General features: G+C 43.5%; 6 protein-coding genes and 1 long non-coding RNA gene across 31 annotated transcripts in view; 3 read left to right on the top strand and 4 right to left on the bottom strand.

The window, feature by feature from the left end:
• Positions 1-23,160: 23,160 nt before the first annotated feature.
• On the bottom strand, positions 23,161-50,571 carry ATG4C (autophagy related 4C cysteine peptidase). Of its 2 annotated transcripts, none has more exons than XM_042807815.1 (11): positions 50,318-50,571; positions 46,688-46,818; positions 45,298-45,381; positions 44,560-44,793; positions 41,093-41,423; positions 39,097-39,167; positions 37,493-37,629; positions 33,782-33,860; positions 33,043-33,119; positions 28,676-28,795; positions 23,161-24,452 (listed from the first exon to the last, which is right to left on the bottom strand). In XM_042807815.1, exons 2-11 carry the CDS (start codon positions 46,761-46,763, stop codon positions 24,282-24,284), a joined length of 1,380 nt encoding a protein of 459 aa, XP_042663749.1. In that variant the 5' UTR covers positions 46,764-46,818; positions 50,318-50,571; the 3' UTR covers positions 23,161-24,281. The 2 variants fall into 2 exon arrangements, with proteins under 2 accessions (XP_042663749.1, XP_042663756.1); XM_042807822.1 differs by lacking the exon at positions 50,318-50,571 and adding an exon at positions 50,166-50,299.
• A 9,456-nt stretch (positions 50,572-60,027) lies between these two features.
• On the top strand, positions 60,028-167,785 carry DOCK7 (dedicator of cytokinesis 7). 6 transcript variants are annotated; one of them, XM_042804448.1, is made up of 50 exons: positions 60,028-60,197; positions 71,010-71,115; positions 85,686-85,861; positions 86,042-86,110; positions 88,783-88,912; positions 89,019-89,231; positions 89,626-89,711; positions 91,953-92,019; positions 93,278-93,427; positions 95,396-95,476; positions 97,767-97,932; positions 98,601-98,743; positions 100,989-101,082; positions 102,666-102,828; positions 122,115-122,232; positions 122,827-122,897; positions 123,709-123,847; positions 124,010-124,111; positions 124,384-124,470; positions 125,244-125,475; positions 126,774-126,938; positions 127,869-128,038; positions 131,885-131,977; positions 133,229-133,318; positions 134,339-134,434; positions 134,538-134,678; positions 134,830-134,943; positions 135,972-136,142; positions 136,914-137,053; positions 140,642-140,811; positions 141,644-141,798; positions 142,658-142,840; positions 143,317-143,452; positions 144,647-144,743; positions 147,148-147,244; positions 148,135-148,269; positions 148,967-149,119; positions 149,820-149,978; positions 150,246-150,346; positions 151,310-151,502; positions 152,073-152,216; positions 153,206-153,337; positions 154,357-154,371; positions 159,795-159,920; positions 161,331-161,420; positions 162,130-162,366; positions 163,333-163,476; positions 164,366-164,472; positions 165,504-165,671; positions 167,275-167,785. In XM_042804448.1, the coding sequence occupies exons 1-50, from the start codon at positions 60,160-60,162 to the stop codon at positions 167,315-167,317; spliced, it is 6,396 nt and encodes a 2,131-aa protein (XP_042660382.1). In that variant the 5' UTR covers positions 60,028-60,159; the 3' UTR covers positions 167,318-167,785. The 6 variants fall into 6 exon arrangements, with proteins under 6 accessions (XP_042660382.1, XP_042660405.1, XP_042660399.1 ...); XM_042804471.1 differs by lacking the exon at positions 131,885-131,977; XM_042804465.1 differs by lacking the exon at positions 133,229-133,318.
• Positions 104,834-113,841, bottom strand: ANGPTL3 (angiopoietin like 3). The gene is made up of 7 exons (XM_009970039.3): positions 113,333-113,841; positions 112,176-112,286; positions 111,204-111,321; positions 110,309-110,422; positions 108,630-108,725; positions 106,486-106,758; positions 104,834-105,157 (listed from the first exon to the last, which is right to left on the bottom strand). Exons 1-7 carry the CDS (start codon positions 113,828-113,830, stop codon positions 104,976-104,978), a joined length of 1,392 nt encoding a protein of 463 aa, XP_009968341.2. The 5' UTR covers positions 113,831-113,841; the 3' UTR covers positions 104,834-104,975.
• A 3,474-nt stretch (positions 167,786-171,259) lies between the features above and the next one.
• USP1 (ubiquitin specific peptidase 1) lies at positions 171,260-184,592 on the bottom strand. Of its 2 annotated transcripts, none has more exons than XM_042808238.1 (9): positions 184,530-184,592; positions 183,956-184,194; positions 182,688-182,811; positions 182,232-182,339; positions 181,525-181,685; positions 180,329-181,044; positions 179,058-179,228; positions 177,707-177,908; positions 171,260-172,870 (listed from the first exon to the last, which is right to left on the bottom strand). In XM_042808238.1, exons 2-9 carry the CDS (start codon positions 184,123-184,125, stop codon positions 172,138-172,140), a joined length of 2,385 nt encoding a protein of 794 aa, XP_042664172.1. In that variant the 5' UTR covers positions 184,126-184,194; positions 184,530-184,592; the 3' UTR covers positions 171,260-172,137. The 2 variants fall into 2 exon arrangements, with proteins under 2 accessions (XP_042664172.1, XP_042664169.1); XM_042808235.1 differs by having other exon boundaries at positions 184,388-184,553.
• Positions 184,593-184,979: 387 nt separating this feature from the next.
• LOC116965486 lies at positions 184,980-197,440 on the top strand. Of its 6 annotated transcripts, none has more exons than XR_006164655.1 (7): positions 184,980-185,186; positions 187,067-187,615; positions 188,771-188,904; positions 190,295-190,426; positions 191,879-192,077; positions 194,015-197,156; positions 197,257-197,440. It is a non-coding gene; the product is annotated as an uncharacterized LOC116965486 (long non-coding RNA). The 6 variants fall into 6 exon arrangements; XR_006164654.1 differs by having other exon boundaries at positions 184,980-185,529; XR_006164653.1 differs by having other exon boundaries at positions 184,980-187,373; positions 187,451-187,615.
• Positions 197,441-197,609: 169 nt separating this feature from the next.
• KANK4 (KN motif and ankyrin repeat domains 4) lies at positions 197,610-221,686 on the top strand. 10 transcript variants are annotated; one of them, XM_042808132.1, is made up of 11 exons: positions 205,898-205,924; positions 209,078-209,210; positions 209,822-209,904; positions 211,386-213,320; positions 214,309-214,420; positions 215,839-216,069; positions 216,643-216,730; positions 217,155-217,374; positions 218,877-219,019; positions 220,057-220,257; positions 221,106-221,686. In XM_042808132.1, the coding sequence occupies exons 3-11, from the start codon at positions 209,889-209,891 to the stop codon at positions 221,205-221,207; spliced, it is 3,048 nt and encodes a 1,015-aa protein (XP_042664066.1). In that variant the 5' UTR covers positions 205,898-205,924; positions 209,078-209,210; positions 209,822-209,888; the 3' UTR covers positions 221,208-221,686. The 10 variants fall into 10 exon arrangements, with proteins under 10 accessions (XP_042664083.1, XP_042664060.1, XP_042664102.1 ...); XM_042808135.1 differs by lacking the exon at positions 205,898-205,924 and adding an exon at positions 205,954-206,180; XM_042808157.1 differs by lacking the exon at positions 205,898-205,924 and adding an exon at positions 205,955-206,180 and having other exon boundaries at positions 211,389-213,320.
• Positions 221,687-228,381: 6,695 nt separating this feature from the next.
• Positions 228,382-257,941, bottom strand: part of PATJ (PATJ crumbs cell polarity complex component) — a 154,955-nt gene continuing 125,395 nt past the window's right edge. Inside the window, exons 35-45 of one of the 4 annotated variants that reach the window (XM_042806676.1) lie at positions 250,093-250,176; positions 247,640-247,833; positions 245,662-245,809; positions 244,416-244,502; positions 241,432-241,555; positions 239,945-239,985; positions 239,536-239,658; positions 238,319-238,423; positions 234,777-234,880; positions 232,968-233,091; positions 228,382-231,201 (exon numbers count right to left, since the gene is read on the bottom strand). In XM_042806676.1, the coding sequence (XP_042662610.1) occupies positions 231,055-231,201; positions 232,968-233,091; positions 234,777-234,880; positions 238,319-238,423; positions 239,536-239,658; positions 239,945-239,985; positions 241,432-241,555; positions 244,416-244,502; positions 245,662-245,809; positions 247,640-247,833; positions 250,093-250,176 (1,281 nt within the window). In that variant the 3' untranslated portion in view covers positions 228,382-231,054. The remainder of the gene's footprint in view (positions 231,202-232,967; positions 233,092-234,776; positions 234,881-238,318; positions 238,424-239,535; positions 239,659-239,944; positions 239,986-241,431; positions 241,556-244,415; positions 244,503-245,661; positions 245,810-247,639; positions 247,834-250,092; positions 250,177-257,941) is intronic. The other 3 variants (XM_042806687.1, XM_042806695.1, XM_042806699.1) reach the window with 3 other exon arrangements.

Below are 257,941 nucleotides of genomic sequence, written 5' to 3'. Positions count from 1 at the left end.
TCTTTTAGCGATACAGCAATCTATAAAATGACATTAAATCAAAAATATCCCAAGGTGGAAAAAAGAGAAAATGCTGATGCATGAGCAAGGTGTGCTTTGCTGGAAAATACATAGCTTTTCTGCTATGAAGAAATAGGTACAACTATTCCCTATTTTTCTAGATTTTCATCTATGATCAGGTCTGTTGAGTCTCAAATTTCTTTTTTATTGAAGGATCAGCTTCAAAGGACACTGAAGTGAATTCAAGGTAAACATTTATATTTTTATTTTTAAAAAGAAAAGTGTTATGAAATCTGTTATTCTGTATTTATTTAAATTATTTTGTCATTTAAATAATCACCAAAGTATGATAATGCTTTACAGACAACTATGAATACAGGACTTCCCTCTGAGGTTTACCTTTTACATGTGAGGTTTATGATGAATGATACTGTTCTCATGACATTTAAAAAAATCAAAATCAGTGAAATGTCTGCTCGGAGTGTACAAGAAAGATACAGAGACTAAGACATTACTCTGCATCAGTTCAAAACTAAATAGAAAAGTGTCAGTCCTAGTACTCCAGAGCCAAAAATAAAACTAAGCAGAAATAAAGACAGAGCTGATCAGTCTCACTTAGCTGTCTAAAATTAGTGAAACGCAAGCAATAAATTAGGTGCAGAGTTTAAAGGAAACTGTATTTTCAAAATTCTAGTCAGTGCCAAAAACTATGGGTTATCAGTAATAAAACAAGCAAGATAATAAATTATTTGAGCATAAAGTAAAACCGCACTCTTAGCCTTAGACCCAAGAAGGAAAATACAAAGAGTCTATCTGCTTCATATGTTGGATAAGCAAATGAAACCCCCTAGATGGAGTATTTATTTTTGTACAGAGGTTCACATGATGTGCATGTTCTTTGTGTTCCTTTCAAACTGCAGTGCTGGTCTCTTGACTGGGAAAAATGCAGTAACAAGTCGTACTGCTGATATTCTTCTCTCTCTTTTTTTTTTTTAAACACCTAAATGTTTTAGCAAATGTTACAACTGAGTATTCTGTGACCAAAACTGCTATGCACAGGGAAAAAAAAAAAAAAAAAAGCACAGTCAAGTCCGTATTGCTTCCATGTTAATTTGCGTTTATGTGGTTGGTTTACATATTATTAAAGCCACCCATCTGATCTATAATGGCAGTCCTGCTGACACTGTCTGACCCAGTTTGACAATCTGGATAGAAATTGTAGGGCTGGCTGTTCAATGTCTGTGACTTTAACAGCATTGCTTTGGGCCTGGAATCAATTCTCTCTGTTTACAGACCATTTCACAGCCCTTTACCTGCAACATCACTTGTGTCAGTCCCATAAATACTTTGGTGTATATAATGCTTGAATTAGCATAATGGTTTAGGCACAGAGCTTTAAGCACAAAGAAGGACATGTCAACATGTTCTCTTCACTTAAGCAATTAAGAGCCATTATGCTGCTTCAGTGGAAATATCATCAAGGTTAAAGACAATCCCAAACACCCCTCTAACCTTTTTATTCTAAGTCTAATAAATGAGGCATAGAAATTGAAATGTTAGTAAACAGTGCTACTTGCAAGCTCTTTTTGTATCATGTTTAATCAGACCTCTCATTCACCACTTGTGAAATGTAAGGAAATGTGCATGTTAACCATGGTCAGGAGTTAAAAGAATTATTTCTCTTTCTGTAAAAGCTCATCTCTCTGTGAAGGTTTGTTTTAAGTCTAATGTCAAGTTCTAGATGCTTTGACATGGCAGTGTAAAAAAAATAAAGTAAATGTATGTGTAGGTAACACACAGACCAGGTCATACATAATAATTCTTGCCAAAATCTTTTTCTGTATGTGTAACTGGGTATCATCTAATTTTTTTTCTGGTGTTTACTCCAGGCTTTGTACTTTTCTCTCCATGTTACTTAGGAACATGACCCAGTGAAAATTTGTTAGTATAATGGCTTTATTTTTATTTTAAGCTGGCAAGAATCAGCTAAGCCTGGAACTAAACTGCAGTTGCTCTTCTGTAATTCTGATGAGATGCAGCATGGAGGAACTTAGGCACTGAATTTTCATGGCTCAATTTTGGCATGTGTGGTGGTTTGTTTCTTTCGTGATTTTTTTAAAAATTCATTCATAATACTCAGTCCCTTGATTCTGAAACCTTTGAAAAGTCTTAGGAAAAAGTGGGACCAAAAGTGAGCAGCTGTAGCAGAGAGTGAAAAAAACCTTTGATAGGGAGAGGCCCTAACAGCTCAGAGAGGAGAGAGTCCAACAACACTCCTGCGCTCCCCAGCAGCACGCAGCCTGCAGACAACAGAGCAGCGTGGCAGAGCAAACATTTCACACTGATGCTGCCGTTATGCCAGAAGACAACCGAATAACCACTTCAAAGTGTGGTGGAAGCAAGGTAACCCCTAAAAACATGATGATATGAAGGGAAAGAATTGCTTCCCCTGGAAAGGTTGGCCGGCACCACAGACCCCTGAGTCTGTATCCCCAGCATGTGCAGCCACAGTGTGCCATTATATTAGCTAGACAGCCCAGCACCAGCTTTTGCACCTCACAAGCCTCATCTTTAACCAAAAGGGACTAATTTGGTGGTCGAAAGAGCCACTCAGTCTCCAAGCTCAGTAGTCTTGGGATGGTAACACCCAGGACAGGTTTACCTCTGTGCTTCCCTAGATTATGTCTAGCTACCAAGCACCCTCCCATACTAAATCCTTCTTTTTCTACTGCAGTATTTGAAGTATTTAATGTTTGGGAAATACTTGAGCTCTGTTGTAGGTTAACATGAATGTTGGAGATGAAACAACTTTCTTTTATTAATGCTTTGATTAATTTTTAATTTTTTTATTAATGCTTTTATTAAATTTTTAACTAATGTTTTGAGTCACTTTTCCAAATCTTTTGGAAAAAGAGAGTGAGTGGACAGTGTGGGCTACCTCAGTTGTCTAAAGCCTGTGACAATTATACGGGAAGCTCAAGTGGTGGCTAAAAGCCAGGCATCTCAGGAATTCATTGCAGTAGTTGCTCTCTAACAATCACATGCTTCCTACTTGTACCACTGTAAGCTGTATGTCTGCTAGCTTTCCTATCAGGAATATCCCTGGGCATCTTGGCTACTAGAAGCAACACTGCTGAATGCCCAAAGGACCGATAGTCAGTGGCAGCTCCCTTCCTATTACCCTCAGGAAAGGGGTAACGATCCTGGACCTTCTAGCTGGGGCTGTGCTTAGCACTCTCAGTGGCTTTTTGGTCACAACCGAGTTTGCAGACTCTCACCTCCATTCTTAGAGCATGTTTAAATTATTTTTTTTTCCCTAAAACATGATTCTTATGTGCTCCAAAGAGGACGTTTTGGATCACTCTAATTTCAGTTTTCAAGAACCTCACCATTCTCCAGGAGAACATGCTGAGTTTTTGCATGGATCATCTCATCGCGCCTGCACCTAAACTCCATCCCCCCTCCCTACTGCCACTCCATGCTGAGATATGGCAGCAGCTGGAAATGGCTGTTTCACTCCAGAAGAGGTTTAAACAAATCTCACCTTCATTTCAATACCATCACCTTAAGCTGCAAACCCAGAAGCCTGATGGAAGTGAATTGCCTTCTTATTTTATGCTACCCCCTCAGGACCATCCTGAGAAGATTGCCAAATTACAGCAGAGATTTCCTCAGAATGAGGCAGAGCTGAAATTAAGTTAGGCTCACTTTTAAAGAGATCCAGCTATGGTAACTTTATAATTGAGCCATTTTGTTCTGCTCTCAATCAGCTTCAAATCAAAGGACAAATTGCTCAGAGATAGCATAGGTTGCAGTTTGAAAACTGACAATAATAAGCAAACATCACAGCCTGATTTGAGCTGCGCTCACTCCAGTATAATAACTTTCTTTGAAGATTGGTTTGAGATACATGGTAATGCCTGGAGGCCAAGAACTTGATTTTGTTCTTCTTTCAAGTTCTGTGCACTGCAATCTCTGTACTATATATCAGAGGATGTTTGGCAGCTTCTCTTGACTAACCATGAGTGTCATCCACATTCTTCAGGTGAGAGAACCACAGAGCATAGCCAAGCTGTGCCAAAGCATCACTGGGTAGCCATCCATATTTCATAAATCATATGGTTTGATAAAAAATTGCAGATTGCACATTCAAGGTGTACAGGAGCACCAGGGAAGTTCCTGCAATGGGATTTCTGTTCTGTGTTCAGATCTCATGAGGGAAATTGTGTTCCTTTGCATAAAGCGATGTTTGTCTTCCATTGCAAGTGTGCGCTGTTTCATGAAGAAAATAGGCTGGAAGAGAGTCATTTGGTAGCGTTTGGAGCTTGGATGGGAAAACTCTTTTCCAGAGATGAGAGTCATACAGAAGGGTCATTGCAGAAAGGTCTCTGCTTTCAGGAATAGAGGCAGTACATTTTATACTCGCCCTGTACGCTTCATACAGCACCTTCCAAACTGACAGCTAGTTAATAGACCCTTTTCTCTTCTATGTTTAGAGCTACAAAGATTGTTTTTAGTATATAGTAACACTTTAGCACCTTTTGAGGATCTCAAAGCAGATATTAATTAAGCTTCCTAGCACCTATGGGAAGAGAGTAAATAGCCCAATTGCCACTTTATAGAAAGGAAATGACTAGCCAAGGTCATCCACTGAGGCAGAGCCACAAATAGCATGTAGGCGATAAAACAAGAATTACACAGCTGCCTTTTCTCCTAAGAAAGATGGCCCAAAATAAGAGCTCACCTGAACTTTTACTCAAATTTTAGGGGAAAAAATGTGCAAAACAATGCGTAAGAATTTTCCCATCTATGCCATGAAATCTCTGTTATGTTTTCCAGCCCTAAATCTGAATGCTCTTACTCCATCTGAGATGGAAACTGTGCCTGATGAATGAATGCACTAGATATTATGCTCCTGCTAGGAGTCTTTGATGAGTAATTATATTTTTTGTTTTTCCAAAATTTTCTTCCTTTTCATAAACATATGGACAAATGAAGATAAAGTTAATTCTGATATGTTTTCTGTAGCTAAGTATTAGTCTCATTTACCTATTACAACAGCCTGCAATAGATCCAGAATTATGAATCTATAATATTCCTAGGAATTTCCTGGTTAAAGAAAAAGTCAGTTGCAAAGGATTATGACTACAGCTGAGGATAAATGAAAAGAAGGACTTCTGAAATGTATTATGTTGCAAGTCCCATCCCCTGGAAGTTACAAAGATACAGCTGTATTTGCTTCCAACCAGCTGCGAGGATCAAAACTCCTTGTTAGAAATAAGAATCAGAGCAGGCTCTGCAACACCGTGGGAACCGTTTCTTTTGTTGTCTTGGCTGGTAGTCGTGTGATAGTTACTTTTCAGGGATGTTCTCAGCAATGGAAATTCAGAACTAGAAACAGAATCCAGAAAACATTTTGAGCAACACAGCAGATTTTTGGCCATTTGAAACTCATTTGTTAGAGCTCTGTAACAGCAGTTGTGACTGAGATCATGTCTTCACCTGCTGAAGCCTAAATACCCGCTGCTAGCATTCAGGTAGATTTACCATCATCTGTTGTCAATGTGGGATCTACCAACAAGAAGTCATTCCATCCAGAAGGAAAGAGCAGACATAGCCACTAACATTCGCATTATTTCATATCTATCATTTGTCATTCAAACATCCCTGCCCACTTTTACCCTATAAAAGAAACTGTAATTGAAAGCAAGCATCAGTTCATATGTTTGAGGCTAGAGCGACTCTGAGATCATTTAGCTTTATCCAGACTTTAACAAATGCTGCCACAGATGCTTATTCCACTTTTTTCTGCATGAAGTAATAAAGAGCACTTGTACAAATGACATGTATGTCAATCTTTAGGTCACAATACTTCCTGCAGTTGCATCCCAAGCAGGATACATCAAGCTAAAGGCATTTAAGAATTAACAGCCTGTACCCAAGACAGGAAATGGAGTTTATAAAACAGGTGGATGAAGACCAGTATTCACTTGCATCACATTAAAGCAAATCCATTTGTATTTTATTTCCTATAGACTGACTTGAATGTGCATTTTTACAATAATCAGACCCTGCAGTTGCTGTAGGATATGTGATATTTGCAGGCGGATTGGTATGGCCTGGTAGACTTTCCGTGTAAGAAATGGTCTGTCAGAAGAGAAGGAGACACCATCCAGACAGTTCTGTAGCAGTCCACCAACTTCACCAGCCAAGGGTTTGACTTTCCACCCTGAATCTACACATAGATCATAGGATTCTTCTGTAATGCCATAAGTTGTACTTAAATACAAGGAAAAGTTAGCACCCCATGCTCTGGGCAGTGACAGGTCTCTAGATTTTTGTACAACTGCTCACTTATATTGGTATTGCTATCCTGGGTGCATATTAACCATGATTGAAACAACGCCCATTGGAAGTCTTAAAACCTTAACCACCAGTTTTACTTCTAAAATAAAGTAAACTGCCAAAAGTTCTGATAAAAGTGACAATTTATATTTTTAAGTAGTACATCCGGAATTTTCCTATAGCTGTAGACAAAGGAATTCTTACCCAGATAAGTATAAGAGCACCAATAAATTTAAGGTAGCTTATGCAAGTTAGGCACTAATGAATGTCATCTTCTGTTTTGTCATGAAAAAAGATCTTTCTGCTGCTAAAGGAGACTGATTTAGATTATGAATAGCTGTAGTGATTTGCAAAAATGGCTCCAGAGAGATAGACTGAGATTCCATACACTCATGGCACTTGAGGTTTCTGCCCTTTTTGTTGAAAATTAATTTGTCCTGTGGGTTATTGGATTCTAGCTCAGCCAATGTATATTGCTCAGTCATCACAAATTTACTTAAAATTTAGTGTAGCTGAAGTTCATTCAACAAGACAAAAGTCTACAGTTGAAAGCTTCTAAAAATCTTTTTTAAAGACTGGCTAACAGTGTAATTGAAAGCACCGGAATCAAAGTAGATTTACAAAATGTTTTCCAGGTATCAATATATGGTTTATTATATTAAAGAGACTCTTCAGTTTCCTCTTTTGATGGTGAAAACAAATGGGTGGTTTACTGTCCCCTTGATGCAAGGGGCTTTTAGTGTTTGGCCCCATACTTCGAACCCAAAACTTACACTCCTGACATGAGGCAAGGCGCCTTGTAACATATTCTACAGCTTCCTATGATACTTCTTTAATTTGACACATATTCTTTTTTATGGTATAGGGAGAGAAATTCTGGTTATAAAATGTCAAATGCCTCCCCTTACATACCATCTCTTTTCTTTTTTCTCCTTTTCCTTTTTTTTTTTTTTTTCCCCCCCTTCTTTTCTTTGTTTACCTTTGATGCATGAGCAGAAATTTTGTTGGTATTCTTGGAATCCCCATCTAGTTAGTCCATTTACTTCTTAGGATTAAACATTGCCGATGCTTGTAAATTCAGTGTCCCAAAGACAAATAGGTTAAGGTTACAAAAAAATCTAATTCTGTTCAAATCAGCAAGCTTCTCATTTAAATTAAAAGGCTGTAACTAATGTGATTGATGGGTCCAAGTCATCTGTTAGCCTCCATGTTGGTGTATCTGACTACGGAACCACCACCGATAGGGACTGGGAGGTAAAGGTTATCAGAAATAACACCATACAAAGGTAGCTGTGGTGCAAAAACTAACATGGGCAATGATATAAGGAGAGATGATTAAAGAATAAGCAGATCTTAAACGTTCACAGGAGAGTGGTTTTTCATTAACTATAAAGGATAAAACTCTTCTTGAAGAGAAATAATTCTCCTTATTTTAAGCTTTATCGGAAACAGTTTCATGTCTCATTTAAATGATGGGGATTTTTAAAAAGAAAAATATAAAGGCAGATAGAACTGATGGCATATGGGGAAAGCTCATTTTGTGCACAACTACTGTGGATGTTTCCCAAGTAGTAAGTCTATAAACAGTTTGTTTGTGTTCTTTCTACCAGGAATTATGCTTTAAAAAGACAAACAAGAATTTAAAGTTCAGTTTAAATTTAATAATAAAATCACTTCATACACATCTCAGTAAAATAAGAGGAAACCTTCTGAATAAAAATTCACACTCAGTCCAAATCTCTGTTCAGCTGGCTATTTTTTATGTTTCAATTTTTTTTTTTCCCTAGCTCTAGTGATATATCTGAATACAACTGATCAAGTTTAAGCTATGAGCCTCTCATCTCTTTGCTTGATACACAAGGCTTATACAATTGCAAGAAATGAGATACAGTGTGATAACCAAATCATGACACAATGGACTGGAAATTTTAGATTAATAAACCTCTTTCAGAAGAGAACTAAATAACTTTTACAGTTTTATCTATGACTATTTGTTTCTTTGAAGATTTATGGTCCTTGCAACAGATATGCATCTTATCTTTCACTCTTCAGATTAAAGGAAGATGATTTTAAACAGCCTTCTGACTGGCATAATCTGGAATTGCAGATGATCTTCCTTTAAAAAAATGCTAAAAGTGAACTTGCAAGTCAAATGAGAATATCATTACATATGTCAAAGGGGTCTGAGAAAAAAAATCTGCATACAGCTAAACAAGATCTAATCCTTATTATCGCGACCCGGTATCCTCAGGCAGCACTTTATCAGCCAGGTGCAATCCACAATGCTTAACAAGGAATTAAAACTTTTCATGCTGCTGCTGCTTTAATTGATTGATGCTAAAAGTTTAGAAACTAAAATCTAAGCAGCTATTACAAAGCTCCTTTAACCAAGCCTTCTCCTTTGAAAGCGGGATCCTCAATTGAAACTGGCAGCCCACATTTTTAGGTTTCAAGCAGCTCTGTCATTCTAGGAGGAATGTGTCTGCCACTTCACACGATAGCTTGAGCTGAAAGACATGTACTTTGAATCAGAGAATCAATAGAACACTTAATGGACAATTAGGAGAACAGCTGTAGGACTGTCAAAGGCCCATCTGTACACAGCTCAAACAGCCTCCGCCTGGACAGGGCACGGAAAACACAGTTTACTGCCCCAGGGCACCCGCTCCCATTACAAAATCCCCCTTTCATTTCACATTTAATGTTAATATAGTATTCTTTTTTCATTACAAATTTTAACACGTGTAGAAAATTATGGAAATTGCTCGGGCCATTTGTCAACTTATATCATGTGAATTGATCAATAAATTTCACCACTTTGTTGTTAATGTAGATAAATTTTGGCATTTAATTAAGCTACAGCGAAAATGTGGCCACTTTTAATTTCAGCAGATGCTACCTTTTCATCTGTAATACAGGAATACATTGGCAAATACAATCCAGTCGCTAAATATTTATAGACAACATGACAATTCCTAAAAGAGTTATCATCAATGATTTTGGTTCTGAAACAATTAACATTGTTCAAAAGAGCTCATGTGGAAAGCTGAGATAAATTCTGAACAGCAGATTAAGTTATGGCTATACAGATACATCGCGTATGTACAAAGCACATAGATCTATACATGTTATGAACACATATGCCTGCACTGATTATTATAGGAATACTGTCTGTGGTATCTATGTGCACAAACACATGTAAATTCTTGTAAACTGAGGTACAAATTCCCATATGCATAAGTACTCGTGCACTACACATACATCTTTACAGATATCTCTACGAATTAGACCTGCATAGTGATATTTATCTTTAATGAAGCTGCTTTGCAAAAATATGAGAGATTGATCTCAGGAATTAACATCACAGAAGGAAACATTTCATACACAAACAGTTTATATAGAATAACTAAGTGCTGATAAAGGCATCGCTGTTTATAATAATAAATATATTTAACTTTTTAGAATACCCAGTAAATTTCTAAACCACAGTAATCAGGGATTAGCCTTTAAACTTCCAGATATTTTTTAAGCACACACAGATTTGACCAGACAATAAGAAACATAAATGAACATTTTAGGCTTTCTATATGGCCTTAGGGACCCCAAGATGAAATCCTGCCTCTGACAGCCAGAGGCCCTAGACACAGCACTCAGCAGCAAGGCTTGACATGATAAACTGCTGTATCTCATTTGAGTGGGTAGGGGGAGGAGGGTGCCTGGTGGTGATATTGCCAGTGCCTCCGGGGTAGGAAAAAGTCTTGAAATCCCCCTGATCAAGCAGGCTCCCACCCTAGCCTGCAATTTTTGCTAAAGAACTTGCTTATCATTTAGAGGACAACCGCGCTGACAGCATGAACTTGTGTAAGGGAGAATCCACGCAACGGGGAAACCAGTGGTGGTCACACAACCCTCATCCTTATGAAGGACTCTCAGTAACTTGAGCAGACAGGTTCAGCATCTTCCCACACTCAGGCAACAAAACAATCCTATATTCAAGCACCAGCTAGATGGGCAGACATGCAGCATCCCTTAGGTAAAATTCCTTTTGTTTGACTTTCTCAGTTTTCACTGCTAGGTAAAATCATCTAACTTGATAAGAAAAAAAAAAAAAAAAAAAAAAAAAGACCTACTCAGACACACCAATCATTTTTAAAGTGGAGTTTCTCGTTTTGTGGATTTGTCACCACTGCAGCATGTTTTATTTTCAGATTTTCAGAGAAACTGGTCAGCAGATTTCTTGAAGTTGTTGGGGAGTGCAGGGAAGAGGACTGGAATACTGTTCAAACTGAGACTAACTGGCTTTCAGCCAAGGATTTGCAATTCACACAGAGAACAGGGAATCCAAATGTAGTAACTGGTTTATGTATGGTATTTGAACCACATTGAAATATCTGGACAGTACAGAATATACTCAGTAAATATGGAACATTCTAACCAAATCTTGAGTCATTGAAATTATCTCATTGGCCTTTCATCTTAAACAGAAGGCTTTGTCTCAGCTTAGCAAGGCTTTTTTTTGCATTTCACAGCATAGGCATTTACTCCTCCTGGACTGGATCAACACATGAGATCATCAGTGCATGCCTGCCATTCCTGTTCCTGCCCGCACCGCAATGCAGAATCTCCTCCTGCCGAGGAGAAGCGCTGCTACAGAGGAGTTCTCTTGGCCAGGCTCTGACTGTGGCTCCTGTGATGTGCCACCCAGCCTGCCTGCGCACAGACAGGCTGTCTGGACGTGGCTCCACTCCCACCATGCTCCCAAGAGCCCGCGCATACGTACGTATAAACACTCACTTGTACGCAGGCACACAAGCAGGAGAGCGGTTCTGGTGGAGGATGATCCGATGAGATGGTGACGGATGTCCACAGCGTTGGCCCAGAAGGTGTAACTTCTGCATGGTACGATACTAAAGTGGACTCTGGCCAGTGGAAAGAGTCATGTTGAGATGGTATGTGAGTTGTTTTTTAACCTTTTTTGTGGCCTGGCATGGTGGCCCATGCATTTCATGACATTTTTTTCCTATGGAATTAGAAAAACTGAAAGTGAAGGTGTTTTTTTTTTTTAAAAAAGATAGTTTACAAGTCTAAAAATCTCAGTGCCACCTGCTGCAATTAAATTTCATGTGGTCCCTTAGAGGATCAATGGTGATACCCACTACAGAGCTGTTTAACACCTACCCTTTCTCCCCGTTTCTGTAGCAGAAGCAGAGGCATTGGGCAGAGCATGAAGGGACCCATCCCAGCAGTGGCACAGCACCAAACCCTGAACCCCAACCTGGCAACTGCAGCTCCCACGCCATGCATGTCAGCCATGCTGTAGTATCTTCTTCAGTGAAGTGAAAAATGCCTGACAGTTTTTCTTATACAGCAGTGCTTGCCTCTCAGCCTGATGGCATTACGAGGAATATTTACTAAGTTTTTAACAGTGAAGACCTAAACTCTAGATAGGAGGGGATTAGACTAGAATGAGCAACAAAAAAGTCTATTAAACAATCTTTGTTTTTAAAAGATCTCAATAACAACAAATCCATTTTTCTCTTTCACCAGTAGGGGATTTTTGTGGGAGATCCCTATTTATCTGATTTATTAGAAATGCTCCACTGAGACAAAAAGCATTTTTCTAATAAACCTAGAGGTTAGCACTATTGTTTTCAGTACAGCTGACCCCTGGATTTGCTGTAAAACCAGAATCATTAGAAATGCTCCATTGGTTATATTGGAGCATTTCTAATGAATCAGAGGGTCAGCTCTATTGAAATAATGTAAAATATCTAGATTCATGAGAAAAACTCCATTGAAATGCATGGAGCGTTTCTAATAAATCCAGATTTTAGTGGAGCTCAACCCTGAACCCATTAAAACGTTATGAAAAAATAGTTACTGAGCATGCACCTTAAGTACTTTTTTCTGTGTTAATCTCTCATTTATTTTAAAATGCGTTGTAAAAATAGCAAAAGGCATCAGCGAAGATTTGTTATTTAAAGTCTGCCATTTCCTCTACTTACAGATGAGCAGAGCACCACTGTTGCCACCAGAAAGCCAGCCCCTGGTACCTCGTAACGTGTGTTCGGCTCGCATTGTGCTCAGGCAGCTTCCAGGAAGGGGATGCACACCCACAGTGAGCCCATCGCGCCACACCGGTGCACGCACAGCCCTGGATTTACGGCAGTCTCCCCCACATCAGGCACACACCAGATGGGAGAGAGTGTTGTGAGAGTTACAGAGCTTCAGGTTGCAATTGTCCAGAGAGGAGCTGTTTGCTGAGAGCTCTCAGCTAGCCCAGTTCTTTCTCAGTGTGGAACTTCACTGCAGGAGGGATCGTGGTTTTCTCCACAGCCACATAACAGAGACAGGAGCAATGCTGGTATCAGTTCCCAGGAGAAAGCTTCCTGGGTCCCTACAGCCTGTTTGCAGCAGGATCCCCTTGTTCCAGGATTGTTCTGAAGGGAAAGTCCAATTTTTTAGCTGGATATTTAAAGCCACTTGTCTATGGCAGCTGATGACAGTTAATGATCATAAGCAGCAGTTCCATGGGCATTCTCCTCCCAGAAGTATCTTGTTCCTGACTTTGCAAAGAGCCAGCTCACTAATAGTGAGACAAATGCACCTGTAATGGAGGACAGGTCAGAGGTGTTTGGCTTGTGTATCCTATGAAAGAAGCTGAGCCTGAAGTGTCTTATTCTTTATGAGTAGTAGATGTAGAAGAGAATTTCCCTATGGCTTCAGGAAGGGGCATCTGAAGTAAAAGCCTTGGTACCAGATACAGGTGTGATGCACTTGGGGCATATGTCCTGGGATGAGTTGCCGGGCACCTTGAGGCTTCCACAGTTTATCGGTGTAATTACTGATGGAGACTATGTTGTTTACACTTACAGAGAAATCACAGCTTCCTTTTGGATGGTTTTGGCTTAATGCAATTTCAGACTTTGTTCTTGCCATACAGTTAATTACATATCCATGGCAGGTGACATCTTTAACCTATTTGTCTATTCAACATTGCCAGCTTGATAATTCTCTGAAAACTGGGGCCTATGGTAATAAAAATTAGTTATTAATAGTAGCATGTTATGGGCCAGAACACAAAAAAAAAAAAAAAAAAAAAAAAATCCAAAACCAAACAAGATTTCTTTCTAATTTATTGTTTTCCAACATAACAAGAAGTAAACACTGGTAAATTTATTTTAAGGACATGCATGAGTCAGTCCCTCAGTGCCTCTCTTGGACAGTCAAACCCTTCCTCAGAACAGAATTGAGGCTCATGTTGTCAATTTTTCAGATAAACTTCATGTGAAAGTTGCTGTGGCAAGTTTTCATGATGATGACGATGATGATTTTCACTTCTCTATTTTCTCTATTTTTTCCCATTTCTCTGTTTTCTCTATTTTTCTTATCACACCCCTTACCTTCCAGAATACTGGTGCTGAAATGCATCTGCTGCAGGCACCGTGCTGCACGTACCAGCCACGTACGACACTGGGGAAGAGTTTTGAGAAGGGTTTGGTTCAGCGACCCTCTGACAACCCCCTGCTCTCAGGTAACACACCTCAAAAGCTCTGAAAACTTCAGCAAAAGGGATGCTTGTATTTATGGGCACAGCCAACAGACCCTGAGTGGGTGGCACAGGGCTCAGTATACCTGATGCAGTAGGTGAAAGAGCTGGATTGATCGGGCTGGAATTGAGCAGACCAATGTTATGTTAGGCTACTTTCCCCCTGGTGTTTAGGATGACTGTCTGAAGGCAGGGTAAGAAAGAACCAGGAGGCTTGGACCTCGCTGCTCGCTAACCCATGGAGCTCTCTAGCCCAGGTCCCAGTTTCAAAGCAGTTGGAAGACATTGTAAGAAGCTTCTTTTTAGTTCAAGTCACGTGCCACTGAAAAACAGCAAACCCGTTTTGGACAAAGGAGAATCTCCTCTCCTCTGTGTAACACTGGAACGTCCAGTACTGCACATTCACCATTCCAGGGTCACGGCGGCAGCCACACCAGGGCGGTGTGCAGCAGGGCTGTGAAGTCCTCAAGCCACGTCTCACTTTTGCAGCTCTAAAGCCTACCTTAAATTTATTTCAGAACAGTTTGCTTAAAATTAAGCACAGAAAGACAATACATTCATCACATCCCCTTTACAAGGCTGTTCAAGGAACTAGGCTTGTGTGTGTCGTAGCGTTTTATAGCAACGGTCTTTCTATAGGTCCCCATGCTTTCAGCAAATAACAGAGAAGCTGGCTCGCCTCAGATGCAGACTACGTTCTGTTTATTTTATGAATGCATACAGTCAGCGTATCTGTTGTTTGTCAGCTTATGGTGCCGTTCATTTAGCTTCTTTGTACCTATACACACACACATACATAAAATGTATATGAAAAGTATATTAATATAATTCTATCTCAACAGATTTAATTCTTAAATGCTACATATACTTGTTTAATCTCTCATTTCAGAAGTAGGAAAGGTTAGATTATAACATCAGGTTAGCTCTCTTAGAAGCAGGTAATAATTAAGTTGATTCACTGTTGCAATTACTGTCAAATCCCCCTTAATTACCACGGATTTTATAGCAGCTTCATTATACGTCTGCTGTAATGCATTGTGGCCCAAAGGAGAAGTGTTGCAGGAAATTCTGCATAGCATGTATAATTCTAACCTGCAGTTAAAGCTTCTAGTGAAAGCCTCTGCACTAAATTTATCTTTTTTTGACATTTTCCCCCCTATTATTTAAAGCAGCTGAACTGGAGTAACACCACTAAAATATACACCTAACTTCCTAAGTGAAAATTGATCTCTTCACAGGTATTAGGAATTAAAATGGAGAAATGATAAAATTAGCTGTGAATTTTTCTTGGAAAACTGCTCAGCAAAAATGAAGTACACTTCTGGTTTGGTGTCATGGCATGGGGAGAAAACTTCCGCCCCATCCTGCAAATCATATACCCCTGAACAACCTTTCCTCAAGTAGTCCCACTGAAGATGGTTTTTAAAGAGGTAAGAATTTTCCGGATCAGTCTGCTATACATCAATATTTTTATCCATTGTTCATTTTACATTTTATAAATTGGATTATACAAACACAAGGCACATGCACAGCCAATAGATTGGATGGGTTTTATTTCACCTGCATAATGAATATGCTGTTACAGTATATTATAAAAATATTTAATGAAAATAGCAGTTTGGACAATAGTAACACCTATTTTATTATCAATCATGCAAGAATTCTTAAAGCAACGCTTCTTTAGAACTGACTTTCCAAGTAACTTTTGGAACAACATAGCCTCATGAAACTGCTACTTTATGGCTCATGTGTCACTGCTTGTTTCCATTGGAAAAATCTTTACAAATCAGGGTCTGTAAATTGAGCCTGCAACAGTTCAAAACAGATAACTGAATAATGTGTCCCATGGATTCTCTTGTAACGAAGGAATTTACTCCACAGAATATATTAGATGCAGAAAGGGCTTCAGTGTCAGTGACACTATTGGCAGCTGTGTTAACAGTTAAGGAGCTGGCTTTGTACAGCAGTACAGTTATTAAATTTCTCCAGAGACCATGACTCATTAATCAAATATTCATACATCTCTGTAAATACACACTGAACAGAGAATACCCTCAGAGTTGAGCATCCCAGCACAAGTGCTCTTTCATGTAACACTGACAAAATCCTGAGAACATGCGGTCATGTTTTGCATTTCTAATGCTGTATGTACTCTTTAGTACCCCAATTCCTAAAAACAGAACACAAATGATCTTACTGATCGCAAGTGTTACACAGTCACAATTAAAATTGCTTCACTATTGCTTCATACCATCTTTTTAAAAGTGAAGACAGTGAATCAATTCTTCTGTTCTTTGTTTACCATCAGACAAGTAACTTTTTCCCATACGGATGGAGAAACCCAAGGCCATGCTCCTATTAATACAAGAATTTGTATTAGCATGAAAACAACAAACCACTGGTTGAACTGTGAAGGCCAAAGAACTTCATATATTTGCAAAGACATGAGCTTGTTGTATTTAACAAATACTGTATTTTGTGTTTCCATACCGCCATAAAACGGCATGTCTTCTCACCTGCTCCAGGGGAGGCACAAACGCATCTAAACTGAAGTTTTGACCTTGGACAGGTTGAGATCACGGGTCAGAGCTGAAGCATACCTCTGAGATCCGCAGAAGCTCTTCTCTATAAGGCTTTGAAAAAATTCTGTTTTCTGTTGGAACTCCCCATCCTAACGCATTCATATCTAGGGCTTTGGTTTTGACTGTTGCAAGTTCTGATTTACACTTCTGATTCAAGCTCTCCGTGGGTTGAAGTAGTCCAATGCCTTTACACAGTGTTATTTGTAAATTATTATCATGTTGCTGAATGTGGATTTTAAAAATTCTGTATTTTTGTGCTCTGCTGAACTCAAGGGAACGGTCTGAGTCTTCAAGTACAACCCCCTGAAAGTGTGACCCTCTGAAAGTCATAAAAGAAGGGGGATTTACAGCTAAATCCTGGAAAGAGATGAGTCTCAGATTCTTTTCCTTTATAGTTTTTAGAGGCTGGGACATAGAATTCGCCCCTGGAACCAGTTCCTAACTGCAGATTTTGAAGGGAAATTTGTAAACTTGCATAACTTCCTTATATTCTCTAAATAACTTGCAAATAGCCCAGTTTAAGGGTCGAACTCTGATCAGAAAACACTTCTTTTTTCAGTTCCCTTTCTAATAAATATACTCTAGCCTAGCTTAAGCTCCTCCACAGTTCCTACCACATTAATTTCAGTGCATTTTGATTTTTTTTTTTTAACAAGGCTTGACATTTACGTTTTGAAAAGAAAATCCTCTCCTATGTTTAATTAGGGCACTGATTGAGACAGGATGGCAATAACCTCCCGCACTTCTTTTGTGCAAATCCACGCCACCTGGCTCCACGAGGCAGCACACACCAGTAAAGCAGCTGTGGGTATCTGCTGTGTGCCATGCAGAAACCAGCACGAGGCTGCAGATGCAATCCCCCTTTCCTCTTGTCCACCCAAGTGCAGAGCCCCAGTCCTGGGCATCCTACAGGTGATCCTACTACCCTGCATGACCTTATCCACTGACCCAGCAAGCTGCTGGATGTGGGTAAATACCTAAAGCATTGATTTTAATCATGTTCCCTCGGGGCACAGGGATTCACTGGCAGGATCAGAATGTAGGAAGGGAGGAAATGGAAAGTAAGAATGTGTGAATGCTGAGAGGAGATCCTACAGAGCCTTCGTTTCAACACATGCCTACACACCCACTAGAGCTAGGTGAAAACAGCAAACATTTATTTGCACATCTTCTTGCATAAATAAAACCCTGCTGATTTGCTTTGATGGCATTTACGACCACATTTATTCATAAACATTAGAGTGAGCAAGTTTTTATTTGCAGGAGCGTTCATAGAAAACAAAAGCGTCATGAATTCTGGTGTGAATAAATACCAGAGAGCTCTCACACGAGAAGGGCTTCTGCAGTCATTAAGTAAAGCTCTTTTTACTATTCACACCGTGGATTCAAACAATTACAGCTGCCCGTGAACTGCTTGCAAACAGGGAAGGGAACTGTGTATAAAGCTCAGTTCATCCAATTAGGCAACAGAAACCATCTCATGAAGATACCCAACCATAGGGTCACCCGACGATCACTCAGGACTCAATCCTGACTCCCTTGAATGCCTTTTTACATCTTTTAGGCAATGCAAGCAAGTTACCAGCATTTTAAGACTCCTTTACATCATGTTGGCATGGCCTAACCGATACGGTGGGAGGCTGAAACACTTTTGTGTTGCCAGAAAGCAGCTGGAGGCCAACTGAGGTTCCAGCCATAGGGATTGCGTAAGGAGCCTTACGCTGAAATACCCCTGTGTGTTATACCTGACCGTGCTCCACAGCCTGCCGGCAGGGCCACAGAAATGTGCTCCAGGCACTGGGAAAAAAGAAATGCATCCATACTCCCATAGTAATCAGCTGCAGGGTGGTAAAGGACCGTAAAGTAACCTGGCATGTTCTGCCCTCTTGGAGGCTCCCGGTAGCACAAGAAGAGCTGGTGCTCCAGCCTCCCCGAAAAGCCGTATCGCCTCCGATGAAATTGTTGCATAAACAGAATGCGGGGCGGGCTGGATTTCAAATATGCTGTTTGTATTCATTTGTGGCATTATTGACCTTTCATAACTCACTAACGGTTGCTTTTCATTCCATCATTATAGTTAAGAGATTGTCAATAACTCTGGAAATAAATCAGGTCTCCAGAGTGAGTCCATTTTCTAAGTGTAATTAATGGCACACAGGAGATCTCTTCCCTGCCTCCCCAAATACCCTGTTGTGTCCTTCTATCTGCATTGTGTATAACTGAACTGCCTCCCTGCTTCTCATTACCAATGCTTCTGGGTCCGGAGGGGTAAGTTAAAGAAAAAAAAAAAAAAACAAACAACTTTCTATATAGTAAAAAATTTATAAGCCACTGGCAAAAGCCAAGACTGGGGCCTGTTGTTGCCTGTCTAGCACAGCCACAGGGTAGTGGCAAACTCTGCCCGTGACCATTGCACAGCCAGGCAGCGCTCAGCAGAGGAGGGAGATTCTTTCCCATCCACACTCCCTGTTTTCCACCTGTGTTTTCATGCCAATTGCAGATAAATGAACCTGATGTTTAAGTGCCAGTTAATGTACATAGAGCGATCACTTGTTTGCTGTTACTGCTTTAACTAAGGAGCATGTCACTATGCTAAATGTCAATCAGGTGTATTTAATTGTTTTAAAAGTGCAAGGTCTTGTAGACTCCTCTGGGAACCCGTGAACTCACCAGGAACAGATCCAGACTCACATACCTTGCCTCGTACAGGAACCAGGGAAGAGTGGGCTCTGTTCCAAACACGAAGCCAGTGTTGGCTTTGACAATCGAGCGAGGAGATGCGTGGTGTCACCTCAACACCAGTTGCCACCACACCTGTAAGGAAGCTGCCTTCACGTTCTTCCAGTTACTCATGTTCTTGTTGTTTAGGGGTGTCTCATTAATACTGTGGGAAAAATGTAACTGCCAAGGGAGACATGCTTGGGGGACCTGATCTAGTGGCAGGTGTCCCTGCCCGTGGCAGGGGGGTTGCGACTAGGTAATCTTTAAGGTCTTTTCCAACCCAAACCTTTCCAGCATTGTGCGATTCTACGATTCCCACTTAGCTGTTCTCACAGGAGTGGACCTTCAGTAAAAAATTAGGGTGGCCTCAGTTTTATAGCTCTGCTGAAGCACGGGGGACTAGCAAGAGGGGAAACAAGCCTTTAAAGAAAGGCATTACAAACAATCAATTTTGCCGTTACTAACTTACTAAGAGTCTTGAGTATCTTTCTGTTTCTAGGCCTTCTGGAAGTTGGTCTACAATTCTCCAGGCTCTGTTTCTTTCTGTGGTCAGTTGTCTCTTCCAATATTAGTAAATAACCCCCTCTACTAAGTTGCCACTTTAGACATTTCCACTTCATGAGTTGTTACAGGGCAAAACCAGCCTTCCAGCCTCATCTTTCCCGAGAGCCATCCCTGAGCCCCACTGGCTTGTTTCCCATGGAGTTACACTACCTTGCTGGGTTTCTCCACCAGTCCTCAGCCCAGTCTAAGACTTCAGCTTGGAAAGTTGTCAGAAATCAGCTGCTGCCCTTTGTGATTGCCTGCAGGGCAGGTGAGTGCTGGCCAGAGGTGTTTTTAAAGGTCAGGAGTTTGACTTGAGATGCCAGTGGGAGAGGGACGTGGTGGCTGGTGGGTTCTTCCCCTGGAGGAACTGCACAGCCAGGTCACACAGAGAGGTCCTTTACCTTACACAAGCCAGAGGGGACGCTGAGGTCTCACATTAGTTTGAAAAATGAGGCCCATGTCTTTGCTAGAAGGGGAAGGCAGAGTCCCAGCTAATCATTTGGAGTCCCGAGGTTGGGTCAAGCTAATATTAGATATTATAAACACACAAAGAAATGTTCCTTCTAAGGAAAAAAGTAATGGCCAAAAAAAAAAAAAAAAGTAAAGGTTATTAGGTGATTAAAAGCTCAAACTTTGAAAAGAGCTACTATTTGCCACCTTGTGTGGTACGTGCAGTCTGGTTCCGTCAGGCAAGCGAGTAATCAGTCAGTGATTTGTGGAAGTCCTTTAAGAAAATAGGCCACTGCTGGGTGTGTGAGTAACTAATGCTCATTTGGTTTGTGTTTGAAGGCAGCAGCAGCAACAGTGATGACACAAATTAATTGCACGGTTTTCAGGAGATAATGCAGACGAGGTAAAGAGAATTACTATGCGATTAACATAGTTTCCAATTAAAGTCCCCTGTAGTTACCGAAAAACATTAATTTCTAGTAACTTGGTAATTTAACTTGTGTCACCCCTGTATACGAGTGCACCAGGGCAACTTACGGGCTTTTCTATGCCTAAGCCTTGTATGAAAACCATGACAAAAACCCCCTGAAAATAGCCTTTAAACAACTACTTGTAGCAGGCTTCAAATAAACCACCACTGTGGTAAACTAAAGGGGACTTGCTAACATATTAAAGGGTCAAAAAACAACTGGTGGTGTAGCACTGAAGTCTTTCTTGCCCTTAGTCAAGAAGGGGAAAAAAAAAAAATCCACTATTTAAATGAATTCATCAAAGGTTTTTCAACCATTACATTTCTATATCAACAAGTTGCAAAAAGACAGAGAAATGAAGCTATCTGGCCCTTTCGGAGAAGTTTGCTGTTGGGATGGCAGAACTACATTTTTTTTTCTAACACTTAGGTACTATAGCTCTTTTATTTCCATTTGAGCATTTCTGTGACAAGAATACCAAACCAAAGGTCTTTGGGACAGCAGCTCATTTCTGGAGACACAGGTAGCGGAGGTGGGTCCGTGCACACGGGGGGTCTGTACGGTACCTGAACTTCAGCCAGTGGCGTTCTGGAAGAAGGAAACTCCATCCCTCAGCTCCCATCTCGGACACGCTACCGCCCTGCAGCGGGAGGGAGCGGCCCGTCGTGCACTGTGCAGCAAACCAACAGCTTCAAAGGCCTGGACGAGGAAAACTTGCAGAATTATGAGGCCTGAGCCGTTCTGGTTTAGTCTGATGACCAGCTGCAATCACCAAGCAGTCGGTGTCATTACTGTTCTTATCACGTGCATGTCTAGAAACATCCTTCTGTTGTCACCCTGCCCGTTTCAAACCACAAGTGCACATGGTGAGCAGTATGGGAAGACTGGGACCTTTGAAGTCTCCCCACTGCCAGGCTCGTTCCCAGGAACGCTACGAAGGCAGAAGTCTGCAGTGGGGTAGGATAGATAAAGTCTTTCAAAAGAGATGGGGGTCTTTGTCTATATGACTTGAGACATACATCAATGTTGCTCAGTAACTTTCATTTTAAAAGACAAAAATACCACATAATCAGGAACAAGTCCACTACATATTTCTATGAGTTTCACACAACTCAGCACCACTTTCAACTTCATTACAAACATTGCAGACTCCTGCGCATTAAAGCCTCTGGAGCTTATTACATTTTATTATTATTACTACAACAACAGAAGCTATAAATGGCCAAGCCGCTATTGATTCAACTCATCTGCTGAATGCAGATTGTTCTTTCCCGTGCACTTGTTGGCCTTTGGGCCAGGCTGGTTTTTAACAGCCTTACACGGCAAGACTTTCAACGCCTCCGGGTGAGAGCATTGCAGAGCCTCGCGTTCCCCTGCAGGAAGCTTTTCCTTGAGCATCTCCCCCTTTCCCGAAGACGTCTGTCCTTCCACCACTCCCCCCAAACCCTCTCCCCCTTGTCACTGCTCCAGGTTTGTAGGGGGTGGTGCTGCCCCCCCTCCCCAGCCTCACTCTTCAGCTATAGAGTAACAAAGCCACGGAGCTACAAGTTAATCTCCCTTAAATCCATCCCTGCAGGCTCCTGATCATTTTTCTTGTTCTTCTGTGCACTTTAATTAGTTAATGCCTTCCTCACGGAAAGGTAAGCAGAAAGGGGAGCATCAGTGAAACCAGATTATACCAATTATATCCCCCTGCTCTGCGACAGAAGCTTTTAATGACACAGCATAGGATTGCATTTTTTTTTTAATGTGAAAGTAAAGTACAACTTCATGTCTAATTTCCTGTCCGTTGTTACCCGAAGGAACCACTCAACAGTTTTGCATTATTTTTGCTAAAGCTACATGAACTTGTGCTTCACTAAACAGGAATCTTCTCTTTTCTCGCTCTCACTGACATTCACAATTCTCCTCATTTTGACATCTAAATTCCATAAATATGTTGTTTACTCCCTCTTCTGGGCTATTAATGAAAAATATTAAGTAAGATCAAGCCAAACATCCTCACATACCTGCAGCATCTAAAAGTAATATTATGCCAATTATTGTAGGATTCAATGGTGCAGAGGTTACTAATTTAGACAAATGATGTATGTTTGGTTTTGTTTTTTTTTTTTTCCTGAAAACAAGTGAACACCGTCTCATTTTGGCTTTTTGGAATATTAACTCAATTAACACATGCAAATGCACACTCCAGCCCTGACACATACACATGCTTGATCTAGTTCTGCCTGAAACCTATCTATTAGTCACTTCTTTCTCATAAAAGGAAAAAAGGTGCTTTAATGAATACACGTGATGCTTATTATTTGGATCGGCAACATTTGTGCCTTCTGTGCCTGAACGGCACTTAGAATAGGTTAACATTTGGTTTACAACACAACAATAAAATTTGCCTTTATTGCAAATAAACAGAGTATTCACACCTTACAATATTGTTTTAGATGCAGGATTATATTCACTTTTAGAGGATGTAATATTAATATAAAAGGCACATGTGTTTACTGTTTTCACACCTTTTTTATTTTCCAAGCAGTGTTAATACATATTTTAAATATTGCATTTACTTTGTTAAAACATGAAACTATTTATGTACATTTGTTTGCAATCTGAGAACGCACACCATCAAGTAATCATTTGTACAGTAATAACATGTATCAAAAAAAAAAAAAAAAAAAAAAAAATCACAGCCCAGAATTTTTAACATCCACTCCCCCCTTTGCTTTGATTTAAAAGCTGCACTAACAGGAGAGAAGCCTCAACATTATAGTAGCTGAAACAGGAAACAAACACCGCTCTCTTCTAATAATTGTCTTTAGCTGATTTGATTGGTTGCAGTTAATATTAATAGTATAACCTTTAAAAATTGTGGGGAAAGGTGATACTTTATCTTCACTCCTCATATTAAGGCTCCAAAGCAAGCTTAATGAGACACCATTATAAAATCATACTGCTAAATAGTATCTTAACTCACAATTCAGCCTATATAATTATATCAGTATTGCAACTGACAATTACTACTGATATATCAAACTTACCTTTCTTACACTGTGCTGCTCAGGATGTGTGTCACGATTACAGCATGAACTATTATTTGGGCTTATGCAGCAAGACAGATGCGAGTTCTACCCTAACCAGATGAATACAGAACTCAAATTTTGCTTACAAACAGGAATAACATGGTCTCAAGACCTATGGATACACGTCCGCGACACAAACCCCACACGCCCCCGGCAGCCTCTGCTCAGGACCTGCCCTGGCCTGACACGACATGAGGGTCACCAGTTCGGCTTTAGGGACTGGCCAAGCTTTTTAAGAGGGCAAGGCCAGGACGTAGGCACATTTCAGCATCCCTGGCTCTGAATAACACCTTCATCTTCACTAGCACAACGTGACATTAAACACATCCGACTAGTAGTGAACAAAAATAATTGGTAAGTACATTTATAAATGACATTTTAAAGACTATTAACATACAAAACATAAGAATCTTTATGAAAATAGACCAATTTCAGCGCAAGCTTGCCTTTTGGGGGAAGGAGGACACATATTTTATTTTTTATTTTTTAAAAGGCAAGTGTTCTTCTGCACAGCTGCCAATAATCTTGTGTAAAATGTCCCTTAAAGCAAGACAAACTCCTCTGTACTAAATCTTTTCAATCTTTTCTTTTCATCCTCAGAGAAAAGGTCATTTTCTTCATGGAGTGGACTGGAAGCAAAGTCATAGTCTCTAGAATGACCCTTTACAAAAGTAAACAAGGGATATTTCTCCTTAGATGAAGATTTCAGCATCTACAATGTAAAACACATACCAGATAAAGCGTTAATTTAAAATGAAGAAATACAGTAAGTAGTGATATTTATCTGATGATGACTGCAAAATAAAAAATGCATTTTTCATTTTTACAAAAGCATTGCACAATCTAAACATTCCCGCCTCTGGTTAAACAAACATTTACTTCCATTTCTTCTTCAGGTAGCTGCTGACTTTATGCCTAACCCTGCATCTCATTCCATACCGATCACTCCTATGTGCTGTTTGTTCTGGTGCAGCTGGAGCTCTTGTAGGAAGATAAAAAACTCTACAAAACAGTTAATGGCCTCCTCAAGCACAGGTATGAATTCTGCGGCAACTAAGCATCTCATTTTTACTGTAGAATCAGCATGTACAATAATCAATGTTTTTATTAAACACATACACCTATGTAAATAAGCCAATCAAAAGCACATGGCTAAAACCAGGTTGACTACAGTCACAGGCTGTGATATCTAGATGCCAAAAATCTACATTTATAAATAAGAAAACTGAGCATCTAGAAAGCGGGTGGTAGGGAATGATAAATACTAAAACAGATCAGCACAATACCTTTAAAGGCAGATAAAAATCTGCATTTCGGGCTGTTTTAGACACTTACTTGTTCACTGATTATTTTTTTTTCAAAAATTTCTTTATTTCTTACCTGCTTTGAAAAAACAGCACACTGATGCAGTGACATGCAGAACTACAGTAACTACAGGTATACACTGTGCGGAACTAAAATCACTAAACATAATTTCATGAGAAGAATTAATCTAAAACAGTAAAAAACCTAAATAGATCTTTTAACTGTAAGAACTATTTTAAGAGGCAGTGAGGGGCTGAGGGTAGTGTTAAAAAAAAAAAAAAAAAAATCCCACTCAATAAAATCCTTGATTTTTACTGTGGTCTGAAATTTTCCACTTTATTCTTGTCTACTGTAATTGCATTTGGCTATTGTAATGTGAAACCTGGGTAAAAAGAGCAAGGAGATAGACGAGACATGCACAGAGTAATAAGCAAAAGCGAAAGAAGAGTAACAAACCAGCATTAGAAAGAAAAAAAGTTTGTAAGATGTACAAATGCTTTGCTTTTTGAGAAGACTCGCTAACTGGACACAAACCCTTTCGTCTCTAGGGGCCGAATACAAGCTGGCTTAGTAGAAACAGGAATTGATAGCCACCGGGGGCTGTCTGCTGGTCTGGGACGGGGACGGGCGGACTCAGGCCAGCTCCGATTTGCAAGTTTGCAACAGGAAACTCATCCCGATAGCGCACCTCGGGGAACGCGGCGAGCAACCGACCGTCGCAGGGCAGAAACACACCCCCAGCTCCACCGCTGCTGTGCTCAACCTTCCCTGCCAGGTCCTCTCGACAGGTACGCGTAACGCCTCTCTCGGTGTGCTGAGGGAGGTGATTAAACTAAATACAGGACAGGAGCTGGCCAGACAGGCCAAGGCCTAAACAAGAGTCAAGTGGAACTTGGTTAAGGTCACCGTAATTACTGTCAAGCTACATGTCACTCAGCAATCACAGATCTGAAACTCTAAAGAACTTACAAGTTCTTTAGATACCACTGTGATGATTTCTATGGAGCAGTTTATCGATAAACTTCAATATTTTTCAGTATTTCGGTGTTCTGAATACTGATGACTGACCGCCACTGTTGTCACTGCAACAACTAATTCTTTGTGCTGAACTGCATCCAAATTCAACACTCCATCAGCCCAGCTCTTCAGAGGACTTTTAATTTCTGCTAAGAACCTGGGCCACAAACAGGCAAATGCTGTTGTAGCCCAATTGAATTATTTATTTGCTGTCATGAGTTTTGACAGGGAAACGATTTTCACTGCATTAGCAGAAAGACCAGCCTGCTACCAGTTAAGTAACAACGCAAAGCAGCGGCAGAGGCTGTGGCCAGGCAGGAGCAGAGCAGTCCCACGAGCTGTGCAAGGCCAGAGCTCCTCACCGACCTCCCGGGCGGCGCTGGGAAGCCAGACAGAGCTGCTGAGCCTGCTCCGTCCTTGTGCTGGAAGTGCAAGAGTGAAGTAAGACTACAGCCAGTCAGTACATTCACCCTTCCAAAGTCTGGATGTGTTTCCAGGTCTCCTTAATCTAGCAGCTATTTAATTCCAGGTATTATTAAACTACTTAACAAGAGCTGCCTAACTAGCAGGTACAGAAAGAAAGGGTAACCTGAACGGGGTCTGGACGGGGTTTCAGCAATCGCTCCATTTGGGCCCTTAATTTCAATGCCCTAATTTCTCTATCACTGAATATATGGCTCATAAGGTTTATCTTCAAGTAGTAAAAACTAAATCTTTTCTCCCATCTCTTATTGCCCAGAAAAGCAGCAAGAACCTGAATTTTTCAGTCTAGCTTACCCAGGGCGCACTGGGAGTACGCTGTGCTTTATGGTTCAGGAGTTACCGCACTCCAGCTGCAAACAGAGGGAAAGGTAACGAAAGAGCAGGAAAAAACAAAGGATGCAAAAGAAAGATTGAAAGATCACAGAACATTTCTCATGTTGTATCTGGACCCAAACTTTCCTCTATTTTCAAAACTACTGTGCCAGAAATATATTTATATAAAATACGGTCACTAATATTAAAGAACTTTTCTCCAAAATACCAGGATAATAGCTCTAAGATTTAGATCAGCCATGACTGCTTTCATAACACATGTTCGGAAAAAGAAACTTACTTAATCCCAAACCTGAAATAAAAGAAGGAAAAATGAGAAAGAGAACTTACAGTGCAACTGATTTTGTGATTGGATTTTTTTTCTTTAACACATTATTATAGTCTTTCTTCTACATCATAGAACAGGAAAACATGGAAGAACAGAAACTTCACTATTTAAACTGTCCATATATCCATTGCTTAGGAACTTTTTCTTTAAATCTATTTTTTACCTCTCTGTGTAAGAATCAAAGAATCAACTTCAGCATCAATCAATATCTGCTAAAGACTACATACAGTACGAAGTTTAAAAATGCTTTTTTGGCGATAACGCTAATACCACTTAACAGGACATTCAAAATGCTGCACAAACATTAATTCTTTGCACTGCTGTGATAACTGATGTGGACAGAATACTGTGACCATCCTCTACTGACGCTGCATCCTTTCATAGACTATTTTTTAAAATCACAAAACAGTTATTTGCTACCGCAGCTAATGCAACATATTAATAATGCTTCATTTCATATACTCAGTCGTGGAAGACAAAAAAAAGTCCGTTACATTTGGACCTAAATGAACCTATACCAGTGCTTTTAAAGAGGAAGGACAGGATCAGTCAGGTTTGCTGGGCGACACCCGCTCCCCAGACTTCAGAACATTGTTACCGAATCATAAACGCACTTACAGGCCATCAGAAAAAGCACTCAGGCTACCGAGCAGCAATACGCACTTCAGGCTTGCGCAACGCTCCTGTTCACCAGTGCGGCCCTTGGGGGGGCTGCCCACCCACCGCCGTCCCTGCCCGGGGCCTACGGGGGGGGGCTGGGGGCCACGGGGGCATGGTGTGACGGGGCATGGCAGGGCTGGCAGCCACGGGGCTGGTGGCCACGGGGGCATGGCGGGGCTGGCAGCCACGGGGCTGGAGGCCACGGGGGCACGGCGGGGCTGGCGACCACGGGGGCACGGCGGGGCTGGCGACCACGGGGGCACGGCGGGGCTGGGCATGGCAGGGCTGGCAGCCACGGGGCTGGTGGCCACGGGGGCATGGCGGGGCTAGCAGCCACAGGGCTGGTGGCCACAGGGGCACAGCGGGGCTGGCGGCCACAGGGCTGGTGGCCACGGGGGCACGGCGGGGCTGGCGGCCACGGGGGCACGGCGGGGCTGGCGGCCACAGGGCTGGTGGCCACGGCGGGGCTGGCGGCCACGGGGCTGGTGGCCACAAGGGCACAGCGGGGCTGGGCACGGCTGGGCTGGCTGCCGCAGCCACATTCCCACCTCACGAGTGCCACCTCGTGGGGCCGCCAGCCCACTCCGCCACAGACCGCCCCCGACAACGCAGCCCAGGTTTTACCCAGCGGTAAAATCGGACGAAATGAAAAATAAGCTAGATTTCGCATGATTATAAAAGCGGCAATAAATATCAAGAAAAGAATGATGTCTACTTAGCAGAGCGAAGCTGATTCTCTCCCCTTATCCGTACGCAGCACACACACACCGTTCTGGCTGAGGAATCAATCTGCTAACTCCGACACCCACCTTCGTTATTTCTTCAGAAGCCTTCTCAAAGTCCTGCACAGTTCTACAATAAAATCCGATTGTGCAGCTCGGATCCATTTTTTTGAATGACATCTTTTTCGGAGAAGGACAGTGGAATGACTGCAAGTTTCAAGATTAAAAAACATGAAATACATGGTTAAGGTTGAGAACGGCACAGACCAATGCATTTACTTTTCTTCCACCAACAGCTTTAACATACAATCCCCTGTATCACTTGAATTAAAACCCAGAACAGACTTTTGAAATTATTTCTTCCAACCCCCCCCAAATGTTCAAGTAATTTCACTCTTCTCCACATGTATAAAACCTGCCGTTTATGCTGTATTCACCAAACTTGCACACAACACCATGTTAGTTTGAAATCTGTCAAAGGTCTGCCGCTCCGAGCAGTACTTTATGAATATTCCCAAGGCAGAGCAGGTGAATGCTCTTCTGCAAATTGAATTTGTAACAGCTTTTGCACTATCTTACAATTACTGCTTTACTACCACCGCCCATTGCCCCTTTCCCTCCCCCAGCCTCTATAAAAGAGACATAATGGAATAAACCAACCTCATGCATTTTCCTTTAGTAAATGAAATGGGTTAAAAACCCCACAAAACCCACAAAAGCAAAACCGTATTACAATAATCCACAAGTAGGAAAAAACCAAACAACACGCCCTGCTTTATAAAGGTTTTTGTCCTAACGTGAAATCTCTTTTCATGACAGATGATGCTCTGACAGTGCTGTGAACTGATACCAGCAGCAGCCATGCTGTAAGAAAAACCCAAACAAATACAGAAACCCCTTCCCCACACTCCTCATGCACAGTTTATGAGAGAAAATGCAAGTATATGCTATCTACTCTGATTCTGTGTTTATTTATTACAGGAACTGTCATTTTGGTGAAGCTCATTGTCCAATAACTGGAATTATTTCATCACCACTGGCTGTCTCTCAACGGTAAGTCCTCTTTATGCTGCTCCTAACGCAGGACTACCCCGTCATCCTACCTCTGTTAAACCCCCAGCAGTCCTGCTGCAGCTGCTCAGTAACAAATGCTACCGCACCACGGCTGCACCACACCGTGACAGAGATATCACTGTACTAACACACAGATTTTGGTTTTCATGAACTTGCCCCAGTGATCAATATTCTCCAGTGAGTATCCTGTGCTCTTTCCTTCCACGTTTACGTGTGAGCTGTGCTGGCACAGGACCAGGACACCTTCCTAACACAGCAGTAACACCAGGACACAGCAACGCAGGAGATTTCTTACCAACACCACTGGGTTTCCTCTATAAAGGAAAACTAACAACTGTTACAGTCTAATTTGACGATAGCAACAGCAACCCCTGACAGCTAACATCAAGCAGTTTATACACTAGAAATCCATTTTATCTTTTTTTTTTTGCCAATCAGAAAAGTCAATCTACAGAAGACAACAGCACTAGTTACCTGAGCGTATCTGTCAGTGTAATAGTTTTACATATTGAAGTATATTGTTCTTTACCTGTGATTAGAAACATGAGAGGTATTTCTATTAAACCTCTGCTAAAAAAATAGAAGCAAAGATGAGAAGTGCTATTTCTACAAGATTGATTTTAGTCACTGTTTTTTCTCCTAATTCTGTTCAAATTTTGTATGCATAAATTGTATTTTGAATATTTACTCCTGAATCATCAAATACATAAATCAAACCCTGCCTTACATATTTCAGCAACAACACTGTAACTACAGTTGTGCTGTGCTGTTCAGGGCAGTAGTCTTAATGCTACACAAATCACTGTACAACAAAGAGAAGTGGGTAGGCTTTTTTTTTTTTTTTTTTCTTCTTCACTCCTCCAAACAAATGGATTCTGGAAGCCAATACAGAGTGGATTGATTTCCAACTTATTCTGGACAATTTGTCAATTTTGAAAATACTCCCTACAGATAAATCTAACAAGGAACTATCCACACTAAGAAAGCAATTTCTGTTTACTTTTGACATTTCTGGACAAAGATATAATACTATTAAACGCACTAAGCATTAAATTGCAATATATTTTCCGTCTGCAGAAAAGCATTAGGATGCGATCAAGCCAAGCTGGCAGCTTGCGTACCTTCAAAATACATTTTAAAGCCTTATTATTATTTGAAAATTTGTATTAATGCCAGTCTGCAGCACAATCTGAAGGATTAGTCATGGGAACAGAAACCAAATAGATGTGTATTTTTTGTAGCTTGGCCACTGAGCTATGAAGTGACCTTAAGGAAGTCACTTCAGCTCTGCTTCTTTGTGCTCTTCCCATCTTTTGTCTGGCTTACCCAATTAAATGTAAAATCTTCAGAGAAGGAACTGCATTTTACTACAGTTATTAGCATAAAGGGGCAAGGATCGTCGTTATAATCTCTGGCTGCTGCCACAATACAAACAGCTAGAGCTGGGACTCACCAACTCTGCTTCCAAATAGCTCAACGAGGTAAATCTAAAGGCATCTCTAAAAATAATGGAAGTTTCTGTCTAGGATATTTTCCGATACATTTTGCTGCTATGTTCCTTTTTTACATTCAGAACCTTCTAATTTTCTACAGAATTTTATACTCCTATATTATATGTCACACTAATTAAAGCATCTTGTTGAGCATAAATACTGAAAAATATGTAGCGTTTGCTTTAGGTTGGCCTTAGGATTTTACATTAGCCCCAAGTCCTTTGAGATATATATATATTATATATATATATTTGTACTTTTCCTAAATACTGTTTGATGGTATTTTGATTAAGGTACTGTGATCAACTTCAGCATATGTTAACAGATCTTTCTTGTTAGGGTAACAATAGAGAGGACCATTGCAGTTCACTCCACTGTTCACTGCTATACAAAACTGAAGCCATCAGGATACAGAACTTCATTACACACCACTTGACTTACATTCAAAGTGTAAACAATCACTTTCAGATCACCTACTTGGTTCCTCAGGTGTGAGTTTGAGTTGCACTTCACTGTTTACAGGACTGTACTGCAAACCTTTAACAATTCCACATTAAGCAGCTAGTATTTTAGAGGTGGTGGAGATTAATACATATTCCTCTTCCTTATTTAAATGCAGTATGTTGTTTCTGAAGCTGCATTTCCACATTTAGGAGGACTTAACTTCACAGAACACAGTGGCATGAGGAACCACTACTCATAACCAACTCTGTTCTAGAGCAGTTGATGCCGTCCCTAAGCAGTGGATGCACCCAGGGACTGTTTCTATACTGAGTGAAGAGCTGCTCCAAGGAGGCTGGAAATTCATGTGGAAGTTGGACCCAAGATCAAGAAGAGTTTGTATGGATGGCACCAAGTACTTCTACTGTGAGTACCATGGCCATTGAACACTTACTTCTGCAACTGATAAATGTTTTCTCATGGTGCTTGTAAATCGAGTCCTTTATTAACCTCCTTCAGCTCTATTTTCAGTGCAAGTTATTTGACAAGAGGTTAAAGAAAAGGGAAAACACTATTGTTAAAAAAACAAGCATGATTTTTAAGACCTAGGCGTAGCCTGAAAAGACTGTCTTTACATCTAGACGAACCCAGAAAGTCATGGCCTAGCAAGGGGACAGGGGGGAAAAAAAGAACAAATGCAGCACTTACACTATCAGACCTGTCAGCTTCTTGGAAACTACTGTTCAATAAAAATAGCTTGATTAAAATTAATAATAAAACTCGTTAAAAGAAATGGTTCAGAAGCCTTGAGTAAAATTCATCTAGTCAACCACAAACCTCCCCGATAAGCCTCAAAAATTTCCACTTGTATGAATCTTAAAAAGTGACCTGCAAAGTGGTTAGGAGCAAAAATTAAATTTAAAATTATAACCACCTACTGCAGTATAGAAATATTCTGAATTCCTGGAAAAAGCAGCAGCAGATAAACCTAATAGGAACTCTGGTTCCAAACTGACAACAGACTCCTACTATTGAATACTACAGTAATTCTCTCCATGATGTTGATTGCAAATTGAATTTAAAATAAAGTAAAATTGACCAAAAAGACAAACTAACAAAACCAAATCCAAATAAGTCAGGCTTAAGATCTCCAAATATTGTCTATTTTCTCTGATGGAAAATTACTTAACTGGTCATCTATTACTGAGGTTTTCCGATCATTAAAAAGAAACAGATGAAGATTAATGAAGTAAAAATTAAAACCCCATCTTGAGTTTTTAACCTCTGGTCATTTTTGTTGATTATAGGCCTATAAAGAAGGGTAGAACTTTGATAAATAACACGTAACTGTAAAACCATAAAGATGCAGCTAGCTAGAACATCTCTAAATAATTAGTGTTTGATTCATACGGGAAGAAAACAGTGCCAGGTCTATATCCATACTACCTCAAGAGGGAAATCCTTTATGCTGACATCTACAAAAGATTGGCAGTAATGAGGATCCATGTAAATCAAACTGTCATCTACAAGGACAAAACAGAAGACAAGTAATTCAAAAAACACCTTATTATTACACTGCTTACAATCCAATTTCTATGCAGAACAGCTGAAAAAAAAGCCAGCAAGTAACTGCTTGCCAGGCTGATATTCATTGACTGAAGCATAGGTTTTTGCAGGACAGATTAACTTTTGCATAATCAAATATGCTTGTATAAGCAGAATTTTTATAAAGTGATGAGACTGTCATTTAATTTTTGGTGATAAAATTACTTTTACAAACACACAATTATATTCTGGAGTTTGCATATGAAAAATGTATTGTGCTACTTCATCCTGACAGGAAGAATATATTGCTTGTCATTTAAGCATCAACTAACACCACTTAAACTAGTAAAAGGTAAATACGTAAATAAGAACTGCCAGATAGTAACAGCCAACGCTCCTGAAGTTTTGTGAAACAGATAAATTATGCCTTGTTTATGCAACAACTGAAATTAAATGTACATTTTACAGAATCCAATTACTCTATGGGGTAAATGACAAATGACTGGACTTGGGTAGATATGATGAATTAATAAGGTACTCATTTTGCTGTTTTAATCATCCTATTTCCCACTGGTTCGATATTAACTTCCTAACTCTTAAAGAAAAATACTGAAGAGACATAACATATTAGAACACTAACCTTGAAATCCAGCAAAGTAATATGACTGCTTGGGTTTGCCACCAATAATACCAACACAATACTCAAGGCTTAAAATTCCCTACAACAAAAACATTAAATAATTAGGACAGTGTTAAACAGAGTAAGTGTTAAACTGAATTAAAATTTTTGCTCTTTCTTTACTGTCTTTAGGCAAACAGCTTTTTTTTATTTTTATTTAAAGACTGACTTCATGATTTTCTGGGGCTTGACTCAATTTTTAGAAGTTTACAACTGACCAAAGTGCAAGCACACCACCAGATATTCCAGAGAAAGTCTTCCCTTTTCATGGGATGCCCGTATGTTGAGAGAACGGGCAGTATCATTTTTGAGGAGGAGACAAAACATGATGTCATACAAGTTGAGCACAGGTTGCTTAGTCAAAAGCTATCCGAGTATTCAGATTTACAGAGTTCATATACATTTACATTCTGTGGTCCTGGGGGCTCTCCTCTTTTTGCATTCAAATGTCTAGAGTATGAACTCTTACATCATAGGGAGAAATGCCAGTTGAAGCAAGAATAATTACAAGATACAGCTCTAAAACCAACAGCCCAAAATCAGGGAGGAGAGAGAGACACACAACAGACAAGCCCCATAAATCTTACGGGATGTTGACTGTGAAGGTAGAGGAATCAGAGCCACCAGTATGTAGCAACTTTGAGAAAGAAACATTACAAATACACCTAATGGGATTTGAAGAGGGACACAGGGTGAAATACAGAAATCATTTGGGTCTGGAGGGGTATAGAAAGAAATACACTCCTCCAGCCAGGGCAAAGCTAGGAGCCACAAAGAACAGAAGGAGTTAGGGAACTACAACACATAGGTGGGCTACAGACACACCACTGCTGCCAGCACATTTCTGTTCATTCAGGTTGAAGAGGTGGGTTCTGTAATCCACGTGTCTGTGCTAGCACACAAACCTAGCAGACATATTACATAATAAAATGCTGATTTTCTGGATATACCTCCTAGTGCTGGGGAGGAGGGTCTACCTGTATACACGCAATTTTGCCAAGGTAAGCCCACTGCAGTAGTTTGACTGAAATTCCTGTCGCTCACAAGCTCTGGATGCAGTCACAGACAACGGACACCAATGAAATCACCCTTGAGCATCGCTCTGTTAAAAGAAGTACCTAGCAAAGGAATGGAAGAAGGTATGGAGGACTTTCCTCCCTCTCCCTTCAACATATTTCTACTCTTCTCACTTTCATGAGGTTCTGTTTCTTAGCAGGGCTCATTAGGATTTTTGTGAATATTCAGTCTTGGCTTAACACAGTTCTCCATTAGTTATCCCACCAACTCCAGTGGGAGCTGAATTTTGCCAACCAGAGCACTTTGGAAAGCTGAGCCCAACTGTTCTAATGAAACTGAAGCCCAAGACCATTAAATACTCTGAAAACTGAACATCCTTTAAACGTCCATAAATCAGAGCAGTTTTCCTGTGGCACTAGACAAGAGTTGGGTCCGAAGACTTGGACGCTGGCCCAAACTGGGACAGCAATCCAGAAGACTATGAGCTGAGCTACAGTGAAATCTCCATTATCTGGCAGTCATATCTATATCCTCTCCTCTAAGAGATCAATGATTAAAAGTATAACTGTTACATTATCATTGTGCAAGTAGGGAAAATTTCTCTCAACAAAATTATTGATATTTCATGTACTAATAAGACCAAAGCTTCTTGAGATAAAACTTTCTCTGCTTAGACAATGATAAAGTAATATAATAACAAAAACTATTGTATTCCTCACCTGAGATGCTAACAAAGTCAACTTCAGCATGATTTATATGTGTTAAAAGAAAGTGCTGCTTATATGAAAAATGAATTAGAAGGCTTTTTTAGAAAATGCTCCTGGACGAGCATTACAGAACATTTAGACAGACCAGAGGCAAAGGCTGAAAAAGCTAAGCAGGACTTATCTTCTGCCAGTGACTCAGAAAGGGAGCAAAGCTACTTAGAGTAATGAATAACTGTTTAATCTATGGGAATTTTCTTGTAAAAGTGAATTATAAAAAATTTATCAATTTTCATCCATAAATATAAAACCCTTTGTAAAAATCACCTCTTGTACTACATTCTAAACTCTGCATTTTTAACTTAAATCTAGACCCCAAGAAATTTAGTTGCTTCTTGTGAACAGTCAAGACAGAGATTGGAGTGACTAATATATGCAATCGAAAGCCCTCTTATCACAGTCTCCATTATAACAGGCTGCAAAAGGCAGCACCAGGCTTGGTAAATGAGCAGCAGAAATCATGCCGGTCAAGCCAGTTGTACCCGGCAAGCGGAGAGAACGTGACTGTGCTGTGAAACCCAGTGCCACGCAAATGGATTTTACTGTGGCAAAAGAGTGGTTTTGAGAGCTAAATTGAGAAAGCCTCTGCAGGGTAAAACCAGCCATAGATATCCATCAGTCATAAAAGCCAGTATTAAAGAACTAGAGTCACTTTTCTTTCGCTGAGAAAAACCTTATGGAAGTTGCAGAAGCAACTGTGTGTTAGCTTACAACGAAGGCACCGTGTGTTTTCCTGGACCTGACTGATTCAAAGGCTTTTTTGCAGTCAGCACTGAAAGTAAAGTCAGGTTGCTCTAGATCACGTCTGAGACCACAGGCTTATGTTAGCTGTGTCACAATTAATCCAAAAATAATGAAAACTTCCAAAACCAACTGTCTGAAAAAACAAGGAAAAGAATCGGGAAAGAAAAACAATTTAACAGTTCATCACAAATAAAAGGCTTCATCACTCTGTCTCCCTATGCCATTAAAAAGCAAGTTTTCCTAAAATTTTACAGATAAGAGACAGTCACCCCCCTCCCCAAAAAGATGCTACAGACTCTCAGATTTTGTTCATGCTACTACATTGTGGTATCTTAAAAATTAAAACAAGAATTTAAAGTTGAATAAACAGCAGCATGAAAAATGATAAAGCAGCGGGGCTGAGAACAGTCTCTTTCCTAAGAGAAGTAATTCTTGCACTCAAGAGGTAAGATTAGAGGCCATCTTCAGATGCTAGCACTATATGCAGAACCTCTGCTAAAAAAAAAAAAAAGAGGACAGCATACACCTCCCTCTCCTCTGCTTCCTCCTTTTCATCTTTCTTCCAGTTTGTTTTCATTTGTGGTGACTGCTTGCTATTCCTGCATCACTGTCCTTAGAAACATTCATCCTTATGTCCAGATAGTGAAAACACACTTGAAGTAGTGACTAAAAATACCAAAAAATTTCTATCCCCTCTCTTAAGGGGAAGGAAAAGACAAAGGAAAATGGGAAAGACAGAGAAGCAACAACATTAAACCATTTGACATTTAAGAAAAGAAGAAAGAGAATAAGGAATTTGGTATATTTGTATTTTTAAATGCTGACTGATACTTAATATAGCACAACTCTAATAGCATATGTAACTAAATTACCATTTGTAATTTGAGCTACTGCATTAATATCTTTTTAGGTAGCTACTTTAGGAGTAGGACAGTTATCACTGCTTTACCAAGGGACATCATGTGCTCTCTGCAATTATGTCTGATCTTGTAATAGGGAAATTTAAAATCTGTAAAGTCAAACTTTACAACCTTCAACTGTAAAATCACCACCACACATTTAATAGGTAGAAGATTACCATCATGAAGTCGCTTTTCATATCACCTAGTGCTACTATTTGAAAAATGATTGAACTCTCATTTCATACCTTTACAAACTCTAAGTAGTCCATGTTTGTTCTCTCTCCACCAAGTCTCACAGGAACTAATATAATTACAGCTTTTGTGTCTGCTTTTCCAGAATCCATAAAAGAACACTGTCTGTCAATAACATCTGAACTGTAGACTGAAAGGAGACACATGGAAATATTCACATTTAAAATATAACTGCTAGCTTTTACAAAGCCACACCTACAACATATCATTTAGTTTGACAAATTAAAACTGCAGTCCTTCAAAACCTTACTGTCCTCCTGAAATATAACTCCTGAGTGACTCTGATGAAAAACAGTGTTATGCCTCCTTATTTTCAGCAATATTTTGTAGAATGGTAATCTGCTGCTGCTGAGGTAAGATACATTGCTAAGGAAATGCAAAAGGAGTAGGCTAGGAGAAAGCCAATAAATATTTATTCATTTCATATAAGCTTCTTCTAGGAGTAATCTAAAATTTGAAAGCCTACATCTAGCAAACATCTACATGTTAAAGGAAAAAAGACAATAATTGATTTTAATAAATACTCAAGTTCACTGTCCAAAGTTAACAGTCATTCAAAATGAGTGAAAAAACTTGATGTAGTATTATTGGTCATTACCTCCAAACTAAGAGAGATGCTAAAATCATCACCAGAACAAAGAAGTAAAAAATTAATAGAATTTTAGGTTTCCACTGTCATTCTAAGTCAGATCAAACTGGTTTGTAGTGTATGATTAAACAGTGTCTCTTTAAAACCAGTCTGATTGATTACCCAGGGATGTCAGTCTCATCTGTCCTATCTCAAGATCAGTTATGACATAACTAAAATTTCTGGCAGCTAAACCTGGCTACTGAAGGAATACATTGTGCTTAGATTTGAAAGACCATAGTCATTAGTGTAAAGTTTCACTGTATGTTTAGTTTATCTTGTCATCATTTTCTGCTCCTGAACATCCAGAGCTTGAAACTTCTCTGCCTGTTATTGATTATTTAAAATGCCATGCTGGAGTAGAAGAAAGGTTACCACTGACTCGGGTTCACTATCCTGCTCACATCTTTGAACTCCAAGCGAAATGAATTCTTACTAGTCTAAGAGACTGGTGCAATGCTTTTTTCCCACTAGAAAAATGGGTAAAAGAGAATCCTGTGATGCAAAAGACAAATATAACTAACAAGTGTAACTGAACTGAAGTGTTTTTCAGTTGTCCGCTTGGTTTTGGGGGGTTATTTTTAGTAAGATATGGAAGTTCTTATTAGCTTATTGCTAAAACAACATTGACGCAAGTACAAAACAGATTATTAACTGATTTAAATCCAAAATAAAAAGTTACAACAGGCAGATTGTAAGAAAAGATCATCTTGCTGGATTTGGAATTCCACTGTAAGATACCACACAAGCAATGTACAAAGCTTTCAAGTCATGATGTCTGATTCTCAAAGAGAACAAACATCTGCATATATCAAGAACCTCTTTGTCTACATAATCTCAATTTTGTGGATCCATTTTTGAGTGTTGTTTTTTTTTTTCTCCCTTTAGAGCTCTATTTTTAAGTGCTTACCGAAAGGCATAAAAAGTATCTAAAATGTTTGCAAAAGTCTATATAATCACAACATTTACCTGTACAATCCTGAGCAACATAGACTGTTACTCCTTGTAGCTCAGGGTCTCTTGCTTCTTCAACAGCTTTTCTAAGTACAAACACAAAACTATTTAACTCATCTCTGATTTTAAAGAAATTAACAGTAAATAAACATAAGTTATTTCATTTTTAGAAACAGGGTCGTTTTAATTGTTTGTTGTTGTTTTTTTTTGTTTGTTTTGGAGAGGGTTTTTTTGCTTTTTTAAATTCAAGACACCTTCCATTCCTGATAAACACAGATCGGGGGGTGGGAAGTTTTCTGTTTGTTTTTAAACACTGGATACCAAGATCCAGTGTATATGGCAACATGTTTTTCCCAAGCAAAGAAGACAATGTCTGGCTATTTAGAACAAACAATGAAAACCACAAAAAAAAAAAAGCCCAAAGAAGTACATTAATGTACAATGAAATTCATATTCACTACCTAATTTCTTTCTGTTTATAACAATCTTCTGTCATGTATTGGGATAGTAAAGGCTGTATTTGCTGATAAAAAAATTATTTTCAACTTGATAGATCTCTTTAGTTGAGCTCAGTTCATGTAACTAGCCATAGATTAGCACCTCATGTCTATGGAAACAAAGGCTAGCACATAGAAAGCTGTAAGGCTTCACCAAAACTTTCAAAAATATAATTGCAATATTAGGCTGTCCTCAAAAGAGTAAGAGTAATGGACCTAAAAACTGAAAAGAAAATACATGTCGACCATCTGAGGCATGATCGTCAATCAAGGACAGCATTTGTAAAGAAATTAAACTGTTCAAAATAGAAGATTAGCTTTTGACTTCAATACACACTTGCATTAAATGGTCACCGTCCCTTTATTTCACAATATATTTTGAGGAATCTTGTAATACAGCTGTTCTCAAGTTATGAGAGAGCTATGTGTTGTTAGCACTGCTGTAAGAGAGAAAGGAGATCTAGGAAAGGAAACCTTTGCTGCGTTGGAAATCACAGGTGGGTTTGTGTCGAATGTAAGTCTGGACCAAATCCCCCCCACTCCCATTAGGTAAACAGGCTACTGCAATTTAAAGCAAGCAAAAAGAAGTCTGACAGGTTCTATCATCAGAAGAAAACACAAATAACACTAACCTCTCACATCACTCTATGCATCTGCATGTATGCACACATATACAGCTGATTGTTTCAGTACAGGTTCACTTAAGATTAATATACTTTATACTAAATATCAAATTCTTCTATTCACATATAGATAAACGTATGAACTTTGGCTTCTGCTTCTTAAATAACTTATTAGTGATTCAGTTTACAGGTAAACTGGAATCCACTAAGAACATAAGCATACAGGTCTATTAAAAAAACAAACCAAAAATCTGTAATGTTAAAAAATGGCATACAAAGGCACATAGTATGGAAAAATTTGACTTTCGACTTTTTTTTTTAACCACACTGAATGTCACAGACCCTTTACTTTTACTGTGATATAATTATAATATTAATAGTCCCATACATTTACAGTTTCACAAGAATTTGATGTGTGCAAAGAAATGCTGAAAACATCAATTTTAGCTCTGACATTTCATTACACTATCAGTACATTACAGCCCCCAGGTTACAGTATAAAAAAAAAAAAAAATCTATAATGTTATGCATGTTCCAAGGTTGAAAGAGTGGTTAGTTTTTAGAACATTTCATTAAATGCAGCTCTACTTAAAAACCTAGGTTTGGGAAAGATACTTGGGACTTCTACTGCCCAAAGTACAAGAAAACAGGAACGTTGTTTTTTCCTGAAATAAGATTGAACAAAAGCTCAGAGTTCAGTTCCTTCACCTACTGCTATTTCCCTTCCTGCCTCTGAAAAATCTCTAGAATTGCTACCAGCCTGGACATTTTACAAAGCCAATAACGAACAGTTAGATGCTCAGTTAAGCTGAAGTAATCTCACGGCACTTTGAAATGCTTCTCCTGTAACGTGTAAGGCATGGTAACAACAAAGAGTAAAGGTATTTTTACCTTAAAATGTGTGCAACAACTGCAGGCCCATACCAATCTCCAGCAATTTTTCCAGACTTCTTTCCGTATTCTATTAGCTGATGTAAGCCAAAAGCTGCCAGTGGACAGTCGCCAAACCAAGAAATTATTTTTCTATGATAAACTTCATTTCTGATTTCATTGTCATCGCAGTTTCTCTTTAGTGTTCCCTGATGATGATTTGACAGGATCTTGGGTTCTCTCTCTGCTGTAAGCGATGCTTCGAATGATGCTGTCAGCTTTTTCACTGTATGGGCTGTCCATGATTCAGAATCTGAATTGTCAATGTCCAACGCATCTGGCCAGATCCAGGCTGCAGCAAGAAATGTGAAGGTGCAGATTAGGCTTAATATTAACTTTTTGGTGTAATTCGCAAAGCATATCCCTTTCTCTCCCACATTCCTTAAACTAATAGTATGAACTTTACATACTGAGATACAAATGTCAGTGTTAAAATTTAAACCAAGAATTTGAGTGAAGTATGATTTGCTTTGATTTTCTGCTGAATGATAGGTGAAACAAAATACTACTAACAGTACATTTGTTAGCAATTTATGCTATCTGAGATAGAGGTCAGGCTCCATGATCCCAGCCAGTTAAATACACAAGATATACCTGATTACAAGGCACAGGTTAGAACTATCTTACATACTAAAAACATGAAAGCTAGCTATTCATTACCATCTAAAAAGTTTTATCCATGTCAAACAAGAAGTTTCAAAAGCTGTTTCTAATTCTTCTGGTTTGTCAGCTATTAAAAAAAAAAAAACAAACAAACAAAGAAAAAGGCAAACCTGAGGAATTATTAATGTAAAAACAAACACTTCTTCCTGGCAAAATGTCAGAGCAGATCACCAGAAAAAGACAAGATTTCTTTATTCACTCAATATGTGAATTCTTTACCTAAATTATAAAACAAATGTGTCTAAATGTTATTCAGCACAGTATCTACAGCCTGCACGTCTAACTAAAGGTTCCCCTAGCAATGCATCCTTCACACAGCGTTCCCCTTCAGCATCACAGCGGCTCAGCATTATCTCTCTCCCATCTAGAGAAAGGCAAAGCTGCCCTTGTCAGATGACTGCAAGTCTCTCCCACAAGTTCAAACATCGACTTGCAACGCAGAGCATGTGAGGAAACCTCCGAAACACAGTGAACAAACACTGTTAGATCAGAACATCTCCTGGAGGTCTGCAGTGAACGTCTCAGGAGGCACGGGAAGGCAGGAACAAACCCTATGGGCGAGGGGCTTTTGCTCAGCGAGCCGGATCTGCGGGAGCTCCGGGAGGTTCAGGAAACTGCCAGTGAGCAAGAACTGCAGCCCTCCTCGTAATTCTTACTGAAGTGTCCATGTAAAAGTCTTCGAGAAACAAAGAGGAAGCACAGAGGCAAGTATATTTTAATTCTAAAATCTAACTCAGGGCTCCAGGAATGTCACAAGTATTTCTGGTAATGGCCATAATCCAAGTCACCCACTCTTACTGTCGGGTAACAACCACCCCGCATCAGTGCCCCTTACCACAAGCAGCACCCCTCTGTGAAACCTCGTGCTCATTTTTCATCACAGGCCCAGGCAGATGCGTGTGTAAGCTCAACATAACAACATCACAGGCCTTGCTGCTCCTGTACTGTGAGCTTCAAATTTAAGTCTGTGTCTTAAGCACAGGCATTTCAAAGTAAAACTTACCAGTACCTTAATATTTTAAATAAAAACTCATTTACAACATCATTCAGCAATATCTGGAACATTCCACATAGCAGTAGAAGTCTAAGTATTCCACCTAGTAACTGCAGTCAAGTTTTGCTTTGTAACAGAAACAATACCATTAACCTATAATGAAAACATCTCTGGGAAAAGAGTAAACAGCGATGAAAAACTTCATGTAAACACTTAAATATGTTTCAGAAGCTACCCAGACCTCATAAAAAGCTTTTCAAAAGATAATTCACCAGCTGTCAGAAGACTCAGTGATGAGAAAAGTAGTCCAGAAAGGCCATACATACTTCGTTTTTCTATGCATTTGGATTGCCACAGAAACACTAGCACTCTGGAATCACCAAATCACTTTCCAAATTAGGGTGCATGGGGGACAGTGCATGGAATTCTTTGTAACCGTGGATTTCAATGATATAAACCTGGGGCTTTTTTGTTTGCAGTTACTTCAGAATGAGCCATTGCGCATTCCTACTCACAGGTGGTCTTCTGATCAATTCTTATTTTTTTAAAAATGTATGGATAACGGAAGGTATATTTAAGGGATTTACGTTCTCAGCAGAAGTATTTTCATACGTTTTGATATTTGCAGTCAGTTGAAAGGGATACTGAATGTTTTATGACTTAAATATCTACAGCAAAAGGAACATTCAGGAAGCCAATCTGACAGTTTGGTCATGACACTGCCAAGAAAGACGACTTTGTGATGCAGCTGGTTTGGGATTATGTTCACAGCTTACATCATATTTGCACAGTAAGTACAAACTATTATCAAAACAGGCTTTCACAACTATCTTCTACTAGAGTATTCCTGTGATCCAACAAATGGCTGAGTAAACAATACACTGTATTCTCTCTAACATGCCTGGGCGGCTTCAGGCCCATGGCTTGGGTCATTTTGAGAACAAGCAGTGGTGACAGAAGACACGACCGATTGTTTGAAAGGGCCAATGTGGTAGATTATAAAAGGGATTGAGAAGAGGATGGAAAGAAAAGGTGGTTAACTATGAGAACCAAAAATACCTCTACGCAGGACGTGGCTCAGCTTGGAAGAACGGGAAGGACATGCACGCTTAGCCTGTGAAAGCGGAAAGTGTTCCGAGTCTCCTAAAGCTGCTTCTTTCAAACAGCTGTGACAGAGTATTTTGAGATAGACAATGATAAGGAAAAAAGCGAAGTTCCTCTGTAAGTACATGGGGGGAAGGGAGGAAATGAAATGGTGAAAATTTCAACACAAAGAATGATGTATCGAAGTGAGATTAGAATCCTTCTATTAACTCAATATATTAATACTAGAAGAAATTGAATAATGTACAACTTAAACTGATAAAAGAACATCACTTTTGCCATAGCCCACAGCTATGGGTTGTGGAACTCATTTCCATATCTTGAGTTCAAGAAATGAGCAAGGTTCAGAGAACTGGACACCTGCATGGATAACAACAATACCCAGGTATGGGATCACAAATTTATGTGGTATTTAACTTCACAGCTAGCTTCTGTGGAGCTTCCAGTATCTTCCTTTGACAGACTTTGGCACTCCCTTTTTCAGAAAGGGAAGAGTAGGACAGCTAGATCACTGCTCTGCTGCAATCTAACAATTCCAATTGTGATGAGGAGTCCAGAAACAAAACCTGCCTGCACTTTAGATCTGGGCTACATAAAGACCATCACACTCCCTCCAGCATGCCCGTGCTTATCACGCTGAATACAGAGATCTTCTCTTGTAACTTACCTCTACCAAGAAAATGAAGCACAAGACCTTGAGCCAGCAGCATTTGACCCGTTCTCAGTGTGCAACCCCAACCACAATCTGTTGTTAATGCAGAGCCCTTTAACTGAGGAAATTCCTCTCGGTAAGTCAGCCATATTCTAGAAATAAAATCTTTACGAAACTCCTCAACATTTCCTGAAATCTCTGTGTTGATTTTATCAAAATTGGAGCTGTCTGTAGAGAGATCACCAGATTCTGTAAGGCAAAGCACAATTTAATTTGTAAGTTGGTGTGGCACTTCTGTTATTAGAAGGAAAATAAAAACCACACAACTATTCTATTAGAAAAAACAGGGCAAACTTACAAAAAGTAACAATCACTTCAAATACAAGAAAGGAAAATCAGAAGGCAAACATAACAAAAATGTGCCAGCTGGGAGGGGAGGGAAGTGATGCAGCCAACTTTACTGTGGCAATGGAATTATTGACTTGCAAGTAAGCAACTGCTTAATTCACCTAAATGTAAACGGTCAAATAGAGATTCTTAGAAACCTACATACTGGAAAATGGTAACAAAGGTGTTGGCGTAGTGACTCTTTGTACAGATGGTGTTGGACATTTAAATGAGTATTTTCTAAGCTTTTCATATTTACATTTTGCTTTCAGTAATTGTTTGTGACGGTCTTTCTAGAAGATTAAAAATATATCCACAGAGCTCCTGCCGAATAAGACTGGAATGAGTTAAGTGCTATGTACATACCATCAGTTTTGAAGTGGTAACATTTTCCCAGCAGGAAGACCGGAGAGTTTCTACTGAAGTAAGTTTTTGTTTTCAACACCCAGCCTAAAATAGACACAAAACAAATGCAAATTTGTGACTGAAGTATTCCAAAAAGGAATTGCTAATAGCATCTGGTTAAGCCAAAGATAACCCTTGAAAGAGAAATAGAGAGAAAATGCACTGAAATTGGATTTTGTTTTAATAACAAAAAGTTTAATAGTTCTACAAAACACAGATGAGAGTTCTGGTTTAAAAGTAACGATGTTACCCACATATGAGTGTTTGTTGATACAATGGTACTACTGTGCAAAAATTATTGGAATACAGAAATGCTAAAACTGAGCTTAAGTTGCTTTGTCACTATTGTGAATTCATTACTGCATAGTTTGATTCTGTAAGGTTTCCAACTCCTGTATAATAACATACAATAAGCTTCACATATGACCAGTGAAAAATGCATGAAGGCTACTGCTTTTCCCATAGGATTAAGTAAAAATATTTCATCAAAAAAAATAAATTGCAGCTTTCAGACACAAAAGGGGTAGTATAATATGCTGTACAAATTCAAAGGGCCAGAATTCATTTTTTAGGTTCTGACAGTGTCCCCAGACGGTAGCTTTTTCACTTAAGTCTAAATCCTACGGTCTTTCATATCCTAAATCCACAGAGCTTCTTGAACTTTTCCTATCACATACAGGGTGAATTACTACTATTCCCCTTTAGCCATGTGGTAGCCTTAACGGAAGCAGAAGAAAAGCACCTTTTCATCTTGCCAGGCATCTCTTAAGGCTCTGTTATAAGAATTAACAAAATTTATCAGAAATCTGGTGGTAAATCAGAGCAACCTCAGTCTTAGAAGGAAAGAAGAAAAATTAAAGTTATGGACAGATCAGTAAAGGGCACAATTTAAAATGTGGTTGCTTATAAACAAATTACCAATGTTTAACTGTGGAAAAGTATGTTACTCAAGCATGTGAAGTACATTCTTCAGAGGAGCTTGTATTTCACACACCATCCTATTTTATCCAGAAAAGTACATATAAAAATATCTTTGCACAGATGATTCCATGTTATTCCTGTTTAAAAGTCTATGCCAATCTAGTTTCATTTATGTAATGTCTTTACTGTTTTCAAAACAGCTAATTTAAAAAGAAATTATGCAAACGTGTTTGAAAAATGAAAAGCTGAAGAAGTTTGTTTACTCAGGTTGTTTATAGTATCAAAGTAAAAATGGTTTCCAGGTCCATATTGCATTTTTATTATTATGAATATTACTTAAGTTTCCGAATCACAATCCCATTCATGTTAACAAGAAACATTCCCTTCATTTCAATGGAGACAGGATCTTACCATACACTGTTTCACTTACTGTATTTCATGTTGTGCCATGCAGACATAAACTTTGATTTTATCTTTTCTACTTCATCTGTCCCTGTGGCCTCCATATTCAAATTCTAGAGAAAAAGCCATCGCTGTCTTGTAAGACGTTAAATTCTGCTACTGTAAAAACAAAAATATAAACATATCCATGAGCACCGAGAACACGGGGTATAGTATCACCACCAGCCCACTTAGGTACTTAAGCCTAACATGACCAGAAACAGTAATAAACTTGCAGAATCCTCCACTACCAGGGACTGAGAAGCAATCACATGTTCCATGAATAAGTAATAAAATAATTTCATTCCAAATATACACCAATAAAATTACTACACAAAGCTAAATAAAATATAATGTTATCCAACAGCTCTCTATTGCACAACAAACTGATCTAGAGCATTTAACCTGCACTGGCATACTCATTCTAACTGGCAGTGAAATGAAGAGCTACGATGCATTTCACTAAATAGAATCGATGCTATTCTTTTCTGCTGAATAGAATACAATAAGCACTTTTTTTTCCCACATCAGGAGTTCTGAGCACCAATAAGCAAATCTTGGTTTTAAAAACAGCAGTAGCTTCAGATTTCTAATCAAGAATTTTCTAAGCCAAAGTTTACAGGCATTGGAGGAATTGAAAGACGAAGTGCAAGATGTTTTGCTGTGCGTGTGCAATGCAGAACACGTGCAGTAACAGTGACATAATTTTGTACAGAATTAACTTGCTAGATGGGTAACATCAAAAGATGACTAGAATGCTGCTATAAAATCTGTGCTTTACTTTACATCTTTTCTAATTATCGCTTGTAGTGCAAAAAAACCTCTCTTCTGATTTGTGTTATCTACAGTAGATCAGCCCTATAACGAGAGTGGTACAATGGTGGTAAAAACCACTACAGTGAAGGCTAATTTTGTAAAAACTGCTCATAAATTTTCCAAGGGGGGGTGGGAGGGAACGTACTTTTACTGACTCTTTCTGAACTGCAAGACAAGACGGATTTCACCTTAAAAACAATCTAAACCAGTAATAATACAGGAAGAATATATACTACCTTTATCGCCGTTTCGAAGAAATCTGAGAAAATGGGACAGAACCCCCTTTGTAGTCCACCTCCACCATTTGTAACAGGAAGTTAGCAATTAATTGTGCTTCCTTCACTGCATGTATTCTGTCTATGGTTCACTTTAAAATAGCTGATACAGGAGATTTCCTTGATGATGTTTGGTAGCCCAAAGCCTTGCATAGATAGCTGAAAAATCAAGAGCTCCTGCTTCAACAGGAGCTCTTATGGGACATCAAAAGTAGATGAGCAGTGGTACATCACTGCAACCTTCACTGAATTTTTAGCTAAGCTCTGATAACATCAGATGATGACATGAACAGAAGTAAACTCTCTCATTTGATTAATGAACTTGGACCAGGAGCATATACCATCACTGATGCTATACGTATCCTCAACAGAATCTAGAACTATATTTACCTCTCCATGTGTTGTTTTCCATTGAATTGGGATCAAAAGCAGGATGAAGACTAAACTGTGTTGCTTCTCTCCACTGGGAGCATATTTTAAGTAAAACCTAACCACTAATAGTGTAATTGAAGAGAGTGTGAAGATGTTGGGGTGCTGATATCTTCAGAGCCCGAGGGTACTCCCAAGATGTACTGTTTCTGGGCTCAGAACGTAGGGCAAGGAAAGCAGCAGCCTGCTACCCAAGCCATCCCCAGCATGTTTTTCTGCTATTCCATTGTATTGTTTTATAAAAGTCTGTCAACAGCTTTTTGATGGAACAAGAGGCAATGCAAACTCACAAACATGCAGGACGACTGACTTTTTTTTGCCAGTGAAAATAACAAATGGGCACAACCCTATTGTGATTAGCCTTGTGTTAAGCTGGGGTTTTGTAAGGGAAGAGAAAGACAATTTAAGGTTGAATTTCCTGCCTTTTTTTTCCTCCTTTTTCCTTAGGAAAAACAAGGAAAGACTGACTATATCACTGATTCTAGATGGCAAAGCTGGCAAGATGAACTTCTTCAGGAGGTGTGTTTGGTCCAGCCTGTCCTCGCATGATCAATAAGCGACAGTCATTTATGCAGAGGCCACTGATTGCCTTAAAAGCCAATACCTATAAAAGCTCCCTCTGGCTGAAATTAGAAATGAAACAAACTCTACTGTTCCGAAAGGGCCTGAAGGAAAAATTACTGAAATGAGAAAGAAGCTCATTTTCCTTTAAAAGACAGTGCTCATCGCAGCACATTTTTCTTTCATCCAGTTACACTTCTTCCCTAGCATTATGCTAAAGATGTGAAAGTACTTCTAAGAAGAATGCGAATACAAAACAGGCACATTTATTCCACTGGAAAAACGCCAGCTCTTCCCATCAATGTAAGAAGGTATCAGTAATTGTTCCACTGAAATTAATGGAACAGCATCAGGAGAAGGTCACAGGGAATACAGATTCAAGCCCAACGGGCACAATGCAACCCCCATTATTAAATCAAAAACTAATGGTTTTATACTGAAGTTGCCTCATTTAAGAAGTTATCTAGACTGTACATAACCAGGAAGATGTTATTTCAGAGTGGCAGGACACACCTCTTAACGAAAAACAAAGTCCTGTCCTCTCAGAGCCCCCATTACCCAGTCTCTGAGGGGGGATGGTTGCAGTGAGGTGGCTTTTGTTAACAGTGACAAAAAAAAACCCTCCCTAACAACAGAATTTGTTTTCACTAACAACAGAAAAGCAAACTAACCTGCCGATGCAACTATAGCGAAAGGCATAAAGTCTAAATGTGACTATCTTTATTAATTTAAGCATGAAGACCCCCTTCGCTTTTTTTCCGCCTGAAAAGAAAATGAACTAGCAGCGATGACAGTCAGCAAAACCCACACAGAAGTCCCCGACAGAGAATAATGCCGAGAAGTCATTTTTAAGGAGTTACCCCTTCCCAGCTGTAAGCATATTTTGTGAAGGGCAGGTGAAGAAAAACAGCTTTAAAAAAAAAAATTCTGTAGCCAAGACCTAACATTTTACCCATCCGGGATTTAAAGCCAAGCAAGAGCTGTTCGCAGAGAAGCCGCCTCTCTAGTCGCTGGTTACTACTCCGGCTCTCCACAGCCGGGGAGGGCAGGTCTTTGTATCCTCCCCGTGACTCCCGTGGGCTTTTGTCAGCAGGCGGCCGGGGGGTGCGGGGACCCCGAGCCGCCCTGCCGGGGGGACGCGAAGGCGGCCCCGGTGACTCCCGACCCGCTCCCCCCCGGGACGGGGCTGGGGGGCCGCGGAGGAGCCCCGAACGCGCTCCTCAGCCTGCGAAACGCGCACAGAACCAGCGCAGCCCCCGGGCCCGGGCCGCCCCCCGCGGGTACCGCCCGGCAGCGGTCGCCTCTTCGCCGCCACCGCTGAGGCGTTTCAGCGCTCCCCCCGCCCCGCGCCCCTCCGCCGGCCGCCACCGGCGCAAAGCCGCTCACCCCTCACGGAGCCGCGGCCGGGCGGTTAACGCTTCCCCGCTCCCGCCATCGCCGTGGCCCTCCGCGGCCGCCGTAAAAAGGGGCGGAGGAGCCGTTCGCCCCGCCACCCGCCCCGCCGCTCGCAGCCGGAATGCGGGGCGGGCGTCGCTTACCCGGGGAGCTCCGTGGCGCAGCCGGCCGGGGAGCGGCCTCCCCGGGGCTTCAGCCGTGAGGGAACGGCACGGAACTACAGCTCCCGGCAGGCGCTGCGGCGGGAGAGAGCGGGGCCCGGCGGCGGGCCCGCGCGGGGCATGCTGGGAGCTGTAGTCCGGCGGGAGGGCGGGTGGTTGGCGGCCGCTGCCTGTGGAGGAGGGAGGAAGGCGCGCAGCGGGCTGAGGGGGAGGCTGAGGAGGAGGAGGGAAGGCGGAGGAGGAAGGCTGCCTCGGGCGGGCTGGGCTGTGGCTGGAGACGAGCCCCCGGAAAGGCGGGCGCTGGGCGGGAGGCTTTGCGCGGGAAGTCCGGCCCCGCCGCCATCACCGGCGGCCGCTGCGCGCGGTTCCCTCACGGCGTGTTCCGTTGTCGTTTCAGTGGTTTGCTTTTTAATTTTTTTTTTTGTGTCTTTTGACTCCGCTACAGCAAAATGGTTCCCAAATCTAGAAACGCCCTGGAGGCCGGTAGTACTTAAATCTCCAGCCTAAACACATCTTTGTTGACGTGCCCACTGTGTTTTCCAGTTCAACTTGCAGCTGTGTTTCTTTTCTAAAAGTACATCAGAGCAACAGCATCTCTTCTCAGCTCTCCTAGGCTAGACATGTTGAGGAGTTTCGGGGTTTGTTTAGTCTTTTGTAAAGTAGGTTCTTCATTAATCTGTTTTAAGCTGCTTAGAAATAATCATTGGCTATATCAGGAGCCAAGGGTTTAAAAAAAAAAAAATGCAGGATTTATAAAGGATGTGACTTGAATTTCTTGAGTATCTGGAACTGGCATTTCTGTTTAACATCCTACAGAAGGATGTTGTCTCTTACATTGTCCGTGTAGTTGGGACTCAACATCACATGTTTGGGTTCATGAAGTTAGGTGTTTTTTTCCATTTTGTGATTTTACTGCCTTCTGCTGGTCCAAGATGATCAGACTGAGTTTATTTTTTTGTCATCAGCACATGATCAGAGCACATGATCTAAAATTAAGCTTCAGTACAAATACCAACAATAGGCGTTTCATATATTTCATGTTGGTTTTTGTTATCTAATCACATGGATATAACATACTTCATGTGGTAGGGTTGATCGGTAAAGAGGGTCATAGGTATTCATGTGCAACAGACATCTTGTTTCAAAGGTCTAGCTGTTGCCTTGAAGTGGAGATGTAGGAGATGACCTTTCTAATCCTTCCCCTGCCTTTCAGCTCACTGCTTGCCCTTGCTAACAGCACTTAATTTCTGTATTCCTATGAATTAGTGATTACAGTCCTCATCCCTTTCAGGAATACTTCAGACTAGCAGCAAGCATCTCTCTATAGCAGAGTTATAGTAGTAATACCACCATGACAAATCTAAAAAATCCTGAAGAATGGTCAGATGTAGTTACTGTTCCTTTTCAGAACTGGAAAGGAGAGGTAATACATCGAAAGTGGCACACGTACCATCTATATCTTTATATTCCCAGCAAAGATAAAGATTTAAAAATAAAGTCCATGTTGTTGTTTGTACTAAACTCGGGAAAGACTGTGGGCCCACAATAGTGGGTAATCTGTCAGTGCAGAAGGAAACAGGCCTCCTGCCTTCAGAATTTTATGACCTGTTTAAAGAGTAATAGTTCTTTAAAGTTTCATCTTTGCTTTTATTCTCAAAGACAAAGATGAATGTGCTTGTCTGTTTGCGTGTGGTCTTGAATATTGAGAGCTGAGTAGCTAATGTGGCTTGGATTTGGCTAAATGTTGAACAAAAAATTACTTAGTTGATCAAATGAAATGGCTATTCCCTTGCCTGAAATTAGTTGCCTGCACCTTCCTGCTCTGAAATTTAATAACCATGCCCTGATTTGATAGGCCACACAATATGCCATCTGGATATACGCTGTAAATCCCTCAGGCAATCAGGTTATGAGAATGAAGATATTTATTTTCTGCTTTTTGCATCAGTCAGATCATGCAAAACAAAGCTTTGACTGCAAAATAATTACTCAGACAACCATAAATAAGTATCTGTAAAGAGATAGTTTTCTTCACATTCACTAATTCCTATTTCTCTAGGAAAGATTTGCAGAGGGAGTGGGAAAGAACATATTTCATTCAACAGACTTCTAACATGTTGCAGAGTTTACACTTTCCACATTTTAATGGCATGAAGGCCATGCAAACCATCTTTGAGTCCTATTTGTGCTAAATCAGTATAGTACTAGTAAGAAAATATTTAAAATCTATGTTCATGGAAAATATAATTTGTCTTTGCTTTTTTTAATCGGTAAACCAAGCAGGTAACACCAAGAGGCAACATCAAGAAGACTAAAAATTAAGAGACAATACTCTCTGCTTTATGGGTCTTAGAGATACCATGGTTACACAACATTTACCCACCAAATACTGCAGAATGGTAAGAGAGCACCGAATTGCGGGGCAGTCAGGGGAAAGGAGCTTCTATTCTCCCATATCAGCCACCAGCCTACTAGATTGCCTCTGGGAGTCATCTAAGCATTCATCAATAATCTGCAATACATTTAGAAAAGCCCATTAAACATTTGGACGACAGTATGTGCTTTCCCAAACACCCGTTTGTCTGTTGTCTAAACAGAGCAGACCTTGGCTCAAGTATCTGTAGAGAAGGGAATTTTTCCTTGTTTATTTTTAGTTTCATTTCCGAGGGAAGTAAGCCATATGTGATCTGTTTCCCTCTGGAAAGTTTTGAAACCACTCTGCAATTTAATCAAGCTTGCAGCACCTCAGAGATACTAAATACCTCCAGTTCTTGTGGAAATACATGCTTGGGTAAAAAGAGACCCTGGAATAAGATAAAGGGAGAACACTGGAATCTGGGCTGTGTTCATTCTGCAGCTCACAGAACTACTTGTTAAAATAGGTTACAACAAGGTTGCTCCCACCTATTTAAGAACAGAAAACCTCAGACATGCCTGTGGAATGGTTGCTTGCGCTTAGCAACACTACTGAAAATAGAAGGATTAGATAAATGAGACAGAGCTTTATAAAGATGAGAAGCATTATTGATTAAAAATGAAAAGCTATGACAACTATTTCACCTCCGAAGCAAACCCATTACTCCAGAGCGTTGTGGGTTTCGCAAAGTTGGGATTTTCAAGGTTGATAGTCAAAGCATGTACACCATAAAGCACCAAAGCAGCACGTACGCCTGAGGGATCCTTCCAGGGAACAAGGGATTCTCCCAAGTAGCTTCTTGAGATGTTCCCATCTGCATGCACAGACTCTGACTACGCTGTCTGCTGAGGGTGGCCCCGAGGTCCTTCTGCAGATTAGACTCACCCCGAGTGTGAATCTGCTCACGTGTGCTTGGTATGTCAGCCTGCCTGTGGAAGCAACTGTGGCAGTAATTTGTGCACCATCCTTTCAAGCAGTAATGCGGGATGAAAGGGACCGAGTGAACATACCTCCTCACCTCAGATTGCTGCTGAGGTGTTTGTCTCCGTGGATGTAGCCAGCATGCTTCTGCTCATACCACCCACTCCATGCAAAACCAGATTTTCTTACCCTATCCTAGGATTAGCTAGGGAAGAGGAAGTTCCAGTAGAATACCTGTAAGAATCTGTGCCAATGCCACCTTTAATTTAAGATCTTAGATAAATATCTGGAAGAGAAAATAGAGAGCATGTTAGTGACATTTACAGAGTATTAAACAGGGAGAGATTGAAAGCTGTATTCAGGGTAGGAACATAAACTACCTGAAAATTATAGATATGAGCAGAAATTAATGGGAACTCAGTTGCGAAGACTGCAAATCCTTATCTGAGATTTCAGTTCATGAACCCATCTGTTAAAATGAAGAAATCTGAAAGTAGTGCCAGGAGACAAAGAATAAAGGCAAAAATGAAGCAGACATCAAATAGTGCCATATGAAGAAGGCTGCAGAAGGGCCAGTGCAGGTGAAGATGCCAATTTCCATTTCTCCCTCAAAAGGAACTTTTCCTGCTGTAGAAGTATGAGTCTGACCACCGTTCCTGCGCAGTGTCTGCTGGCCTACCCAGCTGCTCCACCTCAAATAGTGGCGGTAAGTCCAAGAGCAAGGGAGGAACCAGACACCACTGCTGCTTCCCCCAGTTTCAAATAGCAGGGGTGCCTGGAACTGCTGTGCTTCTCCCCGGGGAGAGGAAGCGTGATCTTCCTGTGGGTCAGGCTCACGGGCTGGGAGGTTCTGCTCTAGGCAGAATGTTTTACACACGGCTGTTTTGCGCCATGCAGTAGTTGATGGGATTTGATTTGGTATCCAGAACTACAAAATACCTCCCTTCCTTTGCTGTGGGGATTCCTTGTGATCTTCTGATGTCTGGGGTGAGCAACACCATTCCCTATAAAAATGGTCTTTGATACACGGGACTTGGGGCATCTTGGCTCTGCTTCCAGCTCAGCTGTCATTAGCTTTTGCTATGCCTGGCTTGAGCCATCTATAAACAAAACAATATGGGTGTGAGGGATGTCGGAGAGTCATCACTCTTTACTCTCCTGGTTTCTCATTTGAATCATTCTCACCAGAATTGGGGCACTGGGCAAATGAGGCTGCTCCTTCCTGCTCTGAGAACACCAGCAGATATCCACTCTTGCCATAGATATCTTGAGAAGATAATTATGCTTGTACAATTTACATTACCCATATATAGTCCTTATCTTGAAAGAAATTATTTGCGAAGCGAGGCAGAGATTTGGCCCTTAATGGCTGTAATTCGTTTCACTTAGCTGCCAGTAGATGGCTCTCTGAATTTGCAGTCCCTTATTTACTACATTGTTTATTGAATTATGTTGGACACATTTGCAGTGGAAAATGTTTTCAGTGTGTTTGCTTTGAGGAAGTTTACGTAAGAAGAACAAGGAAGCAATGGACTGAGTAAATAGACTGCTAGCAAACAAGACACAGGATTGGTTCACCTTTTTCAAAATGTTTTATGGCTACAATCCAGAAGATTTTTCCTGTTCAGGACCTAATCTTATAATTATCAGGCTCAATAAGTTACGTATGTGTTCACAGGTTGCTTTTACTGAATTTAATTATAACTGAATAAAGTTAATTCTCAGTGAAAAAGCATTTTAATTTAAAGGATGCATGTGGTTTATGGACAGGTACGCTAGTGCACTGATTGAAATGCTCCTTCGTTCACATCCCTTCAGTGTGAGACATGTTGTTTCACGGATACGTGTGTGTTAATAGAGCCATGAACTTTAGATAGGCATTTAGCCCAAATACAGCTTGCAGGTGTAGACTCAGCAGTTTATTCCTCACCTTTTTGTTACTTGGTTTATCAGAGGAGACTAAAAGGTGACTTTCAACATGACAGTCCATGTTTTGATAAATTGCTGGGCTTTTCCCCCAGCCCCCAAATCAGCAAGGTAATTAGAAGGGAAATGCGCCAGCTACAGGGGAGACCCATCCCCTTTCCCAATGTCCCTCAAATCCCAATGTAGTACATGCTCAGTCTTTGTCCTGGTGAGTACTAATGCACCGAGGACAAGTGAGGGTCACCCCCCAGCTCCTCAGAGACCACCTACCTGGAGCAGCAGATGCTTATTGATGACTGCTGCATAAATGGGCTAACATCTTTTTGGAAACTGGGATGTCTTTGAAAGGCGGATGCATTCTACCATTGTAATCCGGTGTAGAACAAGCTAGGTTCCTTCTCTGCTTTCTAAACCATGATGAAGAATTACAACGTGTTAAGGCAGAATAAGTATTCAGTATCCTCATAACGCTGATGAAGTTTCAGGTTTTAAATCGGTTACTAGAAATATGTAACCTCCATCCAAATACTAATTTAAATTAAGTTGGGCTGTATGGAGCTATTAACTGCAGTGTATACTGTTCCTCCACTGAAGTTAGTCTTGATTTGTCTTCACCCTCATTCTGAGATACCAGTCACCCTTCAGGACAATACACAGGCACAAACAACTTGATGGAAAATAAGCAGCCAAGTATTCCAAATACATCATCAGTTGCATACAATTCCACCCTAGTTTAAAATAAAATAGTTTTGTTTTCTACTGCAGGTAAAATCTGCCATGCAACAGTTGTTTTTGAATCAGAGGAAGCTGCTAGCTCCTAAAGAGATGCCTGGAGAAATTTTTTTTGTAGCCTGAAATTCCATGTAACAGGTCTCTGTCCAGTGAGTCACATTCTCCTCTTTGCAAAGCATGACTTTGTTCCTTCAGACAAAACATTTCCTTCAATTAATTCTCTTCACTTTTAAGATGAGAAAACAAGAGGCAGGAAGGTTATGTGACTCACAGCGCCTGTCAGTGGCAGCACTCACCTTAGTACTCAGAATAACACAGTGACGCCACATCATCAATCATACTGACTTGCCAGAGATACGGAGGCAGGATTTGTTGATACCATGAATTTTAGTGTTTGGCATTTTTGGATTTATAATGGTAGAAGACTGCATTTTTTTTTTTTTACTCATATTTTTTCACTTTTTCCTTGACTTTGGTTAATGCTCCACGCACTGCAAAATATAGTCAATCTACAGAAGCTCTCTGTTCTCTTTACTAGGTCATGTGTGCATGTCTACCAGCCGCGGTGATTTAAAGTCATTGGCACGGACTTTGTAGGCTTTTGCTGGGCTGTTACTATCTGAAAAGTAATGAGGAATCTTTGAGGTGTTTTTGAAATTCACTTGTTGATGTTGATTCTTAAATGAATGGAGGGATTTTGTTTGTATTTAGACCAACTATGTGGAGAAAGCCTATTTATCTGCAGAGCAGTACTTTCCCACTGAGAACACATAACGTATGCTGGATTTGATAGAGATCTATTTTATATCCGTTTTGTATCTTTGAATTGGAAATACATACATTTTTTCTTTTTGTACACAGCTGTTCCACATTAGATAGGGTGGACTTACGGGTTTTTTTCATCTCTGTTGATACTTCTGTACATATATATGCTTCAGGAAGGTGCATCTTTCATAAAGAGGGGGGCTCCTGTCCCCCACTCCATTTTAGCTCTGTAGCCTACTGCAGTGACGATCTGCAATTAGTGCAAAGGCCCTTCACGGGCAAGGAGAGACTATTGTGGTAGTTTAAAACCTAATTGCTCCCAGTTACTGTCCTGCTGTTCCAGTGAGGCTGTGGCCTCTCTGGCAAGGGTGGCAGAGCAGGATGTGCGTCCCCACCTCAGCTAGCAGTTTCAAACTCTGGTAGCCACAGACAGACGTTCCTTGCTCGCAGTTCCAGGTGCCAGAGCGCATCTGTCGGGCACGGCTGAGGTGCAGGCAGGTCTGGTCCTCCTGCCCCGCCGTCGGTCGCCTCCAGCACAGAAGTGGGTGGGCAGCTGGAATCAAGTCTGCCAGAGCTCATCTGGCCACGCTCTAAGCTGCAGAGCAAGTCAGTGAAGAGCAGGGCACTGGCAGATGAGCAAAGGTGACGTCAAAACTCGGCAACCGGTTACCTCAAGCCGCTGTGCTATAGACTTTGGAGAGGTAGGAAGCAGCTGACGTACGGCTCAGACGCCTGTGCAGGGTGAAGCAGGCAGTAAGGGTGGTGGGTGCCTGTTTCAAGATCATCAGAAAGAGACCTAAAGTCACCCTCTGTCATTACTACATTTTGAAATGTATTCTTGGTCTTTAAACAGCCCACACTAACAAATCAGTTGTAGGAGGTTATTAAATAAGCTATATGTGGGTTTTGGGGGGTAATACTGAACCAACTTCATGTGTCCCACAACTTAAAGTTCTACCGTCTGTGGTAGTAACCGGCAGGAGGGGAAAATGAAACCTAAAATCCAAGAGGTCCCTTGATCAACCAGTGCTGTGTACGTCAGGGCTTCTGGGGCTGGACTGCTCTTTGCACCTTGTGGCAACGATAAGAATTTCCCATTTCAGAAATGCAGGATTCCCAGTTTCAGTGTAAGAGTAAGGCAGGGAGGTTTTCCCTTAGGGCAGGATTAAATTAGCCCTCCTGCATCTCCAACCGATGCCATTTTGGAAAGGAAATTCCATACAGGATGGGAGATGGGAAAGAGGAAACATTTCTGACGATCCCTCGTGCTTAGGTCTGTTTTTGTAAGCACACGCACTGCGTACGAGGATTTATTCATAGAACCACAGAATGGTTTGGGTGGGAAGGGACCTTTTAAAGATCATCCAGTCCCACTCCCGGCCCCTGGCAGGGACACCTTCCACCAGCCCAGGTTGCACAGAGCCTCGTCCAAACCTGGCCTTGAACCCTTCCAGGGAGGGAGCAGCCACCATTTAGGTGGATGTATGAAGGTAAATAGCTCATTGCCTTACCCTGTCCACTCTGTGTGATGGTCTTACCTCGTGCGCAATTCTACATGCAGGCAGTAATTCAAGAGCAAAAGTCTTTGTCTTGGCAGACGCTTGTGGGATATTTTCTCCCCTCCCCCTTGGAGAAGAGCAGCCCTTTCTCAGTGGCATACAATAGGTCTTTGCTTTGCAGCATCTCCATCTGTGTGCATGTGTGTGCGTGCATCTGTGTAACGCATGACAGCACATTTCTGTAGCGGGCTGCAGTCTTACATGGGATTCGCTTTATATCTGCACAGAGTCTGATTAACTCCAGTGGGATTACTCACATATGTATATATTTGCAGATTTTGGGGCCTGACATTCCCTGTGTAAACACATACAAACAGAAAAGCAGAATAATTATATGCAGCTGGAAATCAGTGGCTTCTGCTAGTGGAAAAATTGGTATACTCAGATTGCAGTCGCAATGTGCTAGAAACATTCACACAATGCAAACAGATGGAATCGGATGAATTAACACTCGCTACTTTTGGACACTTCCTGGATTACTATTAATAGTTCTCTGGTTTAGATTAATGCACAGCATATGTCGTGTAACATTGACTTTGAATTATCTGCTAGAATGCGTCCTAGGCTCAATCTTTTTTTGAAGTCCCCGAAGCAGGGTTTTGTTAACTCTCCACCCTCTACCTCTTCTCGTTAGGATGACCACCTCAAATACGGCACATTTGTGGAGGGACTGGTAGTCACGACCTGTTTGGTTTTGTTTGGGAGGCTGGTGGTCACGCTATTCCAGCCATCTTCTAAACCACCGCTGGGGAGGATTTTTAGGCTTTCTGAAGGAAAAGTTGGTACCGTAGAGGGTAGGATAGCTCGAGAGCCCCGTCTCATCGGTAACTGGTGGCGGTGCTGGGTGGGGATGTGGGTGGGCGAGGGACCCGGCTGTGCCAAGCAGGCCTGGAGCTGTGGGGCGGCCCCAGTTTGGGGGAGCCCGGAGCTGTGGGGCGGCCCCAGTTTGGGGGAGCCCGGAGCTGTGGGGCAGCCCCAGTTTGGGGCAGCCCCAACGTGATGCTCCCAAGGGTTGGCACTTCCAGGAGCCCGGCGGCGGCTGGGAGCTGAGGCCACCGCTGCCAGCTGAGCTCCGCCGGTTTCGCTCCACACCCGGGGGTGCGATGCTGGGTGGCGCGAGCCGGCTGAAAGAGCCGTATTCCCTCCCCACGAGTGGATCTTCGCTCTTGCGAGTCGTCGCCCCAACCCCACTCCCGTTTTTTAAAGGGGAATAAAGCGGCGAGCCGAGCCGCGGCAATGGCGGGACGCGCTCGCTGGAGCCTGTCCGAGCCTCGGCGGGGCCGGAGGCCGGGTCGCTGCCGGGGCCGGTCCCTGCCCGCCCCGCCGTATGTCTGCGAGCAGCGGCCCCTGCGCGGGAAGGGGGAGGAGGCGGGCGGGCGCGGCCAGCGCGGAGGGTGGGGAGCTGGGCCGGCTGCGCGCCTCCGCGGAGCATTACGGCGCCCGCTCCCGGCTCCCCGGCTCCGGCAGCGCCGAGGAGCGGCCGCGCCGAGCCCCGCAGCGCGGCCATGGCCGAGCGCCGCGCCTTCGCCCAGAAGATCAGCAGGTAGCGCGGCGCGGGGAGGGCGCCCGCTCCGCGGCGTGGGGACGGGGAGGGCTGCCGGGCCTGGCCGGCGTGGGAAGCGTGGACGACACCCACCGCCGCCGCCGCCGCGTCCCTGAGGGGCGAACGGGCCCGTCGCGGCCCGCGGGCTCCCGCCGGCCTTCGGGCTGCTGACAGCGCCCGGGCCGCGCCGGGGCCGGGGCCTGCCGGCAGCAACCCCGGGCAGGGTCCGCCCAGGCCGGCGCCGCGGGGCTGCGGTTCCCCCTCCACTCCCCCCCCCGCCCGCCCCCCCCCCCCCCTCCCTCCCGCCGTGCAACAAAGCGGGGGGATGCGGCGGGGGGGGGTTGGGGGGTGCGCGGTGTCCGCGTCGCTCGGTGCCGTTCTCTGGGGGACGTGGAGGAAGGAGGGCGGGGGGGGTGGGATGGAAAATAAAGGAGGAAAAGAGCTGTTGAATTCAGCCCCCCGTGAACAAAGGCCGGCCCGGCGCGTCGTGCAGCCCCTTCTCGCCGCACAATGGGCGGCCCGGCAGCGCGGCCGGGGGTTTCCTGCCGGTGCGGGGTGCCGGAGCCCTGCACCCCCTGTACCTGCGAGCTCCCCGCCGGCCTGCTCGCCTCCTTGCTGCCCGCGAAATGGAGAAACCGTTCCCTTCTGTGCTGGTTAGTGTTAGCACAGCTCCTCGGCCGTGCAAAGCTGTTTGGGGCTTGTGGTGTTAAACGTCCTTGTATTTTACAAAGTTCTGTGTGTTTGTTTGTTTGTTTTTTTAAATGAGGAATATTTATAGGCAATTACCTCCTAATACCGGGTTTCTGCTGATCTATATTCCAAGTTAGGCATGTGGTTCCAGGTGGGAAGCACAGTTTTTCTGTTTGCAGGTCTGAGCAGGTACCGTGGTACCTCTCCTGGACGTAACTAGCAGCAGAGAGAAAGCGGGAACCATCAGTTTTGCTGGTGCTATTTGGGAGGTTGTGGACCGTAGTGAAAGGAGTATCATTTTCACGGCACTGAACGAGAAAACTGTAGGTACGAGTTGTTGCAGTTACAGAAGCTGTGATGGAGAAGGGTCGTGGACAAAGAAATAGGAGGTCAAAAGAAAAGGCTAGCTAGAAGGTAGAGGAGTGGCATCAATCCCACCCCACTCAGGATCTGTAAATGGGGGTGAAAACATTGCTCCTCTCTCATGGTTCTCTGCAAACTTTGATATGCACCAACCAGGGGTTAATGTGACAAATCAAGGTCTCAGGAGTGGAGAGAGGTGGATTTGCTGCCAGGCCATTTTTCCTGGTTCTTGATTGTAGTCATAGAAATAGTCACATGAGAGACAAGTGCTAGAAGTGAGAGTATAAGAGTTGTTCTGCCCTGGCAGGAAGTTAAATGAAATGGCCCCGGGGTGACCGGTGTGGGTGCTCACAGTGTTTCTGCCTGTGCCAGGCACTAGGTCAGTACAGTAAGTTCATCAGGCAGCAGCACAGATGTGCCACCTTTGTGTACCTTTTGATCTAATCCGCTCGATGGGTTTTCAGACCGGTCAAATGGCAGCGGTGTGTGTGTGTGCAGGCAGAGGTGGTCTTTTTGACACATCAGGTTCATTTGTAGAATTTACTGTTCACGTAGGCTGTGCCTGCAGAAGGACTCAGGTGGTCTGCAATGAGGTCAGCTCCTCCTGGAGCAGGGCTGTTGCATCTCCAACTCTTGCGCTTATTTATGAGACTGCTGTATTTCTCTCTGGGATTTCCCATATTGTAGTGGTGTCTTCTCAGAAATCTCAAGTTCCTGGTTCATGGGCTGCACATACAGTGCACGTGAAGGCAAAAACTTGTGGGCAGAAGAGGTGCTGTACCCAGAGGTGCCCAGACAGCTGTGGCCCTTCTCGTGCTGACACAGAATATGCTGCTGTGAATGTTACTATTTCAGAGGATGAGAGGTTCAAGCAAGCAGCATACGGAAGTCCCAAGGGCTGTGTTGGTGGCTGCTGGAAGCCCTCCCCAGTTCCATTGTTTAAAGAAGAATAGATCCATCCCATTTTCACACTCTGTCCTCCGGTTTGGCTTACTCATCGAGGTAGACATAGCATTTGTCTTATTCACAGGAAATAGCCATGCTGCTCTTGGTTTGCCTGATAGCATGTAATTCAAATGGGATATAATTCACATCCACGAAGGTAAATTGCTTTAATTGCTATCAAATAGATGCAAGCTTCTAAGCTGGTTATTACAGTAGTGGTGGAAAAAGAAACGTGAGATCAGCTGTTCTGTTTCTTAGAAAGACCACAGATGTGGTCTTCACAGCCCTGATTTACTGCCTCCGCTTTCTTCAGCCAGTGCGGTGCACCTCAAGGGTATACACAGAACTGGGTGCCGCGGTACCTCTGTATTACTACCGGAATCTTTAAATACTGGGGATAGCAGCCATTAATGACTGCTACAGCAGTTTCAAAATATCTGTTCAAGACGGTCTGTTACAAGGTATCTTTCTGACTAGGTGGAGCTGCATTTCTGTTGGAAGGCTTTAAACTGGAAGGGATTTTTAGCTTGAACTTTGGCCATCACATGTACTTACTGATTCGTCTTGACTCCATCAGAAGAGACTCCTGACTTAAAGTCACTGTAGTGGGTTAATAATACCTGAAGTCTTGTCTGAAATTGTTAATTTTTAATTGGAACTATAATGGTAATCAGTTTTTTATTAAACTGTATTGGAACACGTCCTTCTGCTCCGTCGCAATACTTCTGTAGCTGCCATGTACACTGTTGTTTCCATCTCAGTGTAAGAACAGATGCACTTCCATTTAGTTCCCCTGTTCAGCTCTGGAGAGTTAGCGGAAGGCAGGATCCACACCGGCAGAGATAAAGTTCACTCCTTAAGACATCTCAAGAAAAAACAGCCAATACTTTATTCTTGAGGAAACCTCTCAGGTGCCTGTTTGCTCTCAGCAGGGCTGGGTGTTCAGTGCTGACCAAGCCGAGCACCCTGCCTGGCCCCTCGGGGTTGTGCTGCGCTGTCCCCACCGAGCGCTCACCCCTTCTCTTCCCCGTTGCATGTTCCCGGTACCTTTTCTGGGCATGGGGCTGCTTGGCAGGGAAATGGTACGTGGAAGTGCTACCACCAAGAAAGGTCAGTTCTGAGTTCCCGAATGCTCCCATAATCAAAGTGTGTTGTATCCCAGCAGTCCAGTCTTACCAGGGATATGCAGAGGAAAAGGTGTGCAGGTTTTTTAGAGTTCAAATACAGAAAAAGAAAAAAAAAAATCACCCTTTAAACATCATGCAACATATACAGTTCAGGCAAACTCATGTAGCCTTTCACATGAGCCTGTGTCTCAGTGCCTCGCAATTGGTCTTTGACCATCCTGAGATTGTGTTATCTAGGGAATCCAGAACTGCTCCTTTGGTAGACCATCACCATTTCGGAAGTGTCTTTCCTCGGGAAGAGTTTTGCTCTTCCTTTACTGCTCCCACAGTTAAAGAGAATCCTTGTGACTTGGAATAACTTACCTGCCTTGCCCCCTGCTTTGCTATGCATTTCAACCTCACGTAAAGCCCAGGGTGTGATTTTTACCACTGATTTCTCTTGCTGAGAATTTTCAGCTTTCCTGTACCCAGCTCTTGATAAAGTCTGGAGAAAATTGTTTTCACCTTTGTGGGTCCAGCCCCTTCCAAGGTGCTTCTGTGTGATCAGGAACCTCACCGTGCCATGAGGCTGTGCTGTCTGGGGCTGGAGGGGTCTTCAGCAGAGCCCTGGTTGAGAAGAGGTGACCCTGCTCTCAGACATTCAGGGATTTGGAAATTCCCCATCATCCAGGGCTTTTATGTTGTATATGGACAGATTTCTGGAGTAATCACAGCTTGTTGTCTTTATGGTTTTAAATTGAGGGGAAAACACTTCTGTTCACTACATTCTGAGCTAGCGTCTTACTTCTGCTGAAGCTCCCTTTACACTGATGGAGTACTGTAAAAGGTGACTTGGGAGGACTAAATTTACATTTGTGTTCACTTGGAGCCCTTTTACATTGCCTGAACGATGTGTCAGGGAGACTGACAGCCGCCTTTGCCCTGCCTTAGGGTAAACAGGGATGGTGTGAAACCTGCACCCACTGACGGGTAGCAAAACTGTCACTGGCTTCCACGAGCACCGAATCAGGCCAGAAATGTGGTGGTCGCAGCAGGATGTTCATCGCAGTTTATTCTCTTCCCACATCCAGATGCCATTTGCATTGTCAAAACACTATCACAGATAATTAAAAGTATTTTTAACAGAAACTTCAGAGCAGCTTCCCCCCCCCTCCCCCCCCCATTCTCCAAAAGTCACATTGTCTGTCCTGGTTCTGCCATTGCATATGTCTCTGTGCTGGAGTTGACTGTGCTTTTGTCCTGGTTTAAGCCCAGAGGGCAACTGAGCACCACAGAGCCCTTAACTCACCTCTTCCCCCTCAGGAATGGGAAGGGGAAAATAAAGTAAAAGGCTTGGTGATTGAGATAAGGACAGGGCGGGGTGACTCACCCATTATGGTCACAGGCAAAAGACAGACTCCTTAGGGGAAGAACAAGAACATCACTTTAATTCAAACACTAACACCACCACTTAAAAGACAGAGTAGGACAGTGGGAAGCATTACCACAAGTTAAAAACACCTCCCGCCACCCCTCCTTCTTCCCTAGGCTCAGTTTTGTTCCAGATTTCTCTACTTCCTCCCCCTCCAGTGGCACAGGGGGCAGGGGATGGGAGATGCAGTCAGTCTTTTTACTCCTTCCCCCTCAGGGGGAGGACTCCTCACATTCTCCCCTTCTCCAGTGCAGTGTCCCTCTCACTGGAGACCGCCCTCCACAAACTTTCTCTGGTGTGGGTCCTTCCCACGGGGTGCAGCCGTTGCCATGCTGATCCAGCATGGGTCACCCCTGCGTGTTGCAGTCTTCCCAGCGCTGAACTCCAGCAGCGGGGGCTTCTCCCCTCAGAGTCCCAGATTCCTGTAAGCTCAGCCTCCTGTCCCGGCGTGGGCTCCTCCACGGGCTTCGGGTCAGCCTCTGCTCCACTGGTGACCTCCAGGGGTGGCAGGGGGGACGGCCCTGCCTTCTCACCACAGGATACTGGGTGCGGGGTCTCTCTGCTCCAGTGTACCTCGCCCCCCCTTCTCCTTTCTTCCATTGACCTTGGTATTTGTATAGGTGTTCTCCTTGCAACTCTTCCTCACAACTCCAACCCCTCCTCTCAGATTCCCCTTCTTAATTATGTTATCTCAGAGGCGCAGCCGCCGTCGCTAATTGGCACAGCCTTGGCCAGAGGTGGGTCTGACTAGGAGCTGGGGGAGCTTCGAGAAACTTCTCACAGGGGCCACTGCTGTAGCCCCTTCCTCTGCTACCAAAAACTCTGCCACAGAAACCCAGCACATCTGGGAAGCCTGAGAAAGTCTCTGCTTAAAGCAAGCAAGAAGGCAGAGAGAATAATTCATCTCTAGGGCTCCGCTACAAAGCTGCTTCTTTGTACAAGGCTTTCTTGTTTGCTTGGGGTTTTTTAACACAAGGTGTGACTTGGATCTCTCCTGAAGAATCCAGTCCTGTAGTGATTTCCACAGTGAGGTGTCTTGGGAGCTCATTCCCTTCACTGCAGCCTAGAGGTGATGCTTTCAGCCTTAATAATCAGATATTATCAAAAGAGCAGCACTGTATGGTGTTTTCTGTTTCAATCAATGGTAAGGAAAAAGGGAACATGGCGCTCATCTTCTGTATTATTCCTGTGTTATCTCACAGCAGTCAGGACCAGGCTGAGTATTTCCTCAGCTTTGTGTTTTAAGACAAACCCATTTCACTCAAAAGGGAAGGAGTTTTCTCTGAAGGAAACAGGACCTCGGCTTTGGGGGGAAGGCTGCATTCGGGGCACGGCTGAACTGTCGTGGCAGCTCAAGGCCAGAGCTCTCCCTCGAGCAGGTTCCCCCATCCTGGGCGACTCACGCCGCGGTTCACGCCTGGGTGAAGCAGGGCCGCAGGCGGGAGAGCCCAGGAGGGACACCTGGGGACAGAGGGACAGCTCAGCTCAACCATGGGCGCAGCCCATGGCCCATTCGGTTTTGGGGGTTCAGACCCAAGCGGAGTGAGTGCAGTAGGATAGATGCCTCCAGCCACGTGCAGAGCTGTACGCAAGTGAGCTGGGTGAACAGAGGGGGATGCTTTCACTTTAAAAAGTGAACTATGTAAATGCAGTTTTCTCTGCTGCGGAGAGAGAACAAGAGGCATTGCTATGGAGTGGTGCAGATGCCTCACTGTACCAGGCTGTCTTTCTCAAGAGGCAAAGCCTCGCTGAGCGTAGAGTCACTGCACACACAAGATGAAGAACAGGCAGGAGTGATTGTTTTGTAATTAGAGGGATGGGGAGAATCAAAGAATTTGCATTACTCTTTCAAAATGGAGAGGACTATAGAAAAGAGAGACTTCCTCAAATCACTGCAGCAGACGATCTAGATAATGATATACTGACCCACCATTGCTGTGAAAGGGAGGAGTTCTTAACCTTCCTTGGCATAACTGGACAGGTCTTGGTGAGCCTTTTCTTGGGAAGGCAAGATGGAAAAAGTGATACTTCCAATATGCTGCTTACACTAAAAAAAAAAAAAAAAAGGAATAATTTTTGGTTTTGACTGGGTAGGCTGCATAGAAACAGAAATTATTTTTGTGTCTAGTAAAGCAACATGGAAGTGCAAACAAATGGTTTCATTTTGTTATCTGCAGCTCAGAGTACTTTGAGAATGACCAGTCTTGTTTTGCTTTAGAAGCCAGTTCCAAGGGGATTTTTTTCCTTTCCTTTGTTTTTTTTTTTTTTTTTTTTTTTTAATTTCTTTCTGTGTGAACCACATGCACACACAATAATTAGCCGGTGAAGAAGGTCAGAAAGGAAATGACTAGGGAAGATGTACTTTAAACATAGATATTCACGAGGCTGGGGGCTGTAATTAACTGGAATGTTTGTCTAAGGATCCCAGGTTACATGTTGAATATAAGATAGTTATTAAAGAGGCAGTTTTTAATTTGTCCTTTTAATTATCAAGAGCTTTAATGGCTCATCTGTTCTGCCAAATGGATTTTTTGTTTGTTTGTTTTTCATTTGGAGACTATTTTGAGATTTACTTATCTTTTCTGGTTGAGTTTGGTGTAATACGCTTTTTAACCTAGGTTGGTTAGAAAGCATAGCTTTTAGTTAGAAATAGTGTTTAGGGTTACAATATAAAATGATCTTACTAGTCGTGAATAGATGACATTTGTCATGGACAAACAACTTCTGGAAATGGAAGAGAAGAAGGGAAGTGTATCACCAGTTTTAGGGAAACTGAACTGTGATGAAGCAGTGAGAAAGCAGTCCTAAAAGTAGTCAGCTGAGGTGTTTTCTCAATAGGAAAATACTAATTTGGTTCTACAAAGCCCCGATCAGGCCTTATCTGGAGTGAGTGATCAGGATGAAACACAGGGTGTTAAAAGGCATGATTGTCAGCTGGAGCAAATGGGGAGAAGAGCCATCAGGGTGATCAAGGGAGCAGAAAGCCTGTTGCAGGATCTGACCTTGCTCAGCCTTGCAGAAGGAAGCTGGGAGGGAATAGGACTAGTTTTTGTGAATACCTTTACAAGTAGGAAGGAGTGGGAGGAGGGTTATTGAACCTAACTGATGATGTTGGCACAAACCCAAATGGGTATAGATTACCCATAAATACACTTGGTGATCATGTTACATTAGAAGATGGTTTCTAAATGTCAGAAGCATGATGCTTTCTAGCAGTGGAAACGGTGTTCAATACATTTGTGAATGCAGAGATACGGAAGGGTAACCAACAAGAGCTGTGGGTTAGACTGCAGCCGTGGAGTAGGTGGTAGTAAGTCCTGCAGACTCCACTCAGGAATTTCAAGGTTTAGACAGTAGCCAGTTACTTCACGTGGGGAGAGGTTTGATTGGCACTGGTGAAAGCTAGAGAGGTAGGACCACTTAAATCTTGAAAGTAATGATGGTGTCTTCATCCAACCGATTGTTGGTTGTTCAGTTCTGACTTTCTGTGATCATCCTTCAGGGAAATTTTTACTATCCAGCGAGGTTATTAATGGGGCAGCCACTGATGTACAGCACACGGTCAGAAGCCGTGCTGAGCAGTGCCACCCTTTTGTTTAACCATGTTTCTTCCCCTTTTGCATCAAGTGAGCTTTTCAGAAGGGGATTATGTCGGGCAGTACAATAGCATCTGTGCAAACTCACAGTGCCCCTAAACAACGTTGTAATTGCTGCTGAGCTTGGTTCTGGGTCAAGCTGGGGTAAAGCGCAATGGTAGCTGGAGTTAAGGGTGTATTGACAGGCTGTGCTCCAACTACAGCACAGCTCCCAGCCGCTGCAGAGCTGCCCAGCTGAGGCCAAGATGAAGAAGAAGGAAGGACTGAGAACCCCTCTGGAGCCCATCCCAAAGTGTGTCTCAGGTTCATGAGGAGCAGCGCAGAGTAACGTCGGTAGGCACTGGCAGGGGTTTCACAGCTGAGGACAGGTTTCCTCCTCTGGTTATACTTTCCATCTGGAAACAATGTACATCTCTTGAAAATGGGGAAGGATTTTTAGTTTTTCCTGTGTTGTGCTGCCTGGCGAAATGTGGGTTCTGATTTTTCCTGCCAGCCATGCGGTGAAGGGCTCTCTTTCGCCTGTGATCAGGAATTACACAAAACACGCACTGAGTCAGAGATCGGGTTTAAAGCAGAGATTGTCTGCAACCTGGGGGCAAGCTTTTAAAGCTCATCAGCCACAGATGTGTAGTGTTTTCCATGCCAAGCAGCCATTTTAATACATTCCAAATTTTCCTATAAACGCTAGCAGCATGTGTGGTTTGTTCTCATGTGTGCGTGTCTGTGAGTGTATGCGTGAGCATGGTGGGAGCAGGGAAGATGCTTTTTCCAAGGGTGATCAGGCAGCCTGAATGTTTTCCCTCCCCAGCAGGAGCTGTTTGGTCTGCTTTCAGAAGGCACCCTCCAGAAGTGAAAACACAGTCTCCTGGGGATAAAGGCAAACATGAAGCAAATGACTTCTTGCAGCCAGAATACATAAAGCTTTTTTTTTTTTTTTTTTTTTCCTCCTTCTGCAGTCCACTTTTTAAAAAGACAAAATAATGCTTCCTCTAGCTAATCTTACTCCCATTCTCTAGCCTGAGGAAACATCTGTTCTCTATGGTGGGCTCAGTTGTCCCAGCTAGTTCCCTTTTAGAGTTCCCTTCTCTTCCATTGACATCAGTTGCCTCCACCGGCCCCCATTCCTGCCCACCAGCAGCCACTGCAACAGCAGTCCCGAAGCTAGGAGCCCACCCTGATGTCAAGGTTAAACCTCAGGAAAGGTTTAACCATCTTTACTTGACGGGATTTTAGCAGCTCGTGCACCATGCTGATACACAGCACATTCCCCTGAGTGAGATCAGGAGCGAGTCTGTTAGTCATGATGCTGCTCCCATAAAAATCGCTGATCCAGCAGAAAAAAAAAAAATCACCCGTGTCCTTGCAGCCTCTTCATCTGTCTTGTGCACTGGTTAGCATCTCTTTGGAGCTGGGACTTTGTTCGGGGAGACGGAGCGGGCTGCAGTGCTGTGATGTGGTGAATGGCAGTTGGGAGCGGGTTTGTCACTGAATTGGTCGTTGCCTCCTGGAGAAGAGCACTCACGTGTTGCTGAGGCCCTGTAGACCAGGATTGGTCAGCAGCTTGTCAGCAAAACGTTTTTTCATGGAAAGAATCTGGGGTTTTGGTTTGCTTTTGAAGCAAAACAGTTTCCACCAGACTCAAAAAGCTGGCTATCCCACTTTTGCTGCGGAGGTGAGCTGCAGCTTGCTGCTGGGTTACAAGATGGAGCACTGTGATGGTTGTGTTAGGGCTTGGCCCGTGGCTGTTTGTTAAGACAGCTCTTGACTTTTTCCCTCTCTGATGTGCTCTTCCTTTGCCAAGATGTTCCCTTGGTACGTTTACCTAACTGTTGTGTTTTTACACTTCCCAGTAGCAACATGGCTTATTGGGGGAAAATAGAAAACCCCAGAAGGGCACAGTGTGGATTTTGCCCTCCAGGCATGGAAGGATCGATCTGTGTTTATCCTTCCTGGTGAGAAAAGTTGCCCAGTGGTGGAATGTCTCCGTGGCAGAGACCTTAAGGCATTGTGCCCTGCTAGCCAGTATCCCCTCTGCTAGTCACCATAGTCCCACCGCTACTTTTCCTATGCGAAAGGCAAAACACATTTTTGTTCTGACCTGGTTGGTTGTTTCCTGTGTGTCCTTCTCTAGACATTTCAACCCCACCCTGTGTGGGACTGCATCTGCCCCTGAGCTGGGTGTTGAAGGTGTTGGATATTGTGTGGAGAGTGGCTGCCAGTCCTCATCTCTGTGACTGCAAAACCCAAAACCAGGCAAGGGGTGAAAATGAGAGGGGAGTGCACAGCCTGTGTGAGCAGGCTTGGAACTGCGAGGGGTGTGGAGAGCGCTGGGGGAGAGCTTTCCTTGGTAGAGACTGGAAAGAGGCTGCCAGGAACAAGTTTATTTGTGCTCAGTGTCACGTGCGTTTTATTGCCACAGATGTGCACAAAAGAGCAGTTCACAAAAGGAAAAAAAAAAATGTAATTGCTGTTAAGAACGCATATATGCAGCCTTGTGAGAATTTTGTGATTCTCCGGGAATTTAATACACAAGCTCCGTTCTCACCGGCTGGTGACACTCTTATTCCAACCAGCACACTAAATATTTGGTTTCATTCCAACAGCAATGTAAAGCGTATTTGATATATTGTCTTCATTGTAATTCTTCTACAGAGATAATGTTGTCCCTGTCTCGTTTCAGAACTGTAGCTGCTGAAGTCAGGAAGCAGATCTCAGGGCAGTATGGAGGGTCTCCCCAGCTTCTCAAAAACCTCAATATTGGAGGCAGCGTCTCTCATCATACGACTGTAAGTAATGCTTGGAAAATGGAAGGCTGAAGAAGATGTACATAGATATTTTAATTATCATTTGGAAAGAAATTGCATTGCTGACGGGTTGTTGACCGAAGCAGCCCTGATAACACTGAGGAAAGTAATTTCATGGAAACCCCGTTAATTTTGGAGGTCTCTATCTTGCAAATCAGTTGGTGTGGCAAGGAATTTGTGTTTCTGCAGAATCTGTGTAGGCCAAGGGGCTCTCTTGACCAGATGTTAGTTGTTTTATCCCAGAACATCATGGAGTGGGCATTAAATTCCACGTGCATGTGTGGTTCTCTCCATGAAGAGCTCTTTGCAAGCTCATGCACTTCAGGTAGCTGTTTTCTTGTGTTTCTTGTCACTCTTGAGAGTGCGACCACAGTGGCTCATCTGCTCTTCAGAGGTATTTTAAATGTTACTGTGGAAGTTGAATGTGGTTACTCCTCGGGAATGTATATTTACTTACAAGTTTACAGTCCACTTTGAAGAACAGCTGAAATGCAGGCCCTGTTGTCAGAATCACCCTTTCTGAAGTCTGATTTTCTTGTATGGCCTATGAGTAACCTTCAAAATTTATTCAGCGTGGTGGTAAAAGTTTCAAGAGTTTAGTAAACTTTTTCAGGCTGGAACTGTATTTTTGGAAGTGTTCCTTTGAGCTGTGTTGTTGCTTCAGGTCATAGCAGTTTCTTTTGCAGCAGTCAACTTTGAAAACAAATATTATAGCATCTTGTTTTCTTCAAAGAGGGTTGATTAGGTCAAGCAGTACTGGAAATGTGCCCTGAATTTGATAGTCTGTACAAGTGTTCTGAGTTTACAGGAGTTGTTCTTGTGTTTTGGAGTAGGGTCCTGTAGAGTTTCCTTGGTTTGTGTACGGCTCTGTGTCCAATGTAATGCAGTAAAGGTTTCCCATACAGAGCACAAATGTGTCTTTGGAGCTAGTTTCATCTCAAAAGCGATCTCAAAGACTAAGCTGACCCCTAGTTTAGAAGAATGACTTTGCTGCAGGCTGAAAGTTCATCTTTAAGGAGATCCGGCTGTGCCAGAGTCACTGGGGATTGAAGAGGGCTGGAATTCCTGTCATTTCCCTCTGCATCAGCTGTGTGAGTACAAGGAGACCAGAAGGCTGGCTTTGTCAGCTGCGTGCCCAGCCTTAATGGTGAGTGAGCACCAAGGAGGAGGGGTTAATGAGAGCGGTGTGGCCAGGGCTAATGCTTTATCGCAGCAATCTCTGTAGGGGTGTGGAACGATAATGCAAAGCCCTGACTTGGCAGTTCTGTATGATCTTTTGCATAATCCAGTATTAGGCAATAGGGAGGGACCCCTGCTATTAGTGGTGTAGGACTGGATGGAGCACTCAGGGCCACTGAATCCACTTCCCTGCATCAGTGGGTAGCCGTGGAATAGATGCCTACTTTTGAAGGACCCATTGTATGTCCATCCCACAGGCTTCTGTGTCTCACTTGTCTCGCATGTGGCTTCCTCTTGGAACAAATTGGCTGAATTGCCTTTCTACTCCCTGGTGCTTTCATAAAACAAGATCTCTTTGGTGTACCTCTCCAAGCTGTTCCTCAGCCCGCCATATTTTTGATAACTGTTTTTCCTTGTATCACGCCCTTTTGCTCTGAATCGTCTCTTCCACTTTTTCTTCCTATTTCTAAGGTTTTTCCATTCAGCCATTATCAAAGTGTGCATGCTCAAAGCTCCAGTCCTGGTGATCTTCACATGTAATTCTTAATGCAGGATCAGATTTGTTGGTCATGGTATTGTCAGCCCTGTCTTCCGTTCTGGTATCTCTCATTAACCTGTTGCTGTTGTGTTTTCGAGTAAATATGTGCAAGAATCTATAAAAATCCTGGAAAAGGTCATGCTAACTGGAAGCAGGCTCTGAGCCTCTCCTATCAAACTGCATTGTGTGATAGTTGATGTGATAAGCTCCTAGTTCATCATATTAAATTCTGTGCTGAGCAGAGGTGCTCTTCAGAAGCATGATTAACATGGAGCAATAGTTTGTAGGAGATAGTCTGTAGGAAAAGTATATTTAGTTAAGTCATGAGTCTATAACCTGAGGCAGCATAATATGACAGAGGTTTGCTTGTACTGAATTTTGGGTTAATTTCTCTCCCTTAGGCATCCCTCAGAATCCGCTGTGCCTGCCTGTCCTGGTTTGATAGCAAACATTATGCAGAGAGAAAGCATTACTGCTGTGAAGCTGAAATAGCTGTTTGCTCTGGAAAAGTTCAGAAGTTTGTGTGTCATTGCTCTTTTACAGAGAAGAAATAGAAGGCCCTGAATCTGCATGGCAGTTTTGTGTAGCCGTACCGGTTTGAAAGCCTGGAGTAGGGTGTATAGTGTGGGTTTAAATAGGAAATCTATGTAAAATGTATGGATATTTTAATAATGCCGTGTGATTGAGTTTCATGAGAGTATCTCCACAGTGGCAGCAAGTTGCACTGTTGAGTGTGCAGCATGGAACTGGAGGACTTTTAATGAGAATGCAGATGGGATCTATCCAGTGCATCTTGCTCATCGTGTTGAGCACTTCCATAGGTGGTTTTGATATAGAGATTCTTTGTTGACAGTTGCCAACAGTAGCTGCTTGTGGTAATTCACCTGAGAGTTGTATCACATGCAGTTCAATGGAGACGTTTTTATGGAGAAATGCACACTTCTGTGAATGAGAGGCCCTCAGCACTGTGCTCAGTTGAGCCTTTTGTTTCTTATTGACTGAAGCCAGTGCAGGGACTTTTCACAGTCAACAGCCTTGCATGTGGTTGAACCTAGGATAAATGCAAAAACCTGTCAACTGAATTTTAGCAAGTCTCTTCCCTTTTGCTTCACAGGCAGCAGACAAAATGCTACCAAGAACTGTTTCTAATTTAGTATCTGGTAGAGCTGGGGAGAAGACACTGCTTCCAAATGACTGCACAGGAGCTGGCAGTTGATTATTGTCGGCCTCCACCCTTCTGCCACTTTAGGAGCAGCTGATTTTAATTGCACATTCCTCAAACCACAGATACAGGTCCAAAGCCTTTCAGAGACTTTTTCCGTATAACCTAATGTGCTGAACTGGGACTCCTCGCAGGATGCAGTCCTTGCAGCACTGAGCTTTTATTTTTGAAATCCAGAACAGAAGGCACTGACAGTTTGTTACTGAGAAATAGGAGCTGGTAAGGTCTTAGAGTTAGATGAAGGAGATTTTATTTCTGAAGTTACTTTTGCAAGTCTCTCTATATCCACTGGTAAATCGAGAGTGCGTTTGCACCTTGCTGTTTGAGTTCCAGGTTGTAAGCCCCGTGCTGTGCCCATCTTCGGTGCATTGAGAGGTTCAGTATTCCCTCGTGGGAGCTGAGGCTTCTCACCACCAGACTCACTGACTGAATGTGCTGAAAGCGGAGAGCTTGGACTTCCTTTCAAAGAATTCCTCAACATTTTACAGGATAGGGTATTTGCTTTGTTTATTTGATGAACTGGACTGTTTACTATGGACTATTATAATCCCTTGTGACTAACCACTTTCTTTTCTTTCCAAGTTTATTTTTGTATTGAGCAACTCCTTGGTGCTTGTTAACTGCTCACCCTCTGTTGCACTGGTCATTTCTGCTCAGTGCTGCATGCTGCCGTGTGGCAGAGGCCTGATTCTTCTCCCTGGATTTCTGCAGTTACTTTTACCTGGATGGAGCTGGATTGTGAATTGTCAGAGATTATAATGAGTTACTGTTGAAGCAACCCAAAGCTTTCTCTGCATCTTGGTGTGCATGCCTCAGTTTGCTGTCTAATGGCTGCTTTTTATGCTGCGTTGGTGTGGGAAGAGGAGAGTTTTGGTTTGTGTCTGCAAATGGACTCATAGTCTGGTTTTCTTCCCTTGTGTGTGCTCTCCTTTTATGAGGGTAGATAATGTTATCAAAGGACAGAAAATAATCACTAGGTATCTGGATCTCTCTTCAATTGTAGCCCAGCTGTTTCTGTGTTTTGTTCCACATTTAGCAGCTTTTGTTGCTTAATGATATTTATATTTTTCAAATTAAAGATTTATAAAATCTCTGATTTCAATATACTTCAGTTTTGAGTGTCAAAAGAGGATAGTCATTGAAATGTTTCTGATTGTTGTCCAAAACTTGATTATTTTTTTTTTTCTAAGATAAGAAAATTTCCTTAAATATTAGAAAAAATATCTGTAGAGGTGTATTTTAGAAGAGCAGCATTTTACAAAACTTCCAAAATAAGCAGAATGAATGTATAACCGGTCATTTTATAGAAAAATGACACCTGTTTCCAAAGGATTAAGGGCAGTATTTCCTGTCTGTTGGTGTACGTTAGTTGAATGTTAGTATGAGGAAGAACACTGTTACAAGAGATTCTAATTAGTCTGGGAATAAAGGGGTCTGGATTCTTGGAGGTGATGGAATCCGACCAGGTCTGCTCTCAGTGCTCCATTTCTTCATGTAAAATAAAGGTGCTGACATTTACATACCTTTGTAAAGCAGTGCCGGGTTTATGGGCATTATCTGGGCTAATAGAAGCTTTGTCTTGGATTTATTGTCAGACTTTGGTTCTGTGTTTTCAAAGATAGTATCTAATTATTCAAGAAGAGAATATAGGTTCCTTTGTATATTTTCATTGTTTATTTCAGTGGCATTTAAAAGAAGAAAAGATAATTTGTGCAAATGAATGGAAAACACTACAAGGGAAAACATGACAGTATCCTATGTGGCATAGAAAAGGGCGTTTTGAAGTCTTCAGAGTCAAGTAATTTTATCACCAAATCACTAAAATTAAAAGGAAAATGAGCCAAGTCTTAATGTTCTCTCAAAGCTGATTAAGGCTTAATAGTGACTCTCATTACATATATTTCCTGGAGGTTTTGCCCTGCCTTGCCGAATGGTCTATCCTCATTAGACAGGAGAGGATGGGAGAGGCATCCACATCCTCTTCCCTGCCTCCTCCCATTTGGGATTACTCACAGTTAACTCTGTTCTGGCGCAGGCGCTTTCTTTAGTAAATTAAAACTGTTACATGCTGTTTCTAAAATCAGTAGTGAGTCCTGTTGCAGAGGTCACGAGCATATTATAAGTTAAGTTGGCGAGTCTCATTTATCTTCAATAACTTAAACTGTTTATATGTTAACAGAGATAACTAATCTTAACTAAATGTTATGATACCAAGTAAATTCAGTTACTTAAATGAAGCGTTCATGACAGGCCTGTTAAATTCTCAGATCTAAACATGCCATTAAATCCTACTCTTTTTTTATTAAAGTTAGTTGTGACACATCTTCAGGAATAAAATGCATAAACAAACGGAAGTTTAGTGGAAATGCTGCTAATACCCTAAACTGCAAAAAAGTCTTAATACTGGGTTCAAATTGCAATGCAGAAGTTCTTAGTCTAAGTCCCTGTTGGTCCGCTTGCAGAGTCTTTCACGCTAACGCTGCCAGGGTCTCAGCAGGCAGCAGTGGATTGGAAGACCTCTGCTTCACGTTGCTAAATTACAGCTGCTCTCTCCTCCTCGGCTGCCTCGCTGCGCTTGCCTGCGAAGGCTCAGGAGAGCAGGGGGAGCGAGCTGGAGTACCCGCTGTGAGTGCACGAAGGAGTAGGCCTGTGTCAGAGGACACGTGAGCGTGTAAGGTGCAGGTGCACTGCTGCAGCAGTTCCGCTGTATGCACGCACACACAGACTTCTGCAGCAGTAAGGCAGCTCGAGTGCATCGTTTGCCTTCTTAGCGCTAAGCTAACCGGAATGAGACCCCTGTCTCTTATTACCTGGGCTAGCAGGGTTGGGCCAGCTTTTGCACCAGCGGCCAGTGCTGTCACTGTGCGGGGACACTCAGGTGACTCTGCAGAGCCAGCTCGGAACAGCAGGCCAGGAGACTCGAGGCTGGAGGTCCCCGGAGCCCCAGTCGATGGGCTGAGCCTCACTCCGCGATGGCTGTGCCGCGCCAGGGCTTAGCTGGGTGCTGGGGCTCGTTGCTGGGGGCTCCAGGCAGGGCTGCTCGGGCGCACAGAGCGGAGACATTGGGGCTGTCTGTGCCCGAAGCTGGCTCGCATCTGCATGGAATTCCTTCACCTGGGCACGTACATAAACCATTTCAGCTGTCCTCTAGTGCTGCTCCTGAGCTAATAGCAGAGGCAGCCCCATGCGACGCCAGCGCCGGCATCTTCGTGTGTCTGGTGGTTAATCCATACCCTGGATAGATTGTCCACTGATAATTGAGACGTGGCTGTGCCAAGTATTTTCCACTCAGAGGAGCGTGCACATTTGTGGTTACCACAGTTCAGCTTGCACAGTACAGACACCATGGTTTGCCTGCGTGAACCCCCTGGGTCTGGAGGGATCCATCTCCGCTGATCTGATGTAGTGTTTCTGCCAAAAGTGGGAAGTCTGTGATTTTTCTGCGGTCACTGGTCAAACTGTTGGGCTTTTTTATTTCTTTACTAATGGAGCTTTGATGTTTTCTTCATCTCGGTCTTTGCACGCTCAGTTTTGGTGCAGTTTATCAGAGGGTGGCTCTTTCAGATCAGTCTCAGCACTTAAGTTTTCTATATCAAAGTCTTTGTGTTCTTGAAATACTCTCTTGGTGAAGTTATACGATTCTTAGTCATCAAAGAAGATACTGTCTTTCTTCTTACCCATCCTTGGAGGCATAACTTGTGTTTTTCTGAGTTTGGTAAAAAACTGTGTTAGTATTCCCAGATAACTAATTAATCTCTGATTAATATTAATATTTCTATACCCAAATGTCCTCTTACATTACCAACCAGTTATAATAGCAAATAACCTAGCAATATTTGTACATAAAACATCTCACTGGTTTTGTGGCTGGCTGTTATATATCGGATCCCTCTTTATGTAGGTATTTTTACAAATATTTCTTTTCATTAGAGACCTTTTCCATTTCAGGCATTGTGATATTACATGAATTTGGCACACATTACAGATCATTGGGTTTGTCTGTAAAAAGAATCCAGAACTCAATACTAAATATTCTCAGATCTTAAAAATGGAGGCTTCAGACTATTTCTAAACCAATGTTTTTCTCAACAGAGAATGCTTACAGAAATTTTTGAGGCACTTTTACAGTTTGAAATGAAGGCCTTTTATCAGCTATTTTCTATAGTAATTACATCTTTCAAAACACCATGCAAAAAAAGTAATAAGAGCTGGAGCAAAGCAGGAGATACAGAACTGCATTCCAGAGGCAGTACATATGTATGTGGAGGTAATGACTGCACTTTATGGCTGGGGAGGTGTCATCCTTGTTGAGGGCTGGTAGCTGTCTGTGGTTGATGAAAAGCAGAGATTGCCTAGGAATCTCCCTGATTCATTTGAATATTTCCATGTATTATAAATGCAGCCAGAAATTTAAATGCGGGAGTCCTCTGTGCTCACCAGCCATCAGGCTTAGGAAATTAGGGGTATGGGTTTTCTGAAATGCAGTAATGACTGTAGACAAATATATGATTGTTAGAATTTGGATCCAATGATGACCGTTTTTGGAGTAAGTGTTAGGTGAAATAAAATGTAATTTAGGCAAGTAAAACACGTTTTTTAATCACTTGAGCATTGTCAGTGGTTAATATTGCACTGCTCATGTTTCAAAACGTCTCAGAGTGACTGTGACCTGTAGTTCACACTTAAAAATGTATCTGATGCCTCTGTTTAGCGAATGTATTTCTTTAAACTGTTAGCTGCTTTAACTTGCTTGCATTTTTTTTTTTCCTAGTGTGTTACATTTCCTATATTTTCAGAGTTACACTGCGTCCTTTCTACCAGTACATCAGATTTGACTCCTGTTGCATTTCCCTGAGGTACCAGTATCCCTTTAAGGGTGACGGGATTTTGCCACAGCACGAACAGGCCATCTGCATTCCTGAATGCTCAGCAAGGGAAGTGACTGTTTGCCCTGGAGACCTAGTGATAGCTAAGAGAGGGCTGGGGCTCAGCTTTGAAATGTTAATCTGCTTCTTCTGGCCTTCCAAGATTTTGCCCAGGGAGGCAGTGGGTGGGAAGTTGGTATTAATTTAGAATTTGAAGCTTTGGCGAAATCTGTTACAGTTTTAGCACATTAGAAATTGTTTAATATTTAAGGAGGTATTGAAGTTAAGGTGGAACTTTGTCCCACTTTCAAAATTGGCAAGTAATATCACCCTGATTATGAAGAAGTGCCTAGCCGCCAAGCAAAAATAGTAGTCAGGATCCTCCCTGTGATGAGGAGCTCTGCAAGGTTAATTTTTCAAGGTCCCTTACCATATCCCTGCCGGGAATTTTACTCCCACACAGGAGGTAGGAGGTATAACCTTCCAGTCTTCGCCATTGTCATTTTTACAGGGCCCCAAATTGTACTATGATCTTCACAGAAACTGGGTCTCTGCCCTTGGGAATTATGCATCTCATTTTAGATAAAAGGAAAATTGTCTTGGATTGGGCCACAAGCAACTTGGGTTCAAATCCTTGTTCTGCCTGATGCATCCTGCGAAACCATTTAAAATGTTGTCGTTGTGGCTCCCTGTGAGAATAAACATCTCGGGAGGGAGAAGGAAACGCGAGGGGCATAGTGCTTTTCATGGCTGTGCTGACCTACACTACCTGGAAGAGTCTGCAGAAACATAGCTGGAATCAGTGTGTTGCTTCATGCATGTCCCACAAAACAGCTTGTGATGCTCAGTGCAACACGTGTCGGTTAGGCAACAAACTTCTGGAATGTGATCTAGAAATATCCCCTCAGCCCAGCTGTTTGTGCAGGGAAAGGATGGGTTAAAGTCCTTCAGGCAAAAATCTGAATGCCTGTGGACTTGAGGACACACAGCAATGACCTACACAGGACTGCTGTGCTTCAGTCAGTATCTGTGAGACGGAGGTGATAATTGTCCCTTTTTCTGCTCTAGTTGCTACTGTGATCCCTTACTGAGCTTCTGTACAGTGCTGAGGAGAGCAGACCTTTAATCTTTAGGTACTAGCATAGGTGTAGGTTCAGTAAGGCAGCAAACCGGAGGGGGAGGCTGTTCAGGCAAGGGCATGTAATGATGGCTAATTAAACGGCATGCTCCTTAAATACTTATCCTTTGGTCATTTCTCGAGCGTGATGGAAAAGCGCGTCTGTATCAAGTATCCCCACTGCCTTCGTTAGTGAGTTGTCCCTGGTGCCTTCTGAGTCACCTCGCCCTGCACACCTCAGCTTGCCGAGCTCCCTGCCAGCACGGCCGCCGCTGCCGCCCGTCCCTGCCCGTCGTACAGGGCCAGCACCGCTGCTGGGCAGAGCCCCGCTCACTGGGAGAGCCCTGCCTGCCAGAGGGCTCTGCTCTGCGCACGGGGGAGCTGGGGGCAGTTCTCTGTTCTCAGGAGCACCCCAACACAGCGTGTCTAATGCAAATCCGCCCTTTGAATTTTATTTTTTTTTTTTTTTTTATTTCCTGGGTGGGGTGGAATAAACCATGAGATTTGCAGCGTGGTGCCCTGGCTGTAGCTTTCCCTCCATGTTAGCCCTTTGCTCCTGTGGTCCTTGGGTGAGATGCTCAGCTGAAGTAAATGGGGGTCTGCTACCCTCCATGGAGTTATGCCATGTCCCCTAGCAGAGGCTCCTGCCCCTGTCTCCAGATTTGTGCAGATGCTTCTTCTGTAACTGATGATGATGATACAGGTAGGTGCTCAAAAGAAGGACATAAATAGGACAGAGACATGTTTTGGCTAGCAGTGCACTAAAACTACAGCAAAATACAATGTTTGCTGTCTAGAGAAGGACAAAGTCGATAGGAAACGAAATTTTATTTTCAAGCTTTTAAGGGGATATAACAGTGAAGAATAACACAGCCTTAAAGAAGAAAGCTTGACTGTCCCTGTTGCTGGAGAGTTGTAAACCTTTGAAATAGGGTTTTGTAATGCAACTGCTGAGAACCATAACTGCAGCAACACAGATGCACCTATGGAATGTGTGTGTTAGTTTATATAAGCCAAATCAATCAGGCTGGTTTCTTAGTTAAGTTGGCAGAGTGTGTGTCTATGCTCAGGTTAGGGACATGCATACGCAGAATTGTTATTTGCAAGCGGTGTGTTTGATTTGGGGTAATTGGGCTGAGTAACTCTGAAAAAGAGTCCTGTTTGATTTCTTCTGTACTTTCAGTTTATCAGGGTGTTGTGTTTGGTGTTTGTGTTGTCAGGGAGCAGGTTATGCCCCTCTTACTCATATCCAGTGGCTCCTTTCTCCCTGTGTAGTCTGATTCATTTTAGTAGCACCAGAATTGTGCTTGCCCTGAGTGAGGTGGCAGTGTCTGATCCAGGGATAAATGCTGAGTGAAAACTGTGTCAAGGAATTGTCTGAAAGGTTGTCCAGAATTTGATCTGTAATTACAGTCTGTACAAAGCCAAGGAGAGTGTTTTAAAGGAGCAGTAATTGTGAATCTGGGAGCAGGTTTTACTTTGATCTTTTTAGTGTGTATTTGCCATCAATTCAGACTATGCCGTGGTCCTGACTGGGAAGATGGTCAGAGCTCCTGTGCAGGTGTTTCCAGAGGGCCTTAATAAACTCTTATTGGAAGAAACAGATACCTTTTCAATGATTTCTTACAGTGATGCTCCAGTATTCCCCCATTAGGTTTATTAGCCAGTTGGTAGGTTGACTGCACATTTGCAAATACTCGACTGAAATTGTCCCTGTGCCTTTGAAAGTCTGATAAAGAAACACTGGCTGCATTTTGTGGAAGAGGCGCTTACTGTTGCATTTTAGGAGCTGTCGGGAGGAATCAAAAAGACCTTTCCTGGAGCGGGATGAAGACTGCATTGAAGATTGCTGTCTGTAGCCTGACAGCAAGCAGGGCTGTGGGAGAGGACAGCTTTATAGCTCCTCAGCTGTTCCTCCATCTCTGCTGCAGCAGATTTCAAAACCTTTTAATATGCAGCTGAAAGCGGGACTTGCTATTCTTGTGGTAATCTGGAGATCAGCTGTACATCAGAGTGGTGCACAAGGATAAGGGCGAAACTTGTAAACTAAGAAAGTATCACAATCCTAATAGGCCAGGGGAGTTGGCTGTTGGGTGCCTCGTTATTTTCCCTGGTGCCACGAGGAGGTAAACTGGGCCTGGAGACCGGGAGGTGAGATGATAGAGCGGGTTCTGTTCCTCAGTCAGTGGTGAGGCTGGGACGATGAGGTTGGATAACCTGATCTTTATCTGAACTCGTCCGACTCTTTCAGTGTACCTGTTCGATCTTACGGGTATGATGATTTCAGGTGACGTTGGCCAGGTTACAAATAACTTGGGAATAGCCCCTTGTATGCTGTGTCTGTTCTTGGTCTCATCCACAGCTTCAGAGGGATGCAGGACAGAGGAGAGGTTAAGGCAACAGCAGCGAGAGCCATGAGAGGAGCTGTCGTGGTTTAGTTCAGACACTGGGACACCATTTGGGTTCATATTCCTTTTGGTGCATTTGTTGGTCCTTATTTCCTCCTCCTCTCTCATCACTTCTTCCCCCACAAATATCTAAAGCTTAAAATAATGTGCTTGCCTTTTATCTGCCAATAGTCTGACACAAAGTAGTTCCTCTTCATAACCATGAATTTATGTTTGGCCTGTTTACTCAGGTGGTAGACAGTATTTCTGGCTGCACAGATGGTGAGTCTAATACAGGCTTCTGGGTTTGACTTTTATGTTTGTTTACATCTTCATGGTACAATAGTTATCCGAAGAGACAAACTGGAAAATTGTGAAATGCAACCTTGGGCCTAATCCTGAGATGTACGAAGGGCTTGGAAACCCCCAGAGCACCGACCCGGGACCTGGTGGTTGGTAGCCTCCTAAGCACTGCCCGCCTTTCCAGATTAGGTGTTTTTTATTTAACTGGTGTAGCGAGTTGATTCATCTTTTGTCCAATATATTGCAATGCTCTTGTTGGACAAGTGAAATTTGAGATGTAAAATTCAGGGAATGGGGAGACGTGTGTGTTTGGAGCAGTGGCAGCCCCTGCCCTGTGGGCAGTCCCTGCTCTGTGTCTGCTCAGTCCTGCACGTCCCCATCAACTCTGCATTAATACAGGGCTTTTTCCTTGTCCATTTGTAATTTTCTCCCGTTTATCAGGAGGAGTGGATTAGAAAGATGGGAGGGAATGAGGAGAAGGTTCCTCTTTCTCCTCTTTCCCCTCATCTGGGGAGATGCACAGGTAGATGAGTTTGTGCAGATTGAAACACGGCACTTGCATGGTCAGCTCAGTTTTGCCGAGCAAGCGCACTGGAAGGTGCCTCAGCTTTGAAGCTGCCGTTGTGGAAGGGAGGTCAGCAGCAGAAGTAAAAGTAAGTCTTAAAAGGTTAGGGCTTAAAAATAAGGTCAGCTAAGCAGCTTTAAGTCACCCTCAGGGGCTACCTCAACCTTCTGGCCGTCTTCCAGTGAGGGTGCTTTCAGTGTCCAGCACAGAGCTGCACTGCTGCGTGGATGGGGCTGTGGACTGGCAGCGAGAGCGCCTCTGCTACCCAATGCCTCCGTGGCTTTTGCCCAGCAATTTTGTTATTTTTATCTTCATTTGCAAGGAGTCTCCATTTCTGGGTTCTTATTCTTCTTTGGGTTTGAGGTTTGTTGGTGGAAAGGCTTATATGCATGCAGAGTAGCAGTAGTATTATGCAACAGTTCTTCTGAAAAAAAAAAACCATGCACTTTTAGCAATTCCTCAATAATAAACTGTCACACTTCACTGCTGTATGTTTTGTCAGTTATCTAGTGCCAAATGGAGCTGGTCTATCTGTATATAAGCAGCAGATAGTGTGAGGTGATGACATGTTAACTGTAATGTGGGAAAGAGCAATGACAAGTTCTGCTCGTTGCGAGTTTTGCAGTGCTGAAAACAGTTAAAAGTATCTGGTTTGTATTTTCAGGAGTTCTCCAAAGCACATACTTTACGTTCATTTCATGAGTTCAGGATTAGAAGGAGGAAGAGAAGATTATGGGGTCAGAGTTAAATAGATGACGATGGTACATTTCTTTACACAGAAATTAATTTTTATCTTTTACCGAAATTGCAGAATGGAATACTGAATTTATTGACAACATATTTTTTTGGTGGACCAGATTCTTATCTGGCATAAAGTCATCTGGTCCAACCCATCTGACTTCACTGGAGTCACACCATTTTTCTGCTGAAGGATTTGCTTTCTGTATTTTAAGAAAATTGCAGTATTCATTGAAGCTGACTGTGGTAGGAGAGATTATTTCAATACCCTCTGTGTTAGCCAAGTCTTTTTGCTTGAATAAAAAGTTCATTTGTTTCAGAACATTTTGGCAATAGAAGTTTAAAAACTGGAATTTGAGATTGGTATAGCATTTTTTTTGAGAAGCACATTTAAAACTTAAGTACTAAATGTTCTTTGTAAAGACATCTCCAACAGAAGGCTAACTATAGGATAGTTCCCTGTCCCACAGAGGTTGTCTCGATGACAGGAAAGAGGAAGTAGTAGAGAAAAAATGCTGAATTTTGATGTGTTTTTGAGACTTGTATTAAACCACTCAGCTTCATGGGGATGTGCCAGGGAATTCTAGGAAATCTGTCAGTTGCTGTAGAGACAGGTTCCTCAAAACTTGTTTTTAGCATTTAATTTTCTTAATGTCTATGTTTATGTACAGCCTCATAGCATAATGATCTCATATCAGATTATATATGTGTATTTATATAGTATACATATGTAAAAATACACAGTTATGCAATGTGAGTATGTATCTAGTTTATGCATTTTTTTTTCATGTATCTTAAAAAAAGCTCACTTTTTTCAGTATGGTGAGAGCAGTATTGCCAATGAAATCTACTGTTTTCCTGCATGTGTGTTTGTTCAGTCATTCCTTGTGCTTTGGGTGCAGCCTTTGTGCCCAGTAAAGATGCTTTTTAAGTCTCCCATTTTATTTAGAGTAGTGTCCCTTCCTGGTATGGGCAGAGTCATCATGGCACTAAAGGTTCTAATATCAGGGAGAAGATGTGGTTAAACTTGAACCTGTGGTAGCCTTTTGTGTTCCCCAGAGAAGTGGTTTAATTCAAAATGATGTTAGTCTTTAGAAATCTGTGGCTTTCTGACCTCCTGGTAAATACAGCCCCTGCCCTGGATTCCTGTCTGGGGGCGTGCCTGAGGGTGAAAGGGTTCTTGCATCTTGCATCAGGGGGAAGGTCCCCTTTGTGATCACAACACGGTAAAAACAAATCCGAAGACATACACATGGGAACTAAAGTGCAAAATGTTTTTTTGCTGCAAACTGATGAATTTCTTGAAAACGGATGAAAATCCATTTTTTTATTTGTACTTATTTTAGATAATGATGAAATGCACCCTAGAAATATTCACAGAAATACCAGATGAAAGATAAGACATGAAAAATAGCTTTGTGATGTGTATTACCTAAGATTAGCACCACTAGGGTTGATTATCGTCTGATGTTAGATCCAGTTTCCTCAACAAGGCAGAAGAGCTTGTTTAAAAAACAAAGTAGAATATGTGCATGTGATTTTTTTCTTTATTTTTCCCTTTCTCTCTGTTTCAAGACCCTTCCATTGCTTGTTTTTTTTTGTTTTTTTTGTTTTGTTTTTTTTTTTTTTTTTCCCCAGGTACCACTTACAGAAGCAGTGGACCCAGTTGAGTTGGAGGACTACCTTATTACACACCCGATCGCAGTGGAGTCCGGGCCCCTGAGAGACTTGCTTGAGTTCCCTCCCGATGACATCGAGGTTGTGTACACCCCCCGAGAATGTCGAACGCTCGTGTCGGCTGTGCCTGAGGAGAGGTAGGACGTGACAGGGGGACACCTCGCTCAAGGAATTTGAGTATCTGCAAGGCTGAAGCCTGAAGTGTTTGTCTGTAGATGCCTGAAAGAGCAAATACAAACCTAAGTGAAGTATGTGTGTTTAAGAAGTCATTATCGTGTCTGTGATTGTGAAGGTGTTTGTTTTTATTCTTTTAACAGTGAGATGGACCCTCACGTGAGGGACTGTGTAAGAAGTTACACGGAAGACTGGGCGATTGTGAACAGAAAGTGAGTTCCCTGTGGTATTTGTCAGCTTGATTTCATATTTAAATTTTTGCAGGATGGCTAGCTGGTATGAGGAGGCTCAAAAATTATTGTCCTGGCTGCTGATTCTATGTGCCCTGGCTTTTAGTTGCCCAGCTCAGCTCAACTGATGCTTTGTATTTAGCTGAAATGATGCTTTGTGTTTTGAAAATTAGATCTCAGACATCAAAACCCCTTGGGGCATTTTTGAAAATCTAGACCATTTTAGTCAACAGTTGCTTTTTTAGAATGGTAGAGAAATTAGGGAATGTGAACAAGTAAAATGACTTTCCACATTTGTTTCTTTCTTTGTTCCACATGTTTTTAGCCCTTTTTAGAGAGAAGTTGCATTAATTTTGTAACGATGTACGATTTATATGCAGGCACATCCATCTAATAGATAAGGTGTCCTCGGCAGCATTCATTTGTTCGCAGACAGACTTTGAGAAAGTGTGTAATTTAAACAAATAATTGTTAATATTTTGAACTATCACAACATTTATGTAATGAGTTAACAGTTTAGAGAATGTGCATGCATTGATTAGTTTATGCAAATTAGCAGAAAGGTTTCCGAGTAGCTCTACTTGGAACATACACTCCCTCAGATGATTGAAAGTCTGATGACTTCAAGAGCTACTGTCAAAGGAGTAAGTGATCCATGTGATGCGCATCACCTACAAATGACTTGACTACAGCTCTGCCCTTGTGGCAGTTGCTACAATTCACTGGTTTAATGTTGTCCTGAGAACCACTTCAGGGGATGCCGAAGGTATGCTCTGCAGTGCTAAGATGACCTAATAAAAATGTGTTTTGTAATCTCACACCAAAAAAAAAAAAAAACCCATCCAGAAAGAAACCCGAGAGCTGCTTTATTAACTCCCAGCCTTTGTGGGCAGAGTCTGGAATGCACAGTAGACTTGGACAATGTGACCTGCCCAGCCAGCACACCTCTTGGTTTCCCAGTGACTTTCACTGGTACCTGGAATACCTGTCTGCGATTCCTGTGCTGAGGAGGTTTGGTTGGCAGCAGAGCTTTCTGTCCTGTGCAGATCAGCTGCAGGTTGCATTCTCTGTCAGGGTAGGCACGAAGACATCACAGTTGCCTGAGTGGGTTGAAGGTGTGATGAGTGATTGTTGAACTACAGTCAAAGGTTGTCTTGCCCCTTTGGGGGAGGAGAGGCACTTCCATTAACATCCATAGGAGTTTTTACCTGGATAAAATCATGGCAGTGGACTGGGTAGAAACAGAAGGGTTACTGCTGGAGCAGGGGAAGAACCCAAGAGTTTGGCTGGGAAGGCTTGAATTTTTTTTTCAAGTAAGGATGCCAACAGCTATTTCTTAATCCATCCTGTTGGATGTTTACAAGTGCTCTGGATAGCTTGGGGGACAAAAAATCCAGCTCTTCTAGCTTTAGAAGATCATGACTTCTGATGTGCCATCCTCCTCTCCCCTACCCCAGGGGAAATAATATTTATGTCAATCTCTGACTACAGTGCTTTGCAACCAAAATGTTTTGGGGGGCAGGCAAATCCATCCTTTCAGTGATTACTTTAATGGTATTGGAAAAGGTAAATAAGTTTTATTCACTGGCCTAAAAAAACCCAATAGCATATTCTTATTTCAACTTTATGGCATAATTTCTGTGTGTTAGACTAATGGCAGCAATGTTCAGAAGCACCTATGAAGTCAGGTCTGATTTAGAATGAATTTACACTTGTTTGTGGAGCTGTGATGAAATGCAGACACCCCAGGTGAGGATTATACAGATCATATTGTTCAGTTCTCAGGAATTATAACCTAGCGAGGAAAATGCTTTTCTCCTTTTTCTCCTCCCTTTCGTTATTCACTGCTAGCATGCCCATGGTTTTCACATGTCTGTGCATCCTTCTGTGTTAACTTCGGTAACCGAGCGGGATAAGAACAATTAATTCTAGATGTGACCCCAACACTGCTTTGGGAACTGACTTAGAGTGCGTACTGTAAGGAGACCGTGGCTCTGGCCATATGTGTGTGCAAATATAGACACAGTGCCATTTGGTACCCGAAAATTTGCTAGTCAAAGAGATCTGATCTTGTCAGCAACAGTAGACAGACTGTTTACTAGCAAGCGCTCTTACACCCTGGAAAGCTCTGAAGGACCTGATTCTGCTTATAAAGATGCTATGGGAAGATGCTCATTTTAGTTGGGGTTGGAAAGTTGAATGTTTTCCAGAGGTGCTTAGGACTCATGCGCTTCATGCAGTCCTACCTGAAGTTGGTGTTTTGGTTTTCAAGTTACTAATATTGTCTGCTCCAAGTCAGTTCTTGCTCCACCAGAGCCACTGGCCTTTAATTCTCATGTTCTTGGCCTATCTGAAGCTTGGCATTCCAGTCACACATTTTATGATGTGTGACCTTATTAACTGACCGTTGATAGTACTTCTTTTGACATCACCCAGGTTTTATAGTTGAACAGAGTGACACTGTAGTACTGGAATACTGGTTGTTGGATTATTACCCAGCTACAGTGGAGGGTGACTGGAAATACTGCTTGCAGAAAGCAGCTTATGCTTTGAGAGGACCCACACTGTTAATACTGGGTTTGTTCTGTAATTCTGCTTCTGGGTTTGGGGTCTAAAGGGATGCTAAGAATGCATTTGAAATACTTTGTTTTCAGATATCACAAGCTAGGAACTGGATTTAATCCCAACACCTTGGACAAACAGAAGGAGAGGCAAAAGGGGCTCCCCAAACAGATCTTTGAATCTGATGAAGCTCCAGATGGCAACAGTTACCAGGATGAACAAGTAATGTACCTGTAAAACCTTGCTACATAAAACCTAATTTATAGTCGCATTTTAAAAGTGCAGTCCCTTTCCCATTATAAGTTGCTTTTCATTTGTTGAATCTCAGGATGACCTTAAACGACGTTCAATGTCAATTGATGATACTCCCCGGGGCAGCTGGGCATGCAGTATTTTTGATCTGAAGAACTCCCTTCCAGATGCCCTTCTCCCAAACCTACTGGACCGAACCCCAAATGAAGAGATTGACCACCACAATGAAGATCAGAGGAAGTCCAGTAGGCATAAGGAGCTTTTTGCACTACATCCAGCACCAGATGAGGTATTTTCATACACATGTGGGTGAGACTGAAAAAGTGAAGGATGCGGGGAATGTGAAAATTGTCAGTCTGCCACGGATTTAAAGGAGTTAAGATCACCTATGTTTAATGTACATGAGAACCTTAGCTATTTTGTGGGTCACATGTTCTTTAGCATATTGTCTTGCCATAGATTTTACTTTCTGAAAATTGGTTTCCTTTATGGTTATGCAATGCCCTATAATGTAGAATCATTAAAACGATTTAATTTAGCATATTTGTAGCTGCTGATGAACGTAACATGTTGGTAAACCTTGGATTAAATCAGTTCTAGTGTCTTAGAAGAAAAAAGTGATACATATGTTTGCTTCATAATGCTGTTAGTGGTTTTTACAAGTGCCATGTCTCTAATTTCAGGAGGAGCCTATAGAACGACTTAGTGTCCCTGAAGTACCCAAAGAACACTTTGGCCAAAGACTCCTGGTGAAGTGTTTGTCCCTTAAGTAAGTATCACTCCAACGGGCAGCTGCATTGCCAAAATTGATAATTTAAATCCGCTCTTGTATATGTACATCTGGATATATCTTGTATCCATGTACTTCTGTTTATTACCCTTGAAGTAACACTGTTTGGTTTGGTCGTAGGCTTAAAGATTAGTTCTGTAAAGGATAAGTTACACAGTACCGTGCATCAGACAGTTTTATTTTCAAGAGTTTCTTCATATTGGCATGACACAGATAACATCCACCTCGGCTTTTCTCTGTGTTGCTTTCCAGCCAGGCTGTAGCTATACCTCTTCCATGGTACTAGCGCAGAAGCTTCACTGCACTCATCTGGGGCTCTGAAGTTGGCCAGTCATTGATGTTTGGTTCTGTAATAAGGAAGTTTAAGAGGGACAAAAAAAAAAAAAAAAAAGAAAACTTAGAAATGCTTAAGCCTTAAAGCATAAGACAACCAAAGATTTGCTGAAGTTTAGGCTCAACAACCTTGACTGTGTCCCTTTAAGAGTGAAGACTTTATATACTTAGCAAGCATTAACTGGAGGAATAGAAACCTGTTAAACAAGTTTAATGAAGTGGAGCTCCTGAATATAGGGTTACCTGCAGCTGGTTCATTGCCTATAACTCTTCTCTAATAACACAAGGTAAAATTTTACTGTTATTCCCTTGGAGAAATAAAGTACAAAACTGATTTTCCACACTGCTGTATTCATCTTCTGTGTCCTCAGTTAGGTCAACCCTTCTTATTAGAGAGCTCCAGTTAGACTACCTTGCAGCTCATAACTGAGATATATGTGTGGGACATATCTCCTGCTTGTAGAGTACTCCAGGACCTAATATAGCCATAGAGATGAACTGATTTTGCAGCCTTTTATGAACTGGAACAACATAATATGCAGTAGCAGTGGAGCTTCCTCTCCAAAGGGTGGTGTCTTTAGCATAAATAACTTAAATGCTGGATATTAATGATTTCTGCTATTTGAGCATCTCTTTCTGACTGTAAATTTATAGCAAATCTGCTCAAGTATGTGCTTGTTTGTGTACCACACTAATCTCTGAAACTGCACTTACAGTTATAATAGCTAGCATCCAAGATTGTGCCATCTTAGTGACTGTAAAAGAAGTACAAAGTCTCTTTCACAGGGAGTTTTTCAGTCCAAGGAGAGGTGTGGGTAAAACAGAAGGGTTGCCATAGTGCTAAGATCACCTAAGCAGGGTCATCTTAAGGTTGATCTCACCTTTGTTGCAAAATTAAAGAAAATACCTGTGTGGTGGTGCAGTCTGTTGTTGTTCTCGCTAGCTGAAATAGTTCCAGGCTTGGAAAGCTGCGAGCTCTGTGTGAGGACTAGGTTCTGGGAGATCCCACCACAGATTGGGCGTTAGTTTGCACAGAGAGGCTGTGCAGACACGAGAATGGTGTTTCAGTCCCTGCTTACTGTGGCGTAGGGACAAGTTTTGAATGTTTTTTTCCTTTCTTAACTTCCCAGGTGAGCTATCGACGACTTTAGCTCTATTTGGCAGGTTAGTGTTTTCATTGGAAGTGTTTCAGTTAGCGTGAGTACTTGATAACAGTTATTCTGAAAAAGTGACACCTTTTTGAGAGAGTCTTTGAGATACTGGCAGTTTCTGACAAAAGTGAAATGTTGAAAAATGCCGGAATAGCTGTCCCTGACTCTCCACAGGAAGCAGCTTTCTGGGCAGTAACGCTGAGAGGAGTGGTTGGCCATTTAACCATATCACCAGGTCAGCAGAGTAAATCAGCACATATAGGACAGATTCTCAGGGTAATCAGAGGAGCTAAGTGGTCCAGCTATCCCAATTAATAATTCCTCTCCCTTTAAGGAAGCTATTAGGTTGCTTCGCTTAGCTTTCAAATGACACTTGAAGAAGATAAAAGCGTTTGTAGAAGTGTATTTTATGTCCTGTGACCCTAATCCCAACCTTTCTGTTGGGTCAGCGCGTTGAAATGGCTTTTAGAAGGTCCAGGGAGCACCAGTATGTGTCCTGGTGGAAGGGAGCAGAGGCAATGCAGAGGAAGCAGGAGAGGAGTGGGGGGAAAACTGGGGAGGGAGAGCTCCCTTTTCAGCAGGAGCAAGCCCTTGGGTTGGCTCATCAGTTCCTGGCATCTTGACATCACAGTGGTCAGCCCTCGCCTTACACAGGAAGGATTTGGAGAGGGGGGGGTAGGTTATTGTCTCTTACAAAATGCAGGTCAACTGATTCTATGTGTTTCTTTCTTTCAAGATTTGAAATAGAAATTGAGCCCATTTTTGCAAGTTTGGCTTTGTATGATGTTAAAGAAAAGAAAAAGGTAGGTTTTTAATTACTTGAGTGATGACATTTCCACCGAAGCATTGCAAACCTGTACTCAAAAAAAAAGAGGAGAAATTAATGCTGGAAACAAACCTTTATGAAGACGGTGACATACTAGTGATTGGAAGAATGATGAAGGCATTTTGTGAACCATCTTGTGTGTTCTTATTCTGCTTAGTAAAACAGTTGAAGTATAACCACTTTTCTAAAAATATTATCTAATATGTGAGTGCCTGAAATCAGAATATATATACTGTCCAATCTTGGCTTTCAAAAGTCTCTTCCCCAGAGAGAACTTAAGTAACTGAAACCTTTTATTTAGATTAAGTTTTTATGACTTTCTTAATCTCTTTTTCGTGATTCAGCATGGTATGTGTCCAAGTAGCATTTTAATAATGCAGAAGAAAGTCATACATGCTAAAATCAAAACAAAACTGAGGAGTCTTTTCAAGGACTAACTTGTAGGAAATGCAGAGTACATTTATTCCTCTATTTATGTTGGGTATTTAATATTTGAAGAGTCTCTTAGTTTTCCTAATTCAAGATATTAGCAGTAGTAGAGAGAAAAATGTTAAAAATATGCATTTTGACATTTATCTCTTAAAGACTTGAATTTAATGCATTGAGTTTTAAGTTATGTAGATGAGAGTATGTGGAATATTATGTGAACTTTGTTTAATATTTAAATCACATTTCATAAGCCAATTTTATCATCTCATTACTCCTTTTTTTTTTTTTTTTTTCCTCTAACGTAGTAAGTTCTTTAGTGACCTCTGGTGTTGATAACCAGCTCACATTCATTTTGGCCTTGAAGCCTTCATACAGTCAAGGATTTGGTGTTTCAGCATAGAAAGCTCACTGTCTTGTCTTTCAAGATGTGTGTTTTTTTCTTTTTCTATAGATGATCTTAAAGATAATTTTTTATTTTGATACTTTGATATTTTCAATTCAGATAACAATTGTAATTCTGACTCCTGTGATGGAACTACCTTACAGGAGCCAGAGGAAATTTTATATGTAGTGTGTATTGTTTGCTCAATTTCCCTTCTCCTTTCCCACTGTCCTGCCTTGATTTCTTAATGAAAGATTTTTGTTTTTTTTTTTCCCTTTCTCCTTTTCTTTTTATACATGGTTTGAAAGAAGGCACTTCTGGTAGTTTTTTATTTGTGTTTTGAAATTCTCTGTTGTGTTTATGAAGAGTTTACCAAAAATTAAAGGTATAACTAATGTTTGAGGCTACCTGACTTCTCCCCTAGATTTCGGAAAATTTCTACTTTGATTTAAACTCTGAACAAATGAAGGGAATGCTTCGGCCACATGTCCCCCCTGCTGCTATATCCACGCTGGCCAGATCTGCCATCTTTTCTATCACTTACCCTTCCCAAGATGTCTTTCTGGTAATAAAGGTAAGAAGTGTCAGAGAAAATTAAATTATTATTGTCTCTTGTTTTCTATTTAAAATAAAATATAAATGCGTCTGGCTGACTAGTTGTCTTCTTATTTGCATTTAGAGAATAGAATTCAATTCTCAAAAGTGTAAACACAGGCACCACAGTATTCTGTTTCATTTCAGATATTCTCACTTAGGATGTTAAGTTCCTTTGTAACAGAAACAGTTCAGTAAAGATATGCATTGTTGTATTATCGAAAAACTGAAAAGAGCACAAAGGTTTGCTTGATACAGAGCAGCTTTCTGGGGCATGACCTTGGTTTTCATGTGAAACAATGTGCTGACTCCCTAAGATGATTGATGAGTGAGTGATTTAAAAATATATATTGATCTGGATCTCATTTCAAAAGTGATATATGCTGTTAAGCCAAATTTTCAAATGTCTTTAAGAACTGAAATTGCTAAGAGAGTGAGATCCATAACTGAAATAAAATGCCACATTGGTCACTCCTGGAGTAAAGTATACAAAGATAAAAATTATTTTCTCTTCTTTCATTTGATTCAGTGAATGCACAAGTCTTACTAGTTCAGATTGGCTTTTGAGTCCGTTTTTTTGGCTGGTCTCTGCATAAAAATTATCCTGTTGTAAAAAGAGGAGTTCAATACACGCTTGCAGTTCACAGGCAGTGGTTACATTGCCTGCTAGCTGAGTGCTGTGCTTTGAGAACCCTGTTGTCTGAGGTGTGTGCAAGTTCTTCACGAACCAATTCTTACATGAGCAATAAGCTTTTGAAAATGAATTCAGGCTTTGTGGCATGACAAAACAGAAACAGTCCCCGGTGAGAATAAGGCTATCAGTAGTGTTGGAGCATATTCTGATCTCCAATTTTCAGTATGATTTTCTGAATTCCTTCTAAAAATCATGTTCTGCCTATGCACACATAATCAGTCTTTTGATTTGTACAAGATATGGGGGAGAGAGAACCCCATATTTATGAGATGGGGATCTGTCCGAAAGAGCTTGTGACTGGACGTTAGTGCTGAGAAAACCAGTGATCCTAGAGGAGCTGGTTTAGGTGATTTTTTTGATTTGATGATGAAAAGGATATAGTAAGAGATAAATAAGATGGATGCATAGCATGCCTTATCGGGTACATTTTCACTTGGGTCTATTCACTGGGAAACCGCTTTTCAGGAAGCTGGTATTGCTATCTTAAAGTCACCAGGGAGTGCAAGATTTGCTGGAAGGTAGTTTTGTTCTTTATATTGTGGTAGCCTTGCGGAGTTCCACTAATTGACAAGTATGAATGGCACATTATGGGAGAAGTTTAAATATATTCTAATCTAATAACAGCATGTGCGGAGTAGCAGACGTGGGAGGGAGGGCCAGGATGCTTCTGAAAGAAACAGTCTTCATGCATGTGATAGGGAAGATATTTCTATCAGAAACTGGGTGTTAAGCAGTTTTGTCTTAAGCAGTTTTGTGTTACTCAGACACTTCAGAGGCAAACATATACTTTTTAGCTAAATTACTTTAATTATTTGATTATTTGATTTGAAAACACACTGATTTAAAATAGCACTTGTTTTAGGCAAGCATATCCAAATCACCTTTTTGTGCTGCTGCAATAGGTCCTTAATGTGGCAAACAGAAATAAGAACAGAATTCTGAAAATGATGCTGCTGAAGACAGTTGGTGTAAACTGTCTGAAGGCCTTAAAAATGAGCTGAAAGTGTCTCTAGAACAGATCAAAGTGAAGTGGTATACGTTCCCTTTGAACCTGTATTTACACTTGTGATTTAGATATAGCTGGAGATCCGGGAATTTACTGGTTCTAACAACGTGAGTGCAGTGCTTGTTCCCTGACTCACAAAGGGCAATCGAGCTTTAACTCTTTTGAAAGAATGTTTTTGCTTCCTAGTGTTTAATTTAATAAGCCTTGCTGGATACGTGTCCTTACAATGGTTCATATTCCCTTCTCAGCTGGAAAAAGTATTACAGCAGGGTGATATTGGGGAGTGTGCAGAGCCTTATATGATTTTTAAAGAATCTGATGCAGCAAAGGTAAGATTTATTTTTTTTTTTTATGTTTTGGGTAAATTTGGCTACAAGCACGTTAAGGCATTTTGTTATTAACAAATTAAATGTACATTATTTTCTTTTACCTAGGACTGAAGAGCCATTGATACTGTTCCTGTCCTTAAAATGATCCATTTTTAATTAAGAATCTAGTCAAATTCTAAAGGCCAAAAAAGTCAGAGACCCCTGAATCTTGATGCCTTATTGGGGTAGAGTAGTTAAAGGTCATCAGTTTTTGTAGCTGACAGGGGAGATGTGTGGTTACCATCAAGCTCAGTCATCTGTGATTCCCTGTCCCAAAGGATCAGCTGTGTGCTTATAGCTGGGTCAAGTGAAGGCAGCCTTTGATGTGAATTTGCAGTAAAATTTCAACTTTTCCATTGCATCTGCAGCTTAACCCCATCACAGTACATCTACCTTCCTCTAGAAGGGTTATAAAGTGGATGAAATATATTAACAGGAGATTCTCCATCAGGCCTGGTTTTGAATTGCAGTGCATTTCTGGTTCTTTTTTTCTTCTATTTTCTGCTGATTTTCCTTTTTCCTAATATTGTAAAGAAGGGTCACACTCAACAGCAGGATGAAGCTGTCCTTTTTACGTATAGTAAGGGGAATATTATATTTTTATATTTTAGTGTTTGTTTTTTTCTCATTAACAGCGTCCCTTAATTCCTGCCTTCAACAGTTTGGGCATTTCCCTGTGCATTAAAGTCTTGGGCATTTTAAAGTGCAGTGGATGCCATGGACCTGCCCCAGTTTGCCTGATTCTTTGTCTTTCCTTCACATGTTTAAATGCAGCCTGTCTCCTTGCAGGACTAAAAGCAGAGGTCTCCCTGCAGGGAAGAATGCCATCTTATTCCCTGCAGTTGGCAGCTGGTTACTCACAGTACTGTGTTGGAGTCTGGGTGGGAATTGGAGGTTTGGTAGGTTTAGGAGCAAACAGGAATGGTGGTAGGACCTGCGGAATTCAGTGACACCTGGACTATGGCCTTTCCTGGATCTTTTCACCCACAGGCTACTATTTGTTTTTCTGAAGTGTTTTCTCCAGTACAACAGTGGTTATAGCATAGCCAACTCTGATTTTATCGGCAGTCAGAAGGACAAATTTCTAATTTGAGCATAGTATGTTATTTTACAGCTCTGGTTTGTAAAGTGTGCAAGCAAGTTTGGAAGAGAAATCCTGGGTACATAGAATGTGAAGCAGTGCTTATGAGTCTCAGAAATGGTTCCTAATTTCTGGTACAATTGGGTTGAGCCAAGTGAAGATCAAAGGGTAATAGTGAGGACTGGATGAAGGGCAAAACAGAGATGCCAGCGCTTCTTGTGATCAGAGGCTTTCCATTATGTTTTTTTCAAAGGAGCTGGGATGGTCATTTGTTAGTTTCAGTCCAACTCTAACAAAGTTTTGCCTTCCTAAAGTTCTAATATATTTTTAGCTGAATAAGTTCGTGTTTTTCATCTATCTCTGTCTTTATATCACTGCAGCATAATATGAAAAATAGGTATTTTTCACCTCAGGTATATAGGTAACTAAAGTGAAAAACTACATTTCCTGTGATCAGTAAGTTGACATATGTCTAAGTGAAATTTTGGAATTGGATTTGCAGGATGCCTGGGAATGTAGGTGTAAAGGTGATTTTTCAAGATCTCCTTCTCAGCAAGGTGCATAAGCGTGTCCTGAGTTAGAGCAATGTGAACAACAGAGCGCTCTCTGTTGTTAGCCAGCCCCCTGTCTGGGGACTTCTTCAAGGCCTGTAGGTAACAACCTTTCTAAAGCAAAAAATTGCTCTTTAATATGCAGACTTATGGAAAAGTCCTATCTTATTCCTTTTTTTCCTCAACAAAATCAGTATGATACTGCTCACTTGAGGCATGTTTTCAGTTTCCCATGCAACTCCAGATGATCTGAGCACCTGCTGCATAAAATCACATTAAGAAAGGCCGTTTCAGACTATATACAGTAAAATTCAGCTTTTCCTGAAAGGGCAGTGGGCAGATGAGCTCACTGGGATTTGACAGGCTGTTTGGGAGGTTTAAGAGCATGAAGCCAGCTGCTCTATCAGGCTGTCCTGTGTCAGGTACCATTGGCCTGATGGTAGTTTTGTGAAGCAGAAGTCCATTTGTGTAGCACTTAGTGTTCCTCCTCTAGAAGGTGCTGTTGAAGCACAAAATCATTGCAAGTTAGAAAAGATACCATTGTTACTGGTTTTGCTAAGTGAACCTTTGTTCCTGTTCCTCTCCTTTTAATCTCTTGGATTGAATATTTTCTTCACAGAATAAGGAAAAGTTGGAAAAACTGAAATTCCAGGCAGAACAGTTTTGCCAAAGATTAGGCAAGTATCGAATGCCTTTTGCCTGGACAGCCATTCATTTAATGAACATTGTGAGCAGCGCTGGAAGTTTGGAAAGAGATTCCACGGAAGTGGAAGTTGGCACAGGAGGTACAGTATCTGGCATCTGCATGAGGGAATGTGGACAAATCCAGAGTTTGCTGAAATCTTGATTCATACCCTGTAGCTGCCGTTGCTCCTTTTATCGCTTTCCTCCCCCTGCCCTAGGCCTTCTGATAGTCTTGGGTCATGGTTGAAATAAAACAGAAAAGTCCACGATAACAAATGAATTTATCTTTCAAGGATTTTACAAGCAAACCATCTGTTATATTATTTAAAACCAGGCTTCTAAGACTGAGAGAGCGTTACAGGCTGATGAACATTTTCCAAAGGAGTGGATTAATCTTTGTGAACCACATAGCTCATCTGAAACTGCTCTTCAGCATCCCCAAAACTGCCAACTTCATCATCTTTCAGAGCAAGAGAAATACATAAATCTCCACACGATAAAGACTTTTATAATAGCAGTAAGGCACTGGGGTGAGGTTGCTGTGAGAGGAGCAGAAGTAGTCAGCTGTGCTTCATAGCCTCCTGATGCCTCAGGAGTGTGATTGTCTTAGCATAACCACCTCTTCTATCATGCTTATTGCATAATTTCCAACTGCAGCACCTATCTCCTTGTGTAGAAAATCCTGGTTGGAACAAAGTAGGCTCTTGGACTATTGTTTTTCTTCTTTTTTTTTTTAACACCTCCCCCTTTTTATTTTTATTTTTTGAAGAACGTAAGGGCTCGTGGTCGGAGAGGCGGAATTCCAGTATTGTTGGGAGGCGTTCATTGGAGAGAACCACAAGTGGGGATGAGGCTTGCAATTTGACCAGTTTTAGACCAGCTACTCTGACGGTGACAAACTTCTTTAAACAGGTATTTTATGAAGCTATCTAATTAAGGAGTTGGTCCTTGGCCAGAGCGATTTGATCATGTGAAGTCAGTTTAGACCTGAATGATTAATTTGCGGTGCTTTCAAATGCATGCAATGTATGTTCCCTGATCGCAGGATATCTTTGAACAGCATGCACTGGGTTTATTATATCATGTGCTTAATTCTGCCAGCAGTGGGTCCACAGTCGGTTGGTGGATTCTTTCAGTAAGTTTACTGTGAATAATTACGTTACGGGATTTGAAATTATTAGCTGGTTTTGACTTGAATGATAAAACATCATTATGGCAAAGTGATTTAATCACTCCAGCTAACAGAGCTGGGTCTCCTCAGAATAACACCGGTTTATTTTGCTCCAGATTTTTCTAACATGCACTGAAAAAAATTTCTGCCTGGCCTTTTGGTAAACATATTTGGAAAACTGCTCATAGAAGCAAATTCACAAAAACTGAGGAGAACTTCTTTGGTTTAGTATGTGCCAAAAAGTATTCCAGGTATTTGTCCAAGCCTGGGAGTTGCATAGCATGCATCTTGATGGTCAGTTGACTCCTTTGGTGTCATTGGGTGATAGACCATCCCGTTGGCACATCAGAACCAGGTTTGTTGATGTGATTTGAGGTTGGCGTCAGTTCCCTGGACACATCCAGAGATGTCTGACAAAACAAAACATTTAACTTCTGATGTTGCTTTGCTAAGTGGTAGCTATTCTTAGCCAGAGCTTGGGATTTTCCTGAGAAGCAGTAGAAGACATGGTTAAACAGAATAAAATTTTTAGTTAAGCTTAGAAAATGGTTTCAGTTCATTAATTTTTGCTAAGATTTGCTTAATGCCACATCTGGTTAAGGAAAATTGTTACTTCAATGTCACCTTTGTGTATAAAAAGGGATTTAATAGTGTACAACCAGATATTTTTTTTGACTGATTTCTCAATCATTGGGAACACAAAGATTTAGATTCTATATATTGAAAGTTAATTGAACTCCTTTTTTTTTTTTCCTCTGGTTATTTTGGTTATGTGCCATTTTCACTGTGGGTAGCCATCCAAAGTCTGCTCTTAAATAAAGTAGTGTAAATAAGGAGAAATGTCATCAAGGGCATCAAGTTATCCTGGTACAAACCATGTAAGTGGAGGGTGACTCATACCTCTGGTGCTCTGTGCTTTCCTGAAACTCAGTATGACTGAAACTGCATTCTATGAATGGTATCTCTGGGGCCTCAGTGACACAGAGCAGCACAGCAGGTTCCTTTTGTTTGGGGCGTTAGTAAAGTCCAGTTCTGCAATGTATTCACCCAAAATGTAGAAAGTAAGGAAAAAGTATTGCAGCGTTGTTAATGGAGACATTCTACTGACCATATTCTGCAGCCCTTTTTGTAATATATACCAGTTCAAACTTGTCACTGAGTTAGTAATGATTTACAAAATCATATATTTATTTACTTTGTCAACATTGTTTTCACTTGACAACTTTGGAACAGCTTGTTTTATTAATTTGTCCTTTAAAAATTTCTGAATGTTGATTTAAGATTTTAAGTTTCTGATTATTCTGTCTTTTATTTTTTATCTTCCCTTCCTTTTCTCCCCATGAGTACAATTAATTGAATACTACCCACTGTTTTTCTCCTTTCATTTGCTTCTTTTTTCATATTATGATTTATTACCTTTATTATCAGATATCTTCTGCTTTTGGATAGTCAGAGTGTGACAGTCAGATTTTCTGTAATGTTACCAAAATTAACAGAATTCTGAGCTACTATAATGTGGCACAAGGAAGACTGACAACATATTCCTTCCACTTCTCACCATTTCTTAACACTTCTGAAAAGTAAGGCTCTTTTAGACTCATACCAAAGGGAAGACAGAGGAGAAGGAATGAGGATCACTACCTGAATGACGGATACTTTTTCAAACTATTATACTTGCTAAAAATTGGATATTTTGGGGGAATCTCTTAACAGCCATTTTCAGTTTTGAGAAAGATAATATTGATGGGGAGAGAAAAGGTTTTCAATGAGAAGTTCCTGCAGCTGTCATGATGATTAATAAGGAAAAAAAGGAAGGAAAAAGGATGGAGAAATGAACTGTAATTTAGCATGTTAATGTTAACACCTTCTTCTGGGAAAGTACCTTTTGATATCAGAAGAAAGAGACTATAGTATGAGATGTTTATTTATTCTCTCACAATCCTGAAGGGTTGTGTAGATAACCATTTTCTTCCCAACATCCAACAGGAGGGTGATCGCCTGAGTGATGAAGATTTGTACAAGTTCCTTGCTGACATGAGGCGGCCATCATCAGTGTTACGGAGATTGAGACCCATCACAGGTATTGAGCAAGATCTTTTTGGCTCACATGTGTTAAGGTATTTGGTTAGTCCTTGCCAATTGCCACCCGGTTCTTACAAGGGCGCAGATGAAAAAGCCCTAAGAATTCATCAACAGCAATCTCTGGTAGACCACGAGCACTGAAGAAGGCATTTTGGCAGGTTTTTCATTGGTACATGTGCACGTGGAGCTCTTGTCACACTGAGAGAAGTATCTGTGAGAAGAGGATGCAAACCCCAAAGCCCTAAACCCAGCAGGGGCTGAGGAACCTCTGTTTTCCTGAATAAAATACCATTCTCCAGCTGAGAGGAGATCTCTTTCTTGGCTCGCACTTGGTTAATAGGAACAGACTCCACCTCTGTTTGAGAAAGGGAAGTAAAAAATCTGGCACAACAGCAGTGAAGCATCACTGGTCCCTGACCTGTGCTATTCCTGACAATATTTACTTAACCTGTTCTTCAAAATCTCCAGTGACAGCAATCATACCGCTTCCTTAAATCATCTCTCCCAGCTCTCAGCTGTCCTTGTAGTGAGGTTAGGTACTAAGAAAACTTTGTAAAATTATCTTGCTGCAAATTAATCTGATTATGGTCCGTCATGCCCTCAGGGCAGTTATCACAACCTTTCGAGTACTTGAATACTGTTATTAGTTCACTCTTACTCGCCCCTGTTTTGTAGCTTAACCAATCTCAGGGTTTTTTTAACCCTTCCTCAAAGGTTGTGATTTTAAAATTGCCTGTTACTCTTTGCTAGAGTTTCTTTAAGCTGTCCATGCTTTTCTTCAAGCACGGTGCTCTAAACAGGTTTTACTGCTCCTCCTAAGACCTCGTGCTGAGTAAAGCAGACAAATTTGTCTCTAGTGTCTTACACATACTGCACTAATATATCTTAGAATGGTTGTAGCTTTCTTCTGGACATTCTAAGATACATGAGTGACTCGCTGTCACTGCTGTCACCTGGCCCTTTTCTATAGAATAGATCCATGCAATTATTTTCTTTTTTTTCAAATGTTTGTATGTTTGGCTTCTCCTTCTTCATGCAAGTCCTTTGCTCTTTCTTATGTTTCACCTTAGTCATTCGATGCCATTTCTCCAACTCTCCTGTCTATCACATTTTTGCAATCATTCCAGCCTCAGTGCCATACACCAACAATAAGTACTGTCAGTACTGTCAGCTAACTTGCTAAGGAAAATATTCAATAATCTTGGTGCAGATTAGCTTTCAGCAACTCCTGATGTATTCTTTCAGTTTGGTAGGCAAGATTCCTGATGGGACTTTGAGTATTGTTTTTAACAGTAGTTGGGCCTCACAGTAGCACTATCTAGCCTCTATTTCCCCAGAGAACAGCATTTGGAACTTGTTAAGATACATTTTTTCTGTTGGTTCTTATTACCTGGTACCCCACTTGCCCTAGATAACAGTTTGATTCACTGTTACTTGTTTTTAACAAATCCACCTTGGCTGTAATTTATGATTTGTTTATTTATGAAATTAATATATAGAATATTAACCTGAAGAAACAAAGCGTGAATATGATTTAAATTAACTTCTATTTACTGTAATAAAATAATTTTCTTCTTACAGCTCAATTAAAGATAGACATATCTCCAGCTCCAGAGAATCCCCATTACTGTCTAACTCCAGAGTTGCTGCAAGTCAAACTTTACCCAGACAGCAGAGTTAGACCTACAAGAGAAATCCTGGAGTTTCCTGCCAGGGATGTCTACGTTCCAAATACCACATACAGGTTAGAGTTTCGAAATACATTTCACATTTCAGGGCCTGAGACTGGCAAGTCTAGAAACTCCTACCTTATCTGGTTCGTTGCAAAACTTGCTGTATCAGTAGATCTGCTGTGCCAGAGGCACAGTAAGGGTCCAGACTGACACAGCAGAAAATACACAGCTGTGAAGGGACAAATAAACTTGCATAAAACTTGGCTGTGAACAAGAACATGAGAGGTTTCTCCATTTCCCAAAATTCATAGTGAAATTTAGTTGAATTCTTTTCAGTTTTAGTAGGTTTTTTTCTTTGTTTATCTGCTAAAGTCATCATTCTCTTACTGTTTTTATTACTTTCTGACATTTACAGTGACTTACTTTTTTTTCTTTGAAGTAGGAGATAAAAGTGAAAAAATGCATAAGCCCTTTGTTCATATTTCCATTGTGATTTAAAAGCAATTTCTTTGTTTACAATGCTTAAAAAAAATTGAAGATCTGGAAGATAAGAATTTTTTCTAAAGTGTCTTGGAAAACAGTAACTGTTCTAGAAGTAAGCCCAGGCAGGGAGCAGATTTCTTTTCATTATGTACCACTATTCATTTAATGCTTTTTCTCAGTATCTTTAAAGACATTACACGTCTGAGTGGAATTGTCTTCTTCAGCTGAGTAATTTCACCAACTTACTCACCAAATCTATTACTTCTTGTCGTAAAAGTTAGATAAATACAAACCAGATTTTTATAAACCAAAGCTTACAAGAAGGAATTTAGACAAGTTCCGTATCTCGCATATTTTCAAAAGCTTTATTTATTGATTGATTGGTTGAGATCGGACAGGTAATTAAAGATTACAATACATGAGTACAAATAAGCAGCCCTGTGTGATCTCTTCTTTGTAATAAATCTATGAGAAGTAAAAATGTTTTTTTAGTTTTTCTGGAATTATCACATTCTGTTCACATTCCTTTCACTCTGACAAATTACAGTTTAAAACCATTTTCTGTATGGTTGCAAATGTTGAGATAAAAAATCAGTACTGTACAAGGGTTAGATAAGATATACAAGTCAATATGACTCAAGGTAACTGCAGAATTGGGATCTTTGTCAGTCAACACTTCCACGGCCAGCTGTCTGCAAGCATGTCAGTAGTCCTTCTGCCTTATGGTGTTCTGCAGCTGAAGTTAAACCAATGTGAATGTGTTCTCAGGAGCAGGACCAACGCTGTCACATAGGATGTGCATGCAGGGTTTGTTGGTTGGTACCATTGACTCCATTGGAGTTGCCCCACAGGCAACCATTCTCTATTTGAAAGATGTTTTGTTTTGTGCTTCCTTGATCTTTCATTTAATTTCTTAGTTAGATGTACTAAAAGGTTGCAAAGGGATGGCTGTGGTTCCATTTCAAATGAGAAGAAAAGATCTCTTACTTTTCAGTAAGATTTCAGTAAGCTTTGACACTTGGCTCTTAACTTTCAATAAGAAAGTTAGTTCTTAAGTTATTCTTCAAAGTGTGGTACCTAAAAGGTTAGGCTTGTGCTCTGGCTTACTTGATGTGTGTGTACACATCTATAGCTGCGTGAGTACAGTGCTTCTGTGAAGCCTGGCCTGAGCTACACTGCTGAAAATTTGTCTCGAAATACACAGAACCCTAAGATGGGGAATTACCCATCTTTCGTTTGCTCATAGAAACTATCCGCAACAATAACATGACCCAAACATCAAAGTAGTTACTTTATGAAACAAAATTTTTCTCCCTATAGTTTAATACCTAAGTGTCTTCCATAGAATTTTGCCAGCCCTTCATTTATTGAAATTCTTTATGTGTTCCCTTCTACACACCCCAGGAACGAATGCAACAGCCTGCAAACCCATTCCTCCAAGCAATGTTATCTAGCACATGAACAGGCGGTTGATTCCTAGGCATTAGAGTTTCATCCAGGGGAGGTAGAAGTTCCATGAAAGTTGCAGCACATTGAGATTGTGGCTAGAGGGAATGAGAATACTCACCAAACATACTGTAAGACCATCGCAAATGCCTCAGGTTTATGTACTGGAGAATACACCGTACATTGTATGGATATAGACGTGCATCTGTTCTTAAAGATAACATGAACTTCTTTGATGTAGTAATGTTCAGTATATGTGTTCTGAATTAAGATGCATCAGGTTAAGCATTCAGTCAAAACTTTTTAAATCCGTTGGGTGTATCATTATTTTGGTTGACTTGAGCAAGTAGTATCTTCCTTTCTTAGGCTTCCAGTATAAGCCTTTTCTTCTGTCTAGTCTTCCTCTTGACCTTGGTGTGATGTATTTCCCGTTAAGATTGGTTTCCTCACATTCACTGTGCCACCAGCCTCCTAAGAAAAAAATATTGTAATGTCAGTTACTGTCAGTTGTACCCTAACCTACTGTGCTCAGTTTCCAAATAGACAGCTCCTGTTTCTAACTTATAAATCTTTAGACCAGTTCCAGCAAATGTGACAATTACCCAGTGTAACCAAATGAAATGGTGCTTGTACATACACCCACTTACACTTGCAAGTTGAGGGCCAGTACAAAGATGTGCTCCCCATTATTGTCTGCTTCTCATAAAAGTGGTGGTGCATAGAAAACTGCACACACAAATGCTACCACTGAATTGGGACACTTACAAAGTTAGCTCCACAGTTTCATGTTTCACGTGACCTTCCTCAACTGACTTTCTGATTTGCAGTTATTTTCCTCAGGTACAAATAGTTAAATATCTGCATCTACAGGAGGCTGAAGAGCCTTTAGTAATCAAACTCTCTTTTTTAATTGGCTGTTGTCCATAACCACAAGCTTAAATTGTAAGCCCAGTTCTGCTTGCAAAGGACTGTCAGTGACTGTGTGCTCAAATGAAAGTTTAGCACTTTGGAAGTCACTGGCCATCTGTTTTTTGGTCACTAGAGCTGAGTAACACTCTCAGCATTGTTTCAGACATTAACAATTTTCAAGCCTAGAATGATGTACAAAATGTTTGTTGCATGAAACAGGTGTCTGGAGGGCAATTCTGTATCCTGTGGTTTAATCATTAATTGCTTTTTCAACTGTTTGCTTTTTGCTATGAACTGCCAAAACATAAAAGCTTTAACCAAATGATCTTTAAGGAGAAACGTCTTCAGCCTTGTATCTCTCTTGCTCTTTCGAGAGTGATTATAGCATATATACCTGACAAGTGGCTAAAATCTCCCTTTGAATGAAAACTCACCATCATTCTTAACTTCTGGTTTGTAGTCAAAATGGAGCTAAGAGTCAGTTTGTCTTCTCTTTTTTTGCAAGGAGGAGTTAAACAATCTGACCCAGGGCTGCCACACCAGCCCGGGCATCAAAGGAAGAACTGCCCTTCACTTCATAGCTCAGAATCTCATCCTGGGCTTTTGTTTCAGACTGTGCTGCTAGTTCTCTTTCTGATGTTGGTCATTTGCACAGCCTCACCATGCTTTAGTTTTACCTGTCCATAAAATAGAAGGATGATGCCTTGTTGTAGGACCCTGCTATCCATCAATGAAAACCATCTGCCCTTTCCTGCAAGCAGAACTATGCTGTTACCCTCTTTTTTCTGTATCTAAACCCAGGGTACTATTGGTAACTACCCACTAAAGCATACTATAATCTTTCATGTAACAAAGAAGCTCCCATGTTAATATACCCAGCATACTGATACCTAGGTAGTTTTCTGGACAGTTGAAGTCATTTCTTATGTCCACCTCATGGTCTGCAGTTGAGAACTGCAGTTCTGTCTGCTCTGGCAGGGCATTGGGAATGCTCCCGGAGATCCGTGAAAGCTGTAGAGTGTAGTCTGTTTCGGGGCCTCCCAGGCTGAATGCATACTCGACGTGACGTTTATTATCCTTCCAGTCCTGCAGCTCAATCCGTAAGATGTAGTCCCCTTGTTTAGTAATGGAATAGGTCTTGTTCAGGCCTAGCCAGAATTCCTCTGCAAAGTTGTAGTAAATAGATGCTGTTAATATGGAACTAGGCATGAACACACTTCGCATGTTTTTCTCTAACCTATACTTCAGACAGCTCATTAACCTTTAAAATACCAGTGTTTGAAAATAATGTTTTCAAATAAACTGCACAATGTCAGAATCAAGAGATGTCAGAGGTGAGGGCTAGGGGAGAGAAGTCACCAGTCAGAGAGTTAGTGGGGACAGGGTTATGTGATAAACTTTCCCCAAAAGCCCATATTGCTCACACTGCTATTGAATTTGCTTTTACAGATAACCTGTGGGTAGTATGTGTGAAAATACAGTATTTACAAGGATTTATTCATTGCTTTAATTAAATCAATAATATGAGTCTTGGGGACTGTTGATCTTTTCAGAGGTCTCCTGCTACATTCTTTTTGTTTACTTCTTCTTAATTGCACACCGGTGATCAATAAAAGCAAGAGATATAAATGAACTGGAGCTTCTCTCTTAACTTTCCTACCTCTTGTGAAACTCTGAGGGAGCTCAAGACATTTAAAACATGCATAATTGGAACTGTGTGACAAATGAAGCAAATGACATACATAAAACCTAATTGCAATTGTTGTATTTTTTAAGGAAAGAGCTGCAGAACTAAACTGAGATTTCGATACCCTTGTGTACAAAGTGAATGTAACTTGAGCATTTTTCTTTTGCTAGAATTCTCGATAATTAGTTTAATTAGTTTCATAAATTATATGAATTAAGTAGCTTATCATCAGTGCCACTGGTATCAGTGCACAATAGGTAATTGCCACATGTAGAAATAGTGTAGCTGAATGTTAGTGCCATACATGCAGGTGGCATTTAAAGCAATAGAAGACAAGATGGTTCAGTAAAATACTCCCACAATTTACAGATAAGGAGCAGTAGCCAGTTATGTTTTATCACCTTAGAATATGCAGCACAGAACTGAGTAGGAAATAGCTGAGTGATGCAATCCTCTGCAAAATGTTTCTGTCACTGAGAAGGTGTGGCTTCATTTTGGTTTAGTATATGGGAATTGGAGACCAATCAAGGACCAACTGTAGCATTCAGTAGGATCAAGCTACATAGGTAAAGGTCTACCTCAGTCGTGAGCTACTGTCCCAAAATGCAGGAAAGTTTGAGATACGGCAGCACTTCATTATAGAAGAAGTGGAAGTAATTCAGTATTGCTGCCCACATTGGCGAGGTTTTGATCTGTGCTGTGCCTAGAAAGTCAGAGTGTTTTCTAAACAAAAGTAGAGTCATCTCACTGTACAAGAAAAATAGGGAAAATATTCTGGATGGGAAGGCTGCTGGGCAGCACTTGGTGCTACAGATTCTTGGGAGTTGATGATTAACAGGGGAATATGGGTGTTTCCTCGCCCTATCTGGCCATGGAAGGGATTGGCCGCTGCACGGAGAAGCCGGAGGTGTTTGTGCAGGGGAGCACACCCAGCCTTGGGCTCTCTTGGGGTTGGAAAACTTGGAGTGGTGGTTTTAAGGGAAATAGGGTTGCAGAAATATTGAGAGAAAGTAGTGACAACAACCTGGTGAGGTTTTGCGTTTGCGTACATTTTAAAGGCTTTGGGAGTCGCTTTTATAAATAGTAAAATCTTGATAATTAAAACAGTATTTAAAGCATTCTGGCCTTGATCCAGCAAAAGTTTCTAAACACACATTAGAAGGTGTGTGTTTGAGAATTTTACTGAGCTGTGCTTTCTGGTAAGTGCTTTCTGGTGTTCTAATTAGGTAAGTCGTTCAGATTTGATTGCAGGTTTTGTCTGCTCTCATGTGAACACCTGTCAGTAAGAAGATTCAGCTTCTCAAATAAACGGACACAAAGAAGAGACACAAGAAAAGTAATTTTTACCATTGAGGTCGCCAAAACCGTTTGTATAGGCATCCCAGGTTTGGTTGAAATCTAGTGATCCATCCACTCTGTTCTGGATTACAGTCCAGGAACTGCCTGCGGATGCAAAGGGGAAATAAGTCATAAGCCTGACTTAAGTGTTTAAAGCACGAGAGAGAAGATGGAAGGTGACTGAGAGCATCAGCTGCTGACCTACAGACTGCGCTGCTGTGGCTGCCCTTATGCGAGTGAGCTCTCTACCACAGTGCAGAAGAAAATGGGTTTGCATTGAAGGTGGCTCCATATGAATCCCACTTGCTTTTCATTTTGCAACAGACCTGAGTGCACGTGTGCTGAGCTATAAAGGCTCTGGGCTGTACTGAGAGCAGATGCTCGACTCCTCTTGGCCTTGGCCTTATTAACTGTTCGAGAGTGTGCTCTTGGGTGCTCCAATTTTGAGGTAGAATGAGTTAGCCTAGGTCTTTGTGAAAGAAATTCATGTGAGCACAGCTGAACAGAACATGGGGCTGTTCGAGCGTCCTGTGCAACACTTGTGGTCACTCAGTTCACTGGACTTACTTTGTTACGCTGCCTTAAATGGGTTTCATTTATTTATGTGGGCTGAGAAACACAAACATAGAGAAAATGATAAAGAAGAGATATGAAATGTTCCAGACATTTTATCAGATTGTCAGACTCCCTCTCTTGATAGTGCTTGACTGCTGGGAACACAACTCCACAGCAGGTACGAAGTGTTGGAGGCTGTGTCCACACTAGGGCAGCAGTGGGGTCTTTGTCCTGACCAGGTCATGACACCCTCGTTTCACCAGTTTCAACACATGTGAGCAAAGGAGCTTTTTGCACAGGGCAACTCCATGCCATTCTGTTTACACGTCTGAGCAAGTGACATGGCCCTGCCACGTTTGCATCGCTGTGTTCCCAGGCTCGCTGGGCAGCCCCAGCAAAGGGGCCGTGCGGGGAAGCCGGGCAGGTCACACACAGAGCAGCACTGCAGGATGCTGCATTGCAGGGTGGGGGGAAAAACAAAAAAAAAAGGATCAGTGAACTGGCCAGATGATGTGGGATCTCTGGGTAGTGGCAAAAGGAACAGACAAATGGGTTTTTTACAGATATAGAGCTTGGGTAAGTGCTGTGCATTCTGGTCCATGACAATTCTGGACCTATATGATGCAGAGCTACTGACTCGCTCAAACATGATACAGGAATCTGTCTCCAGGACTCACCTCTCTGGGTTAGCTTGGTGTATCTAAGTCTTGAGCAATAACCCATGTTAATGAAACAAAATTTTAATAAGGTGTTTACTATTTACCATTTGCTCTTATTTGGAAAAGCTATTAAAGGTTGCAATATAATGGCATTTATAATTGCCATTATAATTGCCATTTTCATTATCTATAACTAAAGGGACTTGGGTTTTTTTCATTAGCTTCATTTATGTCACATGATTGAAAGTCCTTCCTTTGCTATAAACAAGAAGTGAGTAAAGAATGGAAGTGGTGTTAAGGAGACTTCAGGATATGGGAAACATGAGTTCATAGTACAGACAGGCCAGTAAGAGAAGTCAGGAGGATACATAAATCATGGTAAGCTTCTGTGTACTTTGGGATGAGACACAGTTTTTTGTCTTATAAGAAACTACCTGTGTGAAAATTACACTGTTTCTAGCACAGCTGTCTTACCAAATTTCATTTCACAGTAGACATCAAAAGCTTCTGAGCCATTGGGCTTAATAGTGTAAACACCACTGGACGGCATGCCGCTGTTATAAAGAGCAGTGCAGTCAGGAGCAGCACCTAGGAGACCAAACAGCAGATGATTACAGATCCTCTTTCGGATGTGGTAATTTTCAATCCAACTTTGCAACTTGAATTTCTGTATGAGGTAGAGCCAAAACAAAAACAAGAACAATGTTTTTGGTATTTTTTTTTTTTTTATAATAAATGTAACGAAATGGACAAACTGCTTTGGTCTTGGTGGTACAGCTGCCAAGTTGCACATAGGTTGGACTGCCTATATTTTTTAAGTTGGTCAAGGTTTCATTTTAGATAATTTTGGAAAGTTTGTAAAGCCTAAGACTAGACTCTGGCAAATGGACTTTCCTACCCTTTATAAAATTCCCAATAAATACCATTCCCATTGCCACATTTCAAAACTGCCTTTCAACTTTAAAGAAAGCTCTTCTGAATCTTATAATTAGCCAGTATGAAGTAAATTAGTTCTCTGTTCAATACTTTCCAAGACAGGCATCGGCAACGCCAGAAGTGTTGGTAAAAGGATGGGAACAGCACATCTTTACAAGAGGTGACTGGAGGGTGAAGGCTGAGGACAGGATTACTGCATTGTTGGACGTTGTTCCTGTATGTCACCCCAGAGACAAGTACACGTTTAGTGGGGCTAATTAGATGACGACATTTTTTCCACAGCAGGAACTCTAGCTCCTTCTCACAGCGCTGTATATAACACAAGAGTCTTTTGCATTTAGTCTTTGACTACTAAAAACCAATGCAAAACTTTCACAGCGAATACTGTGAATGCAGTGCATTGTGTAGTCACGTCCAAGAGATAAGGTCTCACCGTCGGATCTGTGTGTTACAGCCGTGGCGTTGTGCACAGGGAAGGGGGTGGCCTCTGGTTCTGTTTGCTCTCCCGTGAAGGAGTCCTGTGCAAGTTCTTGGAGCTCTATGTGGTTTAGCTGAAAGAACCGTAATTACAGACTGTTAATTTCCCAAGGCTCTGAAATGATGAGATTCATGTATCAAGCCGAACAATGTCATGCAGAGAATAATTTTTCTTGTGAATGTAATTCTTTAGAATACCCAATTTGCAACATAAAAATAACTTCAGAACCGCACTGGTGGGTTTCAGTTGCATGAATGTCAGCTCTGCTGCTGCTCAAACAAGGTAGGATTCATGAGGCGAGTAAATGACCTGTGCTAACGAGGTGCACCTGAATGGGCAAACAGGTTTAACTTATTTCCTCAGGTGACATCACTTAGACAAATAATACCAACATCTAAAGAGCGCAGAACCCACAGTTCCTTAGGCTGAGATGCATTTTCCTTTTATAGCCTCCTCTTAGGAATAAATTAAATATGAGCATGTCAGTTATACCCAGCATTACGGTGACACATGTTGAACTGCAGAACATGGTTCCCTATCAGAGTGAATATTGGAAAAGAAGAAACGGGTAGAAAGTAGTGATTCCTAGAAGACTAATGGAAGAACAACATGATAGATAAGAAGAGAAAATAAAAGAAAATTAATTAGCAGTCAGAAAATACGGCAGGCTGGTGTTGATAGACAGTGTTTCACAGCTGGGTTCTTGGTCCTTGTGTGCCCTGGCCATGGCACCCTGCCTGGCAGCACAGCAGTCTCTCACCCAAAAAGGCACCTGTTTGCAGTCAGAATTGTTTATACCCTTCTCTACACCCCCAAATTGTGAACAAGAGGGATGGCTGACCCAAGTGGATGGTTGGGTCATTGACTCCATCAGTGTTATGAGAGATGACAAATTCTGAAAAGAGAAATAAGAGATGGTTCCTCTACCTTGTCCTCCAGCTCCATTATTTGATTGTTCTGTCTGTCGAGTTGCACATGCTGGTCCTCTACGATTTTGAGAAGTTGCTTGATGTGGTTGTCCTGCTGCTCCACGAAAGCCTGAAGACAGGAAGGGAAGGAGGAGGGTTGTGGTCAGAAGCAGCAGAAGACCTTCACAGTGGCACTGCTGCCATAACTCTTGTCCTGGGGCCAGTTTTGAGAGGCACAGACCATTTAACATTGCCTTTCCTTTTCCAAAGGGTTTCCTGCTTTGCCTCTGAAGGGGCGAATTTCTTTGCCTCTGAAGTGAGCACCCGTTTTTTATTGAGACAAACTACTGGCAGCTCTGTAGACCTTTTTTGTTGTTGCTATTTTCTTTCCATTTCACATCTGGAACGATTATGTTATGTGAAGTTGGCCCTTGATTCAGACTATATTTATGCCACTGATCAAAAAAGGGAACAATTCCAGCATTTAGGGTGTTAGCCTGGGGTTTGGGAGATCTGGATTCACCTTTCTGCTTTGACACAAACATCCAGTAGTTGCTTAGTTCTTTAGTGTATTTTCAAGTTGCTTAGCCTTTCTATGCTTCTGCAAAATACAGTTAATACTTTCTTTTCAATAGCAAACCTTATACCCACCAAAATACTTGCATGTATCGACGTTAAGTCTAATAACACTTGAAATGTTCTTTTGGCCTGGAGGTCATATAGGTACTATAGATGTCCCTTTTTAAAATTCTAAAAGTTCCTGGTTTTATACTGAACAGGTAGTTCCTAGTGCATTGATTTGTAATGAGATGATGACATACAAACCTATGGGCGTGGTAATCACATAATTTTTCTGATTGCAAAAAATTTTTGTCATTATTTTGTTATTAAGAATTTCTTAAAACGGATTTGCAAAAGATAGTGAAAAAGATGCAGAGCCTTACAATTTCACAATTTTCTCACTGATTTCACTGGGGAATTTTATTGCAAAATAAACAATATGTCAGATTAAGACACTGAATCTTTTAAGATTATCAGTGATTTATTTCTCAAAGTACACAGTAGTCCTACAGTGAAGAGGAATGGAAAACACAAGCTTCTATTGCATAACTACAGATAATAGCATTACAATTTACTTTGGCTTTGTGTGTCAGTGGCTTTCACAAATCTACTTACTTTGAGTGAAGAAATGTCTTTTGTCTCTTGCACTGAAGGCTGGATAGTGGCCAGTTTAGTGACTTTGTCCTCCAGTCCCCATACTTTTTCTTGCAGCTGGATTTTGTTTTGTATGAGGTCTTCAATCTTTGAATTCATCTCCTGTGAGAGATTCTTTATCTCTTCATTGTTGATTTGCAGTCTGGCTGTAGTTTGTCTGAGCTGTTCTTCTTCTTCTTTGATTTCACTAGTTTGCAGTGAGAGCTCATAGAAGGACCTATCAAAAATGTAAAGTTTTTGAAAGATGTCATTCATCTGCCCCTTTGTCTTATGGACAAAGTCTTTAAGACCATGCCCAAGCTGGAGGAGTCCATTGGCTAAGATTCGTACATCGTCCAACATGGCAAATCTTGATTTTGTCTCGGGAGATGCAGCAGAATCAAAGGAGGAATAATCCTTCTCAGCTCTAGCTGAGAGAGCAAGTGGGGCAATGAATAGAAAGACTAGAATGATTTTCATGTTTTCTGCTCCTGATACTCGTTGGTTGTTCAGGATGCAGAGACTTTTCATACCAACAGTTTTTGCTGTGTGACTGTTCTGGGTTGTACAGTTTGATCTATTTATACTCCTTTTCATTTTAGAAGAGGGAGACCAATGAGTTGATCATTAAACTGTGTCTATTTGAACGAATGTAACCCCACTTGAATGTAGGTTGATATCTGGGAAGATAAAACTGCGAGACGGGCACGTTGCTGATCAAAGTGGTTTTGAATTTTTCCACCTGCCAGACCTTCTGTTATAAAATGTTATTGATGACACAATGTTTTTCACACAATGCCTTTTAATAGGTTAATTTTGGGTCATAATCTTGATAAGGGCCTAAATCGCTTCTTGTTTGTGTTGTATGATTCCTTTTATTGCCTTGGGAGTATAAAAGGGTTTACCATACTTAAGAACACTGGGTGCTGTATTTCAGGTTGTGCAGCTCCTTGATAAGCTGTGGAAGGGCAAAATATTCCCAGATGATTCACACAACTTGATTCTCATCTTGTACCATTTTCTGATGTAACTCATTGTGCTGTAGTGGATTTACTTGTCATCTAGTTCAGATTAAGTGAGAAAGAGGGAATTAGGTCCAGAGATTGCCTGGATGTGATTCTACTATGTTAAGGTTTGTGCAGTAATTTACACCATATAAAACTTATTTTTTCAGATCTGCTTTCCAGAGGTGGGTGAGATAAGTAATACCTCTCTTACATTTCTCACCTTACCATTCTTATTGTTTAAAATTCACACTACATAAAGCAAGTCTACAAGTACTCTGAAATAAATTTCCTGTTCAGCAGTGGGTCTCTGCATGGAAGCATGTATGTTTTTTGAGTAGTATTGTGGTATGAATGAAGGGTATTTTTCTTTCTGGAATCACTCAGAGAGATCCAAGAAATCAAAATCAATCCATGCATAATATAATCTGTACTTTGGAGACTTTCGAGGTTTTTGCTAGATTATTGTATGTTTAGTAATTTTTCCCCCGGACTTGTTGTTGATATACATAGGCACATATGAGATGAAGCATCAATAGAAAAATTATTTTAAAAATGAAGTTGTTATATCATAAACTTACTGCATGATGAAGGGTTGATAATATGCAGGTAACCTCTCCACCCATAATTAAATAATGTGAAAGTATTTTAGATCTCCACATACTTGGTGGAGAGTATTTTTGTACCAGTACAGTTTGGGTCAGACTTACTGGAGTATCTGCATGGGGTATAGAAAAACAGCAGGAATGTGTAGATCATCAGGCCCAGCACTGGGAGGAATGGGGATTCATTCAAAGAGAATCTGCTGCCACAGAGTGGAAGCAAATGTAGGAATTATCCTTAAATAGAAACAATAACCACTATTCTGTATCAGAAAGCAGCACTGCATTTTCACAACCCAAAGGTGCAGTTCTGTCCCATAAAACCCCAACACAGTAATTTCTCATCGTGCAAGGTGTCCCAGTCTTGAAGGACCTCATGCTTGTACACTGCAAAGACTAAGCACTGAGAATTGTCTCATAGGGAACAAACCTGTGAAGGCAAAAGGGATAAGTAAGGTTCTGCTTTTTCAGCTCTATTTCAGCTATTTGTGAATTCACAGCATCGTAAAGGCTGTGACCAATCAGGAATTGCCTCTCAAGCACAATTTTAAAACACTTGAGCAAAACAGCAAAGTAACGATTTAAAAATCCCTGGGCACGGAGCGTTTTGAAGGTTCAAGCCTGAGGTCTCAGCTCTGGCTGCACCGTGCAATGAGTCAGGGAGCAGGAGGGCAAGGACAGCTCTGCGCCCTGGCCAGTGCTGCTGCCAAGGATCAGAGCAGCCTTTGCTTCCTTTGGATTGCAGCTTCTTGTTAACCGGCTCCTCCCATACTTTAGCTGGACAGTCCTTTTGCCTTTCAGGACAGACTGAAGAGCTGTGAAGAAGCCTGAGATATGTGTAGGCCCATGCAGATACTGCAGTGCTTGCCTAGTTCTGTTTCATTATCTGCAGCTTTCATTAAATCAGGTCAGAAATGGGCATGTGCAAGATACAGAAAGAATGGCTCTTACCAACTAAATGCCTGTTTGGTTCTCCGATGACAATTCCTGTAAAGCCACAGTTAGCAGATCCTGGCCAGCTGAGCCTGGCCTGTATCTGCTCACTGTTGGCATATGTAACACATGGTGGAGAAGAGTTATTTGCTTAATTACTCCTTTGAGCCTGGAAGGCTATAGGCAAGCAAGAAGTTTGGTTATGGGCTGTTCATTATAGCTTCTGCACATCCATTCACTTGCCGATCATTTATTTTGCACTGAATATTAGGCGTGTTGATGAAAACATGATGGCCTCTTCATTTCTAAAGTAACACAAGTCACTCATTGGAGACCGACTAGTTGAACACATTTGGGATGTAAACAAGCAGCCAAGAGGCGAGCAAAGAGCTGAGGGTTCTTGCTGTGTCACAGAGCTCATGCCACTCTCGGATCTCTAGGCGAGCAGTAGGAGCAAAGCAGTTTTGTGCAGAGAACTAAGAGGGGGTTAGGACTGTGCATTTGTTTCTTCTCTGATGCGTAAAGATACAGCAGTCTGCAACACGAGACCACCAGTGGAGCTTCTCACAGGTTGAGAGTTATACCCACACTTATATGTTACTCTGCGTTGGGAGTTTAGATTCAGGTTTATTATGGTTGGTGCTGCTTATTCAGTGGGTGAGTATTATGTTGGCTTTGGGCAATGGGGAGTCTGATGTGTTCCTAAATCAGGTGCTTCTCGGTGGTACTGCGTTGGGCTGGGTAAGTGTGCTGTCAGGTGGAGAAAAGTAAAAATATTTTAGTGATGCAGTTGCTCAGTGTACGTAGAGACACAGATTTGAACAGGGACTTTTACTGAAATGAAACACGGTTCAATTTTTCTGCTTCTGCCTTTGTATTGGCACTTCATTTTAACCCCACATGTAACTAAGTCTGGTAACTAGGGCTCAAATGTTAAGCATTATAGTAATTCCTAATTTTATTGTGATAGTGATTGTTTGTCATGATTAATTCTCTGATCTGCATGGCATAGGGCTTTATTTCAGAGATCTAGCTTTGACAAAATTGATTGCTTACATAACACTGGGTAACACTATTAAACACTTATAATGTTGAAAAAAGTAAGATAAACATGTCCTTTTGAAGGATTTACATTTTCTGTAGGGAAACTCATTAGTTTCACTTGTGTCAATGAAGTTTAGATATGTTTTTTATATGGGCCTGACACTGCTCTGTAATAGGGAACAAAATCTAGCCTCTGGCATCTGACAGAGGGATGTTGGGCTGCGAAACTTGAAAAAATGGTTGCAAAATTTAAAAAACAAAAAACAACAACAAAAAAACCCAAACCAAACCAAAAAATAACCCAACCCAAACCAAAACTAACAAACAAACAAAAAAAAAAAAAAAACAAAAACAAAAACAAGAGAAAAGGTATAGACTTTATTCAATCCACTTCAAAATGCTTGAGTGGCTTTGGTTTTACAGGGTTTCAAATTAATAATTTTCTGTTAACTATTTCTTACAAGAAGTCTTTCTCCAATTTGTGTTAAATATTTTTTAATCCTTCCTAACTCCATCACCCCCAAAAATCTTCATTCTTGGCCTAGTCTTCAGGAAAAGATAGGAAGTTACTCAAGAAGTAGCAATGACCAGGCAACTGGAAACTGGACAATTTACCAGGTTTTTACAGCTTGAGAAGCTCCACCATATTAATGCCAGTGCCAATAAAGTCAGGCAGTGATAAGCTCACTACAAAATACCACCCTTAGATGTCACAACAGTCACAGAGTCTGTAAGCAAAGCAGGACACAGGAAAGCAGAGGAGAGAAAAACTTCTGGTACGATTAAACCATAAGATTCAGGAGTTGTAGAAACCCTAATGGGGAATCCTGCCTCTGAGAGCTGTTAACCCAGTCAAGAAAAGATGTATATAACAAACATGATCCTGAAGATCTCTCCTGCACCTGGGTGACCCTCATTAAATGGGCTTTAAATGATTTTTATAGTAGGAATAAACCAAAGAAAAAAGGTCTCTAGGTTTTACTGAAAAGGGAAATTTTCATAATACTTAGACATTCCCTCTAAGAGTTAGGATCAGCTCTTAATGTTTTAATACCTTTATGAAGGATTTTGCAAAATGGCTGCAATCACATTATATAAATATTTAGAGGAGTGCCTGGTGCCATTATTTCCATGGCTTGGGAAGCCTTTGCACTTTAGCAATTAATTTTATGGAAGTAAAAGTACTTTTGAGATCTGTTTGAGATAATAGTATAAGCTTTGCATACATTTTGCACAGCATTTTAACAGAAGCTCTAGACACAAGTCCTTGGATTTAAAGCTTCTGGCTGAAACTTTTATTGATAGAAATCTGTGAATAGTATCGTCAAGAAGTTGCTTGAAGCATAAGGACTAGCAGTCCTTTTGTTTAATCAGTGTATGCCTAGCTTGCTTGTCAGTGTTGCGGTGTTATTTTCATGGTTGGTCCCTTCTCCTCCCTTTATCCCTTCTATAGAGAATGGAACACTGTGATATGAGACCTCCCCATGATGTCCAGCCCACCAGAAAGTTGCTCTTTCCCCTTGCTTCCCACTGCTTGTATGTAATAGAGGGCTGGGGCTGTCCCCTCTTGATTTCTGAGGACTACATTCAATGCCATGCCACTTACTTTGCCTTTAAAAGCCCCGCAACTTCGATGCCTCTCACCTCACTCGTGCAGTGAGGCAGCTCCTGCCATCACTTGGCACAGAAGTCTTGTTTCACTCATTTCGGAGGGTGGTGGTTACAGCTCTGGTGTCCTACAAAGTCTACTGAGTCCTGGTACTTGTGCACACAAATAAGGTGAGAACTTGAGATACAATGAAACAAGAAAGAGGGTATCAGAGGAGAAACCAAGAAGTCAGCTTCCCAGGGCAGCTATTAGATAGGGGCATCAGTTCCTTCAAGAGATTTATAATGTTCCTGTCAGTTTTTCGTCCATCAGTGTCTCTCCATGGCTCCTATAATTGTGCTTATGGTAGATGGGAAGATCTGCAGCTGTTACTTGTGTAGGATGAGGATTTTTCATTTGGGGTCACACTGATCTGCAAGCCAGGGAATGTTTTCCCCTCTCTGAATGTAAATTTTCCACAAAAGGAAGATGCCTGTAGTAGGAGACCCTCTGGAGAGAAGCTGCCTGAGCAGGAGCAAGCATCCAGCTCTCCCCCATCTTACAGTGAGATCTTTGCATCTGAACTTGCAATAGGCAACATGAGCTTCTTCCTAATGAAATGCAGGATAACCGTCCTCTGAGCCTTTCACATGGCAAGGGCTTGAAAGGCTGTTGATGGGGGAACAACCTGTACGTTTTCCTCCAGCACTTGTTGTTAGGAATGTAGCTAAAGCCCTGCCTGACATGTAACACCAGCCGTAATGTCTGCTTGTAGGTCTCTAGCACCCTCTTTCTAGAGTGGCATCAAATTGGTGAAATGTCTCCTTTGGTGACAGCAGGCCAGGCCCTAGAACTGCAAGCTTGGTTTAGGCTCATGTGCTATTCAGCATAAATCAGTCCTAAGCATGAGACTGCCTTTAATATAGGGATCCTGTAGCCTGGCTTCATAAATACATTAAATCCTTCTCTTAAGCACTAATACTACTTAATAAAAGTTTCATGAGCAATGTACATTTTAGAGTAAATTTTCATATCCATTTTCATTTTACAAAGAACATCAAGGAGCAAATGTATTCATGCCAGAACAAAGTAATTTAGTAGAGTCACAAAAATGGCACAGGCCCCCTCTGAAATAGTAAGAGAGCATTGATTAGGCAAAGCGACCAATGGGGTTGGGATTCAAAAACTTAATTCACCATGAAGGACTTGAAAGGGAAGAAATTCCCATATGCCAGCTAAGCATATTCCTCTGCCTGGAGGGGTGAAAAAGAGCCTGGCTTCATAATGCTGCCCCATATAGCTCTAGCCTTCTGGAGCTATACAGCTGGACTGCTCTGTATAGGTGCTGACCTGGAGGAGGAGTTACCTTTTCTTCAGAGACTCTTAGAGAATTTCTTAGGACCTTAGCATCTGTATAGATGGCAGTACCCGTGGGTGTTGCGGAGCAACCAGAGTTGCCGTCAGAACCGAGTCCTTGGGTGGGATTCGTTTGCTGAAACCCTGACATTTAGCACAATTTCAGGCAGCCTAGGGCAGCCCACCTTTCCAGCCGCTCCTCCAGGAGAGTGACCCACTGCTAGCCCCAGTGCAGGTGTTTCGGATACCCATGGCATCTGAAAAGGCACCAGGTGCCTTCACTGAGAAACCAAATTACTGCCCTTCTGACAATAAAAAATAATAATAAAAAAAAAAGAGTCTTTTTGTTTTCAGTCTACTGTTGCCATTGCACTGTAGCAGCTGCTTTACTATGCTCAAAATGTTGTTCTGCTGTGCTCCTCACTTCAGTTTTCTGTGCCCATCTGTTGTTTCTTGTCTCTCTGGGACAAGGAACAGTTGGAAACTACTTAAAAATTGCATTCAGATTCACTGAATAGTTCCAAGAGGGGGACAGAGGGAAAGGGAGCCTCTTTTACTTTCTGCCTTACAAGCCAGGGCTTGTTACAGAATTGGTTGCTTCAGTGTTTGGGCAAAATCATAGAATGGTTTGGGTTGGAAGGGACCTTAAAGATCATCTAGTTCCAACATGCCAGTGTTTTATCCCTAGCAGATGCAAGGCAGCAACACGAACCTCTCCCCTAACCATTGGGCTGCTGAGTAGCCTGTGGTGAGCGTCCCTCTTGTTGGAGCCGCAGGAGCTGGGGTATCCGAGGGGGAATGATGCTGGTCAGGTAGGCAGGGCTGTGGGGGAGATGGGCAGGGAATTTCCAGGCTGAGTTTTTAAAGATGTATAATAATTCATACACTTTTACTTGTTTGGGAGCAAAAGAAAGTATATTTGCGTTGAAGAATTGAGTATGTTGAGTGGAATGGTTCAGGGGCTGTTGTCTTTTTTGTTTTTAAAAGAACATGCACGGGACTTTCTGCAGGTATAAAATACTTGCTCATCAGGCAGGAGGGGGCTTTTAGTGGACAGTTTTTCTAATGTTGTGTGACTCCAGCTTGCACTTTGTTGGCAGGGACTCAGCTAAGAGAATGGAAGATATTGCAGAATTTTACATCTTGCCACTGTTGTGTTTAAAGTAAACAAAGACTTAGAGAAATGGATCTGAAAGGGGCCTGCAAAATGAGACCCCCACCCTGTGAAGATTGAGATTGTCTATAAGCCGATCTGGACAGCTGGTTGCCTCACCCATCCTCAAAAGCTGGCAGAAAATGGAGATTTCACACCCTCCCCAGGCAATTTGTTCTAATGCTTAACTAGCCTTACAGTCAGAACATTTTCCCTCATATCTAAGCTAAATCTCCTGTGCTGCAATTTCAGCCCATTACGTCCTGTCACGTTCCCTGGGGATGTGATGATCACTTTATTACTCTGATCTTTTCAGCAGTTCTTTAGGTACCTGGGAGTGCTGCCATTACCTGTGGCCCCAGCCATTCCCTCAAAACTAAATATTTCTGGTTCAGTCTGGCTATCCCCACTGTTTTCCAGAGCTCCTGACTATTCTTGTTTCTCAGATATGAGTTTTAGTTGATCCCCACCCTCCCCCAAGTGTGGTATTCAGGCGTGGAATTGGAGACACCATTCCATCTGAGTCGTTGTGAGGGTTGCGTATCTGCTGAAGCCACAGATACCCATTTAGTTTAATCTGTTTTCAGAGGAGAGGTGTAACCTGAGGTCATCACGATGCAAGGAGGTTTTTAAAAAAAGAAACTAAAAAAAAAAAAAAAAAGGGATAAGTCACAACAAGGAATGTATTTAACAGGAACCAGCCACTCTGTGTTGAACTAATAAACACTTCTCAGTGCTTTTCTATTCATGTTTTCTTTCCACTTGAACTTCTTAGGTCATATAATCACTGGTAAATTTTTAGCTCTATTTTTCAAGTACCCTTATAAACAGGAACTATTTCAAAATATGATGGCAGTTAAAAAAATTATGTCTTTTGATGTCTAAAGTAAGGGTCATTATTAAATTGTTTGTATGGGTGTGCACTTACGTTGAAGAGAATATCATCTGGCTAACGGAAAATGTCAAACCCTTCACTTTGACTTTCTGAGTGTCTCCACAGAGGTTTAAATAATAGCATTAATAAAGGTGTGTGCCCTCTCAGTCTCACGCAGAGATGCTCACTTGATGCCTTTGTCTCTTGCAGGAATCTTCTTTATGTCTATCCTCAGAGCCTTAACTTCGCCAACCGCCAAGGATCTGCCAGGAATATCACTGTAAAAGTCCAGTTCATGTATGGAGAGGACCCAAGCAATGCTATGCCGGTGAGGGAAGTACTTTGTGCTCTGTGTGAATGCTGCACGCCAATAAGGCAGAGTACACATTGCAGTCATAAAACCCATGTGTTAAAAGAAAACCTTGCTGAAATATATTTCAAAATAACAGGCTCAAAGGAAAATAAAATTACAGTATTTCAGAACAGAGAGTACATTTGTATAGAGTTTGCAAAGTAACAATGTAGTAGGTACTATTTTAACCTGAGATGTTTGTAGTGGACACCCTTGTGTGTTTGGCATAGCATCTTTGCTTCCTTGCCAAAAAAAATAAAGGTGATAGTTACACTTGTGTTTAGGGCCAGAAGTGATCAGCACTCGGTGAAGATCTGCATAGGGGTGGTTACATTCATCAGTTCTTCAGCCATATCTGTGTGCATGTGTAACTGAGATTATTAAAATTGTGAACGCTTCAGTGACTAAGTAAAACGTTGCATATAAGTGAAGGGTCATGCAAAAGCAGATGTAACGGTACACAACTGCACAGGCTCATGAATGGAGCTGGAAATGTCTCCGCGGGATTACGGAACAAATTCTTGGCACAGTTTTATAGGGGAATTTCTTTGATTTTCTTCTTTGTTGCAGGTCATCTTTGGCAAATCTAGCTGTCCTGAATTTTCCAAAGAAGCATACACAGCTGTAGTATATCACAACAGGTAAAACACATAACAGCTTTTGAAACAACATGGGCACATACAGGTAGTATGATTCCACCCAAAGGAAGTTTTGCCAGTGTGAAAGTGGAGTAACTCACCAGTGATGCTGTCTCATTGTTAATTATTTAACAATGACTATCTGGATAGCACTCACAACAATTGCAGTGTCAGCTGATACTGTCGTTAGAGCTTTGTGATGGCTAGGAGCGGGAGTCTTTGTTTGCTCTGGTACAAATCAGCCTTGTGTCAGGGGCTGTGATCCTGAGCATGTAGCCCAACTCAGCAGATGCTGTAAGTACAAGCTTCAGTCTAGTCGTCGTGAAGACTTACATTATAAACACGTGTTCGTGTGTGCTTCGTTATTTTGCTGGAGCCTTTTAGACTTTAGTTACAAATTGGCAACACTTGGTCTTGAAAATAATTCCACTGCAGCTGGGGTAAGGAGTGCTGAATCTGGTGTTAACATGCTGATAGTCTCTGTAGCTGTACCAGGGAGAGATCCCTGTCCTGTGGGTTGGGGGTTGTGGTAGTCTCCACCTTGAGACAGTGGCTCATTGCTGGGGGGGAGCAGCGCGGTTCAGAGTGCCTGTGTGAAGAGGAGCTGCTGCTTTCACTTTTTGTGGCCTGTGAATGCATACATGAAGCTCTTCCAGTCCTTGGTGATCAGAAAGTGAAGCTTTAACCCCTTGGGATAGTCCATATGCTTCCGTCACTCCAGATATTTTAACTCAAAGGATTCAGTCTCAAGCATAAGGTAGGAAACCATGCTGTTTGTGTTAATAACTCAGCTGAGGATCTTGTCTCTGCACAGATCACCTGATTTTCATGAGGAAATCAAGATTAAGCTTCCAGCCACTTTAACTGATCACCACCACCTGCTTTTTACTTTCTACCATGTCAGTTGCCAACAGAAACAAAACACTCCCCTGGAGACCCCAGTCGGATACACTGTGAGTGTCTTTCAGCACAGGATATATTCTAATGCATTTGTTTAGCATTACCATCAACTCATAGTCCTTTGTAGAATTTGACAGTCAAGCCTGAAAAGGTCAAGAAAGACTTAAGAAATGTGTGGTTTTGTTTTTCCTTTTGTTAATTCCTTCTCTTTAAAGTGGATACCGATGCTTCAAAACGGACGGTTAAAGACTGGTCAGTTCTGCCTACCTGTTTCATTGGAAAAACCACCACAGGCCTATTCAGTGCTTTCTCCAGAGGTGAGTTCTTCTTCATGTTGAAAATGAGCAGGAGAATACTCCTGTTAAAAAGTGAAAGAGTGTATGTGTACACGTATGTGTGTGATTGTGTGTGCATGTGTATTTTTAACTCTTAGGTTATTTATTTCTTAAATACTTTCAAGTTTAGACAGGTGTGTGTGGCTACATGTGTGTGATCTGACAATAAAATGAAAAGAAATGGCAATTCTAATTAGAAGTGCCTTAGCTCTGGTTTCTGTCACATCCTCACTCGTCTTTCTGTTAACTTGTAGGTTCCACTCCCTGGAATGAAGTGGGTGGATAACCACAAAGGGGTTTTCAACGTAGAAGTTGTTGCTGTATCATCTCTCCACACTCAGGTAAATGTTAAGAGCAGTCATTGTAATAACAAGAGTTTGATAGTCTTGACAGTTGAAATGCTGTCAAAGTTGATACTGTGGAGGGTACAATAATTACTTTTAGTGAAATTACAATCTTATGTTCTGAGCCAGCAGACCTGTTATTCCGCATTCTGCTGTCAGTATATTTGAGAAATTCTGCTTAAAAATATGAGCAGTTTGGCCTTTATTCACAGGGGTTGAATGGCCTACAGTGTTTTCAGACCTCAGACTGTTGTGTTTAATACAACAGATCTAACGTACAGTTCAGGCGTACGACATTTTCTTGTTTTTCCTTTCTTGCTTGTCTCTTTCTCCATGTATTTTTCATCTGTCTTTCTTTGATCAGAAAATAAAGATGACAATCATTTTGACTAATCATTTAAACTTTTGTTTTATTAATTCCTAGTACATAATTTGATGGGTTTTGTGTGTTTTATTTGTGCTGTAAATCATAACGTGATTTTAGTGCGTTTTTGTCTGTTTTTCTAAGAATACACTGTCTGTGGCTCCTCTAGTTTTGCCCTGAGAACTTCTGATCAGCTGATTTCAGTTGAATTAGACATGGGCAGAGCTCTCAAAGATGTTGAGTTTCTGCTAGTTTTGTGAGATTAAATTGTCAGATGGAAGAGTGAGGGAGAGCATCAATCCATGAAGTACAAATCCAGAGAAAGTGGAGTTACTTTTGGAGCTTTGTGCTGATTATTGGTTTGTTTTTTGTTTTTCCTTTTTTTTTTTTTTTCCCTTGTGCATAGGACCCTTATCTTGACAAGTTCTTTGCACTTGTCCATGCTCTGGATGAGCACATGTTCCCTGTGCGAATAGGAGATATGAGAATTATGGAAAACAACTTGGAAAATGAACTGAAGAGCAGTATTTCAGCTTTAAATTCCTCTCAACTGGAGCCGGTAGTGCGATTTCTTCATCTCCTGCTTGACAAACTGATTCTTCTGGTAGTAAGACCTCCTGTCATTGCAGGCCAAATAGGTATTCTATTTAAGTTTTATAGAGAATTACGTAGCTGAAAGTTTGACACTTCCAATTTTATCATATTTATGTAGAAATGAAAAAGTCCATTTTAATACTTTATTTTAGTGCCACTAATATACCATGAATCTTCAAAATAAAACATGCTGGCATCCAGGTCGGTGGTGATATACACAAGAACAATATTTAATACAAAGGTTTTCAAGAATGACTTGTTATTTGGTGTCCACATTGAGACACCAAAAAAGGGCCCTGACTTTAATGAGTTGGATGCTCAGCATTTTCTTAGTACTGGAGACTGTTAAGGTGTCTCCATACTGACATTCAGGAACTAAGAATTTCAACCTTACTACTCATCTTGGAAAATCTTGAAGTAGGGTAAGATAAGAAGATACAGGTGCTGTATGTTCCTCTAGCTATTCTGGATCTGATACTGTCAGCATAAATAATCCCTTCTTTTGCTTGCAGTTACGGGCTATGCTCTGGCAGTACAAAAAATCTCAAGTGGAAGACAGGATTAGATCCTTAGTATTTAAAATAGCAGTGGGGATTTTTCAGAGGAAACTTGAGTTTGGACGTGATGGAATATAGGTATCTAAGACTGCTTTAAAAACAGCAATCATTTTTTATAGAAAGGTTATCTTTCTGGGGGAGAATTTTGCTTGAATTTTTATTTTATATTTTAATGCTCTTTCACTCTTTAAGTATTCTGCATTGGTTTACTTTGACTGTATGGAGCAATGAGGACATTAGTGTCTTCTTTTTAAAAAAGATTTACAATCTCAAGCTGCTGTCTGCTTCATCCCTAATTTGTTTAGAATATCTTCCTCAGTCCTTGTGCAGATTTCTGTATTCATTTTTACAACAGATTTTTTTTTCCAAAACATAATAGAATTGTTCTTTTTGATACCATATATATTTTGGCTAAGGCTTACATGGAGGAAATAATTAACTGAGAAAAGTATGATAAGTATCCAAAGGATATTATCCATGAATTAAACAAGGACTTGATCTTGTTACTGTTGCAGTTGATGACCAAAGTTGGGAAGAAATCTGGCCTGGACTCATTAAATTTGTTATTCATAAAAGTGGAAGTTTATCACTGCAACACCTGTCTTCCTGTCAAGCTGTTTATTAGACCTAGTTCAGATACCTAGTTTGTTTTTTCATGAGAAATGCTTGCTATACTCTTAACAACTTCACCATTTGTCATTTACAAGGTGGACTAAATGCACATTTAGGTTTTGTTTATGAGCACTGCTGCAGTCTAAAACAAACTCCTCATTTAATACTTTCAGTTAACCTGGGCCAAGCATCTTTTGAAGCGATGGCATCGATCATAAACAGACTTCACAAGAACTTGGATGGAAACCAGGACCAGCATGGCAGAAACAGTCTTCTTGCTTCCTATATTTATTATGTTTTTCGCCTACCAAATACCTATCCCAACTCACCATCACCAGGTAGCCCCTTTTTTCGCTTTATTTCAAGTCACAGTTTGTTAAAAGCAAGCAGATATTGCTTGCTGGCACGTTCTCTTCAGCTCCAACTGCATGGCTGGTTCCCTGCCAAGCCCTGCTATTAACTTTCTTTATGATCCAGTGTAGCCATTTACAGGATGAGTTTAATTACAGTTAGCTATGTCGGAGATTTAACTATTTGATGATTTTAAATAACGGTGTAACCACTGAAAGACTGTGATGCTAAGTTACGGCAGAATACTTTCTTACTTTTGTTTTCTGTGGCAAGTAGACAGATGTGGTACGCTCTTGGCCTGTCCTGCTTCCCAGTCTCTTTCACTAGTACTTTTGGACTTTCATCTGGTTCCAGAAAAAGTTGATACACTGGCAAAGGAGTGTGAAATTCTTGAAAACACATGTCTGGGTACATGAGGGAAACAAATCAATTCCACCCCTGCTGAGAACAGGGGATATATCTGCATGGGGGAAGAAACGGTGTGAAGTACAGCCACAGAAAAGAAGGCTTTGGAAGGACTGTTGTACACAGCACTTGCTTCTTGCATGGAGTGGAAAACCTCTGAGAGGGTGTGGGAAGGTTCTGTACTTAAAGCTGTGCCCAGTTCTTTGGTGCTTTTCAATCTGAGGTCTGGCAAATATGCCTTTAGCTAAAGACATACCTCACACTGACTGCCTAAACCCAGAGGGAGCTTCTGCTTCCCACAGATCAGTGGATAAGATAGCTTTTTAATCCCATCCGTTTCTCCCTGCTGCTTGCCTTGGAGAACCAGGCAGGGGAAGGCACAGGGAGCATTTCCTTACAGGCCAGACCTACTGGTTATCCAAAGGTTTTGCTGTATCAGGCTGGTGTAAAGCAGCATGGGCTGAAGGCTCTGACTGACGGTCTAACAGATGTTCTTTTGTACACCCCCGTAGGTCCCGGTGGCTTAGGGGGATCAGTGCATTATGCCACCATGGCTCGATCTGCTGTCCGACCAGCAAGCCTTAACTTGAACCGCTCACGGAGCCTCAGCAACAGCAACCCAGATATATCTGGGACACCCACCTCGCCGGACGATGAGGTTCGCTCGATCATTGGCAGCAAGGTACGCATGCACAGCTGAGGATCTTACAGGAGTGGCAGCATCTTTTAATAAATCTTTAAAGAAATAACAGGGAAGTTTTGCTGATTTTTTTTTTTTTCTTCCTATGAAAAGATGTCCTTACTAACGGCTCCTTCTCAGACATTCTCTAGCAGTTGCTGATAACACTACTGAAACTCCAGTCCTTGAAAATAGTTGCTGATCTCTCTGACCTGTTGGAAGCCATCCTGGCAATGTTACTTCCACAAGTGTGGTGGCTAGTCCTGGACATGTCTCCCCAAGACTAGTAGGACAAGAATGGTTTTACTGCCTCACTTTTCACATGGCCAGCAGCCGTATCCTCTGACCAGCTCTGTTATGTCTCCCCAAACCTTGCATCCCCTATCTTGCCACTCTGTGATCTCACTCTTACCTCCCAAACCAAATCTCTCTCTTCTCCTCTGCATTTGGCACTAAGGGCTGCTCAGATGCTTTCTCTACTACTTAAGTCCAGAGCAGGTATCTTGCACACAGCAGGAATATTTCTAGTCCTTGCACAGACCAGAGAGGATTTTGGATGGTGAGTGAGTGAGCCTTACTCCAGCCAGCTGAGCTTCAATGTGAATTTATGGTGTGCTAACTCTGCACCCACACTGACTCCCCACACCTAAAAGTGACTTTCCAGTGTGGGCACATTAGTGCAGAGCATCTGGCATGGTCTTACTTTGGCTCGTAAGGGCGCAGTGTACGCATCTCCTACAGAAGGGCTTGTCCCTCTCTGGTGACTTCCGAGTACACAGGACTGCTACAGTCCCAATTTGAGCACTTCAGTTTTGTGCCTAAAATAGGTGGGATGAGCCAGGGCAAATCTCCTGTGTTGGCAATTTCCTTCCCTGAGTGAGGCGCCATGGTTTGTTTGGGGTTCTCTTTCTTAATCTTCAGACTGTAATAACTTACACCAAGATGAGATGTTTTCCCACCTGTGACCCTTCACTCTTCCAGCACAGATGAATTCCTGAGCCCTTTCAGAGAGCTGTTAGGTTCAATCCTTTGGAAGATCAGTGAGCAAGTTTGTTAATAAAGCCATCACTGGTTGGTCCTGGCTTTTATAAGAGCAAGAAAAACATATTTTCAGAAAGAGGTCGCCAATTTGAAATTAATAACAACATAATTTGCTGACCAGAGTCTGAAGAAATGTAGATAGGAAAATCATTATTTCTTACATCAAAGTTTGGACGTAGAAGTCTTAAAATATTTTAAAGACCGTTTCAGTATCTTGCTAATTAAACAACCCTGACCTTTTGTGAAATGCCATAGGCACTAATGTGCATATGGAATTTACACAGGCTATCAGAAGTTTAACATGTGCTGGCTTAGTGAATAATGTCACAATAGAAAATGAAGAGATATTTTCTTCTGGAGATGTACTCCAGGCTTTAAAGAAAAACCTATTCTGTGCATAACTGTTGAAGGAAAAGTTTCCTTTAGAGTAGTTTGAAATTAAGCTCAGCCTGACTAGACAGACTTTTGGTTGAGTATAATTATTTCTGGTTGTTAATAGGAAAAATTAAGACACTTCTTAAGATGTTGAAATGAGTAAAAGGGTGTAAAAACTCGTATTCTGTTTCTCCAAGTAATGGCTTAAGCACACGTACCCAAGTAGGGAATCTGCATTTCAAATTAGAATCTGTCCTGGGAGGCTTTCTGCTTTAAAAAACAAACAAACAAACAAACAAACAGTGTTTTGTTGTTTGTAAGTCTTCGGAGTCTAGTCCTGCATTGCTTTTTATTGTAATGTAAGATATTTATAGGTTTGGTAAATATGCATGAAGTCTCTCCTTTATCAGCTTCTTACTTGATTCTGAAAATTCAAATAGTCATCCCCTTTACAGGATTTGGAAGATTTCTGTTTATTTTCATAAGAGGAGGTTTTAGGTCTGTCACTTATTTTGCCTTAGTTTGTGAATTGAGGCCATATAAATTTTATTCCCTACTAAACCAAATTTATTAAGTGTCTAAAAAGACCTACGGTCAGATTTTATGCTTTAAGTATTCCTGAAATGTTGGAGATTGTGCTGGGAAAAAAACGGAAAAAACTGTGGAATTTCATTGCTCTGACAGTACATTTTCACAAACGTGTGTTATGTTTCTGCACAGATCCAGCCGCAGGTTGAACCCCAGAGATAGAACAGAGTTTATTAACGGTTTTGTGAACTTTTGAGTGACTCTGCCAAGCAATTAAGATGCTCTTGTAGTCTTTTATTTTCCAAAGAGGGAAGAATCTTTCCCTTTTCAGACTTTTTACAAAATGACTTCTGCTTCTGCAAATACAGTATATGTTTAACTTTATCCTCAGAACCAGAGTGACATGATTAGAAAGCCTGTGAGCAGAAAAGTGAGTGTGATAAAGGCATTTTCAAAATTAGACCTGATTTTACAAAACATGAGCTTAGTTCAGCATTCTTCAATGTCCTTTCGGCTTTAATTCACTGTGAGCAAAATAAAGCATGTTTATGAGTCTAAGCAGGGCAGAAAGCTTTGATTTATTTCTTCTAAAAGTAATTGAGATTACAACACTCTCCTTGTGTGTGTTCAGTATTTTTTTATTGGACATCTTAAGCAAAATTACAGCATTGCTGTACTCTGCATAGAGGGTAACTCAGTGGATTAATGGTTCGAATCCCAGGTTACAGCTCTCATGTTGGGTTCAACCTTGGGGTGTATTTTTCTTTGTGGAGAGAAATAGATTGTTAGGCTTGGTGGACTTTGCAGCTGATGATAATCGCTGTGATGAAGTGGGTTGCACCTTTGCTTCATGTATGGGGGAAAAAGCCCTAGGTTGAGACAGAAACTAGGATGAAAGCTCTTGCTCAGGTGAGCGTCGAAACCAGTGTGTGGAATTTATAAGGAACCACTATTTGGTTGTGGCATTGCAAAACTGTCTCCGTTAGAGCTGGTTTCTGGAGCCCAGGAAAGTCCACTGCATCCCACCATTCCATCCTAAGTTCCTGACTCGGGACCAGCCTGGGTAACAAACACATTTAATTTTTTCCTTTTCTTCTTTCTGAGTGTCTTGAGAGGATAAGGGAGTGGAGACAAGGGAGGGATCCACCCTAATTTTTCCCATATGATCCATTACAGGACTAGAATTTGGAGTACAAACTAGATTGAGCTTTTAAAAAACAGGATGATTTTTCAAATTTCTTGCTTGGCAAAGCAGGTTGGTTCCAGAAAAGGTATGTGCTTTTTCGTCTGTCTGCCACAATGCCCAGAGAAAATACATGAGTGTCCATGTGAAGTTCTGTTCACAGGGTTACTCTACCAGTGGTGCTGGATTTTTATTCCATGAATAGAGCTGACAGTCAGTCTTCTCAAAGTTTCTCAGCATTTCCACAAGAGTTATGGAGTTTATAATCTGCGGGCTAGCAAGCAGTCTACCCTACAAGTGCTGGAAACCTCGGAGAGCATGGTTTTCACATCTGTGCACCAGTTTTCCTCTGTCACACTGTAAATCTGGGCTGGCTCCATCTGCTGAAGTGAATAGGTTTAAACTGATCATACTCTGATCAGGAGTGGGATTTTTCAGGAGGATAGTTTTTGAATATCAAACTTTACAGATAGGATAGGTTGGACCAGAGCTCTCGACAGTATTAATGTGGTGTATGTGTGCGATGAGATATAAAATAATCCTCTGGACTAAAATGTCTCGACAGACAGCTGAGAATTCAGGCCACTTTAACAGTGCTAACTAATGATGTCTTTGCAGTGTACCCGGTTTGATTGCTTTTAAGGACTAAACTTTGACTACTGTATGGCATGCAATATGTAATATTTCTTTCCTTTCCCAACTGCTTTCTATTACATGCCCAGGGTTTAGACCGCTCCAATTCCTGGGTAAACACTGGTGGTCCAAAAGCAGCCCCATGGGGATCCAACCCCAGCCCAAGTGCAGAGTCAACACAGGTGGTGTCTTCGGTAGAGGTTTTTCTGGCTTTGTTTTCCCTGATGTTTCCTTGTAGAGTATCTTCCTTTCAGTGTATACTCCGATTTTGGTGGTTTGTTTGTGTTTTTTTTTTTGTTTGTTTTTTTGTTTTTGTTTGTTTGTTTTCTTTTTTAAATTATTATTTATTCCTTGCAAATTTTGTGAGTTTTATTTTCTAAATTAGCATCTTCTCCCCCACCACCTCACCACACTGCATGAAAAACCTCAGAATGTGTGAACGTGTCCCCTTCTTTCATTTCAGTGGTTGCTGGTCTGTGAAATGTAAATGCTGTGACTGCTTTTCTTTTCTTTTCTTTCTCTCTCCCTCTAACACTAGTTTCAGCTTCAGGTGGAGCACATTTCTAAGTGGGAACATTAATCACAGCTTCATAGTTTTGTCCATGTTTGCCATTTCTTTTGATGTTGTGAACCATTTTGCCATTTTCATCAAGCATTTAGTATTCATCGTCAAGTAATCCTTCATGACTGCCTGACTGGAATATCGTTAAACCAAATTGATTACCACATGTAAAATTCTCTCTTTAAAACATGTAAATTTGAGTGCTGGAGCCAATGACTTGCTAGGGCCAATTGTATCTGTTCTGTGTTGCAAAGTATGAAAACTTCATAGCAGCTTCAGTCAGAGTTAACTTATTTAGCCCTTATTGCCTGCTGCTTTCCACTGCATGATTGCCTTGAACGTACCTCTCAACTGTACCTCCTTTCAAGTTTATCAGTCTTTCGGAAATATTTAGTCTGAGTTCACTTGCACTCATGGCAAATTATTTCCATCAGAAGCAGAACCTCAGTAATTTTCTCATTCCCTGTGCCGGTAGCGGCATCGCTGTGGGGTACATCCCCATGTGCTCGGTCTCTGGTAGATTGAGAGGTATGGACTGAAATTACAAGTATTACCTCCTTGACATATGCATGTTGATAAAATACAATAATGAAAAAGTTTCATGCTTTGCAGCATTAAGTGTCTTTGTGCATAAGAACATGCAGTTATTTAAGTAGCCTGTATGTCTTAAAACAGTAAAAAGTACTGTAGTTTTGTTTAAACCAAATCTGTAAATGAGTAAGAGTTTGAGAATGCATAAAAAGGTGTAAAGACAATAAAAAGCCTACAGTTGGAACAGTATTTTTGTAAACGTACATTGTCCTTGAGCTGCAAAACCCATCCACAGCAAACTTTAATGTCCTGTCATCATTCATTCATCTCCACTCCGTAGGCTACGGATCGAAGTTGTAATCGTATGTCTTCGCACACTGAGACGTCAAGTTTCTTACAAACATTAACAGGACGATTACCAACTAAAAAGGTAGATTTCAGTGAAGACAATTGATATTGTGGGGCAGGGAGGTCAAGTCATTCTGAAAACATGATGCAATCTATTCTTTTATTTATAGCCTGATTTTTTCCGAGGTCATTAGGAACTGCTGTTGCTTAGCACCTCTGAATATCCAGGCTGTAGTGAATATGAAGCATTCTGACAGAGTTGAATTGGGAAGAATAAAATGATCAGGAGTAGCTTGTCTGATTTAATGTCCATAGTGTTTGGATCCAGTTTATTACTGGCTTTCAAAAAATATGAATAGCGCTGTCTAGACATGTAAATGATACATTCATGTGTGCAAAATTATAATGTGTTAGATGGCTAGCATTATGGATGTGTGCTGAACTCAGTTACATAGGTTTTAATCCAAAGTGACTCCAGGTAGTATATGGGAGTTACTTTAAAAGTGCACTCCCTTAGAAGAAAAGAGATCCTACTGAACAATGGCAGAAAGACAAAATGCCTGACTTTTTGTGTAATGAAAATGTGATTGCTGACAACATCCAGTCTGTGGGTTGGTCCTCCCGAGAAAAGAAATCAAAAAGCTGTTTCTTAGCCCCACATTTCTTTCTTACTGTTTTAAGTCCTTTCTCACAGTAAATATACATCTTTGTACAAATTGCTTTATATGTCCACTTTTTACTCCTTTTTCCTGCAAAAATCAGACCAGGCAGAAAGGTAGATTTTAAACTAAACTAATTTGAGCACCAAATTTTTTTTTGTTTTGTTTTGGGTGGGTGGAAAATTCTTTTGACACTTGAAATTCAATTTTGGAGCAAGATGCTGTGAAACGTTTCTCACATCACATACCATAACATCATCCTTCATTGTTAGTTGGGGATTTCTTTAAGGGATGCCACCACTGCTGTCATGTTCGCAGTTATTTATTTTGCTTAACCTCATTGTTTGCCATACTTTCCATGGACCGTGCTACCATTTCTCATGTGGATTGTTTTGTGAGCTGATCTTGAGGCTCGGGCTAACTCTGGATTTGAATCTGTGTAGCTTTTTCATGAGGAGCTGGCCCTACAGTGGGTTGTGTGCAGCGGGAGTGTGCGGGAGGCAGCCCTACAGCAGGCCTGGTTCTTCTTCGAGCTGATGGTGAGCAAACTGGAAACACCTTGCCTGTTGCCTTACAGTTCATAGTTTAAAACACAAATGGCAACAACTGCAAGTGACTTTGTTGTAATTTATATTCCTATAGGTGAAGAGCATGGTGCATCATTTGTATTTTGCTGACAAACTGGATGCGCCAAGAAAGAATCGTTTTCCTGAGCGTTTCATGGATGATGTAACTGCTTTGGTCAGCACAATTGCCGGTGATATAGTCTCCCGGTTTCAGAAGGTAATGGCAAACAATTAAACTGAACCCCAGTCAGAGCTCAGGCACCAGACCCTCTGCATGTTGTTTGTTGCTGCCTAGGCCAGGAATCATTTGAAAACATTCAGTGTGCTCTTCATTTTTTTTTCCCCATTTTTCTCTTCCTTCTCTCTAGGATACAGAAATGGTTGAAAGGCTCAACACTAGTCTTGCATTTTTCCTCAATGACCTGTTGTCTATCATGGACAGAGGATTTGTTTTTGCTCTTATTAAGACCTGCTACAAACAGGTGAATACAGATAAATATTATGACTTAACTGTGAACCATAGCATAGCCTATCACTCTAACTTTCTTTGGACAGACAGTGAAGTATGGACACAGAATTCTGCCATTCAGGTCTTTTCAGAGCAAGCAAGGCATTCTCAGTGGTGATTTAGAGTTTACGCCTCTCTGATTACAATCTTAAATATGAATTAGGAGTAACTCCCATGAGTGAATGGACATGCAGTAGGAAGGAAGAATTATTCCCTCTGCTCACCACGTTTGGAGTAATTGAATCAAAAATTAGTAGGAGGTTTTGTGAGGGAGCTCAGGCTCTCCTGGTTTGTCAGTGAGTCTCTCAAGGACACATTGACCCTGCATGATCGTACTGATCACCAAGCTCCCCTTCCATCCTTCTGAGGATGCAAGCTCTCCTCCCCTGTAAGGAGGGTTCCTATGCTGTGCATCGAGAAGCTTATTTGCAATGTTGTGGCAGGGGAATAACCTCAAACCACAAAGTTTCCTTTGACTACAAACATCTCTGCTGACACTGTGTACAAAGGAGATGGTGAGGTATCGGGAGCTTCGGCTGAGACTCATTTTTGCTGCAGGGTATAAAACATTTTATGTAAGGGACAAGGATAGCAATAGCATTTGAGCTTTGTTGCCTGCTGTATATTAGCCAACCTGCATCTTTGGCCTGTTAATGCCTCACACTCTGTGGTCCTTCGCACAACCTCCTCCTGAAATCAATAGGATGTGGATATCATATGTGAAGTACATAGTTCTTCATTTGCTTATATAAATATGGCTGTTACATGCATCTTGTGTTGATATATATGCCTTTGGCTGGAATGCGTATGGCTCCTGCGCATCAGAAATTTAATCTGTAGCACAAAGAATGAATGATGTGGATGTGACCATTTACTGATATCAAGCTTTTCGGTTCCTGCTTTGGGAGTGTTTTTGGGGAGCAGTGGTGGGGCAGAGGGGCTCATGCTACATTTACACTCTCTTTTGGTGCTAACTGCAATTTCACGGGCTAAATTTGTCAGGTGTCTTCAAAACTGTATTCCTTAACAAATCCAAGTAACCTGGCATCTTTGAGGCTGGACTTCCTTCGCATCATTTGCAGCCACGAACACTACGTCACCTTGAATTTACCCTGCAGCTTGCTCACACCACCTGCATCTCCATCACCATCTGTGTCTTCAGCAACCTCTCAGGTACGCTGTGACAAGGATTCCTTGTGGAAATGCAAGCTGAGCTTTGTTCTGAGACTTAAATCATATGAGGCAGTTGTAGCACCTGTATTTTCAGTCTCTGCTGGGTAATATTTTTGGAAGAGTTTATTTAGAAATTATTTTTTCCCGCCGCATAGGTTTTGACTTCTTTTGATCTTTTATTATTGAATAAAGAACGCCCATACCCTTATCCTTGTAGTGACCACACACTGTCCTTAGTGACCTAGTCACCTCCTATACTGGACAGATGCATGAATTTAAATGAGCATTAAAGAAAACTCTTTGTCCAGTGTTAACCTTTTCTTACAAAACAAGGCTCTTCCTACCGCGCTGTAGCTTAGCGCTGGTCTGCTCAGGAAAAGTAGTTTGAATTAGAAAGCGTGTCATTCGATTGGATTCATTAGTTGCAAAATTAGGTAAACTAAATCAAATTAAAGCCTTCTTTAGCCTGAATAAGAGCATCCATACCTGAGTTAAAAGTTTAAGTAATCCCCTTTTAAAGGTTATTTGGCTTAACTTCCCTAACGCCTGCCCTGCAGGTGGGAAGGCGATAACAACAAACAGAAATAGTAAGAGTTAGTGAGCTTGGATGTAATGTAAGTAGATGTGCCTAGATCCAATTGAAAAAGGGAAAAGGTAGTTTATGTGAGATTGTCTTTAATTCTGAAACTGCTTCTAGTGTACTTCATAAACTTTGACGCTGTGTTCTAAGGTGTCCCATTATGCAACTTCTGAAATTTGATTTTCTTTCAGAGTTCTGGGTTCTCCACAAATGTCCAAGACCAGAAGATTGCAAATATGTTTGAATTGTCTGTGCCTTTCCGCCAACAGCATTACCTGGCCGGGCTTGTGTTAACAGAACTGGCTGTCATTTTAGATCCTGATGCAGAAGGGTAAATCTTTATAATTTTTTTTCCCCAAGAGTTTCCTGAAATTCCAGGCAAATGATGGATGCAAATCAAGTTCTGGCCATGTCAGAACTGATTTAAATTTGTGAGCGGAGAAGATAAGAAACCAGTTCTTTAAGAATTCTCTTCTTTTTCCCTACCCCCTCGTATTTGTTGCTTCCTTAGCCCTGACTCTGTAAACATGATTTCAGTCACATTTTTCCAGCTGAGAAGGGAAAGAGGTTCCTGCTGGAGCCCCCAGCTGCCGCAGGGTCACTGCTGGAGCTCTAAGAGAGAAATAGCTTTTCTCAATTGTAACAAGAAAGTAATTTTCAACGTTTGGGAAGTCTGTGTTGCAGGTGGTTTTAAATGTTACAGGGTATTTCACCTGTGGTCTTCCTAGCTCTTTTTAAACATAAATGATGCATTGATGAGATCCCTGTGGGTTACATAAATGGACAAATAGAGTCAAGCATGCAGAGTTTGTGGGTGACTTGCCTGGCTTGTGCAGCAAATAATTTTCTGAAGTAGGAGTGTAGCCGCTAGTCCTGACATCCAGTCGTTACTTGTGTTATTTAGGGCTGTATTCTGCCTTGCCTCTTTAAAATGGGTTTTGATGGAAATTATTGATTGCTTCCACAGTCCTGAGTTCTCTTGCAGGCATTTTTCTCAAGGTGGACTCAGAAAAACCAGCCGAGTCGACAAATGCTGATGATTCATGGTTAATTCTACCCTTTTACCAAGAGGTCTCGGGAGTTAAACATTCATTCTGTTTCCTGTTGGAGAAGAAAGTGATGCCATAAATTAGAATATTTTCTTGTATATGTACATAACACACCGCAGTCCCATTTGTTTGGCCTGAAATGGAAAAAGCAGCAAATCTTTACCCATATACACTGTCTGCAGAAATCCTTTTTGTAGCATAGGAACATCCTGTTCTCTGGTTAGAAATCAGGTCCTGTCTCTGACCATACTTGTTCTTGTTCTTCATGAACTTTCTGTTTTCACCTACCTGCCTCTTGAGCAATCTCACCGTGCTATTCTCAACACTTAAGCTTGGACCAGGAGGGTAATCACTACCCAGCTGCAAAAAGGAGATACCAGCATGATCTTGCTGGTGTTCAGTGGGGAGACAGCTCCTCTCTAAAACCTTGTCTAGACAGAAAAAGCCCCCTGATACCAGTTCAGCTCTGGAGATGCATTTTAATCAAAGCTCCTGAATTTTGGTGGAGGTATATACCGGTAATGCATTTTCTTTAAATTGTTTTCCAGAATGACTTGTAGTTTGCAGCTTATTAGCTGTTCTCAGACTTCAGCCTTCTGTATTTGCCCTGATAGATCCACCGTATAAAGTAGACCAGTCTGTGCAGGTCTGCTGTTCCTTTGCCTGCGAAGGCTTTTAACAGTCACATCGTATCATCAACAGGCTATTAGTAGAGGGTTCAGACATGTCTGCCATTAAAATGTTTTGGCCACCATGGGAAAAAAACTCAGAATCGTTCCCAGTTGCATCATCCTGCAGCAGGAGTGGCGAGGGATGTCCATCTGGTTGCTTACTGTGTTAGAGCTTTGCCTTAGGTTTTGATAGGTGATAGAGAGCCTTAAATGTGTTCTCTTCTGCTCTTTTTGCTCTATTAGCAAAATACATTCCATTTTAGCTCACCCATTTTAAAAGAACTCTTTGGCTTGAATTGGGCAGAAAAGACTGCAGGACCCTGGTGCCTGAAGGTGGTGTGCTAGATGGGTCCCTCTGTGCGAGGTGCTGTACCGTAACACGGTACGTTACAGTCCTCCTCCAGAGCACTCCCAGACTAACAGGCAATACAACATGCAGATGAAGGAAGCCAGCTGAATGTGGCAGTTACCAAGAGTGAGTCCAGGCAGCTTAGACCCTCAACGGGTTGTCTCTGCAAACAAGTGCTGTGATGCTTTGGTTGTTAACTCATGTTGCTCGTCTCATAGTGCCCACGTTGCCCATATTGACCAATGTTAGAGAAGTGAGAAAATCGGAATTTGGCCCTCGGTATTCAGTGACAAAAGTCAGCTTTCCAAAAGTGTGTGGTGTTGACACAAGTTCAGGCTAGGGCTGAGATAAGAGGGAACAGTTGGAGGGCAGCAAGATCAATTCATTGCATTATTAGCCAGAAAGTTTAGTGGGCCCTATTTCTTCCTCTTCGCTATGGATCGATCCACCATGGTACCTGTTCTGTTCTGGAAAAGGGAAAAAGAAATCCGTGTAGCCCTGGGTTTGAATTGCACTGCTTTGCTTGGATGCGTTTTCCCTCTGTGCAGTTCTATGGCCTGCAGGATAGTTTCCCTTGAAGTGTTGGAAACACAGCTTAGGTGCCACTCCTTCAAAATAATACAAAGACTTTTCTTTAACCTTGATCTGAAGGACCAAGTCACTTAAATAAGCATTTCCTTCCCAGTTGTTAAGAGTCTCACTAATTACACAAACAAGCAATTGTAGGATCTCATTACAGCTTGATTAAAAAACACGGGAAAGACGTGTAGCTACAACTAGCTAATGTCCTCCTAACCTGTACTGGTGTCTTTTTAATCATTTTAAACCCCCAACAATCCAATCAAAGCCTCTCATCTTTTTTAACCAGAACTCAACTCTACTTTTCAGGTAAAGTGGATACTGCCTGAAATTCAGCACTTGTTGTAATACCTCAGGTCTGAACGCTGAAGCTTATGTTTTGCTAATGCATAATGTATGAGCTTCCTTGGCTGCTTCATGCATGGGGTAAAGTTGTCTTCTTGGCCTGGTTTGCCTACAGGAGCAAATAGCTACAGAGATACCTGCTATTTGCTCTGAGAGAGTTTTGCCTCTGTGTGGTGGCTGAGGGAATTGAAAGGAGCAGAGCGAGTTCTTGAGAGATCCAGGGGAGTTTGTGTTTTCAAGGCATGAGCACCGAATGGGCTCATGCAGGTGCCCTGCAAAAGAGGATGGTGCTTGGGCTCTGCCATCGTTTGCATCTTAATAATGAGGAAGGCCATTTTTTGCTGTTTTTCCTTCTACCCCTCCATTTTGTTGACACTTTTTATTCAGAATTATGGATGTGCAGTCTACTGTTTTGATTGAATAATTGCATGAGGGGTCAGGGAACTAAAGCAGAAACTGATCATTCGATAAAAGCATTGTTCGGTCTTAGGAGGGCTTTTCTCTCTGTAAATGGTGTTAAATAGAAGCAAAAAAAGAACACAACAAATAGTTTCACTAAACCCACTGTCCTCTCAAGTTTCTCTCCCTGTTTTCCATATTCCCTAAGTTCTCCTAACAGTCTCTAGTAGACCCGATACTTCAACATAGCAGTAGCTGGGGCTTTGTTTTTGTATGGAAAATATGACAGTGTTCACATTATATTGGGTGTGCACCCCCGCAGGATATTTTTGTATGTTTTATATGGCGCAGTGAAAAGCCAGCCATTTTTAAAATACACAGGAGATCAAAAAATATGTGTAATGGCAGTTTATGTGAAGTTAAAAATAAAAGCCAGAATTTTTTCTTTTTTTAAGCCCCTTAGTTACAAAGTATAGTTTGCTTTGAAGATATTAACTAATCTCTATGACCCAACTCTCTTTTAACAGTTTATTTGGATTGCATAAGAAGGTCATCAATATGGTACACAATTTACTGTCCAGTCACGACTCGGATCCGCGGTACGCTGACCCACAGGTAAAGGCCCGGGTGGCAATGCTGTATCTACCTCTGATTGGCGTGATCATGGAAACCGTGCCTCAGCTTTATGACTTTACAGGTATTTTATATTCTCTGCTTTGAATATATGTTCATCTGCTCACAAGACTTGAGTGTTTGGATTCTAAAACTGAACTACAAACCCCTCTACCGTTGGATGAGATTGTTTCTCTTTCTGAATTATAACTTTGACATGTTTTCACATCCATTTCCTGAACTGCACTTACAAAATGTGACTTCGATGACTGTTCACACTGAAAAGCTGCATTTGCCCACTTGTTTGCATGAAGCAAAAAACTAGCAATGCATTTTAGTTTACATCTGGCTGGCTCCTCTCTACGTGTAGCCAGTCTTCCTCTATGTCTCTGACTTGCTTAAATAGTCACTCCACGTACTGTACAATTCTCATAACAATTCCAAAGGATAGGCAGAGTTCCTCTTCTTCCTCTTAGTATGTGCTCTGTCAGCAGTTCATTTCAGGGCTGCTTTGCAAAGCAGTGTCCTGAAGAGCAGCAGAGGTGGGTTATTTCAAATCAGGGCAGGGAGTCCAATCTGGAATAGTTTGGAATTTGGAATTGTCGTCTACATCCTTTGAGTTTAATGACACAAGAAAGCTGCAAGTAAGAATTTAGAGTGAAATATTCAAAGGGACAAAAGGTCCGATTTCAGAAGGGTTCTAGATGCTGAGGTTGTGTAGATTGCATTTGAAAACTGTTGTTTTCTTTGCTCTGCATGACCTCAAATAATAGTCCTGTTTACTTGCAGGACCCCATGAGTGTGATGATTTTCACTTTGCACTCCCAGACGGTTCAATGAAACTAGGACTGCAGAGGGAGGCTGGGGAGAGAAACTTTGAATTTGGGCATTGACTAGATGCACGTGTTTCTCGGCAGAGAGTCACAACCAGCGCGGAAGGCCAAGCTGCGTCGCTGTTGATGATTACGAAGGTGAGGGTGGAAGCATGATAAGCCAGACAGTTGCCATGGCCATCGCAGGAACATCGGTCCCTCAGCTCACCCGGCCCAGCAGTTTTCTACTCGCCTCATCGGTACAAAGCCATCTCTCAATCTGTTTCGACAAGCAAATATTTACGCATGCAGGTCTTGTGGGGCTGATCAGTGAGTGGCGGGGACTCGTATCACTTTGCAGCTGAGTGTTACACAGGGAGGCAGAGGGTGAAAGACAAGGGGGACCAAGTCATGTTTGCATGTTGTTGTGCATGTCTCGGAGGGCCAAGCAGGGATAAAAATCACCAAGCCTCAGGAAATAGAAGAATTCTCTTTCCAGATAAAGAGTCTCTTTTTCTGAAACAACCTGATAAAAGCTCTGTGAAGTGCAGTGGAGGTCTAAACCCTAAGCAAAAAATCCTACCACATCTAAATCCCACCTAGCTGGACATAAAGGGGCCATTTCCCCTGTTCTCTGCACAGGGAGGGAATCCTCCTGATTCCAGTAGCGGGCAGGCCCTTCCATTTCTAACCTCCTCCTCCCTTTACTCCTGCATCAGGACCCCATTTTGCTGGGTTTTAGTGCACTTAAAGTGAGGCACTGATACATACACAGGGTAATGAATGGAGCCCCCTCTGCTTAACTGTTAACTGCTGGAGTTTACTAAAGGCACCTTGGGAGAAGTGGGTATTTGCTGCCTGAACAGAAACTCATTCATATAATGTAATTATTTTGGTTCACACTGCTGCTGCACTCTTGTGGCTTGACTATCTGTGGGCTCCACTGAACTGTTGGGTTGAGAAAGAGAAATATGTATCTGCTGGTAAAAAATTCACCTTCTGTTACTCTTTGGTAATTATTTAGGCTGGGGCGGTAGCTGGTGCAGATCCTTTTAGGGCTGACTGAAGTGTTTGGACATGAAATACAGTGTGGCAAATATCTTGACCTGTCTGTTTTAGAGCGGCAGGCAGCACTCCACCTTCTCAACAGAGTCCAGCCGCAGCCTTCTGATCTGTCTCTTGTGGGTGCTCAAGAACGCAGATGAAAGCGTCTTGCAGAAGTGGTTCACAGACCTGTCAGTGTTGCAGCTCAATCGCCTGCTGGATTTGCTTTATCTTTGTGTGTCCTGCTTTGAATACAAGGTACTGCTATATTGTTTAAACCTCCTGAAGTTCCTTCTAGGGCTTGCTGAGGAACTTTACACACTCCCATCCTTTACACGACTGCAGAAAGGCATTTCCTGCTCTCTCCTAAGTATTTCCTGTATACAAAATCCCAAGGCTAACCACGTCTCTGTGCAGCCCCTGGCCTTTTTTTGTGTTTACTTTTCAGCCATGCGAGTGTCTGTGCCTTGTTTCTTAAGAAGCTTATGCTGCTTGCCACTCATTTGGGAAGTGCTGTAGGGAAAGGGGGATAGCTCTTGCTCATTTTATTTACTATCAGTAAGAGTTTTCTGTAGCAATGCTGGAGTCTGGACAGGTTATCTAGCAAGCAACTAAACCTGTATTCCTTTCTTGCTGTATACCTTTAGACAGGAAAGATATTTTGAGTTGTTAATGCTTAGAAAATATCCCAGATTGAAAGAATCTTCCCTCGTGGTCTCATTTGAAACTTGCAGGGCAAGAAAGTGTTTGAAAGAATGAACAGTCTGACATTCAAGAAGTCGAAAGACATGAGAGCCAAACTTGAAGAAGCTATTTTGGGAAGCATAGGGGCGAGGCAGGAAATGGTCCGAAGAAGTAGAGGACAGCTAGGTAAGTAAAGGAGTCTTCTGCGCTGTCCCCCTTTTCCAAAAACTGCTGCTCCCATCCCCAGCAACTACTCATGCCCATCTGCGGTGTGGAATACTCCCCATCAAGATCTTCAGACAAAGAAGCCCCTAGAAAAAGCTGTTTGCAGTTTGCAGCATGCTTCAGTGGGTCTGCAGGATCTCTACACTTAGTCCTGGGTTCCATCTACAGGCAGTTTGTTACTTGATTGCTTCTGTGTACGTGTGATCATGTCCCATTCATGAGGTGTTCTTGCCTGAGCTTCTTCCAGTGTAGCATCTTTCAGAGCCACCTTCTAGTATGTCCTGTGCGAGGCTCAGAGTGGAAAACAAACTGCCTGATCTTGTTCTGATAGCTCTGAAAATGTCTGGATATTTCTGCTAGCTTAATGAGGCTTGAAATAGCCAGTAGTTGGGGTAACAAGCACCTTCTGATGATTTTTGCTGTTTATGTTGTTTGGGAGGAAGGATGGCCCAGGGGTTAGGACAAGAATCAGAACTGTGGTTTTGTCTCCCACTCTGCCACAGGCATCCTGGTACATGTAAGCCAGTCATTGTGGGCTAAGTTGAATAAATATTTTAGAGCCATAATTAATGAATCATTTCAGAGAGATGGGGATCTTTGTATTTTTTTTTCCCTAATCTGGCCTGATTGCCTTTATTACTTGAAATTGCCCAGCCCTCCCAGCAGTGAGAATAAAGATGTAAAAGACTGTGAGGTGGGTAGGAAAGGGGGTCTTGGCACTACCCTGAGAACATTCCTGTGTGCCCGCTGAGGACAGCAATATCAGACTGCTGAGGATTGCCACAACCAGGCTCCTTATGTAGTCCAAGGAAGGTGCTTCTCTTACCAGCCCTGATACCTCCTCCCCAATCTGAGCATCTCAGCTACCTCTCCCCGTTAGCTCTGTAGTGAGCTGGCCTGTGGCAGTGCGCAGTGATCTGCGTCGCTCTCATGCGCACAAAACCGCTGCAGGTGAAGTTGCTTCTCGTGCCACTCAGCAGAGACAGAACTAGGGGCCTTGTAAACGTCTTGGGTGAGAGCCACAGCCTTGTGCTCTTAGAAGTCATAGTTTGCTGTCACCCGTCACTTGTGAACAAATGTAGAGTTGCTACCCGTGGGGGGAAAAAAAAAAAAAGAGCAATAGGTGACTGCTATTGTTTTGATATTATCCTGCAGAGAGAAGCCCTTCCGGGAGCGCATTTGGAAGTCAAGAGAATTTGAGATGGAGAAAGGATATGACTCACTGGCGTCAAAACACAGAAAAGCTTGACAAGTAACTCTGCCTTATCCTTCTACATTAACAATGTGACAGTGCCTGTGAGAACGCAGGGTCTCTCTCCCATGGGAGGTCAATGGCAGCAGGCCGCTTAGCTCTCGTGCGAGCAGGTTTGGGCCCTCGGCTGGCACAGGGCTGGCAGTGTGCAAATAGCTTTTAGTCCAGCACTGCCCTAGCTAACTCTCTGCTTTCCACTATCCCTTGCTTTCTTAGATTTTAAAATGAGATTTAGAGAGACTGATACAATCCATTACCTTCCTAAAACCCTGTAGTAAGCTGTAATTTAGAGAGAAGATCCGTTAACAGTTTTCACAGATAGCATATATCTCATGTCATATTTCCTTTATTCCATAAGAGCATTCTGGAGTTGTCAAAGCTCGCTTTCCTTTCCTGTCCTAATCCATCACTTTGATTGTTTTTCCACATGTGCTGTGCTTTTAGAAGCCACAAACCGGCCAGGTACTGTAGCATTGGTGTGCAGTTCTTATAAATTGCCATTTTGTACATCTGCAGACTCAATCATCACAGCATTGTTTGTGATGCTTGGCAGAAGTTTTCGGTGTGTGTGTGCAACTGATCGCAATGAACTCTTTTTGCTTATTACACCCATTTTCTTTAAAATTCCCTCTCATGGTATGGTTTAATCTGGAGGGCTCAGGAGTTGTGTTTGAGCTTCGCTGTGCACGCTTTCTGTTTCCTCAAATTACAACCTACAGTCTCCATCCTCCCAGCAAAAGAATTATTCCTAATCCTAGGAAGGCAGTCTCAGCCTAAACGAAGCTCTGAAGAAACTGAGGAACGGGGTCCTCAGAGCCCAGATGGAGATCAGGCCAAATTTTACCCTTGAAGACCTTGACACTTCCTGGAATAGAAAGTACATCTTCACAGCTTCTAATTGCTTTGTCCAGCACAAGAGTGTAATCTCTTGTTACGGTCAAGTACTGGATTTTTGTCCAAGACTCCAGTCCTGTTGAGGCATCGGGGAAACCAAATGACCAGTGTGGTTCAACCTGCTAATGAAGCAGTGTAGATATAAATTCCACCATGGCACAACTCCAGAGCTGTGGACAGAGTTACACCAGCTGAAAATTTGGCCTGGAGAACTCATCAGTTCGCTGCCAACACCGGATCTGAGCCCTCTCCTTCCCAGAAGGACCTCACATACATGTTAAACAGCTATGGAATACCTTGATGGTCAAAGGATGGTATCTCACCCCACAAAACAATCTGCTTAGATAACTCTTCAAACGTGCTTTTTAACCCAGAGTTGCTCACTGTGACCTGGGTCCATCGCACTCCACTCCTGTGGCACTGCAAGTGCGTTCTGCGTGCGTAGGTGGAGTCTGGACCTTTGAAACCTAATAAGCAAGACTTCACACTGAGAATTATACACAACTAATTGCAGGTGGTATTATTTTATGCAGATGGTACTATTTTATATAAGACCAGGCCCTAAGCCTTCATATTCTGGAGCCTGAAGAGTAGATAATGAATGTATGACCCAGCTCCCAGAGGAAGCAAAGTGTGGTGAGGGAGAGTTGCTGCAATACGGGTCCAAGAGCCGAGTCAGCTGCTGTCCCCTTTGTTGTGTATTTTGCTTGGATTTTGTCAGTTTGCATGGGTCACACTCCTGCTGCGATTTGGCCTGGCATGAGTCTGTTGGAGACTGCACCTGTGGTAGGGCAGGCCATAGCTGGGCTCTTTAAATATACTACTGGGTCTTTGCCAAATGCAGCTCGTGCCACTGAAATTAGGTGGTTGCTGCTGGATTCCTGGGGACAGCGGTGTGAGTGGGTGTTATGAACTTTGTAAGACTTTCCAGGAAAGTGAGTGCCTGGCATATAACTGCGAAATTTTGTCATTTTTCTTGGAGAGGAAGATGTTCTTCAGGAACTGGAATGTAATGTAGCTTAAACAGGCAAAGATTGCACCCTCACAGTATGCACTCTGCTGCAACCAGTCTAGCTGCTGGGATCGAGTGTAGATCTACTAGCTCGTGTAGCACCACCTTGTGTCCATAGCCTATAACATAAAGCCGTATGTTCTGTTCCTGGTTGTGCTGCTGCATGCCTAACGATGCTACTAAACCAGTTTTGAGTTGGATTTTGATTCTAAATGGTTGTTGTGTTCCTGGGAGAGGAGTGAAGTGTCATAAAGTAGTGTGATCTCTCCTAGCATGATGAACGTAAATCCTGTGTAAGTTTGTATATGTAAAAAACCAAGTCTTTCTTCCTGTCCTCTTGATGGATGCGTTGAAATATCCTTGTAGTGTTGTCCAGTAATAAATATACAAATTGTAACTGGGAGTTTCCAGCTAATGAGAAGATATTTTTGACTGGAAAATATGTAGGTCTACATCTTAAACAGAAAGTAATTTTACCGCTTTCTTTTCTCTGATTAGATCAAGGGCAGAGATAGAACATGAGGCTCTTATCGATGGAAATCTTGCAACAGAAGCCAATCTGATTATTTTGGATACGCTAGAGATAGTTGTACAGGTAAGGATGATAGGAAAATATAGATAAAATGGCATTATGATCACCTGGCCAGGCAGCAGTTTGTTAAACAAAATCTTCCTGGTGCTCTTAACTGCCTGAATGCTGTCAGAACTGTTCAACTCCCCTGCTGCAGCGGGAAGGGTGGTAATGCTGGTCTTAATCCTCAGCCCGTAACAACCTGGTTTTACATTGCAATAACTTCCTTCAGCCCTTTTGAAAGTTGTTCCCTTTTTGTAGTATAAGAAGCAGTTGTTCAAAAACTCACTAATGAACTGTAAAAATTTCCACGTTCTGCCCTGTTCTTACTGATTCTCCTAGTTCCTTTCCAAATCTGCCTCAAGCCGTTAGGTTCCAGGTCAGCCTCCTGTGTCTGTACTTACTTTGCACGGTGCAGGTAAGATTCTAGGCTCCTTGGTCTGCTCAGAGCCCAGCTACTTCCTCACTCCCCACAGGTGAGCAAGGACACGTGGCAGTTTGTCCCTCACTTTCTGTACAAACGAAACCTGGGCATGGGCTGGAAGCAGGCAGTAGCAGGCTGACCAGGTCCACCTTTGAGCTGCAGAGAGACCCAGGAATCCCAGGGGTTGCACCTTGTACCTGAATAATCCACCCCAAGGCCAGCTACAGACTTTCCCTCTAGTAGAACAAGGTCCCCAAGGGTCAGAGCCTCGTTGGGTAGAAAGCATCATCATTCCAGTGACTTTAGCACACGGGTCAGGTTTTCATTACCTGGGGGTTGATACAGTACCGTGACTGTTCTGCAGGCCCAGCTGGGTGGGTGATTTCTTCATGCTAAAGGGCTTTGCAGCAGAGTTATTCTCTCTCACACACAAACACACAGAGGAGATTAATTTTTGCTCATGCGACTCTTGGTTTACTTTTGACTGCAGACTGTTTCTGTGACGGAGTCCAAAGAGAGTATCCTCGGTGGGGTGCTGAAAGTGCTTCTGCACAGCATGGCCTGCAACCAAAGTGCACTTTACCTCCAACACTGCTTCGCCACACAGAGGGCTTTGGTTTCAAAGGTGAATTCTCTGTGGATGTTATAATATATCCTGAGCAGCACTGATGGAAGCTGGGACTGTTTCCTTCCTTTGCATTGGGGTCACTTCACCAAGCATTGATTATTTTGTACGGTATTGACTTTCAGGAAGTGTGGTCTGGGGGTTGATACAACCTGACTGGTTTTCATGATCAGTACCTGTATTTATGCACTTTGGGTTTGATGGCTGCACACAAAGGTACAGTTCACACAGCCCCAGCGTGGTGTGGGTTCCTGCTGGCTGGCGGGAAGTGAGCAGAGGCTCCTAGCCTGTAGGGAGCACAAAGCACAGGTGGAAATTAAGCTGTATGAATTTCACTTAAAATGGACTTGTTTTACTGGACCCATGATTTAAACAATTTCCCAGTTTCTGTAGGTGTGCTGGGAAAATCTCAAAGTTTTAAGCCTGGGGTTTTGAAACATGTAAATTGGTCTAAGGGTGTAGATGTAGGAGCAAGTTGTGAGGTAGGTAAAATGAGCTGCCTTCCAGTGCTTCCAGTGAGTCTGCTTTGCCTTACTGTAAAAGTGATTCAAATTAGCATCATTCCCCTCAAAACAGAGGTGAATGGACTTTCTCTCATGCCAGTGTATGCTCATTGCTGAGGATTGCCCTGGCCTTCTTATCAGAGTGCTTATTCCTGTCAGTCCAAGCACTAAATTTTCTTGTGCTGTTTTTCCAGTTCCCTGAGCTGCTGTTTGAAGAAGAGACTGAGCAGTGTGCAGATCTGTGCCTGAGGCTCCTGAGACACTGCAGCAGCAGTATCAGCACGATACGGTCGCATGCAAGTGCCTCTCTCTACCTTCTGATGAGGCAAAACTTTGAGATTGGGAACGTGAGTATCCTGGTGCACTTCATTAGGTTATTACTTGTAAAGTGACTGACTGGGGGCTGCTGGATGGAGCTCTGTGTGTTCCTGTGGGAGAAAGGCTGTTGGAGGGCTTACCATCAAAACGAGCATGACAGGAGTGTCCTGTCTCCAGTGTCAGAGTCCAAGCTGTATGCCCAGAATCTCTTTGCAGGCAAGCTGCCTCTCATGTTGATTTATAGAGAGATGCAGAACCCTCCCTGGAACATCCATTCCAAGAGTTTCCAAACGTGTCAGTTTGGAAAGTTTTCATACTCTTCAGATTGGACAGTTTGCACTCAAGGGGCTGTATGGAGGAACTCGCTTCTGCCTTGGTTTCACACACCTCTAGGTGAGAGCAGAAACAGCCACACAGCCCTTTCTGTGGCACAGCTAGTATGTGTGTCCTTTCTGAAAGGGCTGCGTTAGTGGAGGTGAATTAGCAATGCTGGGATTTTGTTTTCATTCAGATTTTACCTCTAGTCATCAGATTATGAAGTTCAGCAGTACCAGAGGTTTATTGTAATCACTGCTCTGAGACAGCTCTTTTTGCAAAAACTTGAGTTTTCTTTTTTGTATCAGGTAACTGTCAGGAAGGGAGGGTACAATGACCAGGGCACTGACGTTGCAACAGACCACTGCAGTATCTCCAGGTTGTTGAAATACCATAACAATATCTCTGTTCCAGAACTTTGCCAGAGTGAAAATGCAGGTGACCATGTCTCTGTCGTCCTTGGTGGGGACATCCCAGAACTTCAATGAAGAATTTTTGCGACGTTCCCTGAAGACTATTTTGACATATGCTGAAGAAGATCTGGAACTTAGGGAGACAACATTTCCTGATCAGGTAAAAGAAATACCAGAAGAGAAGTAATGTGTAATTCATCAACAGGCTGTGCTTAAACTTCCATCTAGAGCTGGCATTTGCATACATTTCCTGAAGGAAGTACAGGTTTGGGTTTTTTTTAAATCACCTAAGTATGTAAAACACAGGTCCTTGATTAATTCTAACAAGGTGCAAACACACAAAGGTTCAGAACAACTGTGGTCCTAAGACAACAGTGTGTAGCTCAACTCCCATTGCCAGTTAATTATAGTAGTGTCTTTTTTACAGGTCCAGGATCTAGTGTTCAACCTCCATATGATCCTCTCTGACACAGTTAAAATGAAGGAGCACCAGGAAGATCCAGAAATGCTGATTGACCTGATGTACAGGTAGAGTTTGTAACCATTGCACTGTAGGGACAGTAGATGTCAGTGCCCGACATGGTGGTTGAGCAAAGCTTAGTACCTACCGCGCTTCCTGTAGTTAGAGCGTGAGGTATTGTATTGCTGTGAACTTTGATTACTTGGTTTTTATTAGCAGTTGCTTTACTTTGAACTTACTTCTGTTGTAAACTGCTTGCCATGATTTGCACTTCACCTGAAAACAACACAGCTACTTGCTGCTTGATTTTTGGACTCAGATGTTGCGCATTTTGAGCTCTTACAGAGCTTGTTTTTGGAGCAGTTCTGGGTCTCAGTGCTCATGGACCAATATGTACCTCTCTGTTGTGTTTGAATGTGGTGTTGATAGGTTTTGTTTGGCATTTATGTAGTTTATCTTGGATTAAAGCAGTTCCCATTCCCCAGTAGTCTCTGACAATCTCATCTTCCACCTGAGTAAAGACAACTCTCCCTGCTTGCATCAGGGAAAAGTTAAGGATCTTCCAGGACCTGCTTGCACAAAAGGCCTTTGGGGGTGGTACATATGATGGTCTCCATATGCAGAAGATATTCCAGAGCCATGTTAAGATCCCAACTACCAAATGCCATGGTGTTGTCTGCACAGATGATCCTGAAGTCTTCTTAGAAGGTGGCAGAGATTTTGTCATAAGCAACCAGACAGGTCTGCTCTGATTGTCCTGCACATTTGGCTTACTACCAGTCCCCAGGTGAAATACGAGCTTAGGTGAAGAGCTTCAGCAGTTGCCCATAAAAGCATTCTGCCATCAGGGGGTAGCTGCAGTCGCTTGCCCATCACTAACTGGCTCAGTAGTGTGTAAAGTAATTGAGGGTAACTCTCCATCTATATAGCTTCTTATCTCATGTATTTCTAGATAGCCTAGCACTGAGAGTGGTTGTCATTTTAAGCAGAAGTAACTAAACACTAATCACAGAGGTTTTCTCTTCAATTAGGATTGCAAAGGGCTATCAGAATTCCCCTGACCTGCGCCTGACGTGGCTGCAGAACATGGCTGGGAAGCACTCCGAGAGGAGCAATCATGCTGAATCAGCCCAGTGCCTGGTCCACTCTGCAGCCTTGGTAGCTGAATATCTAAGCATGCTGGAAGACCGAAAATACCTCCCTGTAGGGTGTGTTACATTTCAGGTGGGGATTATCCTCGGTCATGTATTTCTGGGTTTTGTTGTCTGCTGCTGAGATAGAGAGTATCTCCATGTGCCAGGTGTCACTGTGCCTACATACACATACTGCACTTACCAATTTGTTTTGGGGAGAATGCATTCCAGTGACTTCTGAAAAATGTTACTATGTTTGAAGACTGTCTTGGTTCCCCTAAATCTTTACATCCATAGACTGAGTGAATCCAGTTCTTTTTATTTCTCCCATTTAAGTCATGGGTTTTTAACCTCTTTGGTCTAGCCAGTTTGTAGTGGGTGCAGTTGATGAAGGTAGTTCCTGTGACTGATAATCTTAAACAGGGCAATACTGAGCAGAGCAAACAGCACATACTTAGCTTTGAATGTGTAGTCCAGTCCTGTTAGCTTAAGCATGTGCTGAAGTACCGTGCAGGTTCAGAAGGAAATTAAATAAAATGCATGTGAAAACTGCCTTTTTATCAACATTTTAGGATTTGATTGAAAATCAGCTGGCTTTCAGAGTCTTGAAAGTGTTGAGTAAACTGAGTAAAAATATTTTATCTACTTTATATCTCCTTAGAACATATCTTCCAATGTTTTGGAAGAGTCAGCAGTTTCTGATGATGTTGTATCACCAGATGAAGAAGGTATCTGTTCTGGAAAGTATTTTACAGAAGCTGGTCTGGTGGGATTGCTGGAACAGGCTGCAGCATCTTTCTCCATGGTAGAAGACTTTAATTTCTTTACCTGTCTTCTTCAGCAATCTTACACTGCTGGGCAATATGAAGGAAAATTTTTTCTCTATGATACTGTATAATTCTATTGTAACCACCTAATTTGCATGGAGCATTTGGAGTTCTGGTTGTTCAAGATGGCCCGGTTTGCCTCTGGAGTAAATTGTGCAAAGAACGGGATCTGGGACCAAGAGGCCTTTCTGTGTTTCCAGTATCTTTCATTTCAACACTGCATCTTTGGGAATTCACAATAGTAAAAAAATAGTAAAGAAAGGCCATAATATTTTTCCTCCTCTTTAAAAAGAGTGGGCTGAGAGCTTTGTGTGAGCAGTATTAATGAACTGGTAGTAGTGTATCCTTCAGAAACCAAGGAAAGCAAGTGAATTATTTCCCACAACACATTATGAAATATCATTCAGTGGGTTTAAGTACAAGCAGCCATAACTCCAGGGCAAAGACCTAGAACCCCTGCTGTGGGCTGGCTAATCCATGCGACGCAGGGTCTCTGCCTGTGACGGGCTGGATCCCTTCCAGCAGAGACATCCTAAGGAAACTTCACAAAGCCCATCTCACGGAGTGCCCAAAGTAGATGCAGAAGTCACTTAGGTTGAAGATGCACTCAACAGAATGAGCTGTACTGTGCACTTAAGCTTCCCTATTTAATTCCTGTAGGTTTGGTTAAGATCCTTTTTAGCTTGTGCCCTGGTGCATATATCCATCCAAAATATCCCAGTTTTGATTCTGTTAATAATCTCATTTCCTAGTAGCAATGTGTAATGCAGTAGGCTCTTGATTTCAAGGTAACTGAGGATTTTATTCCATTCATGCATTGGGTATATTTTAATAGAAGATGCTGATTACATCACAGTGGTAGCTAAGCCACCTCTTCATTTTGCAGTTTTATAATTTAAATACTGGTATTATGTATTATTTGTGCCATTGAATTGATAGAGCAATCTGATGGACCTTATTTTTGTAGGCCGGCATGTATGAAGCAGTTAATGAGGTTTACAAAGTCCTTATTCCTATTCATGAAGCTAATAGAGATGCCAAGAAGCTATCTACTATTCACGGTAAACTCCAAGAAGCATTCAGCAAGATTGTTCACCAGGTAATGATTTGAATTTTCAGCTACAATGCCAATTGTGAAGAAACTTCAAACGCTCAGTGCAAATAAAAACTACCTATTAAGGAAAAAACACTTTTATTTGGATTACACAAGAATTGTCAAATGGTGATCCAGACAGTAAACGCAAGGATCGCTAATAGGATTTTTTTCTCTCTGGACATTTAACGTGAGAGAGCATCACATACCAAGTTTCATTGTAACTTCAGAAATATCCAAGAGTTAAAAATTCTAGTCATCTGTCAGTTTATCCTTTCAGATGTTATTTTAAACTGTGTTTTGCATGCTGGGAGAGACCACTGTATCTTGCCTTTAGCCTGGTAGGTAACATTCGGAAATGTTGGGGTTTTATTTGTCTGTTCATATGGTGGATAAATTATTGAAGGAACCTTTCTAAACTTAGATGGTGCAAAACCCACCAGCTTAGGTGCTGAGCATTTGATGAGAGACATCAGAAGTTACCAGCCCTCACAAAGCTCAGCAGACCTCAGCTAAGCAGGAGGCGGGAGCACTTGGCAATTCTCAAAAGGCACATGTTAGCTTCTAGGAGAGGCCTGTGGGGTGCCTACCTTTCTGTCAGGGCAAGCAAGGATGTGGCAGACCCTTCTCTAGTACATGCCAGTGCTACTCTGAGCCCCTCACCCCAGTCAGCTCTCAGGCCATGGGCTGCTGGGCGCATCATTGGTCTGTCGGTGTGGTTACCCTTACACTGCCATCAGCTCCTCAGTAGATGTTGATCGGTGCATTGATTTCGTAGGATCCAGCTGGGGGTCTGGTGGTTTTCTCCATGTTCTGGCATTGCCAGATTCCCAAGGTTAAATGAACCGATAGAAGACAATCATTGAGTGTCCTTCTGGGCCAGGGAAGGCTGTTTTGGGTGCGTGGTGACTTATCATTGAAACCATTTCTGGTTTATGATACCTTACGTTGATGGTCATGTTGTGGCCTTTGAAACTTTTTTTTTTGGTTTCTGTGACATGCGCTTTTTACTTTTTATTACACAGAGTACTGGCTGGGAGGTAGGTAACTCCATTTTAGTTAGTAAAGAACACTAATAGATTTTTCAGATGACTCACGCCAACGCTTGCCCACATGTGCTAGTTGTGGGTATTTCTGTTGCTGTCTGCTGTTAAAACAATTCATTAACCAAAGAAACACCAATAAACCAATTGTGGTGTAGTAGGACATTCTTCATAAGGAGCTGTAGGTAGTGCATGGATGCTGATGTGTTCCACTAATGAGGTTCTTTGGTGAATGAGCCACTGTATCATCACTAGTTTGTTTTTATAATTTGTTTATATTTCTTTCCATCAGCATTGACACAGAATATCATCCCTTCATACCATATTTTCACCCCACCCACAGGGGTCGATTTAAGCAATAATGCTCAGAGGTACTGAAACACAAAACTGGTTTACTGCATGTGCAGACCATATCTCAGAGAACAGGTTGCTTCATTCTGTTCATTTAAGAACAGTCAATTTGTTATGTAGCTGTTTATCTGGCAGTAAAATAGCTCGGTTGTGTTAACTGGAGTTAGTTTTGCTGCTTTCACTTTTGTAGAGGCTGTTTGCTCGCATTTCTACAACATACACCGTGAAAACCATACAGTTAGATTAAAAATAAGCAAAGCAGTGGGCTTCATCTGCAGTCGCACACAGCAGAGAGAGGTTGATAACTCAGACCCTAGTCCAGTTGACACAGTGGGTACATGAGCGTCAAGAAGTCTCAGAAGACATTTTAAACCTTTTGTGAACATGGTGTTACATTATTTGTTTAGATTTCAGCTGTCCAGTTTATCTCTGCTTTTCTGTGAATCAGGCAACTCAGTATGGACCTTCTCACGCCAGGTTTCCACCACAGGAGAGCATTTATGCCCACACTTACTGAACTAGGGCCAAGACCGAAGTTCTTGTGCATTGTGTGACGTGAATAATTTGGGCTGGTGATGTCTGAATGTCAGTTTTAATTCTGGCCTATCAAGAAATGAAATCCAGTAGCTTAAAAGTAAACTCTGACACTTAAGGGCTGGCCCTGTAAATCACCTACTTGTTCCTGTGAAAAGTCCCAGCAGATGAGGCAGCACAGCAATCCAGAGTACATGTTGTAGGAGTGTAAATGATACGTGTTCAATAGCCAACAAATGTGAAGGCCTGTGAGCATCTATTTTGTTTAGTCTGCCCCTAAATCGACCCCTGAAGAAAATCCTGTCGTTGGTTATGATTCTAACATCACTCAGTCATGTTTTACTGCATGGTAAAAGACACCCATGGTTTCAGTTCTCGTCTGTCATCGTGCTCCTTCATTGCCACACTTTTTCTGATCTTTGTGCTTTGTAGCTTTCAGATTTGTTGCATGTTTTGCCCTTTTTCCTTATTTTAAATACTTTAATTGATGCTCACCCTTTTTTATTTTGAAGTTTATTTGCTGCCAATTTGCTGCTTGTTTGTTTTTTGAAATTTCCCTAATTAAATACTTTCTGTTTTCTCCTCTATCGCCCTGGTTGCTGACCCTCCTCCCCACTCTTACTATTGTCTGTTGTGGTAAGTTCCTACTTGTGGAATTTTTTTTTTCCCCTTTCTCTTATTTTTTCCCCCCCCTTTTTGTTTTTTGTTTTATACTGTGGAAACCCCAATTTCATTTTACCAAAGAGCTATGCCAACAGCAGGACCCCACTCCATGTCACAAGGAAAGTAGTATTGCCAACTACAAGCACTGAAGTATCCGGAGTCTGGCACCAATACATTTCTGAGATCTGCTTAAACATACCAGGTGGTGGGTTTTTCTGCTTGTGTGTTTGTTCATTGAATAAATGTTAATTAATTTGGTTTACTTTCCAGTTAGGGAAGTTCTTAGGTAAAATATTTTCATATGCTGTGCCATGAGAATTCAAAAATGCTTTTTAAAGTATGCAGGGTGAGGTTACCATCAAATAGCAGGACTCCAGGAGCTGGTACTTTGCGAAAATCAATATTGGAAGATTTACAGTAGTTGGCAACACTGCAAAGGGCCTTGGGTTAAAACTGAGCAAGAAAGTAACAGTGCTCAGTTTGGTAAAGATGGTTGGATTTTGCATTCTGCACAGTGTGTATGAAGGAGTTACTTTTATTCCTACATACTTCAGGCTGACTCTGCCTTCAGGCAGCTGCTGCTGTGTTGGTCTTGCTGAAGAAAGCAGATGATCACTCTTGCATCTGATTTTTTCAAATCTTGTTGGCAAAGCTTTTTGTGTGCGTGCAAGAGAACTCTAAAACTTTATTCCCGGCAATTTTGAAAGGTATTTACCATGCATAATAACAAATGATGAACCTTCATAAGTCATGGTGGCTGTTGTCTGCTCTGCCAGTTCTGTAATGGCTATTCGGTGTTCACCTTCATTCTCTTTCCTCCCAAAGACCTATTATTTTTCAGAAAATAATAGGAGATAAAATGCTTTTAATAATTTCTCCCTCATATCTGCATTTTTAGCTCTTTTTGGAAACAAGACCATGCAGTATTTTTAAGTTATGTGTTTTGTTTGTGATTAGATAGACTTTGGTATTGGCTAAATTTCAGAGATCCTAGTACTGAGCCATCCCGTATTCTAAAGCCAGGCACGAAACTGAGCTCTCCTAATATCAGGGGACTGGCAGCTACTGAATGTCCATGTGAGGTACGGAATGGCCCCTAGGTGTTTGCTCTCCCGAAGGAGTTTGTTTCCATCCCCTTGCTTCCAGGTACAGATCCCCCCACCACGAGTCACATACATGTCATGGCTGATGGATCCAGGGCTTTGTGGGGAGATGCTTCTGTCGCATTCAGGGCTAACCAGTGCTCCTCACTGCTGGCTCTTCTCCCTGGGATCCTTATGATAACTGAGTTTCAGCAACTGGATTTATCAGGAAAAGCCAGTGCAGCTGGTCTTCATGGAGATGAAATAAGTACATAAGTTGGGAGCTGCCTTCACACAAGGGCACGATATCTCACCGGGTTTCTCTGCTGCTGCCACTCCTGGGACTTCCTAATGCCCCGTTACTCTTTATTTTATGTGTTCAGTAATGCCACCAAAACTCCTTGTTAATTTATGCTGATCAACAGACAGCTTTTTCTTCCTTCCTCCTTGTTATTTTTACAGCAACATAAACGAACACTGCCTGTAACAAGTAGCTTTCTGGGCAGACGCCCAAAGGGCAGATTCTCACCTTGTAGGGACCAGGTTCTGCAAATGCTCCATACCCTGAAAGTCACTTGCCAAGTAGGTAGGAAAAAGCACGTGCATTAGAGGAGCAGCAGTGTGTCCTTGTCCTTGGGTTTGAGTGAGTGGTAGCGTTCTTGGTAGCAGGGGAGGGTGCTAAAGTGGTGGCCGCTGTGAGAAGCTTTTCCAAACTCCCCCAGCTCCAACAAAATACTAAATAAATACAAAATTTGCCAGGATCCCACCAGCTTTCACGGGGAGCATGCCCAGGCCCTGTGTAGAGTTTGAGGAGGTGCTTTGTGCCGCAGTTTCCCTGAGGCAGACGTGATGCTACCTTGGGAAATGCTTTGAGAAAGGAGCCCTGGAATCAGTCTGCTGCCTATAACGTTGAGATCGAATTGATAAAAATAGCACAGGAAGCTGGAAATGCTGGGCATGGAGGGATTTTTTTAGCATGGGTAATATTGTCCAAAACTGTGGCTTTGAAAAGGTAGCGATGAGTAAATTATAAGGGTTCAGTAGGCTGCTCATTCCTGTATGGGTCCAGAGGGGCGGGCACCAGAGGAGGACAGGGAATCCAGGGAAAGAACAACCAGATGTTGCCAGATGATACTTCCAATAAAACAAATAGCTTTGCAGCTGGGGGTCGCACCCTGGGAGGTGCTTCTGGGGGTGTCTGTGGTGTGGTGAACCAGTAATCTGCGCTGGCAGGTGGTGCAGGATGAAATCCCCTGTCTGGTGGGGGGATGCTCAGAGGGGTGGGTTAGAGCAGGGGTCCCAGGATCCGCCCCCCCCACATGTTAAGCATGTGAGCAACTCTGTGCGACTCCTTGTTTTCTTAAATTGGAGCATGTGTCTGCGCTCCTGCCAGAGCAGAGCTGATGCATTTGCCTCTGTCGCTGTCCCGTAGTAAAGCCAAGATGTGGCCTGTGTGCATGAAGCAAGGCTGCTGCTGGCTCGGGTCACTTCAGAGCTGGACATCGGTGAGCTTTGCCCAAAAAAGCAACAAAAAAGCACCTTGGGCAAGATGAGCTGAGCTGTGCCTGGGCATGACACCCCAGAGTTCCCTCCAGCCCAGGAGAAGGCAAGGACTTGCCATGACAGCGCTTTTTCCAGTCTCTGGAGTTTGCCTGAGGATTTTAATTTTTTTTTTTTTGTTTTAGTTTGGCTTATTTATCCTCTTTGCCTTCCTTAGATCATGTTCACCATCACTGCAAGAGATCAGTTTTGCCATAACAAAATACTAAAAAAAAAAAAAAAAAAAGTACACAGCAGCCAGGACACCTGTAAGTGTTGTTTGAAACCAAACACTAGCCCAGATTCAGAAACATTGAGCATTATATACTACATCACACTTTCTCACGAGAGTAAAGGTGAACATTTTAGAGTTTCTTGCTGAAAGGCATTTCTGGTTTGTGCATGCAGCGTGAGTTTTTTTTTTAACAAAATAAAAGGTGTGATTTATTTTTAAAGCGTTTTTATTCTCTCTCTCTTTATCAGATTTTCTTCGTTACTTTTCCAGCAAAAATCTTTCTTGTTTCTCTACTTTTGTTGCATTTCTGGGCCAAATTCACCACTGGCTCAAATGGAAGCAGGTACATGATACAGTGGATTGCATCTGCTTTCACCAGGCGTGACTTTGGCCCTCTTTACTAGATATTAGTTACTAGAAGAGAATGTAACACCTCCCAGTTGACATGCTATGTAAAAAGCACTTGCGTGTGTGTGTGAGTGAACTGGACGTTGACTTCAGCCCAATCCTGCGATTACTTGAGAATGAATTATGGGGGCTTTGGTGATTTTCAGGGGTGTCTGTGTGCAGTATTCCCCCTGCGTGCTGCAGACTGTCAGCAACTGGATTTCCCTGTGCCTACAGACCAGGCTAAGGGGTGTCCACACAGGATTTGGAGAGCCTGAAATAATTACCCAAACGAAGGGACTTGCCTTTGACTGTTTCTCAGAGACGTCTGACACCTCCAGACTCCTCCTGGGGTGGGAAAAGTCATTGCAGCGTTGGGCTAATGGTCGTAACTGATCCATGTAATTTCATGTTAGTTTATAATTTCATTGCGGTGTTTGCTGCTAAATGCATTCATGCTGAGTTCCAGGTGTGTTTTTCTCTCTCTTCTTTCTTTCTATTTTTTCCTTGTTTTTAAATTTCTTTTTTATTTTGCGTAAATTCAGGAGCCTGCCTGCAGCCATGCTTGGGGGGTATGCGTGTCTCCACACTGAAATAACCTCTTGTTTCTCCAAACCTAGGATGGAAAGAGGATGTTTGGCACCTACTTCCGGGTTGGTTTTTATGGAACTAAATTTGGAGACCTGGATGAGCAAGAGTTTGTTTACAAGGAGCCCGCGATAACAAAGTTAGCTGAAATTTCCCATAGGCTCGAGGTGAGATGATTGTGGCTGACCTCAAATTCCGTCTGTGAGTTGCAGTTTCACCATTTTGCACCAGTTATTTAAGAGCAGCGTTGCCACATTACAGGAAGTGGCGGAAATGAAAGTCGTTGGGCAAAACCAGCGCTCTGCCTCGTGGAGACCGATGCAAGGCTGAGCTCAGAGAAACAAGTCCCTTGGCAAAACAGTTTGCAGAGCCCCGTGCAGTGACCCAGAGCTGGGCCTGGTGTCTCCTGCCCTCTTGCTGGTGCCACCTCTGCAGGAGGCGGGAGGAATGCAGGGAGAGGAGTCCCACAGGTTTCCCCTGATCTTGCAGCAAGAGCTGCAGACTTGCCATGATCATTGGAGAGTTTGTGGTAGATCGTACTTGTGTTTTGCACTTCTCTTCAGCCTCCTGGTGTAAACGGGATGACCCGGGCTTGAAAAAAGGCTGAGATGCCTTTCAGGATCTGACTTTCAGAAAGTATTGCACTTTGCTGTCATTTTGTTGCCTTCACACCATGTTCCTCTGCTCGTAGGGGGTGGGCCCTCTAAGGTGGCTGAATTTCAGAACCCCTGAGGTGGGACATCAGAGGTCTGAAGTTTGTTTTAGCCGTGAACAAGCAGAGGCATCTCTGATTAATCAAACTGAGACTTGGGTGCAGCTCCAGGTACCACCCAGTGATCATCTGTACCATGTAATGGTTAGCCTGGCCTGCTTTTGTGCCGACTAACCTGTGCCCAGACAACGTCCTAGCACAGTCTGGGGGACATCATGGGTCGGAGACCGTCCCCAGTAAGCTCTGCACACAGATGAGGCCATGCCCAGTGGGAGAGGAAGAACATTTAGCAGCGTGGCTCTGGGCCGTGCCGTGCTGCTTGTTCGTCGGGCCAGAGGGCAGCACCAGCCAGCCCTGTTTTATTTGCTAGGATAGATCTGATGCCATGTTGTTGCAACAACTCAGCTGCCGTCACATTGCGCTGAAAGCAGCAGCGTTGTCTGAGGTTTAAGCGCGTGAAGCGGAGCTCAGAATCTGGCCGTTCACCCAGCCCAGCAAAGCCGTGCTCTGATGCGGCACCTGATTTCCAGGCAGATCCCCGCATTGGCCCCCGTTTTCAGTTGGGCTCACAGACACACAGCCAGCTCAAATGGCTTGTTCAGAACCACGCAGCGTGCGTGCGCGCGGTTGGAAGGCTCCCGAGTTCTCCTGCCTTCCAGGGCGTCAGGCTTGTTTTTTCCTGTTGCCCCTGGAATGTGACTGATTTAATTCTCCTAGGTTCAGCAGATCACATTCAGCCCTGGCACAGCTACTGTTGAAGGCATGTGGAGCTTCACCTCCCCTGAATATGCCTTTGTCTCTCTAACCCCCATCTCTCATGGCTGCATTTGATGTTTTCTTTCAATGCATTTGCTCTTGATTGTAGGGATTTTATGGAGAACGGTTTGGTGAAGATGTGCTTGAAGTGATTAAGGACTCAAACCCTGTGGACAAATGTAAACTAGATCCTAACAAGGTAAGAACACAAGTACAGGTTTAGAAGTAGAACAGGTCCTGAATGTATGCAAATGGAATGGGACAACTCTTGCCCTGAATTTCGCCAAGTAGGAAGTGAAATCCACACACAGAGCCTCTTGTGACTGCTTGGGATGAGAGTTGGGGAAAATCATCCCAGCAAAGGAATGCAGAATTAGCCATTTCATTCCCTGCCCTTGTAGTGGCTGGTGGGGAGGGAGGAGGCGAAAGGACAGCAGAGGCCCAGGCTGCACTTGCCTTTGTAGTCTGCGCTGAGTGCAAGGAAGGAAGAGATTTTGCCATTCACTGGCCTCTGGCTTTTTTTGCAGCTGCAGCCTTTTGTCATTCTTGTGCCACGTCCTTTAAGCGTAGCAGAAATAACAGGAGCACGCCGAGGAAACAGGACCGTGGCTTAGGGCAGGGCATTATCTGCGAGGAAGGGCAGGAAACACTTCATGTGAAGAGCATGAGAGGAGAGGAGCAATGAGCCGTATTTATCCAGTCCAGAAACTGCTGAGCAGCTACCAAGCTCCCCTAGTCCCTGTCAGTGCATGTCTGATTTTCCTGAGTAAAGGCAAAAAACAGTCCTAGTTCTTCCAGAGGTGGATTCAAGAGGGAAGAGCGCAAGCTGGGTTATTGCGCTGCTGAAAAGTCAGCACCTCTCCCCTGGCCCTGTACCTCACCGCGTACGCCTGGGTTCCTTCCTGCAGGCCTACATTCAGATTACGTACGTGGAGCCGTACTTTGACACGTACGAGATGAAGGACAGGATAACTTACTTCGACAAAAACTACAACTTGCGGCGTTTCATGTACTGCACGCCCTTCACGCTGGACGGCCGAGCTCACGGGGAGCTGCACGAGCAGTTCAAGCGCAAAACGATCCTGACGACGTCCCACGCTTTTCCCTACATTAAAACCAGGATAAACGTCATTCACAAAGAGGAGGTGAGGCCTGTGCTGTCAGGGGCTTCCTGTGTTTGAAGGGAAATATTATACAAGACCAAGGAAAGTGGGTGTTGCTGAAGCTCATGCATAACGGACTGTTGTATGTGTAGTTTAATACAGCACGGCTGCGTCCCTGCACGCCGTCCCATTAACGTACGTGCACCCTCCTGGCCAGCACTAGCCTGCCTTTTGCCTTTCCCCTCGCTGTTAAAGATGCAAAAATCTGGCAGAGAGCAGACAGCGCTGCTGTGAGCTGCTCTGGCTGTTCGCTGCCGGGCCTGTGCATGAAGCTCCTTCATTTTGAGTTTAAGAACGCCTTGTTTCTATTGAACTTTTCCCTGTTCCTACTCAAGGTGAGCTAAAATCAGACTTATTTAGCTATGCAGTTATGTCCTGCCACCTTTTTCACCAGCGGCTGGTGTATGTGGGGACCCTTGGTGAGCTTGTACTAGTGCAGGTTGCTCCCTTCCATTCTACTTGAACCGCCTCTCCTTTGCTCTGTGTTGCAGCTCACTTGCATGGCCTCGATGGCCCTCGGCCAGTGGGGTCCTGAGGCTTTATAGATTTATCCCACAGCTGTGTTAATGTTTCAGGGGTGGGTAGGAACTGATGTGGTCACTGGGACACAATGGAAAATGTTTAGGCAGTGACGTAGCGCTGTGACCCTGGGAAGTGGGCTGCAGTGACTGCAAAGGGACACGACTGCCCGCTCAGAAGCAACTTCAGAAAGCTCTTGAGTACCCAGATGTAGAAACACATTTAAAAATCATAAGTTTATCTTGATGTTTGTAAACCAAGACTGAGACAATGTGTTTCTGAAGTGCTTCTGACCAGACTGTCAGTCCTGTGGGTGTCCTCCACCACTTCAGTGTGCCACCCCAAAATGAGCTTGGTGTTGCTGGAAGTTGGTGTTCGGTTGGCAGCTTCAGCCATAACAAGCATCTTCTATTCTGGCCACTTGCATAGATCATTTTGACACCCATTGAAGTTGCCATAGAGGATATGCAGAAGAAAACACAGGAATTAGCTTTCGCAACCCACCAAGACCCTGCGGACCCAAAGATGCTGCAGATGGTGCTGCAAGGATCAGTAGGTACCACAGTAAATCAGGTGAGGATCGCTCTCCGAGTTGGAAACACTGGGGTAGTACATATCACTCAGTGCAGTGGATGCTCAGCATTGGGCCTGATTTCTAAATTACCTTGGATTTTTTTCCCCATTCAGTCTACGGGATGTGTTTAAGGTCAGTGGTGGGTCTAGACCAGCTGCTCTCAGTGACTTTTCCATTTGACTAAGATTCCTGAGAACGTGGTTAGATCTGCAGAGTGGCTGAGAAGAGACAGCCCTCCCTCGGTTACCTGCTCCTTCCTGGCATTTACAGTTGTTTCTGCCTGCTTCTCCTTCTCCCTCTAGGGGAAAAAAAAAAAAAAAAAAAAAAAAAAATTATTTTCCCTTTGGTTAGCCAGGCTCTGATGGGTGGAAGTAGGATTTTTGTCCCGTTATGGGTTTTGAACAAAATGGAAAGCAAAACTAGTGAATGGAGAAAAAGTGAGGAAAAACTGAGGGAGGATGAGTAAAGCTCTTCCTAATGCACAAGCTGGAAAAAAATCAGCTGGAGTTTCAAGTTCTGGGTTGAGTTTGCAGTGCTGGCAAACACTTCCTTGGTTCCATCTGCATTGTTTAAACTTTGTCTTAGTTGTGAGTTGAGCAAACTTTGTCAGGAGTCCTTATAAGAGAAAACAAATGTAGAATCTGTGCATTTTCTCACACTGTTTTCCAAAAGCAGAGTTTTATTTAAAACAAAAAAAAAGTCTAGAAGAGATTCAGTTGTCACGATGTTTGGTGATTTATGCCAGATTTACCAGCTGCAATTCTTCAGGATGCATTCTGTAAGGAAATACTGCATTTTATGAATGTTTCTGTGTGCAAGAAGTTTCTCCAGTGATTAGATATAACAGACGGTTTCCAGAAACGTACTTTTTCTCTTCTGCTCCTAAAGGGACCATTAGAAGTTGCACAAGTTTTCTTATCTGAAATACCCAATGATCCAAAGCTCTTCAGACATCATAACAAACTCCGGCTCTGTTTCAAAGACTTCACGAAAAGGTATGGAGTATTGTCTTCAAACTGCCTGCCAGATGCAGTTACTACTACCCCATCAGACAGGAACATGTACAGTAACACAGGGAGTATCTGGAGAGAGGAGTATTCATATTGTGACTCCATCTGTGCAGTCTCCATACGCAGCTCTATTCCTCAGCTGCCCACTTGGTTCCCAATTTCTCTGGTGCTGCTGGTCCACGACGTAAGCGGCTGAAGTCGTTTGGCTTTGCTACTTATCAGGAATGAATTAGTGATCACAGTTCAGCTGTGAACACGTGTTCCTGTTTCAGAAAACACAACTAGCCACGCTGGCACAAATGAACTCACAGCTTGGCAGGGTCAGGAGAAACTGCTGAGTTGGCCAGGAGATTTAATTTCCTTCTGAAGTGAATTTCTCCAAACGGAGTGGAAGCATGCTGGCAGAATTCTCTCAAGAAATGCGCTGGCTGCTCTACTTTCCCCTTGAGTAATGCAAACTGCAGTCTCAGTCCAGCATCTTTTGCAAGCACCAAGGAATTAAAAAAAAAAAAAAAAAAAAGAAAAATATTCCAGTGGCAATGTAGTTTTCCCATATGTATTAAATGGTGTTGATGATACGGTTCTTTTCATGCTCTTTGTTTAAATCACATCTTTGCAAGTAGAGGAGTTCCTGATAAACATCTCAGTCTGCTATTTATTAATCTTTCCTGAGTAGAGCAGTAGATCTATACGTCTTTAAATCCTCTCGGACTGGAAGTGGCTGTGTGGAGACCAACTTTTCATTTCTCTTCAGAAAGGATAAATAGAACTGGAGAGTAAATTAAAATAAAAAAGGAGTTGTCACTTGGAAGTGAAATGGAAATTGGAAATAGGACACCCTCTCCCCCACCAAGGGGTTTAGCTGAGTCATTATTACCCAGAAGACAAGATAGAGAAGGATATTATGTGTCATCCCAGAGGAACAGAATTAATTTTTTTGTACTGTTAGATTAACAAGTCTGTAGCAAGCAGGTCCTTTTTTATGTCCCCAAATTTCACAGGCTTTTCTTTTCTAGATGTGAAGATGCTCTGCGCAAGAACAAGAGCCTGATCGGTCCAGACCAAAAGGAGTATCAGCGAGAACTTGAAAGGAATTATCACCGGTTAAAGGAAGCTCTCCAACCTTTGATAAACAGAAAGATCCCACAGTTGTATAAGGCAGTGCTGCCGGTCACATGCCACAGGTGGATATTTGATTTTACTCTTTCAGCAGAAATAAGGAGGGTGTAAAACTGGGGACTGGGGTGTCTGACCTTCCTGGTGAACCTGTGACATCTATTTGTTTTCCATTATGGCTCTTTTGGCCGAGTCCATCCCCTTCCCCTTCTGTGCTGACTTCAGAGCACTTCCCCTTCCCAGCAGTTATGGTAGGTGGTGTTTGCAATGGTTCCTTTTGTTCCTCATCTATGACAAATTTTTTTTTCTTTTTTCTCCCATCCCACATCCCATTCTTTTTAGATTCAAACCCACCCTCAGCGTGGCAGGACTTTGACACTCGTTTGTTCCCAGTGAAACTGGGATGAGGAGTTCCAGGGGCAGGCAGGGTGGAAAAATAGTTGGAGTCTTCCCTGCTGGAAGACTGGTGAGCTGGAGTCCGGGCTTTTTGTCCGTCTGCAGTGAGACAGAACATAAAAACCCCACTGGGAATGCATGGAACCAGTCAGAGCCCTGTAATTAATCCCCGGGCGTCAGCTGCGGCTGAGCAAGGGGACTTGGGGTACATAAAGGTTCTGGCTGCCAAAAGAGGGGCAGAAGTGCTTACCCTCCACGTAATCTTTGGGGTGACAAGCCCAGCTGTGCCCCCTCTCACCAGGGCAGGCTAACACGAGGTGGCACGGCCCTGGCATCGTGGGCTCACACCAGTGAGTGGGGCAGGGGCGTTTCTGGAAGGGGCTTTGTTAGCAGCCGGCAGGACGGTGACGGTGCTTTTAGTGACAGACCCTTTAGGAGATTTGTGTGAATGTGGACTTCAGTTCATGTCCATCCCGGTGGTTTGGGAGAATACAGCCCTGGTTTTGAACCTCTCCTCACGTGAGTGCTGTTCAGAGGCAAAGAGCAATGGGGAACATAAAGAATGTTGTGAGAAGACAGACTTGGCCAGATTACATTATAAAAAGAGCAAGACTTGTGAGACTTGGTGCTGAGTGAAGAAGGAAGTGAGTGTTCCCAGCTCACACAGCAGTGCTTAGCGATGTTTCTGTAGCTGAATTTGGTGTGTTTTTCTGAATACTGCAGGAAGGTGGCCTTCCCTCATTACCCAGGTTCATGACGTTTTAAGCTCTCCCCAGATCACGTACCACGTGCTAGCCCTTCTCTGCTGGAGTCAGTTCTCACTGGCTGGGGATGGTGGGAGTACCAGTGCTTCCCTCCTCACCCAGGTGGAACCTCACAGGCACTTTTGTCGTGGAAATTATTTTCTGATCTTGCAAAATTCAGCCTGTGCAGGGAGTCTAATACAGGTATTCCAGTCGAATTCCACTTAGAGATTTATTTGAAAGACCTAAATGAGATTTCAGTAGTGCGGATGGTTTGTGCTGCTTCTCTACATGCATGAATTAAACTTTCTGTCAGCTTTCATGTCACTAAACCTTGGGCAGTTGAATGATCCCAGATACAGACCTGAAACCAATTCATTTGAAAAGCAATGAGTTAATGTCAGTGGACTTAATTTTCGTAGTAGCCAGCTGTAGAAAATACTGGAAATCAAGTACAGAATCATTCATCTGTTGAGGCTTCTTCTTTCATCATGGAAAATATGAGCTCATCATTGTATTTTCTCTCCCTCAGAGACTCCTTCAGCAGGATGAGCCTTCGCAAAATGGATATCTAAACGAGTTTAAAACCAAAATAAAAAAGCACTTAAAATTAAGGTTTTGAAAAGAAAGAGCCTTGTTATCAGCGCTGGGAATCAAAGAAGTTTTATTGTGAAATAAAACTTGGACTTCATCCTGGACATCCCACACACCTCTTCCTCCATCAAAGTGTTCAGTGGCCAAAAATCATTCTGAATTGTCAAATGTAGACTTATCAATGTTTGAAAAAAATCATGACAGTGGTATCCAGAGTATTGGTGATAAGCTGTAAACTTACCTGTTTTTTAAGGCATTTTTATGACTCAAAGGTACACTAAACACATTTACCTTTATTTATAGCATTACCTAATGTTAAATTTATTTACTTTTAGTTCATATATTTAATTTATATTAGGACCATACGCAAATGCATTTTTGAAGTTTTTAATGTAGTGATGATGGTTATTTTGATGGTACTATTAAATATGTGAATGTTTACACTTTAATTCCCTGTGCATTGGACTTCAGAGCTTGCCATCCTTGGGGGAAAAAGGTTCAGAGAAAGGTAAGTCTTACAGTAAAACTTTTTAATCACGTGGTGATTTTTTTATCATCTCTATCTTTTCTCCTTTGTAACTCTGAATACGAATTACTGCAAAGAAAAATCATTCCATCTGTAGCCATCAGAAGAATGGAGGCACATCTTGTAACCCCTTTACCTCCTTCAGTACCAGTGGAGTTTCAGCATGACTTCTGTGTGTACGTGGTCATTTCCACCAGCTGGGAGATCCAAACAGCACAGTAATCTCCTCATAACTTTGAATGTGCGATTCAGCTGTGCAGTGTACATGCAACTAGACTGCATTTTTGTGTCCCTTTCTCAGTTTAAAAACGAATTTAATGAGGAAAGAGAACATAAAATAATATCACAGTTTAAGTTAAAAATTTACATAGCAAAGCACTCTTTGTATTGTTTCTGTAAAGAAAACCATCTGTTTTACAGCAGTTACTGTGGTGGCTAACACAGCACTTCAAGGGAACGGTAGAATTGGAGCTGAGTGCACAACTCCTAAATCTAGCCCTTGATATTTTTCCTCTCTGTATTGAACAAGGTCCCTTGGAAGAGGTGGTGTGTGATTAAACACAAGCTTATTATCTCTAGATAAATACCTAAATATCATAGAATCCTAGAATGGGTTGGGTTGGAAGGGACCTTAAAGATCACCCAGTGCTAACCCCCCTGCCCTGGGCAGGGACCACCCGCAGAGGAAGAATTTCTGCCTTACAGCTCATCTAAATCTGCCCTCTTTCAGTTTAAAACCATTACCCCTCATCCTGTCCCCACACCCTTGATAAAAAGTCCCTCCCCACCTTTCCTGTCCCCCCTTTAAGCACTGGGAGGCTGCTATAAGGCCTCCCTGGAGCATACATATGCTTAAATATGCATACATATGCATATATACATACATATATATATATAAACCAAATTTGATAAACATACTTTTATATATATATCTGAAAATATATATATATAAGAGAAAAATGGGTTTTATACATGAGCATTTAACGATTATACGTCATCGCTTCCGATTTGTGAGTATTTGACTTTTGAAACCTAAATAATTTTTACCTTCAGTTCTACCATACACGTTCCTGTATGTTCAGAGGTGCTGGGGGCGGGGTGTGTGTGTGTGTTTCTTTGGGGTTCACCCAAATCAAGTGCCCACCCTTGTGCAGCAGCAGGGAGGGTTTAGGGCGGGAGGGTCTTTTTTTATTCTTGTTGCTCATTTCGCGTTGTTGGTGGCTGCCTGTCAGGATGTTGTGCTCTTTCTGCCGAGCGGGGCCAGGCACGGTGTCCCGGAGCCACGGCGGGCTGTCCCGGCGGGACGGGGCCTGGCTGTGGCCCGGGGCTGTGGTGGGGAAGGGAGAGCCGTGCTGCCAATTTTCACTCCTCCTCCCATGCTCTGTTGTTCCAACAGCTTCGTAGCGGCCGTGCTTTTTTTGGTAGCGTGACCGCAGTGCTCTTCTCAGCAGCGTGCCGGTCTCCGTTTCCCTCGATCACAAGTAATCCTGAACTAGGTCTGCGTTGCGGGTTGTAACAAAGGAAAGCCTGTGTGGAATTTCTTGCATAAAACAAAGCTACTCCTCTAACCCAAACCTCCCCTCCCCGAGACTTTTCAAAGGCCTGGTGCAAAGCCCAGGGACGTTGACATGGCTTTGGAAGCTGTATGGGAGTCAGGGATGCATAATGGAAAATACTAAGGAAAGAGGAGGTAGCTTTGCAGGAGTTTTATATGAAGAGGCATGCAAAATATTTACACAGTGACAAAGGGAAAACAAATCCCAGTAGCCAAGAAAGAAGCCTTACTTTACAGTAGTCCTTGTATACCATTTCCTTAGCTAGAAAAACATCAATTTTAATCCAAATCTTGTATAAAGATCCTTTTGATTTTACTGGGTGGCCCCATGGCAGCATAAATCCGACTGGTTTATCAGTACGTGTAGCTCAACAGTTGGGTAGAGCTCAAGTGTAACACGATGGAGAGCTGAACTTGGGCAGCCACATCTTGCTTGCCATTGCAGCCACGGGCAGTGCAGGACATTGGCTACTGGGGCGAGGTACTCACTCAGGAAGGGTGACGAGTTCTTTCCTGGAGCATGTCCCCCCAAAACCCACCCTGTACTATCTGTCTGTATTGCCAGAGGAGTGTTGGTTTGATTTTTTTTTTTTTATTTTTTTTTTTTTGTTCATATCCAGCTGATAGTTTTCTGTTCAGCTGCCTACAAAGAATGTTTCCGTTAGGCTCTGTAGTGTGATGGAGGACAGCTGGGTCTTCCTTTGATTACACTGTAGCCAGTATTTTGTTGAATATAACCCTATTTTGTTTCCTTGGAACATTTCCTGTTCCTGCAGTTGAATGAAAAAGATAAGTCTTGGGTCAAGTGTGGAAAAAATAAACTTTAATTTGCAGGCTGAAAGTCAGCAAACCCCATACTGCAGGCAGTAAAAAAATAGCATTCTGTAATGTGATTTGGCTACCCTTGCAAGGTAAGATTACAGTTACCTTTTTTTTAAATGTAGCTATTTCTTGGTTTAGACTGTGAAATTATTTATTATGATGACAGTGCTCTGGAAAAAGTCACGGTCTTAGTGTATTTGTAATTCCAAATTTTTTTTCCTCTGCAGAAGATAATTACGATAGGCATCTAATCAGCAAGAGTTTATGAGCAAATCTAAATTTACTCCAGCCTTCCTTACGCTGCTTCCTGTTGACAGTGCAAGCTTTCTAGACTGAAACATATTTTAGTAATACATCAACATCTAGGATATACTGCAAAATCAAGGCCCACCATGACGTGGAAAATACACTAAAGATATTTTTCATGAGTTCCCTCAGTGTTTATACTACATTATAGTAAAAGACTGTCAAGGCCTAACTACTGTAGAATAAACTAGGTAGTGGTTTCCAGGGCTCTTTCTGTAAATAAATTAATTTGTATTTGAAAAAAGCTTAAATATATCCCAAAAACTAGGGCACACTCACATCTTGTGTATCTTTCCTTATCTCTCTCTGCAGCAGCGCTTCACGTCATTCCATCTATCCTCTGACAGCAGAAGTAAACACTCATCCTATTTTCTGTCATATTTTTAAGGTTTTAATTCTCTGCAGTTTATAGGATTCACCTTAACATTTTAGCATCTGATAGATGATTGGGGATTTTAATCTCTAGTATTAAGTGCCAAAGATTTCACTTGTTTTTGCAGCGTTTCCCTTAGCCCTTGCCTCCGAACATCTAGTCATCAAGTGCCTTCAAATTAGGATATGCTGTACAAGAATCAGTTAAAAACCAGAATGTTATTTTTTAGAGCACTTTCAATCTCCTAAGACTGTTTCCCAACCTTTTTGTAACCATGCCCAACCACTTTCACTTCCCGCTTTCCCTCTCCAAACACAAAAGCATCATCTAGACATCTCAGATGCATATCATAATTTTTTTTATTTCATATATACATTCTTAACAAAGCATCAAAGCCAAATGCTTTCTTTTTCCCACATTTCAGTGAGCTCCAAGTACAAATTAACTGTTAGAAGATCACCACTAAGTTCCAAACCCACCCAAACAGATATGCATATTAGAGGGCTTTACTCTGAAAAGTACAAAATTATTTTAATTACACTACACGCTCCCCCTGTTTTGAAGTATTAATCACACCTATTTACACTTTGTCCATTTAACACCTATGCAACAAGATGCAAATTAGACCATTCAAACATTTCTATTAAGTTCAGTTCCTTCCACCACACTAAGCAAGGTTATAAGACCCTTTTCTTGTGCTTCAAGTTGCACCAAGCAGTACAGAACTGGATAAGGAGAATAAACCATGTCGATTACCCAAAGACTAAATATGAAGTATTACTTCCCAAGTTACAAAAATACACAACTTCTGATGAAATTTGCTAGTTAATATACATTTACTCCAGGATATGAATACAAATAACTTTTATTAAAAAAAAAAAAAAAAAACAAAACAAACTAATAATACAATAGGCATGTCTGACACCTAGAGTTGTGTTAAAACCACTACTGTGTACTGTAGGTATCATTTAGGAACTATACAAATCGGTATTTCTAAAAGGTATTATCACTATTCTCCGGCATAGAAGTTACTATGTGAGTTAAGTTCTATGTCATGGTTTGTTAATTCAAGTTGAGCCACTTACACCGAACAAAAAGACCAGAAACATTATGAACTAGTAGCTTCAAAAACAAACAGCTGTTTCTTCCAGGTAGTTTTGATGCAAGTCAGACTAACAGGTGTATGCAAATCCCTAATATTTACAGTCAAAATACAGTATCACTCTACAATTTTCTTATAAAACAGTAGGTAAGGAGTTGATGTAGACGATGATGTCGGAGAAAGAGAATTCAGGAAGTCCTTTTCTTCTGTTACCTTCACTTCAGAATCATCAAAAAGCAACCACTTTCCTTCATACTCTTTCAGACTCTGCAGCACATACAGAGCTTTGTTTTCCAGTCCGCTGGAAGCAACACCATTCTGCTCGCTGTGTTCTGCGCTGCACTCCGCGCTCCCGCTACTGCTGCTAGACTCAGGATTTCTGTTTTCAGTAACTACGTTAAGAAACTTCTCAGGATTAGCTGGTTTGTTGTTGTACAGGTCACAGTCAGACTTGCTCTTCTGCCCCCCAAGAAGTCCCACAGCCTCCATACTCTTTTTGTTCAGAACTTTGCCCGGCTGCACGTTTCCGTTGACTCTAAAAGAGACTTCACCATCGTCGTATTCTTCAGCAACAGTTCTTGCCTCCTCCTCATTCAGTGGTTCTGGTTTAATCATTTCGTACATTTGGTCAGTGATGAAGTTTCCCTTATCTAACTCTAGGCTGTTAAGATCTGTAATTTTGACGGAAGCGGTGTAGTGTCCGCTGCTAATCGTGATGCCGCTGTGCATGACCACCGCAAATAATCCGTAGGTGTCATTGGTCGGCTTTGTGCTCCACTCTTCTAGTGACAGTTTGAGAGGCGTCAACAGGGGAGTGTTTATCTTGGATAATCCACCATAGCAATCAAACCTTTAGAAGAAAGATAAAAGTTAAGACCTCTTGCCACAGTGGCTCACAACAAATACTGCTTTAAGTGGCCGTACATTGTATCTGTATTCCTTCCCTTCTATGAAAAAGACACGGGCGATCTGAATGTGAGAGGCTGCTCGTTTTTCAACTTGCTTATGAGCATCTGTCCCAGACACCCTCTTCAGTAAAGACATTTTTACGAGTATGAGTACTGTTAAATCCTACAGCTTAGTAACTATGTATGTTAACTATTTAAGAGATTCCCTTTTTCTGAGGTATCGACTAAAGTTAATTTTTCAATAGTGACGATAAAAGGAGTTAACCTAACTCTTCAGTTATCACTCGTGCTTCTATATATGAATACTTGCACTTCTTCCCAGACACAACCCTGCTTTCCAGATTAAAAAAAAAGACAAAACAAAAAGCTCTTCAGCATCCAAGGTTGAAGTAATCAGGGTTGTTTTGGGCTTTTTCTCCAAACCCTTGAAAGGGTCATTTACTAAAGGAACACAAATCTATTTTACTTTCAAGTAGCTTTAATGTCACTCAGAAAGACTTAAGTAATTTTTCTCAGATCGTCTTAGTGCACTGCAGCATACTGCCAATGGTAAAGCAACAGTTAACTAAGAATTAGTAAATTACTAACACTTTCTTATTACTTGGGATTCTCTATTAACTGTTCAGTGTTATTCGGTTTTGTTTGTTGGGGTTTTTTTGTTTTGTTTTTTTTTTTTTTTTTTAAAGTATCTAGTTGCTTTCTGTTGGAAAAACATCTAGTATTCCATAAATATTTGGCATTTTGTTCATAGTGCACAAATTTACAATGAGAAAAGTTTAAGTCCTTTCTTTTCAAACTCTTTACAAGATCCTGTTGTAAAGAAAACAAGTGTTGGGATTTCCACATTATAGTGTATGAGCCTCCTTGAATGATTCTGATCTTACATGATGTACATATTGCATCAGCCCAATTTAATGAATGCCTTTGTTTAGCGATCTGTCCTAATAGATTTCAGTGATGATTCAGTCTTGCTCAACTGTTAGGGTATTATAGGGAAATGTGATGGGGAATACAGACAAACTCTCTAAAACTTAGGTTCCAAAAAGCTAAATACTATTACTCAACTTGCAGTTTATCGTAAGAAAGAATAACTATCTTTAATCCAAGGACATAACAGTATAAGCATAATTGCAGTAACAGAATACTACTTTTGTTTTACTAGGTTTAGTTTTGATTCTGCTGTGCTTCTAAACATTTTGCTAATGTCACAGCCATAAACCCTTATAAACATAAATACATTTACACACACACAGATGTCCTCAGTCACTCAAGTCTAATTAACTAAAATCTCATTTTAGACCTAGGCTTACCATAAACATTTGACTACACCAAAAGAAACACAAAAGAGCATATAATCAGAAATAATAAAAAACTTAAGTCTTCTGAAAATCCCTATCATTAGTAGCCAGAAATAGAGATATTCAGAAGAGAGTCAAGAAACAGAGAAACTGCTTGCTGATACTCTAGATCAGAAATCCAGTTCCACTCAAGCACACTATGACAATCATATTAACATAAAACATTAAAAAACAGGCTCTACCTTTCTTCTGAATGAGATCCAGCATCAGAAAGATTTGGAGAGGAGGAAATAAGAGAGGAAATCTTTTCCTATTAGCTTTTTGTTCTTCTTAATGATAAGAATCTGAAGACAGAAAAATTGCATGCCAAGTACTCTGCCTCCTCTGACTGATGCACAGTAGTTCACACACAACAAACTTGATTTCTGCAACTGCATCTTTTGAGGCCATAAATTAGTGGAACTTTACCCACTGTACTGAATTAATACCTCAAGTTATTACAGACCCTTAAAGACTTAAGCTATTTTACTGCAATGCTTTTAACACATAAGGATGTGAAATACTCCAAGATTTCCAGTGGCATAAGCACTTCCGTCACTAATTAGCAAATGTGACTGTAACAAAACCATTTCACAAGACAGAAATCAAATTTTCTCACCAATTGTTAAATTTATATAGAGGAAATGCTTAATTAGATGTTACTGGTTACACATTTCTTCTTAATAGCTTTGCAGTCTGAGCACACATGGCCTAGTATTTTTTCCCCCCCACACTCACACTTGCCAGAGAGAATTACTCATCCCCAGGCAAGCAGATATGCACGCTGGCTGCTTGCTTTATTTAAACACCCAAAACACTTTGCAAGCCAGTATCTAGAAAAGATGAAGCAAATCCCTACAAACTGCAAATATTTACATTACCGTTCCACTCTGCTTCATTTCTCTTCATTTATTTAAAAGTCAGTCATCAGAAAACTCAGTAGAGCACAACTGAGAAGCAGACAAGATTTCAACATTTTTATGGGAGGTAAGAGAAGCTGTGTGAAGATTTTTAGTTTAAAAATCTTAGTGTAAGGCCAGCAAAACAGTCTGTTACTACTTTACCATTGCCATCTTATCTATGAAGAGAATGGTAGTTCTACAATAAATATTACAAGTTTACGTAAGTCAGTTGGGGGAAGCTCCATTAAAGCTCACTGTTCAAAAACCACCAGAGAAGTGACTCTGGATACTAAGGAGAAAGCCAGTGCTTTGGTTTACTAGCCTCAGCTCTTTCCCACTTGATTTGCAGCTGTGCTTTAATTACTCCAAACCCAGGTGTTTAGAAATGACATGGGTTTGTCCAAGATACATCCAAGCCAAAAAACAGGGAAACAATCTTTAAACCAGTTTCAGCTTCATCACTGACTCCAGTTCTACATCTGATTTTTCCACTCTTACTTCCTTAATCTCTGGCTGCTAGCACTTGGCAGAAAATGTATGACACGATTCAGAGGACACATGAGGAACACCACAAGAGACTGGATTCAGCCTGACCAGGATATAAGTTTGTGTATTTTGGAGGAAGGACCAGAAGGGTGCCAGGACAGAAGAGGTGATTCAGAAGATGGCTGGTTAACCTGCAACCTGCAAGTACTTCCTCACAGAAACAAAAAAGTAGCAAATGTGGGAGCAAACTGAAGATACTATTCAGGTTTCCTTTCAGGTGGACATCTCAGGCTGTATTTTTTTGAATAGCCTATAATAATACCGGGATACCATCTCACATCAAGGGCTATTCAACAATAGCATTACAATTTGTAAAAAGTGTGCAACTTTTTCTCTGCCTTGTTGTGACAGTCAAGTGTTAGGTAGAACAATGAAAAGACAATGTCTATGTTATCACCCTAGACTTGTATGAAGAGATGTTAACAGACATTATAGAGATAGAGGAAGTTGCCTTTTGGATACTCCTAAATACTAAAAACAGGCAGAGCAAGAATTCTAATTTTAACAATCCTAGGAAACTACCTGTAGAAGTATCTCAATATACTCCTTGACACTAGTTATTTTACAGATCTCACTTATATTGACCACAGTTATCAGCACTTACTTGTAGAGCATCCTCTGATAAGCCATCTGTCAACTTTTATTTGGTATCTGTATAGTGCCAAAGGTCCTATACATGCCAAGTTCTAAAATACTGGTGACACAAATATTATAAACTAAATTCATTGGAAGACTTCATGCATTAGACTTCCTGCTGGCAAGGTGGCTCTGAAGGTCTAAAGCCAACCAAGAGGGAAATGCAAAGCACAAGGGAACCTGTGGATAAAAGGCCAAACGAATTTGTGCCTAAATAACTTGCTGCACATCCCGAAGCAGCTCAGTGTTCCATCTCAGAACTACGCCGAGCCATCAGGTTATAAAACACAGGCTGCAGCAGAGGAGCGTGCGTGGCTCTCTGGAAGAGATGCCAACGAGGGGGATGCTGAAACCAACACGGGTTTATCTTCTTTTGCTGCATCTGGCAAAGTTAATGCAGGTAGCAAAAGTTATGTTTTAGTGAGTATCAGGAAAAGTCGAAAATACAGGCCAGGTCTGTAAATGTTACTAAAATTGTACTGTCACTCTCAAAACCACAATTAGTGGTGTAACAATCTTCTGCAGGATCTGGCATAATACTTTAAGAGAGGTTTTTCCTGACGAAGCCTTCTGTCTTTTTTCATTATTTGAATCTCAGTGGAGAAACAGTTTACTGCAAAATGCTGCGCATGAAGTGCCATGGCATTGTTTCATTTGTGCACAGTACTGTAAGGACAGGGTTGGGGGGTTTTTTGATCGGTTCAAGTCCCTTCCCAAAGGAAATCCCTAAATTCCTAAGTATGAAAAAAGGTAAAGAACACTCTTATAATAAATACCTCTTTCAAAAAATAAGGATTCGTACAGTATAGAACGTCAAGCTGATCGCTCAGCAGTTGAACAGTGGCATGGATATTACTGTATTTTAAAGGATTTCTGTACTATTAACTCTTTAAAGTGTTTCTCTTCCTCTTTTTTTTTTTTCCCCCCGAATTTTAGTACTCACATTCAGTTATAGACCAAAGTACTTCTACCCGTGACCATAAAATTCAGTTTTCTTCTCATTCCTTGTCCTGCTGAAGTACTTAAGCCTGCCTCTAAACTCCCACAGACAGGTGATATTAAAAGTAAGCAAAGGTTTAAGAAACATCAGGATATCAGGCTGTTGTGAGAATATACACAAAAATTTTTGTTAAGAAGTCTTGTGAAAGTGTATTCTCCCAGAGATAATTTCTGCCACTACTTTTAACAACAGAAAGCCTTTATGAAATGAGGAGCTGTGTCCCTCTGATTTAAGTTAATTTCAATCTAGAAATCTGCTTTTGCTTTTGGAAAAGTTGCAAAGCATTTTCATCTCTTCTGGTAAGATTTCCCTTCCAACAGCACACTGTTCCATAATATAGTCAGTCTGCATACTCACTCTAAGCCACTAGCAGCAAAGCACTTCAAATGAATTGTTATAACTTCAGGCATTTTATCGAATAAGAGGCTGCGTTCTGCTTCTGTGTAATGATGGCAGTTTTCGCAGAAATATTTATCCTCTCCCACAATCCTTTCCACTGACGCAAACTGTGAAATTGCCCATTTAAGAGTCTTCATTTCTGTTTTTGGCTCTGGAGAAACTACAAAAGAGAATCATTACATTCACAGGCATGCTATTATTTACATTTCCAATGCATCCCACCAGAATAGCAGCAAAACAAAATATGTCAAGTTAAGAGATGTTCAGAAACTACTATCAACACTGTAAAGAACACTCAATATGTATGAAAATGTATTCAGATCTTTGAATCATCTCAGGACGTGATGAAAATATCACTTAATAGATACTATTACTTAAAATCTACGTTTTTCCCAAAGCTTGTCTTCAGATCGCACATACTAATTCTGTTGCCATGTCTGGAAATTGGGTGCATGTATCCCAGACCAGAACTTCACTCGTTAAGGCAAATTTCCAAAATAACCAGAAAGTTCCCTTTCACTTTTTGTATTTCGCCTGCCCTGGCAGCTTCACACTGCTGATGACCAGGTCACCTGCACCGCCGGTAGCATTTTACACGTGAGCACCACCCCACGCACACTTTACTCTGAAGTTCTTCAGTAAAACAGGGAGGGCAAAAATAGCAAAAGCTGCTCCAAATTAAGTCCACGGGAACTAAAATTAATTTCTTGAAAATTCTGAATTTCAAAATGTATCGTTGCCATGCTTACTTTTGAAAATAGCTACAAACTACGTATGGGTCACTAAAATTTGTGAAAGACACCAGAGGACTAAGGTTTACAAATATAAAACAAACGCCATTAAGGTAATGACAGTCTGAAAAACTGAAAAAAAAAAAAATACTTTTTTTTCAGTAAATTAACAAAAAAAGCTGGTTTCTCATTTCTTTTATTTTTGAGAAAAAATGCAGGTATTTCTTATAAAATGAAGGAAGACCAGAAGAATTTCTTATTCGGGAAGAAAGGGGAGGCCCAAATCAAAGAAAACACCTATTTATAAGCAGGAAAACATGTACAGAAGTGAAGGACTGTAAGCAGTCCATGTTATGTGGTAAGATCCAAAACAATTTTAATACTATGCGGATCTGTCTACATTATCAGCGCTGCGTTTCCAAAGTCTAAAGTTAATCAGGACAAGAGATAACAGAACAGCCTCTAAGTTTAACCAGCCCAAACAGGAGCAGCGTTCCTCGATAACCATGGCACTGTCCTTCCTCCACGGCTGGCTGAAACAGAAACACACATCACAGCTCTTGTCGATAGCTACTTACTTTCAGAACTCTCTTCGGATTTAGAAAGTTCATCTTCTTGCACTGGAACACTGATGTCCTGAAAATCTTCTCTTCTTTCAGTAAAACACTCGCACTCCAAGCACCTTGTTCTCAGTACTAACTGGCCCTGGAACAGCTTCTCCACTAGTTCAAAAACAGCCAGCTCTGTACCTAGAGAAAGTATATGCCAGATCACTTATCAAGATGTTTTATATTCAAAAGACACTTCAGAACCTGGCTATCCTTCTTGGAAACTTACCATGTTACAGACATGGCCTTTTAGGGATTCCAGATAGGAATAAAAAAAAAAAAAAAAAAGCTTGTATCACATGCAATTTTCACAATATCATCTCCTTGTAACTCAATAGGGAGTCTCTTTCTCTTGGCCCTCAAACTTTAATTTCTGTTTTGAGATTAGGTTCTTGTTTTATATTTGAAGTGTGACAGTGTCACATTCTGGAAAATTTGTTATCGGTGCACTGCCTTCTTAGTATGGACTGTCAGACTCCTCAAGGAATGTCACACCTGCTTCTATTTATTCTCAGTCCTCTCTTCCAATACTATTTCAACTTGTTGGCCAATTTTAGTCAAATCAGCTGAAGAAATGCAGGTCTCAAAAGATTCTGCATTCCTTCAGGTTTTTATAAAAATCAGTGGGTGGATCAGAAAGAAAGTTCCAAATTGGTAAGTACTGAATTCATAGCAAGGCCCTACTCTCAACAGTTAGCTTGTTTCATCGACATGAACAACATCCATACCTGCCAGCCAATTAGCCTATGTAACACATCCTGGGTCCTTCCTGGTTCTTGGGAAGGTTGGAAATATGGAAGGACTAAAGAACAGGGACGGAAGGAGAGGACATTGTTTGTAAAGACCATAGCCACAAACCCCTAGCCAATGGGGTTTGATTGTTTGCTCCTGACAATAATCTTCCTTTACATCTTGAATCCACTTGCTATTTCTACGGACGACAAAAATTAGCGATAATACAAACCTGGCAATATTATTATTTTTTTTTTTATGTTGTACAATGGTTACATGATGGTTAGAGAGATACCACTTAAGATCTAAGCTAAACAGGCCAAGTTAAAAAAAAAAATTTACAGGCATGTATAAAAATAAATTCTCTTTCATAAAAATCTTTTTCAATTTCTGAAAATGTAATTTTGTACTTAGAGAGCTCTGCTGGCTATGCAGTCTGAAGGCTGACTTCCCACGCATAGTAATTTCTTAATCATACTAATTTTAAGCCCGCACACTTGTTCACCAACCTTCCTTTTTTGGTTCTTTTTCAGTTCCTTTTTCATTATGGCTTTCCACAGGAGACGCTGGTTCATGATATTCTTCAATATTGTTACCATTTTCGCACTTTACAGATGACTCTTCAAGCTCACAGTCATCATATTCTTTCCCTGGGTCTTTGGATCCCAAGTTTGTAGTTAACTTTCCTAGACTATAAAATTTAGACAAAATACTAGGCTGTTTGCATGAAGATTTTAACCAGTTTAATCTGAGCCGTGACTTCTTCTGTGTTGGTTTCGCACTCTCATTTTCACTGGAACACTTGGCAATGGCATCAGTTTGATTTTCTAGCTTTTCTCCTGTTGCTTTTCTCTTTGACCTGGTTTGTCTTTGATTTTCTTCTGCTGCAATTTGCTCTTTTGATACTTTGGATTTTTTCTTTGCGTTGCCACCCTCAGCATCACTTTTTCTCTTTCCGTTTCCTTTGAGTAGCTTGTCTTCAGCCATCTCTCCGACATGGCTACTTGGTACGTTATCCTCCTCCTCCCCAGGATTGCCAGTTCCATTGCTCTCAGTATTTTGATTAAGTTGTTCCTCCAGTTTAGCTGTGGGCTCTTCCACGGGCAGTTTGTTCAATTCTTCCTTCTTCAGTAGCTGACATGTTTCTTGAATGTTACCCAGGATACACTGAAGAACTTCCTGGGCATCGTGCTGCAAGTAGCCTTCATACATAGGGTTGAGCTCTCTATTAAAAGTAAACGAGCAAAGCAATGAGGACTAGTTAATTCTTTGCTAACTGGCTAACAGGATTTGAGATCTGAATTAGGGAATTTAGGTATAAAAGCAGGGGAGGATGATCTCCGGGCCTAGAGAGAATTCTTCTCTCAGAAATAGCCGTGGGAAGGCAGCCACAGCCTTATGCATTTGAACACACGCTTCATTGCAGTGGTCCTTCCCGGGTCAGTGAGAATACTTACATATGCAAGGCTAAGTACGGGCTTAAATCCACAGCTGGATTTAAATTACATTCTTACAAAATGAAAATTTACTTTCCAGTTTATGCTATCATAGGGCTAAAATAAACACGAAAAACTTACTTCCTAGGATAATGCCCCAAATTTAAGATCATCTACCTTCCACAAGTCTCTAATGCTGTGCTGAACAGTGATAATGACCTCAAAACTTCTGGTGAAAATTCTGACAATGTGTTTAAGATAATTTGTACCTAAGGGTATTCAGTAGCCTTCGTGGCTGAGTAGCAAGTTCATCTGTGTATTTTTCTGGACTTAAGAGAAAGCTGGCTTGAAGCTGCTCAACTGAAAGGATCAATGAGTGCAAACTGCAGATTAGTTCATAACTTGCCAGTGGATCTTCTTTACAATTTCCCTGCAACAACAATATTTTAAAAAAGAATAAAAATACACGCAGTTTGGTCTGTAACAAGTTAAACTTTTTCTCTCCTGCCCTCACTTAAGTTTTCTAACAGACATATGACAGATTTTTTTTTTCTGCTATGGAGGCAGGTGAGTTTCGGACAATATATTGCTCTTTTGCCAGTAGAAAACAAGCAGAAAAGCCAGACTAGCCATTATTTTAAAAACTCAAGCCATCTTTGCCCAAACTTCAATTTCCACCCACTCAGAGTACTGTCTCATAGTTATTTTGATGTCAGAGGCATGGTGAGATATCTTCTTGCATTTCTTCTGTTAAACTTAAGACTTGTGCTTACAAGTTTCCAGACACTCTGAACACTCGAGTTTGAACACAAGTTTGGAGCAACTCAAATGTATCTTTACCTGAAATAGCACTGTAGAATATAGTACTGCAAAACTTACAAACAAGAGAAATGACAGTTATAGTTTCATTACACTCCGGGCATGCAGCCTCACTTGCAAAATTATAAGTAAAGGAACATGTCATGAGATATGTTACCTTTTCTGCTTTTTGCTCTCCTTCATCCCTCAAAGATTCTTTCTTCTTTGAAATGATATTATATAAATGCTTTACTCCAGTTTTAAAACCAGGACAAAAATACAATACCTGAAAGCAACAGTTTAAAACAAGAGAATAACTGGTAAAGTTACTCAACATACGCATCCACATTTACGATCAAACCAGCTTTGCATCTCCCAAGGCTGCCGCACAGCACGCAAAGGTGGAGGATTATTCATAGCAGGGAGGTGCCCAGTATGTCAACTGAAAAATTACCCAATCGAGGCAACCTGTGGTGCACACATTTCCCACAGTATCATCTTTTTTCCCCCCGCTGTAATTGTATTCCCTTCATGCTACACCCAGACAGCTATGTGGTATCAAACTGTGAATCTCATCCACTTGTGCTTAACCAAAAGAAAATCATCTTTTCGAGGCCCCTGAACGTGCTCTTACCTGAAGTACGCTGTTAAGGTAACAAGTGTTACCTAGATTGTTCAAGCCCACAAAAGGCAACATGTTGTCTTTTTTCTCACAGCTAACAAGTGAGGGAGGCTGTGCTGCAGGAACAACCTGGTCACTATTAAACAGATAAAACAGCGTGTAAGAGACAATTTTTGCAAATGACTCCTCCTGGCATGCATGCACATCTCTCTCCCGGCCATCACCATCTCAGAGCTAGCTTACAGAATTAATGACCAATACACACAGATCAAAGTCATGTCAAAGTGTTTCTGGGAACCTCTGTATGGCTACTCGGGGCACTCAAACACAGGCCGCTCCACTGTAACACTTCAGCAGCCTACACAAAAGTAGGTTTACCAGGAGCAGGCAATTTGTTGTTAGATCAAATAAATATTTTGCAAAAACATTAGGAGACCAACTTGAGGAACTGAAAAAGTTCTCTTTAAAATACTTTTGTATGTTCTTTGTTCGTTCCTAAGGCCGCACTGAGGAAAATATATCTAGCACATACTTTCTACTGTCCCCAGCTTCAGATTCATGTCACTTCACTTCTGTATGTAAACCAAAAGGATAAAACTGGGAAAAAGGAAAAAAAAAAAAAAAAGGAACCAGTGAACTTGGCACATTGTATACAGAGATAATGGTAATAATGGACCGTACTGACACCACAGAACCAAATTTTAAAGTCTCCAACACAGTTGTAATTGACCATGATTAAGCAATTTTTCCCACTTAAATTTCCTGACTAGCTGCAATGAAATGAGTTGACAGATTTGCCCAGGGCTCGAAACACCCAGATGAACAACAGTAAGTAGCACAATCAATGCTTTTACTTGCAGCAGAAATAACCTTTAAAAGCCAGTATTTTTTGTTACAACCCATTCTGCAAAACCCTACGCCTTAATATGATTTAAATATTTCAGCATCGGACTCACTACCTTATATTAACTGCAAACAAGCTAACTTCTTTAAGTTATTAAAAAGTTTATGCCAGCCAGTTAAACATCCGCAGTATGGCAAACTTGTTTTCTTAAAAGTAAAGATGGAAATTCATTAGCTAGTTCAGTTTGATTAACTTGGCTTAGGGGTTTATTTATTACGTGTTCAAGCGCATACTTATGCGAGAATATACAACTTAAAATGAGCGGATGGAGCGGCGATGTTTGCCCATTACACCCAACCTAACTCCTGTTCAGCTGCTACTTCCACAAGACAGCCAGGAACGCTTATTCAGAGCAAAAAAAAAACCCCTTACATACATCTCAGCGCCTCTGAATTCTGAACCCTTTTGTTCATTTTCCTGCGACTCCGTGAAATCCAGCGCTCTTTTGGTTTCCTTTTTTTGGAAGAGTTTCAGCGACAGCCTGTTCTTCTTCGAGGGGCTCCCCCTGGCAGGCCCGGTGCTGTCACTCGGTAAGACCCCGGGCATCTTTCCTGGCGGGCTGGCGAGCGGGGGAGGCGGCCGGCGGGGCCGGGAAGCCGCGCTAGGCGCTCACACCTGCGGCGCGCACACACACAGACAGAGAGAACCGCCATTTAGTGCGGGGAAAGCGGCGGGAAAGCGGACGCGCACCCCCCCCACACTCCCCGCCCGCCCTCACGGTCCCGCCCGGGAGGCCGCGGGGCCCGGGTGGGTGGATGGATGGACGGACGGATGGCGGGGATCCCCCCCCCCCCCCGCCGCCCCTCACCGCTACACGCCGGCGCGGCGCTGGGCCGCTGCCGCCGCCGCCACCGGTTGCCATGGAGACCGCGGGGCGCCCCCGGCGCCGCTCGTTCCCCGCCGCGGGAAACTTGGCGCGTTTTCCGCGCCGCCAGGACCCGCGCCCTCACCCCTCCTCGCGCCCGGGTGCTCGCGGCCGCCCGGCACGAACGCCGGGAGCGGGTGCCGCGGCCGGCGCCCGCCGGGAGCGAAGGGCCATGGTTGACGGCCGGTGGTCTACCTCCCGCCGGCGTGAGCCGGACGAGCGACGCCTCCGCATTGGGCCCGCCGGCGGCACCGGCGCCGCGCGGGAACGCCGCTACCGTCAGGCAACACAGCGGACAGCCCTCGGGGTCCTGCCTAGGCGCGCGCGGGCGCTGGTAACGGCCCGGCCAAAGGGCTCCGGGCTCGTGGAGGCGGGGGAGGGGAGGTGGCTGGGATGAACCATTCCGCCGAGACTTCCCCCCCATCCCTCCCACCCCTCAGCGGCGGTGGATCGGTCCCACTCTGGCCGCGCCCCCTCCCCCGGCCTCCGCCAATCACAGCGAGAGGCGCGCGGCGGCGCCTCTCGAGCGGGCCTGAGGGGAAAGGCGGGACGGGGGCTCCGGCCCCCCGGTACCACCGGCCCACCCCCCCCCCCCCGCCGGCCCCGCCGCCCCCCGGGGCCGCTGCCGCCACTCCCCCCGGACCCGCCGATCCTGCCGATCCCCCCCGGCACAGGGGACCTTCCCTGCGCCTCCGGGAGCCTGCCGAGACCGTGAGCTGGGCCCTCCGGAGCTTGCCTCAGAGTGCGCTGGGCATGATAAGTATCAGGATTCAGCCTCAGCCCCATCCTCTAAATACATAAAACATCTGTGTCACAAGATTTCCGCCTTTTTTTTTTTTTTTTTTCGCTCATAAACCATGGATTACACTTGTAACTCTTATGAGATACGAGCTAAAAAGCTTTACCAGCACAGCTGTGAAGCATGCAGTCAGTCATAGCTTTCATTGAGCCCATTAAGACTGCAAAAAATCCCGGTAGAGGGATCAGTACACTCAAAAGACTGTATGTGGGGAAATCCTATAGGTTACCCTGTTCTTCAAACTGCCACCTACAGAGAAGGTTTGGTGACAGGGCTGTAGCTGAAGGTCAGACACTTTTATGTATAAGCAATAGCTCAGTGGCTCCGTCTGATGATGGTTGGGATTAAATATGTTTATTGTCACATATATTGGTAGCTATAGGTGCATCACACTGCTTACAAAAGCCCCTTTCTACAGAAAAGCTAATTTTTTTTTTTTTTTTGCTAGGCTAATGCTTTGTTCTTATTTTAAAGAAAAAATCTTTGACAGTCAAACTAGTGGAAGGTTGTAGAAGACATCTTGTTACCTCTGGAAATGTATCAAAGTAATTTCAGGCCACTGTGACCCCATCAGTAGATGTTCTTTATGCTTAACCTAGAGAGAAGTGCACTTTCATTTTTTTAATAAAAAGAGTGAAATATTTTAAATCTAATGGCAGTCTGGCAACAAAGTGAACATCTGCAGAACACACAGTCGTTCTGTTTGTGATGAAAGGCCTCAATAATTCCTTTGTGGCTTCACTTGCTGTGAATTATGAGGCCTTGTCTTTACATATACGATGGCTTCCATGTTTCACAAATTCATCTGGCTCTGAAAATTGCTCTTTATATACTCCATATAAGGTCTTACATTTTTCACAGCTCTCCTCTGGCAGGACTTGGATAGCGTCAGATGGGAGAAACATGATGGAGGCGTTGCTGTAGTAAATATTTCTTATGAAACATGAATCAGCTACTTTAAGTCTGTATACTGTGATGCTGTGTCATTCCATTTTGCCCCAAAAGTTCAGAAATCTTTTGAAGATTCACCTTTATCTTGAGAACTAAGGAACTCCACGTGGCAGTCACACTTCCTAAGTGCTGGTGTTAAGGATTATATTAAAAGAAAAAGCCTGTTAAGCTTGAACATGGTTGTTTATTGCAATTACATCTGTGACTCCACTAGAAGACTTTTGTAAAGGTTTCCTAAGTTATTCAGCAAGGTATTTTATAGGATTAGTTTCATAATAGAGCTTAAGCTGTGCCCAGACCTAGGCCTTAGCCTCCCTTCACCTCTGGCGGAATTACCCCAAATTTGAGCACTCTGTGCAGAGCTGAAGGACACCAGGACAAACTCCCACTGCCTTTCCTGAGCGTGGCACCGTGCTGTCTGCTAAATACTGACACAAACTAGACAGCCACGAAATCATGCAGGGTTGCCACAGATCCACACTATTTTTCAAAAGGTATTAGCACTGAGAGTGCCCTATCCACATCTGTAGATATTTTACTCTCTTCTCCTCAGGTAGTTCCCTCATGACTCATCTACACTTTTTTTTCATATTTGCTATACAGCAATGTATAACTTTGCAATTTTCCAGTCAAATATGTTAGTGCTAGAACAAAATTGGAAGCCTAGCTCTTAGTCTAAATAGCATTTTTAAAGCAATTTTATTCTGCAAAGTTCTTTATAATCTTCCTGGATGCTTTTTTACATTGCTACTTGAATTAATTATTACTGCAGATCAATATCTCGTAACTGTACATAAGAATTATGGCAGAAATGATATATACCCCTACAGTCATATACATGCTTACTACACGTACTTTGCTTTCTCTTACAGCGTAAAGTATCCTCGTATGCCTGCACACATACAGGCCCATCACCCAAGGAGCCAAGGTTCATATTCTCAAAGTGTATATTGACTTAAAGATTTATTTACTTGGCTAGTGGGATTTACAGAGCTCCAGAGTTGGCTAGATACTGAGCTTCTGTTGAAAGTCGCTAGATTTCTGACCCAAGTTCTGCAGTGTGACATTTAGCCCCACTTAGCTTATGTTGCCTTAAGTCCACTGCAGTTAATAGACACTCAGGACTACAGAGGTTCTTTTGTATGAAACAACAAGCATGTGTAAGGAAGTCTTATCCAGGTGGGTAGCGCTCAGAAGTCACGTAACTGCTTGGTTGCTTAATAATGCGTTTCATTAAATATGCTTTATGCTGCCAGTTCGAGTGGCCAGCTGAGGAGTCACTTCACCAAGAGCTGGAAGGTGCTGGGCAATAGTGGCAAACAGCGTGGTGTAATGAGACAGGATGCAATCTCTTGGTGTTTGGACCTTCAGTCAATAACAGACTGGAATAAACTCCAAGGGCAGGAGTCCAGTTGCTCCAGGTAGGCTTGTGTTCGATATGTCAGCGCGTCCTGATGGATCTCAAGTCAAATGGCATGACTAAGGCTGTTTCATTACTTACTGGTATTGCATTTCAATGAAAGTCTACCCTATCGAGCACGTGGGTTTCAATCTGCTTTAGCAAACGTGATAAAAGACAATTTAATTCCACACGTACAAGTGTTAGGTAAGCTTCAGATATGCTTGTGCCTAGGAACACTATCAGTGGCTTCAGAAGGCCTAGCTTTGGGTTTAAAGTTAGGCTTGTAAACATTTACAGGCTCATGGCTTAACTTTCAGGTGCAGTAATTGAGTGAAAGAGGGAAGGGAGACATTAGCAGAGAGTATTTTTGCAGAGACTGGAGGTGTACACAGCTTTTCACGTGGTAGTTACAGGGTTTTGTTCTTGTGTATTACATTTTATTTGGCTAATGAAGTAGTCAACTCAGTTTTAATAAGAATGATTATTTTAATCAACAAATGCATCTGCCACACAAACAATACATCAAGTAAGTACAAGAGAGTAAAGTATGTCTCAGAATACTTAGTCAGCACATGTTTGGGACAAACTTTACCTGCCCCTTCTTCCACAACGTGGGGTCTGTTTCCAAAGGCTCCCATTCAAAGAGTCTTCTGTGTCATCCTGTGATGAGTTTGTTGTGTGGCCCAGTAGATCTCAGTGTCAGGTCTTCTTCCTGAATGTGTTTTACTTTTTCTACTGGTAATTTCATCTGATAATGTGTAACGCTTATCCAGCTCTAAGTAATTTCTCTTCCTTAACATACTCACAAATTGCTTCCTAATTCCCCATCATCATTATTTTGACCAAACCATACATACTTCATTTTTTATCTTTACTTGTAAGTTAGTCCTCCCTGGCTTCTAAAGACAAAGTCAGTATAATTATGAGACATTCTGGTTGAGTGATCTTTAAGGTTTCCCTCTGTCACCTGTATGCAAAACGGTTCACAATATACAGAGCATGATATTTTTTTTTAACTAAATTTTATATTCATTAAAGCATTTGTTGCTGTTGATTTTAGTGTACTTAATTCTGTGCCATCAAATGGTGGTTCTGAGGTCAGTGCAGTTACGGCATTTTAGAATTTGGTCCTTTAATCTTGTCCTATTTTTCTTTTAACCTTTGAAAACAACAGGGGAATTTTCAGATGGTTCTTGAGTAGGAATCATCAAGATGCAAAGAGGTGATGTCAAGGAGATGAGGCTGCTTGGGTGGGAAGCTACAGGACAAGAATTTGAAGACACGGCAGAAATGGACTGTCCACACCAGGTAATCAGACCAACTTTCTAATACAGGTAGCAGCAAGACTTGAACTGCCTTTGAAGTGTAACAACTACAGGAGAAGTCAGGATTCATTCTTGGTATTTACTGTGCATTCTTGGAGGCAATTTCAAGTCAAATGTCACAAGGTATTGTTTGGAGCATGACACGAAGCCTTATAATTAGCTGATTTTAACAAACCCTCTGAGGAGGCCTGTTTTGTTAAATGGGTGGGGTGAAATCTTAGTTGCAGTTCTGTCAACTAATTGGTTTTTTTAAAAAATTTGATGGTACAGTCACACCTTTGCCTTTGCTTTCTTACATAGATATACATGCCTACATCAACTGCAATTGCAATCCAGGTAATGATAGTATCTGAAGGTTTACAGCACACAAAGCTCTTTGGACAATGTCACCACTTGGCAAACCCAGGACAGCTTGGTTAGCCAGTTTGCAACTGAGCATAAAAAATACCAGTGAAGCCATGATTTACTTTTAGACAGCAAATACAGGAGAAGTAGAAGTTCCCAAGCTCATTGGGAAGTGGCTGCACCCACCAGCCCCACATGGTGCCATGCTGCCCGAAAAACACCCACCCAGGTCCATCTCAAAACCAGACATCCAACAGCCTCCCTTCCCACCTAGCAAACTGCAGGAAAGAACCCTCAGCTTAGTGAAATCTCCTCTTTGCCAGCCTTTCACCCTCTCAAATTTTTATGTACCCTCTTAAAAAATGGCTCGCTCTCACTAGTTAATGCAGGGAAATTTTTCCAGCAGGAAAATGTTCTGGTTAAAATAAGGAAATGGGGATTTTTTTTTTTTTTCTTCTGTATCTCTCTAAAAATAGAGCAACACCTAATTAAATATTTATGGGAGCTTAGCACGCTCAATAAAGGAACTGTTGTCTAGAAGCCTCTGAAGCTCCGGATTCTTACAGTAAAGGAGTGTTTCAAACACAGGCCAAAGAGGGAGCAGGTGCAAGAGGCAGTAATTGCATACGTACGGTCCTGAGACACTCAAACCTGCAAGATTAAATTATGTCTAATACTACAGAATTCACAGCCATATGTTATAAAAATAGCTGCACTGGGATACCAGAAATCGCCACAGACATAGCCAAAAATAACCGTATGAAATGCCTGGAAGGAGCAGACTCCCCAGAGGTGGGATTTCTGGATTTTGGAGGAAGTGTCCAGTCCAGAGCACTAACTCCTGCAGGAGGAAACCTCCACAACCTCTAGCTGTTGCTGAATCACATAAATTACAGCAACCTCCAAACCCTGCAGCCATATCAGCGATAGGCCTATAAATCTGTCAGGGTTCCCATATTGTCAGAATTATTCTGTGAATTTCGTGAACATTGTGCAAATTGTGCGCAGACAATGTGCTCTTTCAGCAGGCTGGGATCACGCGGGGACCTCCGCGCGGGAAGGACTGCGGCCTGCGCTGGGCTCTCCCCTGTCCACATTAGCAAAACCTATTTCGTTCCTGAGGAATACGATTCTTGGTGAAATGCCCTACAGCAGGAAAGGTAAGAAACCACTAAAATGAGAATACTGACTATAAAGTGTAAAGACAGGACTGGCTTCAGGTAGAAGGAATGGAAATTAATATTTAGGGCCCTTAATTGTTTGGTGATCCACAGTGTGTGCAAGCTGTGCCCCCTTTCACAACCAGAAACACAGGAACAAATTGTCTGACTCCCTTTATTACACTGGAAAGGAAATCTGACTCTTTCCACAGCAAACAGCCTGGGACCATCAGAAACCCTAAACTATTCCTACTTGAAGAGCTACCTCTGCTTTCACAGGATCTCAAATAATTTCATAACCTATTGTTTAACTTTGATACTGTTGTTTTGGTGCTTGTGGGAACAATTTGGCCGCTGTAGAACTACAGTCCCTTTTGAGAGCAGTACCTCTCCAGGGCTTTGCCTGGTTTCTACCAACCCAACAGGATGAGTTTGTGTGATTTGATGTCAGACTGAGGGGGTGAGGCTGCCGCAGAGCTACTGTCTCTTATCAGGGGTGGGATCTTCACCAGATCTTGCTAAAGTGGATTGCAGAGCAACTCTTCGTGGAACAACCTAGAGGAGAAGGTCACCTGGGAGGGAGGCAGGGACTTACTCCAGCTCCAGTCTCTGCCATGTAAAACCTAGCCCAAAAGCTTGACCTGTGTGGCTGGTTTTTGTCTCAAAAACTCTAGGCATCCTTAAAGATGCAGACTTTAGGAAAAGCAGGAGATAATAAATTAGAAATTACCACGGCTCCATGGTAAAGCCTGCAGTGAGCTCCTTTTAATTTCAGCTTCTAAAAAGCAACTGTCAGCTTGAAGGCCTGAGCCACAAACTGTGAGCTTGTCAAGGCACAAACCATGATGTGCTCCTCTGTGCGGGAGTGTTTATCAGTTTTGAGATCGAGATGTATAGGTTCTCATACCGCAGGCAGTATGCAGCCTTAGCTCTCATTTCTCTCTCTCTTAACTTAGGAGAAAACATGGTTGGATGCGATCTATGAACTTCCTAGAGCTACCCATTCATCTATTATACCTAACAAAATAGCAATAATTACACCAATAATGTAGAAATAAAGCAGATTAGTTCATAACAATCTAAACACGTGGTTCTGTACACTGAAAATCTGCCAAAGGCAAGATGGTTCTGCAGCTGGGTCTGAAATGGAACATTCCTCCTCAAATTTCTTTGAAAGCTCAGTTCTGTACTGCAGAAAGAAGTGATGTTCTGTAAGTGGTCCCATTGCATCGTTAGAGGTGTTTTCCCCACCCTTTGCCTGTCAATGCATATTTTCTTCCACCACTCACAGCCTGCTGCTCCATTTAACGCAACATACGGATCCACAGCTTTGCCAGTAGCAGAGGCAGTGCAGTTTTCCATTATGGGCTAGAATTCAAATGAGAAGCCAGGTGCTATATTGCAAGCCATAATTAAAATAAAAATAAAATCTCTCCCCGTCTCTGTTCTTAGGTTGGAATAACAACTTACAGAGCTGTAACTCACTCCTGGAATCAGAGACAGGAGGAAACACAACCTGCACATTCTTGCACCATCTGCTGGTAGCATCTCCAGACGTACCTAGAACAGATTTTCTAATTCCTCTCAAACCTGGAGGCATACGTCCACAGTTAGAGAGATGAGACCACTGTTACAACGATTCAAGATTCAGGTGAGGGCTTGTTTTTTGTTTTGTTTTGTTTTTTTTTTAATCAAACTGCCAACAGTTGGTTCTTCATAGCAGAGATAGCAGAGCCATTTCTGCCAGGTTTTTCAGGAATCACATAGCAAGGCCTCTGTGACCCCAGCGTAGCCACATCAAGAAGGGACCTGCAGAGTCTTTTGTGTCCCTGCAGGACAGGACAGACCAGCCTCCACCAGCTGCTGCCGGAATCAGCAGAAGCCAGAGCACCCAAAGAAGAGGCCCAGCCTCTCTGGCTGCCCGCAGATGGCTGCAGTTGAGCGGCTCATCGCCCTCTGGGCAAAGCTTTTGGTGCGGACTGGTCTGCGCCAGTCCCGGAGCAGCACTGTGCTGGGTCTTGTCCCCATGGCAGAGCCATTCCCTCCAAAGCTGCCGGGCTCCCTGCTGGAAGCTCGCAGCTGAAGAGTGGGATCTAGTGATGCTTGTCAGGCTCCTTGCCCATCCCAGGGGCTTAATATATATTAAAACTAAACACAGCACTTTGTTGCTGTCAGAGACATCATCATGTGAGTGAAGTGAATGAATCACTCTGGTAAAACCCAAACTTTATTAAAGCATTTATGATGTTAAGGTGTCTAGGAAGAGATAGGTGCCTCCTTCCCACCCCATCCCCTAGTACAAGAAGGGGCTGTAAGTGGGTCACAGGAGGGTGGTGTCAAAGGAAACGAATGTCTCCTTGTGCAGGCTGCAGTCAGTCTGCTGAGTTCACAGCTCCAAGAAGACACATTAAATGCCCTTGCTTGGCTTTTAAACAGGGTTGACGGTTTTATAACAAGTAACATTTTTGTCCATGGGAGCCCTGCAAAGCCGAGGGTTCACATTTCACCCTTCAGCCTGGAGGATGAAACTGCAGGAGTTTGGGGAAATGCTTTTCTCTAGGTGCAGCTTATTTGGAGTATTACAGATAAAGCACCTCTGAGGACTCAACCACTATTAAAGCACAGAAACTCCCAGGGTGGTCGGTCAGTGTGGATTACTCAGACCATCACTCGGACCAGAGTGACAGGTCCTGTGTGACTAAAAATCCAGAAAACCAAAGCTAAGGCAGAGAACAGCTGAGAATCTGTATGTTACGTGTGTATGTGCTCTCTCTCCTACAGAGAGCTTCATCACAGTAAGCGCAGAGTCATGAACACACACACACCTGCCCTGGGCAGCTGTCACCGACACGGACACACCAGCCTGTGCTGCCTCCCACCCAGTGAGGATGTGCAGGGTCTGGCCTGCGCCCCCGTGCCAAACCCTGCCGGAGCGCTGCTGCCTCCTTCACCCAGAAATAAGAGCTGCAGCTCATCACCCCTCAGTCCTTTATTGCTTTCCTCTAAAATCAGAATATTCCATGTTCCTGTCTGAGGGTAAAAGCCAGTGCTCTAGACACTGAGCTGAGATGCTGGATGAAGGCGCTCGTGTCTTTATTGAGACCTTGGGTTGCTTCCAGTGAGTATGGTGAGGAAGCAGCTGCCCTCTAAGAGACATGTACATAGGTACAGCACGTAGGCACACACACCCCATGTGTGTTGCAGAGCGGTGCCAACCAGAGCTCGTCCTCTCCCAGTAACCCTCTCGTTTGGGCGACCTGTTGGGACGTGGCTGTGGAGCTCCGTACAGGCCAGTTTACTCTGTCTCTCACCGAGCTGCCCTGCAGACAAACCTTTTGTCGTGACGTGGTTCCTGCACAAGCCCCATGTTAGCTAAACCCATGTTCTGCATAGTACATTTCTTCTACTTTCTTTTTAGTGCAGAAACGTATGAAATGCAATCACACCCTAATAGATAAGCAGTAGTTGGAGACTGGGATGACTGATAGAAAACAGGAACAGAAAATGCAGCAATGAGAGTAGATTTATGTAAAAATGATAATTGCATTTTATGATGTTTAACTAACATAAGAATTTCCTTTTCTTTAGCTAGTTTTGGGGTCTGTAAATGGATGTCTGAATTCCAGCTATGGCCGCAGCAGTGCTGACTGCTCTATAAGCACTATCATTACTTGTTTGTGCTTGCAAAGACGTGGCAATTTCTTGTAGGCAACGCAACTGTAGCAAATTGATTTGGCAAGCAACCTCACATGGTTTGATGTGAACATTGCAAGAGTGAGCCATGTGTCATAAGAAAATGAAGCATTTTCCGTACTTATTTGAGGATCACTGCATGTGCACAGCCCAGGACAGGACGGGGCTGGCAGCTTTTGAATGAGCACGAGGTTGGTTCCTGGAGGCTGTATCTTCTCCTCCCGGACACAGCGGTCACATCTACCCTCCACATTTTTTCCTGCCTGCATCCAGATGGCTGGGGTGCATAGGGAAGCACAGACACTTGGTTTGGTGTGTAAAAGGGGGTGTGCAGTTAGGGAATCCTCTCAGGTGTTTTTAACGAGTGTGAGAATCATAGCATGCTCCATAAAATCTTCCCAAACTGAGCTACTTCGTTAGGTTCATGCTATTCCTGTAGCACCCGGATACTTGCAGAAGCATTTTGCCCCGTTCATGCTACCGACCAAAAAGTGACCGTGGAAGGCCGGAGCCATGCCAGCCACGTGCGGGTGGATGGGGCAGGATTTGAGCATTCACAGACCATACAAGGCAGCTCCTGTGAGCACAGCAAAGGGGGAGCAGTTTGCAGAGAGTCTACAAAAATGGATGTTGGCACAAGCGGAATATCTTATAGAACAATAGCAATTTGGTACTGCATTTCCAAAAGGACTCGATCACATCAGCCCCCAGCCCCATCACTGCAGGCTCTGAACACGACATCGACTCTGTTTTCCTCCCAGCACGAGGCAGGAGCCTCACCCCGCTCCTGTCTGTCTGTGCTGGGGAGCTCAGGCAGAAACCCTGCTGCTGAGCAGGTGAGGGCAGCGTCTCTGGGCAGAATTTGTCCCACCACCAAGGGAAACCTGCTTCCCCGGGGAGCACCTTCAGCACCCAAACCACGATCCACCCTCAGAGCGGTTGCAGCCAATTAGGAAGGTCCGGTCTCTTTCTTAAAAAACACACATAGGTAAAGCTAAATCAGGTGGCAAAAGACTGTGGGGAACCATGTTTTTCTTGTTATTTTACCTTCTTCTATTGATCTTTGAAAATTAGACAGCTTTAAATCCAAACTGGTGGCATCCCTTGGGTGGGATCTGACTCGCGGCGTTTTGGGCAACAGGGCTGACCTCTCGCCGTGGAATTTCACCTAGTAATTTCTGCGGCAGGAAGAAATCCTCCGAGCGGGCTGTCTGGCTTCAGAAGTAAATTTAAGTGCCTGTGGCTTGACAAATAAACATTCTGAAAGCGCCTAATGACTCACAACCTCGCCTAAGAATAGCTGAACTTTGCAAGACCGAAATACATAGCGGAGAATACGGCCTCTGACACTGCCTGAGCGCGGAGCTGAAGGACGCGGTGGGAGAAGGGGAGACACAGCCATCTTGGAGGCTTCTTCAGCCCTCGTGTGCCATAGCCACCTCGGAGCTCTCCTCCACAAATTCAACTAATCCGTTTTTAAACAGTTATCATGTTTCATTTATACACACAGCAAAGTACTCCTCGTTTATCCCGGTTGTTTGAAAGTGCTCTTATTCTCTTGGATTAAAGGGGGCTCACGGAGGTTTATGCATATACTTGTTACACTTCTGAGCACCTAACATTTCACAGAAGGGAGATTCTTTGTCTTCAAGTTATCGAGCATGTAAAACCTCAGCAGCTGAAAAGGGGAACTGATTTTGATTCTGTTTGCTCAAAAGTGGGGGGTTTGGTAGTTCTTGCTTGCTTTTCTGGGGCACGCTTGCAGGAGTGCTGTGAACTGTCACCTCTTTACTTCTTCCCGCCCCCCCCACGCACCCTGCTTAGCACTTTAATCTAACCCCAGGGAAAACAGAACAAAACACAAGTTCAGCTGAATGTCTGTGACCACAAGAGCTTCCTGTAGGTGCCCGAAGTTTCTGCTGCAAAAGCCTCGTTGGTGTCATTAGGGCTCAGGGAGCCTCACGGCTTTGGGGGTGAGCCCAAGGGCCGGGTAGTAGTTTAGCTGCACCATCCCAGGAGTAGCAGGAGAGGTGCTGTGCCTCAAAAGCCACGACTGCACATCAAGTAGGTTTGTTGTTCAGGAATGAGAGAAGAAAATAATGTAGGAGTCATCTCCCACCTTCACTAGCCAGAAAAAAAAAATCTGGCTGACATCACGGTCCCTCTCTTTTGGGCCCTGCCAAGGTAACCGGAGCAGCAGGGGCGGCAGTTGTCCTCATGCCATGAAGACACACTTTTCCCTTGATTCTTTGAACTGTTGTTAAGATCATCAGGAAATGCTTTCCTCTCGGTCAGCACCCGTGCCCCTCGCGTGGGAGTGAGGGCACACCGAGCACAGACCTGGTCTGTGCAGAGCCCCAATCACTCCCAACCTGGGTCACGGGAGATTTTTCTCTCTCCCTGTTTCACCAGGAGCCCGGGTGCTGCGAGGAGGGCTCTGCTCTCTCCTGGCTGCCAGGCACGGCCGGAGCCCAACCCTCACATACCCTCCGACGCTGTGGGACCCCTGGGGACTGAGCCCAGGCGTGACCCCGCACCGAGCTGTGCCTCGGGGCACCCGCTCCAGACCCACACACTCCCACAGCCAGAGCCCCATCTCCCCCGTCACCCACAGCCCCATCCAAGGCTCTGGCAACCCCCCAGCTCCCCTCACCGCCCCCCACGTTTTTCAGCCTGGAGGTGAAAACCCAAGAGGTGCAAACTGCAGTGTCGGCGGGACTGTGGGAGCCTGAAAACTTCTGCTCGTGATTTACAGCATTTCCCACCCAGGTTTGAAAGGTGGTTGGGCTCCTCTCGAAGGAAGGGGGAAATCACAGCGGGTCTGTCGTCCCCGGAGGATGCTGCGTTCACAGAGCCACCGCTCTCCCACGCTCCGGAACAGCCGGGAGCAGGGCTGGGGGTTGCCTCTACGGCTCAAGGGAAGCAAGATCAAAAGCTTCACCTGAAGTTAAAGGTGTTTCTGCAGGTCGCTAAACTACTGATTTCTGCCCATCGCCAGAGTCAAGATTAAAAATGCCATTACAGCGACTTGCTGCAGGTAGGTAGATGACGAGCAGGTAAATCACACGGGGTGAGGCACACGAGGAGGCTCAAAACCTACAACCGATTGCATTGCCTTTACGTTTTCCACCATTAAGGTACGAGGGGCCGATGTGAACGGGACCGCGTTGAAGGGCCGAGCCGGAGCGCAGCGGGTGCAAATACGGTACAAGCTGTGCGGCCGCTGGCCCGTCCCCGCAGATTTCCCCTCTGCGCCGCTCTCGAACCGCATCTGTGCAAACAGGATGAGCTAGAAAAGTGTAAATAAAGCATTAAAGAGAAGGACCCAGCACAATACCGCAGTCATAAGAGAAAAAAAAAAAAAAAGAAAAAAAAAAAAAAAAAAAAAGAAGTAAAAAGTAGATTTCTGGCCTCCCACGGCTGCCGCTCCTTTTGGCTCCCGCTGACCCTCCCGCAGCCCATCCCCGCGGCCTCGGGCCCCCGCCCCGCCCCGCCCCGCCCCGCCGCGCCGCGTCCCCGGGCGGAGGCAGCGGGGCCGCCGGCACCGCCGCGCTGCTCCCGCCGCTCCCAGGTACCGGCCGCGCCGCGCAGGGAGGGGCCGGTGGGAGCCCCGGGGCGGGGGGGGGGGGTCCCGGCCCGCGGCGGATCCCGGGGGACGGGGAGGGGGGGGACGGGGCAGGGCGGTGGGGGGGGGGGGGGCAGGGGAACGCCGCCTCCCCACGCGCCGGCCCGGGGTTTGCTCTGAGGGGCGCTCCGGGGAGGGGCTGGCGGGATGCTGAGGGGATAATTGGGGGGTGCTGGGAGGGTACTTGGCGGGGGGGGGGTGGGGGCAGTGGGTGCTCAGGGGCGCTTCGGAAGTGCTGGGGGTGACTCAGAGGGTGCCCCAGGGGGGGTGAGGGGGTCCTGAGGGGACACCTGAAGGGTGCTCCGGGCGTGCCTCAGAGGGCGCTCTGGGGGTGCGCTGGGGGTGCCTGACCCCCTCGACGGGCTTGTTTAGAGGCAGCGACAGCCCTGAATCACGCGGGACAGGAGCACCCGTGGGTGCGGGACGGAGGCACAGAGCGTGGCTGGGCAGCGGGGAGAGGGCAGGAAGGCTCCGAGCCCTTGGCGGGGGCGTGCGGGGGGTGTGTGGAACGACACCCCCGGACATCACCGTGTGAGGGCAGGGAAGGGCCCCCCCCTCAAACCCCGGGCCGTGCAGCAGAAGTCACCAGGATCCCAGAGCAGCCAGAGTTGCGTTGAGCCTCAAAGCCCAGTCACAAAACCCTCCCCAGCCGCGAAGATGTGGTTCAGACAAGCCCCAGCCCAGCCTCCGCGGCTCAGCACTGTCGCCGGCGCCTGCCTCCAGCCTCTCCCCGTTTCCTCGCCGCTTTTCCAGCCATCCGGACACAGAAACCCTTGGCGCCGTAACTCATTTCTGTCTCTAGCGAGGTTTGTGCTCCGGTTCCCTGAGCCGCCTGTCCCTCAGGGCTCTGGCCCGGCTGTAGAGCGGGATCAGGCTGAGCTCCAGATTTCTGCATCCTCAGGGTGGGCCGAGATGAGGGGCTGCTCCGGCAGCACTTTTGGCAGCGAGCGGAGGGCCGGGCAGTGCCTCTCCCTCGCAGGCAGCATCGCCTTTCCTCGGCAGCGGCCGCTGCCAGGGCATTTTTGAGCAGCCCAACTCTGCCGGGACCAGGCGTGCCCCGTGCAAACACTTTCGTCAGCTCCCGGCGCTCGGCTTGCGATTTCTCACAGGCCTAAAGCAAACTCGTGCCGGGCTCTGACTCTGCTCCAGGAGAAATCAGAGTGAGTGTGAACAGGGCGCTGCCGCAACCGGGGTAGACCATCACCTGAGGTGTTTGTAGAAGAGGCTGGGTGGTCTGTGAGAAGATTGGTGATGGCAGAAAGTGGGTTGGATAATTTCAGCTGCAAATCCAAGTCAATTCAGGGCAGAGGAGGTCGTGGTCTGGATGCTCTTGGTGTGATGTATACCGGCCAGAGATGGAAGCGGGACTGTACTGAACAGGGTTATCTCATTTTCCTCACAGCTACGGGATGCGACACTGCCAGGAAGGGGTTTCTGTGTCCGGGGGCTAAACCAGAAATTAAATATTTTAGCTGCGTGGTGCAAATGAAGGTGATGAGCACCCAAAAACATTGCACATGCTGGGTAAGGATAGGAACCGCAGCCATGGGCAGAGAGAAGGGGAGCACTGTAAAAAAGAGCAGCATTTGCCTTCATACCCATTTTGTAGTCTTGCTGGTGTCTTGTGTTTGATTTGGGATGGACTAAATGGAAAAGCTGATCTCTTAAATGATTCCTGAAATGGTAAATGAGAGGAGGGAGCCTATAACCTCGGGTTTATGATTGATTTTTTTTGTCACTTTTATGGTAATATTTCAAAAATAAATATATCTGCTGAAATGGCAGCCAGCCTGACGAACAGTGACCTGGCTGGGGAATCTGTGGTTAAGGAGGGATCAGCCAATGGATTCATTAAAATCATCCCAAAACTGGAAGATAAGATGGGGGGAGCCTGTTGCTGCCATGGGCTCTGTCAGTCTCCCGGTGCAGTTTCCAAACCACTTGTGAATAGGAAAACCAGAGCCACAGTCAGTTCTTTTCAGGAAAGTCTGATCATGGAGAAGGTTTTATCTCCCAAGTGCAGAAATCATCCGCCTTGTGCAGTGCTGGGGCTGGCTCGTTCCCACAGGAGCCATCCGATTTGGTGTCACAGTCTCCCTTCGCCCTCCGCTAACCGAAATAACCCCCTCCTATATTTATTTACTGCCGAGCAGGAGTGCGACGTTGCTTCCCATCAAACAGCCTCTGCGGCGCTCGGCGTGGGCACATTTTGGGAGGGAGAGGTTTGGTCTCAAAACATCCTTCACATCTGGAGCAGCTTTGAGATTCTGCGAGATGGCCGATGAATACAAGCACATTCACGAGCTCGTTGCCAATTCAGGTCCCTCCCCCTGCGGTTTTACAGCCGTCAAATATTTTGAAAGTCGCATTTTTATCACTGCGCGTTATGCATCAAATCTTGGGTATTTTCAAGGAGGCTTTGGGAGCAGCACCAGGGATGAACATGGCCTTATTTGTTAGAGAAAAAAGCAATGATAGAATCATAGAAAGGTTTGGGTAGGAAGGACCTCAAAGCCCCCCCAGTCCCACCCCCCTGCCCTGGGCAGGGCCCCCTTCCCCCAGCCCAGGGTGCTCCCAGCCCCATCCAACCTGGCCTTGAACCCTTCCAGGGAGGGGGCACCCACAGCTGCTCTGGGCACCGTGGGTCAGCGCCTCACCCCTGGCACAGGGAAGAATTTCTGCCTTAGACCTAATCTAAATGTTTCCTCTGTTAGTTTAAAGCTGTTACCCCCTTGTCCTATCACTCCATGCCCTTGTAAATACAGAATATTACTGTATTTTCCATTCGGTGCTCCGTATGGCAGGAGTTACGTGACTCTGCCTTGCTCAAGAGCGGTGAGGGGCAGATTTTGGTCACTAAAGCCCTGGCTCCGTCTTGGGGGGTGTGAAGGAGCCAGTGGCTCGGGGCAGAAATCCCCGACCGTGCATATTCGCACGCTGCTAGCTCTAGGGGAGAGCAGTGGGAAGGCACTGGCTGCAGAGAGCTCCTTCTCAGCCTTATTTATTTTAGTCCTCGGTGGACTTGAAGTTTCCGGCGTTGTGCCTCGGGAAGCCTCAAGTCCTGCCCATCCCAGGGTTTAAACAGCACATGAAAAAGAAGTTACTGTCATTATTGTGATAATATACTGCCAAAATGGACAATCTGGTGGAGTCAGAAACATTAAATACGGTGAAAAAGCCCACCGGCACGCAGAGGATCCCGTCTTCCAAATGTGATTACCTTAAATTCATCATTGCAGCCAGTTTCTCTGTCTGTCGGGGCTGAACGTGAGTCTTGGTGCAAGTGAGAAAGCTGAAAAGACACCAGCAACATGCAGCCTGAGCTTAGTCAAAAAGCTGTAGGAAAGTCCTCGTTTCCTAAACCTTTCCCATAACCTGGGTGAGTGGGTGGGAAACACGGCTGGAGGTCTCCCGGCTCCTGGCAGCCACGTGGAAATCACCCTCAGGGGAAGAAGGTGGCATGTCCATCCCCTCCATGGTCCTGATCAACGTGGAGAGTGGTTTCAGGTGGCCTGAAAAATAAATATTCCTGTTGAAAGAGGTTTTTAAACCTGTCATGAGTGTGATCAATCCAAGCCTTGTTGCCTCAGGCCAGAATTCGATGTAAAATGTCCTTGTGCCTCCATGGGGGACTGCAGTGGTTACCCAGGGAAGAGGAGAAAAATAGGCAAGCAGAGAACAGGGCTTTTCTAAAAGCACCTCAAAGTCCTGCTTTCAGCAGACAAAGACCTGTGTTGGTGATGGGAACTTTACCGAGGTCAGATAGGAGAGGCACTGGAACGCCAGTCAGCTTTCACAACAACAAATGCCCTTTTTGGTGATTTCTTGGGCAGGTGGGTTTAGGAAGCTCTGTTTGTGGGTTGGGGTGGGTTTTTCCAGTTCCACAAACTCCGGTGTTTCATCATGCTCAGTAAGCACCAAGGGGATCAGACATGGCACAACACCGTTTCCTCCCTGTGCTGTCCCACATCTCGGTAACCATCTGAGCAAGATCAAAGTGGAATGGAAGAGACTTTCCCAACAAGCAGGAACACCTTGGTTTGATGGTTCCTTTCCACAACCAGCTTATCAAAACAGCCAGAGGATCCTGGTTTTCCTTAGGAAAGAGAGACATTTCCAGCCCAACTTGGGCCAAAGGTTGGGCTTTCAAGTTGGATGAGCACAGGAGCTCCAGGGATGCACCAGGCCCTGGCCAAGCCAAGGACAGCCCTGTTGTCATAAAGTTGCCACCAGCTTCTTTGACCACATGGAAATTATTCAGTAACATGACAGCAAAGCTTAACCTGTCCCAAGGTCAAGGAGGTGGAAAGCAGCAGCTTGGAAGAGATCAGAAGCCAAAGGAGGGCTTAATTGGTTTCACACACACACCCACCCCCCCGCCCCGAAACTTGTGGGATTGAGGCAAAAAGTGTAAACATTAGAAATGAAACGCTTCAGATTTTTGTCTGCCTTCTGACTGTGGAGCGCTTTCAATTCACATCTTCAAGCGGTTTTTCTGATCGCCTGGCTCAGGGAGAGGAGACTTCAGGGAAAACGCTGCAGTTTTCAAGGCACAGGATAAAATCATGAGAATCGACCAAAGCTTTTATAAGACCGTGGCTGGAATGAGCTGAAGGTCAGTTGGAAAAGAGGTTATCAGAGGAGGGGATGAATGTGATCAGTTTCCCCTCCTGGTGAGCCATTAAAGAGGGTGAGAGTTTGGATATCTGATACCTCCAGGTCTCGTCCTGACCCGTCTCTAATGGAAATGCTGGCAGGAAGCTCATGGCATTTATTAAACAGCAATAAGCAGCTTTAATAAAATCAGTATCTGTATAACTTTATTACTGACATTTGAAAAGATGCCTGAAATGGCTGTTTGAGTACCTCTGGCCGCCGAAGGTTGCATACACGCCGAAAGCGATCATCTTCTTTATTAAGTGGCGCTGGGTTAATTATTCAGATTTCTCACGAGCCTGACGCTCTCTCTCCAACACCAGTGAGGCTCCGCGTGCCTCCAGGATGTTTTCCGTGCCAGCAGCCCCCAGCCCCAGCCCCATCCAGCCCCCCTCCGCTGCTTCGTGCACGTAATTTTGCAGAGGGAGTGATGGAGGGTGGGAGGCCAGCCTGACCCTCTCCGTCGGTGCACCCACGAGCTGATGGGTTGCAGAGGGAACTCGTCCCTCTCAACCACCCACAAAGTGCTTCCAGCTCCCAGGTCTCCTCTGGAGAAGCCCTGGGCAGGCAGCAGCCAAGGGAGCTTCAGCCTGGGGTGCGATAAAACGCTGTGGCCAGTGCCCCAAGGTACCCGTGGCCACAAGCCACGTGCCGAAGCCATCCGCGGGCCCTGGGCCAGAGGGTGAATTTTAAGCAGGTGTCTGGACTACGCGGTGTGTCGTTTTCAGGGAGGTTAAAGATTTACGTCCCTTTTCTTGTCACGCTTTTTTAACTGCTACCTCTGCTCTCCCCGTACGACGGCTGGTTTTGCACCCCTCAAATCCGGTCCCACTCCGGTTCGGCACGTGCAGTCGGGTGACACCAGGGCGGAGGGCAGCCCGCCCAGCAAGCGCAGCGCCGAGCCGCGCGGGGCTGCAGGGTGGACGCCGGGCTGGGCTGGATCCAGCTTGCCAGCTCGCCTTTCTGGATGCTGAAGGGTTTGTGGCCATGGGCTTCTTGGGTCTCGGGCAGCGTCCGGTCTCCCCACTTTAATTTTGGGGTCTGCTCAGCTGCCTTCCACCCCCTGACAGGCAGCACGGACCAGCCCAGCATGTGCCCGCCCCCCACAACTGGCCCGAGCTGCCGTTTCTGAGCGATGCTGCGGGGTGCGGGGCCGCTGGCAGCGACGGTTTCACGATGCCAAATGCACCCGGGAGCGCAGCTGGTGGGCTCCGGGGATGCAGTTTTCTTGCAGTGGAAACCCTGTTTGCTCCCACAACCTCATGGCAACTACTTGCCATGCAAAGCAGGACTTTAAACTGCCTTTATTTACTTATTTATTTATTTAACCCCACAGAGTTTTCAAACTTCTTTTATTTTCCGCCTGGAAGGAAACTCCTTCCCGTGCCTGTGCCAGCCGGCAGCCGATTGCAGCCCACCTCCGCACAACGGAGATCCCACCCGTGTGGCTGTCCCCAGCAGACTGGAAATGGGTTATTTTTCTTCCTTTGCAGTGAAAACAGAATTGAAAAATCTGTACAACAAATATTCCCCGAGAGGCTATATTTATTCCTGGTATGTCCACTTGCAATAATAGCTGGGCTGGTTGTTGTGCAATCAAGCAGACCGCCTGGATGGAGCAGGTTTGGGTGTAACCCTTTGGGTACCACGGGCAAGCTCGGTCCGTGCGGCGGAGGGGAGCGGGGGGCAGCAAGTGAAGCCCAAACCTCCCGTCCTGCAGCGATTCTGCTTGGGGAGAGGAAGGAAGGCAGCAGCTCTGCCCATCGGCCCTGCGAGCGTCCAAGAAGGCAGCGGTGGCTGTGGTGGGGACAGGCAGGGACCGGCGGGGTGGCTTTTGAGCCATTTTGTGGCCGTCTGTTTCCTGTCATCCATGGGAGCAGCCTGTAAAGCAAAATCCCCCCTGACAGCTGGTGTACAACGTAAAGCAGCAGCAATTTTCGGCCATGACCTCAGTCCTTGCGCTTGTGGGACAATGTCGGGCTGTGCCCAGGTGAAACCCTTCCCCATTTCCCACCCTGCACCCGCCCCGTTGGGCAAAGCTATCTGAAGCCAGATCCATCGAGCACCAACCCATAATTAATTCATTTGCATGCTTTGACTCCATCCATTCACAGCTCCTGACAAAAAGCTTATTTAAGGGGACGCAGACTTGAAGACCTTCTTCAGACCCATGGGGATTAAATCTGGGAAAAACTGTAGGTCTCATATGTGTAACTGCAATAAGGAAATGCTCCAAATAAAAACTTCCTGCTGGGTCTTCCCAGTGGGAAAACCAAACAATTCTTTTAGGCTTTAAAATCAGTGCCGTAGAGAAGTATGTATATTTTTCCATCGTGCTGCTTTGTATGGAGAACACAAGCAACAAACCCCTACGAACACACTCAGAAAAGATGCACGAGCGTAACTAAACCAGAAGAATGTGACAGAAAATATTCGGAGTAAACGTTGAATAAGCCAACATGCTCTTGAATTCGTTTTGAACCCTGAGCTCAGCAATTGCTTGTGAAAGCAGAAAGCTGTCAACATGGAGTCATGGCCCAGCGTGGTGTGGGATGCTGGAGCCGCGTGGGAAAGGCAGCATTTAACCGGCTGCTGAAATCAGGGGGTTATTTTTCATTCCTTGGCTAAGAAGTTAACCCATCCGTGTCCTGGGGAGCGCTAGCGAGAACAAACTGCTGCCGTTTCTCTACGCGTCCAGGCAATTTTGCTTCCTGCACAGGCAAAACTTTTCTGCTTTTCTTCAAACTTAATCTGTTAAAGTTACATTTAGTAGTTGCACGAGCGCGGTGAGCCTGCAGGAGTGCCAGCAGCTCCGCTCTGCAGACAGAGAGTAATGAAATGTGGTTTTTCCTGCTAACACGAGCATTTTGGTTGCGCCGCTTGTTAAGCGATGGGGAAGGTGCTGGCGCTGCTCCGTGATGCGAGTCCCTGGCGAAAGCCCCCGACAGAGCCCCCGGGTCCCGGTGGGATGCCTCTGCTTTTCAGGATTTTCTTTCCCAGCCCTGGAAGAGGTTCACAGAGGGGCTGCGGGGAGCTGGGCGGGATCTGAACCCCTCTGCCTTTGCAAGCATGAAGTTGTTGCAAGTTCAGTGCAGAGATCAAAGCGGGGGTGGGTTTTTTCCCCTTTTTGCCAGCCTGGGGGTGCAGCAATCCGGGATGCCCGGCTGGCATGCCAGCGCAGGGGCTCGGGCTGGGCGCTCGGCCCATCACCGCGCCTCGTGCCCCGCATACCCTACCCCCAAAATCACCCCAGGTCTGCTCTGCGACCTCTCCTGCGGTTTGAAGTTTGCAGTGATAACCCCGCTGCAGAGGGCTGGAGCATTTTATACAGACAGTCCCCGCTGGCACCCCCCGGGAGCCCGGAGGGGTGTGTGTGTGTGGGGGGGGAAGCTGCCCATCCCTCCTCGCCGCGGCACGGAGGGTCAGGCGTCCTCCTCCCGTCCCGCTGTTACGCACGGCCGCGTTCCCGCCGTCACCCCGTCCTGGTCAGCACCTCCCGGGGACGGCGGATGGATGGGCGTGAGGTGAGGGGCCAGAGCTGCGGGGAGGAGGGTAAAGGGCCGAGGGGGCTCTTTCTGCTCCGCGCGTGGGAACGGGGCTTCGGCGGGATGAGTGACGGACGCTGAGACCTTCTGCGGCTTCCGCTAAAGGTGCCGCCTTTTAATCGCGGCAGCCGCTCGCGTCTCCTTGGGAGAGGCGCTCAGCAGAATAACTAATGCCTTCAGCCTGGGAGGGTGCAGCATGCGGAGGGCGAGCTCCGGCTGCAGCCTGCAGCATCAGGTATAATGAGAACCCTGCCACCCATAATTGACTGTCTTTTCAATGATCTTTCCCGGTCAGGGAGGCGGCGCGGCGACAGCCCCAGCGGCGCTTAGTGTTTTGTGTTCGATGGGAGAGGGAACTGCGCTGGGAAAAGTAACTCGTTTTATGCAGCGGGCTTGAACTGTCCTCGGAAAGGTCATAGGAGAGAGCTGGGCTGCTTTATTAGAGAATTAATCCCTCTTCGGTGCTTCTTGTTTTAAACTTGTATTTGCTTTCCGAGCAAGGTCACTGCTCAGCTGACCAACTTTTTAACAGCTGGAAAAGGCATGTTTGCTGCTCCGAAACCGTCACTGCCGGCTCTCGGCATGGGAAAAGATGCTTTTGAGGGAGGCAAGTGGTTCTGCTCCCTGATGGGCTTGTAGATGGGATCATGAAAAGGTAACACGACAAGACGCTTTTCTAGCGATAGTTTTTCCTTTCACCACGAAGTGCTAAAGCCCTTGCTGCAGTGCAGGAGAATACGACAGGCAGAGCTCAAAAAAAATGTTGTGTTATAGCTAATGAGACTGTGCTAAAGTGCTGCTCAGCAGGGATGAATTATCTTCTTATTTATAGGCACAGGGTTAAGTGTTTCCAATTTAAAATTGCTAGCAAGATGCTCTGGGAGAATGAAATTCATATATATTTGTCTTTGTGGTGGAGTTAATTTGTTCTTTAAATCTTCTGGGGTGTAATGGTGCTCTCCTCTCTGCTGGCTGGGGCGGATGGAGGAGCAGGCAGGCGCTTACATTGCCTGGCAAGTGGGACAGAGTAAAAGAGGGGTTAAATGCGACTGTAAAGAGCCAGTGTTTGAGACAGGGCTAGTTAAAAAGACAGTACATTGTCCCTGCAAATGGACTGCCCCGGGGAATAAAACCACTTCACTCTGTGCTGTTGCCTTCTCACATATTTGGCTTTTCGATTTCCATTTCTGTATGTATTTCTGCCTTGCTAAAAGCAACGTAATTCAAACCTGGATTCATCTTCCCCACAGCCTTTCTGTGTCAGAAAGGTAAAAATCAGCGATGCGGTGCACGTGGCGATGTTGCCTGCCTGGAGAGGAAAATAAGTGTTCTTCAATTTTATTCAATAGGGGAAAACTCAGCAAATATAGAACCTGACAGAGGGTCAGCATAGCAGGTATTAGCAGGATGGAGACCCACCTAAAAGTGCTGCCCTGCCCCATATTGTAGGCCGGACACTGGGCCTATGGGTACGCTGCTTCTGGTTGGTTACTTCATTTTTAATCATATTTTTATTAGGGAAAGGCATCAGAAAGCAGCTGTGGGGTCCAAGGAGCCGTGTTTTTTGGCTCAAAGCCATCCACTCCCCGCCTCAGCTGCTCCAGGGGGGACAGGAGAACATCAGCAAGCTGGTAGGATACATTCAGCATCCTTTTACGAGGCGATTCTGAAGTAGATTGGTCAAAAGAGAAGAGTCGTAGTATCAATTTGGGCTGCAGAGTTGGGACCCAGCCAGCTCATAAATGAACCAATTACAGGTAATTATCTAGATATTAAAAAGCATCCTATTCACTGGCTTTTCTCCCCCTTGTAAATAAATGACCTAAAAGAGTGAAGTGTAGCTGGTCAGACTGTAGCTGGGATCTGTATGTGTTCCATAATGGACTGTAATCGGAAAATTAAAAAAAAAAAAAAAAAGAGAAAGAGGTTAGCATTCATTTTGGCACGTGCTGTTTATTGGCAGGAGGAGACAGAAAAAATTCCTTTTTATGGAATAAGTGCAGTTAATTGGAGAGCACGTGGAGAGGCTGCTGGTCAAGGTGTTTCAGCAGCTCGCATGGCGTTGGGCGGGCATCAACGTTGCCATCCGGCCACATGAGCATCAAGGAGGTGCCAACCCTGGAGGCACTTTTGAGAGTTTTGATGTTCTCCTTGGGTTGGGACCCTCCAAACTTTCCATCAGGGCTGTAGATTGACAATAAACTTGTCTACCTGAATGACAGAACCTGTTGGTTCTTCAAAACGTTTTGGTCTTTGAACGTACCCGTCCTACGATCACAATACAACAGGATTTGGCTTTGTTTGCCCTCTGGCCTTTGTTGTAGTTAAAACATGTCATGTCAGTGCTTCTAGAAGAGAATAACAGCAGCACTGCTACGCTCTGTGTATCCTTATCTGTGCTGTATATCCAGTTTTCTTGCCGTTGCCACAAGAAGAAAGATGAATTGCACGACGCAAAAATAATTCCCTGAGAAAAAGAGAATTTAGAATCTGCAGAGTGGAGAAGACCAACAAGACAGAGCTTCTCTTGAGATGGTGAATGAGCCAGAGCTCTCCAGAGATGGTTCTGCTGGTGGTTGCTGCAGAAGAGAAAGTAGAAAGGTGAACGAAGCCAGTGCTGGATAAGTACGATGCTGTGTGAAGAGAGGGGTAAAAGTTGGTAGGGAGCTCTGGAAGCATGGCCAAGTGCTAAAGCCCTCACTTAGGCAAGGTAGTATAAGCAGAAAATGAGTTCAGACGCCGACGGTTTGATCAACGAGATGAATGTGAGCTGGATTATGGAATAAATAGTCCTGGCCATGTCCCCAGCTGCCTGGGGCTGGCTGGACGTAGGCTTTGTGCTCCTTGGTCCTACCCCTGAAAATCTTGCATAGTTCAGGGAGAAGCAGGGATGGACTTCTAAGCTGCTGTGGGACCAGGAACCAAACTAGATGCTTGAAGGAAAATCCTAAATAAGTAACCTACTCTGCAAGAAACCCCCACTTTTTCCCCCGTAGCAGGAATTAAAAGACAGAGCTTCTCAGTCTGAGCAATGTTGCCCTTCTCAGGCAAGTTAGGAAGCCTCCTGCAGCGATGTCCAACTGCCTCAAGCTCCTTTTCCCTTGCCTGCCTATTCCCTCTGTTTTTCTAAAGGATGTGGAGGAGAGAAGCTTCACCCAGGACCTTGCTTGGTTGTTCCCAGCCTTAATCTCTTGCTCTTCAGGAGGGTCTCACATGTGTCCACGTGACTGGAAGGAGCTGGAGGGCAATGCAGACCAGGCTGGAGGTGATGTTCATTATGTAGGCTGTGGTAGATCTCCACCTGAAGATTTTCCCTGATATGAAAGCAATTTGGTGAAGGTTCTTTATAACAGTAGGGACATGCTCTGAAATAATGGGTTTCGTCTGAATAAGATGTAACGTAAATTTTGAAGCTTTGCTTATTATGCATTTAAAAAGAAAAAAAAAAAAAGGTCAAAAAATAGTCATTTCTATATATAGGTTGTATGCCTTGCAGTTTTCAGAGATGTTATATTATGTTGGATATATCCAGCTTACAGGAGTCAAGGAAATGCCATCTATCTCAAGCCCGACAGAAATTATGCTAAATGTCTGTCTTTCCTCATTTGCAGTCAAAACCATCTGTAATGCAGGGGATGTTTTATAAGTACCAGCTACCTGGGATGTGTCTATGAAGCACGAGTTGTTGCCGCTGGGAAAGGAGCTATTGATTAAGCAGCTTGAAAGTGCTTAGCAGACACAGCCAGGCTGCAGAATGTGGGAAAGAAAGAGGGGGGGAGGGTGGCCTGTGAAGAGGTGTAAGGCTTTAAGGAGAGATTGAGTTCAAATGATTGAGTTTTTTTTTAAATTAAAAGTATCTGTTTCTTTTTTTTCAAGGGTGAAACAACTCATCTGACCTAGCTTGTCAGAGGATGTTTAACTGACGGCCCGATTAGACCACACCATGGAGAAGACAGATGGTATGGAAGTTACGGGATGTTTGCTTGTTCATTTTTTTCTTGGGGAAAACAAACAGAAAAAAAAAAAAAAAAAAAAAAAAAAAAAAAGCCCTGAAGTAATTTCCTTACCAGAAATACTGTAAATAACCTGTTGTCTATAGATGCACACTGGGGCCAGGAGATGAAAAATGCATCGTTCATGTATTATGCAGACTTCCTAAGCCGCAGCGAAAACACGGTCACAGCTCTCAGGTCATCATGTATTTGTCCTCCCGCCCTCTGCGGAACGTAGGCAGGACAGATCTCCTCTGCTCCCTCCGTCCAGGCTTTGCTCTTGTGCAGTGTTACCCTACGTGACGTTTTCCCTCTGTCGTCCCTCTGACTTTCACGTGCTGCTTCCCGTCGGGAAGGCGGCTGCGTCTCGGTGATGCTCCGTGCTGGGCGGCACCGAAAGCCGTGCCAAACCCTCCCGGCCCCCCGTGCAGCTGCTGCACCGGGATGGAGACAAAGGGAGCAGCCCTGAAAACTGGTTTCTCCTGGTCGCTCTGCCCCTCCTCACCCTCATCCAGCCCAGCTCGTTTGCTCAGAGGTGCAAAGCAGCCCAAAACCCCGTGATTTCACAGACTTGCTGCATAAAGAAAACCAAGCAGTGATGCAGGGGTTTAACTATTTAGACCCCCAAGGTTGAAATTTGGGGGCTGTGAGTTTTGGCAGGCTGGAGCTGACTGTGTGAAGTTGTGTTAAACCAGGAGCCTTGGGCTGTGCTGCTGGAGCCGCCGCCGTTCGCCCGCGACGGCTGGGCGGGCAAACACACTGTCAGGCATTTCGTGGCCGTTTTCCTCAATTAAAAGCCGTGCTCGGTGCCGAGCAGCCGGTCACCTTGGGAGGCACGTGTTTCGCATGGATGCGGCTCTGTCTGAGTCCGGCCTCTGCCCGGTGCTGTATTCATCATTTCCAAGCAATCATTTGTGACCTGGTGTTTGCTGGTGAAACGATGCAATGATCATCCCGATTGGCGTGCACGGCACTACTTAGGCCACGGAAAAGTTAAAACCAAAAGCCTTGAAAAACGTAACTGTCACGGATTGGTTCCACCTTCTGTTTTTGAGCTGGATTTATTATACATCGGGCAGCTTTTTATACTTACAGAGACACGTAGCTCTGCCTGCAAAACCTGCTGTTTGCTTAATTGCCAATTAGAGCCGTGATGTCAGCAAATTTTCAGCTTCCTCAGTGCAACAATTACCTGATTCACCTCTGGAAAAACCACGTCGGACCTTTGCACGTGTTGCTGCATCTGTGCGCAGCTTCACCACGAGCACCCACAATGACAAACTGCAGCCCCCTCCCCCCCCCCCCCCCTGCCTGAAACTGAGATGAAAAAAGCAGTAACATTTGCCCCCTGCTCTAAGCATGTTTCTTTGTTATTGTCGTCAAAATTCAGTCACCTCTTTTTTTTTTTTTTTTTTTTTTTTTTTAATTTATTTTTTGGCTTGTTTCAGCAGATGGCCAGCCACCCAAACCCAATGGGGAGAGGGAGCAGCCCCGCAGCCTCCCCTACTCTGTGGAGACGCCGTATGGCTTCCACTTGGACCTGGACTTCCTGAAGTACGTAGATGACATCGAGAAAGGGAACACCATCAGAAGGGTTCACATCCACCGGAAAGCCAAGCAGCCAAAATTCAGCACCCTGCCCCGGAACTTCAGCCTGCCCGAGAACGGCTCCCGTGGGTGCGCGGCTGCTCCCAGCAAGAGCTGGACGGCGACCTGCTCCTTCCCCCAGCGAAAGGCATCCCTGGGGGCGGAGGAGCCCCCCCGCCCCCTCCTGCCCAACGAGGCACCCCTCCCCGTGCCCGACGAGCCGAGTTACCGACGGAAAGCCCTTTTGGCGGAGACGCGGCGGCAGGCGGAGCTGGGCTGGCAGGAGGGCGAGCTCCGGGGGCGGCCGCAACTGCTGCGAGCTTCCAGCATGCCCGCCGCGCTGCCGCCCGGCCAGCCCCCGCCGGGGGACGGCAGGCTGCCCTCGCCCCTCCGGCCACGTCCCCACCACTGCCACCACCACAGCGGCTCCGAAAGCGCCTTTCGCCCCGCGCCGCGCTCGCCGGGCTCCGACGGCGGCGTGTTAAATCTCCCCCGGGAGATGAGCTTGGAGCAAGACGTCTCTCTTCAGGCGGAGCATCCCGGTGGGGGCAGCCCAGGGCTGGGGCAGATGCAGCCGCCGTGGCAAAACCAGCATCCCGCAGCACCGCAGCTGCAGGTGGTGATGGAGAGCGGCGGAGAGGAGGGCGACGGCGCCGACGCCGGCGGTCGCTCCGCCTTGGCCGGGGGTGAACCGTCCTCACTGGCTGCCCTCCAGCTCACGAACCCTGGGGAAAGGGAGTTAAGCGTGAGTGAAATCGCTCTGAGCGTGCTGAAGAAAGCTGAGGAGGGGAGTGTCCGGGCTGGAGAGAACGAGGAGAGCTGTGGTCCTCAGCCTCGTGATGCCGGAGAGCCCGGCGGGGTTGCCGCGCTGAAGCAGCAGATTGCTGCTCTGGAGGAGCAGCTGGGCAAGAAGAAGGAAGAGCTCGAGCAGATCAGGGCAGTGCTGGAGCAGCAGGATCATGAGATCAAGGAGAAGGAGAAAAGCATTAAGTTACTGGCCAGCTCCAAAGCTCAGCTGGAAGAGAAGCTCTGCCAGGAAAACACCAAAGAGGCTGAGCCGCCGTCCAGGCGGAGCGGCGGGGCTTTGCAGTGCCACGACGCTGCGGTGAACACCGACCTCTCGCAGGTCACCGGGGCCAAGCAAGCCCATGATAAAGGCATCAATGTAAATATCCCAGTCTCCACCAAATCCATAGGATGCAGCGCCCGGAGAGCAGACAACGTGAATGCGCAGACGACGGAGCCGGGTGCTTGTGGAGATCGGGGACTGGCAGATGCTCACACCGGTGTCGGTGGAGAGGGACCCAGACATTTTAGGGAAGCCAACGTCGAGGCTGGACCATGCTTCACCCAGCTGAAGATTGACGAGCACGTCGGCGATGCCAATCAAAATCACAGGAATAACTACGATACCCAGAGTCTCGCTGCTCACGCAGTGACTGCAGAGAGCTACCGAGGAACAAGAATTGGCTCAATCGCAGGTGAAAACAAGACAAGCTTTGGAGAAGATAAAGCTCGGGATGGGCTGGAAGAGGAAGGTCCATCTGACCGCGAGGATCTCCCTGCTGTTGACCCCATCGGCCAATACGTAAAAAAAATCCAGGAGCTTTTGCAGGAGCAGTGGCTGTGTTTGGAGCACGGCTACCCTGAGTTAGCAAGCGCTATTAAACAGCCGGCCTCCAAGCTCAGCTCCATTCAGAACCAATTAGTTAATTCCTTAAACTCGTTGCTGTCTGCCTACTCTACGCAAGGGCCTGCGGATAAGGAGAATTCAAACACACACTATCAACAGTTGGGTAAATAATATTGGCATAGATTTCGATGTATCTGGGCCAAATCTCTTCCCACTTATTCAAGTGTTGAGCAGGGGTGATGTGGTGGTATAATTAGTATCAGTCAGATCAGAAATAGTCCCTCCTAAATGTGTATGAGAAAGACAAATCTCTACGTATCATAATCTATGTGATCTTAAATTTAAAAAGTAAACAGAACCATGTAGGAGCTGATAAAGCTGTGGCTCGGTTATACGCAGGATCAGCTTCCAAAAGTGGCCATACTTGTGGCTATTCCGTCAACTATCTGTTTTTCTTAATTGGATTGGACATGGCAATTTGGAAGAATATGGGACTCATGCTCATCTGGGGTAAATCAGCATGGAGTTCACCAGAACCAAAACCAATTCAAGCTAACTGAGCAAGTAGGCTGGGAAAAGACCTGTCCCCACTCACAGCTGTTCATCTAAAATAATTTTAGCTTATATAAAGATGAGAATCCGAAACCAAAGGCTGCCTGTTCACTGGCGGGGGGTGTGGGGTGTGTGTGTTTGTGTGTGTCTTGCAAATAGATAAGTGACCTATTACTTATAAGCAATACATAGTGAAACTATTCAAAATCCAATGGAAAGACTCATCCGTGTAGTATTATAGGAGATTTATATAGGAGTTTTCCAATACATTAATATTAAAAAAAAAAAAAAAGAAAAAAGAAAACATTATGACAAAAGCAAAACCTACTTATATTCATAGGACACATATATAATTCCCAGTCACTTCTGTTATATTCCCAGTCACTTGGAGATGTTTGAGACCCGTATTTTAAAGGTGGCAGGACAGGGCCAGGCTGTGGCCAAGTGCATCCATAGTTTTGCAAGACATAAAAAGAATCTCCTAAGATGAAGTAAGATGCTAACAGTTATGATTTGTAGTTTGTTGCTAGAGGTTGGGAATAATCATCGATAATTGTGGCACGCCTGCTTAATTAATCTATTATTTTGTATTTTGCTAGAAATCTCTCCAACCACCAGTCTTAAATCTATCATGAAAAAGAAAGGTTATGGTTTCCATGCAGGAGGCAATGGGACCAAAAAGAATCTTCAGTTTGTTGGGGTAAATGGTGGGTAAGCATCCATTCAGAAGATAAAACTGCCTTTTAACATGTGATGTCCTCTGTATCGCTGAAGAAGTCATTCTTTTTTTTTTTTTTTTTTTCCCCTCTTTTTCCCTCCAAACCTCTTGATTAAAAGGCCATTTGAAATGGAGCCTCTTTTCTCCCTTCTTTAATCCAGCACTGATAACCTGTAAGTAACCCTGTAGAAAAGATGTTGTTATCAGAGCAGCGAGGGACACTCTGGGGACTGATACTCTCTGCACACCCATCTTTTGGGACTTCATCCAAGACCCATCTGGGTCCATGGGAAGATTCCCACTAACTTGGGTGGGGTTTGGAGGAGGTCAGCACCGCCTGGGTGGGTACGCTGGCACTAACCTGCCTCCACGCTCCAGTGACAGCCAACAAAAGTTGGTTCAGGGACCGAGGAAAGACTATTTCAGTGAATTAGGAATTACCTCGGGGTGAAGGAGACCCGTATTTTAGGTTGTACTCCGACACTCAGTTCCCTGTGTGTCCCATATCTAACACTCCTTGGCCTTCGAGCTAACTAGATACAACAACGTGTGCTGTAGATGCAACTCTAAGAGCAACACTGGCACATCTTCTACCGAGGAGTACGTGTGCTGGCACGAAGAGGGCAGGACGTGTTTCACTGCCTCTTTGCTGTGCAAACAGCTATGTGTGCAAGTTTGGGTGCTGGTTTCTGCTGACATACGCTCCTCCAACTTCCCAGCTCGATGGCTACTGCTGTTGGGTTCATCAGGTGGTACTCACTCATGTTGTGTAGAGCTTCTTCTACCAACAGTTGCTGAAATGGGTACAACTTGTAGCAAGTAGAGGAATCTCTAGTTTGAGAAAAGTTTTGGGATCCCTCACAGTGAAATGTTTTGTCTCGTGGAAGATGTTATTGGTACTTTTGGACAACCAGAAGAGAGGTATCTCTAGCGGGGCTGCTCGAACGGTGGACTCAAGTCCGTGCTGGAGCTGCAAACACAGTTTTTTTGTCTAGTGGTCCTCAAGGTTTTCGACCTGCTGCCTGTCCCACCTTGCCACAGGGCTCTGTGTTTCTCGCAGCTCCCCACCAGCGTGCCAGCAGGTCCCAGCAGGGAAGTGGCACACAGCCCTTTCCTGGCCACGCTGGGGCTTGTGCAACGGACATCCCTCCAAACCAACCAAGTAGCCCCTAAAGTAACTTTGCCTGCTGCTAATTAACTGCTTCTATCACGCTCCTGCTGGCTTAAGAAGCCAAAAAAAAAAAAAAAGACTAACCCCAAGTTTGGCTGTGGCTCTAATCTTTTAACGTGCGTATCACTCCGGGCTTCATCCAAGGCCCATTGGAGTCAGTGGGTGTCTTCAATGAGTCTTGATCAAGCCCTGTGGTTGTGGATGGGGAAGGAGTGAGTAACATGTGGTGTCCTCAAATAGCTACGAAACGACATCAAGCGAAGACACGAGTTGTGAAGACAGCCCATCGGACGGGGACGCAGAGAGCGAGACGGAGACACGAGCCGACGAGTCGGAGCCCATGCAGGGGGAAGCTGGGGGTGAAAGCGAGGGGAATTCCTCGGGGACCTCCTCGCAGGACAGACGTGAGGACGATGAGCCGCCGGAGCCATCGGCGGAAGCAGCGCCTCGCACTCAGCACGGGGCTGACAGGTAGCCAGAAGCGCAGGCGGGGATCGTGCTGTCCTTCATGGCTCGGTCGCTCCGGCGGGGCTGGGGTCGGGGCTTCATCTGCTCGGTGGAAAGGCAGCCACTGACCTCTGCAGACATGGGAAAAGGCTTTAAAGGGCTAAATACTGTTTGAGTTACTGCAGAATCTAATGGGGATTGATTGAGGCCCTACACTTGACTGTGGAAAAGACAGAGTGAGTCATATTTGGTGAGAATTAGCTCATTTCTCCCTTCTCATGTGAAGTTCCTCGGTAAAGTTCTTTGCAGATTCAGAAATAAGATTTTTTTTGTTTTGTTTTTTCCACTGTAAGGATTCTCATAACAGATGAAGTTGGCCCTACAGATTAGGGACTCTGGACTGGCACACTTACTTAAGTGCTTATCTTTGTACTTGTACCTCGATGTTAAGTCAATGGGACAACTTGTGTCCATAAAGTTAAGCACTTAAATAAGTGGTTTATATATTCTGACCTAAACTGCATGTTCTCCTTCCTGCTTCAGTACCTCCTGCAAGTTCTGTCCCATGATGGATTTACAAAAGTATTTTCCTTTTAGATGCAAACCCTCTGAAGATTTCCTTGCCGACTGCCAACTACTCAGCAAGCACCTCTCAGAAATCAGGACCACAAGCGACAAGCATCTGGTATAGATATTTTTCAATCCCATTTCAAATGTGGTTCCCGTTCTTTGTTATGTTTAGTGGATAAGATTATCCTGATGGCGAGTTGCAGGCTGTGCCCTACTATGCCATGAACAGCTTTGTGAGGAGAGGGGGATGAGATGACCTCTGAGTCAGTTTTAGAATAGCCAGAAACAAAGGAAAAGGGGGGGAAAAAAAAAAAAAAAAAAAAAAAGAAGATGAAGGCTTTCTCTGCTTACTCATTCAAGTTACCACAGGAAATTCCTTTCCCCCTTGAGTTATAGCAGTAATCCCAAAACCACAAGCTAAATACTGGCTGGGTGATGCCAGAGCACAGGACGAAGTGGCACGGGGCGAGGCGCTGGGGCAGCGGCCGGTTGGCAGGATGGCAACCCCAGGAGTAACGGTGAGACCTTGGTGTTTTCAGCATCATGTCCTGAGCACCGTCTGCCAGGAGTGGTTCCGGGTGTCAAGCCGTAAGTCTTCCAGCCCGGAGGCGGTCGCAGCGTATCTCGAGGCGCTGGGAGCCATCCAGCCCCGGCTCCTGGAGATGGTGGTGAACCTGGCCGACAGGAACGGCAACACGGCTCTTCACTACAGCGTTTCCCACTCCAACTTCTCAATTGCAAAGCTCCTGCTAGACACAGGTAGGAGCAGCCGCCCTGCTCAGCCATGGATTTTGTTGGGTATGGAAGTTATTTTATGTTGCTCTTGTCGATGGGGCACAGTCCCCCAGGGATGATGACGGTGTGCAGAGCCAAGTAATGGTGCGGGGGTGGTGTTTAGAAACAGTGCCAGACATGGAAAATAATGAATGAGGTCCAGGGTCCTCCCAGGATGTTCAGTCAGGAGCAAAAGGAGATAAAATGGGTGGGGCTGGGGACCAACTACAACATACGTGCAGGGGAGCCATCCAGTAGACAAGCAGAGGACCAAGGTCCACTCAGGAGACAAATATGGGGCCAAGGTCCATCCAAAGGACAAGCGTAGAGCCAAAGTCCATCCAAGATACAAGCATGGGGCCACGGTCCGCCCTGGAGACATGGTTGATCTGAAAACCAGCCTCTTCCCCCACAGCCCGGCCCTGGGGCCATGGGTGTGGGTGGGAGTCCCAGCGGAGGCTCCTCGGGGCTTTAAGGCTCGTTAGTGCCCCCGGGGACCAGACACATCTTGAGGGCTCTGCAGTCTGACTTTGGGGATGGCTCAGGGTCCCTGTGGCCAAGGGGTGTCCCTCATGGCCTCAGTCCAGGTGGGATGGGGTGGTTCCTCCAGCTTCTTGTAGCAGCAAGTGCCACATCATGGCTTGGAGCAGGAGGATCAGCTGCCTGAGAGCATAACAACCCCCCGCCCCCACGCCATAGAAAAACTCCATGTTAAACTATTGAACTTTCAGCTCATGTTGCAAAGAAAAAAAGGAATCTCAGCTGAGCTTGTATGGGGCGAAAAACGCACACGCGCTCCAAAAGAATAAAGGCACTTTGGCCTTTTCTCATGGGACAGACAATCCGTTGAATGTTAGGGAAATGGCAGATTATCATACACATCTATAACCCGATTGTTGCTGCAAATGGGCAGGGAGTTTGTCCCCTTCTGCGGCTGAGTGCCCGAGGCGGCCGGGTCCCGGGGCGGGGAAAGGCTGGGCCTTGAGCCCTTGCCAGTTAGACACGGCTTGTTCCTCCTGGTGTGGTTGGAAGGAGGTTCCCTGAGCTGAAAAGTGAGTGAAAAGGGGCCAGGATAGATTTACACGGCTTCTCTTTCTGCTGCTCCCTTGCTGCAGGAGTCGAAGTAAACAGCCCACCTCTCCACAACTGGTGTGTGCCCATGCCCAAGGCATTAATTGTTGTGTAAATCCCCCCTCACCCCTTTATTTTTTTTTTTTTTTTTTGATTCTGGTCTTCAAAGTTAATTGAGTTGACCTAAGCAGTCATAATTAACTGCAGCAATGTGTAGCACCAAGGAAGGGCCGTTTTAATGCTGTGCTCACAAGATCGGATACTTCGCACATCTCAATCCTGCATAATTACGGAAACTCCTGTTTCTGGGAAGGAAAACCACCACACATTTTCTAACTCCCTCTTTGCTTCCCCTTCCCTCCGACCGGTTCGTGGCGGGGCCGAATCCTCCCCCTGCGCGGCGCATCTCCGGCCAGGCGTGTGCCGCCTGGACCTGCAGAACCGCGCCGGCTACACGGCGGTGATGCTCACGCCGCTGGCGGCTGCCGAGACGGGCGAGGACATGGAGGTGGTGATGAAGCTGCTGAAGGAGGGGGACGTCAACCTGCGAGCCGCCCAGGTGCGTCCCCACAGTTCTGCTGTTTCTCTGAAACGCGAGCGTGGCCCCACGTGGGATGGTGCCACGGCCCCATCTGCAAAGCGACTCCGGCCGAGCTCGTGGCCTCCCCGTTATGTGCGATGGCCGTTCAGGCTGTGCCTGAGCAAAAGGGAATAAGCTCCCTCAGCATCATGGCCCCACAGAGATCTCGGGTTGGGGATATAATTCGTGTTCCTTACACGGCACGTGCAGCGCCAGGCTGGGACTCGGCGGTAGGCATTGGGTTGGAGCTGCCATTTCCCCAAAGTTACAAAAGCAACCCCAGATAAATTGCAGCGTGGCCACCCATCAGCTCCCTGTGAAGGGACGCAAGAACTGGGTAGGATCCAGAAGCCAAAAGGAAGGCTGAAAATTTTGCAAAATAATTTTACTGGGCTAAAAAGTTAAAGTCTAAAGAAGCGATACCAAGGAGGAGCGGTGTGGGGTGGACCCCCAGGGTGGGGGATCTGAGTCAGGTTTGCTGGCGAGCACTCACTCATCAGTCATGCATTTTGGTCTCAGAATGCCCTCATCCAGCTCTTCCTCCAAACAGCTGTAAAAGTTAATTTAGACCTAAGTTAAACTGCCCAGGAGGGCTCAGGGGGACCTGCCTTTGGGAGCAGCTGAGAGCCGGGAGGTTTAACCACGCTGCTGCAAAGACCCTCCACGTGGCTGTGGTGCAAGTGGGCAGGTATCTCTGGCAATACCTGCTGAAGATCCCCAGTGTGATTTAATATGCAGTATGCAACAATAATAGTAATTATTATAGACACGCTGAATTAATAATATGCAATCTTATGATATATATGCAATAACGATGTTATTATTATTATTATTATTATTATTATTATTATTATTATTATTATTATTATTATTATTATTATTGTTGTTGTTGTTGTTGTTGTTGTTGTTGTTGTTGTTGTTATTATTGTTATTATTGTTATTAAACAGTCTGAATGAGCAGGACTAGAGGAGGCCGGTGGGTAAGGGGTGTTCAGCCTTTCCCTGTGTGGTTGCAGGGGGGCCAGACCGCCCTGATGCTGGGGGTCAGCCACGAGCGGGACGACATGGTGCGAGCCCTCCTCTCCTGCCAGGCCGACGTCAATCTGCAGGACGAGGAGGGGACCACAGCCTTGATGGTGGCCTGCCGGCAAGGCAACGCCGACATCGTCCGGCTCCTCTTGGCCCAGCCCGGCTGCCAGGTCGCGCTGACCGACAAGGTGAGGCGGCGGTGCCGCGCTCCGTCCCGTTCACAACCTCACGTGCACACGCCGGGTCGTGCTTTACAGGCAGTAATCCCCGGGTGGTGGTTTTTACGTGAAGAAGTACAATTCCAGTCTACTTTCGTGGTCAGGGGACTGCTTTTAGGAGAGGACCCCTGGTTTCGGTGCCAGCCATGCAGCAGGTGGGGGTGGCTGCTGCAGCGTCCCGCATCCCAGCTACAACCTGGACAGGAGCACCAGGGTGAAGAGCACAAGATGGTGTAAAACTGACCAAAAAAAAAAAAAAAAAAAAAAAAAAAAAAGGTGAAATCCTGTACGGGTGGAATCAGCAGAGCTTCGGCTCCAAGAAATTAGCAGCAATTAACTCTCCCCTGAGAACGACCGCCTCTCCGAGGCGGGGACGCGTGGGACGGGGAGCAGCGTGGCCAGTGGAAATCCCCTGCACTGGTTTGCGGTGACAGGCCACGCGGCTGCGTTTATAGTTATGCCACTATTTTCTCATTCAACTACAATTCTGTCCAAGACGTGCGGGATGGCACCGGGACCAGGAGAAGGCACAGCCGGGATGTATTTTGTGCGGTTGAGGTTAAGCCCCAAAACACCACGAGGAGGTTTGCAGGAAGGCGACTCGTTTCGACGAGGGAGGGGGGTCGATAGCTGGGTGCGAGGCTGCCCTGGCCAGCTCTTTTCTTGCTGGAGAGCCGCGACAAACTGGCCAGTGGACGGGGGGCAAAGAGCCCCTCAGGGCAGCGGAGGATGGAGTGGGGCGGCTCGGAGGGGGGGGGCCCGGGTGGGATGCGGGGGGGTCGGGCGGTGACGTCCCGGCCTGCTCCCCTTTCCCGCAGGGTGGAAACTCGGCCCTGTCGCTGGCCCAGCGCGCTGCCCGCGGGGACATCGCCGCGCTCCTGCGAGCCCACGCCGAGCACAGCCCGTCCCTCTCCGCCTGACCCACCGGGGAGAAGAAGCCGGGACGGGGGAGCAAACAGCTCCTCCTTGGAACAGCCCCGCCGCTCGCCTCGGCAGCCGGGGCCGGTACCGCGGGTGTCCCTACGCACAGGGGGATGAACCCTCTCGGTTATCTGCGTACGTTCCTCATGCCTCGTTCTCACTAAGCCCGCTTACACCCCCCCTAATCTATGCACGTTGCCACAAATGAGTCTCCGACAAGCTCCTCCTGGTATAGATTTGGCAGGTGAGCGACCGAAACAAAGGAGAAAAGCACATTAGGAAAGCAATATTTAGTCTTTTGTAGCCTTAGATTATGGTTGTCCTTTTAATCGACTACTTAACTGTATCTCATTTAACTTGTAAGTTTGTGTCCTAATATTTATTATTAGCCCTTCTGTACGTAGTGGCAGGCAGTGATTATTCAGTATATGTAACAACAAACACAAGCTGGATGGATTATGTAAAGTATAAAATCCTATTTATGTTTGCTTATGTGGGTCTGATGTAAGAATTAAAAATTAATACTCTAGGAAAATATTTGAGTATACCAGACCCAAACACACAGACATTGTTTTGCCTGTATTCCGAATTACCATATGGCTCTTATTTTTTTCTAATTAAGTTTGAGCTAATGGGGAAGTGCAGCCCATTGACATGCACCGCACATCAGCACGCGCGCTGCTCAGGCACCGCGGGGCGGATCAGGTTATCCCGAGCACGGCACGAGAAGATCACAGCAGATTCCCATCCCAGGATGTGTTAACGTTGTCCCAGAGTTCCGTGGAGCGACTTTGCTGACAGACACCTTTTGGGCAAGCATCTGCTCTCCGCTCTCCCTCGTGCTCCACTTTCAGATGCCCGAACTACTCCCGTGTAAAGCCTTGCTGTGATTTAGCTGCCGGAGTCGGCTGGTGCCGGGGCCTCCCCTGCCACAGGGCGCCCACAGGGTTTGTCCAGCATCACCTCAAATCATACACAGGGCAGAGGTTTTTTTCTTTATACTCCTCTGCCACTGATAGAGAGGGAGGGAGGCCTCAGGCCCTCACTTTTCCAAACATCTTTACACTGTCATTAAGCTGCTACGTACTAGGAAATGCGGCTTCACGAGGCTGTGCTGCATCAGGACCCAGCGGACACTCTCCGTAGGCTTTGGTGGACCTGGATGCCGTCACTAGTTGAGCTGGTGCTCAGCACACCACCGTGAAAGCAGATCTACTTGCCATCACTAAAAGCAAATCTCCCAAGTTAGCTAATTGCTTCTCTTTTTTCGTTACTAAGCAGAAGTTAATCCTGGACTACTTTTGTTGCTTGTAAGTCAGTTCACATCACGGTGAAGTTTCTCTTGAGCTGCCTTTTCCCCGTCCCTCGTACTGTAGAGCCACTGCTGAGAGCCCCTGTCCTCACGCCAGTGACACTTACTGCCTTGCAGGGAGGGGAGGACAGTCCCTGCCCATCCCTGCCCTCTGTTTTCCACTGAAATCTGCCATCTGCTCCATTTTTACCTTTCTCCACGTTTTCAGTCAGAAACATTCATCATCTCAAATGTCTACCTGCCTTTTTTTTTTTTTTTTTTCCTTAACTCAAAGTGCAGTCACCTCCCTTTATGTATAAATAAACTCGAGTTAAACCTTTACCTGCGTTTGCTCCTGTGCCTGTCCCCATCGCCGCGGTGCTCTCCTGGTGCGAGGCAGCAGGGATGCTCTGACGGACGGACAGACAGACCCCCAGCAGCCACAGGGCGGGCAAGGACAGCCCTCAGCCCGTGGTGACTGCACATACCTGCACGTCGTGAAATCCATCATTTTCAAGGTGTTTCTTCAGATCAGTGACCCTCCCCGGGAGGTCCCAGGCCCCAGCTCACCACACAGACGCATCAGGGTGGTTTTTTTTTTTTTTTTTTTTGCAGGAATTGCCCTGATTTGTGTTCCTGGGTGCTGAGCGTGGAGCACCCAGAGCCAGCATGAACACCCATTGCGTTGCTGCCAGGCCCCAGCTGCAAACAAAAAGAGCCATAATACAATTTTGTGACAATTCTGAGGTTTTTTTTTCCCAACAGCTCTGGAACAGCTCTTGCAGAGAGGAAGCTCGCTCTGACCCTTGCTGCTTCCCAGAGGGAGGTGAACTTTCTGGTTTCAACATAACAAATGTGGGAGATTTTCTGCTAAGGATCAGGGTGGCTTTGGGAAGTGCCTGCCTCCTCCTGCCTGCGGGATCCCTCGGGATATTGAGCTCACCATAATGCTCTTTGGGGACAGGGCACGTTATTTTGGGGGTGTGCTGCAGCTCTACAGTGAGGAAGCATGGACTTGTCTGCCTTCCCCCTGTCTCCCTCCACATCCCTCTTTCCCTCATGTTCCCATCCCTGCAGCCAAAGCTGGTTAACTACATCCCCAGACTGTTTGTTTTCATTCCTTTGCCTCGTATTTCCTCTTTTCCCCTCGAACCAGCTCCCCAGGGAGGAGCAGCTCCCACGGGGCGACCCCTGAAGCAGCTCCTCTGCTCACGGGGACCCCGGGGGACTGTGGACAGTTTGACACTGCCCTCGGCATCTCCCAGTGCCCAGCATCGCGCTGTCGAAGTACCAGATCGCACAAGAACGACCGAAAATCATCTGCAGGATCTCGGTGCCGTGAGGCGCCCAAGAGCCAGCCTTAATTTAAATATTTTGGTATCATGGTAGAGATCAAACTAAATATAGGCAAGCAAAAATACATCCCCAGTGCGAGCACAGTACAATACAAATGGAGACAATTAAGTCACAGCAAGGAAAGAAATTAATGATCTTTACAGGCTCACCATCTAGGAGCTGATTAACTATGAAGGGAAAGAATGACGATGAACACAGCTGAACATCATTTTTCCACTCTCCTTATGGCCATTTCTGGCCTGTCCTTTTCTTTTGCTGCAAGTTAGGCAGCAGGGACTCGGCAGTCTCATCTGAAGCACCTCCATGGCCACGGAGAACCACGTCGCTCTGAGGAGCCCTCAGCATCCATTCTGGGACTGAAAATGGGACGACTTCCAGAGATGCTCTGGTTTTCCTTCTGATTTACTGATAACCTTCAGAGAAAGCCCTCCACCACCCAGCCATTGACCCTCAGCCCACGTGCACGTGAGCTCGTCAGGTGTCCCCGGGGATGCCGGGATTGCCGGAACGCGATGCTGGACACCGAGGGCTTTGGTGGCAGAACGGGGAGGGGAAGGGGGGATGGCGGTGCCAAGGGGGAGATGCCAGAGGAACAACAGGCAGCTCCACCCAAGGTCCATCCCAGGGCAAAGAGGACCCTGGATGCCTGGAAACATCCAAGGTCAGGTTGGACGGGGCTCTGAGGAACTTGATCTAGTTGAAGGTGTCCCTGCTCATTGCAGGGGGTGACCTTTAAAGGTCCCTTCTGACCCAAACCACGCTATGAATCCGTGTTCCACGCCTAGAGACCTCACCCATGCCCGGCAGGCTCCAGCTCCAGCGGCAAACGCTGGTTGGGAAGCAAACGCACAACCAGGTGGTGTGTGACCGTGCAGAGGCACAGACCCCCGGGGGAGCAGAGTCCCCCAGCCCCCCAGGGGCTGCCACCCCCCCCCTGCTTCCCCCCCAGCTCTCCTCTCTGCCCTGGCAGACCCCGCTGGCGCTGGACCCGGCCAGAGCCACGTGAAACCCTCTCACCCCAGCCAGCTGCCCCCCGTGCGTGGTTTGGTGTCGATACCCACGCCGGATACAACACACAAAAGAAACAGCCGGCGGCTTCCCCCCTCCTTGCCGAAAACCAGATGATCCCAAATTGTTCCTCCCACTGCTTGCGAGCTGCCAAGGCGCGGGAGCGATGCCTCCCCGGGGGCACCAGGGATGGAAGGCAATATCCAAAAATTTTGTGTGTGTGTGGGGGGGAATGACACATGGAGATGCAGCCGTGCTGCTCCCCCCCCCCGGAGCCGGACAGCCCCCGCGGCCACCCCTGTGCCGTCCTGACATCAGCTGCAAGATATGCGAGGAATGAAAACGCCTGGTCCGTGGCTAAACGTGCGGTGCCTGTGATCCGGCAGGCCCGGACAAAAGGCTGCCTTGTGCTCGGCGCCTGCGTCCGTGGGGTGGTAAAAACATCCCGGGGTTCGTGTGAGGGGCGGCTGGGCCAAGGATCGGCCGAGAGCGGGCTCCGTCCCTGCTGCAGGGCTGCAGTGGGTTCCGCGGCATCGGCTTGAGACCACACAGTGCAGAAAAGGGGGTGAAATCATCGCAGTGGTTTGCTAACGTTGTCCAGGCTATTTTAAATGCTGGCAGTTGGGTTTTGCTCAAGGTTAACTCATTTCTTGCGCTGTAAATATCCAGGTATCCTCAGCCCGCGGCGCAGGGGAGGACTCTGCTCCCTCCGGCAGAGCAGGAGCGGGGCCGGGAGGCCTGGGGGGACGCGGGCACGGGGAGAGCAGAGCAAGAAATCTCCATCGGCCTCTGAAACGGGGCCAGGGCCGCGTTGAAAGCCCAGGGAGAGAGCAGACCCCCTCACAGCCGATGTGCACACAGAGCCCCATGCAACTGGTCAACACAACCCCGGCGGTTAATTAAATTAACGAGCCGTTCCCAGGCGGTGGGGACGTGCCTTGGCTTCGCTCCGCTGACATCCACCGGCTGCCTCCCCCGTGGGGTGAGGACTGGGCGCTGGGACGAGCCTCATGAGGCTTAAGGCCAGAGAGGAGAGGCAAAACCGATGACTGGCAGCTTTCTCGGGTCCAAGTCGAAGCACCGGGTAGGAAACACAATAAATTCTGCTCTTTCTTGCCCAGAGAAAATCAGCGCCTCCCAGTTTATCACCCAGAACTGCCCCATCAGCGGCTTGGATGGCGTCAGTTCAGTGACTACCAGCAGAACTGAATATTCTTCGAAGAGGTGAATGTCTCTGTGGCAAAGGAAGATTTATTTGATGCAGGGGAATGAGCTGCCACATCGACAGCACCTCCACTTGGGGGTCCCTGGGGCCAAGCTGCCCCCCAGCACCCCGTCCCGTCCCCACGGCTCGACATGAGGGGCTGCTCAGCCCCGCTTCTGCCAGGGATAGAGGGAAGTTACCAGCAGGGGTGAGACAGGCTGTGATATCATTTCCTAGAAATCTCTCATTGTGGCACTCAGATGTCTCTTTTTTTTTGCAGCACTCACCTATTTGCAGGGGAAAAAGCGGACTCAGAGGTTTGGGAGTTGGTCTTTCCTGGTCTGGGCTGAGAGGACGGAGCATCCTCAGAGCATCCCCTGGGGTGGCCCCTCCGGCAGGGCCCCCAGGCCCGGGCTAAAAGCAGCAGAAACACAATATTTTGTCAATTGCTCCATCTAGTGCCATTTCAGCAGAAAAAGCGGTGCGAGCACAATGCCTGGAGCTGGTGCAGCCGCCCTGGCTGGGGCCTTTACAGATTTCATGGTCTGGTGAGGACGGGCCAGGTCCCTGCTCCAGTCCAGCGCTGGTGCCATCAGCCCACAGCAGCCGCGCACAAGGGGCTCAGGAACACACCGCCTCCCCGTCGGCTGCTGGGTGGGATGGAAAGGAGGGTAACAAAAGTACTGAGCGATTCCTTAATAGTTGCAAATGCTCACAGGGAATATTATGTTTCCAAGGGCAGACGTTTCCATGTAAGGTTTTTTAGTCTAGTTTTTGAGGAAGACGAGGGAAATACGATAAATGAAGCGAAGGCTCTTGGCCCAGGATCTGCAAGGTAAGAGCGGATTTCAAAACTCAGCTTCAGCCCCACCAGACTTGCAAAAGCAGCAGGGACCTTGGAGCCCACATGGACACGGCTGAAGGCAAAGTCAAGGTGATCCTTGTTCCTTTTTTGTTTGGGATGCTGCAGAACATGGTGTGCTCTGAGTTGTTGCCGTCCTAAAAGGTCCAGTTATCACAGGATTGTGCGTGGTAAAGAACAAAATGTCCATTGCTGCTAAGAGGAAAAACAATGACCGTGACAGTGTTTAACCAGAATGTAAATACAGCTAAATTAGGGACACAGAAGTGTGAAACTGTGGAGAAAGATGATAATGGAATTATATATCAGTGCTCAGCACAACTGTAAAAACTAATGTTTTATACATGTGTAATGTTAAATTAATTCATTCCAGTTCTTTCAGGCAAAGGTACATTAACTGCTCCATCTCAGCATAATCATATTACCTCAACAGGCCCTCTGTATGTCATACTTCCAGAGTCGTAATCGCCATTTGATTAATTACAGGGAATTTAGAGGCATTCCAGCGATTCCCCGGGGAGCAGTGCAACGTGACACAGCCCCCTGGCCCCTCCAGGCTGACCCGCTGCCCGCTCCAGCCCATCGCCACGGCTCCCGGCGCAGGCTGCACCCGGCGGGCGCTTCCGAAGCCCAAGGGCTTGGCAGCAGGGATCACGCCTGGACAGACTGCCTCCCCGGGCTAGCTCCCGCGGTGGGGAGGACACAGAAACTGGGAGCACCTCAGTCCCAGCCTTTGGAAGAGGTCGAAACACGGGTGCAACGTGCCCTTTTCTTTGCAGAGTTAGCCGAGAAATGCAAAAGGCCCTGGTCATGTCAAGGATGCCCTCGATGGTGTCACTGTGAACTGCAGGTTATTTCCTGCCTCTCCAGGTGCGGACGCTGAAGGAGGGACTGTGAAGAGCACACGGCCCTTCTCAAAGAAGGCTCTGACAGCTGAGTCCCCAAACCAAGGCGGGGGAACCCTTCCCACCGGTACATGTGAGTTGAACTGGTGGCGAGTGGCACCTCCGAAGGGTTGTGAGATGCCCGAGACGTGGGTGCTCCTCCTGCAAGCACCCGTCGTGTTGATTTTGATTCCTCCCGGCACCGTAACGATCCCTCGGCACCTTCGTCTTCGTCCCCAGCTTTTGCTGCCTGTGCACCAGGATCCTTGGTCTGCCAAGCGAGCTGGTTTTGTTGGCGTTCCGCTGACTGAAACCACCTTACCGGGCCGGAGCCGCCTGGACGGGCAGCTGGAGCCTCCGGCGGGGGGCAGATGCGCACGGGATGGGCTCCCTGAGACCGACTCCCTCGGGAGCAATCCTGCTCCTGTCACCATCATCTTCCACCCCTCCTGCAGCGACCGCCGCTCCTGCTCCCCAGGAAGGACAAGCACTTGGAACAGCAAAGTTCTCTCATGCAACAGATCTGAACAGTGACTTAAAAAAAAAAAAATAAAAAATGCACAACTGCTTACGTAACCGAGCTTTATTTAGAATCTTTGAAGTCATAAAATATCTCATTTTACTGATCTACGTAAACATACAATCAGGAGGGTTTAATTGCTTTTTTCCCTTGCACAGAAATAGTTTTAAACAAACCAGAACACCTCAACCCAGACAAGCGTAATGCAAATTTAATTATGTAACTTGGTCCTGTACGTACAGCACACGCTTCTCCACACGGTCACTGGTTTATCAATTAGTTGCAATATAATTTTTGGCAGTAATATATTCAACACACAAAGTGCAAATTACAAGAAGCAGAAAATGCTCTCTCTCATTCTGAGCAATGAGAAGTGCAAAATATCTCAGCCCATAAATTCTATTCTTTATGTATATGAACAGTATGTGCATAATAGGCTACTAAATAGCCATGTAAAACTTCATAGATTAAATGTGGCAACATCTTAAAGTAGGAATGCAACGGTTATAAAAACATAATCAGGCAGAGGAATCATTACATTTTGTTCATAAATTCCATACACTATTTCTGAGGGTACCTCTTCACATTTCACCTAGCCGCCTTGAACTTCTGCATACCTTGGATACTTTTGCAACCAAAGGCAGTTTGTTAAATATTCTCCAATTTGCTACATCTGGACATATTTCTGTGCATCTACAGTCAAGGTTCCACTAACACTTCACTTGGCAAATCAAATAGTACAGTGGGAATCCACTAAAAACGTGAAGTCTCTTCCAGGCACTATTAATGGAACACCCACTAATTGTTCCAGCAGGCTAAATGCACTTTGTGATTACCTAAAGAAAATTTTTCAATGAAATAAGGAGAACCATTTCAATGAGAGCTAATCACAGCTTGCTGGTTTCAGTGTAGTTCATCTTGCTTCAGTACCTGTTCTTTTATGTAACCTGGGGAAACAGCCACTCTAGGTGAAACATGCTGAACAACAGTACCTTTAACACAAACCCTGCACTTCCCGGTTATCACACCGCAGATTTTGAATCTTCTTTCCATTTAATTCCAGGGATTTTTCACATAAAATGAGCAGCCAATTTTGATATGTCCTCCCTCCACCCCCCCCCCCTTCATTTCTCCCAGCGACATCATCATTATAAATTATACCAAATAGTCCAAATCAGACTGGGCTGCTTCCTCTAAAACCCTACTGTTCCTCTGGATAGGAAGATTAAACCACAATTGCCATTAATCTGCCTGCCAAATTCATTTGCTAAATCACTAAGGCCACGCTCACATAATCACTGCAGGAATGGCTGCGACACGTAAGCAAGTTGCTAACTCCTGGCTGATGGCTCCCGCGTCCCACCTCCTCCGCGCAGGGTGGGACAGGCTCTGGGAAGGCTCCTCGTGGGCTTCAGCGCCCTCTCACCTGGCTTAGCTTAAACCAAACAAATAGTCGGGGGGCTTCGACTGAGCCGTCCGACTGGCTGGGGGGGGCTGAGGGACCCCCTTCTGCGTGCTCTGCCCCGGGCAGGCTGGGCACAGCCAGCCCCGGCAGGGCAGCATCTCAAACCGCCGCAGCAGTTTCTGCGGCGATCGTCTCACCCCAAATTATCCGAAATTGAACTCCAGCGGCACCGAGAGAGAAGCATCCTCTGTGATCCGTGAAAGCCTCTTCCTGTACTATCTGATCCTGGGGAGACTCCTGGAAATGTAAAACGGTTTGCTGGTTTGGATTAACTTCATCTGTCCTTAAAGACGACGTGCAGAGGGACTCCTCACCATCGTTACTGGAATTACAGGATCACATTGCCGAGGCAAACTTTTGTCTTCATTAAAGTTTCAGGATGAACAATTATGCTGCAACTTGGCACAACAACAACTGCCTTTGTATGCAACATGCCTGGCATATATCAGCACAGTTCTTCTTCTTTAAAAATATAATTAGAATAGAACAAGATAGGTTGTTGTTGTTCATGCTGCCTAAATATCTGAAAAGACTCAAACCTTTTAAAAGCCTAAAAAAAAAAATAAATCTCCTTCTCCCCTATTTTATTTTTCATGCTAAAGGCTGCAAATTGACACATCACAGTAATTACCTCTGACTAACTTCCACAGACCTACCCAGAGAGATAAACATGAGAAGTTCACATTTGACTATCAGACTTACTGTGCCGAGCACAAATAATTTCCCAGAGGAGAATTTGATATTTCATCATTTGGAACAGTGGTAATTTAATTACATTGCTAATGTTTTCTGGCATACTTGAAAGGACAATTAGCATAAGTAAATCATGAGTGAGATGACAAGTCACTCGGCATTTATTTCTGCTCATCAGATGAGATCAGTTGATGATCTAAATTCTCTTTTGTGTGTGAATTGATTCCAGGTTCAGCAGTCGAAACTGGGGTTCAGACTAGTGGGGAGATACACTGATGTATAAATAAAGTAAAATGGATATTGTTCTTTGAAGTTTCTTAATTAAACCTGTCCAGAGAAACCTCAAAAGCCACCAGAAGTAGGGGAGGGTGGGGAGAAAGGCTGATAAATAGGGAAGGCTAAATGAAGCTCGAGATGCACGCTACCCTTTCTGGCAATGGGGTGAATACTGATTCGTTTTTGCCAGGGTTTGCTTTACATCCTGCTCAGGGCCGAACAGGACCATTATAGCTCTACTGATGTTCTAAAATAAATTGTATTTATCTCCGCAAGCGCAATGACATTCACGATAACACCGTTAACGTTACAGTTCCTTTCTGGCGCTTCAGAATAGCTACAGCTTGCTCATGAGTAACACCTTCCAAAGCTTCCCCGTTAACCGCTGAAATCTGATCGCCACGCTTCAGTCTGCCATCGTCCGCAGCTGCTCCCTGCAAACGGCAAAGCGAGTCGTTAGCGGCCGGTAGCACGGAGCCCTCCCGACCCCCGTAACGCCGATGGGTGAAACGAGGAGGGGTGCAGCACTGGGAATCCCACTGTCACTGGGCTGGGGGGGGGGCGTGGGAAACGGCGGTGCTGAAGTCTCCCCGAGCGCTTCAACCGTCGCTCACCCCCCCTCGGAGGTCCCGGGCAGCGCGGGCGGGCGATACCCCCGGGGAAGAAGAGAAGTGGCTCATCCCTGAAAAAAACTGCAGTGTAAAGACTGGTTCTGGCTTTTACGATTATGGAGAGGGCTTGTTAAAGCAGCGTTTCAATGTATTCTGCATCCGGTGCTGAGAAATGGGTTAAAATGTGGGGAGGGGGTGGGATGCAGAGCTCATGCAGCGGAACAGCCTGGGCACAGCCCCAAGCCCCGGACGGAACCGGGCTCCATTAAAGGTCCTGAGAAGCTCCCACAGGGCTTTAGAAATGGCTGTTCTCCTCCCGAGGCCCCAGTGCAGCTCTTTTGTCTAAATCCTGAGTCCTGCCCTGCCCACAGGTCAGCTCACGGTGTCCACTTCTGCCTCGTGGCCCCACCAGTGACTGCAGCGTGCTCTAGCTTCGATTTAGGGATTCTCAGCCGTGCTCACATCTATGAACTTGTATATCTAAGCATCAGTTTAAAGACACAGTATCTTCCCATGTTAATAACTGAAAAAGACCAGATATTTCTAGTTTGAGCCCTGGAATCACAGAAGCAGAGGAGACATGACTTCTACTCCACCTTCAGACAAAGTTTTCTTAATTATGTCATCTACCCTGCCAGAAGTGCTGACCCAAGTGACAGCAAGTAGGCACAGCACAAGCAACTGTGTGTGACTGACTCTGAAGTTACTTTATGAAAACTATCCCCAATTTCCACTGTTTTCCCTTCCTCCCCACCATTTCCAGAAGTCCCTCCACATGGCCATGCCTGACGTATCTTGCTGGCCCACCCTGAGCACATTGCTAGCAAGGGTGGGAAAAGGGGCACCACTTTTTCCACACCAGTGGCCGTTCTGGGGCCGTCTGCCTCAAGGTTGGGCTGGGCTGCTTCTTCCTCAGCCTCGGTGGCCAGAGACACTGCTGTACCTGGCTGGGACCCCCCAGTCCTCCCCTGACACTCAGGGTTGGGGTCAGAGACGGGCTGAGACAGTCGCGCCGTGAGCGGCTCCAGCACGCAGGAGTGGAGCACTCAGAGAGGCACGAGAGAGAAGCTGGAAGCAAGGGAGAGCAACTACAGCCAGCACCCATGCGTAAGCAAATTCATTATCAAGACACAAGGCACGGCGTTTTCATCTTCCAGTGTTTTTCCTCACTGAGGTGGCTATCTGAGCAGAGGAGCTTATTGCTGTTTTTGTAGCTGAAGCTCAGCCACAAAGATACAGCATCTCTGCAACCGTCTGCTCTCCTGGACAGTGGGAAAAGTGATTGATACCTCTTGCAAGGCATTTCGAGATTTAGAGATATAAAACTGCCTTATAAATATTTTAATGTATAAAACCAAGTTCCCCAAGTACACGGAGCAATTTTGCTGAGATAAAGTGTCTTGTTTCAGCCATCAGTAATGTAAATGTAAACGGAGAAGCTGGCTGTGAGTTCTGGGTCCACTTACTCACATCAATGTACTTAGACAGTACATTTTGCTTTCTACTACATAATATATTATCCAAGCCAAATCTTACGTTTATTTTTAAAGGTAATACAGAAAAAGGGAGAAAACAAAAAAAAAAGATACCTTGGCAAATATAGTCTTGACATAAATGGGCAGGTCTCCATGGGGACTTCCATACCCCCCTACAATACTAAATCCCAGTCCATCAGAGCCTTTCTCCAAAGTAATAATCTTAGGCTGAGGTGCTCTGAAAACACAATAAATATCACTTAGAATAGCAATGTCTGTCTTTGGGCACTTTATGCAGAAGGAATGCTTACAGAGATATTTATCTATCAAGAATTTTTTCATACGGTCACAAACCAAGACTCTTGCCCTTGCACTGAAACACACGCCTCCACAGCCCGGAGTTCTAATGCTGTTTTGTGTACTTCACCTCCTCACTTTGAAAATACTTATTTTTAATAAGAGCTCAACAAGAGCACTTATCTCTGATGCAGAAGTGAGACTCCCCTCATCTCCAGCCGCTGGACGTACGTAAAGGAGAGTTTGCTTTCTCACTGGCCAAACTGTCACCTTTATTCTGCGTAAGTGGCAACTGCAACGATTTCCTTACAGCGTAATTTTATTTTATGACTTCAGAGGAACAAGACTCATAGACAGTGTGTAGTCAGGAACACTCATGTTCACAGTCTCAGCTCTACTGCAGGCTCTTTGGTCTGTTTTCTCACACCTTCTATTTGTCTGACATCCCTGTGCCTCGTAACCCCAGAGGCTGACTCCAGAGAACCCCTTGCTCAGGGCATTGCTTAGACCCCAACCTGCTCTTCAGGGGCTTTTACTGTCTCCACTGAGCAGACTAAGATTTTTGTTGGAATTTAGACCACTCATAACTATATATCCATCTCAAATTTGAAAAAGTAATTTCTACCTGTTTAAAAAGAATTATTGTGGACAAAAGCTGTTTGCCACCTATATGAAGGTGCAGCCTATGATGACTAGCCATTTCTTTAGGACAGAACAAATGCATGTCTACCTAATTCTGCTTCGTATTTTCACACTCAAATTTCCCTGATATTTTGCCATGAAAAGAGAATACAAATCCTTTTGTGAAGTAAGCAATTCTTCGAGAGCAGCAATAAAAACAGTATCTTGCATTGTAAGACTAGAGAATGAAACATGAATAGTTTAACTTTTATACTCAAAGCCCCCTGAGGTAAGGTAGCAACTTGCATCTCAGCTTCTTAAAATAATGAGTTGAAGAACAAAAATTAAGAACATAATGAAGCTAATGAGCCAAAATGAAGATCAAATTAATTTCAAAATGATAACTGGAATGCTATAAGCTGCTCTAAAAAGCACACGATGGGGAATGATGCACGGCCATGGAAGGGACAGATCTCTAACTTCCATCACCTTACAGAAGAGTGCTGTAAGTAGAAAATTTTTTAATCAGACTTCTTTGAATTGTAAAGTTAAAAAGATTTAAAAGACAAAGAGAGTTCTGGGACATGTTTTGAAACATTTGTCTCTGATACCAGGCTTTTTAACACCTCTTGCCTTAGTCTGCCAGTGACAAATTATTTCAAATTGCTGTGACCAGAACGCCTTTCAGGCAAGGAAGCCAACAGACAAGGGCTGAACTAGCATGCCAGCATAACATATTAGAAAAGAAAGGAGATAAATTTTTTTGAAAAATGTCCAGAACTAGTTCTTGGAAACACATTTTACGCTTATTTACTCAAGCAATTTCTGTCACCAAGATGGACACAAGTCCAGAATCAGCTTGGAGAAGGTCACAGTTTTCATTTTAAAAGCAATGGAAGATTAGAAAGAAAAGCAATGGGAGAGATGTCCTTCGCCACCCTAGGCTTCTCCCTTGCATGGCACGCAGAAATCCACATCAGCTATGCAGACTAAATACAGACTTACTCGGGATCTTCAGAAGGATGCTCAGAGGAAGAGTTAAGGTTGCATCCTGCAGACATGCTCTCCAGCTGGGTAGCAATGGCACTGATGTTGGTATCAGCCACAACCTAAACAGAAGGATGCAATGAAATACTACGTGTGTCCACTCAATACCAAAGATATCTCGGCTAATTATGCAGAAAACAGCTGACACGTTATGAAAATCAATTGTTGTTTTTGTTTTTGGTTTTTTTTTTTTTTTTTCAAGCAAATTTCAAATACAAGTCCTACTCTCTAAAATGTCCTACTAAATCAATACTTTCAAATAACAGACTTAATAGTAGCCACCTTTCTGGGGGTTAAATGCAAACTTTGCTCTGAAGCTTTCTCTTGCCTTTACTTGACTATCACTCAGACGCTGACTCCTTCTGGATAATCCAGAGAAAGAGGTTACTTAGTCAAGGAAATACGTACGTCTCAGAGTCAACACAAAGTGTCCAGGATTGGGCTTGAAAGTAAAGGTCTCCCACGGAGAGCACCTTAGCCTTTAACAAAATACAGAGGTACAAGGGTCTATTGGGCAAAGGCCCTGAAATACCTCAGACCGGTTCGTTTGCAGAGCAGGGACAAAATTAACCCTTGGCTTCAATTCTTCTGCAATTTCCAGCATGAATCCAACAAACTGGATTCTTAAATTTGCCAGTTCTGGCTCCTGTAGTATTCTGAAACCATCATGAATTACCACCACGCAATAATTAGAGTTAACGACATTTTCACAGGTGGTGGGGCAGCAAACTTGCTCAGGCTTTTTAAAGCAACCATATCAATGTTGTGTAGGTTGGGTACAAACCCAGCTATGGCCATATTGAGAAAAGTCACTTGCACGCCAACATCTGGGGTTTGCTGTCCACGGGGATTTAGCCTCATAAGGATAAAAGCTTGCAGCTTGCAGGCCCAGTGGGATTTACTAAACCCAAAGTGTCACTGGCCACTCTAGCTTTTTTTTAACCTTTCATCGAATGCCGATCTTCTACTTTTTTTTGCTTTTTCTGGAAAAAAGGTGAGGAAACTTCTATGAAGTGTTTTGGATTTTAAGTATTTACAGCTGAAAGGACATCAATTTCCTAACAACTACATGCAATAGTTATCCCCTAACTCCATCCCCTTGTGATAAGATATTCTTCTCTGCTTGATGTTTACTGTACCATGCAGGAGTTCAGCTCGGAGACAGTGAGAAATACCCAGTAAATATATTTTCAGTATTTCTTCTAGCTATCTATGGCCTTATTTTATCAGAATTAACAGGTACTTCTTCTACTCCTTGCTGTGAACATGGCTTAAGGGAAACGTACCTTTTCGAAATAAAAAATCCGTTATATTAAATCCCTCGTTTTAAATGAATGCTCACAATTCTTCCACAATATTTCCCTCTTTCTAATCACTTGAAGCCAAGAGGGTGGTAGCATTTTTGAGGAAGGAAGATTAGCTCTCATGCAAATTTTGCATCCCAGGACTCAGGTTCTCAGATGCCCTAAATGAAGGGGTCCGGCTGACAAGATAGCTGCACCTGGCTCAGCTAGTAAAGACACCGTTAAGTTTTCCTTCCCATCACAGTAGGGGAAAGAGTGCCAGCCAGTATTTGTCATATTTTGTTGTTAAATAAAACGAGGGCAAAATAAATCTATATTCAAAAATCTTCAGTTGGCAGTAGGAACGTATCAGAGTTCAACAACCTTGTAAAAAAGCTTCCCCTTATCTCATTACTACACCTGCAGAAAAGAAATTAAATTAAACCAAAGCATCAAAACAGCCGAAAGGGATGATTGTTCCCCTGAGACCCTAATCTCCCATTTGCAAACAGCATTTGCAAACTCCTTTACCATCCTTCCCAGGACGTACTGATAATAAGCCTTTCCACACCACTGAACGCAATTATCTGACCTTTCAAAGCAGTTTGCCATGAAGCGGTCTAACCTGATAATAAATAGAATTACTTAATGACACATCAGTCATGATTATCACAATGATAGGATTATTCCATTTAGACCGTTTTAATAAAAAAAGCAATCTGGTGATTGAGAAGTACCTGTGGTTAGCATGTAAGGTAACCGTACCACCACGCTTACGGCAGGGCTCCGACAGTACTCCCTGCCGGCATTAAAATGTAACGTCCCACCTTCACATAACAGATGTTTAATAGAGGAACACCGACTAGTCTATCGGAATAAACCTGTATCATCTGTAAAAAGTATTAAGCCCATTTTAAGCTAGACAGCAAAAATGCGGAAGAAAACCCGTCAACTGACAAACCCGAAGACATTTCTAGAAGAATCTCTTTGTTTAGGCGACCAACCAACTGACAGCACGCTTCATCAGGAATATTTTTAAATACATGAGGAGGTGGAATACGCTGTATTACAGCTTTCAAGATTAGCAATTTTGGGTTCTGCAGCAAGCTTTCATTTTCTATTCAGGGAATACTGTTGACATGGAAAGTGAAATTACTCAACGTTAGTAACAATATGATAACTATAATTTAACAGAAAATCCTCAGCTGGTGTATATCTGTGTATTTCCTTTGACTTCAATGGAACTACACAAATAACACCATCTGCTCTGGAACTGGCTCATCACTTACCAGGTCAGCAGTTCACGGACAGACAAAACAAAGAATAAGCAAGTTTAAAACTAAGTTTATTATCATTATCTTTTTTTTTTTTTTCTTCCTTTTCCCCCCCATTTTTTATAGTCGCACTTGTGTTGTAATGCAAGCAAGAAGCTTGCAAAAATCTCTCAAGATGTGTTCCAATCCAATATGCTGTGATGATAAAGAAAATTAGAGTAGATTTTAGTGGTACGTCTTAAGCTTGTTTTGCAATTCTTACAAAAATTCTGCAAATGAGTAGTATTTTGAATTCTCTCTGGCAAGTATTTTTCCCATTCCTTTGTGTAAACATAAAAATAAACTAAAGATGAATATACTGGCAAGCAGCAATTAGAACCAAAGTGGCAGAACGTCTTCCTTTTCGCTAGCATATAAACACAGCAGCGATAACACTGTTTTCTCTCTTGAGTGTTATTATTCATTACCTGTAGAATAATCAGTTCTAAGCAGCACTGTCTGAATGGTGATGCTATCATTTTTACTAAGCGCTGCTAGCATTTCTTTCTTCTCCCCCTTTGAAGAAGAAGGAAATGAACACTGTGGGCAGTTTGGTCACAGCCTAGGCACATGCATGCACGCATACACACACACGTAATTTCTTGTTCCTAGTTTACTTCAAATTACAAAAAAAAACTTGGAAGCTTGTTGATTTATCATGTGTAGCAACAAGTTATTTTGTTCTCTTTGTTATGCTTTTATATAATCATGCTCACAGCCTGTATGAATGGCAATAAAGAATTTTTGAATGAAAATTATTTCTTGCTTTCATTCTATGTAATTCCCATCAGTAAGCACCCTGCAATTCTCTGATGCCTTGTGCCAGTGATGCTTAGGTTTTTTTTTTTTCCTGAATGCCATTTATCTATCCTCATGCAGCTGCATGTTCAATTTATCACCATACCTGCAGGATAATGCTCCCATAAGCATTCTTCAGTCGATTAACCGCATCTGCATGAGACAGCCCATCCAAAGGTTGCCCATTAATACTGACAATCCGATCTCCAACCTAAAAGTACAACAGTAATGGAAAATTACTAGCATTAAGGAAAATTAAAATTAAGAATGCTTAAAATTCCTCGTGAACTTGGCACTGCACAGTCATGCTTCTCTTTTGCAGGATCCCTTTTGTGAGGATTCTGCATTGCCAGTGATCATTTACCATTCTTCAGAGCAAGCACAATGCAGATTTTTTAAAAATAACGATGCAATCAGAGAAACAAAGATGGGTTGCATTTTACTATTTCCATTTGCAAGCAGAGAGAGTGAGATTTTTCACTCCTGTCCTCCCATCCAGAAAGGATTTGTTTGTGTCCGTGTCTGCAGACAAGTTCCTATTTTTACAGACTATGCATGCACATGCTGAATGCAGTATAGGAAAGCAGGCACTTCTGATATTAACCTAATTAACCCAGATCATTTCTTCTTATTATACATAAAAATGATCTTCACCCTGGCACTTAGTACTATTGTGTGATCCTACTAGAGACATGGCAAGAATGTAGCAGCACGTACTAATAAATCTTGTGGGCCAAAGCAATCCTACGTATCTGGATAATAAGTTCGTTTCAATACTAATGATTCCAGGAAACTCTCTCCAAAATTCAAAGTGTTCACTATGGTCATTCCTGGAAATCCACATATCCTGTGGGTTTGATGTAAGTGCCTTATTTTGGTATTCCTTTATAAGGGCCTTAAGATCAAACAACTAACTTCCAGTCTGGTTTCTACCTGGTTTGAGCTCTAAATGATGCCCAGTCTGCAGTCCCCAAAATGCCCGTGGTTTCCAGAGAGCCTGCTGCTGCCCTCCCTTGGTCTGGATGAACATACACATTCAAAGACCACTGCAAAAGCATTTATATTCTTTCTCTTAATGTTACTTTTTCCACGTGGGCAGTGATTGCCATTATCCCAAGATGCAATATAATTAAAAAGGGAAGAGAAGAGCAGGTTTGCTTTGTTTTTTTCTGTTTGCTTGTTTGTTTTCTTTTAAGAGAAAAAGAGGCAAGAGTAGTCTGTGAGACATTATCAAAGTGATGGCATACACAGAAGTGCTGGAGACCCCTCTGTGGGACACATGGCAGATGAAAAAGGAAATACTGAGAGGACCCCTCTACTCACTCTGAGTCTTTGGGTACGTGCAGCCACGCCACTGGCTTGAATCATAGCAACGAAGATGGGAATATCTCCTAACGGACTTCCCTTCCCTCCTGCTATACTGATACCAAGTGCATCATTCGGTCCCTAAAACAAAGCAAAACAAGGCATTTGCAATTGGAGCGACTTGTAGAGGTCAATGTTCAGGGCACAGCAATAACTGACTCATTTGATTTAGGGAACAGGGAGGAAATAGATGGGTTTGACAGACACACACACCCTCACACCGTGCAGGTCCCCTTACGCAGGTTTACATCCAACAACCTATTGCAAACATAAATACTGCAATTTTACTTCTGAGAAATGCTACAAAAACTAACAACTTCAGTTAAAGGTGTCAGCTTTTTGAATTGATAGAAAATAACTCACTGACCCTTGTTATCTCCACAGTCCTTGGGCCCGTATCTGCTCCTACTAATAAAGAAACAAACAATTAGCTTCTGTAATTAAGAGATAATATAATTAAGAGATAACACTGTCAGGTGACAATGGTCCCTTGCTGCCTAGTCAGAGTTATCACCAAGCAGAAGCGGAGCCTTCCTGTGCCAAACCAGGCAGTGCTGCTCATGGTGAGGAGGACGGGAGTTCTGTTTCACCCAGAGATGAATTTGGATGTAATCGCTCCGGCTGACGGATGCCACCGTGACGCCCACTGTAGTGGCACTGCAATCTACTGAATAGCAGCACTCTGCCGGCCTGAAGAAAAGCCCTATTGTGCATTTCACTCAATTAAAGATTGGCTTATTATTCATAAATCACAGTGTCCCTACCACAAAGGGTAGGGCACACGGCTGGTCTGAGGCTGTTGAGATTCCATTGATTTCCTCTGCTAATTTGTGCTTTATTAGTAAACAATAGAGAGCCAGGACATCTGGCTGACATATATCTGGCCATAGGACATTTAAAAGTACTCAAAATATGTAAAAGAAAAGAAAAAAAGGGACACGTCAAAGGAATCATTTGAACTGGGACTAAACAGCCTAACAGGCTGATGGTGCAGTCAGATCCTGGGCGCTGCCATACCAACCCCTATTTCCATCGGCTTCAATTAAATTATTTTAAGAACCTTTTAGAAGGCAAGCAGAATTACTCTCTTTCAAAAGTCAGCGATCCTTAGTCACACGTATCAGTATTTCTCACTGCCATGCACGTGTGCTTGTGCAGATATCTGCTATGAGTACCCACGGCAGGGATGCCGACGTGCTGCGAGGCCTGCGGCCGCGGGAAGCCCGGACCCGGGGATGTGGAATCAGGGTGTGCAGACGTACTCTCAGTGCTGCAGGGCCCTTCAAAACGGCACAGGGAAAGCTGCCCCAAAAGCTACACGCCTCCTCCAGTGCATACAAACTGGCAGAAGAAACCTCTGCCCATGGTCAGGCGCGAGCAAAGGTTACCAACCTGATGCAGGTCAGAGCACACAAATGCGCAGGCTCTCCCCAAGCTACTGCAGGTTGTAGATTTAGCACTTGCTAAATCTGCAAATTGCAAACTGGGCATTGTGACTTTCTCATTACAAAACACCCCTTTATACACTCAAGAGCAACAAAGGTATAAATGAAGTGGTGGCAGCTTTATTCCCTGAGAAAAGCGTTTCTAATGAGAGAACCTTGCCTGTGCTAAGCCTCTGACAAGGGCGTCAGGGAATAGCAGGGCACAGGAATTCTGCACTTTAAATAGAGTAGCCATTACTCTACTAGTAGACATTATTTTTATGTCATCTGCCGGAAAGTGTTTGGGTCTTATAACATCAGTAGTATGTCTTCTGGGAGGCTGAGCAGGAAAACTAGAATGAAGTATTCAGTTTTGCTTTTAAACCAACACAGATATAAAGGAAATAACATGCAGCCACCCAGATTATACCTGAGTTTCTCTGAGACACATCTGCTGAAGATCTTTTCGTGCTGACAAAATTCTGTAAGGTAGAGAGGACCGGAGCAAGAGCAGGGTGGAAGTGGCTATGGGCACTCTGTTGGTTCGCCTGAAGCTAAAAATACATCAAAACCCATGAGTCAAACCCAAACGTTAACTTTAAACCAGTTCCCACAGCATACAGGCACAGCTGTGCTCTGTGCCAACCACACTGGAAATACCGCATCAGCCACCCGAGTACAAACCCCTCTAACTTCATTTCCAAAGGGGGAACCTACCAAAATCTGTCCCTGAGTTTTGGGCACCCCCATATCGCTGCTCACAGCACTACACAACTGCACTTTACTCCCTTACGTGCACAGGTCTGCTCTGGAGGGCGTAAGGAAATAGAAATAGCCCCCTCCTTTGCTTACTCGCAGCGTGTCTCTGGACCTGAGGAGAAGGGGAGATGGTGGCTGCTGTAAAGCTCATGGGCATCTTCCCCACAGGCACCTCACCCCAGCACGAGCGCACACGAGGCACCCAGCAGGACACGGAACGGCTCCTCTCACACAAGCCTGGGATAACACCAACACCCACTTTGTTACACTGCACTCTCATCTACAGGCTTTGCTATTTTAGCTCAACATATTGTCTGGTTACAAGGTCCTGTAATTGACCCTGCTCCTTGCATTTGGCCAAAAACCCGCTTTTATTTCCAGAGTAACATTCCAGGTGCAGGATGAGATGCCTGTGTGCTACAGTTGACAAAAGGGAGAGCCTCTGAAGATAGCTGCTTGTGCATGGTACCAACTTGTGGCCATTCATTTCCAGCCCTCCTTTTCCCTATCTCCATATCTGGCTTTATCTTCAAACTCTGCCCCTCGAGGAAACATCATTATCAATATAGGAAGTGTGTCTGAACAACAGGTTTCACCGAGGGCCAGACCTTTTCAACTGAGCTGCCTCACAGAAAACACAGATCTGGTCTATACTCCTCTGTCCACAGCAGATCTTTCTCCCTCTAAATGCATTAGGCGGTGAATCAAAAGCTCTGGCAGCATTTATCCTAACTGACCAGTGTGCAGCTGTCAGTGACGAACAACAGGCACAGCACAATTTCCACCTCTAGTTGCCAATTCATGGGCCAGTTAACATAATTTGCAATGCGTGTGAAAGAAATCACTGTCCTGCACCGCAAGACTTAGGTTTCTCCCCTTAAAGGTATGCAACGGACCGAGAAAAAAAGCCAAGTGAGGTCAAAAGTTCTGGATGCTCTTGGCCAGCAGTTTCTAAAACATCGCTCGCAGTTGTGCAAATCATTCAAGCTGATTTGCTGTATTATCTGCCAATATTTTTATAACTCTTGGAACAGTTTTGCTGAGAAACATTTATTCAGTTTTCAGAATCACCAAGTCACTTAGGAGCAGTGAGATGAAGACTCTCAAATGACTCTGCATTAAGAACAGGAATTAAGATTTCTTGTATTGAAAGAAATACAGAAATTACTAGGTTCCTGCAGAAGCCTCTTACGCTATGAAGAAAAGGGAATGATGTTGTGATGTTGTTTGATCTGATTTTCTACCTAGAATCATCTTAGGTACTATGGCGTTTTGCTTCCCTTTCAGCTATGCGTTTTACACAGTGAAACTGGGTGGATAATTTTTAGCTGTCACTTTTTGATTACATTGCTCTTGCTTAGGCTAGATGTTGATACAATGACAAAAAAAAAAAAAAAAAAAGCAACACCCAAGACTGCTGTCTTTATTTAATGCAATTAGTATCGTTTCCCCCTGTTAGTTCATTTCTCCTTGCCTGCTGCATGCAGTGCAGATGTTTCTCCGATGGTATTTAGTCATTACTTTTAAAGCTGGGCTTTGCCCAGCTGTTCCCACATGGCTACAGGCTCTTTAGCCCTCCCTCACACCTCACCACACAGACAGCGGGCTGGATCACCGCTGGCCTTTAGAAAGTGAAGAAATCACGCCACATGACTATGATTTTGGCACCCTTTTGGGGTTGTTCATGCACGACATCAAGGACAAGCTTCCCCTCTTACTGACCTCCTTAAAAGCATTCCTGCTTTAACCTACATCCCGCCCTAAGCCGCCTCCTCTCCATTTCCAAACCCAAGCCCTTCTTTTAGCATTTGTGGCGGCTGGGCTGGATCCCACCAGGGTGCAGCCTCCCCTGCCTGCTCGCACATCAGTGGGAGATGTCCCCTGGACAATGTCCCTCGGGTCCCTGACAGCCTCTGGGCAGAGATGGGGCAAAATATTCCACAGCAATAGCACTGCTGTGAAGCACAGCTTGTCTCTCTCGGGGACACTGGCAACTTAAATACAATGGCAAAGCAGTCAGCCTTCGGAAGGAAAATCCATTAAAAAAAGTTTTCTAAGTCATCCTGCCTTGTTTTTCTCCCTTGCAGTAGTCGGACTTTAATACTAACTGTATCAGTGTCTGAGCTGATTGGGGGTGCAGGGAGAGGGGAAAAGCCCTGCACTGATTGAAAAATGAATTGTTGTCCTCGCTTCAGGTAAAAAGCAAGTGAAGCAGGAAATTGCTCTGTGTTTTCTTTGAGAGCAAAGCAGCTCTCATGTGGTTCTGCCATAAGATAGGCAAAGATACAGTTCAGTTTCATTAACTCATTTTGATTGACAAAACAGCTGCAGAAAATACATTCAACATTTTTTGTAGGTCTAAAAAAATTTCTGGGCATCATCGCCTGGGAAACATATCACATATTTCTGGTGTGTCTCAGGAAGACACTCCTTAAACCAAAAAAATACATTAACTAGCTCTTCTCTTTAATCAGCATTTCAGCATGACACTTACTTTGCAGTTTGGCACAGAAAATGACTGCAATGTAATATTTTGTTCCACATCCTCAGCAGTAAGCATCTGTGTAAGGACTGAGCCTCACGTGCAAGTTTGCGCACTGTCCCCGTGCCCTGCCTGTCACAGCTCCAATTTACACATATGAATTTGTCACTAACCTGACTGTTTTGGGATGTTTTCCGTGAAGATAGCCATGATCCAGCTCGCAATCTCCCAAGCTCAAGATGCACTAGGCCTTGGGCACACTAGGGGAAAAAAACACAACGTACAGCATTTAAGTAGACATTTAATATTTCATGCTCTCCTGGAGAGAATTATGTTTATATTCAGCACCACAACTCCGTGAAGAAAACCACAAGGAATGCTCAAAATGTTAACATTTGTATTCAGACAATACAAAAAGTGCCCGTCCCTGGATTTAGGTCTATCCTGGTTGCTGAAGTCAGTATGAATCTTCCTACTGGCAAACTGTAGATGGCCAATTACTCAATAAAAACAAACAAAAAGCCCCCAACTCTTTAACAGATGTTTGCCACAAACATTACTCATGATAAACACTTCAGATGAAAAATGCTACAGGAAAGGGTGAATTTAACACATATGCATCCAACTTAATAATATACCCTCACATCACCAATTTCCAATTCTTAAATAGGTAAACTTTTGGCCAGGTACCAACCCCTGAATGGAAAAAACAAGGAAATAATTAGCCTTTCCCTTCAAGAATGAAAGAAAACACATGCAGAAACACTAGTGGTGATGGCAGGAAAAAACCCCTTGTCTCCAGATGCAGTTTTGAATAGAAATGGGTCTGTAGCATCACTCCCACCCGTCCTTTCATCCTTGGTACAGGCTGTTGGGCTCAGGAGCTGTACAGAGGAGCCAACATCAGGCACTTGCAGCCAGGCCATCCCCTGCCCTCTCCTCTGGCTCAAGCAGCCACATACTTTTTATAACGGAAAAAAAGTAAATTCTCCCAGACTGTACAACTTCAGAGTACAAAATCACTCCCGTACGACAGAAAGCTGTGCAGAAACAGAACTGAGCTGCCATTTTATAGCTGCAGGTTAAGTACAACAAAGCCAAAGGCATTTTATTTCAGTGCTGATTTGTATGCCTCTCAGGTTTCCAAATATTTTTCTAACGTATGAAATATAGTTGCATTTTCAAATAAATGCCTAAACACTGCATGTGCCTTTGTTTTCCCACTTCGTATCATCCCGCTTCTAAATATACATGGAGAAATTATTTAAAATGAATATCCCCAAGTTATTTCAGATGAAATTCCTGTCTCGGTAATCAGTTCAAACTGTCCTGTGTATGTGTAAATAGCACTTCAGGATAATTACGTTGCACAGTGTCAGTAACTGCAATTCAATACCTTAAAATGTATTATGTACTCACCTTAAGTATAGTGGCAACAGTCTCTTGTGAGGCATTTCTCATATCCTCTCCATTTACAGACAAAATCTGATCTCCTTGAATTAATCTTCCATCTAGGTCTGCAGCTCCTCCTTTAACAATGTCAGAGATAAACACTCCACTTCCATTTCTAACAATGCAAGAAGCATATGGCTAATTACACAATCCAATATTCTTTGGGAGACCAATTTAGATTACTTGCATTTCAGAGATATTAAAAGAAACCTGTGAGCAGTGGAAGAACTAGTTTTACACCCCATTCAACTGTTTGAGTGTAAAAAAATCTATGAGTTTTAAAACCAAGGCATGTTTGGCTATATTTAATGCTGTCTTTCCCCTTGAACTGTTAGTTGTGACTGTGTGATCCATAAAGATTCATGAAAAATACCGCCTCTATGAGTAAAAAGTCAAGGATGGCTCTAAGATGGAGTTAAACTATCTCCTGATGTGCCTGATATGAATTATGTAGCCTCAGACTTTTTTTTTTTTTTCCTATATTCCCCCTAAAGGTTCAGCTCAGTTTCTTTTCTACAAGCCCAGAGGCCCCCAGCAGAAGAACAGGGAGAAGTCTGCAGAAAAGACTTTTATAGTTTGCACGTGAGTTATGCAGCAGAAAATCCAGCTTTGTGCCTGTCCGCCTGCAGCGGGCAGCGAGGCTTGAGAGAGCAGCAGGCCACGGGAACGTATTTATTTATTTATCAGCTCCAGCCTCCTCGCAGGGGATCCCCCTCCCAGAGGCTGCAGACCCCTCTGTGCTGGCCCCATGGCTCGCTATGGTGTGAGCTGGTGCCAGCTGCAATGCCAAGATTTGGCATTTGGTATTCTTCATCCCGAACAACACGACACTTCAGAACCTGAATTACACCTGGGTACCGTTTAATCGACTTCAGAAATCAGGCTACCTCCAAGGTGGAAATCTCCACAAGCGAAGCACTTAGCAGTAGTACAGGAAGTTTTGCACTAAAGCAAACGCGGGAGGGCTGGAGACTGCGATTACCATCTGTAGGGTAATTTACATAAACTAAATTAATTACCCAACCCACAATCTGCTCACAACACCTGGGTTAAACATCGCCACTCTTGTAAAAAACTGCTGCTGAAACTTTACTGACCATACGCAGTCAAGATAATGACATGATGATTTGTAATGGAGAAAATAATTTTTTTTTTGCAGTACAGAAGAGCAACCATATGATTCTTATGCTCCAACACTGAATGAGTGCTCAACAGTGTCATGCCGTAAATCTCTTCTAGCAGAAGATTTAATCTAACAGATTAAATCTATCAGTGTTCTGGTTCAAATGATCTAATAGCAATGGTTTAGAAATATATCAGTAAAAAGTCACATTTCATTAAGCAGCTGTTACCTACCACCGTACCTCAGATTCTGCTCTGTACTCGCAGAACTGCTGTCTACAGTGTTGTACAGTCACTTTGAGATCACACAGGATTTGGGTCGAACCCAGCCTCTTCTCTTCTACTGACATTGGTCCCTTTGACCCTGAGTAGGAGCTAGATCGAACTCACAAATCCATTTTCTAAGGGATATCCCAGTATTTGGAAACAGGAAGGTTTCTCCCCCCATTTTGAAATCAGAAAAGCCCTGGTTAGGGCCTCTAAGCCCTGAGACACAGCTATGCTGAAGCCACCAGACCAGTGAGCTCCCAGTTCTGCACGTGTCCCCTTGGCCACCCTCGATCCGAGCGGGGCAGCCGCCTCGTGCCACACGCCAGGAACTCTCTCCGAGCAGCAGCTGCCTTCAGGTATGTCCTTGTTCTGACAGAGGAGCCATGACCACACAGCCCCATGGCATCCCTGAAGATGTTTAGATATAAAATTCCGCCCCTTACACAGCTTCTCCTTTCTTTCCTATTCTATTTAATAGCTACGGTTGTTCATGTGGCAAAAAGCAAAATATTTCTCATTTGAAGTGCAGTCTGATCAGAGAGATTGCTCTTACCGTTTTCCAGCTATGCTGAGCCCTAGTCCTCGGCCTGTTTTCTTTTGTATATCTACATAGAAAATCTCTAAGTTTTCTTCATCTTTGTAATGTGCTTCATCTCTATAAACAACCAACTGCACCTTCTGGGGCGTCTGTCTCAGCGCAGTGATAGCTTCTTCATGGCTGGCATTCCGCAGATCAATCCCGTTCACCTGAAATAATCAGTGTTTTCTTTCCAAATGACATGTATAAACGATCTTTTCATCACACCCTACCCTTGTGTGACAGGACAAATTTGTCAAATTGACACGCCTTGGCACTCTAATTTAGTGCTCCCTTTTCCAGAGCGCCGAGCTCCTGGATCTCCTATGGAGCGCGAGTTCAGTGCTTTGTGCCACTGCCTGGAGTAAATCACAATCATCAAAACATTTTGGCTGGTAACTTTTGTGGGTGTTTTAAATGCTGGAACCTCAAACAACGCTTCGTTCTTACGACTAGATAAAGTGGGATGTGCTCCTTTGAGCTTCCTGTATCTCTTACTGCTCAGATTCCTTCTCCCCTGGTTTCGCAAGACCACCAAGCCAAAGAGAGAAGGAATCAGAAACATTAGCAAATGCCGGTGGCAAAGCCCAGGCAGGACGTATCAAATGGTTATTTTCCCTTGCTCCAACAGATGGCACACAAGACCGCTCCTGGAGCACTCAATTACGTTTCTCTGACAATAATCTGAAAATGTTTCAGCATTTTAATATCAGATAGAACAAGAAGTTCTGACTGAATGCTCAAATATAAAAAAAAAAAATACTGCAACTTGAAACTTAAACTCCTGATTTTGCCAGGCCTGATCCACAGATAACATTTAAGGTGTTTGCCAATATTCTGTTGACAAAATCATCTTTTATTTCCTAATACCAAAAAATATCAATGCTTAAATATTTCTGAAGTCTCTTTAGGAAGTAGTATGAACTGTAACTGAATAACAATACAATGTTAATCCACTTACACAACATAGTAAGTTTTAAGGCAATGAAAATATTTCTCAGTATTTATAGATATGCAAAGTTATAATCATACTTACTTTTACATTAAGATAATTAAGCCTAGTCTACAATAATTATATTCTTTTGTACTAATTCTGCACACATTTATTTATATGTTGCATCGGTATTCTTTTTTTGACACAGGCATCTACGTGTGCTTTATCATACTAATCTGAAACTAATTCAGAGTCATCTTTTTGATTCATTAGTACGGCTTTTAAAACCTGAAGCAATAACAATATTATGGCACACAAACATTAGCACTTTCCTGTTTGGCCAGAGAAGAATTAATTAACCTTCCCCATTTTTATCCCCTAATTATTGTGCTCTGTTAATACACAGTTATTTATAAAACGAAAACAACATTCAGCCTTAACGCTAAAAAAAATATTTTCAATGCAAGAGCTGTAAAGACAACTCCCCAAGTACCCCTCGCTATTTTTCTAACCCTACACACCAAAGCCTTAATGGCCATGCTGGGAATTTGTCCTGATCTGACAGCGAGACACTGTAAGCAGCTGCGCTGAACCCCTGCCTGACGCAAGTTTTATTTGCAAGCCAACACTTCTTTCTTAACCCTTTCTCTCCTCGATTTCCATGCTTGCCTGCGGGAAAAACACTACGTTTATTCACAGAAGTAATTCTGTCTGTTCACCAATTGTATCAACCGTGGCCTGAAGGAGCCGGTAGCTCCCCCGGCAACGCCGCGGGCGAGCACCGCGGGGTTTTTAACAGGGATGCTGGCAGGGATGCTGGGCAGGGAAGCCGGGCAGGGAAGCCGGGCAGGGATGCTGGGCAGGGATGCCGGCAGGGATGCCGGCAGGGAAGCTGGGCAGGGATGCCGGCAGGGAAGCTGGGCAGGGAAGCTGGGCAGGGAAGCTGGGCAGGGATGCTGGGCAGGGATGCTGGGCAGGGAAGCTGGGCAGGGATGCTGGGCAGGGATGCTGGGCAGGGATGCTGGGCAGGGATGCTGGGCAGGGATGCGGGCAGGGATGCTGGCAGGGATGCTGGGCAGGGATGCTGGCAGGGATGCTGGGGCCACCCTCACCTTCCCGCCCTGCGCTTGCCCTGCTCAGCACTTCGCTTGCGGGCAGCGCTGAGATACCAGAGCGGCGGCGGTCGCGCAGGCCTCCGAATGAAAGATTAAACAGATGAATAATACCGAGCTATTGGACATGACAGCTGAACTATGTAATTCCAGAACTGCCTTGCTCGATTAAATTTAATATATTCTCAATTTGTACCTTCAGTTTATATGAATATATAAGGAAATATGAATTTGTCAGGATGTTTTTTGTGACAGAGAAGAAGCTTCAGGTACAGGTCCTACTCAATGATCTCTCTTTCCCCTACAAGAAACCTACACTGCATTGGATACAAGTATACACGACAAAGGTACAAGCAAGTACGTACACGGAGAGACTTATTTACCTCCAGAATTTGATCGCCGGCCCAAAGCCTGCCATCTCGGGCTGCTGCTCCTTCTTCATAAACTTCATGGATCACTATGGCATCCTGTGGGAATAAGGGGGTGGTGTGAATTCTCCCTCCCAAACTCCCCGCAAACTGGCACCCCACGCAGCCCACAGCTCCGCAGTAAAAAGGCACAGCACTCCAGGTCAGGATGAGCAAGACTGTAACACAGATTTATATATAATTTTTTTAATATTTTGGGATGAGAAAATTGCTGCCATAATCAAAAGACAGATCTCTAGTAAAAAGGTAAAAAAGATTTTGTTCACCATTTCATGGTAGTCTTGTCTAGAGCTTCTTAGGCTTCCATCACTTTTAGACATTGGCATCAGCAGTATGTGAACTCAGTGTGAACCACTGTATTAATATCGTCTACTTTTTATGATATTATTTAAAACCAGATTCTTTGGAGCTATGAATATTTTTAGGGACTTGGCATAGATCTCAGCTTTAAGCAAGAACTGAATGCCTTGTGGTAAATAGCGCTGGTTAAATCTGTAAGAAATGAAATCCAGAAGAAACGAACAATGGCAAATGTTAGTTTATTACTGAGGTTGGAAAATGTAGGCAGTGGCAGATGTAGCTTCAGGGAAGGTTTCAGTGATTTAATCTTATTGCCAGCAGTAGATGTCCCCAAAGAAAAAGCATTACAAAGAACATACTGTTCTCTTGCTGGTGTTTTCCCTTTGCATTGTTCTGGTTTGTTTCTTTTTTTTCTTTTTTTTTTTTTTTTTTTCCTGAAACAAATAGGTGAACATCCTGCTACAGTGCTTCAGCCGTGGTCCCGACAGCTAGCAGGATGGGCCACTTCACTGTGCAAAATGTGCTCCTCTCCCCAGTGTCACCAGCAAACACCCAGCCTCAGAACAGAACCGGCTTCGCTACGAACTCTGAAACGGATCTAATTTTCAATTAGGTATGTAGGTATTGGATAACCCATTCTCAGACAAATACACCCTGTAAAAACGCTACGGTTGTGAAGTTCTTTCACCAGTTTGACGTACGAGTCAAAGAGGAGACTTTCCGCAGCGTTTGCAACAAAAGGCGGCGAGGTTCTCAGCGTGCGAGCCCCGCTGTGCACCGCCTTCCTGGAGCAGGAGCAGGAAATAGCTGCTGGGGCAGAACAAAGTACCTTCGTGTTTTGAAAACACTGTTAGATACTACAGCTCTCATCACCAAGTTAACTCCCCCCCTCTGTGTTGCCTTGCGATCCCTTTCCCAGCACACATGGTGCATGTTGAACAGGGAGAAAACTCAAATGCCCTTAAGCTAACGCTCTGATCAAGACAACATTGAGAGTGTTATTCCTTTTCATTCCCACTACACCTTATTTAGTGATATGGACTTGTTCCTACAGCCGCTCTGCTGCTGCTGGAGCACAGCACCACTGTCACAAGCTTCCTCTTTGATACATATACACCAGTCACTGCGAAAAGCCTGAAGGATTTTAATCGCAAATGGATTACAGCTGATACAAGCATCCCAGATGGGGAGAAAAGATTTCAATCTACATAAATGAAGGCAAAATACTATAAGCAGTATACTAAGGTAATTAAGAAAATCAAAAGAACAGTTGGATTAAAAAAAAGAAATATATATATATATACACACCACTGGCAACTGCAGGGTTTTCTTGAAGTAACTGAGTATTACCAGTGGAACTGAGTAACACGTGCACATCCATCTCTGCAGTACTGCCAAAATCCTCTGCTACATGCCTTAGATCTTCTTTCAGTTGTGGGGGTTTGGTTGTTGTGGGTTTTTGTTTGGTTGGGTTTGGGGTTGGTTTTTCTTTGGGGCTACCTTTGTTGTAAAAATGATCGTGTAACTCTAAGTCAACACAAGAGACTTTTACCTGGGTGAAAGCCAGGAGGGTGACAGTGATGTATATTTTTTCACCTGAGGCTGATCGTGGGTAACTTTGAGAAAAAGCTGAGTCTGTGGTTTAGAACTTCCACAGCACACTTTTACCTTTTCAAACACTTTACAAAGGAAGGCACTTAGAAGCAGCCAATGAGATTACACCAAATATCAACCAGCTTGTTAAGACAGCATCATTCAGCTAGGACACACCAGGGCAGTGGATGGATGAACACAAAGTTTGGTAGCAAAATGGCAATGTGGCCATGTAACAGCAGACTGGGCATGTGCACGAGATGGCCAAATCAAACACTTTCAGACTGTATTCTGATATTTCCTAACCTCCAAGCAAGGAGCTCTCAACCACATTTCTTTGTTTTCCATCTGCAGTTGCTTTAAAAACGGTCAAATGGAGTTACCATCTTCTCCCAGTACCGCACTATTAAATGTAAAACTGCACATACCTAAAGCTCAGATTCAGGAACCACCGAATGTTATCAGTTTGAACAATCTGCATCATCTATTTGAAAAGGCAACGATTCAGTATTACACTGTGGTTCCTGCATGTGTTAGAAGCCAGACCTAGAACTAAAAATACATATGGCATGAAAAGGTACATTCCTGTTCGGTCTGTGCCTACCCCAAAGAAGGAAACATCTCACAGACCTGCCAAAGCACTGTTTTTCTTAACTAGTTTGTTGGGGTTTTTTTGTTTTGTTTTGTTTTTTAAAGTAATGTATTAGAATCAGGCTTATCAAATAGATTAAAAACAGAATGAAGCAACGTGTCCACAATTTACTGTAAAGATGTTTAAATAGTTCATACACATAAATGTGAGAGTTGTACCTTCCTTAGCTTGCTAACTATGACAAACAGACATCTTTCCTCTGGTACTTCTGGGATCAGGTCAAGGTACATTTCACCCAGAAGTAAACTTTTTCCATTGGATCTAGTGGGATCTGGATAAGACTCTTGGTTTTGATCATCTGTGACAAATCACTAAAAACAAACTACCGATGTTATTGATCATTTTTAATTATATCAATATTTTAAGGAAGTTTATGCAGTAATGAGATGTAATGTCACACTCCGACCATCTAAGCATGCCCTAACCTGTAATGACTATATTGACACGCTATGGATTTAAGCTGTAACACCCCTCTCGGTGCTTCAATAAAAAAATAGGATCCATCATGACTAAAACAATCCAAAGCATTTACTTAAAGGATGTGGTTTGGTTACTGAACATCTGCAGCTCCTGCTCACTAGCTTCAAATTCAGTTGCATGTTTGGTATCTCGAGAAGTCAAGGCCTAAGCAGTTCAAAATCCATCAATCAATAGAGAGGGAGGAAGGGAAAACACTGTTTATGTTCAACTAGAGATTGTGAATTCATGGTGACTCTGGACAGATTTTCACTCCCATCCCTCCCCATCTCCTTTCACTATCAGTTTCATATAGATTATGGCACTCCATGATATAGAGCTTGGCAGAGTCACAAAAACTGTTCATACAGAAGGGGGAAATAAAAACACTCTCATATCAAGAAAACGGTTGTTTAAAGAAAGATATCCAGCTGCAGAAAGCACATACTTCATGAGGTTTACAAATCTGTTGAACAAACTGGAGCTTTAATCTTTGTATATTTTGACAAAGAATAGTCTGAGACCACTACACAAATCAGGAATTAATGTAAAGTTGAACATTTCTTGTATGGGACGGAAGGATGTAAAATACAAGCCAGGCCATATAAACAGCGTTTTCCTATGCTAAACAAAGTCCATGCTTGCAGGTGTAAACTTAGACTATCCAACCATGAAAACGTTGAAAGACAAAGTAGAAGGAAGTTTGTCTGCTACTACTGAGGTTGCCATCCTAGGCTGAATAATTCTTATACTGAAGGCTACTGAAGGGCCTGAAGTCCAACGAAATGAAGCTGGAATGCACTCATACTATCTATACTGCATGGCTAAAAAAAATAAATCACCTGCAAGCCAGAATAGTTCCCAAACATGGCAAGAGCATACCAGGTTCGTATATGATGTGCACCAATCTGTTAACGAGCGGTAAGGCTCACTAAACCTGCCACGCAGCGTATTAGATGGTATTCTGTGAAGTTCAGATTTGAGCTGTGGGACAGCTACACCCCTCGCCCTCGCTTTAGCAGCAGAATACCACTGGGACTGCACAGTCTTCTTGAGCAAAGGGGAGGCACACGAGCGACAGCTCTCACACTGACTTCAACAAAATGAAGTTTGAGGTTGTGGAAGAAAAGGCAGAGAAGTAGAAGAGTTCACAGGGCCTCTTGGTTGACACCTTGAAGAACAACGTTGGTGCAGAGCGAATGACTACTAATCAGTGAGGGCAACAAAACCTTCCAGAAAATTAGCACCCAACCTCAGAATCCACTTATGGGAAACACAATTTGTAAAACATACACAGCATGATCTACATTGCACTGCTTTCTATCTGTGGGAGGGGAATAGCCCTGAACTCTGGGGGAATCGGATCTCAACTCCCCTCCAAGCCATGGCTATTTTTTTTCTGCTTGATTTATAACAACTTCAGAGACCCAGTAGGGGAAGAATATCACACTCACCCATCAGCAGAGAGCACAAATAGAAATGCGAACGTTAAGAATTAAATTCAGTAAGAGTGACAGCTTAATCTTTGTATCTTAAATGTCAAGAACTGGTATGGCAGAGACCCCAGGCAATGACCACATAGCACCGTCTTGATTGAGCCTTTGGGAGAGAGGTAGTAAAGTCAGCTTCCTATTCAGGAAAATCACTGACCAAGCGAACCTTAAAAGCCTGCAGGACCATAAACAGTGGTGAGAAAGTCTCACAAGCTGTCTGGCTTTAGGCTAGCACTGCTCACACATTTTCTGCAAGTTTATAGCTTCTGAGCCAGTCTCCAGTGTTTCTTTTCTTCTTTGCAGCTGTTCTTCAGAAGGACAAGCAGCAGCTTTCAACACAGGTGTCCTTTGCCACTGAAAATCAGCCCCCAGACTGTTATTTGCAAATGCCGGGAGGGCGAGGGAGTAAAAGGACACAAGGCATGAGGGAGGCTCAAACGTTAAGTACCATGGATATTCTGATGAAGTTCTATCATGTGATAAAAGGTGGATCAGTGTGTAAGAGGGGGAGATTTTGAAAGAACTGGAGCAGAGAAATCCCCACATACCCGTTGCTAGCTGGATTTGACACGGAAAAATGTCTGAATTTTGGTAAAGAGGCTTCTTGCATAGTTAGCACTGAATAGTCCTTAACTACTGCAGATCACCCACAACAAGCTATTTCTTTCACTGAGCTAATACTAACTTTGATTGGAGTTTATTTTGCTGTGCTATTTCAGCCTATGGGATCCAGCCATTATTTTGATAGGATCAAAGGCACTTCACAGAAGTAAGGTGAACCACTACGCACTGAGGACTGCAATAATCATCCGCACAGAATGACACCGCGTAAGGTATTTAGTAAGAAACCAATTGTTTGAAAATCCCAGGCCAATGTTTTCCAAGATGTACATTTTAAGGCGGTAATCACGAGACTCAAAATCCCCCAAACAGTCCTGAGAGTAGAAACCAGATCCATAGCTCTGCTCTCTAGCTAGAAGGCCACCTCTACCAGCAGAGCATCACCAGCCATTTCTCCTGGAGCAAGGATGCATTACATGGGGAAAAGGCGCCTGTCCCCCAGAACAGACACTTCTGAGCACACACACACAACGATGCTGAAAGTCCAGGTCAAAACAAAGACACCAGATTTTTGGGAACTTATGTGGTTGGGCAGTGCTAGAAAACAGGTAGGGCATGTTGGACTTACATGAGTTTTATGTGCCTGCATCTCAGTTTGGTCTGTAGTTAGGTGAATGAATCTTACCATTAACCATAATTATTTATTTGGTGTAAGAAAGGAAGCTGTCTGCATGGATTAGAGTACTTTCCTGAGGAAGCAAAAAAGTAACTTACATATAAAACAACATTCAGGAAAAGATGTTTTTTGATTTAGTCGACAAGTCGTGTTTTCCTAAGCTAGTATTACACATTTCAAACAAATTTCCTACATAGCTACAAATGTTATACTAAATTAGCATTTATTAAAGATAAAGCTACAAGGGTTTTTGCTGACTGCAGGATTACAGATTTATCTCTTTCCCAGAGTAAGTACAATATCACTAGTTATTTCCTTTTCAACTCTTATAATACTTTGTCCAGAGTAGTAAAATTGTCATTTCATTTTTACAGGCTGGTTCACAGATAAAGTAGAAATCAACTAGTTGCACAGTGTGTTTCGCTGAAGAATTAGCCCCATATATGAATCTCTCAGTAGTTAAAATAAATCCAGCTGCTGGTTACTTGCAGGTAGAGGAAATTACAACAGTTATGTTATGATCTATGATCTTCCATTTGCAGAGCTAAATGGAATCTAAAAGATAACGGTTCAGCAACAAAAGCTGAAGGTCAACTCCAAGCAAATCACTTGACTTCTTAAAGGGGTTTTATCTAATGCATCGTGCTGCACATACCTCCTTCTAACACTCAAATATTTTGCAATTGCTAGCATTCACAAACCATTAACAGGCACCCAAAATCCTAAGCCAAACACTACTGTAATAAAACAGGCTATATAATGTAAAAATGTATTACCGTGTTAATGTAAAAATGCTTTACATTGCATGATACTGAAAAACTTCTCTACTCAAGGTCAAAACAAAAGGTCTGTTTCCCATTTAAGAACAAGCCCTTGCAAGAGATGGTGTTCACTTGCCAACTTTCATAAAAAAGATTAATCCACAACATCAATATGAATATAATTTTTCATACTAAAATACAGATTTATTTTAAGGAAGTGGATAATATTTGTATTACATTTTATAGGCCCCTATAGTTACATCTGGTCCTTATTTATTTAAATTTTATTCAGCTTGCATAATATTTTTGCTTACAGTTATATTCTCTAAGATCAGAAAAGCTAAAACCTGAAAATTCAATGGCACTATTCATTAACATTCCTTCGGTCTGCAGTCATAGACATTTGCAAGCTCTCCTTTGATTCTGAAATAATAAAACTAAGGTAATAAGATGTTTAGTGTAAAAATATATGACTTAAGTCAGAATGATAGAAAGAGCCATGCTTCTATGAATCACATGCCAAAGCAAACCAAAGTTTTTCAAAAAGTATACATGCTCATTTTAGAGGGAATAATAAAACACAGAACTACATATTAAAATGTTAACTCTCTCACTCTCATTATTTTATTAAATAAAAAAATATGAAAATTTACAGTGTACAGTGCATAACACAGGCTATAAAGAATGCACGAGATCCTGAATGCGTATGACACAGGAAGCCAAAAGCCAGTGGTTTCAACCAGCAGCAAGTAAGATACTCCTGAAGTCCATTCTGACATGTCCTACTGCTTTTGTATATTGTTAGCTTGAATTTTATGGCTGATTTACACTCCTGGAAGACACCAACTTCTTCAAGCAAGGCACTGCTATGCAAGCTAGCCGTACAGTCGGCTAAACCCTTGCCAAGGATCCATCAAATACATGATGTGCAAAACCTACTACTCTAATTCCCATTTGCGATAACTTGTGTACAAAGCAGTTTGGTTTTTTCACACTGTTGTAAGCTAACATCCTTCTGGAATTATGATGAATCCACCAACTTCATTTTAACATTGTCCAACCAAGAGTCAAAGCAATTCCTCACAATTTCAAGCTAACTGCATTTACCACTCTGTCATTAAATTGCCTTCTGTTTTATAAATGTGGGTAATGGTTAAGAAGTGATTGCATTTTTTTCTCTCCCAACCACAAACTTTTCCTCTACAATACCCAAGCCACGATTAAAAACCTAGGACTTCTATTACCATTTTTCATTCTATTGTTCCATTCATAATGTGATAGACTTAACAGCAACAGTATCTATAGCCAATAT

Source organism: Tyto alba, unplaced genomic scaffold (assembly GCF_018691265.1).
Source record: "Tyto alba isolate M040663 unplaced genomic scaffold, T.alba_DEE_v4.0 Super-Scaffold_1000006, whole genome shotgun sequence".
Classification (NCBI taxonomy): domain Eukaryota; kingdom Metazoa; phylum Chordata; class Aves; order Strigiformes; family Tytonidae; genus Tyto; species Tyto alba.
Note: the sequence above shows the minus strand (reverse complement) of the source record. Positions and strands in the feature narration are given on the sequence as shown.

Excerpts from the sequence above, each read along its gene's own strand:
- ATG4C (XM_042807815.1), bottom strand. The coding sequence starts at position 46,763 with ATGGAGGCCACAGGGACAGATGAAGTAGAAAAGATAAAATCAAAGTTT. Across the intron at positions 33,861-37,492 it reads ACTACTTAGAGTTTGTAAAG|GGAATTTTAAGCCTTGAGTA; the intron begins GTATGAAATGAG and ends TTTTTGTTGTAG. Across the intron at positions 28,796-33,042 it reads TAAAGGATTTCCCTCTTGAG|TCATTCCACTGTCCTTCTCC; the intron begins GTAGTATGGATA and ends TGAAACTTGCAG.
- DOCK7 (XM_042804448.1), top strand. The coding sequence starts at position 60,160 with ATGGCCGAGCGCCGCGCCTTCGCCCAGAAGATCAGCAG. Across the intron at positions 142,841-143,316 it reads TGTCCTGCTTTGAATACAAG|GGCAAGAAAGTGTTTGAAAG; the intron begins GTACTGCTATAT and ends TGAAACTTGCAG. Across the intron at positions 152,217-153,205 it reads CTGCAGCATCTTTCTCCATG|GCCGGCATGTATGAAGCAGT; the intron begins GTAGAAGACTTT and ends TTATTTTTGTAG.
- KANK4 (XM_042808126.1), top strand. Across the intron at positions 214,421-215,838 it reads TTTGTTGGGGTAAATGGTGG|CTACGAAACGACATCAAGCG; the intron begins GTAAGCATCCAT and ends GTCCTCAAATAG. Across the intron at positions 219,020-220,056 it reads TCAACCTGCGAGCCGCCCAG|GGGGGCCAGACCGCCCTGAT; the intron begins GTGCGTCCCCAC and ends GTGTGGTTGCAG.
- ANGPTL3 (XM_009970039.3), bottom strand. The coding sequence starts at position 113,830 with ATGAAAATCATTCTAGTCTTTCTATTCATTGCCCCACTTGCTCTCTCA. Across the intron at positions 112,287-113,332 it reads AAGACATTTCTTCACTCAAA|GCTTTCGTGGAGCAGCAGGA; the intron begins GTAAGTAGATTT and ends TCCTGTCTTCAG. Across the intron at positions 111,322-112,175 it reads TAATGGAGCTGGAGGACAAG|CTAAACCACATAGAGCTCCA; the intron begins GTAGAGGAACCA and ends CGGTTCTTTCAG.
- USP1 (XM_042808238.1), bottom strand. The coding sequence starts at position 184,125 with ATGCCCGGGGTCTTACCGAGTGACAGCACCGGGCCTGCCAGGGGGAGC. Across the intron at positions 181,045-181,524 it reads AGGCTACTGAATACCCTTAG|AGAGCTCAACCCTATGTATG; the intron begins GTACAAATTATC and ends TACTTTTAATAG. Across the intron at positions 177,909-179,057 it reads ATCCGAAGAGAGTTCTGAAA|TTTCTCCAGAGCCAAAAACA; the intron begins GTAAGTAGCTAT and ends TCTCTTTTGTAG.